General features: G+C 39.6%; 4 protein-coding genes and 1 long non-coding RNA gene across 14 annotated transcripts; 3 read left to right on the top strand and 2 right to left on the bottom strand.

The window, feature by feature from the left end:
• Positions 1 to 14,824: 14,824 nt before the first annotated feature.
• Positions 14,825 to 43,449, top strand: HTR2A (5-hydroxytryptamine receptor 2A). Of its 2 annotated transcripts, XM_048295286.1 has the most exons (4): positions 14,825 to 15,332; positions 15,820 to 16,459; positions 20,505 to 20,705; positions 38,463 to 43,449. In XM_048295286.1, exons 2-4 carry the CDS (start codon positions 16,060 to 16,062, stop codon positions 39,260 to 39,262), a joined length of 1,401 nt encoding a protein of 466 aa, XP_048151243.1. In that variant the 5' UTR covers positions 14,825 to 15,332; positions 15,820 to 16,059; the 3' UTR covers positions 39,263 to 43,449. The 2 variants fall into 2 exon arrangements, with proteins under 2 accessions (XP_048151243.1, XP_048151242.1); XM_048295285.1 differs by having other exon boundaries at positions 14,825 to 16,459.
• Positions 43,450 to 45,750: 2,301 nt separating this feature from the next.
• Positions 45,751 to 53,843, bottom strand: LOC125321888. The gene is made up of 4 exons (XR_007201753.1): positions 53,638 to 53,843; positions 51,461 to 51,604; positions 50,968 to 51,047; positions 45,751 to 46,162 (listed from the first exon to the last, which is right to left on the bottom strand). It is a non-coding gene; the product is annotated as an uncharacterized LOC125321888 (long non-coding RNA).
• Positions 53,157 to 64,102, top strand: ESD (esterase D). 2 transcript variants are annotated; one of them, XM_048295290.1, is made up of 9 exons: positions 53,157 to 53,221; positions 54,689 to 54,764; positions 55,705 to 55,793; positions 57,341 to 57,439; positions 60,072 to 60,196; positions 60,537 to 60,656; positions 60,797 to 60,895; positions 62,647 to 62,814; positions 63,883 to 64,102. In XM_048295290.1, exons 2-9 carry the CDS (start codon positions 54,697 to 54,699, stop codon positions 63,961 to 63,963), a joined length of 849 nt encoding a protein of 282 aa, XP_048151247.1. In that variant the 5' UTR covers positions 53,157 to 53,221; positions 54,689 to 54,696; the 3' UTR covers positions 63,964 to 64,102. The 2 variants fall into 2 exon arrangements, with proteins under 2 accessions (XP_048151247.1, XP_048151248.1); XM_048295291.1 differs by lacking the exon at positions 53,157 to 53,221 and adding an exon at positions 53,391 to 53,469.
• A 1,780-nt stretch (positions 64,103 to 65,882) lies between these two features.
• LRCH1 (leucine rich repeats and calponin homology domain containing 1) lies at positions 65,883 to 184,808 on the bottom strand. 6 transcript variants are annotated; one of them, XR_007201750.1, is made up of 21 exons: positions 184,452 to 184,808; positions 129,176 to 129,320; positions 126,206 to 126,332; positions 120,769 to 120,874; positions 120,136 to 120,272; positions 118,822 to 118,949; positions 116,830 to 116,914; positions 112,329 to 112,434; positions 111,985 to 112,097; positions 110,476 to 110,543; positions 109,334 to 109,420; positions 106,436 to 106,472; positions 105,594 to 105,707; positions 103,505 to 103,552; positions 102,206 to 102,278; positions 95,684 to 95,788; positions 91,318 to 91,427; positions 87,796 to 87,933; positions 85,894 to 85,971; positions 77,958 to 78,215; positions 68,433 to 68,517 (listed from the first exon to the last, which is right to left on the bottom strand). XR_007201750.1 is itself a non-coding variant. In XM_048295288.1 (20 exons), exons 1-20 carry the CDS (start codon positions 184,699 to 184,701, stop codon positions 68,404 to 68,406), a joined length of 2,172 nt encoding a protein of 723 aa, XP_048151245.1. In that variant the 5' UTR covers positions 184,702 to 184,805; the 3' UTR covers positions 65,883 to 68,403. The 6 variants fall into 6 exon arrangements, 2 of the variants coding, with proteins under 2 accessions (XP_048151245.1, XP_048151246.1); XR_007201749.1 differs by having other exon boundaries at positions 95,684 to 95,791; XM_048295288.1 differs by lacking the exon at positions 77,958 to 78,215 and having other exon boundaries at positions 65,883 to 68,517; positions 95,684 to 95,791; positions 184,452 to 184,805.
• A 58,381-nt stretch (positions 184,809 to 243,189) lies between these two features.
• RUBCNL (rubicon like autophagy enhancer) lies at positions 243,190 to 266,566 on the top strand. Of its 3 annotated transcripts, none has more exons than XM_048295293.1 (16): positions 243,190 to 243,264; positions 244,070 to 244,178; positions 246,284 to 246,392; positions 248,463 to 249,128; positions 253,494 to 253,579; positions 256,526 to 256,736; positions 257,646 to 257,750; positions 259,741 to 259,783; positions 260,136 to 260,268; positions 260,682 to 260,827; positions 261,572 to 261,636; positions 262,821 to 263,059; positions 263,824 to 263,885; positions 265,140 to 265,293; positions 265,415 to 265,505; positions 265,966 to 266,566. In XM_048295293.1, exons 2-16 carry the CDS (start codon positions 244,107 to 244,109, stop codon positions 266,076 to 266,078), a joined length of 2,295 nt encoding a protein of 764 aa, XP_048151250.1. In that variant the 5' UTR covers positions 243,190 to 243,264; positions 244,070 to 244,106; the 3' UTR covers positions 266,079 to 266,566. The 3 variants fall into 3 exon arrangements, with proteins under 3 accessions (XP_048151250.1, XP_048151249.1, XP_048151251.1); XM_048295292.1 differs by lacking the exon at positions 243,190 to 243,264 and adding an exon at positions 243,403 to 243,478; XM_048295294.1 differs by lacking the exons at positions 243,190 to 243,264; positions 257,646 to 257,750 and adding an exon at positions 243,403 to 243,478.
• The last annotated feature ends 20,351 nt before the right edge of the window (positions 266,567 to 286,917 follow it).

Raw genomic sequence — 286,917 nt, forward strand, 5'->3', positions numbered from 1 at the left:
GGTAGCCAAATATACAGACTTTTGCAATGAAAACACATCCAGTAACCTATAAAACATACTGATAGGGCTGAAATCAGCAGGTGCAACAAATATAGATAACAACCTACCACAGACCAGGCACCCCATGGGCATGATCTGCCCTGTAAGTCTGCCCAAGCATAGGTTCTTTTTTTTTTTTCCCCCTCCCCAGAGAAGTCAACAATAATTCAACATTTCTTGAGGTTCTGGGAAATAAACAAGCTGTCAGAATTACACTTGGGGGCAGTCCTACTTTGTTTTGCTCATTTATTTTTATGTGTAGGACTGGGTAAGCACCTACAAATATTGTCCTGCCCGGAGCAGGAAGGTGGATAGTTGCTGGTTCAGCAGCTTGGCTGCTGAATTGCTTCACACAAAGGAGCTGCCCTTGCTCCTGTGCTCAAGCAGGCACGCAGTTAACCCTTATGCAAATGCCTGTCCATATACCATGGAGCCTCCAGCTGGACTCCGTGCAAAATAAGATTCCTTGCAGTGTCTGAAACCCTGCCCAAGCACACACAGCTGGAACAAGGGATGGTGGCACCACTATGGCTAATGAATGCAGGCTACCAAATAAACAAGGAGCTTCTGACCTCAAACACATTTGGGAAATCCTACCACTGTGCTTTGGGAAATTATATTCACTTTTTGCCCTGGATGCTTATGGGTGTGGCAGTGTCAACGACTTAAAATGGGAAGGGTCAAGTTTGCTTAACCCTTGAATACTCGTTTGTAGGAGACTGTTTCCGGCAGGAAAATCTGGATTGCACATTTAAAGGAAGAAAACCAGAAATGTGGCTAAAATCCTATGAGTAATAGGGCAGCTTTAGAAATATGTAAAAACTGCTCCAAAACAGAACAAAACAAAGCAATCATTATTTTTGCACTCCAGTCTGTTCCTAGTGGGTTGTTTACAAAACCCAGTAGGTTTCTTGATGCTTCTCTGGCTGTAACCTGCTGGGATATTCCTGTGACCCCCTTCAGCACCACAGAGCTAAACCCAAAACCAAATGGCATATAAGGCTTCCTCATGCTAACTGCATCAGTGAGTATTTTTTAGAATATCTGTCATCCAGGAGGAACAGGCAGGATTCATGAAGATGAGGTGGTTTGCACAATTTATCCAAATATTGTAGATCCAACTTCATTCCATGCACACTCCTGGGCTTCTCCTCCAGAGGCTTAATATAACAAAATTGCCCAATCAAAATTTATAAAGAAATGACATTTATTATGTGACCGAAATATCGGTTTCAAAAGCCACAATCGAGAAAAGCAGCACCGAGCCCGGGGTCAGAGCTGGGTGAACACTCATAGATCTGATCTCTATCGCATCAGACCTCCCAAGTTCACGAGTGCTGCTTTGGCTGGTCCCTTCTTATACAGTTTTTGGGTAGAGTCCGAATTAATGCTATTCTTCTCATATTCATGAAGTTTTCTTGTCCCGGAGTTGGGCTGCACAAAGCCTTTCCTGGGTCTGATGAATTGTCCATCCTGGGTGATGAGTGGGCTATTTCTGCTGATGGATGGGCCATCTCTGGTTCCTGGAATAGTTATTCTTAGTTCCCGGAATGTCCGATTCCTTATCAGATGCGATGTAGATATCAGAGTGTGGTGATCAAGTCGTCATGGTGCAAATGTTCCGGTGATAAGATCCAACCCCACCTAGGTGGAATCCTCACTTATTGTGAAAGAAATACTTTTAGTGTTGTGAAATTTTTCTCTCAGCCAGGCTGGTGCAGGGATTTAGAAACTCGGTCTCTGTAGGGTCTAATTACATTCCAGTTTTATATATAATAGCACGAATTATATACTTTATTTATAACAGGCTTGTTTCTGTAATAGCACAATACTCCCCTTCCAGTGCTATAAACCAAAAGAGGAATTCTTAAATAGAGATTTCCCTTAGGGTTCAGAGTCCTCTAGCTCCCCTGAGGGGAATTTTATCAAACTCATTAAAGCTCATACCTCTGGCAATCTTCTTTGTAACAGTGCCACATCAAGTTATGCCAAGCATATGCTGGAAGACTTTTCTATCTTAACATCTGTTCACTCTGCTACTTCTTACCATGCCACATTATCCTATATCAAGCCCTAGTCTCAGTACAGAAGAATTTCCCAGATCATTAACTGTCTTTCAAGTTAAAAATCCAGCTTTCCCATGTTCTTTGCTGCATCAGGAGGATTCCTTTCTCACCCTTCACACCCAGCAGGTGATTAAGTCAGCTGACAGTGACACATGAGCACTTCTTTTTCCCCCCACCATCCCATAGCTGCCACTAATGCATCACTTCCTGCTACCTGCTTCGCCTCTTCAGTTCAGCCTTCCAATGTAATCATTGCTCTTCCTTCTTCAGCTGCCCTGCTCAAAACCACCTATTTTCCACTGTTCCCCAGTCCTCCAAAGCATTTGTCTTGCTTTATCCCCCTCACCTGTCACACAATCTCCTCCCATGCCTTACTTTTCCCAAACCTTTTTAACAGAGATGGGGTTAATGATGAAATGAAACAGCTGAGAAATGGGAAGGGCAAAAGCTTGTCATTCACTTCCTCTTTTTTTTTTCTTCCCTTCTTTTTAAGGGAAAAAATCCAAACACAATTTAAAGGACTGAATATGGCTGAAATTACTCTGGAGGGGACAATCTGTTCCAGTTCAGAAGGTGGTGGGATGAGAGTCCAAGCAAAAGCAAATTGTCTATCTCCTATTGTAAAATGGAAGAAGGACAGTATTAATTGTCTCCCATTCTGTATGCAAGGGTTTGGCAAACTTGTCCTGGCTGCTGTATTACCATCAAAGCTGAAATGCAGACATATGCCCAGTGAGAAACTGTAAAAGCAGAGCAGCAAAAAGGATGCGGGGGCTGCAGGAGGAAAGATTTAAAAGGGTAACTATGAATACAACTGGGCTTAAACACATCTGCAAAAGAAAAGGGACAGCGATTTTCTTATCAATATTTGAAGGGCCTGCACACCAAGGGGAGTTACCTCCTCCAGAAGAAAGGATGCAATTAGGAACAGTGGATGAACTCACAAGGTGAATTTAAACTGCCCATTGTGAGGGGGAGAAAACAAAACCTTTTTACAAAGAAAGATATTTTAGGAAGCAGGCATCCCATTGCCTGGAGTGTGGAGAACTGATCCAACAGAAGCACATTGCTTGCCTCAGTCCTACACTGCCAGGGGCACACAGTAGCTGACCAAACGGGCTTTTTACATCTCTTCACTCCATGTTCTGGATTAAATGACCACAAACTCAGTATTTGTATGTATTTATTAAAACAGTTTACGACTGTACTCCCAAGACAGAGAGAGCTGGGGTTGTTCAGCCTGGAGAGAAGACCTTATAGCACATTTCAGTACCTAAAGGGGGCTACAGGAGAGCTGGAGAGGGACTTTTTACAATGATATGTAGCAATAGGACAAAGGCTTGGAACTGAAAGTGGGTAGGTTTGGGTTAGATATTAGGAAGAAATTCTTTCCTGTGAGCGTTATGAGGCACTGACACAGGTTGCCCAGGGAAATTGTGGATGTCCCATCCCTGGCAGTGCTCAAGGCCAGGCTGGATGAGGCTTTGAGCAACCTGGTTTAACAGAAGGTGTCCCTGCCCATGATTGTCAGTACATGATCTTAAAGGCCCCTTCCAACCTAAACCGTTCTATGGTTCTATGGCTGATTCTCTGCTCTGTGTCCCAGAGCCTGGCATCACTTCACTTTCCTCTGTTGCCAGCACAAGTGCTGCTTCAATTATTAACGAAGGAGTGGATTTTTTAAAGCTTTTCTTATCCCAATATATTAAATCTGTCTTGGAGTTGTACTACTGTGTAATTAAATTTAATGCATTTGAGTTGGAGGCACAAATAAGATGGATGCTGTAGTAGCAGTGTAATGATGGGATTTTTCTCCAGCTGATGACACACACCGGAGCGTTTCCAATTTTCAAATTTTGACTCTAATGGTTCATTCCTGTTCTTTAGCAGAGGGGAATGTGTGAGACAGAGACACAGGGTGCAAGCACTGAGCTGCTTGTTTTGTTCAGTGTATGTGAACCCAGATCAATAGCTCACACCAGAAGCTGAGTGGGGGGACATTCAGAAAGCAGATTTTAGGTGGTAATTTGCTATTTGGTTTGGACAGAGTTTACAGATCTCCCTTGCCAGCACACACGGATGTTACAGGAACTTGGAAAAACATATCTAAACATCTAAAGAGCAGCAGTAGGATGGGGAAAGTAGGAGTCCTGTCCCAGACAGCTGCAGGCAGAAGGTTCACCATTCTTCAGCTTCATGTTTGCGTTTTTCTGGAGCTCAGGAAATTTCCAGTCTGGACAGTAAGGTGGGTAGCACTGACTTACTTATTTTGGAGAACCACCTACAAGTCCCAGTAAATAATGTGCCCCCAAGCCAGGAAGAGTGCAGCCCATAAAATAGGATCTGGATGACATCTTTTTAGATTCACTGAGATAGTTCATGCATTTTGACTCAGGAACATCTGCCCCACATTTTCCAGATTATGTTTTGTGGGAGCTCAGTTTTCCCACACTTCACATAAATGAAAAATCAGTGAATTCACAGTGAGGAGAAAGAAGTTCTTGCTCTTACAGAGTCTTACTTTATTTGTCTTGGATCAGGCCATTTTCTTTGTTCACGTATCACCAGCACAGGATAAGTCAAGCCGGATGCACCAGTTCAGCAGCCTGATATTTAAGCACATATTTACAGGAAAAAGGTATTCCCTGAGCAGCTTTTGACTCAGGACTCAGACTCTGCCAGGCTGGCAGGGCCCAGGGGTTTCAGCCATTATACAGGGCCACAATACAAGGCTCGTCTCCTGTCAGCCATTTGGGTGGATGCCCGATTTATTTTCAGAGGCAAATTTCTGGCTTGAATCTTGCATTTTAATGCCATGTATTAAATTAAACACTACACAGAGAGCATCAAGGAAGCAATTCAGCTCTCTTGTGATGTACTGATTCCACTTACCATGTGCCAGGTATGTCTCATTTCCTTGAAATTTTCAAACACCACCGAACATTTTGATTTCTGTTCCCCTCTTGGTGGGCTTCTTGGGCACAAGGTATAAAGCACAAATGGCAGAAGTATCCTCCTTACAGCAGAAGTGCCTCTTCAAAGTCAACGCGTTTTAGGCACTTCTGTCATTTTCACTCCTAAAATGCCCTTCACACAACTCCTGACTTCAGTAAACAGTGTGTTGCTAAGAAGTGAGCTGTGCTCATAATAACTCTATGAGGCAACCAGGAAAGGAGAAGCATTTTTCCCACCGTCTTTTCTCCCTTGGATTGTGCAATCCCTAAATGCCCTATAAATAAAACCAGACACGTATAAACATGCAGGCTCCAACCTCTGCCAAGCAGTCCATGATGAGACTTCCTGCGGCACCCACAGCCGGCCTCTGCAACCCCAAGATCACAAATCCATGTTCTGAATTTGCTCCTCATTATAACCTGTGCAACTAATCATGACTTCTTGCCCACACACAGTTTCTACTGAAAGCACACCTGTCCATTCCAAGCCTTCCTCTACAAAGACAGGTTCTTCAGTTTTCTCTCAGACTGTCATGGGATTTCCATTGTTCCAGGTATTAAAAGTCAGTCTCAGTCAGGAGAGTACAATGGCACATTGCCTCAGGAAATGGCAGTAAGAAGATCACTATGGACCAGATTCTAGACCTGGCAAAGATAAGCAGTTTTCCTCCTGGAAACACGCTGGAGTGAAAACAGAAGATTTTCCATTTACATTGATTTACCAGTGGTTTGAAGTGGCACTATACTCCCTTGCCAAGCCCTCCTTTCCTTAGCACAAACAGGGACATGGGTCTAAGTTACTTGGAGCACTTTTTCTTCTACAGCATGCCTGACAAATATATGGAAACAAAACAGTCTAAGAAATACTGAAGAATAAATGGGCATTTAAATTAGTACTTGATAGTGTATGAAAGCCAAGAACACATTAAAATTTTAAAGAGAGCCCTACAGGACCATGAAGACTTTTTTGGAGGTTTTTTTTTTGCAAGTTTTTGCATTTGAAGTAACAAACTTCAGACCATGGATGTGGGAAAGAGTCATTCCTGGGCTTATGAGGGAGATTTTGTCAAAGATTCATCTGACTCTGCATGCCTGATACCTGACTCATGAATCTGCACATCAGACCGTGAGAGATCTTCCTTCCCTCCCCTTTCTTTCCTTCATTCATCAAACACCAAATCCTTCTCTATCTTCCTAGACACCCTTCACTTTATGTTCTGCAGGTCCTTCCACTTTGCAGCAGTCCTTGCTCCTGGTATCTCTTCACCTTATCAAATTGCATGTCCACTTTCACATCTGCATTTTGAAGCGCCTTCCTTTTTGCCCCTGACTCTCTTGCCATGTGAGAGCTGTGGCACAGGTCCCAGTTAGTCACTGCCTGCATGTCCCAGCAACTGCTGTCCGGGCTTTCCAGGATGCCTCCCACCCTTCCTGTGGGCAGCCCAAGGGTGGTCATGAGTCCTCCCTGCCCTTGCAGCCATAGAACTGGCAATCTTGAAGAAGCCTTTCCTTGATGGTATCTCACAAGGGACAGCTGCCAGGGCGCCACAATGTTCTAGCAGCCATCCTCATGAGGAAAATGTACGCTTTGGGAAGTACTCTGATCCACATTAATCCTAGTGCTGTGCCTAGACACACATATCTTCTTTGCTCTGGGTCATGCCAGCACATCTCACAGGACTTTCTCACAGATGACCAGGGCAGAGCAGCAGCTAACTGGGATTTATTGGTGTGCATTAACTCAGAGATCCTGCATGTACTACAGAAGGCTGCAGTGCCCTATAATGTATTAACAGACACTATAAAAACTTGTGGCTGGAAGAAAGGGGATAACTTTCACCATTCAGCACTTTCATACTCTTAATGGTAATGACTGTTCCCTCATTCCTGACTCTCACCAGGAGCTCTCAAGGAAGCATCATTAAGAAGCCACATTCCAGTACAAGAAAGACATCAGGCTCAGTTCATTTAAAAGACATATTTCAATAAAGCTAATTTAACATTCAGATCAGAGATGCCCTCAGGGATTCTTGTGCCTGTCCTCCATGGCTCTAACACATAGCTGTAGCCCATGTTTGCACAATATGAGTGTGTAAGATCTGGACATGTCCAGTGAGTGTGGATTTTCCTAAAAGACTCTTAATATAAGTCAGCCTTTTATTGCACTCCACAATACAGTGGTGTTCTGACATATGTTAGAATGATATAAATTACATTACATAAAGCAATCAGTTTTTCACTTGCAGTCCAATTTACAGTACTTGCTTTCCTGGTGGAAATTGATAGTAAACTTGATACTTGGATCCTCAGTGGACTCAAAAATGAGTTGGAAGAAAATTAAATTCAAAATGTTTACAGAGATATCAAACCTCACGGGAAAAATATTTTATATTTTAGCAGTATTCCACTTGTTTCTTTAAGTGATTCAGTGCTTTAAGTAAATATTTTTGATTGCCTTAATTGTTCTAAAGAAAAACATTTGGATTCCAGTGATGTTTAGGAGCTAGAATACAGATAAAACAGTGTCTATTAAACTAGGTAAATAATAACAGCTCCTTTTACCAATCAAGTTGTTGGGTTTTGTGACCTCTCTAGGACCTTCACAGCAGTATTTTGCAGGCTCTGAAGAGAGTACCTGTTCACATGTTGTGTGAACTCTAAAAAAGAAGGTGGGAATTAGCTGCATCACTAAGCAAAAAGGACACTACCTATCCTCCAGAACATTTTAATTATAGGAAAATCATTCTGTGAGAAACATGGTATTTAAAATACTGGAAGTTACAGCAAAATATCAGCACATTCTCTTGAGTCAACTAGTTCAGACAGCACAGTGTCTAGATGTAAAAGACAATTTACATATCTGGAGGCAACATAATTCTTATACTGTATTTTGTACATCTGTCTTGGCTTCCACTGTTTTAAGAACCAGACACTACTATGAAGATACAATCAATAGCAGGACATGTGAATTGCCACCTTACATGAAATGAGTAGAGGGTGGGATCCAGCTCAGCAGCCCAATGAATGACAGGCCCCAATTCCACTGCCGCAGAATCAGTGGAAGCAATCACCTTTCCATGGAGGGAACTGTTTCTCTATGCACCTGCAATTTAGGTGCACATCTCTCTTACACAGGAAAACTGGATCCCAGCACGTAATGCCAACCAACACTCCTGGCAAGCCATAGTCACAATATCATGACTGATATTTAAGGGTTCCATCACCCATTGTGTCTGTGTTACTTGTTTGCACCTCCTTGCCAGCCCACATTGCCCAAACAACCTTGATTTAATGCTGGACTGTTATGCATAAAGACAACGACTTTGCTTATCTCACACAAAATTAGACCTACTGGGGACTGTCCTTTACAGAACTCTTGCTTACACCCCTTAAAGCTTTTCTAATGGGGTAAATATAACTAAACAAAACCTGATAGCAAAAATCTTAAGTTTGCCAATGAGGAATAATTGCATATTTCTAGAAAGATAGCACATATTCAATAATAGTCATTCATGCACTGCATAATGTTTTCAACTTGGATGGTTATAAATTACATACTGTAACTTAATAACTCTGAAAAATACGCTATCCTGGGAATAACAGAGGAAAAACATAAAAGCAGTCACCTGCCAGATGTAATAGAGAGCTGTAACAAATATCAGCTATATTAATTTGTTTTTTTTTTTTTTTTTTTAATAAGCTACTCTCCAGGGCTGGAGCTGTTTGATTCTGACAAATGTATAGAAAGCAAACATTTCTTAATCATCACTTTTGTGGTGCTCACTTATTTCACAGCTCTGTGGTACTGTCTGCCATACACTGGTGAACCCATGAGCCTCTGGGAAGTATAAATATATATGAGTTAATCCCTGCCACCACGAATGCTGCAAATCCAGAAGAGATGACCCACATCTTTGGATTCAAAATTGATTTATTTTCTATTAAATGCTTCCCCATCCATCAATGTCGAAGTGTAAATATAGGAAGGTCCTTATGGATTCATTTTATTCTTGTGTTTCTGCTTATATGCTACTAGAGAAATAAGAGTAAAAAAGTAGCCCAGAGAAATATGGCCAAATCATTGCCTGGAACACAGAAAAAAATTGAAATTTCTTTTGTCTTCCTTTTGTTTTTCCTTTTCTTTGTACTAATAATCAATGTGATGGAAGTTTTCTGAGTAGGGGAAAGGAAGAAAGGGTGAAGTGCCCCCACCATCTTCTGCAGTGTCAATCACCCAATAAAAGGCTTTTAAGCTGTAAGATTCCCCAGAGATGATGCTGTCTTGGCAGAAAGTTCCCACAAAGTCACCTTTGCAGTATGGTGTATGGTTTGGGTCACCCCGTTAAGAAGATGCTATTTCACTGGGTAACAGGAGGTGAGACAGGCTTTGCATGATGACCAGTGTTAATTGTGGGCAGCAAGTGCATCTTTAAGCAGTAGCTGAAGCAAATCAAGCGGAAAATGCTCACTACTGCTTAGAAGTGTAAACTGAGGGGAAAAAAAATAGTGGAAGAGAATCAGGTATTAATGCACGGAATATAGAGCTTTATATCATGGGCTTTGCAGTGATGTGTGTCAGGATGCAATAAAACTTTACCTACGGAAAAACTGGCCAAATTGTAACTCAGGTGACCAGAACACAACATAATATTGTCTCAGAGCAAGCCAACCTATCAGCTTACTCCTAGCAGATCTGAAATGAAAATATTCAAAGCCAAAGAAGTTTTAATAAATCAAAAGTCTGCAGATGCCTCTGGTGGTATGAAAGGTCATTGTTAGGTACATAAATAGTTAATGTTTACAGCTGAGAGCAAGACATGGAGAAGAACCTTTCCCTTCAGGTTTCACTAAAACAAAGCATAGATTTTTAGAGAGGCTTCTTTAATAAGGATGCAGAGTTCCTCCTTAAAGCATCAGAGGCCATTCATTGTTACAGCACAAAAGCTTAGGGACACTCCCCAACAGTTCAGCCTCTGGTGGGAAATTAAGTTTCCACAAAATCAACTTTCTATTCAAGGAAAAAATCAATTTTGCCCAAAGCATTCAGGTTTCCTTTGGGAAAATCCAAACAAAATATTTTCTTTGCTACATGGGCTTGACCCAAACCAAATGTTTCAGTTTATTTTTCAGCTGAACAAGAATATTTTATTACAACCCAGTTCAACTTGAAACCACCTCTGGGTGTGCTGTCATGGTGGATACAAATTGCCCAGGAGAATCTGGGAATAAGACAATTTGCATCCCAGCCAGTTAGCTGGCTCATATGAAAATATTATTAATTCAACAATATTAAAATACCATATTTAGAACAACAAGACTGAAGCAAAATATTTGGACACTTCCAAACAGAAGTCCTTTGTAACTTTTCCTCCCATTAAAAAATGTTGATATGGAGAACTAAATGTTTAAACAGTTAAAATCGCACATGAGAAAAATCATGAATTCTGACTCTAATTTCCAGCCAACTAATCAGTCCATCAGTTTATGCCACAGTAATTCCATTGAGCTCCACTGGAATGACACAACCTAAAGGGGTTGAAGTTACGGTGTTACCTATCTGACCTCAGTACATGCGTTTAGGCAAATAAAAGATGTGTCTTAAGGTGCTGTGGGCTCTTTCTCACATTTAACTTCCCCTTGGCACTGTAAGTATGCAGAGGAACTTGTAGATCCTGAAATAATAACATGGTTAGAAAGGATAACACCCTATAAATCCTCAGGAATATTGCACATCTTTCCAAAATTCATGGATGAATGAGACAATCAGGTTTTTTAAATTAAGATATTAATTCAGCTTCACCTGGGATCGAACAGAGATTGAAACTAGCATTGGTGTGTGGGATAGACATGAAAATGTAGAGAGCTTCAGTTACATATCTATAGGTATATTTTCTTGCAGCTTAGGAATTACAGTTAAACTGAGTTTTTCCAGCTTTCCCTTCAGCCTCAACTTCGAGTATTCAGTTGTCATTCGAAAGCAATCCAGAGTAAAGCAATACAGACAGCCAGTTTCACAGCAAAGACCCTACAACACCACACCAGTTACTCACCTCAGGTTTACAGTGATCAGGACACAGGGCTCTGGTGCTGCAACACCCAGCTTGCTCAGGATCATCACCTGTGAACAGCAAGGTTGAGGGATACTGCTCCAGCACGGTTTTCAGAAGGCTCAAGTCGAGCTGTTCTCACCTCACTGCAATGGCATGGGTCTAGAAGGCCAAGAGGTCTGGAATGAGCTCAACTGCATCAAAAAGAGAGCAGGGATTTTTAGTTATTAGTTCTGGTTTGTAATTGCTAGCCTCTGATTCACGTCCAACAGCCCTGATGAATGCAAACAGAGACACCAAACTGTAGTAGTCTTGACCACAACACAAATTATTCACATTCCACTTGCCTTACTTTTAGATATCAAAGTGATTGATTAACATCTGCAGTTACTAATACATTTACTGATTACAAAATGCATTCAGAGCACCAGAGAGCAATGGCACACTGAGAAATCGGGGATTTTTGCACCTGAAACAATCCTGAGAGCACCAAATTTGAATTATGTAAACTAGGTTCTTAACATCTCTTCTTTCAGATAAAAACTGTTGAAAAGCAGCATTTCTAGGAAGTGTTTATGAGCACCATGCCAAGCATAAAAACCCTTCCCAACTTCCCAAGAGAACAGAATAATGTCCTACAAAAAAATTCCAAGCAGAGCTAAGGAACAGGAGAGGGGCTGTCATGAATTTGATATGTTGGTGCCTTCCATAAATTAAAAACCAATATATAGTCTGTTCCCATGCCAGCTGTGTTTCTAGAGGCTGTTTTCTGTCTACCACAGACCACGTTATTGCCACTTTAAGCTAAGATTTCACTTAATTTACATAGGCTGGGACAGACCACAGCTGTCTGCTTTCAGCCTGGGATTGCAGCTCTGCTGCTACTGACTTGCAAGCTCATTTGTTTAAAATGGAAGATCAGGGGACCTACAGTTTTCCAGAGCTTCCCACGTTTAGGAAAAGCAATGGTCAAGGCTGGTTTAGACATAACTGATCGCCTAGGAGTTGTTCCACACTGAAGTCTCAAGGTAGAGCTCATGCTTCGTTTTGAAAAAGGATGAGAGCCCTGGTACCTTCCTTTTGCTGGGCTCTGCAAATGAAGATTGAACACTTTTTTTGCTTGATACGTGCAATGATACTATGTGGAAGGAAAACAATTTTCAGGTTTTTGGGAGGAGGTGGGACAAGTGACTTTTGCAGTCAAAATAAAATAAAAATCCTGAGATAAATAATAATAAACTCGTCATTATTTGCACATCCAACACACTTTGCTAGAAGATAAAAGATCATGGATTTATTTCTGATATATCAACCTACACAAAAGTGGTTTCTGATTTATCTATGCTTCATGTGCAAACCTTAAAAAGCTTTTCATACACCTGTGCGTCAACTTTACATATGCCAAATTGCTTTCTGGGAGGACAGTTTATTTTTCAGAAGGCACTCAGATCTTGGGGTAGACACTCGTGTGTCTACAGCTACACTGGAGTAAACAGTGCAGTCCTTATATGAAGAGCTTATGACTGTAGCTGCAAAGGTCTTAGGCAAGGCAACATTCAGCTGGCTTGCAATTCACTTTTATGTTCCTGATGTCCAGAGTAGAGCTGCAGTTTTAAATGAGTCATGGTACATCCCCAACCATAGTGTTTGTCAAAGTCCAACACAGCCAAGTTTGGAAGAAATTAACTTCTGTAGCTGGTATGCAAATATGACTGTAAGTCAATTATCTTACTTCATAAATAGTGAACAGCCAGCATTCCCTGATCTCTCCTGCAGGGCAGTGGACTCTTTGCCAGGGTCTTCACTTTGAGTAGTAGCTCTCAAGGTTACTCCTCAAAGTTGAGAAATTCCTTGACTCAACAGATTCTCAGTAAGTGCTTATTATAATTTTAAACTCTGATAGCTAAGTGACACAAAGGATTGATTGTGCACATATAATCCTTGAGACATAAACCGTTGACTAAGTCTGGGACTAAGTCTGGAATTAGGCACACGTACACTCCCTTCTGAGAAGGAGCTTAGAACACAAGGAGGTCTTTTCTGAACTTCATGACTCAACTGGAGAGTCTCCTTCCCTGCCTGTTTTGTCTGACCCTGTCCTCTATGCCATAAATAATCAAGTGCACCTTGTCATCGGATCTTATTAAACCTGTCACATTTGCCATCAAACTTTCCAAAACCACTGGGTTATATCAATAAACATATTGCTACTTCTTTCTTAGGAGTGACATCCATGACACACCCTTGACTACTACATTATATCTGTCAGAGCCCAGAGCCAGCCTTCCAGGAGAACAACAGGACACCTGGGTTCCTCACAAAGGTTGTATGTAGCCCTAGCCAAGGGGTCTTGTGCCCTGTTTTGCACAGTAGCTGCATTCAGCAGGAATGGAGCCCACCCCCCGCATCAGATATGCACTCTCATGTTCATGGGGATGGCTCCCAAACCCTCTGGAGCATGGATGCCAAATTCACTTGGTGAACACAGTAACAAATTTGGTTATCGTATGAAAGGAGAGGGGAAAGAGCTTCTTCTGGCTCCTCAATGAGACTGCCAGGGCTGAAACATTTCTTGCTAAACTCAGCATTATCACCTTTTTTTTGCCATCAGTTGTCTGATGGTCTTCTGGCCTCACCTACGGGATTGCAAAACTTTAGTTCTAGGATGACATACTTCCAGGTCCCACATGGGCATGAGTGGGAGCTACTGCCTTGTCTGCCTGGTCTTGCTGGGTTCATCTGGGAGTAAAACTGGCTCGAAAGAACTTTACTGTGAAAGACTTTCTGTAACTGTGCCCCACTGATTTGAATGGGCTTCAGTGTGTGCTCCGAGACTCACTTTGGTAAGGTTTTTGTCCATGAAGAGATCAGCACACGTCAGCTGAGCTGTAGTAACGCTTCATGTGTTTGAAGCTCCCTGGGGTCTGCAGCAGGGTTAACAGTGCTGCACACAGAGCTGAGCTATGGGAGCAGCCTGCAGCTCTCAAGGGCCTGCCAGGACCCACAGGTGCATGGCGACACTGGCACCTCTCTGAGCTCTTACTGTAAACTGCCTGAGCCTGCCTGTATAAAGCCATTGCCCTCGGCATGGGGGAAATCTGCAATATATTTCAGGATGCTCAGGGGAGCAGCAGACCCACTCAGCTGAAATTTTGACAGCTGTAAGTCTCAGAAAATCTGGGAGCAGGTTTTGTGTTAGGTGGCAAGTTGAAGAGTTGGCTATTTCTTCATGCATGTCCTGGCAGCAGAAGTATAAGGCAGAAGCAGTGTCAGGCTGTTTTGTTTCTCCTTTGCTGTGTACACACTTTGCTTTACTGAACTGCTTCATGTGGGACACCTGCTTGGGACAGGCTGCTGGAGTTAGCTGATACATTCAGCCCCTGACAAATGAGTATGACATCAGAGTGACTTCAATTTTTTATAAATATCTATTGCCAATTTGATTCACATGTCAGCACAGACCTGGAGTTAAAACTGAACGGGACTGAATATTACGCCTGCCTTTTAAGGCTGGTGGAATTTCCCCTCTATACAGAAAAACCTTCTCACGTATTTCACTAATATCTACCATCACAAGCCTTAGATTTTGTCTCTCTCAAGCCTGTGTCCTTTAAATCCCTGTAATTGCGTGCAGCTGTTTGTGAGCCGTCCGCTGCAAATTGAAAGCGTGCATTGAAAAAGCCCCCAAGCAGAGAACCTCTGAAATATGCGCTGAAAAAGCTGCTGGTTTACCAAAAAGACCCTCTCTGCTCTGCCCTGCCCTCCTCTGCTGTCGCTACCTTGCAGTTTATGACATCCAGATAGTGGGAGGTCTGACAATCCGAACAAGGCAGCAAGCAAGAAATTCCATTCCTGTTGCAACCAGTAATTCCTCCGCGGAGCCTGCTTTTTCGTGAGTGTGTGCGCGTGCTTTCTTTTGTGTCCCTTCAAGAAGGGCTCTGAGATTATTACTACTTTAAATATAGCTTGCCCTGGGGCGGGGAAATGCACAAGGAAAGAGCCGGCAAGCAGCCTATCTCTCAGAAGAAAAGAGCAAGCCTCGCAGCACAGGAACTAGCGTCACTCAAGTGTGCAGTTTAGAAGTCAAAAAACTATTTCAAATACCACCATTCTGGAGGAGACTGAAGAAAAAGGATACAAAACTGGCGAAACACTGTGAAGAATATGGTAAACCAGGGTGCAAAGTGCATCTAATTGCAGTTTGAAAGTGGGCTCTGAAGTGCAATGTAAGTCTTCCTTAAATTGTATTCTTTTATAATAGTATCTAGCTGTTTAATTTCCATTCTGAAGCCATGCTGGGCCAAAAGGTACAATTAGCTACAAAAATCAGCATGGAGCAGAATTTGTAATCTCTGATATGAGGCTGAAAATGATACTGAAATACAACAGAAGACAGAGACTATCAGCCATATTATGGAAGATGCACTATAAATAAGAGCATATCTAATTATTTCAAAAGAAAGATGCTGGATGGAATCATTAATCAACTTTCTTTATAGAGACACGAGAGCTCTGCTGTTTAATACAGCAAGCTCTTTTAATACTGCTGTGTTTAAAATTGTGTGATTACAGTTACCAATAGCAATAAGATGTAGCTCCAGAGGGGAGTCCTAGTGGTTGCAAAAGTTTTATCGCTTTTATTTCTCCAACATTTTTGCTCTCTGAAGCCTCAAGTCCACATTCTGTATCCTACAGACTGGTTTTACTTTTCAGCTGGATTTTCAATATATGCCAACACTGGACTGCCTATGGAACTGAAAACAAAACACTTCAGCTTTCGGAGTAATTCTGGTATGTTTTCCTACATCACACTAGTGGCAAAAATACAGTTGACAAAAGATTGTGCTCCCTCAACTTCTGGCATGAAGAGCTGAGGAATATAATGCCCAATGGTGACAAAGGGTGATAATTTCCTGCTTTTCACAATTCATCTCTGTGGTTTTGGACTTAGCAATGGATATTCTTTGTGATGGAGAGAGCTCTGTGAACCCAACTGCAAACTCCTTCATACAAATAAATCATGAGAGAAGACTCTACAGAAATGCTTATGATGCTGGAGAAATTAATATATCACATCTCTGCAACTTGACTGTGAACTCTGACAACCTAACCAATCTTTCAGGTGAAAGTAACATGAGCTCACTGTGCTGCCCTTCACAGAAAAACTGGCTGGCTTTGCTGACAATGATAGTGATTATTTTAACCATTGCTGGAAATATTCTTGTCATCATGGCTGTTTCACTGGAGAAAAAACTACAGAATGCCACTAACTATTTTCTAATGTCACTTGCAATAGCTGATATGCTGCTGGGTTTCCTTGTCATGCCTGTGTCGATGTTAACCATACTGTATGGTGAGTATTAGCTGTATAACCTACTGTATGTATTGACAAGCCTTAAACATTGCATGCAATAACATCTTGTTGTTATTATGATTTCATTCTCTTACCACAGAAAATTGTTATCTCTCCATATAAGTAGAAATATATGTTACTGGTTAAGGGATGGAACAGGTGAAGTACTTGAATCTTTTCCTACTGTATATTTCCAGCTGCAGGCATTTTAAACACAGTCCAGAACATTAGTTTATTACTCAGTTGTCAGATGAATTGTCTCAAAGTATATGAAGATGCTTTGTTCTTTCTGTTGCTTTCAGTTTTTTTCCCTGGCTCATAATTTTCATATTCCTAATGAGAATATAGGGTTCTGCCAGTTACTTTGCTCTGCAAATATGCACTGAAGCACTAATGACTACTTTTAGATTCAAAGTAGGCAGCCCCCTTAATTATTTTTAATGAAGTAATACAAATGTAAACAATTTTCTTATCACCAATACCCTGCTTAGACATCGACTTAGTAGCAAATGCTGGAATAAATATTGCAGGAGTTAAGAAATGGATGGGCATTAATTCTGCCTGTTTAGTAACATCTACAAATGCAAAACTATCATTTCTTAAGAGAAGTTATTTAAGTTAATAATGACTCACAGTTCATGCCCTTGCAGGTGATTACTAGCAGATCTTTCTTCTCATTTTCACCAAAATCATTTGCAGTCCAGCTCACTTAGGAAAAAGCAGCACCCTATGTGTTCAGCACCAATTTTGTCAGGCTGTTAGTATCCCTAAACTTCAGAAATGAGTCTTCCAGTGACGTAACTGAATTGCTACAGTTCAAAGAGAAGCTAGACACAGTCAGGAGGAAAGTGAGATTCTTTGGAGAGATTTCTATTACTTCACTATTTTGGGACTTGAGGTCCAAACATGAGCCTGTGACTTAAGGGAGATTTAATCGAGAAAGCTGGAAGTTTATTTTCCGTTTTCAGTATCTCTACACAGAGATCTCTACTGATCGCCCTCAGTAGCATTTGCAAACTGCATTTGGCATCAGTGATGGTGCAATACTGTGATTTACCGCATCAGTGTGCGATTACCTTTGGCGGGAGAAACAGAGTGAAAACAGAAATTGTCCGATGGGTGAGATTTAAGTCGTGCGTGATTCCCTGAGACAAGCAACAGGGACTCCTGCTGGCCAGGCTCCGCTGCCGAGGGAAGAGACGCCCGAAATGCGCGTCTCGGGAGGGATTTGGGGGCTGGGGCGCTGGATGCCTTTCCCGCACGGAGGGAAGCCGGAGCCCTCGTCCCGGGAAAAGGCTGCGCCGCCCGCCTTGGCGACGGCCGAAGCACAGGAGCCGCAGGACACCTGAAGGCATAGGGGAGGGGCTGTGTCGGCTTTGCCTTCTCTCTCCCTGCTTTTCCTCTTGCAAGACCAGGAATGGAAGCAGCACAGCTTGGGGTGAAAAATCACCTGGTGGCACACACAGGTACCAGGAGAACCATCGTGGTGTGGTACACCATCAATCTCCAGGATGATCAGCGACGGCATGGAGGGAAACCTTCCCTTCCACAGAAGCATTTTCATGGCCTCAGCTGCTCAACTTCAGCCATATCACCTGTGTTGACAGTCTTGAGCCCAAACTGGAGGCCTTTGCACACACGTGCTCTGCTGGGACATCTCCAATGCTGTGGAACAAGTGTGCTCCGCCACCCCTTCTGCAGCCCCTTGAAGGGGGTATGGTGATTATTTTGCTCAAATGAGAGATGATTTTCTTGGGAGCTTTACAGCTACTGTGGGCAATTCTGGTTCAGGTGTCCAGCCATGCCAGCCATGTGCCTGTCCCAGTCTTCATCTTTTGGGATGGGCAGGGTTCTCCATCAACCCAGCAGCTCCAGACTCTGCTGGAAAAGGCAGCACCCAGTAAGGCCTGCCAAGGTGGACGTGTCTACAGAGCAGAAAACTTCCTGGAAGATGTTGTCTACACGCTTCCTAAGGGTGCACCTTATTGCATCTAGAGTTTTCTCCTCTCATGTACTTCCCCCTTTCTTGAATCTCTAGTCTCTAAGGAAGTTTATCTGGCAGATGCTGTTTTATCCCTGCCCCATCCTGGTTTATAGCAAAGACAAAAAGTCCAGAAGGATATGACAAATGTGTTTCCAAAGGTCACTGAAGCAAGAGAACAGATGTATATTGTCAAGTGTAAAAATACTTTAACAGTTTTTCCTGTGTAAACTGGCCTGGCCTGACAAAGAGATGCTACTGGGAAGTCATGCCCCTGAAAGCCAGCCATCACATAAGACACTCCAGGGACCAGATTTTCCAGTAGAAGACCAGTGATAAAATACATCCAGAAATGCTGTATGGCTTGTCAGGATCCGTTCATATTACAGCAACCCAAGAACACCAAGAAATAGGTCTCCTCAAGGCTCACTGAGACTAAATTTAATTAGGCACAGACCTACCTCCTCTGCCTCTCCCTCCATTCCTGCTGTTGCAAATCTTGTATTGTATCTCCAAAGGAGACAGGCACTCCCCAAACTACTAGCATATTCTCACAATACGAGCTTTGTCATTGGCCCATGCCACACCATCATGGGCAGCTTGGGTAATACGCTCTAAATTAAATCACTACAAAATAAGGACCCTGATAATGGCAAAACTTGCTCCAAGGGAGCTATTAGTGGTTCCCTGAAGGAATAGAGGGGCTTTTGAACGGGGGTCCTGCAGGGCTCCGCTTAGCCTGGGTCTGCTGTGTACAACTTCTAACAACTTGTATAGTGTGTGGAGTGAGAGATTACACAGTTTTCCAAAAGCACCAAGCTGGGAGAGCACTCAGAGAGACAGGATGAGAATCATCAACAAGAATCTGGACCCCTGAAGAGAAAGTCTGAAACCAACAAATAACATTCAATGAGGATAAGTGCAAAGGGAAAGAAGCAAACCAACTTCTGCTGGGGAAATTTGTCCAGGCTTCAAGGATGCTGAACAAGATCTGGCTACCAAAACATGCTAAACGTGTTTCACTAGGATGATACTTTCATACAAAAGGCATTTACCATTCCAGGTTGCATAAGCAAAGACATTCCTCTTAAGATCCATGAAGAAATCTTGTATTTCACTTAGCAGTCAGGAGGCCTTTGCAAGAGTACCAAGTCCTGTTTTAGTCACTGAATGGTATACAAGATGCAGATAAATTAAACAGATTCCAGGGCAGAGAAAGAAGTTTTAAAAGTTTTAAAATCATGATCTGTAAGAAAAAGATAAAGTACTCGGATTCTCTTAGACTGGAAGCCAAAAAAATAAACACAAAATTTGGCAAGACATGATAGCCATCTCCCAACAGTTTCAAGAGAAAAAAGTACTCAATTAATCTTCATAGGTAGAGGGAAGAACAATGAATAAGTAAGGGCTTAATTTGCAAAGAAGCTGTAGGTTGGATATTGGTAAACACTAATGCATCTGCTTTGGATTGCATTCCCTGGAGGACCCTATCAATATTCGTTGACAGAGGGAATATCCTTATTTAGGTATGTGGTAGAGGCCTAAAGACAGGTGAGATAAATATCACTGGTATGCAACAAAATCTCTTTTTTCTTTAGCTGCCATTAAATCTAAACTTTTACTTTCAGAAATAAGGCAGCTTTGCATATCAGCAGGTGTTGATAATGCAGTAATTACGTGGATAAAAAGTCCTGAAAGAAAATTGAGAACTTGTAAGTTTACAATGACAAAATTGCTTCTCTTTCCATAGATTTGCTGCCAGAAATGTTTAATTATAGCATCAAGCACTAGCATTATACAAATAGAATTAAAAAGAAAAAACATATGCTGCCTGTAGCCTGGGAAAGAAGCAGAGTTAACCCCAAAAGCTACAGTTAGAAGGCTGCAAGCAAACAAAAATGTTTTCTAAAAACAGTGTCAGGCAGTTTCTAAATGTATCATTTAGAATGTATCACTACTCAGTACTTACTACTATCCTCCTAGAAAGATGTAGGGACTAAGACATGTGTCACAACAAAAGATATATGCCACATCTTTAACCGATGCCAACTTTCTCTTGTGCAGGATACGAATGGCCTCTACCTAGAAAGCTCTGCGCCATTTGGATCTACTTGGATGTGCTCTTCTCCACCGCGTCCATCATGCACCTCTGTGCCATCTCACTGGATCGCTACATCGCCATCCGAAACCCCATCCACCATAGCCGCTTTAACTCAAGAACTAAGGCTTTTGCCAAAATAATTGCTGTTTGGACCATATCAGTTGGTAAGTGAGGCAATATTTCAGCATGTAATTGCAGATTTCCAGCTTTTGAGAGGATTTGAAATACATACTGCAGTCTAAAACTTTATTCTCTGCCTGCACTATTTTGCTTTCCACACTCTTAAGAACTGCTGTAATGTAGTAATTATGCGATGGCAATGGGAAATGGAGGAGAACTGAGCAGCACTGAAAGAACATACATCAGTGATAGCATAACTGCATTCAAGTTTATTTTAAAGATATGATTTCCCATATTGATTATCCATCATTACCTAAATATCTGAAAAGAAAAAAAATTATCAACTGAAAAAAGCATTTCCCTGTTTTATGAAGTCAGTTGTTCCCAATATCTTATTAGGGTAGTTTGCTTAGAGGTTTTTCTCAGGGGCAGATCTTCTCTGCCTTTCTCAGTGTCTATGATGTGGAATTTATGCATTCTGTTTAGGAGATAGCAGATACTGTGTACAGTGTTAATTGAGGGGAGTCTCTCCAGAGGACAGTTCAGAGTTACAGTCTAAAATAGGTGTTCTGAATGACCCAGTACATGAATCTCTTTTTGCACTGGAAAAACCCAGAGCCTCAAAACTAGGCATGGAAACACTGATCGTTCATTCCCATGGTGGCAGCATGTCCAGAGCAGTCTTATGGCATGGGATTTGGAAGAGTTTGGTGTCTAATGCCATCACGGATTTCCTCACACACCTGGGGCGGGAGGTTCTCAAATGCTTTGAAAACACGGGTCCCTTTCAGCACTTACAGTTTTGCAGACCCTTGAGCATTGGCAATTCACTTATTCAGAGGCAGGAAAAATTCACTCTTTTGCCCTGGAAGAGATGTGAGCTGTCAGCAGTCAAAGGTAATTAGCTCCTTCCCTGGCTAATACAAATTATTGCAAGTGGTTACTGTGATACCTTACCACTCTTCCCAGAGGAGGGAAAGGAGATGATGCCTAACAGGCTGCCAGCCTGGCACTCGAAATTGTCTCCTGGCCTCCCTCTTGATCCCGGCCCAAAGTCTGAGAAAAAGCAGTCTAGGATTGCTAGGATTTAAAATAGCTGCATCTTCTGCTGCACAGGAAGAAATCGTGGGGGTCTTCACTCAACAGGAGGACAGTTCTACATCCTCCATGACCTGATGAGGTTCAACAGCCTCTGGCTCTTGAGTGCATTCAGCTGATCAGATGTCTAGCACAGACCAGGTGAATCCCACCCTAAAAATACCTAGCTCTCAACTATAAAGGAAGCCTATAGCAATTGAGATGTAGATGTCTTCATTTAGATTCGATTAATCATATCTTGTCTCTTCTACAGTCACATTTTTTTAATCCAGTAGAAAACATATTACCTACTCTGTCCAATTACCTACTCTTTTCCAATTTTGACATTGCTAAGTGCAAGTAATTCCAGTGCATTTCTCTATATAACATAAATAAGTCAAACATTACTTTAAAATGTTCATACTGTGTTTGTCTGCACTTGTGTGTGGTGCCTTGTGCTTAGTGTGTGTGAAATTACTGTCCTTTTCAAATACCAATTCACAGAATGATCAGAATGACCATTCCAGGGGCAAACCAGTAGTCCACCCTGCTCAGCATCTTTTCTCAGAGAGGGGCTTACTGACACAGTATCTGAATTAGCTCACTATTAAAAGGAATCCAGAAAAAAAAAAAGTGTTATTTTAGCCCTATTACTTAGAACATGGTTTATGTCCTGTAGCAGGAGGGTTTATTTCTTCGATAGCTTAGTATTTTGTTTCAAAAGTTATGGCTTTTCTTTGCAGTAATAACTAACAACATATCCATTGTAAAGACACCTTTTCTTCTCTCTGGAGAAAATTTTTCTAACAGTGATGAGTCACAGATGTTACTTGTTATTATTATGGCAAGTGATAGCAACGTGGTCCCTATTTATATAACACTGAAAAATACAACTCCTTATTTTATTGGAAACCACTCAAGTGTGGCATGAGTGAAGAGGACAGAGTCCTGCTTTACTGCAGCCAGATAAGGACATGTGTAAGGGAAGAGTGGATGTCAGGAAAACAGGAAGGGTTATAGGGTAAACTCCATCTCATTTACACATTACATGTCACCAAAACAGTGAGAAGGTTAAATAGGTATAGATGAACGTAGGCAAGCACACTTCAGTGGGCAGGAATGAAGTGGTGCTCAGCTGGTTCCTAGTCTCATGGAAGCAAGGGGCATGGGGAGACCAGCTGAAGGAAGACTGGTTGGTTTCCAGCCTGGCAACAAGCTATGGCAAATGGGATGTGCTCCAGAGGACAGATAAGAAAGCAATCACATAGGAAGCTATAGGAAACAGATGAGCCAGTCACTGCCAGGCTGGACTAAGTTTGCCCTGTGCCATATCACTGTATTAATAAAGAAAAATGCCACTATTATGAGAAATCTTGACAGGTCCCAGATCACCCATGCAACCTGCTGTCAGTCAGTCATCAACCCTTATCCTCTTGATCTGCCACCATCCAGCTAAGAATATGTAGGAAATGGGTTTCTGAAGGTGTTTTCTGTATCACTTACTAACAGGAAAAGCTTTCTGAACAAAGAGGTGCTCCATGTATCATTTAGCAGCCTCCAAGCTCTCAGTGCTACTTAGACTGACAGGGCTATAAATTATTTAACTCTTTGCATCTTCACATAACTATAGATGAGAACTCTCACTGGGATGAGTGAGGGAGGTGAGGATGGTGAGACACTGGCATAGGTTGCCCAGAAAAGCTGTGGATGCGCCATCTCTGGAAGTGCTCAAGGCCAGGCTGGATGGAGCTCTGAGCAACCTGGTCTAGTGGAAGGCGTCCCTACCTGTGTCAGGGGAGTTGGAATGAGATTATCTTGAAGGTCCTTTCCAATCCAATCCATTCCATGATATGTGGCACTGGCAGAGCTGGTGTTGGGTATAACACACCCTCCACAGCATACGGTGTGGCTACCCTCTCACTGACAGATTCAGATCCAAGGTTTTGCTCTCCAGCCTCAGATAGATATCCTTTGACTATCCCATGCTGGTGACCTGTGAACTCTCCTGATGTATGAGATGGAGGGTAAAAAGCAAGAGAAAGAAATTAAAGTTGTTATGTTCCCCTGTGGAGAGGTTCACTTTAGCAGAGGAAGAGGGGAGAAACAGCCAAAAGTTGTGTGTTGGCGGCACATTTAATCAGTTGCACTGACCATGCAAAGAGCTCAGGCTGAACTGAGCAGCACTGATGAGCATACAGGGCTGTCGGATGCTGCCTTCTACCACCCTCAGTATGGAAACAAACCATTTAATCCTACCACTTGTCTTTCAACCTTCTGTCTTTCAACCCATTCTTTTTCTACTAGAGGATCCTTCTTCTATTGCCATTAGAATTTAATTTCACTAACAGCCTTTGACAAAACAGTAATTTCAGAACTTTCTGGAAATCCAGGAACATTATATCTGCTGGATTACCCTTATCCACCTGCTCACTGACTCCTGCAAATAGTTCTAGCTAATTTGTGGGGCCTGAAGAAGCTCATCTAGTGCTTCCCAACCCACCTAGATCATAGCTTCTAGTGTACCTAATTAATTACACTTTTGTTCACTAAATTTGTAATTTTCCTTTTATTCACTAAATACACAAATATATTCAGTGCATTTTAACCAAAGGCAGTCAGTGATCTTCCTTCCATTGGCTTCAGTGACAAATGAAGCATTTAAAAAACAGCAGAAGAAAAGCACAGATAGTTTAATTTACTTGACTTCTGAAATCTTGATTTTCTCAGTTAGAAAAAAAAAATTGTGCTAACATTTGTTTTTGCATTTAGTGGAAGAAGAGCATTTAGCCAGCAGCCTTTGTTTCACTAGACCATGTAATGCCACAGGCAATTGGTTTAAAATAGATTCTAATTACTGTAACAGATTCTAATCGTGTCTTTAATTCTTAAATCATCCAGTACGCACAGTGGCTAGATAATTAGATTATTTGTAGCTGTTGAAGGCAAAAGCTCATTAAACACTGAAAATTATTTCATTTGTTTTAAAGCACAGAGGTGATTACTGAAAACAGGTGTAAAAAGCCAAAGCATTTCCCCCTGCTAGAAAAAAAGTAGAATTTTGAATAGAACTGGAATCTATAGGAATGTAAGTAGAGCCTATACTGAAAAATACATGTAAAATACCTTTGAGTCCTAAGTGGGCCTAATATCATTCCCTCCTTGAAAAGGTAACATAAAAGAATTACAGGCATGAATGTTAAGTCCTTACATATAACATCCCTCAGTTCTTATTTCTCTCTATTCCTCTGTTAATGGTCTAAGTAAGGTGAAATCTGATGATGCCCAAGCTGAGTTTTCTCTTATCATTTCTCACTCAGCCTACACATCTATTCACTGCCTTCAGGCAGTCTCTGCAGTCTCCAGTCACTAACAACTTAGATTTATTCAATACTTTTCATGCAGGAAAAAAACCCCAACATGGATCTGGATGAAGCTGGTAAAATACCTCCCACCACATAACTCTAAAATTTTGCCATTGATTTTGAGGCTTCAAAAATGAGAAATAACTGTAAGATATGAAGCAACGCTCTCCGAAGTACAGGGTGAAGTTAGCTCCAGGTGTACAAATCAAACCCAGCGCAATTGAGCCCCCAGATAATTTGGCAGTGTGACATTTTATGCTGGCACAGAGGCTTACACCTCCTTCACAGGCAGCCTGCAATTTCTCTGCACGACTTCTTGCTGCCTCACAGCATATGAAGGGAAGCAGCAGGGATTGGGAGAGTTCAACCACTAGTACCTCTGGATTGTGTTTTGCTGACAGCTTTGGCCTCCTTAGGCTGAGTCTTCTTTCTGTAAAGGACAAATTTCATTCGAAAATCCCTTTGCAGTTTTCAAAAGGCATAAACAGCTAATCAACTGCAGGCTGGAAGTCCCTGTCCTAAATCTACTACATATCCATATCTTCCTGATATTTTGCCATTTCAATCAAGTCTAATTTAGGGATGCCTTCACATAGGAAAAGACAATTTGTTGTAACCTGGAATATACTGCCAAAATACATAAAATTGCAAATAATTATACGCTGAACTGTACTCTGACAATATAGATTTAAAGCTTAGCACCTATATTTGGAAGTGCTGGACTGGAGCTAAACTTGAAATATCTACTATACTACCCTCTTTCCCATCTACTTATTCACTCTGCTTCCATTTCTTCTTTTGAAGATTTGACTTTGCATTCTTAGCAGTTTTTATAATCATTTCCCCAGGGAACATTTTTTAAATTTTTATCATACTCATGAAACCATCTCTCAGAGAGTGAACATACTATTTGCTCACTCCAGCTGCAGGATCTCAGGAGCAAACATTATAGGTTTTGTGTTTGGGCAATCCTGGGACCTTTACCATTTGTGGATGTAGATGCCACCATAAAAATAAAATGAAGTTGTAAAAAATTGTTGCACAACATATTTTGGAGGAATTTGCATCAATTGTAATGAAGGGTGTTGGCATGAAATTTCATTAATAAAGTACTAGAGCTTCAGAAGCATCTCAGAAATAGAATCTTCATTGTATTTCTTCATAGAGACACAATGTATGAGGTTTAGTAGTCAGCAACAATTATGTCAGTAAAAAGTTCATTGCCATACTAATGACTCCTACAGTAGTGACAATTAATGAGAAAGCAAGCCCTTCACGTACAGGTTGTCTGGGGGGAGGTAATGCTCAGTTCCATGGGAAAGAAACATTCAGCGCTGTGATGCACATTTCTGAGTTGACTAGCACATGTATTCTGGTTATGAGCCATTACTTAAGATGGTTCTGAGAAAAAGATATAAATATCCTATTTACTTCGATGTAAATTATCCCCATATTTCCCATGTAACAGAACTCTTTGATTGACTTGTTTTTCCCAGAAGAGTGAACACATCTATCAGACCATCAGCTTACCACACATATCTCCCTCCCATAACTGTAAAGGTTCAAAAACCTTGCATTTTGAACTTGTATATGTTCTTTCATCTGACAAGGAGGTGTTACTAACATAATACTTTTCTTTATGGAAGAAGGTCCTTAAAGGAATGTTAGTGATTGATCTGCTTTCTAAATTCTCCAAATTTGGAAACACAGAGATAAAGAAATGGGACACGGGCATGTGTCCACAGGGACATATTTGCAAACCAGAGACACTGAGCAACCTGACACTCATCTGGGTGGGGGAGAACACATTATACCAGTAAATAAGTATCATCAGAGGAAGAATAATTATTATGTATTATGTTCTTTGGGTAATTACAACAGGATGAGATGAAGGGTTTTGCCTATGAAAAAGGCACACATCCATTTTGGGAGCACTTCTTTTGCAAGAAGCATTCTGCCTTACAGGTAAAAAAAGGAATGAGGAGTGGTCATAACATTAATGTATGACATTTCTTTCTGCTTTGGTTTTCTTTTTAAAGGCAAATTATAAACAATAAAGCTGTATTTTTAATAGCACAGCAATGTGGAAAGAACCTGGTTAGTCAAGGTGCTGATGAAAGAAATTTCTGTCTTTCTTTTTAAACCTGTCTTTGTTTTGAAGATCATAAGGACCATGTCCTTCTCCCTCTTGAAGCTACCAGTGAAGAACCCTTAAGTTCATTTGAACCAGGCCTGTCGTGTTATCAGGTTTTTTTGAATGAATAGGTAACTGTTGGTCGGTGCCAATGTGACATATAATCAGCCAATCTCTCTTCATAGGGTACATCAGAGTAAATGGAATATTTTAAGGAAGAAGGCAGTAACAGCACAGTGCCTATTGTAAGTTACTACCCCCTCTCTGAAAGGCTGTATTTTTAGCCATTCTTGTTCCCAGCACAGAGTACAATACAGACAAGTACTCAGAATGGATTCCCCATGCAGAGGGGGAAGGACAAGCCTGGGTCCTGTCACAGGATACCCTTTTCTACAGAAAGTGCAATGTGAGGTGTTGCAAAGTGCAGAAAGGACTTGTTCACAAGCCTGCTCTAATCTTTCTCCAGTAGGTCTCTACAACAATGCATGCTCAAAAGAGGATCCCATATTCACCAAGAAATTACTTGAGCATCTCTAGTCAGAGGAGCTGGATTTCAGCATGGAAAATGCCAAATGCAACACAAATGAGAACAAAAGAAGTGTACAAGGAATTATGTTGGGATTTATAAACTGTACAACAGTCTGTACACTGTAACTGCATTTAATCACCTTCTAAATTAAAAATGGTGCTGTTAAAGTAGCACTGGGTTGCATAAAAGAAAAATGCCAAGAAAAGAGAAAATTTCATTCATTTTAAAATTATACAGAACAATAACACAAGTTCCTTTATTTATTAAATTTGACTTAAGCCAGATGTTGTGTTTTATGACATTAAGAAAGTTTCATGTACCACAGAATTCTTCAAAATTCAATCCTCATATTTATCTTTATCAGCAGGAACATTGCAAACTATTGAACACTCAGGCTGCAATTAACTTTCCCCACACATTATCTGGTCTGTGCCATTGGCATCCCTTCTAAGCAGAAGCTCAGCTAATAAAAGTCAGGGATTTTGTCAGAACTGCAAAAACATATTCCTAATTACCTGAAACAAACTTAGAAACACCTGTCAGGTGATTTTACCTATGATGTTCTCCAGGGTCACTGATGGAAAATAGCTTGTTGAGCTCCTGTGATATCCTGAAAGCAGTCTGTGGCATCGTGATAAAGGCTCTCTTTTCTGCCTGATCAAAATTGGAATCTGTGTATTTCACAGTATTCAATCCTGCCTTTATGTTGGAAATAAATCACATCCCACAATACTTATTTCCTTTTGGCAGAACACAGCCCTTGTTATGACTTTTTGTATTTGATCTGAGTTTTGAAATGTCAAATTGACTGCTATTGCCAGGACCACAGACTGAGCTGAACTGTGAGTATCCTGAGAGAAAAACTGTGTGATTTTAGGTCCCAGGTGCACTGAGTGAGCAGTGCAAATTTCTCCCTACAAGCACAGAAGTACTAGAAATTTTGGACTGAAAGTTCCCCAGTTAAATCCAGCCCTGCCTTGCATACCACTGCAGGACATGAAGAGGTCACCCCTGCATTTCCTGTTGCAAGGACAGTTCATGTATTTATTTTTCATTTTCAAGGCGCTTTGTGCCATTTAACAGAAAGATAAGCCTAGGGATTGTGCTGTAGCACCCACATAGACACCAGTAGATGGGAAATATGGGCAGATATGATCCCTTTTTATCTCTTCTTCAACGTTATTATCTTGTAAATGCGACCAGGACATTGACTGGTTTAACAGGGTTCAGTCAGGGTGAAAGGCATTAGCTGCAGGGTGGACAGTGAAACATAAAACACAGGATCCTGACTCATCATCTTCAGACCTGTGCAGGTCTCTAAGATGCTTCTCATTCTGTTTTTCCTTCCAAATTATCCATCACATCAGGACATCTATCCCAATAGCTGTCCAGCCACTGCTGCAGTCTCCTTGTATAACTAGTAAGAAGCTGACCATTTGCTTATCAAGCAGCTTCTGCAAGCAACCACAAAAGGAAGCATGGACAAACAATTGGGATATGGTCTGAGGTCTAGAAAATCCAGAAGAATTACAGTTTTTGTTATCTGTGCCCTTCAGATGGAGTGTGAAATTATTGTAAAAAAAAAAAAAGTAATAATTAAAAAAATTATCTGATAGCTACATTCAGTCTCCTTTTAAACTACACAATGAGGCCAAGTAGCACTGCTGAAGAAATCTCAGAGATACTAACAGAAATCCCTATTCAGTTCAGTGAAGGATTGAGGCAGAGTTAAGTAAATTATCAGCATTCAACAAATCACACCACGTAATAATTAAAAGACAGAGATATAAAAACTGGGATATTAGGGGATCTTGTCACTTAGACTGCTCTAGGAGGCATCACATTGTTTTCTTATATGGTATGGAATATCTAAGATCTTTCCCCAATCTCTAGCTTATTGCTGCTATAAGTATTTTTTTAAGCATTACTGTGTATGTAGCATGTATAGCACATAATAAATTAGCTCTGAGGATGGTTTAGAAGCTTCATAGCTAAAAAGACAAACTGATAACATCTGATCTAGGAAGATCCTGTAAAAAAAGTATGGTATTCCCTTCTTCTCAAAGCACCATTATCACCAAATCTGCTCTGATAGGGGCCTGAACAGCGAACATTGCGGGGCCATCTGACTTGGGATACAGAAAGGTCCTATGCTAAACGGAGGGGATATCACAGGTGGCTGAAGTTGATCCTACACAGAGGCTCTTTTCCTTTGCAAATTAACATACTCACCTAGGCCAGTGACAACACTAAATTTGTAACTTGTTTTGAGTAGAAATTAAACCATTGCTACTGGAAACTTAAAAACACCGATGCAATATAAACAACATTAATTGAGAACACAGAAAGAAAAAGGGCGTTTGACCTACTCTGCTGCATTTTGCTGAGCCACAGAAGTAGCAGCCTTAAATAGAATGAGGAGAACCTTGTCCCTCTGTGCAGAGATAGGCTGGAGACCTGTGGAACCCCTTGCAAATTTTCAGACTAAATATTAAGCTCTTTATTGTAAGGCCAGTCACTTTTCATCACCTCTAATCACCATGGATGAAGGGGTAGATACACAGCTGTCATCAGCCTATGTCCCCTGGAGGAGAACATCAAGCCCAGCTCCCTTCCAGTTCCCAGAATTGTAGCTGCTGTCCACCTTGGGCTCTGCTCAGCCAGCATCCTGGGGCCAAGCTGCTTCCTCAGCTTCCTGTCCACATTTAGCCAGACACCGCCTTACAGTTCACTCTTTCCAGGCTCGGGGACAGTCCTACGCCTCAATCTCACCAAAGACCAGAATGCAAGAGGAGTAGTTTCATCTCAGATATGATGTGGCAACGTGGTGCCAAAACAACGCCAAATCACTCCCATAAATGTTTCTTCTTCCCATCTTTAAGGATGTGCTAAGTTTTTACATGGGAACACAGAGATGGTGTTTTCTCATGTGAACAAGTTGGCTCTACGTGGCATGATAGCACGCTCCTTACTGGACATCAGGTTGAGTGGGTTTCTCTGGATCAGTAAAAAAGAAAAGGAATTTTAGACTCTCTCTATTATTGACTTTTAACCTCCTAGACATTGCAGAGCTAAACAGCTTTGTCCAGCTTTCTGCTACAAAAGAAGACCCAGGTATCTTCTTGTCTCCCTCTTCTTCCCTGTAGATGCATTTGGACTGACTTGTATTTACACACTAATCTACACAAGGCAAAGACATTTACTTTTTGTCTAAATGTTGGCACACTTACTGAGTCTAGGGTTGGGGTCTTCTGACATCTTTCTCCACGTTTAACATCATTAAAATACTCATAATCAGATCACAAGGTCTAACCAAGCACAGCAAAAAGGAGTTTCATCAAATCCATGGCAAAGAATATGGCATGTGGTACACATTATTTTGTTCTTTAGACATATTGTAAAAAATTTTATTTCCTGGGCAGTTTGGTATTTCCTACTTATTTAGGAAAAGTTGTGTGCCTTTAGTAGATATAAATGCTATAGTAAATTAGCAGCAGATTGACTGCAAGTACGTGCCATCTAAAATAATATTTCTGTATGAATTGATAAAGTCTTTCAATTTTCTGAGGTTTCCACATATTCCCTCTGTTTTCTGGCCCTAGAAGTGAAGGTTTTACCTGTGGGTGTCCCTTACAGAAAGTGTGCTAAGTCTAAGCAAGAACACTTTTACTCTACAAAGACAGAATTACTTCAGAGCTTCAGCCAAAATGAGGCAATGTGCAGTCACAGGCCAAGGACATCATTACCTGGGAATAACTACAAGCATATTAAGAAATAAATTTTAAAAAATAATATTCAAATGAGATATAACTACTACCTTTGGGATGTGTGGCTGCCTCTCTGCTTATGAAAAACAGACCAGACAGCAGAGTTTTGTCCAGCAATTTCTTACCCCTTGGAGACCTCCCGCTTGGAGGCCACCCATTGCAGTCAGCAGACAGTGAAGGCAGCCTGTGCCAACCTGTGCTAGCACCAAATTTAGAGGGTTTGGTTGCAAAAGCAAAACTTCCTCTTTGAGCTCATTCAGTTGAAACCACCAGTGCCCAAAGCCATTGCTCCCTACTACACACATGAATGGCATCATCTGAAATCCCCAGTTCCTAAGTCCTTTTTCAAAATAAATTTCTTCAGGACATTTATAAACCTTTCTTTATTTTTTTCTAGCTGTTTGATAAGTGCAGATTTCTATATTCCTCTGCTACTCCCTTTAGTGACTGGGTAACCATCTTAGAAGGATAACAACTTCTCTCAATTGGAGATCTCTGTGAGAAGCCAATAAACATCTTGGAAGAAGCCTCTGCCCAAATCAAAAATAATGTCACTAGCTGGAAAGCAAAGACTGTATGGGGGAAGAGCCTCCACTGGAAATTGCTATGCAAAATTGTATCTTCCTCAAATACTCAGAAAGCCTGAAAAATCCAACAAAAAATGAGAAGAACCAGAGCATAAACAAGTCTTGCAGCGTAACTAAGAGAATTTGAGGAGTGCATAGGCAGGAAAAACACTTAAAGCCAAAAGCAAAGAAACTGCTTCCTGCTGTTGGACTCTTGCTGCCTTTAGGAAATAGGGCTGTGTGCACATTTTGAGGAAAGCAGAAAGCAACTCCATCAGTGCCCTCTCATAACTCAGCTCACTCTGGAGCCCACGGTTTCTAATCAGTTGGGTCAAAAAGGGGCACCTGTCCTTCATTTCTTGCACTGTCCTCCCTGTAATTCTCCTCTAACCCTGTTAATATTTTATTATCACAGTTCTACAAATTAATTTGGAGAGACATATCTCTGTTCTTGTTGAGAAATAGGCTTCAGGACTGAGGACATAAATGAGAAACATATTAGGAAACACAGACTTCTCTGATTTTGTTTTTCTAAAGTGAAATAGATTATTTATGGTACTAATTATCATTTACCATACTTTTCTCACATAAAAAGAAGCAAATGTATCTCCTACTAGGCTAAAAGATATGTTTCCTTAGAGATTTTCTGAGCTGTCAAGAACAAAGCCATTTCAAAATTAATAGAATAATCTGTTATCTGGCACCCCCCTATGTGACATAAATTTAAATTAGTTTTCCTTTCAGTTGTATTAAATAGAACATGTGTGACCAAATAAAGTGTTCCAAGGGAAAGATACAGAAAACCAGCTCCATGTGTACCCTTGAATAAAAAACTAAATATGGTCTATCAGCAGTTATAAGGAGAATGCCTGGACCCACTCTGATTCCATTCCTGTGAGTACAGCCTCTTGGGATGCAGAAAGGAGACTATGCTCCTCCAGCACTGTGACTAACTTAGCTCTTGAGGAAATCCATTTGAAAACAAATCTTACGTGGGGATTTGTGACAGAAAGCTCCTCATCCACTTCTGCCTCTGCCAACACATGTACTTTCCACTAGGGAAGAATTCTGTGCTGGTCTCACTCGTGAGGAGAAATTCTAGAGCAGGACTTTGGGGACATTGCCACGCTAACTAAGGAAGGTGGAAGCTTTTTAACATTCATGCTAGCTACATGCACCCTCAGATGGTGATTCCCAATCCACATGGAGGTTTTCAACATCCCCTCTTCCCAGATGGAAATTTCTGCTTCTGCACTGCCACCCATCAGCAACCTGCACATATTGGAAATATGGCTGGCACTACTCTGGCAGCAACAAAATTACAACAGTGAAAGGTTTGTCATGACTGGAAAGGAGTCGATGGGGGAATAACATTTTCAGGTGCACGCAGAGAGCAGCTAAGTGTTTGCAGGTCTTGGGAAATGATGATGTAATGACAAAACAATGAAATGTAGTGATGTAACAACCATAATGGTGAGTGTCAAATGCCAAGCAGAGACATGAAGTCAGACTGAGCAACTCCTCTGCAGATGTTTAAGTTGAAGTAACTGTTGCTAAACTCCAGCTCATCATATAAGATCCAGACACATTTTCATCCTTGATATTCAGAGGGGGACATGGTCCATGGTCCCCCTGCCACAAGTGGCTCACTGTGGCTTGTGTTCCTTGAGCAAACAAACACCTACACAGGGCACCATTCCCAAAGGAATAAATTTTCTTTATTAAGAAATTAAATTAGGTAAATTAAGTCAAAAATATTGAAAATAATGTGATCGCAGTGTGCAACAAGGAGATTTTTATACGACACGAAACTGAGAGTACACACTGTATGCCTTGGGATGTAGCAGGTGAGTATACATGGGCATCTGTTTGCTGTTTGAATGTGTAGATGTACCAAAAGAGGACATTTTCTGAGTACAAATAGGCACCAGATAACAGCATGGGCTTTTCTAAAGATATTAGACAATATGGCCACATTGCACTGCTTGAAGGATACACTTGCCTTCTCAAGCAGCAATCCTTTCAGAGGTCCGCAGTGTCACAGCACATCTTTGTGCAGTGGCCCATGAGCTGGCCCATGACCCGGTATGTTTGAATCCATGTGACTAGTAAAACCTGAGATGGGGAGGGGTTTTTGTTTTCCATGAGAAGGTGATAAAAGGTGCCAAATTTTGTTGAGAAACTGTAATGACATTTCTAAAAGGTAGCTCCTAACCCTTGGACATTTATTAAGGCACAGAGTAATGCTCACTTGTATTAAACACAACTGAAACGGATAGATGCGAGGCAAAAGCACGTGACTGAGTTTCTGCTTGAAGGAGACTTCAAAGAAGAAATCCTGACCTTATCAATTCACTCCCCCGTTCTTGTCTTCACCCCAAGCAACCCAAGTGTACCACCCTGAACGCACATTGTAAATTATGGTTTTGATTTATTGATAGTCTCAGCAGCTCAAGGCAGCTGCAAACCCAGTTTACCTGTCCACTTAAAGTGGTTTTATAGCTGTTGTACACCTCTGAAGCCAGCAATGTGTACCACTATATCAACTCTTGTCAATTTCACCAGGCTTTCTGAGAGAACAAGAAGAAGGATGCCGTTGTTTCACTTCTTAACCTTTGGTGTTTTCAAGAGCATTTTGTCATTCTGAAACTCTGCCCAAATGCTTGAGGTTTAATGCAGAATTTATTGTTCATCTTTATTGTTTGGGCTCTGTTGTGCGGTTTATTAAAATCCACAGTTTGAAACAGCCACGTGCATATAAATCAAGCCATATAAATAAACCACCTTGTACCAGAGGAACATAATATTTAGGGCTTGTTCACAAGGGAAAACGTTCTAAGTGGGAATGTCAACTGGAAATGGAGTGGCTAATGTACCTTTAGTGCTCGAATGGATGCTCCTATTCTGTGCTGAATGCTTCCTTGTGCCTCAGTTTAGTTCTTTTAAAATCCAAGGAAGATAAACCCTAAAAAAGCCCTCAGGAGATACCAAGATTTTTTCCAGACTGACCTTGAGCTAGTGGGAGCATGGAATGGGCAGGGTGTGGAATAGCTGTTCTGTTACAGCCCTTCCAGGTTGTTTCCTCCAGATCTACTGTTTGCACATGCTTCATTTCCCAAACACCTGTTTGTCCCTCCCTGGTAGCTCTGCATGATCCTTTCTTGTGAAGCTGATTTTCTTCTTATGATGTTTGAATGCACAGGCACCATCTGTGTCTTCTTAAACATCCAGTCACCAAGAGCAGGGAGCTGGAAAGCAAGGACAAGTAAAACAGCGAGGAATTATACATCTGAATCATCCAGGTGAAATAGATCATTCAGCTTCAACTTTTAAAGAATTAATTCAGTCAGCTGCAATAATGGTAATGCAACCATAGACCAGGACTTTTTGTTACAGGTTTACAGGACAAATGTGGTCTTGACCAAACGTGACATGTGGGTGATACTCTTGGCCATATGTGATGCTTCCTAAAAATCCCATCAAAATAGTGGATGTGAGTTGCACATGGAAGCTCCTTTACTTACAGTTTAAGCATGACTGCCTTTGAATTTGGTCCCTCTGCCTCACAGAATTTGCCATACTTACGCTGCAGAAGCCAACTGCTGAGGGGAGAAAAACCCCATTCCTTCCAGGAGGGGAGCAGTAAATTTAGCCCCTGTAGAGATAAGAAAAGAGAAAATTGGGCTGGACGTTAACTTATTCCATGCAAGAATGCCACAATATCATTTGTGGGATGCCCTGCATCAGCTGAACTGGGGTTACACAAAAAGCAGTTTACAGTTGTCAGTGTTCTCTGCCACCAAAGTGTGTTATCTCTGCTGTGTTCAAACTGTATACAGGCCACTTCCCTATGGCTGTAGGGGAAAGATGCCTTGAATGGTCACTCAGAAAAACTGACATGACTAGCAGTGCCTGCTACAGCTCTGCTGGGTACAGCACTTCTGCGCACGTTAAAGGAATGACAGAGAAATGTGGGAACTTCTGCTACATGCTGAAGCCCATTTCCATTTTTTAAAGCCAGAAATCTGGATTTGGATGCCAGTCTCCAGAAGCTGCTAAGAACAAAACAAAGCAGTTGGGGAATTGCTCCTCTTGTTTCAGGTGAGAAGCTGTAACAGACTTTGGCCCTTTACTTGAAAAAGCCTGCAGTTATGCTAAAATTTTCCTCTTTCTAGTGCTGCTGCCTTTACTCCCATGCCTCCTCAAGCAGCTGAACCATAAGCTAGTAATGAAAGGCATCTTTTTACTCTGTCAATACCATTGTTTATTTTATCTCTGCAGCTCACACTAGGTCTTTGAATGAAATGAAAAAACAGCCTTGCTGTTATCAGCACAGGGCAGAAGCAGACGGGAAACTTGTGGTATTGCTCTGACTAATGCTGTGTCTTTGTGCAGCTGAAGTATAACGCTGGGAGGTGCTGGATGCCCTCGGCACCCCTTCAACTTATCCAAAAAAAGAAAAGGAACTTCCAAGCATTCCTCATTTCCCTGGAGTTGTTCAGCACCCCAGATTACTCAGCCACAGCTGGACAGCCTGGTTTCTCATGACGACCTCTTCCTCAGTGTTGTCAGTGAGACTGACTTGGACCTTTATAGCCAGCAGCTTTTCTGGAGTCACTGGAGGTTTCTGTTAGTTCAACTAAGGAGTTTCCACACACTGCATGAGTTTGCATCTCACTCACTGGCTTCTCTTAGCCCAAGCATTTAGAGCTTCTGCAGGAGAAACAGAAAGGGTAATACCACAGGCTCTCCACCAGCTTCTGCCCTGGGATGATAAGAACAGCACTTTTCTAAACCGGCTTGAGGCAATGCCATGGCTCAGTTCAAAGCTGCAAAGACAAAATAAGCTGCAGCGTTCTTAGAAAAAGATCTTTGTAGAAGCTCCAGAACAAAAAGAATGAAGCACTTGAACAGAATAATAATCTAATACTATTATTACCATGATTATTATTGTTTGGTATTGAGCCTGTACTCCACAGCCTTCCTCTGGGACTGGAGCTGTTATGCTGGGTACTGGATATGTGTGAAATGAACAGACAGGCGATGCTTTTAAAGGGCTCCCAGTTAAGGCAGCAGGCGGGAACAAGGGAAAGAAAGAGAGACAGAGGAAGGTACCATTGAAATGCTGATGTTTCAGGACTCATCTGTGAACCAGTAAGGACATTCTTGGGCATACACTGAACAAAGTAGGGCACAGCATCCTCCTCACATCATAAGAAATTCTTCTCTAGTCAATGTTTTTATTTCTCATAAGCCAAATACAGAAACTGGGATTTCTGTTCAAAAATGCAAATGGGACTGAAGCTCCCAGATTATGCTAACTTTCCACAGGAGTCAGACACCTTGCTGCTTTTATCCAAACAGAGCTGCATTATCACCCCCTGCTTCACTCCACTTTTGCTATCTTTGCAGCACATCATCTCTTTCATTGTCTGAATATTGCCTCTCTTGGAGAGACAGCATCCATTTGGAGGGGAAGAGACAAATGCTGAAAAAAACCCAAAACCAACAACCAAAGAAATAGCAGCTGTTTGATTTTACCCAGACTGTAGCAGCATTTGCAGAAATCCCTGAGGAAATGGCTGAGTAGGGTTGAATCAGACATAGCAGTCCAAGGAGAATGGACTTTGTCACCTTGCCTTGCCATTCATGACAAGGAAAAGCTGCAGCACATGCTCCAGGGGAAGACAAAGTTTGCATGACTGTGCACAGAGAAGGCAACCTCTAGCAGCTGGAAATACAGTGAAAGGACCTTTGTGGTCCTGTAGGGTAAACCACATCTCAGGCTGCCTCATATCAGTGTCTCTCAGTGCTTAATTTTTTCCCATTGTTCATCTGGCCCTTGCCACATGGGAAGTTGGGTTTTGTTAGCATTTAGCCTGTGTTGATTATATGGAGATTACAGCAAGAAAAGACACAATGAAAGATTACTCTTAGGCCTCTGACAAAAAATTATCTTTCCTCCTAAAATTAGTATTTCCCAGTCTAATTAGAACCCAGAACACTTTAAATCCTCTAATGAAAAACAGTCCAAGATCAGTCTTATGCCACTCCAGAAAAGAAATACATAGTGTCATCTTGGTCATAGTTCATAAAAGCTTTTGCCAAGGTGGCAGGGACCAAGGAGTGAGTCTGGAGATCATTACAAGGGGCCCAAGATCCAAGAACACATGATTTTGTGGCTATCAGGTGTCATAGGACAGTTGGAAGGAAGCAAATGGGTTCTAGCTGTGGCTGAGGTAATGTGTATAGCTATGATCACCTCAGCCACAGGTAGAACACAGGTGGATGTTTGTTTTTTTCTTGGAGGCTGGAAGTGTTTTTCATTATTGTGTTTAACCTCTTCTTTCTCTCATCCACCTTCAGGTATCTCCATGCCTATACCCGTCTTTGGACTACAGGATGACTCCAAAGTATTTAAGAAAGACATCTGCTTACTTGCAGATGAAAATTTTGTTCTAGTAGGCTCCTTTGTGGCATTCTTCATCCCTCTAACCATCATGGTAGTCACTTACTTTTTAACTATCAAGTCGCTGCAGAAGGAAGCTATGCTATGTGTGAATGACGTTGGCCCTAAGACCAAGTTTGCTTCATTCAGCTTCCTTCCTCAGAGTTCCCTGTCCTCAGAGAAACTCTTTCAGCGCTCCTTGAACAGAGATGCAGGGACTTCGGGGAGGAGAACCATGCAATCCATCAGCAATGAGCAGAAGGCTTCCAAGGTTCTTGGCATTGTGTTCTTTCTGTTTGTTGTGATGTGGTGCCCGTTTTTCATCACCAATGTGATGGCCGTTATTTGCAAGGAGTCATGCAAAGAAGAGGTCATTGGAGGACTTCTTAACGTATTTGTTTGGATTGGCTACCTTTCTTCGGCTGTCAACCCACTCGTCTATACATTGTTCAACAAAACCTACCGCTCAGCTTTCTCTCGCTACATTCAGTGTCGCTACAAGGAGGAGAAGAAACCTTTCCAGCTGATTCTAGTGAACACTATCCCAGCACTTGCATATGATTCCAGCCAGCTCCAGCTAGCACAAATGAAGAGTTTGAAAAAAGAGGCCAAAATGATGGCTAAGGATTACTCGACAGTCACGATAGGAACACATCGTTTAGATGGTACCTCCAAGGGAAGTATCGGCCCAGGGAACGAAAAGGTTAGTGGTGTGTGATGGTCAGCAGCTGCCATGACAACCACTGTGCGTGTGCTGAAAATTTCACCTGCTGTGAGAAGCTCTGATAGCTTAGGAAAATCAGCTGTGTTCAAGAGACCTTCCAATAACATCATATACTACTCACATTATCCTGTGGATGAAAAGCAGGGTTCAAATGGTATCAAATGTGCAATTTTTTTCATGCAGTACTTTGGCTGCTTTAAGCACAGGCTTTATTAAACTTATTTTTTTAATATTCTAAAGGATATATTTCTTAAAGAAAAAAATACAATTTCTGGTATTACAATACGGGCTGTGAAGAAACCTACGCATTTCTTTTCTCTTTGCAAATGAAAGCTAAGCTGTCCTTTGATGTTCTTGCAGAGTAGGCTCCAGCTAGTTTGTCTTGCTACAATTGAGTTTTGTTATTAACTGAATGAGCACTTTATGGAATTGTAAATAAAATGATGGTTAATTTCCTAATATATATTTAAAATAAATCTTAAAGTATTAAACAAAATCTATTAAAACTGCTATAGATTAAATATATGGACATTTTGTTAACTGTTTTTATGCTACCTTTTCTTCCTCAGTAACCATTCTGAAATGTCCCTGGGCTTTTCTGCCATTTGTTCTGTATTTCAAATAAGCAATCTTCAAAGGTAAATTATACTTGAATAATCCTCTGTTTCCACCACCACTTGTAATCTTTATTTCAAGACTTGTAGTTTCTTTCCATTCAAAAATTTCACGTGTTCAGCTTCAAAATTGAAAGTAATGTTTTCAAAATTATTGGTCTTAATTCCCTGTTCCCTCCCACTGGTGCTGACAGGGAGGTGAAGCGAGAGAAAAGTGGAAAACCAGGCATAACATTGCTAAATAATTTCAGCACCAATTCCAAATCCATGACTCTGTTCAATTCCAATGAAGTCTGATTTAAGCAATGTCAGAGGAAGTATTGCATGAGTAAAGCCTTTAGTAAAGGGCTGAAGCAGATCCACTCTCATCATTTCTCTTTGGTTAAAAAAGGCCATTTTAGAAGAATGTTCTGGTTTTGTTTTAGGGCTTGTAAAGCCAGAATGATTAGAAAACTGTTAGTTGCTAAAAATTGTTTTCCCTGGTTTTGCTGTATTGCTGTTAAGGCAGATTGCTCAGGAATGGTCAGAAGATTGCACTACTAGGACTCAGCCTTAATGAAATATGTATGGGCAAATGGGGCTCACTTGAAAAATAATAGGACCTATAAACAACACTGCATTTCACATGCATAGATCCAAGGGCAGAATACATTGCACAAAGAACACAAGATACATTGCTTGACAGACATGCCTAGTCATGAAACTCTTTTCTTTCAGGCATCATAGCCAATGTCATCAAGGCCAGTGGGACTTGGCTGAAGAGGAGAAATATGAATGTTGCATTCACCTGCAAGTCTTAAATCCAATCATTTGATTAATTCCATGAATTTTGCAGCCATAATCTCATCAGAACCAGGATGTATTCCAGTTTCTCTGGAAAAAACATGGCCCGTCCAGAAGCAAAACTCCAATGCCTTTATCAGTCCTTCTACTGAAGCTGTTCAGTTTTTACAGAGCAATTAAATTTCCACTAAGTCAAAGAAAGAGAGAGACAGAGAGAACCTCAATCTTATTCTAGCCTACCAGGTGGGACTCTTTGGAGGAAGAAGGCCTTTAGCTTAAGATACTGATCTATGGCAGACAGGACTTAAAAGTTGGCTGGGTATTCGACTGATTTCCAAAAAACTGATTTATTGTCATATATATGTTGTATAACTAAATCCGCTAGTTATATGAGTCCTTTCTTCTGACGGGATAGATAGGAGCCACCATGACACAGAAGCTCTGTGTGCACATGATGACACTGACTCACCCCACAGACCTCAGCCTCCATGTCTGGGTCAAAGTGGCATGCTGTAGCCCCATCTGCAGTGATGATGCCATACATGTCATCTTTCACCTCGCAGACATTCACGGTTTTCCCCCCAACACTGATCATTTAAGATCAACTGATAAATCAAGTGGAATAAATGCTGTGCTCACCAGGTGCTTTATATGGCCTCTCTGGCACCAGGTACACTTGATCACCACAGCCAAACTGAACAGCTTCAGCAGAAAGAAAAATGAACTCACTGCTCCTACCTCCCTATGCACACATCCTGCTCCCACACAGCACTGTGTGAGGGGTGCCACACTGGCAAAGAAGGGATTCCAGAGGGAATCAGCTAAATGCAGTTGAGCATGAGGACAACCACAGTAGTAAGTAGGTGGGAGCAGTGACTTTCCATTGTTTCCTGCAAAGTTTGATATAGACCCTAAATCTGGTACTTTGAACTAAGGACAATGTCCACCTTGTATCCCACAGGCCAGAAGTCCAGATGTCTCCACTCCACAACTGGGGTGATGGTTTTGAGGATTCACTCTTGGAAACATGTACCTCAGGGAGTAAGTAGGCAGTAATAAAAGCACAGGTCTTTTGTGAGGAGAGGTCTGAGGCTCACAATCTGCCACCAAACCAGATTGCCTTCATATGATGAATATTGACAGGGGACTGAAGGTCTCTAAACCTGCATGTGAGGGGAAAGGAAACAAAGAGGCTTTCACCAGTGGAGGGAATCGCCACATTTTTTGCCATTTATGCCTGACAATGCAAGTTTCTCTGGCCTTGCAAGAGAAAGAAGTAGGTGGGACAGACAGCTTGGGTCTTATCACCCATTTGTGCCAGGGAGCAGAGCCCACCTGCATACTCCATGATGTATATAGCACCCTGCACTTCTCTGGAGCTCAATTCCTCCCAAATCTCCTGAGGGTCCGGTTGCTGCTCTGCACAGTCTCCTTCACCAGCTTGCAGCTGATAAACTGTTACTGAACATTTCACATTCAGTGCTTATGCTCTCCACTTACGGTCTGCATTTTGCCCACGTGGCAGAGCAGATCAGCCCTCTGTTTCTCTTCCATTTCACCTTCTGTTCCTCTTTCACAATCTCAAATTGCTCAGGTTGCAAATACTGACAGGGAATGTTTCACTACAATCACAGAGGGTTTCAATTACTGGTTTGAAGTTGCATTACAACATGACTCTGAACAATATTTTTTTCCCAGCTTATTAAAACAAAATCTATGTTTTGGACATAAGAGACTTGACAGCATTTTATTAACTGACAGCTGGAGAGAACATAACACTTAGTTTTTGCTTAGAACCAGGGAAAACTGATGCCTGACATTTTGATTCTGGAGCACTCAGATAGACGGTTTTATTGAGTGATCAGCAGCTTTTGCCTAAGAAGCGTCTCAAGGCCAAGAATGCACAGCAGATAAAGACCAATATCTCCAGCTCTTTATGGACATTTTTGACAGCTTAGCAAGGCCTGATTCTGCCACCTTGCATCAAAATATTAATAGATTTTTGTGCAGTTTGTCTTAGTGAGGATGACAGAGTCAGGATACGAATTTGTTCTAGTCACCATGCCAAATCTGCTAGAGGTTGTTCATCAGTAGATAGCAATTCGTGGACTCATTATACTGCAGACAGATGACAAAGTTCAGCTGTTTTAAACTAGGATTTACAGCACTTGGCCCATGCTTAGCATGAACACCATGGTTTAATATGACCGGCTTCAGAGCAACACTTCCATCTTCCAAAAAAATGTGTTTTCAGTATGCATCAGACTGGAATGGAATTTTTTGTAATTTTTCAGGTTAAAAAAAGAAAAGAAGACATTCATACAGGCTGGTTCTGAGGTTAGGGCCTTCTCATACTTCACAGGAAAAGCATGCTGAGTCAGTCTGTCAAATCTACATCCAACAAAAACACTTCATTTGAAAAAACTTTTCAGCTTCAATTTTTCAAGTAGATTGACATTTTATTACTGTTAAGACTGCATCTGAAAAATGTCCAAAGACATGAGGCTCACCATGTATCTCCTAAGCTGGTGTGCATCCTTTATACAATTCAGGGTAAAAATTCCTATGTATCTATCCCATTCAGTCAACCAAGTACTGTACTTATGTAATTATTGCCAGACTGTGAGATGCATTCTATTTTGAATACCTATATGTTTGCTTATGTAAATACATAGAGAAAAAAATTGCTGTATTTTGTAATGTTAATGTAAAATGGTGTTTCAATGCATTACTGTTTTGTCTGATTGCACTGCTAGTAAAGCAGATTAAAATATTCAAATGCCATCAGTTGTTTTATAAACTGAAGGTTTGTCTTAAGAAGCTAATTTGGTTTGGTTTTATTTCTCCCATAAATATTCAGTACAACGTCTGCTGAAGGCTAAAGTAATTTTAAATATTTTGCTGGACAAAAAGAAAGAGCATGTTGCAGAATTTAACTATCTCAGTAAACTGGTCCAAAATGAGCCATTGTAATTATTCTCTTTTTCTAAGGACAGCCATCTTTCTACTGAAGAAGTAGTCTTGGGTAAGTACATACAACTTAATACATTTCGGTCTCAGAAACAGTGTACTTGCAGTAGTAGAAAGCCAATTAAATAAATTTCACTAAGAAGTAGAACTATAAGATTAAAATGAATAAGCTGTATTGGTTTGCATGGCAAGGTTTTATTAGTGGGCAAGCCACAGGAATGGGATCTGTGAGAAGCCGCCAGAAGTTTTGCCCATATCTGACAGATCCGATGTCAGCCGGCTCCAGGATGGATGAACCTCTGGCCAAGGCCGAGCCCAGCAGCAGCCATGATGGTGCCAGTGGGAGAACAGACTTAAGAAGTGGGGAAAAGCTGCACCATTGCAGACAGAAAGAGGAGTGAGACTACGTGAGAGGAACAGCCCTGCAGACACCAAGGCCAGTGGAGAAGGAGGGGCAGGAGGTGCTCCAGGCACCAGAGCAGATTCCCCTGCAGCCCCTGGTGCAGACCATGGAGAGGCAGCTGTGCCCCTGCAGCCCATGGGGATCCATGGGAGAGCATGTGTCCCCCTGCAGCCCGTGGAGAACTCCACACTGGAGCAGGTGAATGCCCAAAGGAGGCTGTGAGCCCGTGGGAAGCCCGTGCTGGAGCAGGCTCCTGGCAGCATCTGTGGGAAGCCAGTGGAGAGAGGAGCCCCTCTGGAGCAGGTTTGCTGGCAGGACTCGTGACCCACAATGGAGCAGTTCATGAAGAACTGCAGCCCGAGGGAAGGATGTATGCTGGAGAAGTTCATGAAGGACTGTCTCCAGTGGGAGAGACCACACGCTGGAGCAGGGGAAGAGGAGTCCTCTCCCTGAGGAGGAAGGGACAGCAGAAACCACGTGTAATGACTAACCACAGCTCCCATTCCCCATCCCTCTGTGCCACTGCAGTGAAAGCAGGGAAAATTGGGAGTGAAGCTAAGCCTAAGAAGAAGGGAGAGGGGTGGAGGGGTAAAGCTGTCTTAAGATTTAGCTTTTATATCTCATTAGCCTACTCTGATTTGATTGGCAATAAATTAAACTAATTTCCCCAAGGTAAGACTGTTTCTCTCATGACAGTAATTGGTGACTGATCTCTTCCTCCCCTTATCTCGACCCACGAACCTTTCCTTGCATTTCCCCTGCCCGGCCTGGCTGAGAAGAGGAGTGGGATTTTGGTGGGCACCTGGTGTCCGGCCTGGTTCAGCCCACCTCCAGAGCAGCACAAACAGCGTTGCACAGCTATAGAGACACAAATAACCCCCGGGTCACAGAACCACAGTGCCATCTATTGCCAGTATTTTCTTTCACAAAGAACATTGAAATAAGAACCCCAAGTGGATTTTAATAGTTTTCGTTTTCTCTGTCTTAAAACCAAAATTTATTCCTCCAACTGGTCTTGCAGCATACAAGCTCTTGTTTGCAATGGCAATGCATATCAAAGCAGTACAGTTGTTAATAAGTAATCCCTTCAAAACCTTGCTCCAATCTTAAGATTTCATCAACTTTTATAATGTGTAGAAAAAAGCATACAAAGCTGTATTTTTCAGAAGCTATCAGACACAGGCAATCAGATTATTTTACCTGCAAATATGTGACATACCACAGGGTGAAACGTACCAGATAAGATCTCTGAATTGCAAATCCACTCAGTTTTACCTCAGTACTACTAGACCTCTGTAGGTAGGCTCCAGCGTACCTTAATTTCTTACGTTCTTTGGAAAACTCCTTTCCAGAATACCTGTTTCTACATAATTTGCACTGATCATTGAAAGATAATACATTTAGTTTATCAATATGGCACTTCAAGACATAAAAGCAAAGATATTTGGAAAAGAAGATACTAAGTTTCATTTATGGATGTATTCTCTGAAGGGAGTCAGCATTGTATATGCATCAACAAAGTCCCTTGTCAAAGGCTAAAAAAACCTCAGAAGTAAAGACAGTTTCTTGTCAGTATCATCAGTTGTCACCATGGAGGTAGGATACCTTCTCTTCCGTAAATATTTCGGCAAGTGCATTTGCAATTGACATAAAAAAACCTCAAGGAGTTTATTTGCAAATTCTTAGGTCACAATTCACTGACAATAAAAATATTAGCATTTTATGAGCTCACTTTTATTCTTCCTGTTATATGATAAGTGTTCTGTACCAGTAGAAGAGATTGAGAGTCTCAGAATCCTTAAACACTTCTTCACAGCTCTCAGGAACCCAGCAGTAAAAATTATATTCCTGCAACCACACAACTGCCGCAGGAAATGGAAGCAAAGAAATCAGTAGTTAAAATGATGGTTGCTGAGTTTCCAAGCAAATTTACAACATATTTGTTCTGTAAAGTCTCTGATGCTGAATAATTTGAAATGACAAAGATGTTTGGCTGATCCATGTCTCTTTGCAGAAAAAGCAAAAAGTGTGCAAGTTGAAAAATTATTTCATGGAGTCATTTAGACTGGGAACTGCTGGCGACTCCTACTTAAATGTCCAGGCCTAAGCCAGTTGAGCCAGCTCCTAGAAGCAATAGAGAAAGAAAGGCAACCTAAAATTAGTATTTTAAGCAAGTGGAAAGAATTACCCTTTGGAATTGCCTACTGAAGAAAATCCCAGTCTTCAAATCCCACAAGTATAAAGTATCTCCATTCAAACCTAACAGCAGATGTAATGTAGACACATAACTTTGCTTTTCAAAATTAAATACTTGGGGCTTCTGGGGCTAAGGCTAAGCCCCAAGAGATAGGCATAAGAAATAAATTTCCTCCTGTAATGGGAGTATTATCAGTCACATTGGGGATCCTTGAGGAAAAACAGCTTCTCTGCTGAATGGGTCTTTTGAGGAATAACCACCTGGGAGAAGGTAAAAAGATTGAGCTGTGTCATCTTCTGATCTGCCCCAGAAGCCAGTGGCTGATGAAACAGGAGCACACTCTGACATATTAAGTGAGGTTTCACCTTACAGATCTACATCTAAGGATAAAAATGGGGAAAGACGCATGTTAAACAGATTACTGCAATCACTGTCAGACTACATTCACTTTTATTTATTCTTACAATTGTTTTCACGAAGAGACAACTATTGCTGGGGACTTATTTGCTGATGGGCAACTGAGGTATAGTGAGATAAAATCAGCAAAAGAAGCCACTGAGTGACTAGGAACAGAACACAGAACTTAAAAGACATGGATGAAGGTCCCCTTCCTATAAGCAAAGAGATGTCCAAGCACATCTGGAAATCTCCAGTTCCTATTGACCCATGAAAAAAAAATTTCTAGCAATGCACAGTTATTGCAATTGAGGTTTATGTGTTTGAAGTGAGTCAGGTTTACTTACTTCAGGTTTGTAGAACCAGAAAAAATATGTTTCAAAAGTAGTTTATAAAGGCACTTCCTGAGATGAAGTACAGCACTTGTGAGACCTTGAATGATCCAAAGAAAGACAGATTATCCTAAAAGTCCTAAATAAATATCCTAAAATTTGATACTTTCCATGAGAAAAAAATGGTAGCCATTTGGGAAGCAGCACACAGGACCTGAAAATTAATCCAAGGCAGGATACCTACTTTAGAAAATTTTTGAAAGAAATGGAACTATTCAGGGTCAAACAAAGGTGGAAAATCTCAGGATTCAGAAGCAGACTAGTCCAACAGTTACTCCACCAAAATATTTGGAATTGCTGCCTACAACTATGCATAAAACAAAGGATGAAGTTTCCACAGAAGCATAATCATCATGGCTGCACTCTGGAAGTCAACATTTCTGTTCTCCACATTAAAAGTGTAGAAAATATTTTTCCCCCCTTTTTGTCTTGTAGACAGTGAACAGTTCAAGTCAGCAGGTTTGCTTCAATAGATTTTTCTACAGTGCTTTACACTGTGGACCTGGTCACTGTCAATGGCAATAAGCTCTTTCCTTTTTTTTCAATGAGCCCTATTATCCATAGTCCCTTCCTTATTGCAACTTAGATTTTTTTTTCCAGAACTCCAGAATATGTTTCTAAACTGAAGTCCCTTCTTTTCACAAAGATCTATTAGCCTTCTGTCTCTATCTTTGTTACTGCAGGGAGTAATATAAACTGGCTTTTTCTTACCTACATATCTCAGACTGTACTCCATCTCATCACCCACGTCATTAATAAAGACACTAAACAGTCCTGTCCCTCGTATTGATCCCTGAGGGGTGTCACTCTGACAGCTGGACTCTGGACTGCTGATCAACACTCTCCAAGCCCAGCAATCCGGCCAATATTCCACTCACCTCATTATCCACTAATCAAGCTCATATTTCTCCAATCTTGTTAAAAGGAGACAAGGAGACTATTAGAAGTTCTTTCAAAGCTCCTGTGAAAGTATACAACTTCCACTGCTCCTGCTTTGTCCATTGAAGCAGAATTCTCTTCAGAAGGTAATTAGACTGGTTGGGTGTGCTGTGCTCTTGGTAAATCCATGTTGGCTATTCCTAACCACCTTCTTGTTCTTTTTATACCTGCAAATGGCTTCCAGGAGGATCTGTTCCATTACTTTCCTGGGAATGATGGTAAGGCTGACCTGCCTGTCATTTGCTTGATCTTTTAGACACTAATTTAGACACTTTTAGACACTAATTATTGCTAAATAATCCCTATATTAGTGACTGAAAACTCATTCCATTCAAGATTCGTTCTTTTTTTAAACTTTCAGAAGACTTACCTTTTCTTAAAATTCAGATCAATTAAGTTTTTTGCCAATTGTCTTTGGGCAATATAAGCACCCACTTTTACTTTTTCATCTTAAAAGATGTTTGGAACCTTCCGACTCTTTCATTGCCTGTACTTCCTATGTGAATCTTAGATATTATTGAAAAAATATTCTTTCTCCTGGGGATCATGCCAGTTGTTCCAAAAGCCATGTAGGCATGTTACCATATTCATTTTGACAGCAATAAATTACTGCCTTTTCCTCAGCCTTTCTAAAAGCCATGCTCTTTAAAATAATATTTTATTTGAATTTTGCATGACTCTCTGTCTTACCTCATTATAGGTAACAGATTTAAATAGTCCTCACAGGAAGAATTTATGATACACATGAAGATTCTTTCTGCTACTTTGACCCTAATTTTGACAAATGACTTCAAGTCCGTGGCCTGAACTGTCCACCAAGACCAAGAAAGAAAGTCTACTGTACATGTATTACTTCAAGGCTCATGTAGGGATCAAGGAATGCTAGTTGGTGTTGCTGATCTTAACTTATTCCAAAAGACCTAAAGAAAAGCCTGTCTCCCTTGGAAAGACAACCACAAGCCTAAACAAATGGCATTTATGCCTCCACCTCTCCTTGCAGATCCCATTAATAAGATAAGCCCTAATGTTCTACTATACTATTTATTGGCTTAAATTGAATTTAAATTTGTCCTTTGGCATTTGCTAAATCAGATCTTCACCATTACATTTCTGTCAGCCAATATCTTTCCTTAGCTGCAATTATACATCTAAGTTTACTTGAATATCTGAATTCAAAATACCAGCCTCAAGGGCTCAGTAAATACATGTATGTGGAAAAATTTCTCAAACAAGCAGACTCTTCATAAGTTCAAAATTAATCTGTACTAGAAAGAAATAGAAAACAAAGACATAACACAAATATGTGCAGTTAATTTACTATGAAAAAACAAGACTGCTTCGTTTTTAATTGTAACACATTAAGAGGAAAATACTTTCCATCAGAATTATCAGGAGCATATTCCTCACTAGATTTAACATCAGTTGTAATGTGCTTAATTTTCCATTTTTCTGAAGTGATAGGAAAGTATTATTAATATTTCTTACATTATTCTAATAAAAGAAGGATGATTGGGTTTTTTTCCCTTGGAAAAGTTGTAAGTGCTTTAACTGCTCCAGGGACAAAGAATTTTTCAAAAAACATTACTTTTTCTATTTTCTTATCACAAGTTATTTGTTTCTGCAACTGCAGAACATATATATGTGTATATATTTTCCACAGCCTCTCTGCAAAGAAGATTTATGAACATGCTCAGCCTCACAGCAGCTCAGAGTTATTGAGGCCATTCCTGACCACCAGGGCAGTGCTGCAGAAGCACCAATCCAAGATAAAGCCAAGTGAAAGAGGAGCCATGGGAGCTATGTCACTTGGATTACAGTGCAAGCAAGACAAAAGGACAATGCTGTGTCCCTGAAAAGACCTAGGGACTCAAATGACATATTAACTCCCTAATGAGCAAAAAGGAAATAATGAAATCAACAAATGGAGCAAAGCAGAAAAAATCCTCAATGGACACAGATTAAGTGAGGGTGTATAAGAAAGAAAGAAAAGAAATTCAGATCTAACTTCTACCTAGGAATAAAAGGTAAGATGTAAGATAGATGGATGTAGCAGGAAGGAAAAATAATAAAGATAATCAATAACAATACAGTGGCAGAAAATCCTCCCTTTCCCTGTGCAAACTTTCTCCCTTGAAAAGCTAAAGACTTGAAACAGGTTGTGTCAATACAGCCAGCATGAAATATACTGAGGGATGATACTGCTGCCAGCATATATGTTTCTCGAAAATGACTGACAGCCTGCCATAAGACATTTTAAGACAGTTTAGATAAATATCACATTAGAAGTATAAAAGACTAAATTATAAACAATTGCTATAGAGAATACTGGAGAAGTTCTTTATGGAAAAGAAGAGCATACAAATAATCTCCTGGCAAAGTCAACAGTGAAGTGTAAATTCAGAACTCTGTATAACCAAAGTGAAGATGAGATCACAGAAAAAGCTGAGAAAAAATGACTGTAAAGCAGAGAAAGTATGTTGGAATAGCATGTGCTATACTGGAATACAACAATAAAGTAATATATAAAGCAAGAGTACATAAGCCAAAAGATTTTCCAAAGTGAGTATACGTCATTCTTTTCTTTTAATATCCTCACGTTTACTGGTTGTCCTGCTGTACCACATGAGAAGCCTTTTAATGATGAAGGAAAGGAAGCCCACTTCACATCTGGTATTTTTTAGAGAATTTGAAGTGATAGGCAGAATGCTAACAAAATGGATTCACAGGTGAGAACTGCAGACACTATCTTAAAGGATACAGAAATGGAACTAAGGTTAAACAAATGTGCATAACCAAAGATACTAGAAAGATCTATACCACAGCACAGAAGAGACTGCACTAGCTTGGCTCCCTCTGCCTTACACTGTTCTTAACTCTACCCTGGTGTGTCAGCTCTGTGCCATGAAAACAGCTCTCTGGAGGGCTGAAACATAGCCCTCACATCATTTACCCATGCATTTATGTTAAGTCTTTTTTGATTGAAAAGACATAAAAATAATGCTTACATCTTGACATCATGGAGATGTGAGGATGCCAGGGAAACTCATCAGCAGGCTCTTAGGTGAATCCTTCTAAATATATCACTCTGAAATGGAAGTAAATAGGGCAGAGGTTATCAAATGGACTTGGATAGGAAGAGCAGGAACACATCAAAATCTTATCAGTATCACTGCCTGAGTGGTTTCATACTGACAATAGATAAATAGATAAAAACAATTGCAGATACCAGAGAAAATGAGCTGTGTGTAACAACAACTGTGTATATATATAAGAGAGAAAACAGACTGGATACAGTTCAGCTCAAATAAATAACTATCTTGCTAGTGAGAGACATTTAAGAGAGCTACAAAATGCACACACAGAGATGGAAGGAACTGCCTGAAGAGTACTTGAGAAATACTAGTGAAGAAACACAATTTAATTTGATTAATGGCAACTTAAACACAGCTTGAAAAAGAGAAGTTGAGACAAGGAAATTTAAACAGCTCAGAGACAGACCATTTGTACCAACTACATCCAAGTACAGAGGCAGGATAGGAAAGCTGCTCTGGAAGACAGGATGCAAGGCCCAGGTCCAGGGTCCAGCAGCTGCAGTCCAAATAGAAGGTAACGGGGGGACAAAATTGTCAGTACTGTGCGTTGCTAGAATTAGGGATCAAAAATAGAAAAGGAATTACTGTCGCATTGGAAAAGTCAAGACTGCAAAATGTTACAGGCAAAACCAGTCCCTGCCAATGCAGTACATGGTACAAGGCTACAAAGTAGGAGGGAGCTTTGCTGAGGACATTTTTTTGACGGCATGTTTAACTGCAAATTAATAAAGAAAGAAATAAATAATAAAAGAACAGCACAAAGTGGGATAATTTGGGTTATGAATAAAATTGAAACACTGCCAAGTATCTTCTTTACTTTGTGATCTTGCAGGTGAGGTGTCAAACACCTCCACTAGAATTCAGGTTTATTATAAAATCAGCAGCCTGTCTGGCGGCAGCTGCCATGAAGAACTCTGAAATCCTGAGGGGAGGTAAAACATTTGGAATGCAATGATGCAGTGGTCCCAGCTCAGGCCACTTCAGCAACTTTCTTCCGCCTTGAAGTGGTTGAGGGACAATGACATGAACAGAAATGCTGCTTTGAATAGTTCACTATTATTGGATTCCCTGGATTCACTTTCTATTTCATTCTTCATTTTTTACTGCTCCAGATTTTTTTCTTCTGAGCCAGGAGGGCCACCTCTGCAGCACGGGGGTTTGGAGGTGCCCAGGGCACAGCTGCCCCCACTTCACTTCTGGTCCAAAGCGCTGAGGTGGGAGCAGCACCACTGTTGTCCCAAAATAGGTTCTTTTACACCGTGTGCAAGAGGCCAATCCACACACAAAGTCCAGGCATTTATTTACAGTTCTATGCAAAAAGGGGTGCTGGGCAGGGAATCCTCAAGGCCAGCACGATGACTACCAAAACTCTTCACTATTTACACATTATAGTTAACAAAGGCATCAGTGTTCATTGGCTACAAGTTACCTAGTTCTCTTATTGATTAGTGTTCTGTCTTCTATTGCGTAGTGATTGTCTCGCTTCTCCTGCTAATTAGCCTGTACGCTTAGTTTTTCTCTTGAGTCAGTGGGTTTTCTTGAGTCAGTGGGTTGCGAGTTGATGGTCACAATCTCCCCATCAGAATTATCTTCTACCCAATTAGAGCTGATTTCAGCACAGTTAATGAGTTTTCTTGGTTATTTTCTTCCCTGCCCTAGGAGTTCTGCCAAATGTCCTTGCGGCCCATGAATTCTGCATTCTTTGTGCCCACTATCAGCAGCACATCACTCTCCCCTTCTTGGGTGAAGGTTCTTCACCCAAGCTTTGCTAACCCCTCCCTAGGTCTAAGACCACTAAAGCATGTCGAACCCTAAAATTTATCAAGGCAATTCTACCGTCAAGCAATTAAGTCTTCGTAACACCTGACCATCAATTAGAGTTCGTTCGCTGCTGTTTCACAGATTAAATCTCCTTTTCTGATTAGGCTTCAAAGTATATAAAGATCAAGCATCACAGAGCAACCTTCCTTAAGAAAATGTTTACATATTTAACACTTTGCAACCCCGCGGCGCCCGCAGGCCCCACTCCCCCCACGCTGAGGCCGCGGCCGGGCAGAGCCATGGCGGCTGGGGGCGGTACGGGCCAGCCCCGGGGCGGCGGGAGGAGCCGCCTCCGCGCCACGGCCGCCCCTTCCGCCGCGCCGCCCGGCCCCAGCGCTCCGCCGCGGTAAGGGAGCGGGCACGGGAGCGGGAGCGGGAACGGGAACGGGAACGGGCCGGGCCGAGCCGAGAGCGTGGGGAGGCGGTGGCGGAAGGCCCGGCCGGAGGGGAGGGATCGCCGCCTGCAAGGGCGGGCGGGTGGAAATGGAGGCACAGGAGCGCGCTGTGGCGCAGCGGGCAGGACTGGCCGTGTGGAAAGGGGCGCTCCGAGCCGGGCCGGGCCGGGCCTTGCTGCTGGGCTGCCGTGCCAGGGCGGTAAGGCGCTGCTGGGCGGGCGCCCCTCGGCCCCAGCCCCGCGGGGGCGGCAGGAGGCAGCGATGAACCCCCGCGGGCTCTCCGTGGTGCGGGGTTCTTCTTTCCCGCTGCCCCATAGGCACCGCGCAGGTGTGAGAGATGGAACGTTCTCGTTTTGATATTTGTTACCTGGTCTGATGGTACCTGGGTTCCCCTCAGGATTTTCTTGTGTGCCGGGGACAGGACCCGAGGGAATGGCCTGAAGCTGTGTCAGAGCGGGTTTAGTTTGGGTATCAGGAAAAGGTTCTTCACCCAGAGGGTGTTTGGGCACTGGAACAGGCTCCCCAGGGAAGTGGTCACAGCACCAAGTCTGGCACAGTGCAAGAAGTGCTTGGACAATGTTGTCAGGCACATGGTGTGATACTTGGGGATGTCGTGTGCAGGGCCAGGAGATGGACTCGATGATCCTTGGGGGTCTCTTCGAACTCAGAATATTCTATGATTCTTGACTCTGCAGACTGTTCGCCTTTCTGCTGTCTGCTTGGCCTTACTGCTCCTGTGCACGCTGACAGCGTCCACTTTTGTGTCAGCCTTCCCGAGTTTCCTTAGCACATTTGCTACACTTGTACCACCAGCTTTCTAAAACTCCCAGGACTCTCCTTTGCTTGTATTTCATGCTGTTTGCCATGGAAATAAGCCTTCTGCTCCTCTGTTTCTGCTGTCCCACAGACTGTTAGAACATGGTAATTAATTTCCATCAAAGCTGAGAACAAGGCTCAGTATTGTGGTAGTTAGTGGCTGGATACTGTCACACACAGAGAAGGAAAGGTGGGACAGGTTTCTCTCCTGCATGGTAATTGTGGAGGTAACAGCGTGGCACGGGGAGCTCCAGGTTAACCACAGCACATGGGAATGCTTGTTTGGTAGCCAAAGAGCAAGCCACAGTTAGTGCTGAGGTAAAGGTCACTGGAGATGTGGGTCTGTAGGAAAGCAGGCAGGCTTTGCCCATTCTGCTCACAAGAGTTCAGCCTCCCCTGTCCCTTTTCTGTGGGGAAATAGAAAGTTAATGAAAGATCAGAAAGCATGTGCAGGAAATTCTTCTGAAAAACTATAACACTAAGCAAAGATATTTCAAGTTGTATTCAACTGTTCTGTTTTCAAAAAGTCTAAGACCAGGAGTGTTTTATTTTCAAATATAACTTTCTCCTTTCTCCTTTTTTTTTTTTTTTTTTTTTTCCAGTTAAAATCATGGCACTGAAACAGGTTTCCAGCAACAAATGCTTTGAGGGTTTCCAGAAGGTGTTTGAACACGACAGGTAAACACCACTAAAACAACTGAGATGTTTAGCTTGGGGCAGTGAATCCATACTGTCATTGCTGTCAGTGTTTTCAGTCTGCAGGGAAATAGCATGTTCTCACTAATATCCATATTTTGGTTAGGAATAATGTCTGCTGCTGCTTTGGCTGTGCTCTTGAATTTCTGTGTTAATGTTTAACATGATCCAGTATATTAATGCTGCAGATCTGAGGTGGGAAGCCAGTATTTTTACCTTTGAAAATGAAGCTCCGTTACTTTCAGTTGTCCTGTTTGCAGCACAGAGAACCACTGTGTGTGCAAAGTTCCACTCACTCTACTGGATATCTCACTGCTGTGCACTCTGGAAAAGTGCTGTGAGCAGACAGACTCAATAAATATATTTTTGTTTGATGAAGGTGAACAGAAAAATAAGCTTTTAAAAAAAATTTTGATCCAAATAAAATCATTAGTTTTGCTTAGATAAGAGTTTATTGATCATTTTAGGCTTTAGTATTAATTGAGCAACTAATTGGTCTGTAGACTTAGCAGATTGAAAACCTTCTCTGGCATGTGTGGTGCATTGTATGTTGTGCAAGTCATGTGGATGTGTTCTTCAGTAAAAATTACTTTGCAATTTAATAGATAAAGCGCAAGATAAATATTGCTGGGATTCAAAATTCAGTTTTCAACCTGTTCCCAGTTAGCAGCACTGTGAAAATGTGTTTTATTTGTGGGTCTCTGTTTTAAGTATATTCAGAACAAAGTTGGAAAGTTAGCTATTGACAATTCTAGAGTCTGAGTTTAAAATTCGATCTTCCCTTCTTTTAACTTAGTTGTTACAATTCACTGACTAGATCTCCTTTTGAATGAAATGCAGTGATCCACTGATTCCTTTTTTTAATGTTAGTGACCTTGTTAATTAAGTAGTGGTGATAACAAGAAGTATTTTATTAATACAGTGCAGAGCTAAAATGCAAAATGAAATTTGGAATCTACTTGCCTCCAAAAGCGGAAACTGGAAAGTGTCCTGTGCTTTATTGGCTCTCGGGTAAGTAACATGAGTCTTAGTAACTTAAGAAATACAATCTTCAACATGTTTAAACTACTGCACTACCATTACTGAAAACCTAATGTAGAGGTGCTGCAGTGGCAGCTCCTGAATTCTACAGAAACTCTTCTTCTGGAAGGTGGATTTAGTCTGAGTGTACTGTGATAAATCAGGATGCAGCTTGAGGGTAGCCTACCAGATTGTGTTGTAAAATGCTCAGTGTTCGAAGTGTTCTGCCCTTTTGTTCGAAAACGTTCATACCTTTTGTTCCAAAGCCTATATATAAAGGTTCTCCTGTAAGGCCTTGCCATTGGAACACCTCTTGCTTTCCTTTGTTTATGACAGACTGCTTCAGCTAACAGGGTAGGGATGTGAAATAGAGCCCATGGAAGCCAGCACATTTGTCCTGTGGACTCCACCTTATTCCGAGTACTATTTTGCAGGCAGCAATGGGTGAACTTGAAAAGAGAGGTGCTGTCAGCTGCCTTAGCACAAGCAGGTCTAGTGTGAGGCAAACCTGTGGGATACATAAGGGCCATGGCCTTTTTTGTGCAGAGGTTTTGAAGAGGTTTGTGAAGCAGGAGTGAAGTTTTTTATCCACAATTAATAATTAAATCCTTTTTTTTTTTTCTTTTATTGAAAATAAAAAGCAGAAACTCTGTTTTGTAATTCTAGGAGTTGCTTTATTGAGATTTGTGTTTAGAAAGTTGGAGACCAGACTGTTAGTGTGGAGACTTGAGCTGCTTGAATGTATTCATTTCACAAAACAGCTGGTGGGTCTGATTTGTATCATGAGAGTGGACTGGGTAAAAAAGTTTATCCTTGAAGTTAGGCACATCAAAATTGTCTGAAGAGCTCTAAGCCATGCAGCACATTTATTTTATTGAATGTAAACCATGTTGTCTTGGGCAGCATATCAGTCAAATTAGGTTACTGGCAACTTGTCCTCAGAGAAAACTAGAATCATTAACTGCTGTCAAATTGCACAGTGAAGAAGAATTAAAATATTGGTGTGAAGTGTAATTTATTTGTAATTGGACTTTATTTGGACCTGCTGCTATACAAAAGGCACGTATTGCTGTGGGTTTTGGAGTCAGAGTGCTTATGGGCCCTTTATCCTGTCTAAAGTATGTAGAATTTGTCAGACCCCATGTGTGATTCTGTAATGCAAACAGCTGAGATGACAGTAGAAGGAAAAATGTAGTTGCAGGGTTAGGTGAAGTTAGTAGTGTCAGCCTCAGCAAATGCCTGTGGTCAGTGGGTTTAAATGCACAATAGCTGAGGGCACTGTACACTGTGTGAGCTGGTGCTCCAGGGGATACAGGGTACGCATGGATCTGGTTTTGATCACGTGTTAGTGTGACTAGATGGGACAGAGCAACTGTGTTCCTGTGAATTGTTAAGTATTGTTGAGCCTAGTGAAAACATTTTCCATGTTTATGGAGATAGGAATTCCTCTTGCTTTTCAAGACATTTTCTGTCAAAAGGAGCTTTGAAACCAGTATGCCGTGAGCAATGGGTAACCAGCAGTATTTGTGTTTCCCTAGGGTTAACCTGCACAGAACAGAATTTCATAACGAAGGCTGGGTTTCAACAAGCAGCAGCTGAGCACGGCCTTATTGTAGTGGCACCAGACACAAGCCCACGTAAGTGTAACGAGACACATGGTAACAGTCATTGCACTGAAGTGCACTCTCTGTCCCCAGAGAATGGGGTGCTGCAGTGTGCTGGAAAGTGTGTTGCCCCCCTGAGTCAGAATTTGACCTCACCTCTGCATCTTGCATTGTTCACAAGATTACATTGTGTATGCTCTTAATAACGGGGTAGTGAGGGTTTGACATTTGAAACTCTCTTATTGTGGCACTAAAACTAGAACAAAGGGGCTCTAGAGTTCAGCACAGATGAGGAGAGGGAGGAAAAGTGAAACAAGAAATGTGTGTTATTAGAATTCTTGCTGACATTTTGCAGCTTGCTGGGACCCTATAAAACCTGCAGAACTGTGTTGCCACACAAAGCTGCAGTGCTTGCTCTTTATTGTATTCTGTCTTCTAAAGCCAATTAAATACATGTCTTCAGAGGATTGACAATACTTGGAAAAGCAAACCAGAAACCCTTCTCCCCTGCAGCGACAACAGACTAGTGATGAATGGATTTTTTAAATGATGTGCTGTTTTTTAAGGCTGAGCTTATGGTGTGGGAAACCTGAAAATGGTGGATCTGCAGTTATTGGAAATACTGTTATTTGGGGATTCACTCTTTTATGTTTTGTATTTGTTGGACTCTGCCACAGTCTCATGAGTGCTGTAAACAAAGGTGGCAGCCTTCTAATATTTCCAAAGCTTTAGTGGGTCACATCTGACTACAGGCAATACGGGGGAAAAGCGGTGTTCTTTCCGTAAAGTATTTTTTGCATCTAGGTTCAGAAGTTGTGTCAGGTCCAAGAACATAAATACCTGTTTCTAATAAAGAAGAGGGACAGAAGAGCAAAACTTGTGTATGAATGAGCTTTGCACTTAGTTGTTGCTATTTGCTGCAGGCTAGAGATGGGCAGCTAACCTTTGTGTTACTCACATTGGGTAATTATACTGGAACTTGCTTTTGGTGCTGAGTTTTCTCTATCAATGTGTAAATGCCTTTGAATAGGTCATTGATTTGTCCATTTTCTTTTAAATCCCTCGTGGCAGCTTCTCTCTTGCCTTTCAGTCTAAAAATTGATAAGGATTGCTCTGCTATTTAGATGAATTTTGGTATGTGCTTCATATTATACTCTTAAACTTTAGCTCACAGACCCCAAATGTTCTTAAGTCTCTTTGAGTTGTCTGGAGAAACAAATGAAAAGCAATTCAAATATAATCATGAGCTGAGAGGTATTGAAAATGCTTACATGTGTTTTTCAATTGTGTAGTTATGACTGCATGAGAATTACTTTCCAGAACCCAGGAGATGTATGTGGATGGGGAAAAAGACTGCATGAAATAATTTAATATTTGTCATTACAGACTCTGTAAGGCCTTGATAGATTTTACTTTTCCTTCTTCAAAGGGGTTTGTTTTTCCAGACAGGTATACTGAGCAATATTATGCAGATTCCTTTTCAGATTTCTTTTTTTCAAGGCTTCCTGTAAGTTTTTTTTAGCATTTAATGAGCATTGCCTTCATTGCATGGCAGGACTTTCTGAGTTTTTGTCCATCTCCAAGGTATTGTAGTTTTTACATCCAACATGTTGTTTAAGCACCCCTGTGATTGCTGGACTGTTAAGTTACAAAATCACTCAGTGTTCAAGGACATGTCACTGGAGCAAAGTCAACTTTGATCCTTGTACAAATCTGGTTTCACATGGTGGCAAGGTGGCAGCCATCTGCACAAATTGTGAGGGACTGTTGAGTTACACATGGGTTTGTAATATAATCTGACAGGGGTAAAAGGCCATATAATTTTCGATTGCAGAAACTAGGAAATAATGGCCTCTTTCTCCAAAACATTCCTATCACCTGTACCTTGAAATATTACATTCTGTTCTGCAAACCAGGCTTGTAAATCACAGACTAATCAAAGGGAGGACTGGATGGGATGTATTGACTTAAGAACTCATCTGCAAATTTAGTTTGAAAGCGTAGCCTTGGAAAAGAGGATACAATCCTGCAGTTATTCAAAGAAGAAATTATTTAGGTTTCATGGAGAATTATAGGCGGGAGCAATGAAATGAATTGTGGAAAAGGTAGAGGTATAGACTTGTGAAATTATAGGAACAGTGAATGATATTCTTCTGGAAAATCTTAAAAAGGGAGGTGTAGCAGGCATTATTTAAAGCACATAAACTGGCTTGGATACACCATTTGGTGATACATGGTTCTGTCATTCTGGGGGAAAAGGAAATTTTCTTCTGTTTCTGTTTCTCACATAGCTTCTTGTACTTGATCGGATGAGGTCTAATGGCTGAAATAAGATGGTAGCACCAATTAACAAGTGCCAACTTTTGGTTAAGTCCCTGGGTGAATTGGACAAAGCTTTTCAGAAGTAATTTAGGAGACGTGTATGCTATATTTATTTATGAAGAGATACCGACACTATTTAGAAATTGGATATATCTGTAGGTATTATGTGACATTTTGAAGTGTTGAAATACACTTGAAAACATTGTACTAATGAATGAAAATCCAAATTGTCTTCTAGTTGAAGGGGCAGAGATGTGATTGAGAGACTTGTGTCCTGAGTCTGATTTGTATGGCAGGTTCTCCAATTCTGAACCTGTAGTAAAGGTAAGATTTTTCATGCTAGGTGGCTGCAATATTGAAGGAGAAGATGAAAGCTGGGATTTTGGCACCGGTGCTGGTTTTTATGTGGATGCCACTGAAGATCCTTGGAAAACAAACTATAGGATGTATTCCTACATAAAGGATGAGGTAACTTTGCTGCTGGGTTCTCCTGCTGTTGCTGGGTAAGATAAAGGGGTGTGGCTCAGTCATAAGAAATTCCCACATCTTGTGTTACAAGGTTATGGTAGATTTCTATAGAGATACTTTGAGTTATCAAAGTATTTTCACTTATTGTCAGCTGAACTTTTGATACCACATTCCTCTGCAAATTGCATTCAGGGCATGATCACAGATGTCAGGCTAGAACCAGAGATGTGCCTTTGGTTTCAGTGGCATTAAAAGGCATTAGTTGGTTAGTTGTGTGCTTTTTTTCTTAAACATACTCAAGTTGCTTTAACGTTTTATTACACTCTTCTTTCCTTTACAGCTGCCTAAACTAATAAATGCCAATTTTCCAACTGACCCTGAACGGATGTCTATTTTTGGGCATTCCATGGGAGGTCATGGAGCTCTTATTCTTGCTCTGAAGAATCCTGGAAAGTACAAAGTAAGATGAAGTATAGCTTGTATGAGGTATACTAATGCCTATATAGATTTCTATAGATGTGACCGAAGAAAGCATAAATAGTTTCAGTTGCTGCAGTTCATTGTTACATAGTATTTTTTTCCTGTTGTCTTTCTGAACAGTCTGTATCAGCATTTGCTCCTATCTGCAACCCAATTCAGTGTCAGTGGGGGAAGAAGGCCCTTGGTGGATATCTGGGACCAGATACAAGCAAATGGGAGGTATGTGTTGCAGCTGCAGTTCTTTAGTAACAGATGAATGAGTGATCTGCAAATACATCACAGCAGGAGCCTGGAAAAAAACTCTGGAGTGCCCATGAGATAGTACTGTTGTTTTACTGCACCCCCAAGCAGAGAAGAGCATTGTTTCTGGCAGGAGTGACATGCTGGTGCCTTATGGTGCTTATGAAAATGCAATGAGGTACAAGTCTCTCATCAAATCAGCTACATTTCTCTCAGTTCTATGAAGATTTAAAAGTCTGGGCTAAGAAGAATTAGGAGCAGTGTATTTTTGTAGTAGCCTGAAGAGAGAGACTGCTGCAAACTGTTCAGACTGATGAGCCTTGTGACATTTTTCAGGGGCAGCCAGTGGGAGGCCTCCAAAAGGAGCCCGTTGGATACTTGGAAATCAGTGTATTTCAGTACAGCATTAAACTAGGCAAAGTTAGGTTTTATCTCCAGGGCCCTAATTTTAAGCTATCAGTAGTTGTATATGAATGGCTAAGATACAAAAATGTTTGTCTGCATGGTTGCTGCATTATTTGGGCAGCCCTTCAGTATTTTCAATCTCAACTTAAACATTGCACTGTATTTCTAGAATTAAGTTAGAAGGGATTGTAGTGACTATGTACTCGGATTTCCTTGTAAATAAGCACAAGCTGCAGTTCAATCCCCTGTAAATTGGATTAAAGTATGTCTGATTAAAACTTTACAGGATTGGAGAGTACTCTCTGCTTTCATAATCGTTAATAGAGTAGTTTGTGTACTTAGAAACCACCAGTTAAACTTGCTTAGACTTTATGTAATGGATTTGTTGTGAAACAAAACAAAACAACACCCCAAAACCCTGTTTTCTGTCCCCTTGTTTTGGAGCTCTTCTGCAAACCTAGTCCAGTAGATCAACAGCAATCATCAGGAACAGACTTAGAGATGTCTTTGGCACAGATATACAACCTCTGATCTCTGTGTTTTAGCTTAAAATTGCCATGTAAATATGTTCAGGATCATTTGACGGCCACAGTGCTGGGCTGAGCCTAAGCTCCCATTTCCATCATAGTGTCATTTCTGGATCTGGTGGCATCCTGGAAGGATGGCTCTGATACCTTGGTGTAGGGCTTTGGATTTTGCTGTCTATTGGTGACTTCACAGCCTTAAACACTTCACTGTATTTTAAAGGAATTCTTTATTTTGAGTATGTAACACATACAGCACCCCATGGGTAACATGTTCCCCATCTGAGTTATTTTTTGATATGTGTATGTTTAGAGTCTTAAATTTCTGTTTCTCAGTTGCACCAAGTTTTCTTGGTCAAATTGTCACCGTAACCTTCAGGTTAAATGCCTTCCCATGAGCACAGTTGCATTACACTGGTGTTTTGATTTTTAGCTGCCAGAATAATTACACCAAGACACCAAGTTTCTTCAGCAGGACCTAGTTCCTGCACAAGGGTGTGAATTAGTACTGACTATATTGCTGTTCTTCCATTCTGTAGGGCAGCCCTGGGCTGGATGTTCTGTTTGGTCAAACTGCCAACTTGGTAATTACCTAGCTCATACAATTTGCCTTTTATAAAGCAATGGGTATTATTTATCAGTTGCCTGGAATTTCCCTAGATTTTTGCTCTTCCAGGTGCAACTTGGTGTCCTGCTCTACGCTGCCCAGGACTCTCTCTGTGCTCTTCTTTTCCTGTGGTCGATGAACTGAAACCAGTTGAACGTGTTTAACTGAATGTCATTTCTCTTTTATTTTTGCAGGCATATGATGCTACCCAGCTTGTCAAGTCCTACTCGGGCTCTCGCCTCGACATCTTGATTGACCAAGGCAAAGAGGACCAGTTCCTGTCCGCGGGCCAGTTACTGCCTGATAATTTCATCGCTGCCTGCACCGAGCGGAAAATCCCAGTAGTCTTCAGACTGCAGCAGGCAAGTTGCTTCTGCAGTCCTTGGTTGGTGGATTCTTGTTTGTGATTTTTGGTTGTATGCAGCAGGCAGTGAGGAGAGTGTCTGTAAGGGGGCAGGCATGCTCCCACTGCGGGTCTGTCCCTGGCCATGTGAGGAGGAGGGTGAGAAGTGACACTTTCGCGTCGCGCTGGCCATCAAGGTACACACATCACCCGCCCGATTCAGCCGTGCTTCACCACTAGGTGCCGTCGTGCTTCCAGCTTGGACAGGCTGAGCCCTTCATGGGGACTCAGGCTGCCGGTGCTCGGCTGAATACACAGCATTAATCATTTTTAATGAGTATTGTAGTCACTGTACAGCCAAAGTGACAGATGGCCTTTTGCTGCATCCCTTGTCTGTGCTGTGGGTTTTGTGTTTACCATAAAACTTCGCAATTTAGTTTGCATGTGTTTGTGTAAGTTAGGGAAGGGGTGGAACTGCTTGACATCGTAGATTCATGTAAAGACCCACTTGGAGGGATTGCTCTTACCTGCAGTGCAGTGACCCAGAACAACACTGTCCTCACTGGAGTCTTTGTAAGCCACTGGCAACTTCCACCCAGACCCAATGGGGAGCCCAGTGGTGGAGAGTGAAGGATTGTCCTCTCTGGTTTATCATAAACCTTGCACCTAAAGATAGAGTTAGTGCTGATGAAGAGGGGTCAGAGGGTGACATTGCAGCACAGTGATGGAGCAGTAACTCAGACCTGGGCTGTGTTCTCTTTATGCCCTCCCTGTGCTTTACCAGAACAGTACCTGTGAGGGCAAGTGTTCTCTCAGATTGCATCTCCCTCTGCAGCTGACCCTTGCTGTTACCCTCCTCTAGCTTACAGGCCTAGATTTGGGCAGCTTAAGGTACTTTATTTAGCTTCCTGGTGCTCATCTATACTTAAGCTGTTACATATCCCTTGCCATTTTTATATATATTCCAGGTATTTCTTAAAATGGATAAAACCAGGAGAGTGATTACCTTTCCTTTAAGAGAGCTTAGTGTGATTGCTTTACCATGAACTGTATGTTCTCTGCTGATTTCTTTAATGTTCTTTTCTAGGGTTACGATCACAGCTATTTTTTCATTGCTTCATTTATTAATGACCACATCAAACACCATGCAAAATACCTCAATGCTTGAATCATTTGGATGCTGCCTGGCCAATATGAATCAAGAGATAGAGGTGAACTAAACAAAAATCATTTGCTGAAGTAATGCTTGTAAAATGGAGCTCTTCTGATTGTACTGCTAAGAAAAATAAAAGTCCCACTTAATTTGATGTGTGTGCTTTAGATTAAGTATTGGGAATGTTCTTGCATGCTTGGAAAACTCTTGATGCCATGAAGTTACATCTGCTGCATTTTGGGTCAAAATGTAAGCCAGCAGATGAGTGAGTTTCAGACCATGAGTGTGGGTGTGTATGTGGCACCTCCAGATAGCTTCTAGTGCAACTGTGCCGAGACTGTGATTAACAACAGCGTGCCCCTGCAGCTAATTAATCACTGGGGTTTACTTCATACTTTAATGGTGAAGGAAGTTGTTAGTGGCACAACTAATCAAGCTACTTAATTAATCTGAAGTGGTAGGTGTATTTTTCCTTGGCCTGTGTAAATACCTTCCAAGGACCAAGTCCGGTGGAGAATGCAGACAAACGCCTGCTGTGCACAGTAGTTTACTGTCCTCTGTGTTATCAAGCAAATGATCTGGAGTATTTAATGGATGATACTTATAGAAAAGACCTCTTAAAAACCATGTGAAGGAAGCAGTCTGTAGTAAAAAGGATTTTTTTCTCCACTTGCCTTTGATTCTTAAGTGTGAAAGGCTTGTACTGTGTTTCTTAGATGTGACAGGACTGAGAAGAAACTGCTAAATAGATCTGAAAAAATCATTGCTGAAATCAAGTGTGCTTATTTTACAAAAGAGGGCAGAATTTAGTCCTGACGGTTGTAGATCTAAAATAGCTCCTGGTGGTATAATCCTGCCAGCTACTTTGGACAAGAACACAGATTGTTTCAGTGAGCTGCAAGTAAACTCAGCTCTCTCATGGTTCAGCTGGACCTGAATCATTGCCCAAACCTTGACTCACTCTTGCCAGAGGAAATACTATGATAGTTGTAGGATGGGTTGCCTTTTTTAAGCAATGATGAATGCTCTCCTGTGTCTCTGACTCCTGCTAGATTCTAGGTTTACAGGGAAGCTGGTGCTGGTGCCAGCCTTAAATTATGCATTGACTTTTATCCATCTTGCATCTATTTATTTATTAAGTAAGCTCTGAAGGCTGGGAAGATACAACTGTGTGCGTTGCAAGAGTTCTCCACAAGGAAATTATTGCAGAAAGATCCTCTGCTTCCAAAATCCCCTATCAGATGTGAAGAAGTACAGCCCATAGAGTCACCTCTTCACAAAGGTTAAGACACTCCATTAGAGAAATTGGAATCTAGGAGAATCTGTACTTGAATGACTTCAGAAACCTGCATGGGAAAGAGAAGGCTGGATGCTGTGACCTGCTCCTTGTTTCTGCAGTCAAGGATAGAACAAAGCAGCTGAGCAGAGCCCTGGCACACTGGGTTATCCCCAGGGCTGAAGGCATTCACACAAATTACTGTGTTTACTGCTTGGATCCTATCAAGGAATCTTCAGGTTTTGTTTGCTAAAGCAGAAGCCTGCAGAACAATCTCTCCAGGAGGAGAAAAAGCTGCCCTGTAGAGAGAAGTGTAAGCAGTGAAATGAACAACTCTCATATATCAATGTGAGCAGGAGCAAACTGAAGGAGGGGTCTCCCCCCTTCTCCCTGAGCCCAAGCCCAGCCCTGGCAGCAGAGGGCAGATAATTCACTGCCACTGATGACTGGCAGGGAGGCCTTCCCAGCAGGAGCAGCAAACAAAGCTGCAGGGAGAACACTGCAGTTACCAGCGGGGTCTTAGGCCTCCTTTAGCTGCAAAATTCCTTTATTTGTATCACATCATCATCTTCTCCCATCCCCAACCCCATCATTTCCAGTGTTAAGCTCTCCAACCGCCATCTCTTTTACAAGAAATCATCAGTCACAGGGATGGGCATTAAGGGGTTTCTGCAAATAATACAGTTTAATTGTAACTACCATAAAGATTTTCTATATACGTTATGTTCACTGCGAAGGGTATTACAGATTTGCCATGCATGTTTTATTGCACATAAATATTGTACAAAGGATCATGAAGATTCTCTTTTTAGCCGTACAGGTTAAGACTGCATAAAAAAAGCTGTATTACAAAATACTTAGAGCTATTTATTTACAGCCAACTTCAAGCAAATACTGAAAGACACTATCAGGAGAAAAACAATATTTTAATTATGAAAAAACAAGATTTGTCAAAATAATAATAATTACAAAGCTTCATGTTGCCATATATACATTGTAAAAAAATACTCAGGAAACCTGCATTTTATCCCTCAAGATGCAGAAATCAATATTCCTATTTTTATACTTGATCCTTGAATGCTTTTAAAATTTGATAAACTCTGACTTGAAAACTTACTTTCTTTACATTGCTCGAGCTTTTTGACAAAACAGATATTTGTGCAGCTCTGTAAAATATTAAAATACATTTTCATTTAGTGTTAAAGTGCACAGTACATTTTATAGGAAACAATATGCTAGCTGCCAATCAAATTACAATTTAAGTCAATGTTCCCTCTATAAAATAAATGTTTTTGCTTTGGTTGAAGTTACTGGATATTCCATGCATACTCTGTCTCACTGTCCGCGAGTCCACTTTCCTCCTCCTCACACGATGCTGTCACTACCTCCCAGCCCGTTAGCAAGTGGTGGTGTTGAAGTGTGTGGTCTGCGTCCAAACACCGTCTGAACCACGACAAACCTGCTACTGACCAGGGGTGGGGTTAGATGCAGTGCCTGTGAACGTGTGTGTGACTGCCTCGGGAGGGGGTAGTGACAAGTATGCATCACTCTGCCCAGAGGTCCTCATACAATAGCTCTCTCCACATACTCTTGCTTAAATATTTAGTCCTCCCACCCCCTTGCCTCTTTTTTTTGCCACTCTACATTTCAAGATCCCTGCTTGTGTGCCCCCAGCCAGCTTCCCTTTTCACCACATGCAGCTACCCTGTCCTGCTTGCCCAAATCCCATCACTAGCTTCTTGTGTGAATGAAAATGGGATGTTCCAGATAGCACAAGAATCACTGTGCTGAACTTTTTGATCTAAAATGCATGATGTCTTAATAATAAATTATGTTTTTAAAAATCTCTTTGAAAAAAGGAAAGTGGTGATAAGGAGAAGAACTTTTATTTCCTATTGCTGACATGGAAGTAGAGGTCTGCTGCTGCAAATGTGCACTACAGAACATTGTGCTTAATTCTATGGAGACTTTTAGAGAAAAGCACTGTACACCCAGGCAGGTTGGATCTGGAAGATCAGGTCTTTGAGACTGCCTTTAGCAGTTTCAATCATTTTATCTCCTCTTGAAGGAATCACTGAAGAAAACAAGTTAATTTTTTGACTACCTGGTACATCTTGTTAACATTCTTGTGCTATTTTTTACTATTTGTTCTGTAGTGCTGTAATCTTTAAAAGAAATCAAGTTACAGTGCAAAATTACATTTCAAGACACATGATCCTAATGCACATAATTCATTTTGTTGCGGCAAAAGTTAAATGTCTTGTGCATAGTAAAATAAGCAATCAAAAATATTTGTTCACATTTATTTTTCAAGTTTACATATTTCCTTTTGTTTTTTTTGTTTTTTAAACATCTATATACAAATAAAATGGGTGCACTCTCACTTTCAGCCAATTTAGTCTAGTGAGGGGAGAAGTGTTACCGGAATGTAGGAAACTCAATGGAATGCAGACAATTTTTTACCAATGTTCCACAGATTCAAGAAATAAAGAATGCCATTCCAGCTAGCTGTTCTTTTAATAGAAGCACCTATTTTGTTTGCTTTTTATCTTACATATTAGAAAATACGATTTATGGAGATCTAGAGCTACTGCACACCAAGTAGAATAAAAAATAACTAAGTATTTATATTAAAATAAAGTGTTTAACCACAAAAAAAGCAGTAATAAAATACAGTTTCCTAATTTACATTTTGCATCCAAAGGATGAATAACAACTCACTAATAAATAATATTTATATAAATATTTTATGTCTGGATATTTTTAAAAGGCAATAGCCTGAAGCAACGGCAGAAAAACCTAACATGGTAGCAGTCTGATTTATTCTCCCTTCTCGCTCCCCCCAACTGAGTACAGTGATTCTTAGTTTAATAATACAAAGGTATCTTGCTGCAAGACAGCTGTATACTCCACACGTTTTTAAGTGGCAGAGAGGTGGCTGTTTTAGTAAGTACTGTACGAAGTGAGCTATAAAAGCAGTGAAGTGCCAACTTCCTCTAGAAAATGTTTCTGTTCAGTTTCTGCTTTGTAGTTCGACACATATGTACAGTCGGAAACACGGGTTTAAAATAGCAAGAATACTCTTTGAGTACTGGTGGTGTTTTCAATGCAGTTTGAAAAGATGGCAGTTTTTTGATTCTTTCATGGCACAGTGTAGCTGGTAACAGCAGAGAGTAGTTTCATGTGAATAAAGCTTGTTTCACTGTGGTTACGTCTAGCAATGCTTGAACTGTTATGCTCACTTTTACCAAGCCCTTTTCTTCTAGGATGTGATGTGGTAGGCAGAGCTTCTCCTAGAAGGAGACAAAAAAAGGAGTAAAAATTAGAATATTCAATCACACTGCAGAATCTCACTTCACATGATCACATTTGGAACACAAAGCCCAGCAAGCAGGAATCGCTTCCTATTTTTAATTAAAAAGAACTTCCTGTGATTTTGACAGAAAGTCTCTGATTTTGCTCCCACTACACCTAAGAGTTAGTGAGAGATCTGTTAATATTCTGGGCCCCAGAAACCAAGTTGTTCTGTGGTCATTACAGCATGTAAACAGCTAAGAGTGAGGGCCAGCAAGCACACAGCAAACTTTCATCTACAAAGCAGGATAACATGGCATTTGCCTTGTTATGACATATGTGTGAGATGGGGGATGGAAGGCTGACTTTTTAAAAAAACAAACCAAAACCACCCCATTCTCCCACTGAGCTCTAGACAGGTGCCAGGATATGCACCTTGAAAACTACATACTAGCACATACAGGGAAGTGTGTGCCATGTTGTGCATTCAATAGGCAAAGTGTTTCGTTCCCAGTATTTGCACCTTATTCGAACTACCCAGGAATCAACTTTATTCACCATAAGGACACAGCAGTCATGGCCAGGATGGAACTCACTAGCTGTCCACAGAGGCTGTTATAGCAGAAGACAGTCAAGCAGTAAATACTGTATCTCCTACAGGGAGAGCAAGACACCCACCCACGAATAATTAGAGAAAGCCTTGTGTCATGACTGGCCCTCTCTTTAAAAAGAAGTTTTTCTTAATGTAACTGGGTATTCTTGTAAAGAAATCCATGAAATTATGAAATCAGGCAGCAGGTTTATAATAAATGGAAAAGCCAGCCTACATCACATAAACCATAGTTACAACTGTGAGACTCATTGCCACAACATGGAAGCCAAAAGCGTAAGTGGGATGACAAAAATATACAGGTAAGAGAAAAATCCAAACAATGCTATTTAACACAAACACATGGAAACAGTGTCTGGTCCATAAAGACGTTAAGCTGTATGTCATTGCTTTAAGAATGAAAAAGGCACCATCTGTGTGATCTAACCTGTTCCTTCCCTATGCATCCATACATGACCATCAGCAGACTTGGAATACTGACTTTTTTGAAAGAGAGTGTGGTTTTGATATTCTCATTATTGAATATCTTAGTTATTCAATAAAGTTTTAACTTTTAAAACTAATGATGCATTTGAGATTCTGTTTTAATTAATTGCCTGTCTTCTACTGAATATTCTTCTTGCATCTGTAGTGTTAACTAAGTGTCCCTTATTTTGTCTTTATACAATTCATGGTCCTTTTCCACACTTCCTCACATTGATTACTTCTTCAATTTAAACCTCACTGATCTCTTCAGCCGCTCTTCTCATGACACATTTTTTCAGCTCTAGTCCCTTCCTTGACTCCTGTGGACCCTTACAACTCAATATAATGGGACTGGTACACACAAGAACAATTCATAGAGTCTTTATTACATTAAGCACATATGTTTAACTGTTTTCATCTTCCATCCACTGTTGTCCAGTCCTTGCTCAGGAGACCTCCTCCAGTGGGCCACAGCTCCAGAAAAGTATCAGTATTAAACAGCTTTTCCACTGCTTCTGATGTTCATGACTTTCTTTTGTTAATGAGTATTTCCTTTAGGCATAACCATCATTTAGCTTGCTTAAATTTTTTGTGAAGTTCCTCACACCCCGCTCCAGCCTCAATGAGAGGAAAAACTGCAAAATGTACATATTAACTATTGAACCTGAAGGTAAGAGCCAAACTCCATTCATGGTCATGGCATCTGATACCAGTAACTGTAATTTATCTGTATTTTGTTTACATTTTGTATTTACTACTGAAGTCGTTTTAGTATTTATTATTTTATGTGTGAAAGATTTTTTTAAGACCCAAGAAACAACTTCAAACAGATAATTTTCAAGGAGCTTGGCTGAGTAGGTCTGCAGGAGATGGGCAAGACACATTTCCCCACATGGAAGATGCTGTAATAGTCCTGCTAATGCTGGGTTACCACTTCTACTGAGTTTGTGGATTCTGATTCACATTGACCAAACTATTGTGGCAACTGCCTCCTGTTCCTGTCAGCCACCCCGCCCCTCTTGGCTGCAATTATTTGTCCAGTCAGGCCAAGGAACTACCCCCATCTTGCAGCCATTCCAGGTCATCATCCACATTTCCATTCCAAACCTACCTACCATAAACTGTTCATTTGCTGAGTTCTGCAGTTCATTCTTGGTTGTTCTTCTGACTGAAATATTGACCTGCAAGCTGTCAGAGATGGTTCCCCCCAACATTTATTCCTCTGAAAAAAAAAGTCTTTCCCAGAAAAACATATATTTTAGGATGCAAACTCCTAAACCGATACCCGATTAGCACTGGAGTAGCTACATAAGAAGGTAGATACAGTCATATCAAATAAAAGGGGAAAAAAACCCCAATATTCTTCTACTTCAAAAGGTGTGATTTCTACTAGACATTTTGCCAATCTATTGTCCTGGGAGCCAGTTCATCTAAAAATCCACAATGCTCTGATGCTGGTAATTTTTTTAAAAAATAATTATACTAATCTTATTTGAGAATACAAATCAGACACCTGGAGTGAAATGTTATTCTTTCCCCACTCTTCTACTTCTTTCCAGTGTCCTTGCACAGTAAGCTCTTGTTTCACAGATTTGGCCCTTAGCATGCCAATATTTCATTATTCTTCCATGCTACACAAAAGACATTTAATAAGAAGGCCCGATGAATCCAGTATCTGAAAACTAAGGGACTGGTATTACACAGCTGAAGGGTAGGGACTGAATCCAAAAACCCAACTCCAAGAAAACCTACCTTGCTAGATATTTATGTTTGAAAATATTCTACATTTTGCTATTGAAGTCAGATTTGCTTAAACTACTGCAGTTAAGGATACTTGCTTAAGAAAAATTTAAATTCCAAACTCACTGTTTTTGTGGCACCTTGTAGCACTCACTGAGCTACTCTGTCATGCTCTCTTGCTAGGATTTTGGCAGTTGTTTATAAGCACATTTGCACTAAAAGCGTAAGGGAATGCATGCCCCATTTCACATAAAAACCCCATTCAACATGATTTTTTTTATGTTTTTAAAGGCAAGCATTATTTAATTATTTTAAATACAGCATAGTAACTTAGTTTGTATAAAGCAACCTCTCTCCACCTGCTGTATTTACAAGATGCATACTCCAATCAGGAAAGCTGTTCTAGGAGGTCTGTAAAAAAATAGGATCATACAACTGTGTTGTCGGAGTGAAAAGTTTCCCAGCATGTAACTTTTTTATACATCATCCTATGTTAGTGCTCAAAACATATACACTTGACAGCCTTCTCTTATGAAGCAGGTGGAACTTGGCTAATATGTTATAATTCTGGAGCTAAACACTTGGCTACAATGAACTTTCCAAACTTGACAATGAGACCGGTGCCATCTCCTAAAAATGACAAACTTCTCTAAATGTGTCACAAATCAATTCTGGTATGTAAGCCCTAAACACTATCTTAATAGCTTTGTAAATAGCTTTCATCAACCCTATCTCACATACTTTTTAAACTGGAGTTTTAGAGCCACATATTTACTTCTCAGACTAGGAAAAGTCAAATCCTGCCAAGGATGGAATCCAAAGCACAAACAACAGCTTTCCATAACAGCAGTTACATCCCAGGTGTCTCCCTACTTAGGTTCAGCCACCGTCCCTGCTTTCCCATGCTCTGCCTCATTCCCTCACCAGCTACAGCTGCCCTCTGGAAACCACTGACAGCAGAACTGTGAAGCTGCAGGCCATGAAGATTTCAAACCTTTTGAATCCTGTCATTTTGAAGCAAATGCCTGACCAACCAAGAGGAGAACTTGCCCCTGACTCTGAGGAGACTCAACCTCACACATTTAATAATTCTCTGCACATTTAATAAAGTTTCTGTCCCTTTTAAAATAGATTCAAAAGCATAACACTTCTTACAAAAGTGTGAATTCTCTCTTTATAAACACCCCTGTTGAAACCATCATTGAACAAACTCCAAAAGAACAGACAGAAGAACTGGCTACTAATTCTACAGACCAGCCTAAAACAATTGTGGGGGGAAGGGCTGCCACTCCACTCATAGCAGCACCAATCTCTCTATTCTCTATCTACTACAAAAATGAAGATGCAATATATTTTTATTGTCTTTTTTCTAAGAACACAAACAAAGGAACTTAATTACTTATAGCAAGCAAACCACCTTCTACAGACACACAGCCATTTTGAATGGATAATGTTTTCAAACTCATCACGAAGCAAAAGAACTAACTCCTCCCGAAGGAAAAACTATTAAGAAGTGCACAAAAAGGAGGCAGCAGCAGGAGGCTGAATCACAAAGCAGCACAAAGAGACAGCACAACAGGTGTATCCACGAATGTGCACATGTGCATGTGCTTGCCAGAGCAAGTTTCTAATCCTGGAACAAAATGTCTAATTTAGAATAGAAGAAAGCCAGGAATACACAATGACACTAATCCCTCAAGAATACGTGACACACTTCACATACATATCTATTTTCTTTGACACCGGATGACTTCAAAATCAAGACAACTGTTTAAATTATTTTATGGCAGGGCAAGCAGCTTGGCAATTCAGATACAGTAAGCAATTCTATAAAAGCCATTTCTGCCATAATATCAGATTGGTAAGTGGTAAAATGACCACATCATGATAAGAGCAGGGCCCAACTGTCTGTATTTGCTAGTAAAAATACAGAGAAATGGAATTCTACAATTTGGCAAGAGCCTTTCTCTTTCTTCCTTGTATTAGTAGAATATGAGATTTTAGATCCACAGGGGAAAAATATTAATATAACAATGAATACTGGAATCTGCAATTTATCAAAGCACAAATTAAAAACCTAAGTCCATGTAATGCCCATCATTTCATTTTGAAGCCAACTATTTTGAAGTGGGAAGTCACTAAAAGAAACTTCAGGGCGTTATACTTAAGCAAACTTAAGCAAAAAGTCCAATATACTCAACCTTTACATTTTGTTAGGTCAAGGCTGGTTTTCTTCCTAAAGAGTTGGAAAAAAAAGCTATAGCAAATATTTACTTTTCCATATAACTAAGGCAATTTAAAATTGCGTCCTTTTATTTTTTTTCCTTTTCCACTATTATTGTTGATGTTTGTATATGCCCAGATGCCCTGACTTACCTTTTCAAGTACAAATGAAAAGAGGTATAAAAAAGCACAGTAATTCAGGCTGCACTGCAGCTGCAAAATTATCTATTTGGAGTTATAGCCAGTTAGACATCTAGATATGTGCATCTTCTGAACATTCAATAAATTGGAAATATTTGCAAAACTGTAATTGCTGATAGTAGGCTTTGGTTTCTCCAATAAATTATGACCTTGAGCCATACAACATAAAAGTAGACAACATATTTTACAAAATCCCTCACAGTTTTATTCTAAATTGCTTAGAAAACGGTGACTTGAAACTGCAAGGAACAAAAATCTTAATAAAGACAAGACACACATGAAACAGTAAGAGAAAACATATACTTAAAAGGGAAATACCAATTATACCATAAACTTATATATTAAATTCAGAGAAAGTGATGAATGTTTTGTATCATCAAAGCAGAATAGGTAATTACCTTACAGTATTTTTCTACTGCTCCTTCTGCATAATGCAGCTTATGTTCTAGAAACGAAGGAAATGGCAAAGGTTCTCAAAACCAACTGTACCATTTTTTTCTCAACCTGCATGTATGACTGGGTTTTTTTGTAACAGGAGTAAAATTTTTGTGAAAAACAATGACATGGCAATATTTTGGTAACTTATTAATGCATATTGAGTAGGAACATGTATTGAACGTTTGCTCAGATCTAATTCAGTCCCCATTCACATAAAGTTCAACTTTCAGAACACTTATTAGGAGCACAATGGGATCTATACACAGCTTTCAGCTGTAAAAACTTGTTAATATACAAGAGGCATTTGAAGGACTACTACACTGCATTACACTGCACTTGAAAATACTTCTTTTTTCTGGACCAAGGAAAAAGAAAGCCAAATCCTCACATCAAAATGGCACTTGTGATCCAGTGCAAACACATTTTGCCTGCAAGTATGTCCACTACAAGCTGTATTTATTATTTTATTGCAGGATAGATGAGATGACCTCCACAGGACATAAGAGTAATTAATATGATGGGCACAGTACAGATTGGAAACCAATTTATTAAGAAATCATGGTTTGAAAATCTCTGCTGGTCACTGCAATGGAAAAAAAAATGAATGGGAAAAGAAGCAGAGGAGCAATTACAGCTAACGTTATTAATGAATATAGGGGTGAACTACAGTGCACCTTTTTTTTAAACTCAAGGAGATCAACTTGATTATGTAACTGGCTATGAGCAGTAAGTACCAATTATATCTAACTAGATGTCTCAATATTGGCATGTCCTCAAAGGTGAGGAACCACCAAAGAGTTGAACTGTTTGTTTCACAAGTACTAAAGCTGCAGAACAGCAGCATAGAAACAGGACTCCGCATTTAGCAAAGAACCCATTAGAGTAGATTAATGATGTTTTAGTTTCCAGCTCCCCATTTAGTGGAAAAATTACTGACTTAAGAGATGGAAAGACAGATATTTTTCATATTTGCATTACGTTTGAAATGTATTTTGAGAAACTTTATTATAGCCACATTTAGAAAATGAAGGGTAATTTCACTATTTCTTTCCCTGTAAGATTTATAGATATTTGGAAATGTTATCAGTAACAACTCCCAAAAAATACCAAACTGGATAAGCTTCGTGTATGGTAGCACAGCTGTGCTTGTTATGAACCAAATATGTTTGTTGTTTTTCACCATCTGTTTCAAGATGGCTTCACCATCTCTAACTACCAGAAACTGCACATAATGTTACACTTTAAATACCAGATATTGTCATAGCTGAGAATACACATGGTCCCTAAGTAACAACTCTGTTTGCATGGTAAGCATATACAAAGTTAGGACTCTGGCCAAGTTCAGGAGTTAAGCGTCACTGTGACTGGGGGACGTTCACTTGGGTCTACACTGGCCCAACAGTAGTTCACTTTCTAGCCCAGCGTCTACTCTGATAAAACATTCAAAACCACTGAAGGTGTGAACTTCCATTTCTGAACACTGAAAATGCAAAACACACTGAGTACTCCTCTTACCTCCCTCCAAACTATTCAATACAGTGGATAACCAGATGTGATATTAGACAATGAGACAGACATGTACTATAGGATGTAGCAAAACCTTTCTCCACATAATTTTCTAATTTCAAAAGATGTACTCATACATGTAGTTCAGTACTATACAAGCAGGGCACAACACCAAGCATCAACAGGAGACCTGTTTACCACTTATGGGAGCAATAGTAAAATCTCAGCCCCACAGAAGACATCACTTTTGTCTCAAATGCCTACACTGGAGTATAGAGAAACACATAATTAGTAGATTCTGAACTGATTCAAGCCCTATGTCACTAAGTTTCATCAGAAAAGCAAAATAATTAGGGTAAGACAACTAAAATCAAAACAAAGATCTCCTCAAAGTGGAAGCTTAAATGTCAAGCTGTGACTGAGTAAACAAGTGCCTGGTGTTGGAATTGCTGAAACTAGGCACACAGTTAGAAGACAGGACTGTACAGGATGAGGACACAAGATAGCTACCTATCAAATAAAGAGCTTTGAAGCACTCACTGAACTCTTGCCTGGTCACAGATGACACTCTTTACAATAAAGTTGTTGTATGTATGCACTGGAAGCTGCTAGACACCAAACCCTTAAAAAATTTTGATTTATCCATCATCTGAAATTAATTTTTCCATCCTAAAATATGTATCTAATAATACATTTACTACTCTTTATCTATATCTGTCTATAGCTATCTATATATTTATCTATCTTTATATTTATATATGTATCTATATATTTAAGCCACAGAAACTAGGAATAGAACTGCATTTAAAAGTTTTAAAATAAAATTTTACAAGTATCTGTGGAGTGGGGATATTTATAGGGCAGCATTAAATCACAACTGTATGGCCAGAACAATCAGTAACATATAAATTCTTATCCTAGTTATACTCTAAAAGTCTATATTTTATATAGACTATAAAGCTAATTTTACCATACACTAGACAGGGAGAAATGAATGCATGTATTTCCAAGACACAAAACTGAGGTCCTTTGGTTAGCTAGCCTGAGACTGAGTTACAAATTTAGGCAACAGCATCTAGGCCAATACTGAAACACCAATATAGGTTTATATTTTTCAATCAATTTTCATTTGTATATTTCATGTCAATAAGGAGAAAACCCCAAAATTGTCTTATTTTAAGTTTTAGAGTAGATGAACAGAACACAAAACTGGAAGGGAAATGGAGGTCATCTGCAGGCAGCAACAGTCATCAGCCCAGCAGTCTAACCATAGGCAAGAGTTCAAACATAACCAAAATAGCCCCTGGCTAATGTATGTCTAAGCTGTTCTCTAAAACCTCCTAGGATGGAAAAGCTAGAGTCTTCCCAGAGGATCTGTTTTCCTAGCTACACTTTCTTTGCTCAGTTGGTTACACAAACAAATGAACAGTATCTGCATTTTCACAGGTGATGAAACAGAGAAGATAACGACGTGACTTGATTGACGCCACACAGAAGAATGGCAGGTACAGGAATTTAACAGCTTATTCCCAAACTGTCTCACTGTACCGCATGATCTTCATCCTGAAACATTCTAAAGTCTCTTGGATTCTACGGCTTGCTCACACCCACTGCTAATTTACAGTCACCTCTGGGTGTAGTGTAGCAAGTGTTCAAAGGGCATCAACACTGTTTTGTGTGACAGAAGAGAAAGATTATTCTACCATAGGAAAACATAACTACTCCAGCATGGAATTTAATCAGAACAGGAGAGACAAACAATAAGCTTTAAAGTTACAGTACTCTTGTTAATATATAAGAATTAAAAAATAACAGTAATTTGAAAGATAGTATTTTCTGAGTGGGTGCCAATTATCTCTGCACATATTGTGTTAAGAGCACTTAGAGAACTATCTCCTGCTGGAAGTGCCATCTGAAGCTGCTTCAATATCTGCAGCATTCCTGGATTTTCACAAAAAGTAAGAAATTCATTTCTGTTTTGCTTGTAATACACATCTAGCCTACACCCAAAAGTGGAATAAGAGGAGCTTCACTGCTTTAACACATTTAGTGAGTAGTCTAGTCAACATGAAAGAAAAACTACAAATAAAGAGGTACATGAGTTCTTAAACTAGAGCTGGAGGGGATAGAAGACATGGAACTTGCCTTCAAGATGCTAGTCCTCTCTCCTATTTCAAGATATTAATAAAGATATTACAAGGAAGGGAAGCAAGGGAAAGGGAGAAGTTTGTAAGGCAAAGGAAGGAAATTAAGTACCTGTAATTTGTCAGAGACAAAGCAGAAAGTTTGTGTGCACATGCGAACAGGTTATGCTGTTAGCAAATTCCAGTGATAAGTTATATACATCAAGATTATAAAAAGTATATGGAAAAGACAAAAGCCTATTAGATCCCAGGAGCGAAAAGCAGAAGTTGATTGTGGGGGTTTCTCCCCGAGGGCGAGCAGAGTGTCAACAGTCTTTCGAATGTGACGAATATCCGACTGCAGGATGTCATACGGAGAGCAGAGGTCAGCCTATCCCGAAGGGCAGCCATTAGAACAGAAAAAGAGTGCAAAAAATTAAAAATACAAAAATAGAAAGATATTGATAAATAAATTATCACAATATTCTAGCATAAACATGTAGGAATAGTTTCTTGCTAGTCTTGCCTTAGTCACTAGACATCCCAGCTTTCTTTTATTTCCTCTAAAATACTGAAGCTATCATATAACATCAGACTGTTAAGATAGAAGTGCTCAGGCCTTCTAATCCTTCCAAAATTATGCCCAAGTTCACAAGGTGAGGAAGCGCGTGTGATCCGCTCATTCCAATGAGGTCTGCACACCTTCGTTCATCTGGACCTTATTCAAATGCTTACATGGAAGCAGCTGAAAAAACTAACTTATAAAATAGCAAACAGTGGGTTAGAAAGCTGTTAAAAGCACAGGCAGCAGCAATATGAAGTCTCAAGAAAAAGTATTTACGGAAAGCATTAGAAGTACGCAAAATTCTCTAATATTATAATCTATAACTTGGTATTCAAATATCACCTCAAATGATACCCTGGGATAGAAACTTAAAAAGTCAATGTAGCACTAACTATACTTAATTTTAATAAAGTTTCTAAACTGAAGACTTGGACACTAAATTCCTTACGTAGCATTTTTAAAATTATTAGCAGGTTAGATTCTCATACCATTTTTGGAAAGTATCAATAACCATGTGGCAACTTACTCTAGACTGGCTATACAATATGAAGCGTAATATGTAATAATATCAGTATGTTCACACGATATTTAGCATTAAAATCAAACCAAGCAACACTAGTACTTTCAAAATGCAATCTAAGATACACCATTTTACATTGCAAATAAGGCCTTACTGAGATAAGGAATACTTACTGAACAAAATTACATGCAGTAAGAGTTTGAGAGGACACTGTTCCTGTGGAAGCTTTTCAGTCTCACTTCCTCAAGGAACTGACAGTATACCAAATAAACTAAGACATGAAAGTTCAATGTCTGTTTTCTGTTAGTGCAAAGTTTCAAGGTCCAGTTTGAAATAAATTAATCTTTAAAATATTTAAAATATCTTTCTATCCTGAAAAGTGGCTAGTGAAACTGGAAGTCAAAACTGTCATTCATACACAAATTAAGAAGCGACACTTTTTTTTTTTTTTTTGCTTACCATGACTGGTTCTAGCTTTACCAGGAGTCAAAAGCTGCAAAATTTTGTTACTTAGGCCACCAGATAGAGCAGGGAACCAACCTGCCTAGCAACAACACTTTTTGCTGTGATTTTTCATAATTTTTTTTACTCAAAACTCTAATGTAATAATAAAGTTCAATGCAATTCTGTCATTTTTTTAGAGTATGAAAACTCACAGACAGCACAAAACATGCTGATTTTGTTTAAAAATGGGATAGAATTAGTACTGTATTCTACACCTACATCCACAAGCTGCTTACCAGAGAAAGAAGTTTTAGTGCAAACTATTCATGACTACCAACTACATAATATATTGCATTTTTACCAGACACCAATAAACCCAGTAAATGCTGGATTCATTTTGGAACAACATATAAGACTCAATTCCTACTTATTGAAAATACATACCAAAGTAAATATCTAAGATACATTCAACTTGTATTTTAAAAAGAAAATTCCAGAACTTTATAATAAGGACTTTTTAAAATTTTTGTCCAAAAACCCCCCAAAACAATGCCAATAGTCCCTACTGCAGTCAAATGGAGAAGGGAGTAATTTCAGAGTTTAGAGACTGAGAGCTGGTAATAGGTTGACTTCTTACAGATACTGATGAAGTTGCTAACCCAAGATTAACATCCTAAGCAGCATAAGGAGAAGCCAAAGCGTACAAAAACAGCCAACACATGCAGAAGAAATTTCCTATAAAAACTGCCAGGCTGTGTTTTAGTTAAATTCAGTGAAACTTGGGGAAGCCTCAGGAATGTCTGACTATTTTTGTGTGTTCTGTGACAATGGATAATTTGGTGTTATATTCACGTGTTATAATGTAAAATGTTTATATTTTATGTATTTTAAACTTCTGTAATGTAACTGTAGATGAAAAATATCTAGCTCTTCTGTAATGGTAGAAGTATTTCCACTTATTGCACTGATATTGTGCAATAAAATACAAAACTAAAACATGACATCATGAAGTAGTGAAAAAACACATGACCCCCACACAAAGTCTCAAAGATAACCACCCATCCACTCATCTATGACAAACACTGCCCCTCTCATTTAAGGGACTGAAATTATTGCTAGTAAGAACTTCAAAGATACATCTATTTAATCGTTATATTTATGGACTGATATTTTATGTCTATGAAGCTGTATGATTAAATCATACAGCTGTCAATCATGCACACAGAATAAACACAGTAAGACAGAAACAGGACAGCAAAAGCATAGCCAGCTGTTTGTGTGCACAAACCACCCTCATTCTGCATGCCCCTGCAGTGACAGAAAACACATAGCATTTCAGAACTGACCTCCTCAGATTTAGACTCTGATAGAAAAAGTCAAGAGTAAGTTTGCAGAAGTGCATTAAAGAATGAAATCTGTAGTGCATATGGACTATACTCAAAACACAAATGAGAGGAACCTCAGAACTCTGCTTTCAGGATTAAGAGTGTATTGAACCACTTAACTCCATACCATAGGGCAAACAGTGTCCATTATCGAGTCCAGAAGGAAAAGGTGGAAAAAGGAGTCATACCTGATAAAACTTACTGCGACTTCATAGATGTCTCATGATGAAACTATGGAGAAGTAACTGATTATGTGATCAGAAAACAAGCATAATGATAATATACCTTGCATTAAACTAAAAAACATGATTACCAGTTGAACAACTAACAGGTGGATGGATAGAAGGTAAAACACTTTACAGTCACTGCTTGGCTGCCTCCTTTACTTTGTTTTGCTGCTTTTAGAATACAAAAGCCTCCTGTTTTGTTTTTCTTCATTATTGTTTTTCTTAATCTGCAATTCCTACACTAACACAAATCATACTGATTTTTAGAATAATTCTGTCTGACATTGCCACTTAGTAGACCTCGCTATCAGAGGAGAGGCTGAAACACAGTAATAGGTCCCATCTGCAGGGCTCAAAAGTCACTCAGAAGTGGCACAGCTGAACCTTTCACAGTCTGCATCTTCATACAATGACTGGAGGTCCAAAAAGCCATTTCTTATCATCACGCTCTTTTCCACTCAGTATGTTTACACCATGTAAATGACTGAAAATTTAAGAGATATGGCAGAATTCTCTCATTCCCACCCAAGATATAATTTGTCCCACTAAATCATGCTGCGTTACTACTGATGTGCTGGAACACAGATGCTTGGTAAACCTGCTGGACCATTTGGCTGTGAAAGATTTAATTTTATCACTACCTTTTATCAATAGAAATTACCATTCCAGTACTAATCACGGTAACTTCAGTCTATCTTGTTTTTAAGCTGAAGATCAACAAGGCATGTTATATGGGGAAACTCTTTCTTTTGTTTTTAAAAAAAGTAATCTTATTTTGCTGACCTGACCCCATAAAGGGTCAAAAGATGCTCAAGTGCCTAAACTGTTAAGATACTACATTAGTGTAAGATGTGTATCCTAAAAATTCATTCATGTCTTGGTGAAAAGCTAATTTCACAGACATTGAAAAGACTTCATTTTCTTTTTCAATAAATTCTTAAAAGATCCTACTTCTGATACACGTTATTTGTTCATAACTAAGAACCAGAAAAAATGCAGACCAAAACTTGTAACTTTTGTCTTTCTAACACATTGCATATACAGCTTTATTTTGGTCTAAATCTTACTTGTAGTAAAGTATCACTCAACCCACCACAAATCATTATTTTTAACTTTTGAAAGGAATATTTGTTAACACTACTGAAAGCACATAATACTGTGTAATATGGATTACCAGGAATAACAGCTACCAAGAATAAAAGCTCAAGTTTAATTAATTTATTAATTTGCAGGTTAAAATGGGAAAGTCTATTTCTTTGCTTCTAGTATGAATACTGACGTGGCAATGACAAGCTGAAGAAATCTGCATGAACATTGTTGCCTTTACATATATTGTTACTGGTTTTATGAAACACCAGTTGTAAACAAAATACTTCCATAACTTCACATACAAGGTAATCTAATGATGATTCACTCTTCTGATAATTTTTAATATCTCTGAGATGAGATGTCACTACGAAGAATAAAACTGCACTAGAACCATTACATTTGACACTTTGGGGGCCACACTTCCATGCAAAAGAGAAATAAAAAAAAAAAACAGCTTTATTTTTCAAACCCACCAAGTATAAGAGGGTGGGTGCAATATAGAGGAACTGAGTAAGCAGTAAGGGTGGTATTATTTGTGGGTTCATGTGACATTAACAATGTAAGTCCAGTGAATGGCACCATCCAAGTACTGCATGTCACTGAGAAATGCAGCTGGATCTCAGCCCTACTTGTCACACATCTACTGCCATGTGCTTATTCAATCTGTATCAGCCAAAAAGTAGGAATGTTTGTCACTGTCACTACTATAGAAGAAATCAGGTAATTTGATGGGTTTCAGTTAACAATGTAAAATAAAGTATTCTTTTGCAATTTTCTAAGAGACAAAGATTGCACCTTTTTGTCATACAGCTCCTGAGGGGCACAGCAGACATTTTCTGAATCTTCACGCTTTCAGATACTTACCTGACAACATTCCTTTCTCACATCAAAAAACAAGTTGATTTGTCTCAAAAAGTGATCTACAAGGTTCTCTGATAAGGTGCGACAGCGAAGCTTAGTGGCAAAACTGGACACAACTTGATTGTCCTATGATTCTCACACTTTCGACAGTCTCCTGGTGCAGCCAGAGCACTGCTATTCAGTTTCATATTAAGGGTCAGAGTTCAAACTTCCCTTTTATATATGATCCAGCACGTTCCTTCTGCATGCAATAAGGAGCATCGCGTGGCTGTTAACAGAAAGCGATTTCAATGTGTCCCCCATTGTGTTGGAATTCTCACCTGGCAGCTAATGGCTTTCAGAGTCATCTACATACCACGTCATTATAAGGAGACACTGATGTTCCTGAGTTCTGTATTTGTGATTCTTTGGTCAAGATGCCAGCTTCTGATACTCAGTGTGACACATTCAGATACCAGCTGCATTGTTCTACATTTGTATGAAGTTTCCCAGGATCATTCTGGGAATGTAATTTTGGTCCAAGAATTGAACGCTAAAAACCACAGAAGTAAGAGACCATGCACATCAGCACAACACAGCAATTACTTAGCTATTTTCTTGTTTTCATTTTACATGACTAAACAGGATATTATTTCAAACCTGTGGAGTTCAGGAAACAGCACATACTCTATTCCTTAAATAACTGAAAACAAACCAACACGAATTATGACCATTTAAAATCCTTTTCAAACCCATGCAGCAGAATTTCAAGTTAATTCTCAGGAACTAGACATGGGCGTAAGTACCAGAGAAAAGCCCAATACGTACGGGTATAAAGACCCAAAAGTAGAACCTATCGCTTTCCCAAATAAGGTGCTTGTTTTAAAAAAGAAGTCATCATTCACTACACTCCTTTTCCTGGTTTCTCCAGAGATAGTTAGGCACTGCACAACCCATCAATCTGAAGCAGCATGAGCACACCATCTGTAGTTCTTTAAAAACTTTGACAGCTGACTGTCATACTCACTATTACACAATTTTGCATTCCTAATCCATGTCCCTGCAACACACAGTGAAGTTCTAGCATCTACCAGCTACTTCCACAACATGATGTGTTTTCACAAAATATAGCAAACATATACATTTGCAAATTACCTACAGCTAATCAAACAGAATTTCCTCAGAGTACTTAAAACCTATTGTAAGATTACAATTGCAAGCAATTAATTTAATGTTTAAGTGAATGGGTTTTTTCCTTAAAGAGAAGTTAATGGCTTATTTAGATACATAAAAATGGTTAGTTTACAAATCAGACTGGTAAGATGTGGCTTTGTGCCCAAGCCTCCATGCAACTCTTCAACAGATAAACTTGAACAAATTTTTAAAAAATCCTAAAGAATTCAACACTAATTTCAATGAAAGGATTAAAAAGGAGGGGTAATAAATACATATATATGGAAATGCCTATTCACAAAATACAAAAAAATTTATTTCTCCAGAGAGTTTACTTATAGAAAACCAAAATTAAAAAGAAGGAAAGATTTCTGAAAGATGTCATAACAGCAATGAAAACAGCTCTTGGCCTTTTCTTTCCCAATAGGCTACAGCCAGGAAAACCTGACTTGTATTCTATTCACTGATAATTTATGATGCATCAGAAGAATTTTGGGGGAGCTTAACAAATACTCCATGTCTATAAGTCCACAACAATGAGATTTTGATCTTCTCCAAAGTGAAATTTTACCTTTAATATGAAATTGTTGTAACGTTAGAAATTACATAACTACAAGAACTAAATGAACCATTACAACTTAAGAGACCCAGTCATTACACTGAACTGTCAAGTTAAATTTATGATGAACCATTCACTGAAACTGTAAGAAAGTCTCCCCCTCAAAATTCCTACAAATAGCAAAAATGATCTGTCACTTTTGCTGTCCTCCAAATCAAATGCTAAAATATAGCTAAAACAAAGAATTCAAATTGGAACTCTTTCCCAATGTGAAATCTTTGCATTACCATCTGCTCCCCAAGGGGATGGTGGTGGAAATCACACAAAATATCTTTGCATTTCAGCATTCTTGAAACAGAAAAAAAGAACTCAGCCTTCATTATACTGTCATATGCAGGCACCAGTGAAAATACATAATGCAATTTTCCTGTGTTCAGTTTAAAATGACCTTATATAACACTTTACCTTCTTTTGAGGGTCACATATTTGAAATTTAACTTTTAAATACTTTTAAAAACTTTTTTAAAATTGAACTTAATAGGTTCTTCTACACCATAAGGGAGTCTTTGAAATAATCCCAATGCAACTCCAGTATTCATTACATTAGTTATGAAGATGAGAATAAATTACATGATGAGCGATACCATTCTTAAATGAAATGCAGAAAACACCAAGCACTGCAATTTCCTTGTTTCCAACTCCTGAAACACTCACACCTACATTACAGAATCTTACACATATGTACTTTCCATACTTAACACACAATGCTTTTCTTCAAATCACGGCAGAAATGTTTCAGTACAAGAGATGAGCCTGTTATTAGTCACCAATGCATAGAGTACTTAACATTGTAAAAAAAGGAAATATTGAAAAAAAAAAAGAAAAATTAAAAAGAATGACGTTCATATTCTAAAAGCATGAGGTAAAAATGCAGTTATGTTGTGCAATGAAAAAAATTAGCAAGCTTTTGGCTACTTACATAATATATTATCATAATTCCTTACTTATTTTCCATGGCAAAGATAAGGAGATATTAGCGATAATACTGAATTACTCCTTTAAGACAAAACTTGCAAGTTTCAAGTGCTATGAAATAAGCCATTTAAATGCACTGAAGTAATATTAAACAACATTATTTAGATAAATTTTTAAATTTTGTGTCCTTATTGCTAAAAGCCTGTAGTTGATAAAGTTATCCTTCAGCTTTCACGTAATTAATGTGTTTTCATTTTTGAACATCTAGAAATGACAGACTTAATTAAATTACCTCTGGTATCCCCAGTTTTCTACATGCATCCAGAAAGTTTTCCACATTTCTCCTGCATTTGGCCATACTAAGTTTAGGCTGTAAAACAAACAAACAGAAAAACAGTCTATGGCAAAAGAAGTCAAAAACATTCATCTGGTCAATTCACCCATTGCATTATTCTTGTACTGATACACCATTTCCATATTTCTCCTGATAACAATGCATAAAATTCTGTTCAACTTTTTCTTTCTACTGCTCTAAAAACATCTTGCCTACAAATAAAAACTGAGTACACACATTGTGGATGCCATGTGCTTTTACTTATCTCTTAAAGTCACCATCTCATTTAGATCTCCATTTGTTCACAAACAGCTTATGAGGTTCTAAAACCTGCCTATTACAAAGATTTGTAACAAACAGCATTGATTTTTTGGACAGCAAATTAACTGATGAAGGATTTTAACATACATCATGGAGAACACACTTAACTGTAATTAACAGGCTCACTCCTTTTAAATTTTTTATGTACTCACAAATTTATAGTAACTATATCCAATATTAATATCTCTGAAGAATAAATGTCCTATTACTTTAGAATCTCAAATACTTCAATAATTTGTCTCGCTCAGGACTATTCACCAGGTACTTACAGAAGAATCATATTACTAAAAAGAAAAATCAAAACTCCTCGCTATTTTAGTTTCTCAATATCAGATGTGAAACAATGGTAATTCCTGAATATTCACTTAAACCAAGAATTTACTATAGTAGCAAGGAATTTCAAAGAACTAATTTTCTAGGCTAAAATAATTTGAAGGCTGTTTCAAGGAAGAGAACATCAATATAAAGTAGAAACAAAATGAAAGTAAATTAAAATATGTGCTATTTGTTACAGAAGACACCACAAGATACTTATTTCAAAAAATCAGCATGAGAAGTTTTTACCCCAGAAATTCAAGCTTGCATATTTTGACAATGTCATATTTTTACCAAAGATAGAAATTATTTTAAATCAAGGAACAGCAAAAGAAATTCTACTAGACCATCTGAGAAAGTATCTTTTTCTTAAATCTGTCTTCTTGGAAGTTTTTACAGATTGCCTCCAAAATCCACATGGTATTCTCAGAATTGAGTATCAGGGTGTACATAGCAAATTTTGACCAACATGCACATTAAAAAGAAAAAAGGCAAATAGTCTGAAAACACACAAAACCTCTTCAGAACCAGACTGTTACCAGAAATCTAAAAGAATGATCTATTCAAGAAATAGACATAAACAGAGAAAACACAATGGTGCCCTTCTTAGGTTTCAAGAAGTGCACCCAGAGTTTACACCGATTTTATGTCCTGAAATCTTCAGGTCTTTAAATTTAGGCAAGCCAATATTAAATCACTACAGTGCAAGTTTCTGTTCTGTCTGCAGGTAAAAGGAATCACCTCTACATTTAACTCAACAGGACAAATATGCTAGTAAGTGTTTTAAGTGCTTTAGTAACATGACATCTGCTAAGCCAGACACTGCTGAAGCCAACCTCACATTTTTTTCAATCAACAAAGGAGGGGCTAGTTTTATTTTTTAAAGTTGTACTAGAATAAAAGCTTGTAATCAAAGAATTTCATACTGTTCTGAACAAAAATGCCATTATGAAAATATCTGATCTTGTTGCTAGATCAGGGAAAGGCAGGATAACTTTATTCATTCACAGATGTGTTTGTATAAAAATGTATACATACACGATATATATGTATATATCATATATAAAAACTAATGAACATTTGAATTTGCAGTAATATAAATGTTGCCCTTAACAGCAAAGATCCTTCATTTAACAGCAACACAGTTTTTGTACCCAAATATTATTTGGCAATAAAACGGTAATCAATACAACATTTCAGTGCAGCAAGCAACATGCAACTTACTACTGCTGGTGAGGGTACATGAATACTTCCGACAGAGCGAGGGCGAACATGATTTACTAAATGGCACAAAACAACACCATCCATCAGAGCCGAGCCCAGGTCTTCAGGTAAACAAATCTTTAGTCTTGTTTCTATGTTCTGCAAAGGAAGAATGCATGCACACTTTGATATAGAAATGGATGAAGGGGAAAAAAAGGGAAAAATACCCTCATCTCCTATGCTGTAGAGACATAGCCAGTGTTGGAGTATTTATTACAAAGAAACACAATTCCTTTATATAACTAATTCTTTAGAAACTAAACCACAACCTCCTTTATGCTGTTACTAGACTACATAAACTTCTTTAAAAGAACTCAACAGCGCAATGTTGCTGCCACAATAGGCATCTGTTTTTATATATAGCCATATAAAACCACATCTGCATGCAATTAGTCATGTGACTGAACTGCATGTGGCTCCTTCCTTTCATCATTTCCCCAACTCTCCTACCTATCCGTCTTAAATTTTCTTTATCAGCAGCACATTGAAACAGAACTACGTCGTGTTAATGATTGTACAAGCAGAGAACAAAAGGTAATCTTTCCCTAGTAGCCTAAAAATTACTCAGGAAGCATTAGAGTGATCAGAAAAATAGGTAAGGGAAGGCAAAACATTCAGATGTAAAAAAGAAATTCTGGATACCTGTTAAGAAAAAGAATCTCAATGAACAGAATTTGATATTGCAAAATAAAATACTTTTGAAAAATACTTAAGAATTAAAAAAAAAAACCCCAATCCCAATATATTGTTATATATGATGAGTTTCCTGAATTGTGTTCCAATCTTTAAAACATTCCTCTACACTTAGAGATAATTACTCCCATTATCTTTAAATAGATGTTGCTTATTCCTAGTTGAACCTCTTAATGTCATTACTCTCTATTAATACGTTACCTCAACCTATACTGGTTGAATATTAATATCTATGAATAGGTAATTCTTTTTAGAATAAAAGAAGAAGGTTGGAAGAGATTTTTGAAGGTCACAGTTTAACAAATCTGAAGTGACACCAGAGCCCTGGTTAGTTAAGTTTTGGATATCTGCAAGGACAGAGAGCCCTAAAATCTCCAAGCAACTTTATTCAGTGTTTCACTGCCCTTATGGCAAAGAGTTTTCTCCTTGTAAGTACTTGAAAGGTCTTTCTCTGCAACTTGTGCCACTGTCTTTCATGGGTTCACCGTTAATCTTTGAAAAGCCTGACTTCACCTTCTCTTTTACTACCCTTCAGGCAGCTGAGGACAGTCATATGATGTTCTCAGTACTCTAAAGCAAGAAATCCAATCTAAAGAAATCCAGCTCTTCACTTCTTCCTCATACATCCTTTATTTGGGTGGCCTCACCATGAAATAGCCTCCACTGAAGCACTGTGGGGTTTCATTATACTTTCCCATTTTTTTCTTTTACTAGACACACTACTCAAGTATTTGCATGTAGATTTTACAAGCGGCAAACAGGGTAGTGCTTCATGTTCACTAATATAATGTTTTGTTTTCACCTTGGTTTAATTCACAAGTCAGAAAACAATTCTGGTATACGAGATTCAAAAATACACTTCGAGACTGTTTTCCCAAAACCTGTTACAAAAATATTTATAAAAATTAATGAATTTAAATTTATTCATTAGAACACTGATTTGTCTGTTGGGAGACTACTCAGCACAGACCAGGGTACACTTTTTATAAGAGCACAGTGCATCTACAATACCAACTCAGTGCCATTTCATGCTGGAGTCCATGGCTCTGTGTAATCTCACTAAACACTAACCTACCACGAAACAATTCAAAAGCAAAATTAACTAATATATATATTTATTGCATAAAGTATAAACTTAATGACTTGTATGTTCTGGGCTATTTTCTTGTGCAGTACATAATCAAATGCTTTGGTGGTTACTAATGCACGGTCAGTCTTCTCGCTCTTGTCACCACTCCTTGACTTGTAATCAAACTTCTCACAAGAAACAAAAGAATTTTTATTCCAGAACATGATATTTCAGGGTGAGAGCAAAGAAGGACAGTACATGGAGCTGAAGGTCAGTAACATATTAAACCAGCATTACTGGTAATACTTGATACTCTGTAGAGACATCCTTATTACTTCTCCACAATCAAGCCTGACACAGTGGATAACCTTGTTCTACTTTTCACTGTGAGAATTAACTGAACCAATGCACAAGGCAGGAATCTTGCGGAAATTACCTATGATTATTTTTAGGAACTTGGGGACTTGCTACATATTTGTGGTAACTCTTAAAAGAAATGTTAAAAAGCTGCATTGATGCTGCTGAAATAGACGAGGCTCAGAATAACTACAAACTAGTGCAGTTTATTATTGCTGCTTCCATTTTCTTCCCCATTACCAAAAAGTCTCATCTAATTTCTGTATCTTGTCCTTCTGGCATCATTCAAGTTTAGAATCAAAAATATACTACATTCTATCAACTATGTTAGATCTTCAACAAGATCTGTTCTGTTAAAAAAAAAAAAATCAGCAGCACCAAGTTAGGTAAATTCATATAAAACAGGTGAGGGCCTGAGGTAAGACAATGCAAATCTGAAAGTCCGCGTAGTTCTACATTAAAAATCCCACCTTTTAAACACTATTTGGTAAAGAAAAAAAAGGCAAACCCTCTTGCTTTAAAATTAAATAATAGAAGACATGTTATTTAAAACAAATTGATAATTTTTCAACTAGCCATTCCATGAAGCTACTGAGATAAGAACAAATAACGTTGTAATTCAGCTGTGATGTGAAAATCACCTATCATTTCCAGGTTTTGCAGTGATACCCTTTGTTCTGTTAATGTGATATAACTGGAAACCTTGATAGGTTCAGGCTTGTGACATTCCTCGCAGCAAAGGTTGTCATCTTTTTTTTAAGCAGAGCCAAGTGTCACACAAACAGTGCTACCAAGGTATTAGTTGTGTAACACAAATCCTATGCACCAATTCCTCCATCAGGCTCTAGCTTCTACATTCAAGACAATGTATCAGGAAACCACCTTCTGTATTCATATTGTCCAGTGATGAAATATTGAATTAATTTCTAAGAAAACTTTTTCAAGCATTAATTATCTACTTTCAGCTTTAACTAATAAATTTCACTATGCCTTTTACATACAAAACTGCAGATTTCTCCAGCTGTTTGGAAATAGTTCCTAGACGTCTCTCTCTCAAGTGCTCACTTCATCCTTTCTGATTAAATTAAATAAATCATTAATTCCACCAGTGCAAGGCATGCTGATTAACTGTATGTCGTTCAGGTAACTCCCATTATTATTTCCCATTTTTACAAAATCTTTCCTGAAGTACAGACATCTGATTGTGATAAAGAACTTCAGCAATAGTCTCATTGATGTGATTTGTAGGAGTAACATTGCCTCATTTAACCTTTCTCATATTGTCCTCCTTAGGCAACTTTCCCAAAGAAAAACTAAAAAAGACATTCCACCAGAATAAATTAATTCTACCAACACTCACATACCTCACGTAGCTGTTCCACAAGCTCTCTCTCTTCTCTCATCTGCTCCATTTTCCTTCGAATTGTGAACTGCGGATCTATTGATTCCAGATTTCTTTGTGGTCTTAAGAACACTAGGATTTTTAAAAAGAGTAATTGTAGTTTAAGAACAAACACTTTGATTTATTTATTTCTAAATTAAGCAAAATCCTTAGGCACTGCTTCCAGCAAAAACAATTTTTTTTTTTTGTTCTCAGGAGGACAGAAAAATCTGATCTTGGATTACAATTATGAATGGCTGTTTTCTGGATATTGCTCTGTACAGCATCCTGAGGCATCAATGGTGTGGATAATTTGTCATCCAAATTCTAATCTCAGTGGGAAAATTCTGTTAGATGATTAAGCACCAGCAGTGTCCCTTAGAGAGTCTGATCTGTACAACACTGTATTTAACATGGCAGGAAACACCTCTTATTCTTTTAAGTAGAACTCCTAACAAGATGCTGAATTGTGCAACAAGTTGTGACAAGCTTCCTACACAGAACAAATTGCTTGCTAGATAAGGTTATGCTAAAAAAACCCCACCCACCAAACAAAGTCTTGTAGACATGTAGGAAGACTCAGCCATTCAGTAACTGCCTACACTAAGAAGTCGTATTGCAAACGTAGCATTGCACAAACTCTTGGCAGTTCTGCTTCCCACCAGTCCTGCTGACTCTATCACTTTGCCCACATACAGTTCCTTGAAATCATGACATGACATTTCCACAAATATGCGCCTCTACCCTTCTATTCTTGTGGTCAGTGATCGTTTTGAATGGTTTGGAAGAACAAGATGATGTACAGTCAAAAAGCAACTCTCCCTGTTTGTGACTTTGTTTGCCATCTCAGACAAGTGCAGTCATGAGGAATCTCACCCAGCTGTGTTCAGGCTCACCTGTATGCAGGCTGCTTAACTAATGAGATGACTGATCTAAGATAGCTCTCTAGTCAAAGGGACAGACAGACAGCACCTATGGCACTTCAGCCAAAAGGCAGAGTTCTTTCCCCTAAGTACTATAAAAAGGAGCTTAAGGCAGCAAACTCCTTGTGTATCTTTAGGCTACTCATTTGAGGCATCAAGATAGAATAAACCATGGCCAGTTACCAAACTTGATTCCTTTCACTACTTAACTCACACAGTCCTAATTTAACTTTTCCCAGGCAACTGAAACTTGCTACATTGCTGTTAAATTAGTAATTTCTGGAATGCCATATTAATGCTATTTGTTAAACAGAACTACTTTTAAATAAAACACCTACTATTACAGTTTTGTATTAGTAAACTCTGTTCTTCGTAATGTCATCAGAAATCCCAGTGGCAGAGTGGGAGAGCATCCTGTAGAGAATGTGCAGGACTAAGGTAGAGAATATACAGGACTGAGAACTACAGAGAGTGACTGCATCTCAGTTCCCTTCTCCAGGTGGACTACACATCTTCATCAGTGTCACCATTCAGAAGGATCTATACACAGGTGCACACATTATAAACAAAAACATTCTTTATGCTGACCTGATACACAATGCATGAGAGTAGCAGAGCCATGCCTTCAGATGCAAAAGGCCCACAGTTGTAGTGACATTTAATCTTTGGCTTTGTAGAAGGCAAACTGGACATTTGGAATTGAATTCTATATCCAAAGTAGAGTGTATGAACAGATCCATGCTTCCTAACATGTTGTAGGAAAGGTGACACATGACTATGACTGCACATGCCCAAATACACAAAGGCTGTTAGAGCACTCATATATGGTGAAAATTACCTAAAATGTTATTTAACAAATTGTATCATTTAGGATGGCTACAACAACAAAAAAATCAAATCCCAAGTTTTTCAAGAGCAGAAACCCTTATCAAGGACTTCTATTAACTCCAGAACTGTACTGTATTAAAATTTCTGCATTAGCAATTCTGTAGTAATTTACTGGAGACTGCTTCTAAATTTTTAAGAGGTGAAATAAAAATCTCCTATCACATTAATTAAAAACAGTAGTTGCAATTTCTAAGATTTTATAGTTCACTGTACAAGTCTAATAATTGAGCTTTGGTGCCTTTCATAGACGAAAGGCGTACCTAGATAAAAATCCTTCTTGAATGGTAAAACCATGTTTAAACGGTATTAAAAGTCACTGTAGTTTTATTAGCAGTAGCAACATTTCAAATGATTATCAGTAGTACAAAATTATGTTCAATTTTCATAGAATTATAATATTATTATGGTCTTCATTCAGTTTGGCCACATCTATCCTTTTTTAGGCCTTTGTGAAGTCAAAGTTCCAAAATCTACGTCCTTCCAATTTCAGATTACAAATGTCCCTTACTGAAAGGTATCAGCATTACTTTGTCAATTCCACCACAAGAAAAAGGCAGTGAGAAACTACAATTAGAAGCTTTTCAATAATACAAATTTAATTGATTAAAAAACAGAATCTAAAAACACTCTAAAGCATTAACTGTAAAAGTTCTTGTTATGCACTGAATTTTTTTAAAAAGTGTTCCCAGTACAGGAACTTTTGGCAGTACTAAGTGTTGCTTGCTTCTCAGCATTACACACAATCTCCAGCAAGGGGAGCCCATACCTCACACACACCTGAATGTCCATTTTTTACTCTTTCAAAGAGTCAGTTTCTGCTTTTTGAATCCATGGTCAAGCCAGGTTATTATGTAATGCTGGTTCCAATAATTTTTTTAAAAAGTATTTTGCACAAGTGTCAAAAAGTTAGATGAGTAATAGTTAACAACATAGTATGTACTCAACATACTACTGTCAAGGACAAACTTCCTTGTGAAAATTCTCATTTCTGCACTGAATTCCAATGCACATTTGTGCACTGTTAAGTGCACACCAGGGAATTCAGTGTACTGAGTACTTAGTGTGACAACATTATCCTTCAGGCAAAATAATAAATGATTTAACCTGACTGTAAAGATAACAGACAAAAAGAAGGTTGGACTATGACAGGCAGAGATGAAGTCGGGCCAAAAGTTTATGGTTAGATTTCTCTTTGATTGACTTATTCAGTGTAAATTTAAGTTACAGAAATGCAATAGCCCCAATTAAAAAAATATGCAGCAAAACCAGTTTCTGCTGAAACACCCCAACATAATAAATGCTAACATTTGCATTCGGCTTAAGATTTGAGTGACAGGAGGCATCTATCTGTTCCAAATGCACAAGCTAGTCTGTGCCACTCTTTTCATTTAGAAGATTAAAACCATAACAAATATAGGTTAGAACAGATGAAATTCTGCACTGATTGAAGCACCTCTAGGTTGCTCTCTTAGTACATTCATCAGTGAAATGTTAACTTAGCTTCACACCATCATGAACTAAATTCAGTTTTCACAACTTACCAGTATCAGAATTCTTATATTCCACACTCATTTCCGTTATGGAGCTGATTCCTTACATATGCTGCTTCTTATGGTCTTATAATCAAGAACACTGAGGCAAATAGCAAATATTGCCAACTAAAGAACTGAACTAAGAATGAAATACCCCTGTGAAGGGGCTTCAGTCCTAAGTCTTGGGTGGTACAAGTGTGACGGCCAGAGTGGCATCTGAATGGTAAGACAGAATGTTTCCTTAAGCTAAATGTTTGCATTTATCACTCAGTATTTGTAGTCTTGGTTTCAATCTGATACTTTTGACAGTTTCAATACCTTTTAATACCTAAACACCCTTCTACTTTCAGGCAATTGGAAAAACATGGCCCACTTTGCATACAAGTGCTATGTCTCAGCATATTATGACAATAAAACCCTGGAGAAAAAACAAAACAAAAGCAGCAGTCTAATACCTGATAGTCCACTAATGGACCTGACCTTCACTATTAGCATCTTACTAACAGTTTCTATTGGACAGAAATCACTATTTTTGCTTAGCTGATCGTTTCAGCTTTGTTTCTTTATGGATTCTTCTATTAAGCCAGTTATGCACCTGCACCAATAAATGCAGACGGAAGCAGGATATTTTAATAGTCATTTATCTTTCAAAAAATAATAAATAAAAAAGTGCAGAAGAGAGAGCAGCAAAATTAATTGTTATTTGAGTACAACTTTTATAAACTCTTTAAAATAAAGCAAGTAAATAAACCTACACTGAAAATAGTTCTTGGAATTAATATCATGGGAAAAGTTGTTTTGCCAGAGTTGAAAAGAGTGATGCTTCACTCATTGAATTTTGACACTACATATTCCAGTGCCAATTAAAGTGCATCCTCTGAGGTATTTAGTCTTATAAACATCCCCTGGAGAGTACTGTCTTTTGTCCTTAGCCACATGGGGCATTCACCACATACTCATGTTTCTGAAAACATAAAATTAAGTAAATTATATATGGAACACCTACCATTGTCACTGTCTCCTTCAGATGGGATACTGTAGCTAAAGTTGTCCCATGTTTGTGCCTGTGTAAGTGTGTTGAAGGAGATAGGAGGAAAACTGAGGGATGGGTCTGCTGGAGGGGAGTGATAACCAGTCCAACCATGGTGGTAATAAGGACCGGAGTGGGAATAAAAGTAGGCAGCAGCATATCATATATGGCATTAGGATTGTATGGTAATGGCAAAGATGTAATTAAGAGGTGATTAATACAAAATGCATAAATTTTGAGAAAAGAATGAAAGATGGTGCAGAATAAAAAGAACGAAAAGTTAAATGTTAGTACTTGCAAATCATACATTGTATGTGCAGTTAAGTCTGTTAGGCTTAGCAAGATCATTGTAACCATAGCACTTCACATAACTTGTTACAACCAAGTTTTAAGAAAAAGTACCCATAGATTTTATATTAAAGCCTGATAAAAACCTTGACTCTGAATCAGAAGGTAAATATACCAGCTGTGAAGTTTCAATAAGGAAACTTCCACAGAATAAAAATTTTGAAAAATTTGTGTAACTATGTAATAGGAACACATCTCACAAAGACAAAGAAAATTAACACATTCATGTGAAAATATTATTACACTACAATTTCCCAGCTGATTTTGGAAGTAGCAGCTACGTTATCACTTGGATTCTCGTTTTGTTGAAGGATGTTCAGTAAGTACATGTACCACAGATGTTTTCCTTTCATGTTAATTCACTTAATCATAAATGAAGCACTACTTTTTTTCTTGCTAACTCCCCCAGCAATAAATTCAAATCTACAATGGGTCCACCATGCTATGTAAGTACTGGTCCTCCACAACTTTTACAGGCCTCTCAGGGACAAGAACAGACATAGAATACCCTCAGAGGGTGATCCCGAGTTTGTACAACGAGCTTTGGCAAATCTGCACCATAGACAGTCTTCTAACAAACACAACTTCATTAATGATTCGATTGGGCTCCCTGAAGCACACAAAACCGTACAATTCCACAGAAGCTGCAACAGTGTGCTGTAGACTATTCATCAGATAACTGTAAAAGCACGTCATGCCTACAGTTCGTGACCACCCATGAACTCATTATGGAGCTAAACTTGGACAGCAATACAGACCCCGTTCTCCCTACCTATCCCGCCGTCTCTCCTTTAACTAGTCACAACACCACCCCTTACTGTTCCTCAGCTCCTTCAGCGGAAATTTTTATTCCTTCCCCACCACATCTACTCTGCACTTCTGTCTCTTGTCTTGATTGTGGCAAAGATTTCTGCCCAAGCTTTCCTCAAACCTCCTATCCACAGTGTGTCAGAACTGGATACTAACACCCTTAAAATACCTTCTCCCTGAATCTCTTCATCCCTTCAAAGCTTCACACTGGTTTCCTACTTTATGACAGATTTAAATCTCTTTTCTGCCTTTCACAATAATGCTGCTCCTCAATGAACGCTTCCTGTATCTGATCACAATGTTCCCTACCACTTCTGCAAAAAATATTAATAATTCACTCATTTCTTGTTCTTCTACATGTATCTCCACGTTTATCTATTGAATCCTGCACACAAGCAACAGCCATGTTCCTCAGACTAGAGATTACAAACTACCTCTGCTCTAAATGCTAAACCATAAACACAAATCAAGATTTCTGTGTAGATATAAAAGCAACTAAAACCACTTACTATTAGAAGAAAGTCCAAAGTAAAGTTTCAGCAAGCACAGAAAATCCCTCTTTTCTACCATTCCAAACTAATATTCAGAAGGAACTTAATCATGTAGGATTTCTCCTTCCCACAATTTTGGAATCTGTATTAACATGCTAGTAATTCAGACAGCGTCACATAAAGCTTCACTTTAAACTTCTTTTCAGAGTTCCACAGCTCTCTCTCTTCAGACTTTTCCCAGGGCCGGGTCACTTCTTCTGGCTATTGGGACACCAGAACAGCTAAACCTGGGAGTCGGCACAACTTAAACTCTGAGTAGAGTCAACACTGGGTAACAGAACACAGATTTATGGCAAAAGATAAACAGTCTGACTCTGGTAGCAATTGGTATTCTCAATTATTTTCCGAAGTACACAGATAATGCCGTTAGGAAAGAAAACAAACGGAAGGAATAAATATCCAAAGATTAGAAAAACAGTAACGAGCACTCAAATGAGAGAAAAATACTGTCAAGTTTCAATGATATGTTCCAACTAACTTGAAATACAAGCATGTCTACTATAGATGCTAACATTGTGCTTCAAGTTCTCTACAAGTCACCCAAACTGAGGGCACTATATTCACAAGTAATGTTATGCTACGTAAACAGTTGCAAGGGAACAACTCCTCACTTCAGAATTCAAAGTGCTTTGTCACTTTGAGTTTTGTCAGTGCTTGTTTCAGCCTCTGACAGTATAAATTTTTTTGTCTGTGTTGCTGTCACTTCGTTCAGCAGAAACTAAGAAACACAGTGACCTAGAAATGGCACAGAACAAAAGCAAAAACTACTCTTGATTGCAAGATGTATTAGAAGCTACTCAGACTTGAAGGTCTGGCACATTAAGGACAGCATAACAATACCTTTGCCAGCTCTCGATTTCAACAAATAGCACCACTCTTAACATTTTAATCAATTCATGGATGAAGGAGGGAGAATTTAAATTTATTAGCTATTTTGAGTGATTCCTTTTCAGAGAGCTAATGTACTTCCCAAGAGAAAAAGTAAGGCTTTAAGAAAATGGTTTCTTTTCAATGGTATTTTTTAAGGTTTTCAAAATTAATGTGAATTTGAGAAGTCCCTAGTCTCTCAAAATATTTAAAATACAGAAGGAAATAATCTGAAAAATTTAAAAATCCTCTACCTTTTTACCTTCAACATAAACTTCTGACCCTTTGAAAAAATCTTTCAAGAAATCTAAACACATTCATTACCTTTCAAAACATTTTCTTTGGGTACTTTGGATTCTTTCTGTCAGCTGTCAGATATGAATTTTCCCAATATTTTGCCTAGCTTAAAAATGAAAGTACAAAAGGTCCTTCAGTCCTGAATACATACCAATATGTACTAACACACAAGTTTAAAACACTGTGGTTTATCCTCTGGAAGCACTTACATTTGTGTGTGTACTTCAAAAAACTGGAATCTTTACCAGAAGCCTAGAACAGTTTACTTTCACCTTTCCAAGAGACATAAACCATTATGAAGCGATGCGGAGGAGGGAAAGTCAAATAGAAAGCAACATTCATTTTAAATAGATGAAAATAAACACAGTGAAAACAAACTCTCAAATTTCAGAAAAAAATATGGTTGCATATATTTTCATTGAAAATTTGCCACTATTTTTTCCATAGAGCATTATATGGATGCATTTTAGTTAGAACACTTCAATGTTCTTTTAATGTTGCACTTGGATTTATGAGATTTATAGAAGCAACTAATTCAAATGTAAGCTCTAACAAAGTTAAATAGTTAAAACTCATTAAGACTATTTAACTTCATTAAAGCTTACATTTTCAGTAAGTTTTAACATTTCCCCTAAGGCCATTAAGAACTGAAATGAAAAAACCTATTAAAATAAACTACAAACTAAGCTAAAAAGTTTCCTGGATGACAGAAATGCTGTACCTCTGCACTAGCTCAGGTCTATGACACTAAGGCAGCATATAATTAACAAGTACAAATTCCAGCCAGTGATAGAATGGTTCAAACATACAAAACTTGCATAAAGTTTTAAAGGAAACACAAGGAAGAAACTACAGACCTTCCAAGCAAACCAGCTTGAAAAGGAAAAACATGCAGGCTGCACAAACAGGCCAGTATTGTCAGTCATGTACTACTTCTGTATGTAAATATTTCTTATGTGTTAGCAAAGCAGCAGAAGATGAAATAATATGCTGCTTTACTATGCCTTTGCAAGGTTTCCTTCTTGCTTCATGGTGCTACATAGCTAATATACTATATTTTTACCTGAAACTGGATGTAATGTTTTACTATTGCTAAGTTCCCCTATCTTACCATGGTATAAATTTAAGGTAAGATGACTGAAACCAGATGTGATCAAGTGAGAAATGGTGCAGTAATGGATCTTAGTGACTGTAGCATCTCATATGGTAAAGAAAATAAATTCATTATTATCAAGTTTATGCAACCACATGATGACCAAAAGACACTACAGCATTAGCATACTCAAATCTATTCAAATATATGAATTTCAATTAGTACAGCGCAGAAAACAGGTTCTAACCAACTGACTGTGGCTATACACAGCTGCAATATAGTCAGGGGAAGAACTATAGGACTTGTGCACATCTGGTCTTGAATCATGTGACTTGGAGGTTTTCTTGCAAAGGACAGCAGACATTGCAACCCAGACTTTCTAGAAATTATCTCAAAAAAAGAGTCACTAGGCTATTTTGTCCTGACCTATTCTAGTCATTAAGTATAGGAGATCTGGGCACAGATATGCCAAGATTCAGAAGTGCACGTTAAACTAACACTTGAACAAGAAGTCACGGTCTTGCATATTCTTCCACAAAGCAGCTTCCAGCGCCCAGCAGTGCTGGGGTGGGTCAGCCAGCTCTTGGGCTGAAACCATCAAATCTCAGTCACCAGAAGAGATCACTGAGATCTAGGTTACCTCCCCCTGGGTGGCTCCCAATCCTAAATTACCTCCCTCTGTTCCAGAAAGTTCTCCCTTTTTTAGTTATTAATTGGTTCCCTGTTTTGACTCCTGCCTCCCTATTTTCCCCATTTGTTCTGAAAAATTGTATCCTCCCCTCTGCTTGTACCCCATTGGTTGTTTTCCCTTTCCCTGCCTTGCTCCACCCCCCCATAAAGGGGGCTAGCCCGCGGCTCCTCGTGGCTTCGCTGGTCCCTGGACCCTCCTGCAAATAAACCTGTTGGAACCCACACCAGAAGCCCCTCCCGCCGCCTTCTTTGCCTCCGGGCTAACGCCAGCCATTCCATCGGCTGCCGGACGTGCTTCCTCTGAGGAGGAGCCAGCGCACGCACCCATCCCACGCCGATTCCACTGAGCCGTGCAGCGAGGACACTGTGGAGGCCAACGCTGCGTCCCCTCTGCCCGAGGGCACGCCGGGGCTTGTGCTGCCTTACAGCAGCAGATTTCACTGTGGACTCAGAACACAGCCCACATCCTGTGAAAGCAGCAACACGGCATGGGCCTTTTTGCATTCACACATCTTTCCCTTAACAGTGATATTGCAATATTGCCACTGGACTATGCAATATTACTCAATGTTTTATTTTCAATGAATTGTGAAAGGACCCATTTGCTCATCATTTAACCCATATTTTAAACACATGCAGAAATACCAACATTTCTAAATCATCAGGAACAAGACAGAGCCAGAGTTTAACATTCCAACAACCTAAGAAATGCACCTGAACAGATCTGTCTAACTGTATATCATAACTACATCAGAAACTTGAACTATCTTCTTTCATAAAAAAAGATTTCTAGCACTTCAAAAAAAACCCAACAAAAACCAAATAAATCTATGGGTACAATTTCATAAACATTTTTTCAATGTTTTACAAGCAGTTTCACAAACTGCTGCCATTATTGCCAAGTATTTTGTTATGGAAACTACAAGCTTGTAGGGGTTTACCAGCACTTGATTAAAAGCATTTGTGGTGAATGAGAGAAACCAGAACTACAGTCTTAGGATGCTGAAAGATACTGAAAACCTAGAGCTACTCTTTAGAGGTGACATGACATGACTTAATATTGACTAGCACAGCACACAGAAGATAAAAACAGAATTAAATCATGTAGCTAATCCTGTTTTTAAAGGAAGCTGTTACCCAAATTCTCAAATACATCTCTAAGTTTGGGAGTTGTTTTATGTTACTTGCTTTTAGGTTTTGTTTGTTTTGTTTGTTTGTTTTCAAATAAACTGCTGCTTGTTAAAAGACTGGTGGTTATGCAGATAGAGTGCATTGCAAATTCATTGAACTCAGTTGCTGGCTGAAGTAAAGATCTAACCTTCCCATAATGCTTGATCTTTACTCAACCGTAACTGCTGACAGACTCAATGAAGTGAAAAATTTCCAGAGCAACACAAGTGTTTTCCAAAATAGCCTAATTATTTGTTGAATAATGCATTATTCAACAAAATCTAAACTGTATCACTACATACCAATCAAGCAAAATATCTTATTTCAGTTAGTATGTCAGCACAGATGATAAGTATGTAAATACATGCAAAATGTGTAGTTATATCCAAACACATATTTTTGTAAATATACATACATATAACTTTATAAAACACCCGATTTACTAGTAATGGATGAAAATTGATCCATATTTAATGTGACAAATAAATACTTCTTAGAAATTCCATCTTGGTTCAAAACTAGAAAACCTTAAAATGTTCTAAGCTTCTTCTAATTGTTGTACAGAAAATGTTACATTGCTTACTTCTTAAGGGGGAAAAAATAGAGATAGCTAATAATAACAGAGACGTAAAAAACCCAAACCAGTACACACAAATTGGTTTCCCACATTACCTGATCGTGGCTTCAGGCCAAAAGGTATTGTGGTGTTTGTAGTAGGAGACATTGTTGGACTTTTATCCTTATTCTGTGTAATTCAAGAACACAAATCAAAGTTAGACTAACACCCAGAATATAGCTCAGCATATCTGACTATGCAAAATGCAAAAGTTAACAATACTGCATGCTACAACTAATCCACTACAATCTGATCACAATATAGTCCCAAACCTATGATAACCTCCCTTTTTTATTGTACTCTATTCCTCCGCTAGAAAAGATGCATTTCTGACAAAAGAGAGCACGATATTCCCCCTAGTTATAAATAAGCTCAATTACTTCTCCGTTTTATCTTGTGTCATCACTTGGTTCCACGCATACATTTTGTGGCAGAGTACATTAAGAAAAACAAAGCAAAGGCATGTTTTTTCCTTAGACACGTTTGTTTCTTTCACAGAATTAATTACCATTCTGCATGGTATTTTCCACGCAACACTGAATTTCTGTGTTAAAAATAGAAAACAGGAAATTAGGCATACGCCTCAGAGCAGGATTGCCCCTGACCCTGAACTAGGCTAAGCGTTGCAGCAGGAAGAATGGAGCAGCAACATACAGGAGAAGGGAAGGTATAATCATCATACCACCAATGGCAACACAGAAAGAGTCCTATGACCAAACTCCAGAAACCCATTTAAAAAGTGATTCCACTGGAGCTGGAAGCTATAGAAGTCCCATCACCAAGACTGGTGGATGATGGCTGGGTGCTCATGAATTTGCAAGATGCTTATGCCCAATGCAGTATAGAGGGAGAAGCCCTATTTCTGCACAAAAGAAAAAAAATGATGGTAAATAATCTCCATAAGGAGTTCCATATGGTTTTTACCTTTTTGATCTTACAATGAGATTCACACCAAAAAGCTACAGGATCAATAGAATCAGATTCCTCTCTGAAAACTAATCAAGGACATAACACAACTATGCAAGAAGAAATTGCACTGGAATCAATAAAAAGCCTTGTTGAACAAGGAAGAATTAAAAAAAACCAAAAATTAAAAAAATGTGTCAGAATGAAGAAAATATAAAAAAATTAACCGTTTTATACTAAACTGTATAACTCTGAAACAAGCTGATCAGAAAGTATATTTTCATACCCGAGTAAGTCTCTGAGATGCCAAGATCAAAACACATGCCAAACAAACTACATTTTCATTTCTGAGGAGCTCAGTCATATGTTCTGTGGAATTCAGTTATGTTTCATTTAGTCTATGAAACATTCATATAAAATATATAAGAGACAAACAAATGACATCTTACCTCATTGTGAGAGGTTTGCCCGCTTGTGTTCCAAAGAATTAGATCATTCTGCATGTTTGGAAAGTTAAAAAATAAAAAAAAAAAAAAAAATTTCAGAAACTATATTAGTGATGTACAGCAATGGGACATTTTACTAATTATAGTCAGATACATATTAATACTTAGCTCTTTTTCACTGAAGCTATTCATTTGCATTAATAGTAAATACTTTTATTGCTAGCTGAAGAACATTCTTTAAAAAGCATGTGGAAACTACTCACACAGATTTGTCATTAACTTTTTAGCTTCAATACTAAGGGATTATAGCTGCATTTATAAGACTTTAATGTTTGTTGGTTAAAATGCAGCATACTTTTTTTTAATTAAACTACCACAAAAGTGTAATTTAAAAATATAGATTTTCAATACAGATTTGAAGAGAGAAGTATTCTGTAAAACATTATATTTATAATTTCAATACAACATACTTTTTGTTACCATTTCTGTTATAGTTACAGCAGAAAAATGTATACCACACTGATAAATATGAAATATAATCATTAATTCAGCATCAATCATAACTCAGTAGAAAGATAACTGGCATAAGTAAATTATAATTCAGCTCAGAACAATTTCCCTAGGGCAAATTTTTTTTAATTGACAAAAAATGGAAACAAAAGAGAGCACCTGGAACACTAGGTCCCAACAGTCACAGAGCTTTCCAAAAGTTAGCAAAATGGGAAGGAAGATTACAGACCCATTTTGCTTCATGACCTTTCTTGGCCACTTTTCAAGATTAAAAAAAATTCTTCAGCCTTAGACATCTTTCATAATATTAGCTCAACCACTGTATTGCCTAGAATAAACAGAGAGAAATCTTACGCATCTGATCATAGCCAGTTCTACCTGGGGACTTGCATGCTCGACCACTTCTATTTTATTCTAGTGAGAATTTTGAATTTAAGATGAATTGAATTAATTTAGTAACACAAGCAGCGACTCAAGTGCTTACTATACTGCACAGAACACAGCATGATTAAAAACTTGCTCTTGCAGGACGTGTTTCCACTTCAGAGTGTGCCTAGTATTTTCACCTGCATAAGACAGTCCAGATCAGATCCCCACAAGTGTTCAGGAATATTTTGCTTCTTTTGGAGAGGTGAATTAGTGGTGTATCTTTGCTAAACAGTTCGCAAAAATACAGAGACCACTTTGACACTGAATTAGCCTTATCTGTTAATCTCAACAATGAAGTAAAGCTGCTCCAGATAAAGTGTGGTAACCCAAATGTACAACAGTATAACAAAGGAAATTAACCAACTCCATTTTCTGATGTTTTAAAGAAAAATTAAGATTAACAAAGTCACAAATTTATCACAGGAGTATTTGATATTATGATGACGACTATATAAGAATATTTGAAAAGCATTAAGATAAACAAAAAACCACCTATTTCTGGATACAACAAATAATATTAAGGTACTGCCAATATAGACAGCATCTTCTGTAATTTTGTTCTCACAGTCTGCTTGCAAAGTGCAGTCACAAAATCCCCATACAGCAAGTTCTGAAGTAATAAAAAATGCCCCAAATATTTAGGGGTTTTTTGTAGTTCCTAATTTCTGGATCATTACAGTGTACAAATCTTAAAATATTTTTGAAACTTTAAAACTATCATCTCAACCTATATACAGTCTGTTTGCAATATTAAATACAATTAAAAAAACCTGCTGTTAATATAAACTTAGAAGCGTATATAACTATAAGAATATTTGGGGTGAGAGGGGAAGAGGAATCAGGTATTTCATTTTCTTGCTTTGAGATGACATTTTTTTCCAGGGGAATGCAACCCCTGCAACTACTACCCTTTTTATTGGATAAAAATGCTTTTATTGAATGTATTACATAAGTTCTTTCCAAAGGGATAGGTCTTAATCAACTTTCCATTTACAGTCAAACCTTGAGACTTGTGCTAAGGCAAAAAAAAAAAAAAAAATTAAGCCAAATCCCCACAATGGGCCTAAACCCATTATCCCCACACACAAACTGACAGAATGCAATGATCCATTCCAAATGTTTCCACATTTATTGCATCTGGACACCTCCATACCTGGCTCAATGACCATTTTTCACCCTGTTCACAAGTTCTTGCTTCAGGCTTTGCTTTCTCCATAATCAACTCTCTCGTCCTCTGGAATTCCAGTTCCTCTTCAGGATTTTCTCTCTGTAAGATAAATAACTCTTCTATCTGTACTGCTGGAAATAGAACTTTTTTTTGGTTTGTTTTTTTTTTTTTTTTTTTTTTTTTGCATAATGTTACCTTGAAGTATTTCTTAAAAATACTGTGATAAAAAGCAGACACAGAAGTAAGCAGATACTATAGAAGTGCAGTTCCAGCACTAACAGGTGGATGATGTAAATCTAAAACAACTATTTCATAAAATACATCAGTTCACCAGATACAGAACAAATAATAAGCAACATACATCACACTGTAAAATTCAAAACCCATACTTTAACTATACTTTCTGTAACTATAGTGACAGTACTCTGGAAAAACACTAACTTTTACTTTCCAAAATATTTTGGGGTTATACTCAATGAATATATGTTTTCCTATGACAAAAAGTGGAGATAATGGGGTCAAATGGTAGATAATGATGCATAGCTGAACTGGCACACAGGGAGAGAAGGCTCAGAAACTAAAATGCAAAAGTAGCTGATAAACACAGAAAAATTTTACATATACACACACAGAGACAAAAAAAACCCAACCAACCAACAAAAAACCCAGAACAATTCCATAAATATGTTAAAGAAGAATTAGTTTTGTCCTTCAGCCTACTTACTTTTTGCCTTCCCTACTTGGCAGATTACTAATTGATGAAATTGTGGGCTCATTTTCTGTCTTTCCCCCCAGAATATTTTGTAATAATACACTCATTAACATACCTGACCAAGAGAAGACATGTCCATCTGTATTTGACCACTACGTATAAAGACAAAGGCAAATATGTAATTCATTGTGTAGCAACTTGAACATCATGCATCTAACAAATTTTTTTTTTTTTCTAAAGAAGGTAACAAACTTTACTGTAGACTCCTAAAATTCTAAAACTGTTGCTGGTTCCCTGGGATACAGATTCACAGCACTGCTCTCTGAAATACCCATACTTAATCTGCAAGGTTTGAAATAAAAATGTTGCACTGGGCTATAGCTTTAGTAACCATTCTGTTCAGTATTTAATTTCAAACAAATGGATACACAAAGTACTGTTATAGTTATCATTTTCACCTGTTCAGTGTCATCCCTTAAGAGCTTTTGGAAATGCCTCTTGAAGCTTCAGTTCAGTCAAAGCAACATTCATGGTTTCATCTGCAAAGTATCACCCTGAGCAATGGCTTGTAACAAAACAACAGGACCTGTTTACTGCCAACAACCATGTCATTATCTAGAAGCCAGCAGATTTCTGTATCTAACCTCTAGAACCCAGTATTCAAATGGAAGCCACAGCCCTGCCTATATATCCCCACTTGATTTACAGTGGCTGAAAATAAAGCAGTGAAACAGAAAATGAAAGAAAGCAGGAAATACAGGAACGCAAATATAGAAATAAAATGCAAACATCGAAAATACTGAAAAAGGTTGAATCTGAAATCTTCTACCTTCCCAGAAATGAAATGCCGTCTATGTGCAATAGGGTATGAAGATTTTAAATTCTGCAGAACACTAAACCAACAGTAACTGGACAAGCATTTTACAAGTTTGATAATCACACCCACTAGCAACAACAGCTTGTAAGAATTCCAGGCAGTGCACATTAGGTGTGCCAGCATCACCAACTGCTTCAGCCCCTACAGTGTTTTCTCTAACTCCTAAGGGGCCTTCAGTGTGAGATAAGAACAGTCCTGGATAGAGTTAGTTATTTCAACCAGGTTACCTTGACTAAGCCACCAAAGTTATATGGATGCACAAAAAAAAGTTACAACGTATAAGTGTAAGTTAAAAGCAAATGCCAGTTTTGTGCATCTTAAGCTAAGCGGCAGCAGAAGCATTTAAATTCCTTTCTGGAACTGGATAAACAAAAGAAACTCTTCAGTGTGAAAAAAAATTTTCACACTGCTTTATATAAAGCAAGTATATAACAAAATGCCATAAAACCCCATAATTAAAAAAAAAAAAAATATGAGGAACCTATGGCTCAGAGGACTGGAAGTCTATAGCATCATTTGAGAAGTACTGGGCACTCAGATGTATCATGCTGCTTAAGTCTGGATGCTAATATACAGGAGGCGTATATCAAAAAGCCTATATGGTGCTCAGAAAATTAAAAATAAATGCTCATATTTTAAGGTTAGAAGAAGAAAGTGCAGCCACAAAGGCCCCAACACACTATAAAAACAGCAGTAGAGAAATATGGAAATACATTACATGATTAGACACTTCTAAAAGTAATTTTTCAAATTTACTGTAGTGTACTAAATCTGTGTGTGAACAAAAAACAGATTTTCTGTATTTTATTGACCTTCTTAATTTAATAGAAGTACCTAAATATGTAGGAAATACTAGGGCAATGTCTGGAAACAAAAAACCAAAATGACAAAATTTATCAGGCTAACGACTAAAATATTTTTGCTTTTTTCCAAAACAAACATTTTCCTTTTTTAACTACAACACTCTTCCAACACAGCAATAAGCCTCATATGAGATGCAGAAGCAATGGTACTAGGAAGCTAAAGGAACTAAAGAAATTTCCTAGTTATCTATTTCCTAATTTTATGACATTTTATTAAACAAAAATACTTTTGATCCAAGTATTTAGTATATGATTCAAGAATTCAAGTATTCTTTACATGATGCAAAATAAAGCCAGCTAACCATCTCTCTAGAAATACTAACAGGAATCAATTTCTGTCCTAAAAGTACAAAAGTCTGCTAGGTGAAAAAGGGGATCAAAATAGGCATTTAAAGTAAAGAACGGTGTAGTCACAAAAGCAAGCAGCTATCAAGGGAGGAAAGAGAACCAAGTATACTTAAGGCTGAAGTGACAAGGAGGTTTCTAATCTTCAGAGAAATGAAGCTGTAAACCTCATAGAAGTAAGAATTAAAATGAGTTTTGAAATGAACTTAATTTCTGAAGGTGATTACACTAAGAAAAGCAATAGCAAGCATCTGGACAGACAGAACTACAGACACCACTATTGTCAGACTTTTCCAGTAGGGCAAGCACTTGTTTTCTTTTAAATACGTATTCCTTTGTCTAGCCACAGTTCCAAAGCCATTTTATGTGACTTTGGCCACTTAAAATTAGCATCTAAATTATAAAATCTTGCCATCTGTCATCAGGGGAAATCTAAATAACTTTCTTTGCCTCTTTCTCCTTTGGATTTCAGAAAACTAAAGAAACTCCACCATTAATTCAGGCACCTTCTTTGTGTGCTTCATTGAATTGGCATGAAGATGGGCCGGAAGCCCTTCTCATTCCAACAATATATACCAAGCATGACTAAGAGGAAAATTTATAGTCCCTAAAAGAAATGTGACAATCCTAGACAAAACGTCAGAGCATCACAGTAGTGTACATGAGATGAATGGTTAAGGGGTGTCCCCACCTCTGATTTTAGTTTTCTTTTATACCTTCTTAATTTACTGGGAATCTTGTCTGGATACTCGAGAGAGAACGTGAGTTTCCTTCTTAACTACCTTGCACACACTGGTATGATAACGAAGCACTTGGTAACTTCAGAGAGCTTCCAGTTGTCAGTTAAAAGAGAACTCTAATGTAATTCACAAAAAAATTTAAAATATATTACATTATATTATTATTATATCAGCTATTGTAAGCATACCTGTTGGAATCTTGTAATAAATCTACTGCTTCTCTTAGTTGTTCTATCATTGCTATATCAATAGTTTGTTCTTCTGATAAATTTATTCTATAACAGAAAACAAAAACATTCAAAAAAAAGGTACAACAGCAATTATCACGGGTAGTCTAAGTGTCAGTGTGTGAGCTCCACCTTCCAACGGGCATGCAAAAACTATAAGGGGAAAAACAGCCTCTCTGCACACTGGTATGTGCTGAATTTATGGAAAGAGCTTCTTCTGAAAAAACTCTCCAACACTTTGTCCTTAACAAAGCCCCTCAATCTAATACGTACATAAATAAATGTGACGAAGTAAAACTTTTAGCATTCAATTAAACAGAATGACTTCTAAAACTGAAAATTTATTTACCAGTATCTGACTCTTAAATGCACTCATCCCATGTATTGTTTCAGCATGAATGGTAAATATAATGAATTTTTATAAGGGCCAGCTTGCTTTCTTTTGCTTTTCAACATTTGTAATTATTTTTGGGGAGTAGAAATATAACCTCCATTACTTCTGCCAATAAGGCTCTTTCAGAAACTACTTATTCTTTCCTCCCTTCAGGTTTGGGTCTTTTTTTTTATATCATATAGGACTACACTGTTCTGATGAGTGACAGCTTCACAGTACAGTCATGTTGAACTCCCTTTCCTTATGCACTCATTTCAGCAACTGATGTTCACTTGTTCTACTCTGGGATTAAATATCTATAAACTAACGATTGCTTCAATGTTAAAATTATGACAAGTAAGAAAAAAAAATTAGGTATGTTTTCTAATTAAATTGACTTTTTAAATGTACATTAAATTTAGATCTTACACGTTTTGATGATCTTTTTTCAGCAATGCCTAAATAAACAAAATATCAAAATACCTAATAAAAAAGATTGCATTCTACATAGATAAAAAATTATTGGGGCATAAAAAATAATTAGTTGTAATATAACATCCATTCTATTCGTCAATAAAATGTAAAACACTGAGCACTCACAAAGTGCAAGGTTATGCTATTGCCATGCCTCCAAATCTATAAAATTATTAAACACCAAAGTAATACCAGTCCTGGTCAAACTAACTAAATGACATAGCTAATTATTTATAGATACATAAAAAATACTCACATTTCGTCTGCTTGCCATTGCGTGTCCTCTTCTATTCTCAATAATTCATCACACTCTGCTGCTCTGCTCTGTAAGCAGACAAAGTGATAATGAGAACTGAACTTTGCAATTAAGTAGGCAGATAAATTCTGCTTTCCGACTCAACACTGACCTAATTTATGTAACATTCTAGGTTGGCTGGTTGAAGCAATCCAACACTTCTGCTCCATTCCTCACTCCTACCCCCTTTTAAGATACTGATTACAAGATCTTCTATTCAGAAGATCTTACTGAGGTCAACAGCCCTAACCCTCCTTTAACTGTATAAAGAAAGTCAAGCAGCATAAGAATTCTTTGTTCCATGTCCCAGATTCCATTTGTGACTTTCTGGCATATAGAAACAATGCTTCAATTAACCACAATCCCAACTCTCCTCCTACTTGCTCTCCTACTGCAGCCAGATTTGTTTACAAGGCAAGGAAATGCCAAACACGCAAAGAGTAGCAATTATGTACCTCATGTATAATTATTAACAGGATTCATATTTGACAATTTTGACAGTCATGAATAATTTCTTTTTTAAAAGGAACAAATTGGAACAAAAGTTGCATCCAGGAATTTATATCAGTCAGCCAGTTATTTTGGTTCCAATGTAGTCATAAATTAGATCTCCCTATACCTATAAATATGAAGTGCTACTTATTTGAAAACTTGAGTCTCTTTTATGCTTCCACTTGGTGTTTTGCAACTCTTTCATGTCAGACAGGCAGGACCACTAAAGCAGTTCAGCTGCCAGTAAAGACAGAAGCTCTCTGAATGAATGTGGTATTTGTACTTGTAGAGAATGAACTGCAGAAAACAGAGGCTTATCCTCTTTTGTGTCATGTGTTCGGCACATCAGTAGCATCATCCTGTACCAATAAATTCTACCCAATTTTGCACTAAAGAGTATACCAGCTTCTCTAACATTCTCCAATGATGGCTCATTTCCCAGTGACAATCCCTAGTAGAATGAATAAAGCCATTCTTTGTTACCTTTCTTCACCTTACAGGAATACACATCATGATGTCTTCCTACAACAAGGGTACATACCATAAGACAACAAAAATGCAGCACTTATTCTAGAAGGTGATATAATTTGTCTTTATGGATCTCTCAACTGCTACCATAATGTTTAAAAAATTAAGAAAATGTATTTTACTACCATAACATTACTTCAAAACTTCATCCACCACATCTAGCACAAAGTCATCTCGCGTTTTAGCAACGCAACAAATACAATAAATCGCTCAATTCAGAATATAATGCAAGTAGCGCAGAACACACCTGCCATTTTTTCTTAAAGCCTTAAACATAGTTAAAGCACATCTCTCACATATCCTAGAAAGAGTTATGGGTAAATTGTCCCAGATCAATTGCAATAATTTTAAACATACCTGCTTATTTTTGCCTTCTGTATCTTTTTAAAACACTGCACTCATGAAAGCAGTGAAAGTATTTCCCCCCACTTAACATTGTTGCAAACTTGCCTTAATGTAGCTCATAAATTCAGTAGTAAGAGTATCCGATTCATCAAACTGGCTTCCTGTTTCTCGTGACTTATCATTGACAAACACGTGAGATGATCCTTGATGGAATTCCACTAAGAACAGCAAAAAAGAAGAATGATTTCTGGTTCAGCTCAACATTTGTTATACAACGTAATTTACTTGTATTAAATCACAGAGTTTAAAAACAAAGTTTAAATTCAAACCACATTAAAAATTTCAAACAGGTTGCATATGCATGCCCAAAGCCTTCTGGGTAGGTAGGCAGGCACAGAATCAACAACAGAATTTCCCTGTATTTAACTTCCACATTTTTACATTCCAACCTTTTCTTGAGTTAGCATGGTGACCTGAATCATCCTTTATAATATGATCTTCTTCCACAATGTCTGACATTGGAACGTTAAAGCTGATAGTATCTTCATCAGATGGCTAGGAAAAAATAAGAGAAACACTAGTTCCAGCTCAAACCAAGAATGACAAAAATGTACATATTCACAACAGTGCTCAGTAAAGAGCTGCAAATTAACATGAGAGAGGATACCAGAGCATCTAACACGACCACATCCTGTTGCAAGAAGTTGTAATCACGCTGAATACATGCTCACAGGAGGTTTGCCAAGCAGAACAGTTCATATGTCCTCTTTTCCTGTCTTCCTCACTGCACTAGTCCTCTCCTTGCAATGACACCACTGCACTGTGCTGCTCTCTTGTGCTTCCCTGGGGCAGCTGAAAACAGGGGCTCCTTGTAGCCACCAAAGTCTGTAGAAACACTGGGCCTCACATCACAGTCCTTTTTTTCTTTCCCTCCAAGAATATTCTTCCCCGCTTTACTAGGAAGCTTCTGAACTGAATGCCTAGAGCAATCAAGACGAACTTTGTAGACCAAGGCAACATCTTTAATTATATTAACTGACTGAGCTGAAAAAAAAAAAAGCATAAACTCTGAAGTACACTAGCCTTTTCTGACTTAAAAGCTCTCCCATTTTGTTCAGCTGTATTAGCTGGTACACTAAACACATTACTTGTATCTACAACCCTATCCCATCTATGACTTTACAGATAGCAGCTGCACAAGGAAGCACTGACACACTTCTGTCCCAGGCCACTACGGCTCTGTTTCTTTGTAGGGCCAGCAGTGACCTGCTCAAGTGGGACCTGCTCACGCTCTCTCCTGAGGTGAACTAGAGCAAAACCACAGATTGCAGAAGAGGCCAAGTTTTTATTCTTGTTCTCCTAAGATAGAGAACTTACCATTACAGCAGTCTCAGAACTTTGCAAATGTGTTCGCCAGCAAACCCATGGGTGTTGCTTATTCTTTAAATGCTCTGTGTTTCTGTAACTTGCTACTCTGTGCATACATTTTCCATAAACGTATTCTGTAATTATAACTGCTATAATACATATATAGTAGTTTGTTTCATATCCTTGAAGAATATATATTTTTAAGGAAATTATATTCCCCATTTTATCAGTTCAGACCAGTGTAACAAAAAAGATCTGCAATGAAATGGGACTGTATTATATATAATCAGTTATTTAATTCTAGCTAGCTTCTAGTAGAAGTTTGCCATTCTTCCTACTTTTATATGTTCATATTCCATGTAGAAAGTATTTTTTTCTAACTCCTGAAGCTAAAGTGTGTGATAAAGGAGGGAGCAAATCTACCTTGGTCTTAAAAACTCTGTCAAATATACATGCAGTTATTCTTATTTTCCAAGAATACGTTGGACTCAAAACATGTTGTAAACATGGACCATGATGAATGTTCTTTCTAATGAGCAAACTACACGTTATTAACTCTGTGGCTTCACTAGCTGTATTCTTCTGCTTAAGGAGAAAAATTTCAGAAGAGTGTTCAGGGGCTTCATAAAGCCTTTCCAAAATAAATTTCGAAATTTTAAATTAATAGTATTTTAAAACAAAACAAATTAGTAGCTCAAACAGAAAATAAATGATGCTTCAAGTATTCTAAGCACAAAAGCCACTGTTCTTTTAGATCTGAAGCAACGACAATCCAACAGCTTAAGAAAAAAAAAGACAGGTACAGTATAAATTCATTCAGACAACCAAGGTTACAGTTCCTTCTCTTTCAGGCTGTATCTCATGTGACATTTACGCACTATATTTAATCATTCTAGATCAAAGTTCATGTTGTGTTAATTTTTCAACTATCCTTTGAAAATAGCACAGTAATATGTTCCTACACACATTATTAGAAGTTCTGGATCCTAAACAGGTACACTTTTCTCAGGGGAGTAACACATACTTTGAAGAAAATATTTTGGAGTGCTGGTATAAAAAAAGGAACAGACCATTCAATTTGGAAACAAAAAAATATTCCTTTTACAGGCTATGTCTGTAAAATTCTGCAACTGATTTTCCAGGTGTTTCCTGTCAGTATACTATGAAACAAAAACTATCCAAAGCAGCTTTGGATAATACAAAAGTATTGCTCCTTTACAGGTGAAATACTGTATCCAACTTCCTTCTTCCACAGTTTTATTTTTTATTCAGACAGCAACAGAATATAATAGACATATAAGAATCAAAACTACTTAACGTTATTCTAAGAATTCAGATGACGCACTTTGAAAGATTCTTCATATACATTACTGCTGGTACTAATGCATCACTCACATGGGTATTAAAGCAGAGACACCATTCTAATCTCATTCTCATGAATTTTAACAAAAGAAAAAATAAGGCCAAAGGAAGTGGGAAAATTAATCAAAATGCTATATTTTTTCCTAAAAGATGAGGTACATGGTACACTGCCTTAAGGCAGAATTTGGCTTTAAGTTGCAGTGATCAATTTTACAGCAACACTACAAAATACCTTTCACTTGAAATGCCCAAGATGGCTCTAGCTGTGAAAACTGATGCTGTAATGACCCTATAAAGTCAGAGAGAGATACAGAAACAGTTCATTTCATCAACTACTCCCTCCTATGTGTATTCATCCAAAGTTAATTGGCAAGCTTCCTAAAGACTACATTAGTGTTCAAACAAGTGATTCTTTTATGTTATGAAGTTACACACAGGAAAAATGATGTTGTAGCATTTCCTGTAAAAGAGTAGAAACTCAATAGCCACTACCTTTCAGACTAGTTTGTACTCAAAAAAAAAAAAAAAATGCCCAGAAACATGTTTTACTGATTGTTTTATGACTGATCATTTAATGTTTATCCAATGTTTGGTATGTAACTTTCTGACTGTAATTAATAACATATGTGAACCTGTATTTGCATCATGCTAATATTTCTTGAACAATTCCCACATCTTACACAGGTATTAAAGGTCACATCAGAACGAAAGCGAGTGGTAAATTTACTACCAAATGCATTTTGGATTACTGATCTCAGCATCTAGTTCTCCTTAATAGTAAAGCAGCAGTCAGGTGGGGATAGAATGAGTAAATTGTTCTCATATAAAAAAAGCTTTGTGCTATTAAAAATGTATTGGTTCACTGTTGGTAGTCTTTAAAGTATGTTTTCCAGCATTTCAATTGCTGTATTTTCATTACAGGTAACATAATCTATTTACTAACGGTGATATTTATAGCTAAAGAGGAAATTCTGCAATAACAGTTTCATTAACAAGCCAGCTGAGCTTCAGGAAGTGTAAGACTGGCAAAACAGTTTGTAAATGTCTCTGAACGGACTGCATGCTCTCACACCTAGAGGAAAACCATTAGAGAATTGGCTAGAAATCATAACAATTCTGCTTCACTTCCATCTACCAAGAAACTTGCCCAAACACTTGGAAATTCACGTGAGGTTTTTTAAAGTACTACTGTATTTAAAAGACCAATCAGTGTGTAAGTGGATTCATGTTCAATTTGCTTTTCAGTAACTATAAATTCAGTACCTAAGCTTGATTCTTCATACATTTATTCCACAAGAAACAGAATCCCTTTTCCTCAAAGGACGAGAAAAACACAAAAAAAATCAGTGTAAAATTATTTTAAGTAGCAAGAAGGTCATCCTTTTATTGTGAGGTATTTCCCATTAGGTCAGACCACAAATCCCATTATTGTACATTTCAGAAAGATCATCATCACTGATTTATACTGCTCATTATTTAGTTATTTATCATTATGTATTCAGTTCAACTCCATATAGATTTAGTGCCCTGTTCAGCTGAGCAGTGTCTCAGAAAAAAAACCAGAACTCCGTGAAAGTCAGTTCCAACTGCTTAGGACAACACTAGTCCCACAAAGCTATCCTTTCTCTTTGCTCAGTCAGACAGAAAAGTTCAGGAAAGGATCTGAAGGTTTATTTTCAGCATTGCCTAGCTGCCAGAACATTTAAACACATTAAGATCTGCAAAGTTTCTAAAGTTTCTACATTTTAGCAATCTGCCATAACCAATCACAGAACATACTGGGACTGGGCACTGTTGATTCCAAACAGGAAAGAGTAATCAGGCAAAGAGAAAAATATGTGAGAAGTCATCAGCTTGTAACCTGTTAACATGTTTACTTTGTTGAAAACAGCAGATGTGAATTCTGGTCTGTTTTTCATTCTCTAGATTATGCAAACTCCTGGAAAACTGTAGAAAATTTTCACTATTGGCAAGTCTGTAACCATTTGGAAGCGTCTCATTGCCAGACAGTGTACAAACAAAAAAATTTTTTAAAAAATCAAAAAAATCACAGGCTCCTTTTATCTTTGCTTTAGCCATTTCTTAGTGTGAAATTCTTGTCAAGGATATGGTTGCACAGCTTTTAAGTCTAAAAATCTTTTCATATTATTACCCAACTTAAAACACAGTCAAAATATGAGTGCTGGAAGAGGAGCTGGACACAAAATGCAGATAACTCACCTCTGTTGCTGACAAACGTTTATCACCATTATCACTACCAACACCTGAATCTGAGTCCTTTTTACTTGGGTAGATGTCATCAATGCTAGATGTGAATAAAAAGAATTAAAAATCATTAAAAAGTTATCATAGTTTTTATGTTCAAATTTTGTCCTGGTGTCACTTAACCCTGAGCAAATTTTGAACCATTCTTAATAATAGAAGGTGAAATAGCCTAGTACAGTAAATACTAAAAATTTACAATCTGGTGATGATAAAATAGATCAGATTGTATGGCTAGTTAGCCTAATGATTAATGAAACAACAAATCATTTGCTATTAGCTTGCTTTTGTCCATACACTAGGCAAAACTGCTTAGTTACTAGCTAAGCAGCACAGGAATCCAACTGAAGCAATTTAGCCATGGAAGAAGCATCCAAAATAGTAAAACTCAAACTGGAGTCAAGTGATTTAATTGCAACCATTGATCCATTAAAAATGAACTAATATCTCCCTGAGGCTTGAAGTAATTATTAACACAGAAACCTCCTTTTCATGCCTTAAAATAGACTTTGGAATTTAGGTTTTAAAGAAAATTACTGTAATAACAGCAACTGCTCTCTATTCTGGTTTCATTACCCAATATGACCTCTACTCATTTTAAAGTGCACTATTAGATGCAATATTCTCATCACCTAACTTTTTTAAAAATATACATTATCCCTTTATTTGCTCTCCTGGTAACTGTGATACTGAAATCAGATTGACACAGCAATTTAAGAAAGGAGCTTTATCAGCCTTCACATGACTAAGGTATATGATTAATTAATCCTAATCTTAAATAACCTTTTATCAGTAAACACTGAGGATTGTTTTGTAGAAACTGCCTTTGGAAATCTACTCTGTACCATCCCCTTACCCTAACCTATATTCTTCAGTATGACCAAAATATCAGACGGGACATGACATTCCTGTCAATTTTCTTGTATACTAAAAGAACAAAACAGAAAACCAGTAGGTGTTTCCCAAATGGAAAACCTACTCTTCCATCCTGGATTCTTCTCACCTTTGCCATTTATCTGATAGAAATTCACAAAGGGATCTCCAAAGGTACATGGAGGAAAACAATTTATTTGAAACCTTACTGAGATGACTGAAAGGGAGATTCCATAACAGCTCTTGTTGTTTTCCTGTCAGGGTTTTAACAGTAACATCTTTATTATTATTCATATCAACACTTCATTTTCATTGAGTACTTCTCTTCAAGGATATTATACTTTCTCTGATTGGTTATATTACACTCCCTATGTTAGCAAAGAAAGACTGGGCTAAAAGCTGATTTCCAACCAGCTATGGAGATCCTCATAGAAAGAAGCTGCTTTGTATCTGGTTCCTGTCCTTAAACCATGGTACAAGATGACCTTTCCTATGAGTCTGATGCAAGACACAGAAGATTTGGCCTCATTTTGCTAACACATCAGCACACTTCATTTTAAAAGCACCTCAACATCCATGCAGTTATCTTTGTTTGGCAGATGACTTTGTATGAATTAAAAAAGATTAAGATTACTATGTCACGAATGTGTAAACATATAAATCACATATAAATCATAAAACATATAAATCACAAAATAACAGACAAAATTAAAATTTATTTAATGTGTTGATAGATAGATAGATCCAACACTTAATGTAACTACCATTTGATTGTTTTCAATGTATTCCAGGAGTCCACTAGGAAGAGGTTAGATTTAAACTAAGGTTCATTTTTAAACTCCTAACTAATGTGCTGCTAACTTTCATCAGAACTGATTTTTAATTTTCTAAACTCTTACAGGGATTTCATTAGAATAAAAGCAAATTTGTTTAACTTAAATCAAAGCAAATGAAATCTTTATGCAAAAAAGTACACTCTAAATAGCATCTAGAGAAACAAATGGAATCTAAAGATAAATACTATTTCATTGTTTATAAGTGTTACATGAAGAAACAAAGTGAGACTTTCATACATACCTCTCTTCCACAGGTTGTGGCAAATGCTGTGGTTCTATGGCATTAAGGTACAGTGAGTCTGCTGTTTTGATCTGACAGGCTTGTACAGTCAGATATTTGAATATATGCACCTTACCCTTTGTACAAATCTGTCAGACAAAGAAAAAATTAGGTTTATAACTACAATGAAAAAAGTAATTTATTCGAAGTGTCACTTAGTTTAAACCTCCCTGAAATTCAACTAATATTATAAATTTCACTTAAAGGAAAATAGATTTTACTCTTTTTTTTAAATTACAAAGTACTTCTATTATCTACTCAGTTATTTGTGTGTATCAGTATAAATATCCTCAGAGACTAAGACGGAAAACAAGAAAATAATGTATTCTACTTTACAAAAAGCCAACTGAGCTTCTAACTCAAAAAAATTACATTAAAATATACAGTATGGCCTATTACTAACTATAAAGCGAGTAATTAATTAATTTTTCAAAATTAGTGTATAATGACATTCAATTAACCAGTGTGCTCTTTCTATCCTTGGTCACATTATTTTTAGTAGTGTCCAAACATGATGCAATTCATTTCATTTTAAAATTTTCTTTCTCTTTAAGTGAACACTTCAATGTACTTTGTATTTTTTTTAAAGGCAGTATCACTATTGATTATGAAAAGCATTTCTCCAGTATAATAAAAAGTCTTAAGTATTTCAACAGCTGTTGATCTAGAACAATTGTAGCTTTCAGAGGTGCAGTTTGAATTTACTGTTCAGTAAGTCAACAACAACAAAATTGTCCATAAGCAGCAAGCACAGGTTGCATTCCTTTATCATTATTACTCAGTGGCCTACAGTTCCAAAGAGGCATTTTATTTCTTTGTGTATCACAATCTATAAGCTTACACTATAAAGTGGAATAAATTTCACATGGATTATGTTTTAGACCATCTGCATATTTTTTAAGTTAATAGCAAATCACTGTAGGACCTTCTAGAACTGGATTCTTTTTAACAGAAAAAAAATTCCCCAGGAAGTTTATCACTACTCCTTTTCAAAACTATACACATATTCCAACACTAAGTTTCATATGCAGATAGAAATGAAAAAAATAAACAGCTAACAGAATGGACACCTTCTAGACGTGTGTTGGCTTAAGTGGTGTACAAATTCATATTGAAAACACAGGATATTTTTTATGTCTTATTTAGATATCAACAACTAATGTCTGTGACGAATGAAACTCAGAAGCCTGCAATTGCAGAAGGTGACATTTTACAGTCTAATGTGTTAGCAGCCATCCAATATTAGGCACAATTTAAATTATAGCTGTTACTTACTTGTGCTGGTGGAGATTGCAAAGGATTATTCTCAAGCAGTAATACTTGTAACTGCACCATCTTTCTAAAACAAATTGGAATCACAAGCACTTTATTGCAGGAAAAGTCAAACTTTACCAAGGGAAGCTGTACTAGTTCTAAAAGTAATAAAAAGGAGAGAAGGTGTTATATCTGTTTTTATTTTTGGCATAAAGTAATAAAATATTTCTGAATAACCCTTCTTTTGCATTCAGGAAAAATACAAACTCAGGGAGGAATAAGATCAATATTTACTCCATTCTATACTGGGAAATAGAAGAGTGTTATTGTTATACAAGTAATAATAAATTTTAAAACAAATACTTCGACTTTTTTTTTTTTCCTGAAATTCAGCTGACAGCTCCCATACTGCATTCAGACACTTATTCAACTTAAAAGTTGCCTAGAATCATAAAGGTACATTGAAGAAACCTGACACACTGTTCTTCAGTGGATACCATTGAATGTTATATTCTGCACACTCAAATGGAATAAATTCAAACACAAGGTAATAGCTACTTTTTAATTGTAGCTATTTATATGATTAAAAAGTACTTTCAAAATTATAATAGGAAGAGCTACTATAAAGATATTTTTTTGTTTGTTTGCTTTTACCTTGGGGTAAAACTTCGAGGTAATTTCTTCTGACATTCAGTTCTTTTAAAGATTTCAGCTGGCCTATCTGCTGTGGCAAAGCTGTGATTTCATTACAGCTGACATCCTACAGTAAAACAGTAATAACTGTTTATTATAAAGAATAATGAACTTCCAGCTCCTACATGTTCCATAATACAAACATAGTTAATTTGCTATTACCATTGTAACATTTTATTAACCTGGAAAAATGCAACAATCTATGTCCGGTAGTCACAATGCAAAAAAAAAAAAAAAAACACAAAAAACAAAACATGGGAAAATGTTTGCACATTATTTAAAACCAGACCAAATTCTTATTTGAAGAACAAGTTAATTTTAAAAGATAATTTAATTTTTATAGAAATATTCAAAACTATTTAGTTAAGAAGTTCTACTTTTTTGTTCTTTTCTTCATATGAAGAATTCAGTATCACGATTATATAACCAAATATGTTAGGATGAAATGTAAAAATCCTGGTGTGTGCATCTGAGTTTTTAAAAAGGTTCTTCTTCTAGATGGAATCTTTAAGCAAAATAATAGTAATAACAATAGTAATACAGTGGTAACATTCTGTAATGATGGTCAGTAAAAGCATGTATTTGATCATCATAGCACGTAGTAGGTCATAATGAAATAGGACAGAGCTTGTTTAGCATTACATAACTATTTCTAACAAGAAACTGCTATGAATGTGTATGCAAGATCAACTTCTTGGATTAAGTCAGTCTGCAATGAGACAACTGTTAAATACTAGCTATCATTTTTCCTGCCAAATGGACATTGAAACCTCTGCTTACATCCCAGACAACCAGCAAATTTGAGTAATGTCCCAATTATGCTTTCATTTCTGTATTAAAAGAGGGAAACAATATTTCACAGTATGGAAGCTGAAAGGGGCAGGGCAATACCAAATTTTCCTGAAAAGCCAACAGAATACTCCTACTGTCTCAACTGCTTCAAATGGATTTATAAAGTATCTGGGAGCTCTTCGACTACAAAAGTTTGAGAAGTAAGTCAGATTTCCAAGTCATGTCTTTGAAGATGCTTGCTTTAATACCAGCCAAAAGCATTATATTAACTCCCTATCTTTGAGCCTAAAATCTAGTTAACAAAAAAATGATAGTAAAAGCGACATGTGATCAGGCAATGCTGCTCCCTGTATCCAACAAGTTTCTTCTTGTAATAGAATCATAATGCTGCCAAGACTTCCTTCCCTTCTCAAAACACAGTCAGGAAATTACTGTAGCTCTTAGACAAGGAAATTTAAAATGCCAGGTAATGAGTGGATTTTTGCCCAAAGTTTGGTTAATTGCACTGTTCCCAGATCATTTATTTTTAAAGCTTCACTGTCCTATTTTTAATTTACAGTCTTTAAATTACTTCATAATTAGATACTTGATTTCTAGAGCACAGAATTTAAAGTCACCTTGTGGCAAAGAAATTCTAGACCAAGTGTACTTAGGCACACACATCAGAACAAGTCAGGGAAAGTGACAGAGAATTCTAGAGGAAGCACCAAAAAAAGAAAAAGAAACCTGGCAGTGTGTAACCTCAAAAACAAAGCCCACTTCTACTTACAGCCTTTCAAAACATCCTCAACAAGACTGATCTGTTGTGACAGTATGTCAGCATTCACAAGATCTCTAGAGACAAGTGTCCTTTATCCTACTAAACACTGTAGTCCAATTTGCTTTTTTTTATTACTTTGAATAGCCATGGAAAACAAAGACCTATAATATTATTTGTAGTTATTCTCTTGACTATTATTAGGCTTCATGAATGTGTATGTGACAGTGTTAAACTTTCCCATTACTTTGGAAGTAATGGAAGCAATACTATCAATCAAACACCTATGGTTTCCAAGCTAGTAATTTTTTAAGGAATTATGCAACCAGCAATTTGGAACTCAGCTTCAGGGACATTTGCACGTAACTGAAGTGCAAACACCTACTCAAGTTCCATGGAGAACTAGAATTTGCTGAGGTCAGACTTCTTGTATTAATTATATTTTGTTCTCACGAGATAGGCCATGTCCTGTCATGACAAGACAATTTGTCAAAATCAGAGAAATATAAGGTGTATTTAAATTTAACATTAATTTCTGTGGCATTAAGCTCAGTGGCATGAAAACAAAATCATCAACTGTTTCCCTTTGTTTACGGTAAAGTTTAAATTGCCTTAAACCAATCAAATTCCGCATATACGTCCAGCAATATAAACAGAAAAAACAATATGGTACTCGAGCTCCATATTAACATATTTATTCATACACACACAGAAGTTTATCCAAACCATTCAAATCGAGGCAAACTTCCTCCTTACATAATTTTAAACTTGGGACTCCTGACTGAGCCATTATTCCTACAAAGCACATGGGTTCAGTCAGAGCTTGTGACATAAAAGCCATACTGAATAGTAAAAAGAAGTTACACAGTATGTGAGCACATGGACCCTTTTGGGAAACAGCAGGCAGCATGGTCAGGCTGCTGTCTCTGAGTAGATGACTGGGATAAATGACATAAATCCCAGGTGAGAAATTTGAAGGCTTCCAACATGAGATTGGAGCAGCCCAGAGATGGAGAGGGCTGTTACCTGAAGAAGGCAGAAGTGCAATACTGCCTGATAGGATGGAGAACAGAATTTTACTGTACATCTGATAGTTTTGGGTACAATTATTGAGCCATCTCTGCCTAATTACTTTTCCTTGGTAGAAAGTAAGTTTCAGGTTATCTTCACACTAATTTTGCACTCTCCTGGCTGACAGCAGAGGCATGATTGCGTGAAAGAGTTGCAAATAGAAGTAAATTTCTCAACCAAATTTTACAAATAATGGCAATGTGTTCTGCAGGGAGAAAAATTTATGTTATAAGCACCAAAGTAAGTTACCAGTCAGAATCCTAAATTCAAAAGAATACCTGAAAATTTTCTGCATGTAATATCAAAATTATTCTATAGCTGCTACAGGTATGAAATTCATAGAAACACATACATGTAATAGAAAAACCATTACCTACCCCATTTTGGAGGACAGAGGGGAAAATCAAGAGTTTATTGCAAAGATCTGGTCTAATTTGCACCAAATTATGCCTATATTGTTCTACAGTGACTATAGGGGTAAATTTTGTATTAAAAAGGTAGGTAAAAAGAATCCTTTGCTATGTACACACAGCTCTCACTGTATGCGGCTTGTGAAACATTTGAGGAACCTGAGGTTGCTCAGAAATGTCCTGTTGATACAAGAACTGCATGGAGCCAGGTGGCATCTCAGGATTGACCCCCTGGCCCAGGCCAGCACCAGCACTGTGTACACAGCAAAACAACAGCATTCCCTGCCAGAGGGCTGAGTGATGCTTCTGCTTGAATTCCATACTCTTCAGGCTGGCATTGCTCTCACACAGCTGAATTTTTTGTGCAACAACTGCAATATGACTTCATGGTTTTTGTTTGTTTCTTTTACTCATTTTAGAACAATGATCACCTTATTATCTAAACTGCTTTATATTATACATGCCAACACAGATCCCTACTCTCAATCCTACCACTATTTGCTTTTCCCAATACATCACAGTTATGTCATTTCCAGTTAAATAGTGCATCTCATTTCACTAGAAATGTACCAAACACACATGGTGGCATCAAACTGTGTAATCAGGTCATCTGAACAGACTCACGCTCAATTTAACAAAAACTTGTTCTTCATTCAGCTCTGCCCCCGATGCCTTCTAAATCCCAAAGAACAAGCATCAGACCTTTTTCAGTTCTCATGTATCTTCTAGGCTACCAAAGTGACATATAGCTAGAGCCTCTCATATGAAACACTTTTAGAGCAGAAATTTTTCTTCATGACAAAGAGTAACACTGAAACTATACTGTAACTGGAAAGCAATATGAAAATCCACTATTCCAGAATTTAAACACATTATATGCTTGAACTAAACAAACCCAATCTATTTCAGGTATAATCGGCATTGATTTCAAGCTTTTAGTTTTTTTACTACAATTTTTTACTAAATTTAGCTTCAATTATTTATAAAACTGGAACCACCACCTTTTAATATATCTATTTTAAGCACAACAAAAACAATGCTATAAACTAGCACATTTTTAAGATTAATTAAATCAGAACCATCTGTGTAATCTCACTAAACCCATCACATACATACAAAAATTTAAAATATTTGGTAAGATAAATTAATAATGCTCACCAAACAAAATAAACTTGCTAGTTTTAAGCTCAGTCATAACCCAGAAAGGAAAAGGTAACTACCCCCATCATCCCCACCAACTACTACATCAGTTGTAATATATAACAGAAGCCTGACTACAGGATGCTGGTTCAAGAATACCAAAAGGAAAAAGCCCCACAGTTGCCACCACCTATGAAGAATCAATAGCAGGGCTGGGGCCTCAATCAAGGTTATTAATTTCTGTAACATAATTTATCGGAGGAACTACTACGATAAAAATAAGAATATGATAACAAGGCCCTTTCGGGTACAGAAAAGATGTGCAAGGTAAATGCTGTCAGTGGAGGTACCAGCAGCTGGAAGGAAGTTCAGATCTGGTTGTTTTACTATGCATAAATTAGCAGTGTCAAAATTAGTTTATTTGTCAATTTGTATCTCAAAAGGTCAAAATAAATAGAAATAAACAGAAGTCTTACGTCATAAAGAATTCAGAGTCTCTGCTCACAACACATAGTAAAGGAAGATAAAGGGAGAGAAAAGGAAGCATTCTCTTATATATATTTTCCACAAACATGTGCAATTAAATTAATTTTAAGCTATAGTACCAAATAAGTTTTGCTTTTTCAGACTGTCATTGACTAGACAATATCTTCCAAATGATCTACTGCTTGGAGAAAGAGTATTCATGTGGACAGCTTTGAAAACAAGAGGAGTATAACCATTTTGTAGATCTGTTTAGATGGGTGTTCCAGGAAAGGAAGGTTGCATGATAAATGTAGTGAAATAAAATGAAAATAGATTGATAAAACCAGTATCACAAATGGAATGCAGTGTGGTAAGCAGATAGTAACAACACAGAAAGGAAGCAGGAGGGGAGGGTGCTACAGGGGGGTACAACCTTGCAGAGCCTGATGCCAGAACTTATGAACTCTACACAGTGAAACAGGGAGCCAGGGCAGGCAGTGAGCAAAACTGGTAAAGATGAGGAACTTTGAGTTTTGAATGAACCGAGAGCAGTGATGTTGTTTAAAACAGTCCTGAAGAACATAAAAGAAACTCGTATTGTGTTACTATCCAACACACTTGAGAAGTTAAAAACTTAAGTTTTGCAAACTACATTATAGTATTAAGCACTTGTTCAAATATATGTGAAAAGTGAATTTTATTGTTTCTATTTAAACTCAAAAGAAATCAAAATAAAAAGTGAAAAAAAAGATCAGTAACATACCAATTCCATTAACTGTTTTAGCTGACCTATCTCTTCTGGAAGGGAACCTAGCTTATTGTTACTTGCAATTAAGACTTTTAGAGGAAGACCACACAGGCAAGCTGGCAAAGAAGAAAGCTGATTTCGACTGCAACAAAACAAAACAAAATATTAAAATCATCAGTGATGTTCTGCTGTATACTCACAAACTCTGAGAGCTGCAAAATTTCTTCATTTTTATGGGTTGTATTTTACGCAGATAAAATTGAAATTTCCAAATGGCAATCATTAAGAAGAGACTTGCACATCAGAAATACCTGATTATTGACTAACAATACTGCAGAATTTACCACTCTGGAAAAAATGCATTGTATCAGTTTAACAACATTGTAACAAATCTATTTGTCACAAAGAACAGATGTTTCCCTTCCTAATGAATACAGGAAAGTCAACTGAGACAGTATTTTCAAGTATTTAAACATGCCTGTGGTTTTATGTGCCATTAAAATGGATGCCTTTTGTTCCAACTGAAAAACAAATATATAAATTACAGACAAAATGGTTATTTTCTCAATTAATTTAAAGTACATTTATAGTTGAAGATTACTTGGTACATCTTGTTCTACAGTTCTATGCTATTAACCCAGGTAAATACAGCAAACTTTTCTGGACTATCAATGGTTCACTTCTTTCCAAGACTCATAAGCTTAAAGATGACAAATGTCATGACCCTTTGTGATGTCCACAAGATTAAAAATAGTAATTTGTGGCTCAATTCCCAGAAGAAACTTTATGCTCATCAGAATAACATAGTAATTACTCTCTCCTAGAATATTTTAAAGTTTTCTTAAAATATAACATTTTCTTTCTTATGATTATTAACCTGTAGTAAAACAATGAACAGTAACTTAGAGTGGCAACCCAGTACAAATCATTTTAATTAGCTCCTGACTACATGTTAAGGCTTCAGAAAGCAAAGATATATGACTGAACTCTGGAAACATGTGGCAAAAACTATCCTGTGTAATTTCAGCAGGACTTGCAATACTGAGGTGAAACGAAACCAAACAAAAATCAAAATTCCACAAGTTGCAAAGCATTTCTTCAACTGCCAATCCAGCAGTGTGCTACAAAGATGCATAAAAAGATGCATATTCATGCTCCACACAACAGTCTCAAAATATTGTACAAAGCAAACTACTGTCATATCTCTGCTGCACATACCAGGATACAGACAGATACCAAGTAGCAAATCCAAAGAAAATAAAAATGAGAAATCCAACTACTAACCAGCAGCAGCTGAAAAAAAGTATCAATGCTTATTGTGCAGCCTGTTTTCTTAATTCCAGCATTCTTACAGAAGACCAAGACACAACTTTTTTAAAAAATAACTTGGAAATATTTTTTCAAGTTCTAAAGAGCTCAAATTGAGGAAGCCTATACTTTAAAACAGTAACCCTATACTGCAGATCAGACACAGATAAAAAATAAGTAAAAACAATTTTTAAGTTCCACAGAACTCAGAAGCAACCCACTAAGAGATAAGGAACAGAGCATAACCAGGGCAAGTGAGTAATAAATCATCATTAGTTTAAAAGGAATTTCTTTAAATAAAACATGAGCAGTATCCACCAAAGCCCAAAGACTATATATAGATCTCTTGGCATCACTTTCTAAGGCTGTTTAACATATGGGCTCTGCTGGTAACAGGCACAAAAATATGTGTTTTAAATCTATTATATATTTCTTGCCAAGAAGCAATGTGGTTAGAAAGTCAAGGATGTATTTCCTTCTTCAGACTGTTCACTACATTCAGCTAACATAGGGAAGGGCACATTCAAGTGAAGAGGGGATTTTAAACTGAGAGAAATTACCTTATTTAATCAAATGAAAAGATTCCTTTTAATTTTGTCCAATTTACTGTCGTATGTGATATAAAATCTATTAGCTTTGTGATGACTCAGACAAATTCTATCACTACACAGAGTTCTAATTCACTGTTTCATGACATTGAGTTCTAACCAAGTCAATTCTAATTCCTAAATTTACCAAGACATTTTATGTATATTTAATAATTTAATCCAGTTTTTAAGTTCTTTATGTATATCTAACAAACACTAATTCAAAATCTCAAGTGCTATTTCTTGTATATGTGCAGATACTCAGGACATACTATTCCACTTAAATTTTTAGAGCCAAAATAGTGTTCCACAGTGGCCAAAACTACAGTACAGTAATACAGACTTGAGAAAGATCCTCAGTGTTGATAAAACTGATGATCAAACCTTCATTCCTTGAATTTAAAAGGCCAAGAGCCATTTCACCTGCTACTCAGACCTCATTCTGGTGAAGACCAGACTGTTATATCCTCACCCCAACTGAAAAGGGCTCACCTGCCCCCCATCAAGAGCACATGTGCATTCACCTGCACTTGAACTAACAGCAATTCTCTGTACTCATCAGTATTCACACACATTTTTCCTGGAAAGGAGGAAAAGGCATCCAACTCTTTGCCACTTTCTCCTAAAAAAGGCAGCAGCTGTATTTCTTTCATAATATGACTATGCTAGTGATAGATACAGAATCATGCTCTTCCATTCCATTCCCTATGGAGAAAAATATAAATCCTCTGTCTCTGTCCCTCCATCTTTTTAACTGCAAAGTGTATGTCAAATTTTAAAAAATTTGTCATCAGAAGTGAATTAATAGAATACAACTGTTTCGATGTGATTAGCATTCTGAATTTGTTAGAAGGTTAAGGGACAGAACTGGACTAATATTGCTTGGCTTTCTTTTAATAATTATTTTTACATTTTGGCATTTACAATGCCTTCATACAGAGCTGCCTCTGCAGCCAATGAGCTTTTGCATTACCCCTTTCAGTAACATGAAAAAATGCAGTCAGTTGTGCCAGAAGCTTATGAAGTGCAGACAAAAAAAGCTTTACATATTTGCAAATAAACAAAAAAAAAGTGGCAAAGTTAAACTTACCTCAAATTTAAGTAAGTTAGCATTTGCAAGTTTACTATGGCATCTGGTATAACTTTGATACAATTGTGGTATAGATTTAGTGTTTCCAGTGACACAAAATGGCACAACTCCGTAGGAACTTCAGTTAACCTATTTTTGGATAAATCTGAAAAGAGGAAAAAGAGAGAAGGTATATTTTTTGAACCGTCAGAAAGATGTACTTTGAAAAGCTGTGCTTTATTAAAGTAAGTGAATAAATATAATTTACAGGGAGACAACAAATTAGACCAGTATTTTTATTAAGCAAAGTAAAACTAGTACAATCTTTTACAATTTTGAAACGGAACAGGCTGCATATAAAAGAGCAAACATTCAATTAGGATTTATTTGGTCTAATAAAAAGTAATTATTTGCAGGACTCAATATGCTGAGGAAATAGCTGCAAACAGATTCCAAAGCTCATATAATATACCCAAAGATCTAGCCAATACACAGTTAGACATCTGCAAATAATGATAGCACTGAGAGAAAACAAGTAACCATGATTACATCTTTAATTTCTTTAAATAAATAAATAAATTAGGTAATTCTTCAAACTGACTTTTTTCTCCTGTGTCTAAACCATTTATAAATGAATGCTACCTAAAGAAACAGCAGAGGTTTTCAAGAATGGATTTTATATAAATACATACAAGACAACAATGATGGATTCCAATCCCCCAAAGCCTGTTCTGCTTGTACCCACAGAACAAAAGCTTTTTACTTTTGATCAGTTATTCATTCATTTCCCATTCTAAGCACACAGACACAAAGGAAAATAAGGAGGAAAAAACGTTACTGAGTTTTGTTACTTAACTACCACTGTATGAAGAATGAGGTATCATAATACCGATGTAAGCTCAAGTCATAAAATAATAGTGCATGCCAGTATTCAAGTGAATCAACTGGGCTCAAATCATTGTTTAAATAGTGTTGCAGAAGAAATATCTTATCTTCAGAAACTACACAAATGCCACCTACCCGTGTCATCAGCCAGATAACCTGACCTGAAGAATGGTCACCTGTTAAGTGGAACAGGAATGTACTTATGCAAAAAGTGAAATGTCTGATGGTAAAGAAAAAAATAGAACTTAATTATCTCCTCACTTCACTGCTGCTATTTTAGGCCTAGTGCCTGATCCTTCAAAGCCTCTTTCAAAGCTTCCTTAAATTAAATAAAGGAAAAAGCAGCCGAAGTATGGATTATTTCCACAGCCCTGATGATCTGTTTCCTGTCTTTAGGGCTATAAATCATATTTTTGCTTTTTGTGAACAAGCAGGTAGAAGTCTGAAGAATTTTTTAACATCCTTCGAAGTTTGCTGTGCAGAAGCACAGCTTGAATTCAAACCTATCACCAGTCAGAAGGACTTATTAGTTTTGTTCTTGTCTCCTGCAATGCAAGCTGAAATTCAGCACATTCTGTTCTTTGTCAGCTTCCACTTAGCTTCACCTCATTGCTTCCAACAAGAAGTTGGCTTCATTATTCCATCCTCTACCAAGACTGTTGTGATGGCCTCCAGGTGCAGTAACTGAGAGCAGCTCTGCTGACCCTAATGGTAGCGTGATTGAGTTGAGCACCTCAACCAAAATTATTCACTTCTAAGTTACTATACAACAGCAACTCTAACTGCTCTGCTTTCTCTTACCAGGCTTTGATGGTGGTTAGATGCAGCATTACCTCATATTCTCCTTCCCTTTATTTCTGACATCAAACAAAAGCATTCCCTGTTGAGTGAATCTTACTACTGTTTCAAAGCAGGAGAAAGCTCTTCAGTGTTCCTCTGGTTTAGTGCTTTAATTCTCTACTGTTTTCTATTTATCCTGAGAGCGTTTGTTCACCAGCATGGCATTCCAAAAGAATTCTGCTGCCTTTCTAGCTATGTTTATTATCAGATATTAACAGAAGACTGACATGCTGTAACTTTTTGAATCATGCAGGGGCTATTCATATTTTACAATTTGATTGCAAAGAAAACCTTGCATTCTTTAAATCATGTTTTTCTGTGGTGACATTGCTACAAACATCCTGCCTGCTTTCTCCTTTAAAGTGGAAGGAGCAGCAAAATCCAGATGAGTGAAGTGAACCCTCCTAATGCAGTTCTGGAGCTCGTGGCAGGAGCTCTGGCATGCCCCAGGTCAGAGAGAGTCCGGCTGCGTTACTTCTGTGCGTCGCAGAAGCAACTTCGGCATCAAGAAGGGAGCTGCTGGCTGAGCTCGCTGGCTTCTTTGCAGAGGAAACACGGCAGGAGCCGATGGCATCGGCTCACGTTAGCTCGGAGGTAAAGGAAGAGAGAGGCTGTTCTGGTCAGGCTTCTAACAGGTTTATTGTCAGAAGTTTCGCAACCAGAACATGGCAATGATCTTAAGCTGGGATCCCGCCGAGAGGCTTTCCCTCATTTTTACAGGGAGTTTGAAAACCGCGGGGAAAGGGGGAAACAACCAATGAGTTACAAGCCGGGGGAGGATTCCATGTAACAAGAACCACTGGGGGAAACCGAGAGGCGGGAGTTATAACAGAGAACCAGTGAACAACCGAGTAACCGAGAATTTTCCCGAACCGGGGGAGGTGGCTTGGACCCGGGCACCGCCCAGGGGGTGCGGCTTAGGCTTCTGAGCCGCCCCTCGACCCACCCTCCGAGTCTGTGTCTTGGGGAAACTCGATCCAGGGATGGGGCTGGGATTGATTGGCATCTTGCTGCCCCAGCCCCGCAGTGGGCTAGGTCACAGCAACACTCTCCATCCAGGGTGAAAACCACCTGTATGGCACTAGATGGAGAGTAATAACGCGTCCTTCACCTGATCCCTCTCCAGTGATACACAGATCAAAACCTGTGAACACTAAAATGTTACTTCTTCTCAAACTGCAGCCTGCCACCTTAACTCCCTCTTCATGCCTGTTCACATTTATCTTCACATCAAAAAAAAACCTGTTGCCACAATATTTGACTCACTCTTGAAAAATTCTAGTATCTCAAAAAATCAAAATAGCAACTAGACTGACCCTGTTCCTAATACAGACATTACTACCACAATTAAATGCCTTTAATTTTTTTTTAAATTTTTTATTAATATCTTTTGTTCTCAAAATTTTCTTTCCGAAGGAAGAAAAACAAAAACCACACAGATCATAACAGACAAATCCCTTCCTGTCATCCACAGGACACACTACACACACAACAAAGGAAGTCAATTATTTGTTGCTGTCTAGTTATCACAGTTTGATAATTTCAACACCTGCATCTATTGTTGCTTCCTGAATAATTATTATTATGACAATAATAATAATAATAATTCTTAAAAACCTAATCTATTCACAGTATAAGGCAGAGGAACAAAAACTACACATTTTATTTACCACTGTTGTAACATAACTTAATAGAAAAAGCAGAAGTTTGTCACTACAGTTTACTGATAAAAGGTATCATTAATAGCAAATCTGAATGTCTTTGTGGAACACAGTACTGGAATGGAACCTGACATACAGAATACCCACCACATTTTTAACAAGTGGTATAATTTCTGCCAAAAAATAGACCTGCCTGATCATATGGAAGTAAAAGAAGAAAACAGATTGCTTTTATTCAACCCTAGAATGAATGTGAAGCTCTGAACACGATACAGCTGTGAAGAAAGCTTAGCAGCTTTCTGAAAATTCCATACAGGAAAGCACATCTTCACAACCTAAAAGGAAAACAGCCTGCATAACAGTTTTATACTGCACCTTATAAGCCCATACAAACATGTAGAGAAACTTCTGAAGTTTACATAATTATTTTGATACTATTTTATACGAAGGTACTTTTGCCTCAAATTTCTGCATCTTTCAGTAAGTCTGTAAAAAACTCAGAGTTAACCTGAAATACAAGTTCTAGAATAAAATACAAGAATTAAGACTTTAGGAAAACTTTTGAACATACTGAGAAAAATAGTATGCATATATCTTGGTTTTGTCACCATTCATGAATTTTTTTCATAAAAATCCATAAATTTTTTCATTTCTGAAAAATATTTTGCAAAGGCATTCTTGGGTTATTTACGTAACAGGAGAAATGCAGAAACTACACTTTTAAACAACTTGTGAAAATACTTTCAAAGTACAGAAACAACTAGTTGGCAAACCTTTAGTTTCTTACTGCAATTCTTTAACTCTACACTTCCCAAATTGCTATGCTACACATCCCCCTTACGTCACTAATTTGAAGAACAACACTTCATGGTAGTTACTGATAATAAAGATAATGTACAGACTGGGTTTTGCTACAGAAATGACAATGAACAGAGGGGTGGAATTTGCTAGTGTTTAAAAGAATTTTGAACAATTTGCTTAGGCTATGTAACACAGGGGAAATCTAACAAATTAATGAATCTATGATAGCAGAAAGACATTTCATAGTTGCCAAGACAGTACAGGTAGGTTTCACCTGAGGTCACTATTTCCTGTAAGTTCTATTATGAAATAGGTGACACAAATATGAAACAATGGGACAGGGGGAGTCCATGCAATGGTGTGAACTTCCTGTTTTAAATGAAATGCACCATTCATTCATTATTTGTGACACCAAGATATTTTCAAACTACATCTGGCTTTACTTTGTCTTTCCCTGCCAAGAACAAGTTTGTTAAAACTCCAAAATAAAGTAACAGAACACAAAAAAATAAGCAAGCCAGTTTAGAAAAATATTAGATGGAATCTTGATCTTTTTTAAAGAGTCAGCAGAATTCTGGCATAATGACATGGCTTTTGTATGAGAAATATTACTGTGTTGGAAGCCAGACAGAAACTACACAAAATAAGCACTTCCTTAGCTGGGAGCGAACAATAAAAAGCAAAAAAGTTCACACCGGTAAGTAAGCATTTAACAGAAGACTCCAAGCCTTGTTTGGTGACTGGCACACTGCATGGCCAGGAAGCACACTGCCATTACACCAGTAATTACTGGCCCCCATCCCTGGGGCAAAACCTTTTCATTCCTGTAGCTCTGACAACCTCCACCACAATGAAGTGCCACCACTGAGTAGGACCTTCCTGACTTCACATTTTACAGCCACATAACCAAGTGCCACTATACCTGTATATATTATATACACATGGTACAAAACACTGCACTGCAGAAACCAAAATGGTTTTGTCAAAATAAACAAAATAATATTAGAAGTCAGATAGTTACATTTCTTTCACTAAAGCTACTGAAGTGCTCCAATTTTACTACTTTCCAGTGATTAATATATTATTAAATATCAGTTATTATCACATTATTAAATTAAAATTGCACACTATTCATGAGAGAGCTAAACAACTTAAGACTTTAAACTGTAACAGTAATTCCTTAAATAAATATGCACATGCACTACTACATCATAAATCTTGGCCAAGAACTTCAAAGAAAGCAGTTTATTAAAAAGCAGTGATTTACACATTTCAGATGTTAGACAAATTCACTAAGTTTATGTTTCTAGCACACAAACCAACAATAGACAAAAGTTGAAACTGTGCTATAAGCATCTATCCACCACTGAACAGGAACATATCTATATCTATGTATATATAAATATATATATGTATGAAATATCTGTATTTGCTATGAAGTTCTGAAATCAAGAAATTGCAAGGGAAAAAAGTTGCCCAAACAACCTTAATTCCAGCCCACCAAGTCCCTTTTTTGTAGGATTCAGCATTTCCTGAATAAAAGACAGTAATAATTTTGAAGAAGCAATTTGCATTTGTACTCAGATACCATTCAAGGCATTCAAATGAGATGTCTGAAATGCATTTGACAACGAATTCAAACAATTCACTGTAAAAGCCTAAAAAAAATAGTAAGCTCAACCCTAATTTCATAATGCAAATAACAACGTTAGAAAATACATAAAGAAGTCTACAGAGGCATAACTATATGGAGCTTTTCCTCTTATACTGTAAGCTACCCATAGTTTTATCAGTCTTTGAAGAAGCCTGTATTTCCTCATTAGCAAGGTATATCTTCATTGGCAACTGAAGCCACAAATTGATGGCACCGTATTTTGGGCATCTTTTCGAATATCTACTTAAAGTGCACTTCAGATCTTTGGCAACACTGTACCCCACTTTGGCAAAGAAGGCAAGTAATTTACTCTCAATATAAGACAACCAATCTATGTCAATGACCTCTAATGAAGCAATTACTTTGTTCCAGCCTTCCCCCTAAATGGTAGGAAAATACACCATTCTAGAGACAAATGCTATCCATTAGTCATGAAAACACTAACGTAACTATGAAGTGCTACATACTTTTAAGACATGCCCTACGAGTTGTCATTATCTCCATACTCATGGCAGGATACCTACTCGTCCTCTTTCAGCCAGAATTTATGAATAATGTCTTAGGTGTACAGCCAGCTTTTACTGCAGTCAGCAACTTCCAGGACAGTGATGCTACACGAGTGAAAAAGAGACAGCAAAGATCGCCACTGCCTCTGGCATCAAATGCATTCTGCTTTACTCGTGACCATTATGCCAAAAAAATGCACAGCATTTCTTCACTAACAGACATTTCTATCTCAGTTACTTAGCAAGCAGAATTAAAAATAACAGAAGACAATGAATGTTCAGTAAAAATAATTCTGCTTCCTATAAGGAAAAAAATATTATATAGTAATGCATAGGCCCAAAGTTTTTCCTTCTGAAAGTACAACTTGTACCAGATTGAAAAAATGTAGCTCTAATGTTGATTCCTAGCAAAGCCATCATTACTGATCCCATAGTATGTAACAATAGCATCTGGATCAACACTGCTGAGTCCGGATGTACAGCTGCTGACTCAAAACATGTAGAAAGTGCATCTGTCTCAGGCAGAAAGACATAAAAACATACAGACCTTGCAAGACAGTATTTTGAAAAGATTATGAAGCAACCCTGCCATCTCATACCCTTGGTAAGCACTACTTCTGAGCACTCTCAGCATGTTTTCCATTTCCGTCTGTTTCCCATTGATTAATTTAAGAACTAACATTAAAAATCTCCACCTCAAAGTCACAGTTAAATTAAGAGCACACTAGAGATGTAGGACATTTCAAAGTAATCATATGTATACTTTTTGTATACACTTTTCTTTTAATCACTAGATTTAACACATCAAAAGTTTCTCCTTTACCACTGTGTATAATATGTGGGAAATTTAAAGGGCTAATACAGAGAGGAACTAAATGTGGGACTTAGAGGAAAGGGGGAAAAAAACCAGGACTGAATAAAAACAGGCTGAGAGCAGCAACTCGTAGAGCCTAGCAGAGGTGTCACCACTAGAGGGGGCCCCGATCTCACAGACTTGGCCAACACCCTGCAAGGGTGTTTCTCCTTTTGCTTCCTTTAGAGCCCATCCCCAGCGGATGAAGGGGACAGAAACGGGAAGGTTCGCTTTAAAACCACCCCTGGGCACTCCAATGAACCTGTCGCCCACCAGTTTTCAAAATATCATAAATGTAGCTGCTCAGTTGCAGTCGTTACTGCAGGAAGCAAATACATACACTGATGTCCAACAGTGTTAAGCCTCAAAAAGAAAGTCCATTCTAAAATAGTCACATTGAGGTACTTTTCCCCAGCCTTCATTCAGAAGATGCAAGAATATGAGGCATCCTTGAATCCTCTGTAGTACAGCAATAGCAATATTTGCCAAAATGATGACACATTTGACAAAGACCCTGCTTGCATTTCACCCCAGCAATCCTTATTTACTCTATTCCATCCATCACAATGGAATACATGGCTTACTTTTCCACAGTGACCTGCAATAAAGCATGGCCAAATGTAAGAAACATGCATCCTACATTTTTTCTTACGTAGTGCACTAACTAGCCTGAAGCAATCCAGCATTGTGCAAACATCACTTCAGGGTTTTTTGCTCCCTCTGTGTGAAATAACAGAGGAAGGAGGGAGCAAAAGCCTGGCATATTCTTATTATTAGCTCCATGGCACACTCCAGTTCCAAGGAGACAAAAGGAAATTTCTCTGCAAGAAACGTGGTCAAAAGAGTATCACAAGTCTGGAGGAACAAAAAAGAGATGGTTGCTATAGCAGTCTGCTTCATTATCGCACCTGCTTTTAGGTGCCAACATGTAACATTTTAATTTCTCCTTTATCTTCTCTTTCTTCTTCTTTAGGACAACAGTGGTTTGGGGTTAAGATTGACAGAAAAAACTGTTGGAAATGAATCTGTTGTGAAAGTGTGCAAGATTCCCTAAAACCATACTATAAGACAACAGGATTATTCCCGCGGACCTCCATGTAGGTACAAGTAGATGTGGACTAGGGTGGGTTGACCCTGGCTGCCCACCAGGTGCCCACCCAGTGGCTCTATCACTCCCATCATCAGCAGGACAGAGGGAGAAAACACAATGAAAAGCTCATAGATCAAGATAAGGACAGGAGAGATCACTCACCAGTCACTGTCATGGGCAAAAAACAGACTCAGCTTGAGAAATTTAATTTATTGCCAACTAGTAAGAGAGTAGGGTGATGAGAAACATTACCCAATGACTAAAATCGCCTTCCCCTTATACCCTTTTTCCAGGCTCAACTTCTCTAATGATTCTCCTATTTCTCTCCCAGCCCCCATGTCCCTCAGTGGTGCAGAGGAACGGGGAATGGGAGTTGTGGTCAGTCCATAAATACTTCTTTTCTGCCACTCCTTCCTCCTCTTACTCTTCCCCCTACTCCCAGACAGGTTCATCCCATGGGCTGCAGTCCTTCATTAACTTCTCCAACACAGATCCTTCCCACAGGCTGTAGTACTTCAAGAACTGCTCCTGTGTGGGTCCTCTTGCCATGCGAACTCCATACAGGCACCCAAACACTTGTATCATGAGATGGAAAAAAAGTATCTAGCAGCAAACATGTTCCATCAACACAATGACCTTTAATAACATGTGGTATGAAACCCAGTTCATGGCCCATGAAGAATTCCTCCTTCTCCCACGCCTTCTGCACAAGAGGGAGGATCCAAGTCATTAATTTTCATTCCTCAATAAACAACCAGCCCTAAGAAGGATCAATGGATTGTATCACGCCAGTATTGTATCCATCAGCCTGAGCAGGACAAATATTTCTGGAGTTTTCTCAGACACGGCAGCAGTAAGAAGAAATCTTCATTCAACTCTGAAAACTTTAAAAACTGCCATCTATCTCCCATTTTTAGCCTTTATAGTAGGTTGACTCAGAGCACTGAAGAAAATAACTGAAGTGTTTACATCATGCACTATCCACCTGAATATCTTTACTGTATGGAACTACATTTCAGTCATCTGCCTGAACTGTTCCTATTGGCACATGAAAAAAAAATTCACAGTGAACACCCACAAATGAGAGGAGGGCTTTCTCTGCCTTCTCTGTGGAAACAAAAAGTATCTTGATACTGAAAAGTCCTCAACATTAGCTTCAGACACCACGGTACACTTTAATTATTAGCACAGAATGATGCAAGATCAGGTAAAACTGAAGGCTGTAAGAGGACTTCCAGGTATATTAGAGATGTCTAGCAGAACTAAGACTTAGATTATGAAGTTTTTTTTCTGAAAGAAGAACAGTGACCACTACTTTCATCAAATTCAAAAGAAAAGTTGAAAAATATATAAATTTTATACACATGTATATAAATGTGCAGGTACACAACCTTATTCCATTCAAGCAACTTCTACCTATTGGAGAACTGGAAAAGATGTGAAATAAAACCAGAAATTGCATTCTATTGCAAAGAAGGCAGTGGATCCCTGCACAGACACACTCTTCCAGTATCTTCTAGTACAAATCTCTCATTTCAGCCACAGAGATCTTCTTTCTTAAAGCTGTCTACTTTGGAAGTCAACACCTTCCACCTCCATGGGGGAATTCCACATGATGTTCTTAAAAACAGCAGGATGTAATCTAATGCTCTCGAACCTCTTCCAGCCCCCAGACAGCACTACTAAGAAGAAACAAGCTGAATGCAATGTCCAGGTTTGGTTTTCACTCCATTCTCTCTTTTAATAGCTATTATTTATTTTTTCCCCTCAAGCTGTGAAGAGAGGACACTGTTTATGCTCTGCATTATCTGCCTCAATGACCTGCTCAAAGAGAAGTTACCTCACATTTACCATCTGGTATAAGTAGCACATAAACCAATTTCTGTGAAGCAGCTCACTTGCCTGCACTTTGAGGGTGATTATTTTTCACACCTGACAGACTTAAATGCTACATTTGCTTTTTTAAAATTCATTTTACACATGAACAGTCTCACTGTTCTGTAAGAAAATCTGCTACAAACATGGAAACGAACAAAAGTTATTTGATCTTTGGGTATATCAAAGGCATGAGGGCAAAGACATGAGAAAGCTACCTGATGCTAATTTACAGTGGCATGGAAAGCAGAGTATTACTCATCTAATCACTTCCCTTTCTGTCTGCCCATCTCCCACAGATGTCAGGGTTAATCTCCCTTATCTATATTACTCATGTCCTTCTCCCACAATGGCTCTTGAAGTCAGCACAACATAATTGTAACAGTTTATCAACACAAATCTGTTTTGTACCATGAAAGCTGACTTACACTATTGATCACAACCTTAAACAATGAAGTAATTATATGGCTGTTACACAGTAGGTATAACATCTGAAAGAATGGCTAAGTCTTTCAGACTTCTAAACAGAACAGAAATCCATGAAAACATTATCAAAAAGTAAGGTACCAAGAAAGAAAAATCCTGGAATAAACAAATTGAGGTGTAACAAATAACCAAAAATCAGATAGCTATTCCTAGATTACAAAAAAAAAAAAGGAAAAAGTAATAAAAATACTTCCTTGAACTGAAAGCAAAATGAGCACAGTACATATTTTATCCATCCTTAAAAAAACCCCAAAACAAACTAAAAACCATGTAGCTGGAACCACTAGAACTACAGACCTGTAATTTTTGTACTAAGATCTCCAGCCTATGTAAGGGTTCCCATGGCTCTTTCTTAAGTTTAAGACAATGTTTCTCAACCTTATAATTTTTTTTCCTTCATAATCAAAGAACCTTGCCTTCTTTGGGGAAAACAAAACCAAAACAGATATCCAGTATGCTGCTGATTGGTCAGGGAGGGGTTGGATGGATAACATATGCAACTTCTTTTTTTAACTTGTTCTAACAAGTCATAGTTTACAACAGGATTTTAATCTAACATCTTTACGAGATGAGACACATCAGATACACAGACTCCAAAAAGACTTGGGAGGGGGAAGTAAAATTCACACACACAACCTTTACTTATAAACAACCCAGTGCCTGTGACTGGGCAGGCAAAAAGCACCTATGTTTGCCCTAATTCTTGCTGGGGGATACAAGTGGGAATAAGGCAGCAGGCACCAATGGCACTTGTGGGGCAGCCTGAAACCACAATGAAGTATCAGTGCTGCTGCTATGTAACAACTGCATGGCAATACATGCTTAAAAGGGACAAAAGAAAGTCTCCTTCTGGTCTAATTTCTTCCATTTGTTGTTTTTTGGGGGTGGACACTTCACAGTCAGTCTTCTGAAGTGCACAAAATAGTTCAACGCTCATCAGTATAGCCTACTAAGCTGGTCTAAAATTTCTGCTTCTGGTGTTCATTTCTACTTCCTTATTCATTTTCCTTTCAAACTACCTTCCAGGAGGTCAGAGTTCCATCTTACAGGCGAGGTATTACCATGGTATTTTTCTATAAGAATGATTTTGGGCTGAGTACTCTTTCTGAAGGAATTCAGTTGTGCTTTTGCTTTTACGCATATCTGAACTTGCACCTTCCTCTTCATTTGATGGCTCATGCACTCTCAGTGTGGTAACAATGGGTTATCACAGACACAGAACAGGTTGCATAAAAAGCAGGAAAAGGACAGGAAAGTGTTAATTCACTATCAATATCCCCATCAATAATTAAAACAAAATGTAATGAACTACAGACTCTGAGGTCTGATCCTGAAAAGGCTACAAGAGCTCGTTTATTTATTCCTAAATGAGAACCCTGCAGGTAGATAATGAGGAGTCCTGCGAAGAGCTGATGGACAGCATTATTACCTTTCAGTTATCGTAGCCTGATGTGTAGAAGCAAAGTCTAAGCAAGATTTAACAGATCTTAGATTTAAGAAGTCCAGTAACTGCAGTGCTGTAACACTGTTGTTATATTTAAAAATAAAAAAAACCCCAAACCCCAACCTTTTACTCAATCTGCTTTCTTCCTGGTGATAAAATATAATAATGCTTTAATGAAACAGTGGGGGTTTGTCAGAAGACAAAATTCTTCGTTGTACAAGCTGTGAACCCGCTCAAATCAGTGACAAAAAATGTTTTGATACACATGCTGCTACAAATCCAGGTCAGTTTTTGTGAAAAACGGAATCAAGATAAAAGCTTCAGGACTAGAACTTGAAAGATTTGGGGAAAACACCTTAAACTGCGGCAGCAGAAAGTGCAAAATATTTTTTGGGGGGGGGTTTTAAGAACTTTTTGGCTTGATTTGTTTATCCAGCGTTTACATTTTAAAATCTTTAGTATGAGATGAACTGTTAACTTTTAAGTCTTCCACCAGAGAAGGTGCTGAACCTGGTTGTTCAGAATGCTGAACTTGCTAACCTTATACTACCACTACTGTTACTCAGTGGCTAAACTTCTACTGATATCATGAATTCTGAATGTGCCATTTTGACTTACTTCAATTTTTAAGTCATTAATGCACTGCAAAACTCACTGATTTAATAACATACTTTTAACAGACTAAACATTCTGACTCAATAACTGGTATTTTAAATGTACTCCGAACAAGTTCATTAATACACAGGTAAAGTGATCCACTGGTGATTTAGACAACTGTATGACTTTTCAGACAGTAATAAAAGTCATCCTGTCAAGTGTTTGACTCTTCCCAAATCCATTCTTACGACACAGTATCTCAGTGTTAAGTACTTCAGTCACCCCTAGAAAGAAGAGGTTGCACCTAATGAGAAAACTCTGGTTTTAATCGAAAAATTGCCTGACATTCTCCGATCACAATTTCTTTTCTGCATTCGAAAAACAAGTCTCACATTTTTATCTAACTCCCTCCCAATTCAGCCTCTTTTTACTCAGAGAAAAGAAAAAAAAAAGAACAAAAAAGAAAAGGAAAACAAAAAGCCAAGAGTTCACAAGAGGCTCTAAAATTTTCATTTGGACTTACTCCAAAATTGGGTAATCTTTGTGACTGACACACACTCTCCTCAACTCACATCCCCTCTCCCTCTGCCTCATCAAAACAGTTAGACAGGAAGATTCTTCTTTTGGGAAGAACTTCTAAAGAGATTCACCAGCAAATATACAATTATAAATGCATTTTACTTCAGAAACAAAAAAAAGAGCTCTGATTATGCAGAAATTATGAATCATTTCAACCAGCAGTTTTTCTCTGCAGGGATGACAATAACACATACCCCCATGTGTTTCCTATGCTTACTTAATGAAAGTCTTATCTCTGAAGTTTGTTTATTCCAGATTAGCAGATAGCAGAAAATCAACTCTAACACAACAAGCTTCTAATGTGGCTTGTTCTGAGTCCTCTGCCAGCACACCTGCAGATATACTGAAGGTGTTACTGGAGACTATTATTCCAGAGTTATATACTCCATGCAAGATGCAAGACAACTGTTGTGCTATAAACTGTCAGTTGCTCTGTTTTCTGTACGCAGCAGGATTTGATTTCACAGAAAGCTAATTTTAACCCTTGACTGAGAATAGAAATATCTATTTTATACCATGCTCTTGTAACAAGTGGAAAAGTTTAAAAGGTCATAAAACTTGGTTAAAAGGTTAGTTTACACTTTTAAATCAAGCATCTCAAGATTTAAAATGCTAGGAAGCTTAAGATATATTCTGTTGTGATCTGCTATATCATCTGAAATCTTTTGCAGGAAGCATTTGTGAATAACAAATTCCCCTACAGTTTTTTCCAATGCCTTACATGCAGGAGGGCTTTTTTCTTGATTCTACAGCTCACTTGCTGTACATCCACCCACATGGATATGTGGGGCTAAGGACAAAGACTGGCCTTTTAACAATTCCTCCCCTCACTTCTTGCCTGCAATATTCACGCGAACATTATTTTCTCCCAGTCATTCTTCTACAAGACAAATAAGCAAGCTGGTTTCTTCTAGTTTCCTCTTGCTGCAGTTTGCCTGACCATCCAAGTCCTTTTCTACACCTGTTCCAGTCTTAAGTCACCTTCCTTGAACAGGAATGGGACAGAACCCACCACAGGAGTTTTATGTTACACCATTGCCATGCATAAAATCATTAAGAATTTCCACTCTGCATTGAAATAGATCTTCTGATAAAGCCTCAAGAAAAAAATCAGATGATTAAGATTTGTCATACTGGTGGCTTGTGACCACCTTTATCATATCTAGGTTTTCTTCCTTTACTAATTATCAGTGATGAAATCACAACTTAGAGCAGCCACTTCACTTTGTGACTCTTTAAATTTTCTTGTGGACCATTTTCTACAGAGCAATGAATGTTTCCAGTGCTAAATGTACCCTGAGTGTTGTCATAAATCAGTGATCTCACCATAAGGAAGTAAAAATGCTTAAGAAACACAACACTAGGTGAAAAAACAAACAAAACCAAACCTTGACACTAGAATATACTTTGTTTCTTGTAACAAAGTTTCAAATCTCAGAACTAAGTTACCTACTTCAGCTGAAATTAAAGAAACAGAGAAACAACTAACACCATAAAAATAAAGAAGGGAAAAATACCACCAACTTTTTTGCTCACAAGTAGACTGTAAGCAACAGCATTTTCTACTACGAGTTTGTAACAATGAAGTGTTAGGCAAGTATCCACAAGCATATCTAGCATTACAAATCTCAGTTGTAACTCCAAAGATAAAAGCTATGATCCTTTAGTAAACTATGCCAATAATCAAACCAGTGGTTTAACAGTATATTATTTCAAAACATGTGTATTGCCATTTGTAACTAAGTTTCCCTAAGTCTGCTTTTGTCAAGCTTTGGAAGAGAATCTTGCCCACGCCATTCCTTTCCACCAATACATCAGCCATATCTTAATCATGAAACCAGTTCTTGACATTTTCGACTAGCAAAGTCCATTTCAGAGGTTAAACAAACCTCTAAAAAAATAAGAAAAATTTATTTAGGCTTATTTTAAGGTTTTTTTTAGGTTAATAAAGGTCTAAAGCGATGCTTACTAAAACAAATCTCTTTCGCAACATAAAAACACTTAAACCAAGTATGAACAGATTAAACTGTATGTATTTGTTATTAGGAAATATTTTTATATATAAAGCACATATAATTTATAAATAGACTTTATAAATTGAAAAAGTATACTACGCTCATGAGTCAGTTTGCTGATGTGAAATGACATCAGCCATTTGTCAACAACTCCCCATCAACATCAACAACTCAGAGGTATGCACTAGCATTTCCATTTCATATTGCATCTTTTCCAATGTGACAGAATCCATGCCAACAACCTCAGCAACTCCCATCAGGGAAAACTCATTTGTTATCCCACAATTTGTTTTTTATTGAAAACCAAGAAAAATTGCTGCAAGGAGGCAAGATAAGTTACAAGTCTGGACATTGTAGCCGAATTCCAACATTGTTTATTAACTATATACACACTGGATTTACATGCAAATCTTTTGCGAAGAGGAAAACAAATACCAGCATGCACAGAGGAAGGAGGGAACTTAGTCTTTCCTTCAGGCATGATGAGCAAAGCATCATTAGCAACTGTGGCACAGAAACTAGGCAATGTGTGCACACCAGCAGTTCCCTGAAACAAACAGTAGCTGTGGAAGAGGATATTGGCAGGAGCAGGAAGAGGCTGGCAAAGACCTGGACCAGCATCCCCTTCATCAGGCAACATTGAAACAAAAAAATACAGCCTAGTCCTGCTGGAGTCCTGTTTGCATACATTGGAGACAAAGCAGGAAGACGGAATAACAGCACCCAAGATGGAAAACCTCTTATTTGCTCAGCTCCAGTGAACAACTCATCTTCAGCACCATGTAGGACACAACACCTAAAAGAATGACTCAATCAGAGCTATTCACAGACCTGTGAGATCACTGCCCTTGACAGAAAGGAAGGGAAGGCAGAGCCAGAGTTCTGCTGCCTTTCTTTCAGCAGGTGAATGGCCAATGCAGACTGTACTCAACAATGCACTTGCCTTTGTTTTTGCAAGGACATAAAAGCATAGATGATTTTTCACAAGTTTTTCAAATGTAGAAGTTAAAAGATAGTAACAGAGAAAGAGCATTTTCACCTCTAAATTCAGTTATACTTCAGATGAGCAATGCATACAGACTACTTGCTGCTGCACAGCAGGTTTTTTAAGAGTCTATCCTCCTATATTATTTCATGATAGTGAAGAGGAAAAATAAAATTAGTCACTGCCATCCATTTATCAGCTCTTGAATGCTGAAAGACAATGTCAAAGCTGAAAGCAGAATTTTCCGTCTAGGATAATTAATTAGTAATAGGATAGTCTAGGATCACAGTGTAAAATGCATCTGGTTCAGGTAAAACCTGAACAAATTAAGATTCCAACACAGATATATGCTTTAGAGGAAATAAAATCCTTCTACAAATAAGACTGCATCATTTTAAGGAGATATAAAAAAGGTTGCTCTAAGGTGTGGGGGGTTTTTTAAACACTATAATTATCATACTTGTTCCTCACTAGACATTATCATAGTCTAAATGTACCCAAATGGCTTTGGATTTCTTTAAAAGGAAGTAAATTTCAATTCAGACATTGCATGACTGTTACAAGAACAATTTGTCATTGACTGGAACAAGAAAACAGGGGAGGAGGAAATTTCAATCCTTGCATATGGTACATTTATAAATAAGCAGGAATAAAAAAACCCCTCTTGAAAGCACAAATGTCACCAACATACTAACTCTTTAGACTATAATAGTCTAAGTATTAGTACACATGTAATATTATATGTATTTAAGTGATGGCATGAAAAAAATCTCCTTAAGCACAGAAGAAATTACTTGAAGTCTCTCAATACACATTTCTTTTCTTTTGGCATATGAACATAAAGCCACTGATAAAAAGCATATCACTGAGTTGCCTCAAGCTGCATCAAGATGTAGACAGGGGAATTTATTGCCAGCAGGAGCAGTCTACATTTTTAAAATTGTTTCTGCATTCTCCGTATACAGATTGTCAAATTATTTGCATGTGGTAGACTCATGTGATTTCCAGCTGCTCTGTGGTCCTTACTGTTCTGCACCAACATATAACAACTTCCAGTACAGCTTACTGAAACTTGGCCACTGAGCAACAGTATCTTCCAAAAACCACAACCAAACATGCAAAACCTCTCTCCCAGTCATTAAAAGGTATAACAAACAAGAAATATAGCCTTTCTTGAACAGCCAAAGCAAACAACTCAGTAGCTTTCATTCATTTTGCTTTAGCAGCTTTCACTGCCCAATTCTGACAGACTAAAAGCCTCTTTTAGGCCTCAAAGTTTGCTTAAAACTAATTAAGGGGTAGTAAAGAGCCTTTTGAGACTTCCATGAGTCCTTCATATATTTTCAGTAAGTCGAATACTGATCTTAAGAAGTCTTACAACAAAAAACTTGTAACTAATAAATGAACTCCAGTTTCTATACATGAGACTGCATTACAAAAGCAGCTGGTGAAAGTTTCTCAGAGCTCTTCAAAATTCATTTCCAGACTTTAATATAAATTTTTCAGTTGTTCCTAGAAGTTTTCTGGTCTTAAGTACTTTCAAGAAAATCCAGATGAACAAGGAACTATATATTCTTTGCCTTCACATGGGTTTCCAATGTTGACTTTGAAACATGACTAACCTTGCACCGACTTAGGAAAATAGTGTTCAAATAACTTATACACTGATTATAAATCGTAATTTTTCAGTGTCCTAAGTTCAGGGAGCTATAAAGTTCCCCTAACTCCACTGCAATGGTCAATGAATTGTAAAGTTCACTAAGAAGTTAACCAAATCACTGTCTGGGTACTGTAAATATGAGAAGGATCACACAGTCTGACAGGTAACCCATACAGTACTGAGATTAAGAATTCAATCAAAAAGCCATGAACCAATGGAAAAAATACTCCTGATTTTAGACTCTGCTCTAAATTATTATCCTTAAAGCATGATAGAGATACGTTGGTGGTTATCCTCTTCGGAGGAAACAGATGAGGTAAAAAAACATTCTAATTAGCAATCTAGTACACTTCAGTCAGAAAGAAAACATTGTAATTTCACATTGTCTTTCAGAATTAGAAGTTTTTTAAATTCAGTTACACCATCCACAGTATTTCTCATCCAAATTTCTGCACAAATCCTCTCCAGTTTGCTTTGGCTAGATTCCTTGGCTGAACCCTCCTGACCGAGGTTATGTGACCCCTAGTATGATCCTGCCATGGCAAATTCCCCAATACACAAGCCAGAGACTGATTCCCTAAGATTTTCCTACCAGCTACCCGAACCACTATTAATACAATGAATTAATTCCATTTTAATTTCTCACACAACTTTTGGCCTATTTTCTACAGAGAGAGAATTACCCATCCTATCAGCAAGGAAAATAATATTTTAACATTTTCCTTTATTAAATAATTTGAAGAATTATTTACTTTTTATTTTTTTACCAGGAGTTTTAGGCATGTGCACTATCTAAAAAAAACCACCAAATGACTGAAGTAGTTTGGAAAGGCCAAGGAACTGTAAAGATTAATGTATCCTCTTCAAACTCAATGTCTAGGGCTCACAGGACTTACTTTTCGTAATTACTTTGTAATTTGGTCTGGAACTCTGAATGCCCCTAGCATTCAGGGACACACATACCAGGGCAAGAGGTCATAGGACTGCATCATGTTCTTGGTCTACCCAAAATCTGCATTTTGATATACATGTGACAGCAAATTACAGCACTCCATTTTCTATTTTCATACCAGCACTGTTCTGATTCCTCTTCAAGACAGGTTTTAACTCACCAGCGATTACTCAGATATCTTCAACAAAGCAACATAGTCCATGAATATCTTCCTGGAACACTGCAAATTAATCTAAGTCTGAAGATAGAAAATTTGCCAAAAATAAAAAATTAAAGAAAAAATAAACAGCATATTTTCTTCCAGCTTTTACCAGTAAAACTTCACAAACACGCTATTTTATTGCTCCAGGAACAGCTAAATCACCGGCAGATCAAAGTGGCTGTCCATATGAACACAATGTACAAAATTCAGAAGTTTAAACTTCTTCACTGTAGATCACAATCAGTATCTTGTGACTACCAGTAGACAGGAAAGAAAACAAGACCATTATGATAAATAGTTTTCAACTCAAACTTCTGAAGTTATTGTCCAAATCTATTCAAAGTGGTGAGTTTATGAGGGAAAAGTGTTGTCTGTGCTATTATTAGTAATACTGCAAATACATTTATTCCCAGGCAATTGAACTGTCTCAGATGTTTCTTGGATGCTTAAGCATATAAACTACAGCAAACACTTACAGCAAATCAACAACTCAACACAAGTAAAGAAGACAGAATCCTGACACTGCTTAAATTCAGTAGAGGCATAGTAAAAAAAAAACCTAGATCTGGAACTTCATAAGACACAACAGAAGTTTAGCTTTATTTTTATACTTTTGTTTTCACAGTACTACAATTAATTTTGCAAAGTGTACTGTGTACATCCAAAATATACTGCATTTTACTCTACAATGACCAAAGAACTTCTTTAATAAAAACTCTAATGTACTATTATTCCCTATAGAAAACAAACTTCAGTGTCTTTACTCTTGCTGGTAGGAGGTGTGAAGTTGTTTAGAAATAATACTCACTACAGCTAAAGCCAGCTGAATGAATTCAAATCACACTGACATCAAACATGTCCAACCATCTAAACTGCTTTAACTGGGAGTCCCAAAAGCTTGAGTTACTGTACTGTCTATGCAAAACAAATTTAAAAAGAAGTGAAATTAAAATTAACATCACAGAAATCCAATACAAATTTCTCTGCGAATGTTTAAGAATCTAAATTAAGAAACCAAACAAATTTTAAAAATGTTATGAGAAGAAAGTGCATGTATTGCTTTTTCTTACCATTCCATCTTAGTCTGATCTTAAAACTGAGAAGTTCTCACCTACACGATTTTCAACAATGTCTTTTACTACTATATTAAAGAAGTTGTTTATCTTCCATGAATTTAGTTCCAGAACTTTTAAAAGTTAGGACTGCCCCAACATTCCCCTTATTTGAAATCATTCAAATTGGTAAGAGGCTTTTGTGTTCATGCACAGTACACAGTGAGCCAGTAAAAGAGCAGACCAGAAGGCCTTTGGCTTTATTCCTCTAGAACTACAAGATGAAAAAAGGACATTAGAAGAATGAATATGAAGAAGGTATGATAAAGTTATCAGGGTCAGATGAAAGCAGTTTTGTAATCTTCTATCTTTCTAAATGAGCTCAGCTTTTAACATTTATTTTGCAAGCTGTAAAGTAATTCTACCCTGACTAAGCAACCGTTCAAGTGCACATACATGGATTTGCCTATATTCCTGGTAAGTCAGTAATGCTGCTTGCATTCTTTTAGTCAAACAGTGGCCTGCTAGATCATGACCTAGTAAACCATTACAGCTACACAGGTGATAATACTACACTTCTCACACCTGTAAAGACAACAGTCAAATGAAGTGGTGTCAAACAACACAAACAATGAACAACCAGTGCTACACTGGAAGACAAATGAACCATAAAAATAATGCATATGGTGGGTGGAAAACTGATTCAATATATCAAATAATGAGATTTAAGGCACGGGAAAATAAAATCTTCATCCAATGCAACTCATTAGAGTGAAATACAAAGTTCCCCAAAAAATGGGAAGTACTGATAGAACATTTGTAGTGTTTTACGTATGTTTAATACTTTTCCAAATCCCAGAAAGAGGCATTCAGTAAGCAAAGCTGGATGACACTTTTGCCCCCTTTTTCTTCACTGTATGTTACTTCAGAGGATAGAGATTGTGAGTTAAATAGGTCTATCAAAGAGCAGCACTCAGCAGTGCTCATTATGAATTGTAAAAGTAATTAAAACATTTGGAAAAGCAAGCAAGGAACAATGTATAAACAGAGTAAATGCAAACAACTAAATCACCAAATAAATCCACAGAGCAATGGATCTATTTTGAAGACTGTATATGGTTCTAGCAGACCCTGTACCAAAAGAAAATGGCCAGAACTAAAAAGGCCAAAGAGAAAAAAATAACAATCAAAGTGTCAGAACAATTTCCATGAAAAGGAAGATTGAGTTCTTTAAGGTTGTTTGGGATGGAGATAACCTGGTGGAAGAGATATGAGAGTCAAAGTCAGGAATGGAAGCAACATATTCAGAAGGGAATGATAATTCAACTGTCTCTCTGTCTCTGTAATACAAGGAAAAAACCAAAACAAAACAAGGCATGGAACTCCTTACAAGAGTCTACTGGGATTCAAAAAGGAACACAAATGTTCTGAAAGAAATAGCCACCAAGGACTTAAAAGTGACACTTGTGCTTCATGAAGTCCCTCAGCTGCAAATTTGTGAAAATAGACCATATGTTCTGGGGGGTCAGACCATGTGCCTGGCTAATCAGTTCCTTTCTCCAGGCACACAGTGGGCCACTGGGATGGGCTAGTCGGCTAAGCAATACCTACTGCTCCAAGCTCTTCTTTTTCATCAGCATATAAAAAGCTCAGATCAAGTTAAAGCCTGCAAAAATTCAGAGAAATGGCTTTGTTAAAACTGCCAATTGACAGTAGTACATTATGATTAATGACTCCAGTTCACTGATTTAATGTAGTCCCTTCACTGCACAACAGCGGACAGCAAAGCTACTAGTCTCTGTTTCATTGCCCAAATCATACTTTCATAATTTCACTGTGCCACCTGCAGTGCAAACCTGCTAAACAACAACTTTTATTTCAATGTCAGTTATTTTAAGGTTAAAGCAGACATTTAATATAGCTCAATATACTTCAAAACTTTCAACCCTAAGTACTGTATGCACAACAGCTTAATATTTTAAGATGACAGACAAATGAAAAAAAGACTTTTAAGGGAAAATGGTGGCAGCCCCTCTGGCATTGTAATGATGGCTTGTGAGTTTGAATGGAATATATATGCACTCTCCTAAAAACAGACGGGTAAAGAGCTTCTTCACATTCCAGCAATCTACTATCTAAAAAGATAATAAACAGTATTATTTTAGGGGCACATCAGCATAAAAAACCCTACAACCTCTACAGAACAACTGTTAACTTTATATGTGTTACACAAAGAACAAAATCATCTCTTTTCTGAAAAGTTATTAAACATAGACAACTACACACAGATGATGTGTAACATGCAGAAGATTAAAGGCAAAGTTGTCAGTAGACCTAAGTTCTACATGAACTATGCTTTCCAATAATAATCATCCTCATCATACAGCATTTCATTCAGAATGTCACTAAATTACACAATATTGGATTTACAAGCAGACAACTAGAACAAAAAAAGGAAATGAAACCCACCTGCCTTCCTTCATAAAAACTGGCAGATCCCTGTTAGAATTATTTTTACCAACAGATAAAGGGCAGGCAACAAAAAATGCTAAATAAGACACTTTTCTGATAGGACCTCACGCCTGACAATAAATGAATCACAGCATCAATTAGGTTGGAAAAGAACTCTGAGATCATTAAGTCCAACCTATGACCAAACACCAGCCTGTCAACTAGACCATGGCACTAAGGACCACATCAAGTCTTTCCTTACATAGCTCCAGGGACGGTGTCTCCATCACCTCCCTGAGCATCCACTGCAATATCTAATCACCTGTTCTGTGAAGAAATTCTTTCTGTCCACCCTAACCTTCCCTGGCACAGCTTAAGACTGTGTCCACTTGTCACGTCACGGTTGCCTGGGAGAAGAGGCCAACCTGGCCACACCCTCCTTTCAGGCAGTTGTAGAGAGAGATGAGGTCCCACCTGAGCCTCCCTTTCTCCAGGCTGAACACCCCCAGCTCCCTCAGTCACTCCTCATAAGACTCATGAAGTTATACGCTGAAATTCCCAGCTTTGTGAGATTTCAGAATAGGAGTGAAGTTGAGACAAAAAAAACACATTGCTTAAATCTCTGGTTGATTAGTTGAGATGCTTTCTCCAAAACTCTCCACAAATGATATGTGATAAAGCAAAACATACTTTATTCAATTAATCCAGCAATTACACCTAAGAAGGTGATGAACCTGAACCTGCCTGCATCTAACACTTAAGGGGGCACTGGTTAACAAGCACAATGGTGATAGTGAGCTTAACACAGGAAGGTGAGTTCCTGAAGAAGCAACGGTACATTGATTTTATTATGCCCAATATCTGACTCTCAATTACAGTATTTCATAGCAACCACATTGATAACATATTCACCATTCTGCAAACATGACAGAGTTCAAGTGTAACTATTCCCATTTGCTTCCTTCTTTAGATTGAACATTATGAAAATTTAGTCACACAATGCTCTTCTGTCTAAGGGAATCATGACCTAAATAGAATAAGTTGGTTTGACAGAAAACTACTTGCTTGGTAATTTTGGGCAAAATCAATCAATCCCCTGCAACAATTTTTTTTTTTTCAGCAGCAGGTGACGAAAATGCAAACCTCACAATGGACCTATGAAGGGTGATGAATTTTTGTCAAGCTTTTCCAGAAAACAAGGTTGGTAAAAATTTCAAATATTAAAATCAGGAACACCTTTTAGCAAGGTCACCTATTGACAAGATCTGAAATAATTTAAATTCAATTGTTATAAAATCCATTTTTATATAAAATGTTGCCTAGCTTGTACCTATGATATTAATTTCTATACAGAATTACTTCAATGCAGGCTGACAGAAGAAAATGCCCAACAGAGTAAAACTAAGTCTACCTGGAATGGAACTTATCAACCTGGAAAAAAATAAGTCCCAACTAGATGTCAAGTGACTTTTTACTGAAAAAACACATGATGTTGCCTAAGAGATGCAGGAAGAATCTGTGTTACATATAAAGATTGATTTTAATAAATGTCAAAACATTTAAAGATACATGCCTAGATACTTTAGGAGACTAAATTCCACCTTCAGTGATTTCAAAGTCTAAAATCACTAAGAAAGCTGGTGCTTTCAAAAAGTCCACCTACATATATAAGCAATTACCATATAAATAACAGTCCAAAAGGCTTTCAATTCAGAGCAATCTCAATTTAACTCAGCACATCGGAACACTCTGCATATTAAGGCACAGGGGAGAAGAAACCCCATTAGATTACTTCAGTAATTCATTACCAAAGTACAACATTGAAAGAAGGACACAAAAGCAGTGTGCTTGATTAAGTGCGCTTATTCCCAAATCAGTTTGTTGTAAAAGCATTTCTAGAAGAGCAAAGTTGACTAAATCATATTAACAGAGACAGAACCATGCCCAAGATTTTACATTATTGGAAATTTTGGCTATAAAATAACCACAAGATGAGAGCTTAAAACAAAGGGTCATCTTGAAAACAAGGACAAACATTTGAGCTTTGTTTATAATGGAGGAGAGGAAGAACCTCATAGTGGCAAGAGAGAACCACCAAAGCCTGACCAGAGGATGGAGAAATCACCCCACATTCTCCCCAATGCACCACGCCCTCCTCAATGCCTTGGGGAGGGGCCTCCCCACTGAGTGATATGGGCAGCCACACTCCAATCAGCACGGTGGCAGCTTGGAGGGCAGGAAGTGGGGGAGTCCATGGCTCAGGTGGGCTGTGTGACTTGGGATGGGGAACACACTTTACTGCCAGCCTGCACCTTAGTGGATTGTGTGGCCCTGGCATAAAGCTGGAACATCCATTATGCCACGAAGAGGTCTGTGCAATTAGGCAAACTCACATTCCTGCAAGAACAAGAGCTGCTTGTAACCCACACTGCGCATGGAGCCTGTGTGCCAATAACTGTGTGGGAGAAGAAGGGCATTAGAACTTTTCATGGTAAGTTATGAAAAGTGTTTGGATATTTGTAGCTGTTTATTAATTTTTCTAATGGTCTAACACTCTAGTTTATCTGTTCTATTCCTGATATGAATCCCAAGTATACAGTTTGCTGATTGTTGTTTACGTTGTATTAATAAATCAGTGAACTGTGTTCTGTAGTTTAAACTACATGAGCTGAGCATTTATTCCTGCAACAGTCAGCAATGAGTCTTTGAATATATCAATCTTTACATTAATTTCTATTGCTTCTTAGCAGCTGTGCACAGATAATACAGACCAAATATGCTTTATTGTAAGAAAAAAAAAACCAAACATTTCCTCAGAGATAATTCATTATTCAGCTGCATACATTTAACTTAACAAGATACATCTTTCAACTAGACTTAGACCAAGGAATACAACCCAAAAGCAGCATTCAGTACCTTTCTGAACTCTCCAAATTCCTTCACCTCTGATGCAACTAAAGGTGGACCTCTCGATCAGTTGAGTCTTTTGAAATCTTACACTAGCCTGTTTTCACAGCATGACATTACATCCAGCATAATCAAAAATCTCATACAAATGCATGTTAGCTAAAAAGAGTTCTAAAAGAAAAGGAAAAATAGGTCGAAAATGACTAGACAGCAACCGTGAAACTTCACACTGCAGAATAACAGCTCATATACAAACAAACAGGCACAGTTCTAACCACTCGCATTTTAACAACTTAATTCCAAGCTGGTTTTACAGCCTCAAGTTTTCAGGTTTGTTCAACATTGCTGAGTAAGGTAACAAAATTTTTACCTCTAGGGAACTAAACACAAGGTCAGTCTCAGAAATACAGGTCTTGCCTCAGCAAGTTTACCTCAGCAAAACAGAAATACTTGTCCTCACTGTTTTGCCAGCACTGCCCACGCACAGTTACCATGGTTAAAAAAATTGGAGCCCATGCCACTCCCACTACTATTTTTCTCTTTTAACTGTGAAAGCAAAGCCTCAGTCTGTCCAGATGGCTTCAGGTCTCCTGAATCAAAATGTCTCTCCCCTGAAGAACTACTTCATTATACACATAATATCAGAAGAGAATTAAACATGAAAAAACTTCTGCTTGTAGAAGAAGGACATATGGTATTTAACAACACCTTTACCCAATTATCACCTTCACAAACTGAAACTAGGCAATGTAAGCAAGGCAGACTGTTGCACAATCCACACCTCCCAGATCACACAAGGCTTTGTTTCTCACAGCCATCTACTTCAGAAGTGCCTGGCAGGAACAGAGTGAGTTTAAAACTGTATGCAAAAAAAAAAAAAAAATCATGACTCACGGGAACAAATCCTGATCTAAAGAAAGAGATAGCAGGTAGTAGCTGACCATGTAGTTACAGAAGTCATCAATATTTTTGGTAGTTTGTACTGTGTGGTCTATCTTATGAGCAAAACTAAAGCAGCAGAAGAATAAGCTCAAATTTACAATTGGTTTTGTATCTTCTGGTACAAGCACAGTGCTCAACCCCACCTAATATTCCATCAGGCAGTTTCTTTGAAATACAACTTTTAACAAAAAGCTAATAATTTCTCAAAAATTTCTCTCTTAAAATTTTAAATGGCTGAGTCTTGAAAAACAACCCAACTCCCTTCTGAATTCCCTCTTTGAACTTCTAAAATTACAATCATACAAACTCAGATGTTTCAAAATCCTTCCCGAAAAGGCTACACCTGAATTTCTACCATGAAACCAAAGGGCAGGGGTACAAAATCATTCAAGGGAGATATGAGGAGGTATTTCCAAGTTTTGTATCAGACTACTTAAACTAAAACAAAAAGAAAGTGAGCAGCTACTATGTTATTAACAATTTACACATCTGTATTTTGAAATAATGACTGGAATAAAGAACTAGTTGAAAAAAACCCGCAGAAAGTAATTTACACTGTACAAAAAGTACAGTATTTAATGATATATAATATATAACCACTTTGCAAATCCAAAAGAAGCACCTAAAATCTAGATCTATAATCCATTAAGACATATATGCAGTATTTTATGATTGACAGTTGGGGTATGAATTGCACACCTACAAATCTTTTTCCTTCAGCTCTTTCCAACTAGTGCAACTGGCTCCCAGCAAACGTTTTATGAACCTTAAGCAAACAGTCTCAATGCCAGTGCTAGCTAAAAAAACCCAGCCAAACAAAACCCATTCCTTCATGGTCAAATATAGTTGTACAACAAGAATACAAAATACTTAAGGCTTTGAAATTCTAGTATTTGTGTGAGGTAAAAGAAGTTGATGGAAGTCATGATTTAGTTCTTTTCTATTTGACACTATTCCAAGTATAAGACTCTCATTTCCTGAGGAATGTAATTAAGTTGTGGAATTCTTGTAACACAGCAGAACAACTTCAGTTAAGAGAACTATAAACAGAACTGAATAAACGATTTTTAAAAAGTAAATATAGTACCATAAAGATTTACCAGCATTTTTAAAACTACGTTAGAAACAGAAGGATGCTAAATATTAAACAAGAATCAAATTCCTTAGTGATTTGCATTTTCAGCCCTGAAACTTAGACAAAAAATGTTCCTGCCAGTCACAGACGATAACAGTTTTCCATGAGAAAAAAAAAAAAACAAACCCACATTGAAAAGCAGCAACAAAAACAAAGATTTACTGTAAGGGAATTCCTACCAATCATCACACATGGCGAAAGAGAGATTTCTTTTACTGTTATGCATAAAGTTCTTTAAAATTAATTTCTTAAAAATCAGAAATGATCAGCAGCTATCCTGGAAAAAAAAAATTTTGCACTTCCTTAAAAATTCCCTGTTTCATTGCCCCATTAGAGAGACAAGTCAAAGAATCTGTGGTATGCCACTGAAATGTACTATTTACATACCAAAAAAATAGCTTATAGAGTGCCTTTTAGGCCGCGGATGATTTTTTTTTCCTTCTAATGAAAATGTGACTTTTGTTCAAATTCAGTTATGCTTTTAAAGTTCCAGGGCATATAAAAACCAACTATACTCTGGCAAAATAAAACTTAAGATTTTTGTGCCAGTAAATTCTGACTCTGAAATTCTATCTGAGCCAACAGACTTCTCTTTTGCTAGGTAAAAAAGGTAACATGATAACAATATGACTATTCCAAAAACATGGGGAATGTTATATAACGGATCACTCTGACAGGAAAACTAGAGTCATCCATTCATCAGAATTTTAAGTGTTTTCAGAGTACAACTGAACAAGCTATAACACACCCACATAATTTATTTCTAAAGGTCAATATGCTTGTTTGTTCTATTATGGATTGTCTTCACTAAGTATTCAATAAAGAAAACATGTTGAAGAGATTGAATGTATAATGTGCACAATAAAATGCAATATATGTAACATACCCAGAGGAAATGCTGATAGGAAACAAATTGCCTAATTCTTGGAATTTTGCAACTATCTCTGCAAACATACTATTAAGTCAGTAAGATAGACTTGGTAAGTAAGACCATCAATCACACTCCCTTGGTTACACCAACGGGGTTGCCTCTCTGCACTAGTTCATGTTCATTACATCCAGATTTATTTGTATTAAGCTATTCAATAATCTCATAATATAACAACATACTTAACTCAGAGGACACACAAATTTTGCACCCCATGTTCACTTCCATCTGATAAAATATCACTCTTGATAATTTAAGGACTCCTTTTTCTGTTCTACATTTATTAAAAACTCCGGAAGATCTTGACAGGGCTTTAAGGCAATGGTAGTATTGCAATGCTGTGGACTTCCAAAAAAAAGTAAATAGAAACTGATAACACATAATAAGAGACAGCATTACTGAAGAAAACTTAGTTTTGAAAAACTTCCAGTCTTTCTTGGCTGGAAAAGTGGCACCACATAATAAATAAAAACAGTGTCCTCCTTTAAAGCAACACCACATATCATGCTTCTGATGTGCCTGTATTATTTCAATTTTGTTGGCTGCAATTCCAACAGGCAACTGAAAATCAAGATTACCTAATATCTGAAAAAGGATAACTTATTGTAACACCTCAGTATTAAATACTACTGTTTGGAAAACAAAGGGTGACCCATACTAGTGAGAAATGAGATCAGACCTTGGGCTTACATACCCGCTAGAAGATGAGAAATTTCACAGGGAAAAACCTAAGGCAAGGCTGTAACTCACGAGCTGCATGCTCATGAAGCAGAGCTCATGAGGCACAGTGTGACTGCAAGAACTACAGGAAGGCTTAATTGCAATCTCAGGTAAAAGTATGCTCTGCTGAGTGCATCCTTTAGGAAAAGAAAAGGAACAGCTCAAATTGTCCATGGCTGTCAGTGCCATAACTAACACAGCTGTGCAAAAACCTGGTCAAAAATCAGGTTCACTTTTCTAAAAAGGTGGGGTTTTTTTAAATATGGCAACAGTGCCAGCTTGACCTAAATCTTCATTTTCTCATTGTCTTTTTGGGCCCTCTTTTTTTTCAGCCAGCTGGACGGATAGCAGTCACTTCCAGGGCAATACCACAGCTTGTTTCATCGGCCATTTCCTAACATAAGGATTATGTTTTGGGTGCTTACAACAATCACTGCATCTACTGCTTTATTATTGAGCCTATGGCTTATACACTGGCCTTTTTAACTCCTAAGAATTCCGTATCATTTACTAGTAGTAAATTTTCACACTCTTTATAAAGCAAGAGAAAGTAGTTGAACTTCTCAGCCTAGCAACTTCAAACAGCTTTCACACATCAGAAATATTTTAACAACTACAGAAGTGATATGTGACACAGTCCCCCCAGTTTTTTGTTGGGGTTTTTTTTTTTTGTTTTTTTTGTTTTTGTTTTTTTTTACCTTCAGTCACACGTAGTGTCTTTCAAAGTCATTACTAGCACTGGGGAGCATATCCTTTTCACCCAGGACTCAGGACTGTATGCGATACAAACCCAGGTAAATGATCATGTTTCTTGTTGGTAAAATGTACCCAAACAATGAAGTTGCACCCCATACAGAATGGTAGGAACACTGATAATTTCATTTGCCTTAAACTGCAAGTGGCAAATTACTGTAAAATATGCCAACCCTGCTAAAACGGAGTTGCCTTAAATTAGTAGGATGCAAGGAAGACAGTATGTATCTTGGCAGTCAGATCCTTCTACAATGTTTCTAGATCGCGGTGACTCTGTCAAATCTGTAACAATGTGTTATGTCTTAACTAGACCCGGTAAAACTCATGTGTCTTGCAATAGTACTTGGCAAAGTTGTAACACTTTGTTTATTACAGAGAATCTAAAACTAGAGGAAGCAACCTGATGCCACACATATGATCCTGTCACAGTAGTCGCCAAATGAATCTGGAGATAACAAATGAGTTAAACTCTCTTCACTACTGCACGAGAACACTCAGTCAACTGAGGGAAAGTAAACAGTAAAATGGAGCAGAGCAGCTTTACGTTTCAAGCTAGAGAGGTAGAAGATGACTAAGTATCCTAAGAATTCAGAACCAGCTTTCTAAGAACACTGGTTGGCATAAAGCTGGCATAAAACAAACTGTTCAGGCTTCTGAGATTAAATTACGTTATAGAAGCTCTCTACTTTAGCCACTGTGTTTATTAACACAACTGACCACAAATCTACCAGGCAGCTTTTGTTAAAATAAAACCAGAACATTATAAGCAGCAAAGCTTTCTGAAGTTCCCACTACACTACTTCTAACCACATCCTGTAGTGTGCAGGTAAGCTTCTCTCACACAAGCAGTGTCCCCTATTTTCAGTTACGTTTGCAACAAAACAAAGAAAGGAAATTATATGATTACTGTTTGCTCCTCTTCAAACCAATATTTAGAGTTGCCCCTGAAAAATCCAACTATAAAACCATGAAAAACATTAAGAAAATTCACCCCCAAATACATCTTGCCGATTTTCTTTCCCTTGACATAAATGTGCTTCATAAATTAGCTGTATAGCAGGTCAGTCCTTCGGATGGCTGAGTTAATCACAGTTAATTGGCTTTCTTGTGGTAAAAGGGACAACTCAACTGGGATTGCAAGAAAGACAGGCATACACAACAGAAAATTTATTCCCTGAAATTTACACTGGAAACCAAGTTTTACATTAACAGGACTTCAGGAAACATTGGAAAATAAGGGTTAGTAATGGGACTAATCCTAAAACAAACTTAACTGCTCATGTTTACACCTTTACCAGTGTTTGTGTTAAAAACAGTTTTGCATAGTTTCTCAATATGCTTTTCCATAAAAGTCACTCAATCTCTCTCCCTCTCACTATTACTTACTACTTGTTTCTATTAAATAATTTTAGAGTAATAACAGAGGACTACTTAAAAAACCAAACCAGAATGCTTAACAGCTGTGCTAAAATCAGTAGCAGTGTTTATTCACTGTTATGGAAAGAAAGTTGTTAGGACTCTGCAGGCATTAAAATCCAAAAGTGAAAGTACCCTAACTTTCAGAGGTGATAATCACCCAAAGGACATATCAAATTCCAGCAGAGCTCAGGGTGTTAAACATTCTTTGCATACCAGGCCTCCAACACTGAAAATTTTGTTCTGTGCTGTTGGGTGCAATCCTGATACAGAAAACTTGCCTTGAGGGCAGCATCAAACCCTGCAAAGATCCCTAAGAGAACATTACCAACTGAAGCAAAAAGCTGATTTGTTAGGGGTAGGCAAATAAGGTGTACTGAGGGACTCACAGACGCCCTCCTCTCCTGGCCTGGTGAGTAAGAGCTATGGCTCCCTATCACCCTTCCAGGTATAGGAAGGTGGATCAGTAATTCCAAAGGACAGACACATTGTAGGTAACACATCTCACCACAAACACACGAATGAATAGAAGGGAGCAGTACTGCACTGAATGCCTACACAAACATAGACACCACAGACAGATCCACCCTGTTTCTAAGGATCAGTACTAAGAGATAAAAACCACTTCACTATTGTCTCTATTAGCTTTTGTCCCTCCATTGTCCCTCACTCATTCTACTTGCTGGCTACTCCAGCCTGAAGCCTGGAAGATCATGCACACATCCCACAAAGACACTCACAAGGCAGGGGGATGGGAAGAGAAAAAATTTTAAAAAGAGTTTCATATGTTAAGCTGTGGTAATAGGGCAACAGGGCTTCACCAGGCAAATGTACTGGCCTGCTTTAAAATTTAACTGTCCCCTTTTATCCCTTCTTTCTCTCATTTTCCCACACTCCTTCCTCCCCACTTCACTTTGATCCTTTTCCACTTCTGATCCTTGCCTTAAATATCCCATATCAGACCTGTACAATCTCGAAATTCTTTTACTCAGTCCCCAATGCCACTCTAATACATCTCATGCACCTTTTTCAACAGCGACCTCTCCCCAGTTTGCCTGGCATTCCAAAGAGTTTCTTCCAGTGAATCACCTCAGCACGTTTTGCAATAGGGATAATGGCTTCTATGGTCACCTTTGCTGGTTTTAGGAGCAGCTTAACAGATTATGTGGCTCAGTTTTCCACCTTATCACTACTCCCCTGGTCATTATCTGGCTATCTGAATAGCCAGTAATCAGATATCATTCCATATATTTCAAAAAGCAACAAGCTTTTGAGACAACTTAGTTATTATTTCATCAACATTTTAGCATTTTTATTATAATGCTCTGTTTTTACTTAAAAGCATTTAAACACGATTTCACAAATAAGCATGATTAAACACATATATTTTCAGTATACTGTAGTAATTGAAAAATAAGAAGCCAGAAGAAAAACTTCATGACAGCTTAATGTAGCTGCAAATTATACCAAATTGTTAAAACAGCTGTAGGTGAGAGGCAAGACTACTCTTTCCTACTATAGTACAACCCATCTTTCCCTCACTCCTAGTTCCAAACTTTTTTCCATCTTTCTCTATTCATTCCAGCACTTGTTCTTGTATCTTGCTGACACATTTTAATGAGTCCTGAGATACTGGTGTATCCCTTTATTACACTTGCTCTCATACTTCTAGTATATAAAAATTGCTGCTACGTCTATTTTACAAGGGATTGGAGACACAGTGACTTCTTCAAAACTAGCTTTTCAAAGACACCACACATCACTTGCTTCAGGTGCAGTGGAAGTTGTATTATCCATATTTAGTAAGTAACACAAGTCAGCAAAGCCAGACTAATAGAGAAAAGCCAGATTTGTCTGTCTTACCCCAGAAGTATGTTCTAAGATGACATCTTATTCTCCTAAGGGAAAACTATCAGGCACAGAGGCTGTAAAAGGATTCAGAACTGCACAGTAATACTGGTAAAGCAGCAGGGAAGGAGTGAAAAAGAGAGGGACTCTCCATCTTTACCACACACAGTTCTAAAAACCAGGAGAGGAGGCCAGCTTCTGCCTGAAGAATCCCAGACACTTTCAGTTTATTTTTGTTTTTGCTGAAGACTAGAGAGTTCCATTGCCCAGCATTTAGTAAATGTAAATGTTAAGATTCAGCAAATAAGCCTACATTGGCAAAGTTCAGATTCCTGGTTTGTGCTGCTGCTGGTGTATTAATGACAGTAAGCATGCAGACCATAAGCTAGTACCAGTACAGAAGATACTTTTGCCATGTCTAATGACATATGGCCTTAGAGGTCTTTTTACCCATGATCTTATAAAAGGATAGAATAAAATTCTATGATTTCAAGGTTGGTTCCAACAGAGAATTTTCACACCATTTTTAAATAAGGCACTTTTTCTTTCAGCATTAAAAAGTGATTTGCAGTGCTTTATATAGAATAAAAGGCTAGGCATTCATTTAAATAGCCAAATGCTTTCTTCTCTGCTTTTCTGGTGTACTCTCACATAGCAACCATGCTCAGTTCTACTGAGAATTTAGATATCACACAGTAATTGCATGTCAAAAAATGGGTTTATGTTAGCATTTGCTATCAACATCATCCAGAAACTGTGTCTATACTGTGCTTAGTCTATTTAATTACGACCAACCACAGGCTACTAATTTGCTAAGTTATTTATAGGGGTTTTTTTTTATTGTATGCCTTTATTTGCTTTTCCCCCTTTGCCCAGTAGTCCCATCTTCATTCACATTCATTTCATACAATTCTGCAAGGAACCCACAAGCACTGCCAGTGTCAGGGACCTCAGCATAACGCTTAGCAACCTATCTTCTTTTCTACCTTTCTTTTGTTCAATGGCTTGCAAATTAAGCACCTCAACTATACAGGCACAGAACTACTCTAATAAGGCACCATAAAAAAGTAGAAGCCCAAAGGGGATTTTAAACTTATTTCTAGTTCTCAAATAAAAAATTAATCTGGAATATTTCTAAATATATTGTAAAAATATACTATACTTTGAAATTAAGAGTAGTTCTGAATTTGAATATAAACCAGATATATAAATAAAAGATCTCTTCTGAGAGAAACAGAAATATTCATATACAGAGAAAAAAAAAAATTCCTGAGAGATGAAGTTGTTACATCAAAAAAATTTTCTTTCTAGAATCTCTGGACTAGGTTGTTTAGCTCTCCTTTACAAAACTGCTTAACACAGAGAATTTCATTTTGTTTCTGGTTATTGCTTGTGTTTTTAGTAGTCATAAGGGAAAGAGGACATTCTTCAGAAAATCCTCAGGTTTCATGTCAAGGGTCTGCAAATAGTTTTAATGGGATACCACTTTCAAGCTTTTATGTAATCAATGTTTTTCAATGTGGAAACCACTGTTCTAGAGAAACTGTCCGAAGTGAAAAATCAGTACAAGAACCCTTCCATCTCCAATTCCAACAGATCAAAAACATTTACAGAAAGTCTCTGTAAAATGGAATTTTCAGCAACACAAGTTCAAAGAGAAAGGTTTTCCATACCTTTGTTTCAGCAAGAAATTTTAAGTAACACCTGAGTGAATTTTTACACACACTTGAATGTTACATAGCTGATAGGATTGTTAAATGCTTTTCCTACCTTAATCTATTCTTTCAAGTCTACATACATCATACATCTTGATTTGACAAAGCCACAGGGATACCCTGGCTGTTACAGCGGTCCCCATTTCTGCAGCTCCAAAGCATCAGGACTGTCTAAAGAGACTTTAAGCATTTACTGCCACCATAGTTAGGGACATGGCTGCATCAGCATTGCATTACCCTTCTCACACCCTCACCAATCTTGGAAATAACAATTAAAACTTACATGCACATACCCACAGATATCATAAAATCATGAGTAAAGAGAAGGGTAAAATATTTTTTTTTCTTGCTAAACTGTAGCCAGAAATACTTAGAAAAACAACTGCACAAGGACACAAACAAAATTAAAAAGAGTAGGCTAGAATTATGAGGTGCTAACACTCTTCTGCTACTTACTTTACCTGTAAAAACAGAATAGGGATTTTAAACCAGTTATCAGCTGCATCTTTTACATAAGATTACTATACTACATCATATAGTTACATAATGAAACAGCTAATGCTACATTATTACCTAAACACATTAAAGTGTTTAGATATGAAGAAATTAGTGTAAAAATAACATAGTGTGTTATTTTCTGAGTAGCAACCAAAACCAGAATGAAATATATACAATTTCTTTGAATAAATTTTGCATAAATCACAAAAACTTAAAACTGATCTTGAAAAGCTCCAATGATTACACTAATAACCTCTAATTTTTAAATTACGGACATAAAAATGTGGTTTTTTCTCCCAGCTACAAGAAAAGGAAAGCCCAAATTTTCAGTCCATATGCCTGAAGTGTGTATATGCTTACATCATGTCCCACATGTGTATGGACCTGTGCTTGCACACACCTGCAAATGAGAGAACACAATGCACAAAGACTGAGGCACTTCATTCAAAAATCCTTGCTTGACAAACTGCATTATACAAAACTCTGGTTAGTAGTCATTTCAATAGCCAGTATGATTTGAAATATTTTGCCTGCATATACTTATGAAACTCTAAACAGTTGTGTCTTTATGTGAATAGTTACCCTAGGGAACAGTCTTTAAGGAAATACATTCTCCTGGCTTAACCTGGCAGAAAAGGTACCAACCAAGGTATCTTACCTACCCTACCAAGGCTTAGAGAGGCCTATACTTGATTAAGCATATATTCACACTCAGAAATCAAAGGATAGAAAGTCTCAGTGATATATAAATTAAATTATCCGCAAAGTCTTACAAGCAGACATGAAGTACATACAATGGTCTCACCAAATGGGCATCTGGTAACCTTCATAAATTTTGACTCCACTAGCCATTGAAAAGTAAGGTTTCACTATAATAAAACATCAAGCATAAACCAATTTATTTATTCTGAAATTAAAAATAACATTTAGGTAAATATGGTTACACAATTACTCTTGCCATATACTAGTAGTATGTAATATTGTAAATTATTGGTCAGAGAGATACTGGGACCATGGCTTCCCACATAAGACTATTTATATTTACCTTGTTAACTTGAATTAGTTCGTATTTGTCTTATACACTAGAAGCAAGATTCTAGGTAGGAAATAACAGATCATCATCCACACAAATAAAGTACATAAAAACAGCAAATTATTTTCCCATACAGTCATAAATTAATAGATTCAATCAAAATTAAGAAACTTAAGTGTGCAATGCAGTGTCCTTCTCTTAGGAGCTGATACTTAAAACTGGTTTTTTTCAAGTTTCCCTTGCAAGTAACATAGGCCATTGAAAATAAATGATGAAAAATGATGAAACTGATGAAATAAGGAAATTAATCACACATTCATTTTCAGAAACATTACTAAAAAAACACTCTGAATTACAGATCCACTTTCTTGCACTACTAAAAAGGAAAGCAATGTTCTTAGAGGATGTCCTTTTGAAGCTGTTGCACTTCAGATTTTGTTTTTCTGCAAAAATAGAAGGTGGGCTCAATCTTCTGTTCCCCTCAATTTTCCCTGACATCAGAGGGAGGCCAGACAGCATTTGCATCAAGACTCAACTCTTCTTTGAACAAACTGTTTTCATCACTGTAAAATGAGGTTAAAGCAAAAGAGGGGAGAAAAATATTTCCACCAAGTCTCCTAAGACTCAATATTGCCATTTTACTCTCATATACAGCACAGCTCTATTCATCCTGCCATTCCAAGTTAGTTACTAAAACACTGTGCAAAACAATAGATTCATGCCACATAACTTACAAATTTTGCTCCAAACTAGCAAACTGCATGAAAATGGCTAAAAGTGTAACGGTAGCTCAGTGTTTACCTACTAGTTTCATGAGACCAAAAGTCAAAGCCTCTTTAACTACAACAAAAAAAGCTGCAGTCTAAAAAAATTACCTTTGACCACAGTAGAAATCCAGTGGAAAGTCCCTAAAAATTTTTTAGATGAAACAATTAGACAGTATTATATTTAACTGACTTTCTTCAGTTAATTTACTCCCAGGTACACCGACTAACATTTTAAATCAAAATTGAGGAACACAGAGCAATCACCCAAAGAAAATATGTACATGCTATTGAACTGTGTAAGTACAGCATAGCATGATATAAGCTCAATTATTATACTCACTGTACTTCCTTTTTCTTTAAAACTTACAGCTTACTACATTTATGAGAACAATACAAGAGACAGTTACAGATTTAATCATACTCAAGTTCAAAACCATTCAATGCACCTAAGACAGTAAAACCATAACTCTATTTGCTACTATTTTGCCTAATAGTTACTCCTTGTTTCTTTACCTTCATCTATAAAGACTAACAGAAGCACAAAAACCCAAACAATAACCAACCAAACAAAAAAGAAGGCATTCAGAGGGCTAACACTATTTAAACCTTATTTAGAAATTTGTCACTTCCCAATACACCTGCTGCCTGCTCCATTCCTCACCAACTTCTCCAGTTATAACATGAAAATTCTCACTAGTTGAAATCTACTATTCTGAAGGTTTATAGCCCTTGATGGTTCTTATGTGAATAAATAAAAAACCTCATCAATACTGTTAAATGCTGCATTAATGTTTTATGAGGAAGAAATATATTGGTAACCACATTACAAAATAGAAAGGTTAATTAATGGAAGAGAGTTTTGCGAGAGTAACATTTTAAGACATCATTTGATTAAATGTTACTGTTCTTCAAGAAAATATTGCACAAAAAACCTCAAAAAAACCAAACAACAAAACCCAACATAATGATAGTGATGCTGAATAGCACAGTCTTCAGTGTATTTCATTACACACTAATACATGGCTGAATCATGAAAGTAATCTCGTATCATCTTGCCACAGATGAGTTCTCCTGCAGATTTTCATCTGATTAAATACAGAAAACAGGTTCCTTTTAACAGCTACAGTTTCTGGTGATTTGTTAAAGAAACTAGAGAGAAGAAACCAAAGAGAAGAGACCTAAGAAAAACAGGTATTTGTCAAGTATCACAAATTCTATTTCTCCATCTGGGTGGCAGGAGAGACCTTTCACATCTTAAAACCATGTTTATTGAAGTAATATAGTAGACACACTGAATACAATGAAAATATATTGGCAGCTACATAAATATCAGAAATAATTTTCTAACACTCAGATATTGGAACGTAAGAACAAATTCTCCTAATATTTTACTGTTTACATTCCTGCTGATGCAGATTCCCCAAGACAGTCAGAAAGAATGAAAACCAAGGCATAACGTGCAAGACCATACACACTATCTAGTGAGTAAGAGTAACCCTCTTCCAACAGCTATAACTGCATTATAGTCACATTATTTACAGACTATTACAGTCACAGTGACACAGATAAACTCCTTCTGAACTAACTAAACTCAGATGCTGAGAGCAGGCTAAGTACAGCAGCACAACAGGAGACCTTGCCCAGAAAAGTCGGTTGAATAAGCAAGCCCGTGCTGAGGTTATGCCAATAAAAGAAGACGGGTAAGCTTCCTTATACTCCTATAACCTAGTCCGAAGTATCATTTGTTTTAGAACATTAGAACAGGGAAAGACCCACATACATCAGTCAGAAGGGATTTTGCCACTAACTTCACTCATGCCTACGTTTCATGCTACCTGAATTTGCATACCAAATTTTCAAAACAAACAAACCCACCCACAACTTATTTTGCTTTGCTTGCATGTGCAGCTTTTTCTTTACCTATTAAATTCGCTATCTCAACCCACACTTTTAACCCTTCTGATTCATTTCTCAACTCCACTGTGTGGGAGTGAGTGAACAGCTGTGTGGAGCTTGGCTGCCTACTGGGCTTAACCCAGCACAAATAAGTAAAATTTACTGCCATCCAACTTCAAACAGTTTAGTAATTTTAAACACAGGCATTCCAGAGCTGCCATCAGAACTTAAAGGGAAAAACCACCACACGCTATCTCAATACAAGCAAGTCTGTGTGTCTGAGTATTTTTACTGAGAACTCCCCTCTTGAGTGCTACAAGCTCCTCACGACCATCTTTCTGATGGAGAAACCCCAGTGTACACAGAATAGGATTTAAAACTAAGAACAAATCACATTCTCTTTAAAGCATTGTAAAAGCATTTCCAAAATGCATTAACCTAGGTCCTCTCTTCAGTATTTCCTTTAGAGACTAACAATGAGACTCTGCACTTGGTAATATAGATGCAAAATTTGTCAGAATTTATGCCAATACACAACTGGAGCAAAACTCTACAAGTAGGTCCGTGGATACATATGTCAGCAAACAAAAGGTGTCTGAATAGTGTATTTTGCACAGCTGCAAAGCAAGGTTATAAATCAAATCTAATCACCTTGGGTATTCTTTCACCACAAAAATCCTGGGAATTCATAACAGAAGGAATACCTGGGACTTCAAGATACTTGGGAATGCCTCAGCTAAATCAAATATGCTTCAGCTGACAAGAACAGATTGAACAGGTTTAGACTTGACCCAGCTTTGCAGTGGTGGTTGGACTAGACAACCTACAGGGGTCCCTTCATTAGCATCTTAGGTCCCTTCATAGTTATCCTGTGATCCTATAAAATTTAGATACAAAGTTAGAATGAAGTTTTTATTAACTGCATATTTTAACTGATACCTACTGTTTTGTTTACAAACAAATATTCTCTTAAAGAAGCTGTTTTTGTGAAGTTGTAATTAGATCCTAAGCAAAAGTTTTTAAAGGGACAACTCAAATGTCAGTGGAACCAAAATTATCACAAGTGAGAGAAAAACACATGTAAGAGATCCAAAACAAGTGAACAACACAGCTTTGCCATACAAGAAAGGCAGTTGAAGGGTTGTTTTAGATCACAAAATTATCTGGAACCTATACTACAATTATTCATAGTATTTTAAATCGTATAGGTAAAAATCCAAACCACCTACTATTCTATCTTTACTGCCTTAGATTTGATCACCTGGACATCTGTACCACCAATTCACCTTAATTAGTAAGATTGCTTAGAATGCAATTCCTTTTATGTCACTGACACTTCTAAAGCTGGTCTTTTTGTATCCATAGCACCAGTACATAAAAAATTCTGATGTCATCTGCATTCCACCAAGGGTGGAGGCAGACAAACACTTTCTCAAAATGAGTTCCCAAGAAATCCGCATTCATAAAACCAAAACATCCTGTTTCTATAAATGGAATTGTCAAGCAATCCATTCTAGTACAGATACTCAGGGAGAAATTCTTCGTTATAGAGCAATTTTACCTGTATTTGATTTAAAACCTTCCTCAAGATTAACAGAACCTTCGTTTTTATGTTCCTAATTCATATAGCAAAACACAAAAGGAGATGCAAGTGAAAAATTATTGCAAGGACAAAAGTTCACTTTGATATTTTTAAAAGGACATGGTCATAAACTAGGATTTGTACACTATTGAAACAAATCATATTCTACAACCTGATATGAATATACCATCTACTAGAAGAGCTTTTTTTATTTGCTCACACCAGAACATCAGTCATTTTGATGTGGCTGTAGAGTGTTAATCCAACATCTACTCAGAGAAACTGAACAATACCCTCAAGGAAGTCATTAAGGTCTCATAGATGAAATTGGTTTTATTTCTTGACAACCCAACATCAGTCAGGATTTTCAAGACTTTCCTCTCTAGAATACAAAGCTATTGCTGATAAAATCTGCAAGTGATTGATGGTAATGGTGTAAGTAACAGCAAGGCCAAGTTATAGATACATGGGGACCTGGAGCACATAGATAGACACAGTCAAGGTCATATTTAACTCTGTCACACAAAAACTTGAAAATACAACATGGAAGAATGCAATCATAGAACCACAGTCTTGTGATAGCATAAGCTTGGAACAATGACAATCATGAGCTCCCACCAAGTCTAAGATGCAAATTACTAAAATGAAAGTTGGGTGCATTAACACACATTACCCCAGGGAAGGTATTTACAAAGCAACTCACAAATTGCCATGTCCAGTTGTCAATAATGAAGTAAAAGACAATAAAACTGTTAAAGCACCCAAAAACCTGGAAGGTTTCACGAAATTGCAAGATTTGGGATCTGAAATCATATCTCAAAGCAGACCACCAAAGGTTCATCTGTTTAGGACTGTCTCACAAGCCCTTGCAACATTCAGTACAGCAATGTAAGACAGCAGCAGCCTCAACTCTGTCCCCCTCTCCTCTGATAGTGGTTTCCTCTCCAAGAACAGGCACAGCAGGTAAAATCATGTGCCAGCTCATCAACACCACAATTCCAAGCCTGTCCTAGTAGTTTAAATCCACCATCATCACCATTTAGGTTTGTCAACCTATTTATATGGGCAGCAGCTTTCAGCAGGAATCTAGATGGACAACTGCAGTGGCATCCTAAATCACTGTAACTGGAATTATCCCTCATTAATCAAATATCTTAGTTTATTAAATACAAAGGTAAAAAATAATGTATAAACAACTGCAGAACAGTAAATGTCTACTACAGTGGGTTAGCTGATCTAGTGAAGAAAAAAGAATAAATGCCCAGAAGTTGAAGCTAAAATACAAAATAACTGTGTCATCTCTTTTATTTGCTTCCAAAGGAAATACATAATCAATCATACTATTATCACTAGCATACTTTAAAATTGAGACAGTACATATGAGCCATAAATTTATGATCTCGATACACAGACTCAGCCAAAGAAATTGATGGCCAGCATTAGGCAGAGGAACAAACTGTATCAACATAAAAGTCTCTTTTATTAAGACAAATCAATTGCTTCAACATGCTTCAACAAGTACAGTCCACAAGCATCAGAATGTAAACAGCAGCACAAAGTAAGGTGAGACACCCGGTAAAGAACAACAGGACTGACTAAATATTCTTTGAGTATTACAGAAATTCCTCTAAAAGCAAGCAGTTTCTGTTAATAAAGGAAAAAACCCTGGCAGTTTACTACCCTCTACCATTTTCTTTTTTGCAAAACTGCTTCCCAATGATTTATTTACACCGTTCCACAGGAAAAATAAAGTTGTTATGCTCACATAACCTTAATTAATAACCATAATAATTACTAATAAAGTAACATATTTCTCTCTATGTCATGTTTGTTCATGCATATTGATTGGGTTATCTTCAGGCTATCACTATTTCATGCACCAAGGAAGGGTTTAGAAACATATGAAAAAGTAGAACTGTACCATGCATAAAGTGGAGCAGGTGAAATTATTTTTTTATATATAATACACTCAATATATTTAACACACACAATGGCATAATGTAAATGCACTAAGACCATGCACAAGCAATACCTGTTTTTTTTCTGAGCTGAATCAATTACAAGCAGAAGAATAGCTCCGCACTGTAAATATTTTTATTTTTATGATGAGAACATTGAAAAACAAGATGGTTTTGCTAGAGATAAGGAAGAAAAAATTTTAGACATGCACTAACAAATACTGTTAACCAAGAATGTGATTTATCTTCAATAAGTACCTTCTCAAAAATAACTTTTAAAAATAGCAAACATTCTATACAACTATTTGGCTAGAAGATACAAGCAAGAAATGTAACCAGCATGTATTACATAGTCATCAAAACACAAAACAAAAGATTCTGTTTTACAGGGACATTTGTATTTAGGAAAACTGGCAAGGTTTCTGCTTAGTCCAGTAAGCAAAATTCAAGCTTTCTGCAGACTGAGAGCAGGTATTCTACAATAGCTGATCTGGATTTATTCTTTTCCATAAATTGTTTAGAACATGAGGATTTGTATTTTAGAAACTGTAATTTTGGAGGTAGATAGCTCTCCGAGATGCTCATGCTTCACTACCCCTATACCAATACCATAATTTATTTCTTCATTTTAGAGCCGTAGCACCAATAAATAAGTGTGATAACTGTCTTTAAAGAGCCACTAGACTGGCTGGTGTAGACTAGCCACTTCACTAGACTGGTCATCTCAAATTTGTGTGATCACAAATTTGATCAGAACTCATTTTATTTTGGCCAAAATTCCAGATTACTGTGTTAACAAAGCCTTACACTGCAAAGTTAGAACACAAAACCCCAATACTGATTTCTTGGATGATTTTAAAATGAGGGTTCTATGGATATTCACAAGCTATGTCTAGAAAAACTCTTAATTCTCATGCAGAATTTGTCCATGTTGACATTACCAAAAAAAAAAAATTTTTTTATGAATTCTGTTCCTGAACACTTTACTTTCTTGCAGCACCATGCATTATTCCTTTTTAGTCCAATACAAAAAAATGGGGAAAAAGCTAAAAGATTTGTGAGGTGCATAGAGGGAAACAACCTCCAGCCTTTTTTGCAAGTTTTCAGACCTTTTATTGGTTGTAAGATTTTTCAGATTTAACTAGCCTGTTCACTGTTCTCCTGACTATTTCAAACTCCTGGTTTGAAACTCCATCCAAACTATCTAGAAATAATTCTGAAACTCACATTTATAATAAGCACACACTCACATCTAGTAACTGGTACATTTGTTTCCTGTGGGAGGGCACTGTTAGGGTTGGGGTGGCTTTCTTCCCTTTTAAAGGTAAACCCTGCAACACTGGATAGAAACATAAGGAAACTTCACAGACTCATTCTATTGCTTACATGTACAGTTTCAACTGCAGTGCTTGTGTTTCACTGTTCCCACAGCAGTATCATGATTTATTTCTTCGTTTTAGAGCCTTTCCCTGTAGAGGCTAAACCTTACACTGTCTCTTACTTCCCTTTAACAAGTACTTGTAGAAAAGCCTCTTTTTCTTCAGGCTACCACTGCTTCATAGACAAACATGGCTCAAATTTTTCTGATAAACTGGATGCTAGAGGGATCACAGAGCCACATCTCCCACAGCTTAACATTTAAGTGCATAACTAAAACGCTTCAGTGAGACTACCAATTACTGCAGTTATGCTACTACTGCACAGAACTGCTCAACACCAAACGGAGCTATGAGATTCCAGAAGCCATTTTTAGCCCAGGGCACTAGGCCAAAAATAACCTTTTCAGTTCTCTAGGAAGCCAAATGTACAAAGATAGGAAAACTGGCAGAAGTACAGCACTTCTTGCCAAAATACTGATTTTTTTTTTTTTATTGTGTAGAGTTACTACTATTTCATATTACTGATTCTTAACTGATTGCAAATCTATAGTGATATGCTTTTAGAGACTATTTCTGAGTTGTACCTGTGTGTCTGTGCCAGATGCTACTATAAAGTGAGTTTCTGCATTGTGTTAATACATTTAAAACCACTCCCAGGACCTTAATGGATGCTTTAAGTCTTTACTCCTATGCCAACATCTTCCAGAACAAAACTAATTCAAATGCCTCAACATCCATACTTCAAGATATCATACACTGACATCTAAAAAAAACCAAAAAACCAAAAAAAAAACCCACCAAAAATACAAAAAAAAAAAAAAAAAAAAACCAAAAAAAACCCAAAAAAAACCAAAAAAAAAACCAAAAAAAAAACCAAAAAAAAACCACCTCTCCCCTTCTCCCCCCCCCCAAAAAAAAATACCAAAGAACCAAAGTTGGATTCCTTTCACAGTTTTGTCTTTGATCTATTCTGAGATCTGGATTAAGCCATTCAGAATTCCTCCTGCTCAGTTTTTCCAATCTATACAACCAGGGATAACCTGCATCATTATAGAACAATGAAATAACTCACTGAGCAAAGTTCGCACAGTAGTTTTTTAATGGAAACAAAGAACAAGATCTATGGTAGGAACAACTAAAGTAGAAATCTTAAAGTCATTATATTAATGACTTAAAGACTTAAGCTCTTAAACACATTACAGTAACAATCAATATAATTACATAAAAGGCTTTCAAATTACAAGAAATTCAAAAGATTACTTTCTCTACCCTTAGAAGTTCCTGACTGGTTGGCTGAATGTCAAAGTTACGCACCGCACACTTCAGCAGCGCAGTAATAGCTGCAGTACCATGATACAAAAGTGTCTCATGGTCTACACCATGATAGTGTCTGTCTTATCTCTAAATTCCCTTACAAGAATGTTAGCAAATTGAAGTTACTGGTTATTTTTAATTAATTCATATTTTTTTTCAAATCATAAGATCCACACCACTTGCATGAAAGATTTTTTGTGGAGAGTCTGCCAGATTATCTTCATTCTTTATGGTGAATTTGAGACAGCACACAGGAAAAAAAAAAAAGAAAGAGCAGTTCTAAAGATGGAAAAGAAACTTGCCATTTTAATGAAAAACAATTTTAGACTCTGCAGCCTCTTTTGTCCCCCCCAAATAAAATCTCAGAAAAATAACATACAAAACTACGCATTACCAAATTAACATAATCATTTCCCATCCAATTTGAAAAGTTCAGCTAGTGAATGGAAACATCCATTATAACACAGCTACAATTCAGTAGATCAGTCTTTATTTCTGCATACTGTGACTAAGAAACTACATCGTCATGATGCTGTACAGAAACTAGAAGGAGCTGGTACTGATGGGTCTCAAAATAAGACAAAATACGGAAACATTTGAAATGGATGGCACAAGGATATTCTTGGTACATCTTCCTTCAAACACACTAGTAAGCAGGGGGAAATAAAATACCATGTCTAGCAAACCTTGTAAGTGACAGGACATGTGTGAGGAAAAAATCAAGTCAGTAACACAAGGCAATCTGAACGGCTGCTAAGTGGAACACAAGCAAGGAGTAGGCATTCAGCCAGACTAGAATTCAGACCTTGGAAAGGGGATCACAGGCAAAACTTACTGAGCAGGGAAACGACACTGTACAAAGTGGAGTGCAAAAGGACAGTTTTCTTGAACCAGGATGAACTCAAAAAACAACAACAAAACAAGCAAATAAGAAGCCCTAGCAACACAACATAAAATGAGCATGGGAAACCCTGGGCTAAGTTGTTCCCCTTGATCAATCACAGCTGTATTTAGTAACCAGGGCATCCTTGTCCTGCTCCAACTGCTGAGAAAGCTTCTTTCAGCTTTGACCAGACACCCATTCCAGAAATCTTCATAACTGTCTGCATTTTTTAATTATATAACATGTGAATGACACTATGTTCTTCTTCCTCCCCCACTGAATAGACAGACAGCTTTGTTGTTAGTACACTTGCCCTGCCTTAAAAAGACTGAATTGCATGAATTCAGCTAAGCCTCACAATTCTCAAAATACAGTAATATAACAGCAGCAATGGTACAACCTGTCCATAATCCAATAATCCCTACTTCTCCTGTCATTAAATTTTTAAATGGTTAAAAGTTCAAACAGTAAAAAAAGTCATTTTAATAATAAAAGCTTTGCTTACCATGATAACAATTTCACTATCTTTAAAATCTGTTCTTACTATACATAAACTACTGCACTTGCATTTCTGGTATCCTGCCTTATCTCTGTAAAGGTTATCCAAGGGTGTATTTTGCTCTACTTCTTTCCTTGGCTTAACCTCTGATTCAATTTTCTTTTCCTACCCCATTTCTTGCCCATTTTACAAAACTTCTCCATCAGTTTCAGTGATTATGAACCTGTTTCTTTCTGTTCACCAAACGACAGATCCAACTTCTTACTCATGCTTTTCTCTTCACAGTTAAATGTGGAGGGCTTTTTCCCCCATTTATTTTTCATTTTTACTTTTTGCCTGTCTAACGTAATGCTACAAAGAACAGGTGTCACTGAAAATAGCACAAACAAAGATGCAGACTTTAGATGCTAAAAAAACTTTGCATCTGTATACACACGATAAATTGAAGTGAAATTGTCATTTGCAGTCCCTTTGCTACTTTTGAGACATACTGCTTTAGAATATAAGTCAGTATTATTGTAGCATTTTAATACTCTTAACAGAATAAAGAAATCAAGTCACATGCTATGTTTAAATATACTTCCAAGATGTACTTTGCTGAATTTTATTTAATTCAAAAAATTATTTGCCTTAAATCCTCCACACAGATATTAGTGCCAGCTGCTCCAGCAATGTCACCTCCTACCAGAAACAAGTATTTGTCAGGCTGTAATAGTAGAAAACACATAGTTTATATAATTAAAACAAAAACCTAGAAATTAAATCGGTTACTAATCTAATATTTTAAAGCACCACGGTCCTGAAAGGAAATAAAAATATTACAATTACCACACTTCACACCAAGGAATAAAATCATCCAGCTACAGAAAATCAACATAAAAACCTTATCCATTCAGCAGCACAGGTCACTGCTAACATGGTGTTCAGCTGTTTTGCCCTTGTTCTGCTTCTCATAAAGACCAAGAATTCTATTCTGATATTCAAAACCTCCAGCTACTTCCAGTAATTTCTCTAACTATTCCTGGAAGAACTACCTCACATAATCATCATGAAATTATCAGTTAGCTTTTAACTAAATTCACACAAGCTCAGCTGAACATGAAACACTTCATGTAGCTTCAAAAGCAAGTGCGAACCTCAGGCTCCAAATTAAGTGCAAAACTAACCCCCACTTGGCTCTGCCAAGATCGTCACACAAGTTTTGACTTTGTTTTTTCCTTTAAGAATATTCCTCCTACAGACTCGGATAGGAGGACAAAAGACTGTTATTGTTATTTCTATTTTTAAATGGTTAGGAGGTTTACAGGCATTAGGGTGTTCTGCACCATACAAGGAAAAAAGAATAAAAAGCTGGCCAGCAAGACACACTTCGAGAAAGATGCTGGGGAGAAAGCGTCAGAATTTCATAAATGAACTCCCCCCACAAAGACACATCTATGTGCAAACTTAGAAGAAAGGAATTATTCCTCCAGAAGCTTAACTCCTCAGTACCATTCCAAAGAACTACTCTGATATGTGTATAATACCTTGCACAACATGGTCAGCAGAGAACAGTCAGAAGTCAGGAAACATAACACCCATTTCCAGTTTTGACAGTGATCCACTCGCTGAACAGAGGGATAACATTTCTGCCTCTTTCAGTTTTACACATCAGAGAATAATAAATGGGTACACTTTCCATAATTCTGGTCTCAACAGAACAAGTTTAGGATATCTCTGGTTTAAGAAGTACCATTTCAATTATTTAAATCATATTGATTTTAACTGTGAATTAGCAATCTAACCAGCTTGGCAATGTTCACAAACCTAGGAAATGCTTACTAACAGTCAGCAAGAACACAGCAGGCAGAATGATGAGCAGTCAGCCTATGGCCTGGAGAAGTTACTCATCCTTCCTAGAATGGTTATTCTAATACACAAAACACCAGTCTCTCCATCTTGGCTGATCTTGTAACTCTGCAAGCAGCAAAATCACTGGGTTTTCCTTCTGCAAGCAAATGGATGCTAGGCTTCCCAAACTTAAATTCAACAGTTAATGTTTATAGCATGAATTTGAAACTATTATTTGTAGCGTAAAGTCTATAAATGTCATGTATCTTGGAGCCAAACAATTTTCTCCATGTTTATCTAATTCTCTATTCACACAATTCTAATCATTATTCACCTAAGTGGCATTTTTCCTCAGTTTTACAGATTTCAGAGAATTATCACAAACCATTACACTCATCTCCCTTCTTTGACTTCATATCTTTTCATTCAATAGTTCATAAATTTTCCCTCTCTATGACACTTCTGCCTTTAATATTATCTTCTTTTTATCTATTTTCTTGTTCAAACGTATATTGCATTGGCATTTGCCCCTTTCCTCTTCCAAGCCACAGCTCTATTGGACAAATAACCATTCTACTTTGTCATAGCTGATTCTGCCCCAGCCTCTTCCCCTAACAAAAGTATTCAGCGTTTTCAAAACTCTATGTATAGTTACTGTGTTAAGATTCATACAATCTCTCCTGTTTAAGACATGTCTAAATCAAGATGTCTTTTTTGCTGAAGACAAAAAAGGGAACGACTAAAAGGAGGTTCAAAAGTAATGTAGGGATATTTCTACCTTCCACCTTCTGGTAATCAGAGGTGAGCAGACCTTCAAAACTGCTCATCTAGAAGCATTTGAAAGGAAACCTGTAGCACCTTGACTACCGTAACAGCACTTCTGGAGCTCCGAGTCAGTCTTTTCCAAGTAGATTGGCCAAGGATGAACAAAGTGACAAGATTTCTACAAAAGCATTGAGCTTTTATTCATTTATATGCACAGCATGTCCAAACATGGCAATTCTAGGCAGAATCGTTTAAAAAACTGCCACCCTAAACGAGATGTTTGCTTTGGGGGCAAAAGGTTCAATCCACAGAAGAGCCTACTCCTGCTGATATTGAGAGGTTTCATCCTTCCTCCCATCCCACAGTTTGTAGGCTGTCATCTCTCCTACCTCTTAGCCCATGCACTAGTTTTGAAGCCTCTCTACAAAGCAAGTCAAAAAGAAAAAACAAATACAAGGGAAAGACACATACACAGTCAGTGGTAGAAAGCCATTAATCTGCTCAAGCCGCATTCCGAAACAGTAACCAGGCAATTGTGTACTCATAATTTGTTCCATGCAACAAAGACACTCTGAGCCAATTCACTTTATATTGTGCTGAGGAGAATCTAACAGCACCTGCAAAGTCACTTGCTACATTTCTATGGGGGCATAAATCTCCAGACAAAAGACGTAAATTTCAAAAGCACCTCTTACAGCAAGAGAACTAAGTGACTCTTTTCAATAGAAGTCAATAGCGTGGATGTTTATAAGATCCACAAGCAAGGATATCGCCAGGCTTCAGGAAGAAAAAAGGGCAAAGAGGGTTTAAATGGTATTCTGCAGTTATAAGTTGCTACGCACATCAATGTTTCTAAAAGAACTCCTTTCATTTGATAAAGCTCTTTCCCAAAGCATTGCTTATGAGTAAAAAACAGAAGCTAGAATATGTTGGCACAGAGATGTCCAGACAGACCACATGATCAGGTGGTGTCAGAAACTGTTAAAGGCATAATAATGTTACATATACTGCTGGATACATAATAAAGAATACAAAATTGATTTAGCTACATTTTTTAGCCTTACGAATTACATCTTCCGAGTTTTGGCTGCAGGGTAATATTTAATTCATTTGTGATAATAAGCAAACATATTTATTCTCTCTCCCCGTCCTAATACACTTAAGATATTATTTATGTAAAAAACAGTAAGTAAGGTTAGAAATCTTCAAATAAACACAAGAAGGCTGTAGGAAGGGACTGACTTTTGAACATGAAAAAGAAACAGAGTTCTAGTCTTTTTTTTAGCCTTAAAAAGACATTATTTACTGATATGAGTTTAGATTAAATAAGCAAAATGAAAGGCTCTCAGCCTCATCTAAAAAACCCCATAATTTAATCAAAATGTTAATTCAAAATGATGGATTATTCAAAGTAATTATCAGACAATTCTTAAAAGGACAGGGGCATATCAAGTATCTTTTTCTCTAGTGGCCAAATAACAATCACATTCTAAACAAGAGTCCATTTGGTGGTCATATTTGATATATGAAAGTGTGCTGCAGCACAAACAAACCAGTCTGTATGTGTGACATCCTGCCCAGTACAACCTGCACTTAGAACAGGTGGAACCAACTGCACATCTACTGCTGTAATTAGGAGAACTCTCAGAAGTGAAGGACGAATTACATTAATAAAGCAGGTGGAGAAAATAAGTGAGAATAGATTATGGCAATCTAATGTACATAGAATCATGGAATGGTCTAGGTTGGATGGAACCTCTAAATGCCATCTGGTTCAACTCCTCTGCAAGGAGCACCAACATCTTTGACTAGATAAGGTTGGTCTGAGCCCCATCCACATCATAACTAATTTAAAAAAAAAAGGGGGGGAAACAAGAAATACTACTGTTGCTGTTCTTATTAGCAAAGAGGAATGAAAGGAACACATTTCACCTGAACCAGAATCAACACTCACAGTGATACTGTGATTTTTCAACCATCTTGAAAACAAATCCCCAGTTATACAGCTGAAACAACTATTTCAAAGATGCTGCCAGGCAAAGGTGTCTTCAACACAGCATTGTCCGGCAAGCACAGTCCACTTCAAAGAATTTGTAAAAACAGCAGGTAGGAGCTCTTTCGTAAAGAGAGAATTCTGTTGCACAAAAAATAAAATCATATTCCTTCCAAAATTTCATACTGTCCAAACTGGCAATCAAATACTTCAATTTGTAATTATTTTCTAATAATCTAGTACGTAATTTAAAGAAATTATTTTCTTCTCTGCCAGGTCACTACCAGGAGCAGCAAGTAATCCCTCCTCATGTGCCTAAGTCACCTAATAGAAATGGATGAAGCAGGTATTCACCAGAAAAGGTGCTGAGGATCTGCCTTCAGAAACGCAATCAAAGCCTACACAAAGAGGTTGAAGTCATACAGTAGGCAGCCATGGTTACATCTTCGGGGCCTTTTCTTTCTCTTTTATAAAGTAACATGCTTCCAGCATTCCCAGTGGTTTGGAGGAATATAATTGCATGCTATTACTTAAGAACTATGTGATTACCGTGCCACTGCCTTCTGCATAACCCAGCCTGTAATAAAAGTGATAAGAATAGCATTTATTATTTTTGAAATGGTTTTTGCATTGCATCCACACTGATGTGGTTTAAAATGTCTGACTAAACTCATGACACTTTACAAGGAGGTTTTACTTTCTTCTAACAGTACTGAACGCCATGAAAACTCCATTCTGTGTGCAGAGATACTGCCTGAAAGTTCCATCTGACCAGGTCACTCAGCACTTGAGCAGAACTCTCAAAGACTGAGGAAGAAATGTTCTATCACCTTTCTATAAGCAAGATGTATTTAATGGAAAGAAAAGTCACAGAAGAAAAAGCATAAGAAGCCCCAGCAACAGAAAGTAACAAGTACACTTCAGCCTCTGTAGTTCTTACAGAATGTAACTGCAGTAAGAATTAGAAAAATCCAACTATCCCATCCCAGCTGTTAAAGGCAAACAAGTCACGTCCCTTTCGTAAGTGCATCAATTGCTATATAAAATCTGACTTCTAACTTCAGGAAAAAAACAAATGCATGAACAGAGAACTTACAGTTGAATACTTTTTTTCTTCCTCAGACCTACAAAAAGCACTCAGAACCTATCTAGAAAACAAGCTTGATAATGTTTTATTTGAGAGTAGCTGTAGACCATCACTTTCTGAATCAAAAAAATATTTTCAGTCTCTAGTACTAAGACACTGTCAAGATGCAGACATGGTTTCAGTTTTTTGGAAATTCCCTGCTCCTCAGACGTCTAAACTCCACCCCCCTCACTAGTCTTCTCTACATCAAAGAGTATCTTCATTTTCAGTGAAACTGGCAATCCCCTCCCCCCTTCCACCACCCAAAAAAACAGTGAAAGGCCACCCCTACCCCAAAATCCAAAGTTTCAGGGCTTCAGAGACATGTCAGCACATCAGATCCAAAACTATAAGTCACTCATTTCAAGGATATATTCCAAGTAGTACAAGAAAGTTCTGTACTATGCGCATTTATGGAGAGGAAGCAGGAGAGAAAATTCCTATCAAGAGTTTGCCCCAAGAGCTTCAGAAATCTGGCCTTAAGCCAAGCATCTCTTCTGTTTATGTATTTTAGTTATGTAATGTAACAAGTGAAAAGAAACATGGATTTTTTTGGAAATACATCAACACAACGACTTAACTCCCAAGGCAGTTCCCATTAAACAGTTACAACAAGCTGTTACAAACAAAACCATAAAGCAACCATAGATTAACACAGTGTTTTTCTAAAAAGGGGCAATGATAAAAGGGCTGCTGTCATCACAAGATCAAGACATGCGTTGATCTACACTGCTGTTTATATCAAACAAAAAGAGAATGAAAACACAATTCTACGTTCAATTTCATATTGAATGTTTTCCATGTAAACTCTGAGAAAAGCACCATAATGCTTGAAGATAAAGACTACTTTTTTCCTAGAAAAATCAGTAGAACAAGCAAGCATGTAACAAGCAGGTGCTACCTATACATACTACACACAGCTCATGCCTGTACAGCACATACTTACACAATACACAAATACTAACATGCAATCTCTGCCAATCGAACCATTTTCTCCCCAGTGTATAATCTCCTCAGTATATAATTTGGTTTTCCAACAGTTTGGTTCGATATTAGGTCAAACTAAACAAGCTAAATTTCTGGATTTCCATACTATTTATCTGGTATTGCGGCATGTCTGCTAGACTTCAACTTTAAAAAAGAAATGAGATAAAAAATGCTTTGCTTGGGATGACAAGCTGAAAGTCATTCTTCTAACCACATACAGTTCCCCTACCATGCCTATCCCTTTCACATCTGCTACTGAGTCAGCTAATGGTTAGTATGGTAATTCATGCTATCCATTCATGGTAGTTTCATTCATCAAGCTTCCTTCGTAATTTTTTTTATTGATATGATGATATAGGTGCTCACACAGACCAATGTGAAATCCACTCAGCAACACCATCAAGTAACAAAGCTAAACAACAATAACACATGACACCTACCACACATCTGAGGCATTAACTCTGGGATAGAGACAATAAGCAGCCAGCATGTGTCTCCACATACAGGAAGGCATAAATGCCCTCATGTGCAGCAGAAGCTGAGGATTTAAATTCATGTTATCACATGTCTGCATGCAGGTATAGCACCTGCTGTTTTGTGGGACAAGAACAAGTGACTACATGTCTCCTGCTCTGCTGCTACAACACAACTATCTCCAGCAGGCAAATGGGGACACAAGGGCATGTGGAGGACGTACACTGAAGACCTTGACAATACACTAATACACTCTTTTAAGGCGGGTTTACACTGTCCTACCTAGTGACAGCATGTAAAGAAGGGATTAGGTTCCATCACCTGGGATAACAGGACCAGGAAAACTGGTATGACCCTTTGAGGTGGGTCTGCCTCCCTAGGTGAGAAATAAGTGTGCCTTTTTCATGTTGGAAGAAAGGTGTGAGGGCAAGTTAACACATACTGAATACATCTCCCCTCACCACTCCTGCCTGCAGGGTTGTCAGGCCTGTCACCTCTGCAGATTTATGTAATGATGGTGTCCCCCAGTGTAAAGTACATACAGTGCCTGTGAAGACAGGGATTTCTCTCCACATTTGCCCTGGAAGATACCATTGCACAGAGCTGGCACTTGTGGCTACATGACTGTAAGGACACTAGGGGGAATGTCAAGCCCAGCGCTGAACAAGTGGCATTTGTGAAAGGTAGCATGCTCCCTGGGGCAGCTGCACAGCAAAGGTCTTCCTATGGACATGCCTCCACTTATGGCGTGCAGATAGATAACATGTTCAGAGGCACATGAGTGTCTCAATGTGGTTAAATACGGACTTGCATCCTCTCCGTGCCAGATGGGTTCACCCACGAGCAGCAGGACAGAAGCAGCAGGTATCCACCCTGGCACTGTGTGTGCAAGCCTCCCGCGGCTGAATCAAAGGTGGGCTGACTGCCACCGCAAACCTCAGCAGTCAGGGAAGGGTGGCACAGAGACGCACATTCCCCAGAGGGAGAAGAGGACAGGTGCGAGCAAGAATTCCCCACACATTCCCCCAGTGCGCCACGGGAGAGGCAGCTCTGCCTCACCAAACGCCGAGCGGGGGGGATGGAGGGGAGCGTGCACAGATCCAGCCATATGGAAGCAAACACCTACCTCATGCACCAAGGCGGGGGGAATAAAGAAAGCACAGGGTCCACGGAGAGATGGGGGTGGGCTCGGCTTCCATGTGAGGACGGGCCCGAGGGAAGGCGAACGAAAGGGTGGGGAGTGGGTGTTCGCCTCACAGGGAGGTTGGGGGGCACAAATGTGCCTGAGGGAGCGGGGAGGGGGTCCCGGGCGGTTTAACAAACCCACGTTCCCCGCTCCCCGGCCGCTCGCCCGGGCTCACCTGCCCGCACCGTGTCCGAGAGGTCGTGGCTGAGGGCGGCGGCGCTGCGCGGGAACTCCTTCAGCTTCCTGCCGCTCAGGTTGAGCCCCCCGGAGTGCGCCGCCTCCTCCAGCGCCCGCTCCAGACCGCGGTTCAGCGGCGCCTGCAGACCCAGCGCCCCGCTGCCGCCGCCGCCGCCGCCGCCCACCCCGGCCGCCGCCGCCAGAGCAGCGGAGGGGAAGGGCTGCGACTCGCCTCCCAGCGTCGCCATCTTTCCGTCGCCGCTGGGGGTACCCGAGAGGGCCGCCGGACCTGCCTCCCTCCCGTCTTCTCTCCCTCCTTCCTCCTCCTCCTCCCGCTCGCGGCGGCGGCGGCGCGGGCAGGGGGCGGAGGCGCGTGGCCCGGGCGAGGCGCGCCCACTGCGCATGCTCCGCCCCTCCCGGCACCGCTCCCCGCCGCGGCACCACCTAGCGGCGGCGCGCTGCTCCCGGCGCTGGAAGTGCCAGTGGGAAGGCGGGGAGGGGGCGTCTCTCCATTGTTTCCTTGCCACAGCATTCCCTTGTAAAGCCAGCTCGGGTGGCCTGCCCGCCGCCTGCTTGGGCCCCTTCTGCCGGCGCCCGGCCGAGCTGTGCCTCAGCAGGGCTCAGGGGCTGGTTGGGTGGCGGCGGGGCGGTGTGGGCCTGCAGGTGTGCCGGCAGCGGCGAATGCGGGCTCGGCTTTCTTCACTGGGACGTCAGAAGCTGCAGCGGCTGTTGCCACCGAGCGAGGCCCTGGGGAGCATCTGCCCTGCAGAAGGGCTTTCTGTGCCGTGCTTCTCCCGCAGGGACTGGCTCACACCTGTCTGTGGCTCCTGGGCACAGCCTGCCCAAGAGACACCCTCGAAGGTGTGATTTGTAGTGACAAACCAAGCACAGGGGCCACCATCCGTTCAGTTTCCGGTGGGATAACCTTTCCGAGTGGTAGGCAGTGCTGGGTTTGGTTTATTTTCCCCTTCCTCTCTGCAGCTTGGCAAAGTTGAGCCCAGGAGATGGAGAGGAGCGAGGCCGAGCGTTCCCACAGGGTTTACAGAGTTCAAAGCTAAAACAGGACTTTTACGTCATCACCCCTGACCTGTGCTTTACAGACCATTACATTTCACTCAGTTACCCTGAGTTGTGATCAATGGTTGACACTACACCAAAGCCTTCCCAGCTCCAGGAAGTTCAAGCGCTGAGTGCTACAGGGACAAGGAAGACCTAACTGCCACAAGGAAATAACTCCAATTTTCTGAAGAACAGGAGAGATCACAGCGAGTTTAGCAGTCACAACCAGAAAGAGCACTGGGGGAAAAGGTGCTAAAAAAACGGCAGGAAGGGTTTTAGAGGTGGATCTTTTCATATAAAAATATCATAGCGTCCATTAAAAACTAGTTCTTTAAAATCAAGATGCAATCTCAGTATCAGCATATTTCATTTAAGTTTTATATGCATTGTATCACTGCAAAAGTGTCAGCAAGCAGCATAGCAGTGTTTTTAAAGAGATGCCTTACTTTAAGGAAAGAGCTGTAAGGTAGATGGGTAGGTCTTACTGTAAGTACATTTATACTACAACTAAAATACAAGCCCTGAGTTTAATCTCCAGTGCAAATTCCCCTCATACCTACTACTGCCAGTTCATGTTTGATGCAGAGATATTGGTTTTTGGCATGGCTAATTCAGTGTACTACCAGTTCAAGAAAATTTTGGATCCACCAGAGAGTAATTCTTGACAGCATTCCTTGGAACAGCCCCTAGCCAAAGTTAACCAACAGTTACCACAACACTTGTGCCCAGATATCACATTACTTTCGACAAAGCTTGTTGGTGGGTTATTAAGATTCTATTCCCCACAAATTTCCACTAGTCACAGTATGTTTTGGTTTTGTTAAAATGCTTAATTCCAGCTTGCATGCGATCTTTGCATTGCTGCTGAGAAGCATAAAGAAACAGATAAATAGCTACATCTTCTCAGCAATTTAAAGAAAAGTGTTGATAAACAGTAAGTAATAAAAACGTTATTCAATTCAAGTTGAATAAACTGTGACTAAGAAGAACTAACTGCTAGGCTCCCCCTATATTTTTAAATGCAATTTCTTAAATGCAAGTTTAATGAACTAAGTACTGTATTCTTATACACTTAGAGAAATCTGAAATACTCTAGGTTTTATAACTCAGTAAATGACTTTGCATGGAAGATTTCCTGTGTATTAAATTACCCAACATTGTGGAATTTTATTTGAAAATTTTAAATCTAGAACTAAACATTCAAGCAGCATAGATTAAACATTTCTCTTCCAGCATCAGGTCCTTACAGGCAGGAAGGAGGCCTGTCTTCTGGTGAGGATTGGGAAGTTTTCTCACCAGTGAAACACCATATCCCTTCCTCTCGCATTTCTGGTAAGACAAAATTATTTCTAATGCTGATTTTGATTAAAAAAAAAAAAAAAAGATGGTTTTATTTTTCTCTTTATTGACCTCACACCATATCACTAATCCTGGGAATTGATTCACAGCATCTTGCTGGAGGGAGATTAGCAGCAATACCTTTCTCAGCCTTATTTGAAGGACAACTTGTCCTCCTTTGCAGGAGGTACCCAAAGCCCAGAGGAGCCACCAGGTTACCCTGCTTGCAGGCAGTCACCGTGTGCCCACCTTGGCTGCCCTGTTGGGCTCACATGAAGGGCTTGTGGCTGGCAAAGGCAGACAAGTAAGCACTGTCTTCCCTCTTAGGACATCTAGGATTACAGAAAGGGTGAGGCTATGCAGGCACTGGGTCTAGCAGGGGTTAAAGATGTAGGTTTTACTTTACAGCAGTGCAAGGGCACACACCAATAATCAGGGATCAAGTCTGATTTAAACTGCTTTTTGATCTGAGCAGCTGAGGTGCAATGCAGGCATGACCTGTGCTTATCAGATACTGAGCTGAAACTTCTGGAACAATGAAAACTGCCCATGTTACCAAGGTTGTGGAAAGAAACAAAAGCCTGCATAACACTGAGGCTGTACATTGCCTTCACTTTCTCTCCTCTGCCTGAGCACTGTGCCAGATCTAACTCCATTCCTATAGATACAAAGGATTAGAAACTGGAAGCACTACAGAAAACAAGAAGTTCAGTCACACCAGCACCAGTTTCCTATCTATGCAGATGCATATAGAAGGTCATGCTCCATATATTGACTTTGGTCTGATCACTAAGTGGGCACATCCTGGCACAGCAGCTAAACTAAGCTAGTGGCAAGCTGTCACTGCAAGCAGCTCTTCCATTCCAGCCCCCATCACTTCCTATGTGACAGTATTTGCACTTGTTTGAATCTTCAATAAGATTAACTCTCAGACGGAGATAGTGGATACTCTTCAGCAAGCAGATACAAGTGTAGCAGAGGAGAGAAAAATGCAGAAGGAAGTCTTATGAATGGTATCAGAAGAGAGGTGACTGTTCTGCCGATTGGGTCACATGTAATGGTTGGGACAAGAAAACTCATATCAGAGATACACAGAAAGTACCACAGATAAGGGAGACATGAGCCTTAGAGTTTCAGAGGGAATTTCTGTTACTCTAAATTGGCAGAAAAAAGGCAAACAGAAAGGCCCACGTGACTTGCGAAGATCAGAGTTGGGTGAGGACTTATGTGCAGGGAGTTGGTCCCTCACAAGGTAGCACGAGACCTCAGTATGGGTACCTGTCCTTTGCTAGACACGTGACTTTCACCACACGGAGCATGAGAGCCTCACTTTACTTCAGCATAAAGACATTCACCTCAGGTTCCATGTGCTCTAAGATAGTGCTGAAGAAGGAATTGCATGAAGTAGCTCAGACCCAGTCAGGGTACACCAAGGCTTTCTTCACATGAATATCGCAGTGGACAAGCTGTCCAGTCTGGAGACAGAAACAACACACGCATTAAGTAAAACATCAAACAAAAAGTGGTGTCACTCAACCTGCGAGACTACCTCTGTCTGGTGCCACACAAAACAGCAGCTACAACTCAGGTCACATTATACATCCTTGGTAGCATCATAGCCTGTTTCATCATAACTCACTAACACATCTAAAATAACTACAATAACTCTATACCAGTAAGTTTATAAGCAGTATTTTAGAGGCATTCTACTCACAGTAAGTTACAGAATGTACCACTTAGTTTAGAGCAGTCTTATCTTCTTCCAGCACATAACAAAGCCTCCATCCTGTTGTCACTTGACATTAGCTCCCAGCTTGTGAGCTGGATCCCTGGAGCACAGCATAGGTTGAGCTGGGGTGCAGTGGAAATGCAGAGGGGGAAACCTGAGGAGGTGAGATGCCTCTTCTAGGTGTGACTTTGCTGCTACATCTGCAGCTGGGAGCACTTTCCAGCCCTACATCACAAGCTTGCAGCATCTTTGAGCAGAATCCTCACACAGCAGACCCTTGGTGCCTTTCAGTGAAGTCTGGGTCTTGCAATCACAGTACAGGGATGTGAACTTTCCACCACTCCAAAATCTCATGTGCTAGGTACAAGTGAGTGACCAGACACAGCAGGAGCTCGGTGGGAGCCTCAGGCAGGACAAATGCTGAGACAGACCCTGCTAGAGAGGTAGCACTCTTCACTGCAGCCTTCCTCCAAATTCCATCATGTAACTTGTCCCTTGTCACTGTCACGTTTCAAATCACATCATTGTATGAGAGCATCTCGCTCTTTGCCAAAGACGACACTAAGTGACAGATTGTTGTTTAGGGCAAGTTCCTCTTATTTTTATTAAAAAGTGTGCAAGAAGACAATTGCTTGCCAGAATCTCTTGCATTGAAAGTATCAAATCGTATTTCATACATACAGGCCTGCATGTTTTGTGACTGAGTGCATACCGTGAAGTGAGAGGCATAATACCAAGGATCGCGATGGAAATAATAGATTTCTCTTGGGAAGAAATAGTGTGCAGTGTTCCTAGTAAGACCGACAGCAAAAGACCTCAAAAATGGTTCACATGGGGTAAGTTCAGGTTCTTGCAGTGCTGGGCAGAAAACACCCCTCACTTTCCCTCCTCTTGTTTTTCCAGATACACACTGTCAGACTGGGCAATGCACAGCCAGCAGAATACCTTTCCTTCTCACTGGCAGGTGGAGTTACAGCTTGCTCTCAGACATGCGAAAAATAAAGGCAATCCTTTAGCTGCAGACTTTCATATCCTGTATGTAGTGAAGACCAGGAAAGTGCCCAGGTATGGGTAGTGCTCTGGCTGATTTCCCCCAGTGGTTTGGCTCCTGGGAGATGCAAGAAGATCCTTCTGCGCTGCAGGAGCTGATGCTTTTCACTGCAGCCAATGAAGGGTGCTCACCTTCATGCAGAATCTGTCTGTAAGGGACATCCTTACATTCTCAATGTGCACCCATTTAGGGACAATTACATGAATGTCCTTTTCTGTTCGCTTCCAGTTTTGTTTGAGCCATCTCCCTTACCTTCAAGTGCCTTCAAGTGCTTTCTTAGGCTTAATGTCTCACGCTCTATTTTTATCAATAGGAGCTGAACATTTAAACAGCAGAGCTCAGGGAAGTGTATGCAGAGAGAAGGGGAAGGAAAAGCAATTCTTCACCCATCCCCCCTTCTGTAATCTGTACATCTCTGTTAATATGTAAAACACAGAGCAGCCTGTACAGCCTACATTACATGTAGCAGTTAGAGTAGGGATGTTTTTTCCATGTGTTGCCTATGGCACTGGAAACACTGCTATTACTACAACACCCAAGCAGTAATGCAGATGACTTGTCCTCAGTGATTCTAGTAAATGAAAAAGAAATAGCAGAATTCCCTGAAAAAAAACCTTTCAGGGATCTTGCTGCCTTTCTCTGAACTCATTTGGGCATATATTTGGATAAGGGTATATCCTTTATCTGATTCATGGGAGCCTAGAGAGCAGTTTAGAAAGAATGAAAATAGCTAAGAAATTGAAACAAATGTTCTTAGTAGTCTAAAGAAAAATAAAAGTAAGAAGGAAAGTGCTAGTCAGGGAAGGCTTTCCATGACAGGAAGGAGTAGGGGATAGAGATTATTTTTACAGAAAAAAATGGAACTAGGAAATAGATGTTGAGACCAGTGCTTTACTGTTTGGTTGGTTTCTTGGTTGTTTGTTGGGGGTTTTTTTCACAAAAAACATTCTGAGTCCTCCATCCTTGCAAAGAATCAATTGATTTTTCCAAGATGTTAAGATGGCAAATTTTTAGCATGATTGCTACTATAATGCTTCTATATTGCAGAAGCTTCTACAATGCTTACTATAGTGTCTTGTGCTCTGATGAAATACCATGCTGTAATTACAGTCCACAAAAATGAGGCATGTTTCATAAACCATTTCAGAAGTTTAATTCTGAACTTACAAACCGTCTTTCTTTTTGTACACACAACACAGCTCAAGTTCACACAAACCAGCAGCAAGCTCCTCACACCATCTGTGGGCGAGAATGTAGTAGAAGCACCTCACACCTTTCATCTATGGCCACTTCCTTGTCCTGCAAGCCAGGGAGTCCTTCTGCAGCGGCATCTCTTACAGGACAAGTCACAGGGCTCCACATCTCTCTCAGCAAGCACTGCCCACCAGCACTGGAGCATGGGGAGCTTTTGATCCAGTCCTTGAGTGAGTTTGGCTTGTTCAGAGCCAACTTCTAAATGCCTGTAGGACCTCGTCAAACTGCCTTTGTGTGGATGATTATGCCAATTGTGCCTAATTTTGGACACTGCAGTTTGTTAAAACTAGGATTCAGGATACTCACATTCACACAAAACTTATAAAATGTCTTTCCTGAGCCCTGTGGGAGGTACATATCCTAGGCACTTATTCATAGCAACACTGCATCTTTCATTCACAGACAGCATCTCCAGATTACCTGACTTTTGTCAGGTCATGGATATTTAACCAGAGAAGTGAAGAAGACTGATTTCAAGACAAGCATATATTTAAAGCCTAATTACCAGGTGCGCCTCATATTTACAACATATCTGCAATAACATCTCCGAAAATTGGCCTGCACTATGTTTTTAACAGGACACCACCCAGTATTAAGTCAAAAGCCTTAATAAATCTACATATATTACAGTACTTTTATCAGCTAACTATATAAATTCCTCAAGCGTGAAATCAGGCTTGCTTTACAATAACTCAGTTTCACTAAACTATGTTGATGGCAATAATTATATTTGTATATGTCAGTTCCTTGAAGGCCCATGTCATTTTTCTGTCATTTTGCCTACAACTGATGTAAGCTAACAAGCCTATAATTAGCGGCTCGTCACACCCTCTGAATTCTGGCACAGACTCAGTATTTTCCCAGTCTTCTGAAATTTTCTGATTCCAAGGTGTTCTCTGAACATCTTTAACTGCTGATGCGTTGAAAGTTGTGTATGATTCTGCCAGAGCAGAATACACACCCTGCTCTATTCTGAAGAAAAGAATGTTTCTCTGAAAAGATTTCTGCCTGTTCTGCATCACTGATATTGGTTTTGTCTGCTTTTTCTAGTGATGGGCCTAAGCCATCATCATTGTTGCTAGTAATTGAATGATTTCTTATTATCCTTGGCTGTCATTTGCAGATTTTTACTTACTTATTTTCAGCACATGATGACTTCTTACTTTTATGGTTTGTTCTTTTTTTCCCCCCTTTAGAAGTTATGTCTTTTCAACAACTGATTTCCTTCTGCCACTGAATCATGACTGATGTTTAGTCCCTCATCAACAAAGGGGAAAATGTGACACTTTTCCATCTGAATAAACGTCTCTGAAATAAATTTCCATGTTTATTTTCATTTTTCTACTTCTATTTCATTTCCCATACACTGTTTTCTTAATTTACCCTGCTTCAGGAATTTAATTTTCAGGATAACCAGTACACACACACTACTGGTGGCCTGTGTGCAGCACTTGCCCATATTGAGCATAGTCAGATCATGGTCAGAGACCCTGAGGCATCCAAAGATTTCCATTCTAGCCATTAATTCTTTTTTATGAACAGAGACTGTAATGTAAATCCTGAGGAAACAGCTACATTAAAGTCATAGAGATTCTATGAATTCCAGGAGTTCCTACCTTTTGAATATCTGTTTTCTACAACAAACCTGCATGTTCTTTAAAAATGCTATGGGGGGGAGCTAGGAATGCAGAGAAATTTTTTGCCTATTCTTCCTTTTTTTAAAACACCTGAAAATACTGATTCCCTGCCCTCTGATTTTGAGAATGGTTACCACCAAGGCTGGAGCTGACTGGGTCAGCAAGTGCCAGAGGACTGTAGGACATTGCAGAGTGTTTTGCAGGCGATTGTGTTTTTAGTGGCCCTGTCCTTGATAGGACAGGCAAGAGTCAAATCTATCTGTGGATTAATCAAATTCTATGGCCCCCCATGGATTTCCCCTCAGCTTTGCAGGGATTGTGTATAAGCAGCCACATATTTTCCTCCCAGCCCTTCTCAAATTTGACCTCTTTTGCTCCTAGCCCTTCCAGACTGATCTTTTCCCATTTCTGGCTTCTCATTCCCAGTCCCAGCCTCCTACATTTTCTCACCCAGCCCAAATCTCTGCTCATTATCCCATTCTGCTCTTGCTCTATGCTTGTCCAAAATTGCTCACATGTGTCCAAGCTCTAGTTCTGATTTTTAAACCAAAATTATCTCTCTTCACTACCACCTGCCAGAAAAAGAGGGACATTAAGAGGCCAGGAAAAACAGAACCCAAGGCCATGACAGCCCAGAGCTGCAATTACACAGTCCAGAAGGAATGGTGTCCAGCTCAGACAGACTTTTCAAGGTATTTAGCACACAGCTGCAGCAGAGATTTACAAAACATGCTAGCTGCATTTTTTTCCCCTAAAAGGTCTACAACTTGGCCCTATTTGGGTTCATTTTTCTGGAGATACAAAGTATACAAAATTCATCTACAGTTGGTTTCATGCCCCTCCTATAAACATAGGGACCAACTGGAGTTTCCAAATGAAAGACAGAAATTAGCATCATAAAATAATACGTATTTTCTAGCCACATTCTTGGAAGGAACTGAACTGTTTTATTTATGCACTAAAATTTCAGCTAAATGAGCAGATTCCCAGCAGGGAATCTTTTATTCCCTATTGTTACCATTTGGAAAAGTTATAAGCATAGAGAACAGGAGCTCATCATGGAAAGAATTGGACAAACAATAGATGGTGCCACTATTAATACAAATATTTTTATTTTTAGCTTTCCTATAAAATCTTCATTAAGTATGCAAAGAATTTGGTATACTATTCTCCACTGCAATTACATGAACATTTAAGTGAAACTTCTGGGGAATCAATGAGAGCTAATAGCACCAATAAAATGCAAACCAACTGCTGAGATGGATACAAGTTGAGGAGATTTTGGAGGCAGCTTTATAAAAACAAATAGGATGTTATGAAATGGGACCTACTGGTTAAAAAATTATTGGGGGAGGGGGTGAAAGTGGGAGGGGGAAGAGAAGAAATGTACCAGAAAGTTAAGGGAAGTAAAGCCTCAGTATCTATCCAGTTGAGTTTATGTGTCCCTCCCCAATATGGTAATCAAGAATCTATTTTGAATGCATATAAGAAAACAAATAACAATGAGAATGCTGTAGAGGTATGAACAAAAAGATAAACAGGGAAAAAGAGATAAGAGAAACTTGTAGAAATTATCAACTTGGGACAGTGCATTGTACCCTGAGATTTATATTAATTACATAGGTGGACAGACAGCAGTGAGAAGAGAAGGAATGGAAAGCCCCCTTTCTGTGGTCCAGTAATAACTAAATAATAAGAGCATTAAGACAGCAGATGTGCACTGATACAGTTCTCTTAAGTGCTCAAGTGCATCAGAGCTGAGATCCTTCAGCCAACTGAGAATTGCACCATGGTCAAGTGCAGCCTTCACCTCATGTTGTGCAGATTTAACAGGTTACTCTTGTCCTCGTTTTGGTTACTATATTTATCTGTCTTAGAAATTCAGCTACCTTTTGCCATTTGCCTCACACCATAATACATGAGTTCTTGATAGCAACACAGTGAGGTTGGAAAGTCTCATTTAATAGACAGGAATGTGGAAGAGCAAGACCAAGATATTGCAGTAGGAGGCCTTAAGCAGGAATTAGGCAATCATTTCTGTATTTTGTTCCCTCTGACCTGAAATTACTTGCCCAAAGACACAGAATAAGTGGCAGAATCCAAGTCTAGAATGTCCTACCCTAAGGTTGTAGTGACCATCTTCCCTTAAAGCATAGGCACTTAGTGGCATTTCCACATTGACAGTGTTTGAGAGTGTTCAGCTTCAGGAATATTTGGGGAGAAACCTCTCATGAGAGTGTTGATTTGTCAAAACCAAACTCTTTTCCTTGGAAAAGGAAAAAAAAAGAAAAGGAGTATGACAAGAAAATTTGCAGTTCAGAACCACCCAAGGATCAAAGTCATTTGGTCTGGGATGGCTGCTGCTGTAGCCGGGTGATTGCAGGCACCTCAGCTGTTCTTGGCACTTCAGCACTTCTATTCAAGGTCATTTCAGTGCATCTGCATTGCACTTATGGCTCTGAATGCAGCATAGGCATATGTTCCAAAAGTGGGTCATAGCTTTCAAGATGATGAAAGCTAAATCATACAGCAATTATGCTCAGGATCTAATCTGTTGCACTAAGACTCTCAGTGCACTTTGACTCCTAAAATAAGAACCTTTAAGTAGACTGTGTAATACTAGTTCAAAGAGATTTGTGCTTTACCTATTCCCAGTGCAATTATTTTTAGCGAAACTTTAAAAAAACATTCAATCTGCATCTATTAGCAAAGGTCAAGTGTCTAGTTTGGAAAAAAATAATACTAACTGGGGACAAGCCTGTGGTGATACTTGGTTTTGCTGAACATGTCTCTACAGATCAGACCCCTGCAGAGCTGCTGCTTACCTGGGTTGCAAGACAAGCCCTAGTGTCAGGTGCTGCTCATCCACTACCTGGCTGCCCCAGTGACACAAAGATGTGAGAGTCCACAACATCCCTCCCTGCAATGACAGACTCTTTTGCACTAGATTTCCACCTTCAGAAATCCCAAGGCAGGTGACATCCCACTTGTGCCAACAGCGTGGACATCTGTGAGCTGAACACCTTCTGCAGAAAAGAGAGGCCATAGAAGTGGGCTTTTAACACAACAGAACTGCAGGGCACAGTTTATAACATACAAGCAGGGAGACATTTAGGGACACCAGTTTAGCTCTGAGTCATTACTGCTAAAACACATGGAAACAATGTTTAACACTTCTATTTCCATAATATATAATTCCACTGTCTGGGCCTTTTATCAGTAATGTAGGTTATGAATAAGATAGATTCAGAACAATAGAAATGTGAGCCTGGGTACTGATAATCTCTTGTTACTTTTTAGCTGAGATGGGAACACAGCATTTAATTCCTCAATGAAAATGACTCAGAGCCCATTTGTTTCCAACCAGGCACTTTAAAAGATGTAATAAAAATAGGTGTTCCAACATTCAGTACCTTGCAAAAGCTGGGTTATGTTCATGCTTCGATATAGCTGAATGCATTAGAATTTGAAAATTATGGCACAAATTTGTCAATTTAAAAGCAGTTATCTTCTATCATCCTTTGAATGCTTGAATTTATTTTTTTTTAATTAGTGCTGTTATTGCAAAATCATGAGAGGTGACTGATTGGGCTCTTCTTTACACATTGCTACTGATAAAAATTTCCTTAAAATAATAGGTGTCAGATGCTTTGAGAAAAATACCCAATTTTTGTTTGCCTCCAGTGGAACTGTGGTTAGCACAAGCAATAAAAAGACAGAAGAAATAATGTTTGGGCTGCTATTGGCCGGAATCAACAATATTGCTTCCAGTTCTGAGACCTAGAACATAATTTCCATATTCCTCTCTATACAAAAGGCAACTGTGGTTCAATAACCCCCACTAATAGAAAACGTAATTCCTTTATTTTTTTTGCACAGCAGCCAGTATTATGGAGAAAGGCCATTAAAGGGTTATTTTCATTATAGCAAATTTTTCAAGGTCCAAGACAGCCATAAACTTGCTTTTTGTGATGATCTTCATATTGCATAAGAATATTAGCTTAAAATATAAGCTAAAGGCATTCCAGAAGAAATGGTCTCTCTAGTTCATGGATCATTGAAATCTTAAGTGTAGCAAACATTCATGGTACATAAAATACCTCTGCGCCAGGATCAGATGCAAGCTTTAAGGAAGGAAGCTATAAATTTAAAAAGAACTAAAGGGCTTAGGTAAGAAGTAGAAATTTTGGTGAGATTCTACTACAATACAATGCATCTATGGAGAATTTGCCACACACCACATGAATCACGTATTGCCAGAAAGGAGCAGAGCAGCTTCAAGTCCTTCTGCCTTCCTACACCTTGGAGTTGCATACAACTCTCTAAATCCTTATCTTTCTTACACCAATACCTGTGCCAACTTTGCACATCTCCAACTTGTGGCAACAGATTGGTGTTTTATTACCTTCGGAGTGCTGAAATGCAGGTCAGCTGTAAGGAAAGCAGGACACTCCGCCCTTTGCAGATCTGAGAGTGATCCATGGTGCACATCTTATCCCCTGGGGATTAGGGTGCTCAGGACAGCTCTCAAGGCAAGAGCTACAAGACTGAGAAGCAAATAAAGTGTTCTTGGGAGGAAGGGGCCTGTCCACCTTCAGCTTTACAGTGACTGTTGTAGGGCTCTATCAATACTGGGGGTGACTGGAGCTTAATGATGTTTTCCAAAATTATTCCCCCAGGTATTCCTCATCTACAGCTTCTCCAGGCTCATTTGATAGCTCATGAGGAGGAAGAGAATCAAACCAACCCTTAGGTAGACATAGCACAATATGATCTGCCTCTATATTTAATACAAGTCACCGCAAACATCACCAAGGGACAGGGGAATTCTGGTAACTTTCCAGCCTTAAAAGCCTGTAATGTTTGCTTTTAGCTGCAGTGCTGAAAAGAACCATTACAACGACAGAGTGACTTGAAGAGCAGCTCCTTACAGTGTCAGTGACAGCTTACTCAGTCCTATTTATTCTGCCTTTCCCCCAAAGTTATCTATGCAGGCATGCAGTGAGCAACTCAGAGAAATGGATTGGAGTTTATAGTTTGGGGGTTTTTTACCTTTTGTTTTTGAGGGGAGGAAGTCAGACTGGTTGTTTGGACTGGAAGACAAGATAGGAAAAATTGTTTTAGGAAGGAACAAAGAGCTAGCAGGCTGGGTGAGAGGGCAGCTGCTGGCTTAACACTTCCACACGTGTCAGTGCCACATGAGAGATCTGAATTGCTGGCTGGAATACCTAGTAGCTCCTCTAACAGATTCATTTTATCTGCAGAGTTTGGAATTTATTTTAATCTGGATTTTTATAGCACATTAAAATCTCCAAAGGAGTGGTTAAACTGTCTTAGCATTATATATACAGGACACAAAGAAGGAGAGGAACAGTCTGTTTTGATTAACAACTAATTTGATATTTCTTGGACCAAAGGCATTGATCTGTAGCAAACATTTCTGCATTTATAATTCATAAGCATAGGGAATGCCAAGTCCCACTACAAGGACAGAGGTAAGATTAATTAGGTGCCTTTGCTGTAAATTTCCACATGGTACCATGTTTTGTTTAGGTTGTTTTCTGGTAAGTTTATTCTTTACTCTGAATTTTCTTGGTTTGCTGTGTACACTTGTGCCATAAGGAAATTACTTATGTATTTCATCTTAACCCTTTGTAACCTATTTGTATTCCTAACCATCACCTCAAATATATCTAATCCTTAGTTTTCTCTTTGGCATCAATTTCCCAAGAAATTTCCAGTTTTTATTTCCAAACAGAAATGACCCTGCTTAGAATAGCTTCAGCTGGCTGAATTTTGGCTAAAGACTGCCTCTGCCTGAACACTGCCCTGCAAACATTTGCTAGCACACAGGAGGAAGATCACCTCCCTTGCAGCAAGGGTGCCTAAGACAGACCACGAAAGGCTTTTTGAAATTTGTTCACCCTTCATTGTTTGTTCTTTTAAAAATGCAGTATGTGACAAAAGAGCACCAGTTGCTTTGTTTTATTGAAACATTTCTGAACTCGAGTAGGTTTACAAGTACACATGAGAGCTACTGCCAGCCAGCAGCTCTAGCTTTCCTCCAGGGCCTTGTGCCTGTGGCAGGAGCAGCCTTGCAAGAGGTCCCGCAGCACACAGTGGGGCTGGAGGGGGTGGGTGGTGATGCCTGGTGTCATGGCTACACTTCAGCCTCAGGGGTCTCCCTCCAGAAGATCTGTTGCCAGGCTCCAGCATGTTCCCAGCTCCAAGCACCAAGATCACTTCCAGCAGCAAATTGTCCCTTGTAGGCAATGATTAGCTGGAAAATCAAAGGTGGTTCCTTTGGCAGTTCCTTGGCACTGCCAAAGGGAGGATACTTCTTGCACTGTATGTTTTGCATACATATATATATATATATGTTATATTATGTTTATTATAATTTATATATTCCATAGCAATAAAGACTCAGAAGTGAGAAACTTGAGCTGTAACTTGATCAAAATAGTTGGGCTCAATGGTCTTAGAGGTCTTTTTCAATCTAAGCAATTCTATGATGAAAAAAACCCCTCAATTTTTCTCAAGCTGCATTTTGAACTTGATTTATTATCTTTTTTTAATTGTCTTTTTTGAACAAGAAATGGGAACAGGACTGAAAACCAATATCCATGTATTGGTTCAAAGTCATGGTTCAGTGAAGAATGATGTGGTATGACAGATAATTTTGCCTTTTCCTTGCCCTTTGCCCTGCCTCTTTAAGCCAACCAAAAGTAAATTCAACAAGTTGAGATGTACTGATCTGCTTATTAAATCATTATAAGCCCATGTTGAAGCAATTTCAGCCACAGCTAAAGCTGAATCAAGGGTTCACACCTAAATTTTGCAGGCTGCTATGGGAACATATCTTTGTCTGCTCAACAAACACATACTAAGTGAGAATGTGCCATGATATTATTATGCCTCTATGAAATGGACTACCCAGATGTAGGATATGTAAAGGGGTCCCTTCACTTCCACTAAGTGAACTCCACTGATCCTATGAATTTGCATTACCATAGATATAAACGAAACTGGATCTATAATCATGGCAGGCAGAAGGAGTCCGTTGGCTACAACAGATCATGTCCCAGCTCAACCACTGAAAGCTGCCTTTCTGACAGCCTGCATTGCTCATCATTATTTCTTCACTCTCTAAAACTCCACCATTGAAATGGGCAAGTTGAGAGGCCACTGAGAACATATTCCAGTCTATGAGATACAGTGAAAAATGATAAAAAGAAATGCCAGATCAAAAAATATAAAGTCCAACTCCTTCTTTTAAATCATGGTGCTTTACTTAGAGACTGGCTTCTTTTGTAATAAAATATTCCTGAACTTTACTCCTCAAGAGCTCTTTTTTCCCCTACTGTTAGCTGCATATGGGCTATAGCTCAAAGATTTGACATTTACATTCATCAGTGGCAAAACAACACAGAACTAATATCTAATCTTAGCAAATTAAGGTCTGCTTGTTGAAACCCCCTAAATTTTGCAAGCCACTGCCGAAACGTATTCTTGTCTTCATAGCAAGCCCACAGAAAGTGGAAATTGGGCCACTGATAGAGACTGGATACAGAATAAAAAGGTTGGGCCATCTTATATTGCATCGTTATGTATCCAAGCGACAAATCCAGAGGAGTCACAGGTGTCTAAAACTGGCCTTTGTTACCCAAACCCAGAGCAGCAATGCTGGACACAACTGGTCAATTCCAATTCATCCTGGGAGGATCCCAGCCTATAAAGAGGCTGTCTGAAATGTCAGAATTTCCTTGGCTGACTGAAGTGCTGCATCTCTACATGAGCAGCTGCAATTTTGGCCATGCTGAACAGGTGCTGGAGTACACCCACCATCCTGGAGTATGGACTTCTTCCGAGCCCTGTCAGCAGCTGGGTTGGGAAGTCTTCTTTTCACTGTTGCTGGCATGAGTTTGCAGGGCCCCCTTTCATGTTAAATGTAATGAGATGCTGATTTCTTTAAAACCTGGCAGAGTTCTTCAGGTCCTTCTGTGAACTGGACCCTGAGTGCCCATTCTCCTCATTGCACTTGCTCTCCACTTTCTCTGCCTGGTGCATATGCCAGACAGATAAACTGCCCATAAGATTTTTCTCTAACACAATTCATACAAAACTAGCTTCAGTAGCTTAAAAAATACCATAAATAGGCCTTTGCTATCAAAGCCTGACACACTTCATCTGAAAGAGGATTGATTGGGAGTGAATGTATGAGCAAACAAACCATCTGTTGAGAGATGGCAGGGACATGGCAGGGACACAGAAGCAGACAGAAGTCTCTGTTTACACCAAAAGCAAGGCAGAAGCTTTTGATGGGTCTTTGTTGCAAAACTAGGGCCACATACACCTCTTCCCCTGGGAGTGTGTGAGAGACTGGGGACAAATCAATGCCATCTAACTTGACATCTTTATGGAGAAATGTCTACATCTGAAATGGCATCTCTAAAAGCAAAGGAGAAAATAAGACATTTCTAAGACACAAATGATAAAAATTTATATGCTACCATCTGCTTCGTCCCAATTCTCTCTCTCTCCCTGTCTCTCACCATCCCTTTAGCTCTGCCTAGCAGGGTAGCCAGAGCTTCACATCTTCCCTGCTTGCATGTAGGGCACAATATTGACCAGCGAAAGAACATGAAGTACATCTTGAAGCAGCTTCCTTACACTTGCTGCCATCAGAAAGGCCCCAGTATTTATTGATAGCTTCCATCTCTCCCACCTCACCATTCTTGTCCTACATCCCTTCACCCTCCGCAGTTTTTTGTCTTGCTGGATTCTGCCTCTTCAGCACCTACTGATGCTAGTGAGAACCAGCTGTGTTTTCAACAGTTCCTCACAACCTGGTTTTCACTTCTAAGGGTGTCTGTTATCACCCCCTTTCCAGATTATCCCCCCCACACACCTAACCTTTATATTGCCTGTCTTGAGCAGTGTATTGATGAAATTGCAAGTAAATGTCTTGCCTTTGCCTGTTAGGCTCAACACATTTATTCAGGGTCACTTGTAAATGAGAAATGAGAGATGAGACAGGTTTGGTGCTCTATGAAGACCAAGGCACTGCCAGGCTGTTCCTAAAATGGCCTGGAAAAATGCATGTGTGCACATGTTTTAAGGGCTTGGTATATTGCTGTCCCTATTTTGGTTCACTCTTCCACCTGCTAATTAATTTTAAGAGCCCATTAGGGAACTCACAAAGCCCAAAAAGAGCCTGATTTTCCTGTCACCTGATACACTTGTCTCAATAGCTGCTCTGTTCTACAAATCCTCCCCAAGTCCAAGCGCCAGTGGGGGCACCCACACGCCCAGCAACTCTGCGATATTTTTACCCCAACAAGAACCCTACATCCCATCAAGCCTGCACCACCCAGCTCATGGGGCTCTGTACTCTCTGCCCCAGAGGTGGTGAAGGGAGAAGAGGGCAACCACGGTGTCACAGCAAGCTGCTTCCCCTTCCAACCTGAGGGAAGCATGTATGAGGTGTTTTCAGCTCCCCTCCTTCTTCCCAAATGAGGCGATGAAAAGGAAGGGGAGTAGTGAGGACCAAAAATGACAGCACAGGGAGGAAGACTACTTTGGGTTTCCAGGGGGGTTCTGTTCTCCCTCCCCGAGGCAAAGCTTGGGGGACAGCACTTCATCCCCCACCAGAGCCAGCCAAGGAGGACAGCAGGGTGGTGGAAAGCTGTGGAAAGGGCCTTTCCTGAGAAGGAGAAAAAGGTGTTTAATACTAAGTAATCCTCAGAGCTGTTTGAACATTTTCTCTTCTCCTCTAGTGAGCACTGGCACTGTGTGGTCTTGGATCAGGCAGAAAAGGTACCTTTTGGAGACGTAACTGTGAAATGATGGGAAGACCTGAGGTCTTCACTGAGGCAATGGTGTGTGGCTTGTACATACTCAGAGAGCACAGCTTTCCTGTGGCAAGGGGTGGGGGATGTGGTCTGCCCCAGGAACTCTTCAGAGCCAGCCCTCCAGACATGCTTCATCCCATAGGGACAGGGCATTGATATAGTGGGGCGATGCCAGGGTCTAGAGCACTCCATCAGTTCTTTGCCACAGCGAACACCTCCATGCAGTTGTCCTGAGCTTGTGCAGCTCAGAGCTGACACTTTGAGCATCACGGAGGCCATGGTTGCCCTTAGGGTAATCACTGAAATAAAGGCTCTTCCCTGCTCCCCCTGCCCTTATCCTCCATCGACTGTACACTCCCTCCTGAGCTGCTTCTCCTGTGCTGCATGCTCCCAGAGGCTCATAGCTCCCTGGTGCTAGCAGATTTTGATCTTGCTCTTCCAGTTTTGTTGCATTCCCATCAGAAGCACAATAATCGTAGCAGGTGCTGTAGCACGATCTGTCACATGGGTCAGCAAACTGTGGGTCCTCGCATCCTGCTGGGCAGAGGCTGCATCTGTCCGTCTCAGGGTAGAGAAAGCCACTCTGGGTCTCACCACTGCTGTGCAATTCCTTTGCATACAGCTTTCATCTTCTTGGGGCCATATCCTAGTGTCTACATTTAAGCAAAAACTCCATCTGACGTTGATGGAAATTTTCCCTGTAGAAAGTGGGATTTTTCCATAACTTTCCACCCATTTCAAGCAAACATTTATCTCTCCCAGGCTGAACCAGACTGGTCACGTTAGAAATACCCTGACTCTTCATGTCCCTCTAAAGAACATTCCTGCATACCTTCTTATCCCAGAAAAAAAGGTTCTACCTCACCCCTGGGGGCATGGGAGTAATCTTATGAAACTAACAGAGAAAAAGAAAGGTTGTCTTTTTCTCCTCTCTCTTTTTTTTTTTTTCAAATAAAGAAGGTTGGACTTCAAATAAAGAATCATGGGGTTTCCTGGACAAGAACACAAGCACCTCAAGCATGTCATCATTGCCCCATAGTTGCAGAACCTGCTTCCCTGATAAGATTAGGGCTGTGCTGGCTGCTGGGATAGAAGGCAGGATTAAGAGACACTGGAAGGTTTCCAGGCAATTTTCTTGGAGAAAAACCCAGTGTGACTGCAGTACTGCTCATTGGTCAGAAAAGATCAGCTCTGCAGGTGTCATCCCACAGGAATCACAGTGTAGGTCCCTTACCAAAAGGATGGAGGTAAAAATGGCCTACTTAATCAGAGTGAAGCATGCTTTGAAAATGGCTGGAGATGCATTACCATGATTTCTTCATCCCGGGGAAGGACATGACATCTCAAAAATAGCTCCAGTATGTGCAGGCTGCATCTGTACAATGAGGTGGTGGTTCTCCATGATGTAGTCTGACCGAAATTGTTGCTGGATTTCAAGGGTGAAGTCTGAGAGTTGGTGGTGAACAGAGAAAGCAAATGACTCAGTAGCAATCTGTTACCAGAGTAAACATAATTCCTCCTCACCCTACCCAGCACATATAACAGCCTTGCTCCTTCCAGCTCGGGGTGAGAGAGGAGACCAGGATTGCCATTTATGGGAGGGGGTTTTGTGCTCCTGCTGATGAATCTACCAAAACACCTTTTACCATATTTTGCTAAGACTCACACAGAGCCCATCTGCATTTTGTGCGGAGGAGTTTGTTTCAACATATCAGAAGTGCTACACAGCCTCCAGGAACCCATTAATGCCTCAAAGACCCTCCTCCAGAGGAGCTCAGGGGTCTTCAAAGCAGTTCCTACATGACATGCTGGCATGGCTTCTTCCCTCCCCCCCTCACAGCTCCTGATTCACTTGCTCACAAGCAGATTCATGTTTTCCTGCTATTTTTACACACAATAGTCATCCTGGTTGTGTGCTGGGGTATGATGCACACTAACATGAGCTGACATCCTTCCCCATATATGTGCATATTTGACTAGACCTTGGGTCAATGCAGGCAAAATCACACGGGCTGGTCTTTTGAGTAACAGGTGTGCATTCATCTATGGGGACCTTCTATTAGCATAAGCTCATGTGTGTATTCACAAACCATTATGTGATGCTCTATTATGTCTGGATGAACAAGACATTCAAATTAAATTAATTTATCCATATGGCACTGCAATCCCTAGTCACAGGAAAGAAGAAAGATCACATCCAAATTTTTCAGTGATGACCCCTGATGCTGGGTGTCCAGCATCCAAGTTTTTCCTCTTGTTTTTGATATGTCTTTGTTTCCCTAATCTGTTTGCATTGAGGACTTTGTTATTTACTGTATTGTGAATATAAAGCTCCAATTAATGTCAGTAGAACTTCTGCTTGCAGATAAGGGAGGAATATTAAATAGATCTGCAGTGCAGAGAGAGATGATATTTTAGTTCCTTTCATGCATTTGAGTTAGAAAATAACACTGTAGTTGGTTGGTGCCTAAAACTCCCAGAGATTTCAAAGTACTCTGCTCAATACCTAGGCAGAAAACTTCGTACCACTGAAGGGAGGTTCCTCCTGGTGTGGGGATCATTGGCTAAGACTGACTTTAAGGAAAAGACATGGGAAAGAAAAATTAGCACACTACAGGTGAACCAGAGTAGAAATATAGAAGATCTTCCATGCCTGGGTTAAACAGGCAGGGTTGTTCAGTGCTGGCAACCACAGCAGAGAGAGAGCGGGGGGCTGAGCTGAGGGCACAGGAGCAGAGTACAACAGTCCATCTCAGGTAGAGGTTTGTAGAGATGATCAAACATCTTTTGCCTTTATGGGTAATGAGCATTTATCAAATGTCTTTTGTTTTAGATCTTCAGTGTCCCACACTGGATATATCAGGGAGTAATTCAGATGTTTTTCAAGTGCTGAAATTGAAATAGCATTGGACTTCTATATGACTAGAAGATGAACACACATTTCCAAATGCCCTTATTGTTGACTGCTGCATTAGTGCATTTTATTTGAACTGGAGACTTTCTCTGAAGCAGTGGGGATGTGCTTTTAAACAGTAATGCCTTAAGACTACCTTCACCTTGGCCTTACAAAGCACCCTTTTTGTGCTTAGTTGTGGAAATCTCCACCATAATGAGTAGTGAGACCTGTTTTTATCCTCAAACCTAATTTCAAGAAGTAATCTGTGGCTTTTTGTGCCTGCTCCCACTCACAGCAGGACATTCTTACCCTCCTTTGAGAGGCAGAAAAATCAGAGGAAAGCAACATTTTGGTGATAAGCATATGCTGGCAGGAACACTGCTATAAAACTTGCAACAAAGACTTTAAGAAGCCAGTGTCATAGCAATTAGATTCACGGCGTCTATCAAATTATAATTCCAGCAGCACTGTGGCTGAGAGAGCTTGTCACACAGAGCCAGCACCTCTTCCCACCTCTCTGAACATTTTTTTGCTGGTGCAGTTTGACTGGTTATAGAAAGGGACCTTGATATGGCCAAAGTCACTCCTTTAGAAAGTTAAGACAAATATTTACAAGTATGTTGCGTTAGTTGCCTACATATATCCTTCTGTCCATCTAAGCCTTTGCCTTTAGTACTGTCATCAAACATGAATCAACCATGAAAGCTTGGGAGCCAAGGATATGGCACTTCCTGCTAGAGGGGCAAGGGACTGGGCACTGGAAAGCAGCCATGGCTGTGCAGGACGAGATGTGATGTAAACTGTAACAAGCAGAAACGGCAACATGAGAAGGACAGCTGCCCCAGGGCCGCGTCCAAGGGGCCTTCAATGCCCTAGCCCTTCTCCTTGATGCTCCAACCCCTCCAGCAGCCTAATGGGGCCAGGAGGGGGCTGCCCACCTGTTCCTGGGGCCCAGCGGGGCAGGTAAGAGTGCAAAGAGCCGAAGAAGAGAGTGAGTCATCTGCTGTGGCAGGGAAGCAGAAGCTGGTGAAGGCACCGGGGATTGCCACAATGCCACAGCAGCTCCCCTGGGTCTCTGGGCTGGTGACATGCCTTCCCCTTTCGGGCTGCCTTAGCATAATTCTGCAATTGCCTGTTTCTTTGCAGCTACAACCTAGGGAGAAGTCCAAGCAAACAACAGCAGAAACAAAAGAGCAAGTGCAAAGCAAATGGGAAGGGCTTAGGAGCAGTGCAAGCACTCAGCGTCTCACTCCACCAGAAAAGAGAAGGGAGCAAAAGGCGAGGGATCGAGAAAAGCATAATGAAGTCACAAGGAGTTGGGACACTTCTGGATAAAACATGTTGCCCAGCTGAATTAAAGAGTACATCAGCAGGTTTCTACTTCTGAGAAGTTTTTTGAGTTTAGCAACATTGTCAGGATCAGGGTTTTAAACCACGTGTCAGATCCCTGAGCAGTAGAAAACTGCCTTGAAAATCATGAAAGGTTTTTCTTTGTATGGTTTTTAATTTAATTTTATTTTATTTTAATAAATGGTAGGTTCTTTCAATTTGCCTGCTGGTTTCTGAGCCTTTAGGGCCTATTTAATTTGCATATTCATGTTGTCTTATGCAATGATTCAAGCCTTTTAAAATCATCTTTTTAATAAAAGCTTGGATTTTCCCAGAATCAAATTCAAAGTAATGGCAGAATGCCAAATATTGTCATGGTAGTGATAAATTAGCAAGCTAAATTTAATAAGAATTTTCTGATAAAGAGCAAGTAATTAACAGAGAGATTACAGCAATCATTTTTAATATGCTGTTGACCAGAATGCCATTGTATGTTCTTTTTATGTGCCCTAAGTGTGGTCTGACTATATTACTGCATGCACAGATCCCTAGTATTATGAAATTTGGGAGTTAATCATATGCTGAAGTAGAGTTACACTGATCTGGTGAACTTGTCATATGGCCTTTTCCTTTAAATTGCTTTATTTTTATTTATATTTATTTTTAATTTAATTTATTCTCTCTTTGAGAATCACCGTAAGAATGTATCAAGCAGGGATTGGAGCATTTTTATGGGGAATATTGTGTGAACTCAGCCTGCATGTCTTACAGACCTCTGGGAAATATCTTTTGAAAAGTGAGTAACTATTCTTCAATGGTTTGACTTTGGTTTGTTTTTTTTTTTTATTTTTCAGCTGAAACTCGTTTTCCCCACAAAGCAAAGCAAACATTTTTGTTCAACTAGACGACAAGTGTCTGCCCCAATGCAGCCTTTTGAGTATGCTGAATAAGTCAGCCAATTCCAGAATTTTGTGGTGTCTTAAAGGCAACCATGGGCACAGCCCATTGATTTAGGGAGAAATCAGAGAGCTAGGAAGGAGTAGGGGGCTAATGTCGTGTGACATGATATCCACTGACCCTAATGAATAGCTTCAAAGCAGCTCACGGGTAGTGGAGTTATTGCCTCCCAGCAGACAGATGCTTCTGACTTAGCTCTGGCCACAGCGCCAGTTGATGTCAGCATCATTTTTACAGACTGCAAGTGAATTAAAAATAATGTCAGGGAGCAGGGAAGGAAAGACAGGGGGGGGAAAGCCCAGTGGAGCACTAGTGGGGGGATGGCCAGAACTGGAGGGCAAACTGGAGCACATTGAAATCCTTTGGGTAAGGGAGGGGAAGCTCCCTCCCACACTACCCTGGGGGTGAGGGAGGGCTGGCAACACCCAAAAGAAAGGACGCACAGGAGACTGGGAGTATGACATAAATTTTTCGAGTGGTGCCTGGGGGTTAGCAGTGAGCAGGACCAAATGTCACACCAGAAAGTGTGACACTCTAAAACTGGTCTGGGATTAAAGGAAGCAGCTGAGTTACACAGTCTGTTTGCAAATTGAGTGAGATGAATAAACTTGGGCTGGAGGGGGAAGGAAGATTTAAATCATTTGTGGTAGGATGAAAGCTTTTCCTCACAGAAATTCAGGACATAAGGGCAAAATACTGCCTAGTGCTGAGGCACTGAGAAATGAAATGTCCATCCAAACTGCAGCCCAACATGGAGTCTTCAACATCAGTGAGAAGAAACTTTCTCTGGTGGGTTTTCTTGTTGTTGTTTGTTTGTTTAAAAAGAGGGAGATTTTTATGCACTTTGTTCTTCACTGATGTCTTCCAGTATCACACAGGAACATATGCAGAATCTAATCCGGGGATATTGTAGATCAAAGTGGCGCCCCAGCTGCTGTATCGTATCAGATATGGCTCTTGTAGCAGGACTCTAGTTTTCCCTTTTCAGACAATTTTCCATCAATAAAAAAACCGGATCAAGAAAAACAAAAAATGGAGGAAAGTGCTGTTATTAAAATAAAAACTTCTTTGAACTCACATGCCAAGAGACATCCAGCAATCAGCATGGGAGAGTGAAGCATCCCCTTACCTTTAGAGAAATAGAAGCAGTGCCATTTCTCTGTGTTAGGTACTCACATACCCTCCCTCCAGCTTTGAGAGCTACCTGTGTAACCATGTTACAGTGTCTCTACCAATAAGCATAACATCAAAGAGGATTTGCAGGCTCTGAGAACGGGACTGTGAGAAATAGCTTATACTTCATGCCACTGTCAGGATGCTTCTCTGTGCCACTGAGCTGCTGGAAACATCACTGCAAGCAGCTCTATTAATCAGATGCTTGTGAATACCCAATAACTTGGACATTCCTGCAGCTTTCCTCTTTCACTGCAGCTAGTTTAATTCTGATGTTGCTAGGATATATCATCTTAGAGAACATAAACCCTACAAAGCCCTCACTGACAAGAGGATTAGAAGAGCCTGTCTACCAGTGGATTATGTATATGTAAGAAGAATAAAATCAAACATAAAATACTTAATTTCTGGCTAAACTTGTGTAATTCTGTGTATGCAGAGATGGAATGGTCAGGCTGGCTTTATCTGTTGTCCACCCCCGAATAATAATGCTCTGTTCCAGCTGTTCTCTCACGACACATCTCTGTAGAAATGCAGTGGTGGTTTAGGAAACACCACAAACTTCTCTGTCATCTGATTAAATGTAGACAAATCCAAAGTAAATGTAAGTACTCACTGCTTGAGCTAGGCAACCTTATTTCCATTTATTTAGTGTCAAGAATCACATGTTTTTAGAGAATGAGTCATTTCACTGAAACATGGGTCTGAAATTGTGCCAGTGGAGTACCAGGCCAGAGAGGTCCAACTCCCTTTGCAGGGCATTCCACCAGCCCTTCACAATTCGACAAGGGTGGAGCAATGCAGTAGCTGTGCTTGCTCACTAGTCCCTACCTAACAGCATCAGCAGAGCAAATACACAGACACTCTGCTATACATATATACACACGCACACATACAGATATATACAAGTGTACATTTATATAAACCCCCAACAACATAGGACCTCTCTATGTGTATGTGTCTATATATGAGTGTATGTGTATAAACTGCTCCTATGTTGTTTTATTCATCAGATTCAGGTATCTCCAATTTTATGATAATTTCCCCTCTAAGCATTGAATATGTCATTAGAGAAAACCTGCCTATATCCATCAGGCCTTTTACCTCTTTCCCAATACCATCTAACTGCTCAAACATTAAATTGTTGCATTCTAGCAGTCAGTCTTGGACTTGACATCTGTATGTGGACCAACAGGACTCAAGTAACCAGGGTCCAGCAGGAGTTCAAGTCTGTGCTGATTTTGACTGGGGTAGAGATAATTTTCTTCACAGTGGCTGATATGAGGCTGTGTTTTGGATTTGTGCTGAACACAGGGTTGATAATACAGAGATGATTTTGTTATTGCTGAGCAGAGATTACACAAAGCCAAGGCCTTTTCTGCTTTTTGTACTGCTGCACTGGTGAGGAGGCTCAGGGTGCATGGGAGGTTGGGAGGAGACACAGACAGGACAGGTGACCCAAACTGACCAAAGCATATTCCAGACCATGTGATATCATGCTCAGTATGTAAAGTGGGGGAAAAAGGAGGAAGGGAAGACATTTGAAGTGATGGTGTTTGTCTTCCCGAGTACCCATTACACATGATGGGATCCTACTCTCCTGGAGATGGCTGAACACCTGCCTGCCCAGGGAAATTAATTCCTTGCTTTGTTTTGCTTTTGTGTGAAGATTTTGCTTTCCCCATTAAATGGTCTTCATCTCAACCCATGAGTTCACCAGCTTTTACTCTTCTGTTTCTCTCCCTGATCCCACTGGTGCGGCAGTGAGCCAGTGGCCGTGTGGGGCTTGGCTGCTGGCTGGGGTTAAACCACAACCAAGTCACTGCTCAGTGGAGTGTAAATGCATGCATACAGATATGATCATACCAAAATGAAGAGGATTAAATCAATGGATTGCCACACTGACTAGTCAAAACCATTTTATTTACTACATGGAAGAGTCAAATAAATTGCTTGTAAACCTAACAGGAATACAGTGCATATCCAAGTCATGTTTAGCCTGGGCTGAACTCCAAGTTTTCCTTCACAGCAAAACTCTCCCCTCTGTGGCACCCCTAACATTTGGGGGCAAAGTCAGAAAGTGATGTAAACCTTAGTGAAAGAGACCTGATAATATGCTACAGATATTTGTGCCTAAATGCTACACATCCTTGTGTCTAAAACACCACTCACTGGTACTCAGCAAATCTTAGACAGAGGGCGCAAATAACTGGAAACCCATTAGATTTGGTGACTGAGTATTAACTTGGTTAGTACTAATCTGTACTTGTTTCTCTACTGTGCACTTCAGTGTCTGTGACTGCCTCTGCATCAAAACGATGTGCTGTTTGATCTTGACATTTTACCTAGACTTTGACCGTGATCTCTTCCATTTACTGTCTTGACTGTGATCTGTTTGGAACTCCAGGTATCATGGAATTTCCCTGATATTCACCTCTTTCTGTGACATATGTGCCCTCCTCATTTGCTGCCACACTGATGGCCACATGCTTGGGCATGGGCATACTTCCATAACACCATGCATTCATTCCCTGTGAATGTTCAGGATATTTCAGTCTCTAAGATCCCAGATGACACTTTCTTTTTAGCTTGTGCACAAAAAAAACCAACCCAAAACCAACCAAACAAAACCAACAACAACAAAAAACCCCCAAACCAAATTACAGACAATGAATTCTACTTCCTGTTTTCTTCTGAGCTTTGGTCTTATTTCCTAATTCAAGTTCTCAAACTCATTAATGCTGCAACTCTGGGAACTTACCAGTCATGTAACTCTCCACTTCTCTGCTCTTGCCCCGCACAGCTACACCACAAGTCTCATTAATACTTGCAGCATTAAATACTGTGAGAATCTCACATAGTTTGGGTTCTTTCCTTCACCTAGTCATTTCCACAGAGCAATCCCTCTCTCTTTAACAGGTCCCCAGTTCAGCTCTTCCTGAGGGCCAGGTACTCTTCAGGCCATCACAGGGAGACACTGGGATTGTGACAAGTTGCAGCAAAGCCCAGCATGTTTTTGGCAAACCTGAACTCTAGTTGAGCTGGCCAAGCCAGAAAAACCTGGTGTGCTTCCTCACACCTAGTCCAAGCACACTCTTTCTGTGCATCAGGCTTAGCAGCAAGCACTCACATGCAAAGGAGGGCTCATATCAAGGTATCTACAAATCCTACTTATCCCTGGCAGGCAATGTCAGGATGCTTACTAGAAAGATCCTCTCTCCCATCACCATGTGACAGGCTACCAGCAATAGGAGAAGCTAAGACAGAGAATTCCCAGAGCATCTGTACACCCTGGTCTGTGTTAAGAGTTTGCCAAAGTTCAAGCTTTCTCCATCAGACCAAGCTGAAAATCAGCAGAAATCTGTGCCTGAGTGCTACCAAGGTCTTTCTTGGGAACGAGAATAATCTGAGGTGAGTCTGTCCCCAAGGAAGATGTTTTTCCAGGATTTGCTGGAGAGTCATTTCCTGTCACAGTAACTGGAGTTTTGAATCAGGACTAAACAGAAGACAATTTATGAAATCCTGAGACAAAATGTTCTCTTTCAGATAGGCCAGGAGATAAGATGCCTTTCAACACCTGAGAGCCCTCACTGTGGTTAGGACAAGTGAAAAACTGTCCGATGTGTTACTGCACAAAGTGGCTTGAGGATTGCTTGTTCTCATCCATGTAGCTCTGCTCAGCACAGCAGACTCATTTCAGTCTCATTAGCAGATGTCCTTGAGGTGTTTGAGGCTGGTGCCTCAAGACAAAGAAAGAGGTCTGCAGATCAAAGTACACCTTTGATCATCCAGGACATTATTTTTATGAGCTGGGCTAAAACACCGCAAATTCCACAGATTCAAGCATAATGAATAGATCAGAGAGCAATAGGTGGTATAACTTGACACCCAATTTCTAAATCCAGAAGTGGCTTTCTCACCTTGGTGGCTGCTGGGGAGCATGATTTATGGCTTTGCCTGCAGGAGGTAACTATACTGCTAATAGGAAGTGAGCTATTTGTTAAACAGAAGAGCTGGGTGTCTGTCCCTTGGTTCTGCTTCCCACATCGAGGCTTTTGCTGCTAGCATTATGTTTCAAATAATGACTTCAAAGGTTTATAGGAAGCTCTGTGTCTGTTTGAACACCTATGAACCCAATACTGCGACAAGAACAGTGTTTTGTGTTGGGGAGCAATGGGAACCCAGCTTTCCCTGGTATATAAAGTCAATGAAACACAAAACTCTGCAAGGGAGTTTGTGTGGATTGCTGCCGCTGGGAAAAGGCCATGAAGGAGGTTGTATAAAGGCAACTTTTCTTTGTCTTTCCAAGGCTGTTTCACATTTCAGGTGATATAAGACGTGCACCATTTTATTTGGGTAACCTCACTGAATGAGCAGAAGAGAAGGCACGTGGGGGAGTCACATATCACTGACAGAACTGATCCGACTGCTGGTGTGGAACATACATTTTTTCCAAACTGCTTTCCTTTTGCCCTAAAATGCTACTGGTTTTTGTCAGAGAAAATGCTTACAAAGTTCAGCTGTATAGGCTGTGAAATGCCTGCTGTTATCCTCCAATGCTTTTAGTAGTTATAGATATCTCTCATTTGACAGACATACATACATCTAAACACACACCCTTATGATTTGTTTGTGCCATAACACTCTGTTGCTGAACTGACTTAGCCTTTGTCAAGCTTTTTCTTGCAAATGTCACCCTCTCCTGGGGTGTCATGAGCCCAAAGAGCTCATCTGGCAACAAGTATGACCAGTAGAAAAACTATATTTTGTGTTCAGACATGAATCAGCAGAATGTGCCTGAACTGTAGTGGAGTGTACTACTGCAGAAGCTTCAAAATATTTCATCAGTGCACTCCAAGATCATTGAATGACGAGATCTGTCAGCACAAAGAGACATAAAATTTTGTTCTGCCCACTCGCTGGGTTCTGTAAGTACCTATAATTCAGCGTTCATGGCTCTGACTGTGTATAGTTTTAAATCACCCTGACAGATGCAAAGACTGGAGGCCCAGCTTTCAGCTATGTCTCAGCAACTGTAGATCAGTAAAAACTACCTGAGTAGTTGCCAAGACAGTTGTGTTTGCAGCATGACTGCTGCTGGGAGTGACAGGGCTATAGAGGTCTGATCTGCCACAGTTCTTCCACTTCAAGCCAATGAGGGAGGTTGATAAGTTTGGCAGAAATGCAGCAATGACAAACATGGCTTGGAAAGGGTAGGAACCACTGACCCAGTTTTATGTATGTCCAGATAATCACCCACAGGAAAAATCCACACTGACAAGAAGCTTTCTTTTTTTTTTTTTTTTTTTTAAGATTGTGTTAGTCTGGAAAACAATTTAAAAAAAAATTTTAAAAAAAGTTTGGTGAAACGGGATTTCTTTTCCTGACACTCTCAAAAACAATCATTATTTTTCCTCTTCCTGCACTGCTAAATCACGTTGCAAGTATTATCATGCTTTGACTTCATCGGGCAGGTCACATGTCAACATCAAGATAAAGTCATACTGAAAACAGCACAGCCCTCACCTGTAGATAGACCTGTGCTTGCAGCAATGCCAACCCACAAACTCTACTAAAATATCTGCAGTAGTTACTTCCTGCCCCAGCAGTCCCAAGTATACTTCCTAAGTCAGGAACATCTTGCAAGTATTCTCCTATGAAAAACAGAATTGTCTTTCAAGTAGCAAAATAGAAATAATTGGTGCTGCAAACCTTTCCTCTTGTCCCCAGATAAAGAAAAAAAAAGAAGGATGTTTTGGTTATTACCACAAAGCCAATAAATGTGCTGCAGGCGTCATTAACTTCAAATCCGTTCTTTTGGAAAAAAGATTAAGTGCAGCACTGTACCTTATCCTGAATCCCCTGCCAAGCTTTGTTTAGAAATAGCATTTTACTGACAACTTTTTTTTCCTCCCCTGTGAGAACAACCTGCTCACCCAGGGCAGAAGCTGACTGCATGCAGCACCTGGCTGCATAACAAGTGCCACCCTAGACTGCTTAAGCACATTAAAAGAGCCTCACTTCTCTTTTTATTTTAGGGTCTGCTCCAGCAGTGATAAGGGAGTTTAGTCGCTGCAACTCAGGGAGCAGCACAGCAAAGGAGGTGAGCTGGGACTCCTGTCAGCCACTTCAAGGTCCCACATTGGTATCCGGTGGCTTTGGGTCACCCACATCCTGCCAAAGAGGTTCAAACAACCCCTGCTGCAACCTCCTTTAATGCTTTTGATGAGAAACTGCCATGAAAGGAAGCAGAGAGCAGGAACTAGGAGAGTTTGGGGTCAGGAGTCAGGAGAGGGGAAGGTAGCCAAGGCGGGGCAAGACACCTGGGTGTCCATTTGGAGCAGGGCTCACTGGCAGGGTGGATGAGTGCAGGTCTTTCATGGCACAGGTGGTCACCTGTTATGAGTGAGCCATGACTGATACGGGATACTTTATGGGGATGAGATTTTCCTTTTAACTGTGGATGTATCTTTCAGGCATTCATTTCAAATACCTCCAGTAGCCAATCAATTTACTGAGCTCCAGGGCACCATTTAATTTGTTCTTGTTGATAATAACATGTTTTGAGATATTTTCATGTATCCTGCATGTCTTGAAATCAGATAATGCAATTCTCCCCAGAAAGACTGAAATTACTTTAGTTTGAAGCCTTACGTAATTCAGTTTTTAGCAGGTTCACTTGTGAAAAATATTCAGCATTTTCTCTGCCTCTGAAGTAGGAATGGCATCATGAGCTTTAAGGGGTTTAAGATCACGAAAGGAGAATGATTTAGCCTATTTCTTAATAAAAGACTCCGGAAACATGTTAATGCTGCTGTGCTGAGACTCTCAGTATATAAGAAGTCTTATGCAAACATGTCATATCCAGCTTTCTATCAGATTGAAGTCACTCAGGAGAACTTACAGTGCCCTGAAAGTCACTGTTTTTTTCAGAGAAATCATCTTAGTCAGATCGAGACTAAAACTAAAATGTGAAGTCAAGTATTTGGGTATGTGACAAAAACCATGGTTTTTTCTTCTTCACTAAGAAGTGTTTTAGATAAATACTATGCTTATTACTGAGGAACAACCAATTCTGTCTTGTGACTTACCTCTCATGAATGCATGATACAGCTAATTTCAGCACATGCATCATTAGGTCATTCAATTTTAATGTTCTCATATAAAAAAATCTTATGACACATTGTGAAAGAAATGTTAAACTTTTGATAATATCCTTTTGTCAACTGCATCTAAGTGATCATTTAAGAATCTTAAAGTGCAAGTGGAAAATTGTTATTTAACATTCAGAGAGATAAAGAAGGAATTTTGGTTGGTTTGTTTTGTGGTTTTTTTAAGAGCTAGAAAAGATATTTTTAATTCCTTTTAACTCTATGAGATAACCATCATCTGAAGATATACCTAGATATTTTTCACGCATCTAAAGTTAGCAAAAGTGAGATCTCTCCTGCAATTATAAAACTCTTGGGATTAAGAAAATACTGTAAGTGTTGCTAAACTGCTTTTAAAATCAAATTGCTTTGCTGTGTGTGAGAGGTTTGACCAGCTAGAAGAGAATACTTTCTATTTTCTGCTAGAGAGGCATCTTCCAAAATCAGCATCTTGCATTATCAGAAGCTATTGACGACACTGTGAAAGTTCAAATCATTTGAACTTAATTAACTTTTTACATTTTCTTATATTCTTTGTGCAGTTTAAGCACCGTCTTGAGAACAATAAAAAACCATGATGGGTTAGTCCCCTTTCATATCTGTGCAATAATGAACTACCATTTGACATTTTGACTTGAAGGCATAGATAAAAAAATAAGCAGTGTTCAACCACACCTCCAACATTTTCTCAGTTGGAAAAAAAGCTCGTACTTGAGGACAACACAGAAAACTTTCATCCTACCAAAACATATCATATCATCTCCCGGCCAATCTTGGGACCAATATTATTTAAGTTACAGTCAAGACAGAGTGATCTGAGTGTTCAACTATGCCTAATACTGCTATAGCAGCAGCAGCAGCAGCAGACACATCTCTGTTACAAAACAAATAATTCAAGAATTTCATCCATTAATAATTCCTCTTGTGATCAGCTCTTCTTGCTCTTAGTCTTCCTTCTAGTAAAAACCACTTTATCTGCTCTATACTCTATTTATATTGGAGCAATACCCTGTACTGTACCTAATTCAGCTCAGTATTTATCCCCTAATAACTGCATAGGATAAATTATCTTTACATAATAAAAGGAAATGTATGGAAGGCAATCTTAGATGTTCTTTCAAGTAAGTTAAAGCTTCAGTTGGACTCAATAACCTTAGAGGTTTTTTTCCCTTAATGATTCTATGATTGATTCTATCATTCCTTGAAATGCATTTAAACCTGATATTTTCACATTTACATTGCTTAGAATTGCTTCTGTATGAAGACTGGAAAGAAACAGGACCCTTTGGTTTTACAAATAATGCTTTAACGTGAACATAAATTTGAGTAAAAATGGACAGAGATACAAAACGAGAGTTTGGGGGAAATGAAGTAGCCTCCAGCAGAGATAACTCTAAATAATTCATTCAGAAGTCTTCCTGGAGGAAGGAGTCTGCTCAGTTCTTCTGTTCCCTTTTCCCAGGAGGTTACCTATCCAGGCCATGTTTTTCCTTCTGCAAAAAACAGCATTGTGGGCATACCCACTTTGGTTTTTTGGATGGTTTTCCCATCTCAGTTCCCCTATAAAATCCTTACCCATCCAAGCCTTGACCTAAACTCAGAAGGAAACACTTGCTTTTCCATGCTGGGATTGTTCTTCCAGTGACCACTTTAGTATCACAGAGACCCTGGTACAGCACACTCAATCTCCCGCTGCTGGATAATCATTTTCAGGAGCCCAGCTGAGACATCAATCTTGACATCTCCAGGCCATGTTATAAAAAAGTACCTTGACACCATGGCTTAAAGCCCTACCCTGCACATTGTATTCACAAGAGAAGCATATGAATGGAAGTTGTTTTGGTCTCTCGCTAGATGGATGCTCATCTGGGATGTCCACAGCTACTCAGCCTCCCTCAGAGGTGCCAGGATGTCCTCTGATGGCTACAAGCACAGTGTGGGCTGCTCCCAGATGTGCACCTCCAACAACATGTGTGCTCTCTGGAGAGGGGTCTTAGCAAACCCCAAGGGTTGAGATGTGAGACCCTCTGAAATCTCAAGTCATACAACTGAAAGGGGCAGGAGGACTGGTTCCATTCTGCGAGCAAACCAGGCACCTGCCTGGCAAAGACAAATTAGAGGAAAGTGTTCTCAGAGCTGCAATGTGACTTGCCTATCTGCCACATGAATTCCTGCACAAAAAGGGACATTTTTGGTTCATCAGTTACATGGATTTGTATCCAAGAGCTTGCTGTCCAAGCCGTGTGCTGCCTTCCCAGGACTATAGGATTAGCCCCGTAAAGGGGCAAGGCCAGCCCTGTCTTTGGCCTAGATCTGTTATGTCCAGAGACAAAGCAGCAGTAGCAAGAAAATGTTGGATTATACATAATCAGAACATAGGAAAGAAGCCACAAACCTGTTATACAGGAAAGGAAAAGAAAGTGGCAATAAGAATGGAAAGCAGTTTCTTATTGCAGAGACTCTTTCCTTAGAGCAGCAATCCTGTCTTGAAGGCTATGAGAAAGAGGACTCTCTGTGTGCTTTAGGCTGCCCTGAATGGCTCTTCAGACCAGGTGATCTCACCAGGTCATTTTTATGATGATCTGTGGTCTGTCCTCAAGGTACATTTATGCAGTCTTGTTTCCTTCAGCAGAGTTATGACTTCATAAACAGAGGGCTGAAATCAGCCCATCTGAAGTGAGTCAAAGCAGAAGAAACCTGTTTCCCCTTTGGGCACAATGTTAAATAGATCTGTCAACCTGATGTTTATGGTGGTGCTGTACAAGAAAAGCATTCCTCCACCTCATGGCTAAAGCCTGTCCATATGTTTATAAATGCCCTTTGGCTTGGGCAGGTTAAATACTCAGAGTCCAAATCTAATAAAAGGCCACATTTCACTGATACTATACCCACTGCCCCCTCATCTAATCTCATTTCATTTATAATAATAATATTTCTTGTTGTAATTCTGTTATATCAGGATGTGGTCTTCCTTGTAATTTTTCTCAGTTTTGCTCATATGACATGATTTATACATTACCAGCATGTTATGAAAATCAAAGGAGATGTAAATCCTTCAAATGCTGTCATGCCTGCTTCAGTATTATAAGCTACCAGGAAAATACCTGAGCAAAAATGAGAATTAAAATGCACAGAAAATTCAGTTTCTGTGAGAGTTTTAAATCAATCCAGATGCTGCTGACACCTTTCACAGCCTTTTCTGTGGTTGTGGATATTGGTGTGAACTAGAACACCTACTGTCTTACTTATTTGTGACTGTGCATTAATGCTGGTATAATCAGTGGTATGTATAGCCCTGGCACAAACCACATACAAGTTGAAAGATAAACAGTTTTTGTAAATTATAAACACTTCTAGCTGAAATAATTTTACCATCAGCTATGGTACTTGGTTCTGTATTTCAGTCCAGTGAAAAGACTAGAGAAGTTTCAACGAAAGCTATTTGAATAGACAGCGACTACAACACTCTAAATACAGAAATACTGAATTTTGTGCACTGAAGTGACTGGAGCTCCAGAAGCTGGTACTATTGTAAAACACAGTGACAAAACGTACCAAGCACTTAGGGGTTGCCTGGGGGGAACCTCATGATTACAGACAAATTCTATCAATGTGTCTGCCAGAAAAGCTGCTCTGCACTAAGGAACTCAATAAACATGATTTGTGTCTAAGATTTATTTTTGTCAAGCCACCTATTACACGTTTTATGTGTGTTGCTTCCCCTCAGCCAGGGAGGGCAAATATATTACACTTCTTAGATCATCTTCATTGTGTTTCTCCAGTTGCTAAAATTATTTTGATTGATTTAAGTAGAACTGGTATGATTTATAATTTCCTTTTTCTTTTCTTTTTATTTTTAATAGCCCTCATAATTTGAAGCCTGTTGTTATGGTTTGTTGCACTGTGTGCATGATAACATGGTTCGGTCTTTCCTTAGCTGTGCAGTCTTAGATGGCTCCACCACAGAGGTGAGGGTGGGACCCTGGTTTTGGAAGATGCCTGCAAAGAGCAGGGTCATACTGCAGCACCACCTTTACCCAGAGAAACCCCACAGATACGCAGGAGGCATTATGGTAACATCCACAGAAAACACAAGTTATCAACACCCAGCAGCAATGACATTTAAGACCACTGTGACCATTTCTTCTGAATGACATGATGTTGCCTGGACTGGTTCCTGTTTCATATCCCCAGACCTGTGATGGTGCATCTGGAGCTGCCCTATTTCAAACTTTCTTGGATCTTAATGCACAGTAATGATCATAACAGGATCAGTTCACAGAAAGCAACCTCCCTGCTCCCTGCTCCTACATAATGTTGCTTTAAGTGTATGTACTGCATACAGTAGTATATATATCAGGCTTTTTATTCACAGCATCACACTTCAGTTCAGTTGCTTAGTCCCCATGGTGCCGGGTATATTTTTAGCCGGACATTTAGTTATGGCCTCCTTGCTCTGTGATTGTTGGAGCTTGGCTCCTGCATGACTGTACAGGTCAGGGGCTGGTGGGAATCCTTTACTATCCCTGCAGACAAGCTATGGAGCAGGGCTAATCATTTGGATCCTATGGGAAATGGCCCTTCTGTGAGACCACAACAAGCTGATGGGTTATTGTAATTTGAGTCATCTCCCAGCAGTACAGCTTCTGCAGCCTTGAAAACCAACATTCCTCTTGCAGACATTGCTCAATACTCTTCCAATAAAATTCATCACCTTTCTGCCTCTTAACATCCTCCTTCCATAGTGTCTTTCTGAAGAAAAGCTTTTTTTTTTTGGTATCTGAGAAAGGTTATCAAAATACTACATGTTCTTCCCAATTCAAATTCTGCATGAAGGAAAGCAGACAACTTGAGCTGATGTTCTACAGCTGTGCTCTGGAAAATCAGCAGGAACTTCAAACTTAAATCAAGCAAGTTAGAAAAGTCAGGCTGTTGAATATAACTCAGTGTGATACACCAAGGTGTCATTTAGTACACAAATAAAAGTTTGCCATCATGGACAAACTTTAAGGTTAGTATCATAAGATACAAACAATTCACACTTCAGACTTCAAGATGCCATTGAAGAGGCATCCACTTCTTTCCTTCATGTCTTGTTGCTTCAGTGAGAGACCCTCATGTAAAAATGCCTGCCTCATTTTTAAACTTTACTTGTTGATTTAAATGAGTCAAATTACAGCCATTTGTTTCTGTTGAGCCTCGCCATCTGTCTTGGGGTGACTTTATGATGTGTATCCCATATCGCTGCCCTATGCCCAGCAATTAATTCTTGTGCCTTTCTATGCCTCTAAACTGAGCCTGAGATGGGGAAGGAAAAACTGAGCAAAACTTTTTCAAAGCAGTTTGCAGCTTGTTCAAGGCCACACAGAGATAGCTGCGGCATTTTTTTTTCCCAGTTGTGGCAGGGGAGCAAGGAAGCACCCAGCTTGCTGCTCCCAGGTCAGTTTCTGGCCAGCTGTTGAGTTTCTTTTTTTCCGGAGAGAGACTGAGAGTTGATTTTTTTTCCCTTCCCTGGAATTTTGGATTTTTCTCCCTTTTCTGCTGGACTGCTTCAATATCAGAACACATCGGGAGGACTTTCCATCGGGCACAGAGGGCCTGGCCCTGGGCCAAGCCCCAGCTCCGAGGAGACCAAAGGAAGGACTCTGACACTTTCCCACGTTTTTTCTCCACAGTGAGAGATTTTATTATTTAGCATTATTTTCCTTTTCCCATGTGTTTGTTAAATAAATAGTTTTTATCTCTTTCACTTTCCTTTGAGGAAAATTTATTTTTCCCAAACCTGGTGGGGGAGGGGTGGTGACCTGCCTTCTCTCAGAGGATATATTTCTACATTTGGACCAAACCACTACACTGAATTGCTGTTTCCACCCGGTTACAAACCGAACCCGCTACACCATCATAAAGACTTCTGCATTTTCTCTCAATCAAGGTACTTAAGCAGTGCAGTGCTCTGGTGTCTTAATTTTCTTTTTGAGATGCTAAAAAGAAAGAAGTCTTCTGTTTTCCTTAATTTTGATTTTTCGGTTTTCAGTTCTTTAAAATTTCTCTGGTCTTCTCTCTGTAGTTTTTATCAGTCTGTTTCAAATGAGCCATGCAGATCAGATGCCAGACTGGCTCACTGGGGCCTTCAGCTCTTGGCCCCGGATTGCTCCTAACTAGCTGACTCTGTCCCTGGCCATGGTGTGTTCTCTTTGTTCTTACTTGGATGTCCTTTCATGTGGCTGGGCCAAAGCAAATCAAATATTACAATAAGGCCTTTCAACAAAACTCCTATTAATATGTATTACAGCAGTGCCTGGAGTAGCCAGTTGAGATGGAGACTGTATGTGTTGTCTAGTTAAACATTGTCTCTGTCCTGAAGCAGCAACAATCCCTGGGTAAAGTCTGCCACACTCCCCTAGAGTATCTTGTTGCTCACAATTATTGGCTCCATTGAATTCAGTGGTACCATCCATGCATCACAGTATAATTTTTCATGAATGGCAGCAGCAATCTGTTAAAGTTCAGAATTACCCTGTTCCCAGGACATGTGATATTTCTTGAATTCATTATGAAAGACAAGGTGAAAGAAATATTACAAAGATCTGTAGAGCTGCTTGCAAATCCCTTCTGAGAATCCTATTTCTCCTACAAGGAAAGTAAGATACACTTTAAAACTAGGATTTAGGAATGCCACTTCATTAAACTAGTAGACGAGGACATACTGTATGTCCACTTGTGATTAGTGGATTTCAAAGAATTCAAATGATAATGTATAAATTAACTGATTTAAAACTTTATTGGAACACTAAAATCAGAATGAGATCTGGCTGTTCCATTTCAGCTTTACCAAACTCCATTATTAATAAGTTCTGGCTATTATTGTGGTCATACCAGTGTACAGGGGCTTGCCGACCTATCAAAGCAAGATCGTGGATCATCCCGTGCAACTGTCTAATGTAAAGTTCCATTGTCTCCACATTAAGTCTAAATCAAAATGAGCAGATCATGATGAGGATAAATGGGCCATCAAGTTTCATTTACTCTCATTTTTAGAATGGGCTCAGGGCTTCAGTGAGTACTGCAGAATTTCAAATCTGTTATTAACCCAGAGCTTTAGAAGTTGAATATATGGATGAATATTACAGATAGACTGAATAATAAATACAGAACAAGTGCTTGCCTGTTTTAATACACTGGTACATTAGGTCTTCTTCTTACAGACTTGCTCAGCTGCAGGTAAGGTTGGAACATCGAAATTTATTAGTCTATAAAAATTCAGTTGCTTTGTGCTTTGTCTTTTTTTTTTAATTCACAAAAAGGCCCAATTTTTATGCAGATTTTTTTCAAACTATAGCTTCAAGCAGAATCAGCTTCATTCTTTATCGGATGGAATGGACTGTTGTGCCACTATGTGCTTCAGGGTTTCATTCAGATAAGACAGAAGATGGGGATGCCAAAGCCCCTACAGCCCAGACAACAATGGCCCTCACCCACTCTGATCTTCAGGAGCAGAGCCAGAAGGTTCAGACCCACATCTCTTCACCCACCTGGTGGGAAGACCCTGCTTTTCCCTATGAAGCTGTCCTACTTTGCAGCATGGACTAAAGATTGAAGGGGACAGTAACCAATCATAGCTTTAGTCCAAGGATTAAGGGATTCACCCAGAAGGGAAGAGAACTGGTTTAATCTCTTCTTCAAGGGCTGTTTTATGCTGATGAATGAAAAACAGGTAAGCTGCCTGTGGAACAAGAACTGGCATGAAAATACCTCTCTTTATTCAGGCATGAGCTTTGATGGGCCTGGGGGAGTGAGGACTCCTAAAGGGAGGTCCCTTTGGTACTACTGGGCATTGTGAGGTCTCTGCAAGGCTGATGGACAGTCAGTCATAATTTCAGCACTGACTACAATAACAACAAGCCTGAGCCCTGGGATTTTCAAGAGTTTTAGGATGAAAGCGGCCATGTAAAGTGAAACCACTGTGCAATAAGGCATCACCTTAATCCATTAACTCTCCATTATGGGCTAAGTATGTTTCTTAATTACCACAGGTGACTTTGGAGCGTAGCTTAACCACATGATTTCCACTAATAGGAATGAAAACTTTATTGTTGCATCCTAGATTTTGCCTAATATCTTAATTTCACCCTCAGAGCTATGCCTGCAGGCAGCAGTCAGATGAGATCCATTTAAAGAAAAATGTGTTTAGTGTCAGCATTCAGGATTTAGAGCACATAGCTTGATCCTCTTTATTTGTAATTCCCTGTTCAGGCATTTCCCTTCAATGCTGTGAGAGCATCTTGAGCGCTGAAAAGGCCATGCTGAAGGATAACATGTGGTGCAATTACAGCAGAGTTGCTTTTCCTGAAGTTAAGGAATGTGAACAAAAGGCTTCCTGGGCCTGTCCAGTTTTTAAAATCAATTGTGTCAAGCAGGGAACAGGAGGCAAGGAACAGACAGGGCTTTGGCCTTTTTTTCCTCCCTTGGACTGCCTCCAGTGTCTCAGCTCTCTGATGACTTCTATTCAGCTGCAGGGAGCTGCTGCATCCCTGCCCCCCCTGGCACCCCCCTCAAGGGCGTTGCAACAGCTGAGAATAAAAGGAATGCAGCAGCTCAGGTCACCTTTCTCTCATCCCTGCTTCAAAATACTCCTCTTCCAGAAAGGAAAGCCATGGTTGGCTCTGGTAGAGCCACACCATTCAGCAAGTCTCCTCAAATTCAATCAAGGTTGTGGGGAAGAGTTTAGAGGTGTCAGTGCAGAGCAAACAGTTGGCACCCTAGAAGCTGAGGCTCTTGATTTGGAAAGCCATCTCTGCCAGTGGGAAATTGGTCAGAAATCTGCTCCTCTCTCCATTTCAGCCCCTTCCTCCTCACCCACATGCTGCAGCTCACACTCCCCTCAGTTGTGCCAAGGCAGCTGCTTTGGGGACTGCTACAAACAGGATCGCTTTGATTATCTCAGTTTAAAAATAAACTTTTTTTTTCTATTATTCTTTAGCTTAAATTATGTCAATAATCCACTCTGCAGTCCAGCCACAGAAGCTGGTGCATTTCTCAATGGATAGGACAGAAAGACACAGTGCTGGGAAGCAAAATTGTGACTGGGGAACACCTTCATTGTAGTACCGTCCTGTTCTCCCATCAGGTTCCTATAGCGTGACCTGGATATTCCATTGTATACGGAGCTCCTTGGTCATTAATACTGAGCTGTATGCTACTTGGTAAGGCAGCAGTAGAAATTTATGCCCAGTGAAACATGGACACACCAGTGCACTGAATTTAGGAAATAATGCACCATGGACTGTTTCATCTTTAAATATTTATGCTAACCTTATCTTATGGGAAGCAAAGCAATACCTTTCCTGCAAAGACTCCAAAGACAAAGTTACCTCATCCACACTCCCAATTATCTGAAATTAAGTTCAATATATCTGAAATTAAGCTCAATAAGTAGAATTAGGTATGTAAATCAAGCCCATATTTTGAAATAGACTCCTAGCATGTTTGAAGGACACCCTACAGGTTTTGGATTTCTCAGTGATGAAAACAGGTGTAAACTCAAAGCAATGAAGTGAAATTAAACAATGAAAAATTTACATTAAATAAACACAGAAGTGCTGGATTCTGCACAATCTTGCATGAGAAATAGCTTGCATTTCAATAATCAAACTACAGCATAGGGAATAATTTCTCATAGGTGAGACAGGCAGAGAGATAAACTTATTGGTCTTTATCTCTGTCTACTTTCTGTGATTCTGAAAATGATTAATGGATTTATTTCCCACAGAATACATTAAATAAAGCGCCTTTTTTACCAGTCACAATGTAACTGATTTTATTAAATACTTTATTCAGCCATTTCCTGATTGGCCTGGAAATGTCACTGTAGCCACGGCCTTGGCACTGCCTGTCTGAGCCAAGGCAAATTTACATGCTGGATCTACAGCACAACCTTCAACACATAGTTTCTATACCGATTTTAACTACTTTGACTCAAGGCATGGCTTGCCCTGAGGAAGTTAAATGACACTGCCCCGGGGCAGATGCTTGAACTATATTTCTACTGGAACTTGTGGCTACCTTAAGGAGGGTGGGCTATGTTAGCCACAGTCCCATCCAACCCAAGCAAGTGGCTGAGATGTTGTGTCTAAACAGTACTTAAGTTGCTACTGACGTGAACCCAAATTTTCTCTCCCTTTTTCATCAGGGGGACCCAAGCTTGGTAGACTTACTCTGTTGAGTTGGACAACAGCATAAACACGAACATTAGCAGACAACTCTGGGTGCTGCATTTAAAGAGGAAAGGAACTTTTTAAAATGGATGTTTACACTTTGACAAGTCAGACAACATCCTCAGCCACCACCTGCATTTCTCTATTTATTCCACTTTTGTTTTTCTTAAAGGGAAACACTTCCTCAAAGGGACACCAAGACTTAGATTATTACGTTGCAGAAAGAAGATGAGCGTTTCCTACCAGCTATGCTTTCTTTCCTTTGAGTCCTCTCCACATATGAGCATTCTAGATGTTGTATTGCTTCAGAGGTACCTCCATTAACAGTAAAAGGGATACTAGAAATCCAGATAAGGAATTCTGGTTCTCCCTGCTGGAGCCAGGTACATTATTTTTAAGCCTTGAGCTTAATGAAGGCATCAGATTTGGAAAATCAGAATGCTGCTTGTTGAGTTTGTCTTTATAACTCTTCATAAGACCGGGAAATGCTATTCCTATTTTGCAAGTTGGGTGGGGTTTATTTCCTAATTACACCATTGTCAACTCATAAAAGTATTTATTTGTTATTTACCTATGGACGTTCCTCTTCAGTCCATCTGAATTCTGCTTGAACTTTTTCCCCCTGAAATTCAATATTGATAAGGCTGACATCATGAGCTAGTCTAACATCCGTGTGAAAACAGAATTTCCCACGCATTTTGGCTAGATAAACAGTCTAACTCTGGAGGGAGTAACATTTCCTACAAACATCCCGGTTTTATATGTGACTGGCAGGTTTAGCTGAGAATAGACAACGATGCCAACAAGCTGTGCCAGGTGAAGTGAGGTAAGAGAAACAGGTGACCTCATTTCTTTCCCACCTGCCAGTAGTATCAGCACAAGGGCTCATTATTCCTCTATTTATTTATGGGCTTTTGTACATTTACCCTTCCCGGCAATATTAGTACTGAATCTCTTCGTATTCTATTTGTACCTCCTTTTCTGAAATGGACAGAAACTATTAGCTGGCCTTTAAGAAGCACGGGCATTATGAGTCTCCCTCTTTTTCTCCAGCCCCGCACTCTGAGGAGTGGTGTGCGGGACGTGAGGGAGCATCGCCAGCCCCGGGGCGTTCCGCAGGCTTCCCTGGCGCGGCTGCGAGGGCCGGGAATGCAGGAACGCCGCTCAGGAACGCCGGGCAGGAGGAGGCCCCGCGCTGAGGGCGCTGCGGGCGGGCTCTGCCGCCCCCTGCCGGGCACTGCCCGCCACGGCCGCCTCAGGCCCGCCCCGCCCGCGGCCTGCAGCGCGATCCCGTGGCCACCCGCGTTCCTTCAGGGGCCTGCTAGAGCTTTTAGGGTTCCTCTCGGGCCACCCGGCGTGGGAGACACAATGCAAACCTCGTAGAATCATGGAACCGTTTATGTTGGAAAAGACCTCCAAGATCATTGAGTCCAACCATTAACGCGACACTGCCGAGGGTACCACTAAACCATGTTCCTCAGTGCCACGTTTACACGTCTTTTAAAACCTCCAGGGATGGGGACTTAACCACTTCCCTGGGGAGCCTGTTCTAATGCATGACCATCCTTTCCATACAGAAATTTTTCAGAATACCCAATCTAAACCTCCCTGCTGCGACTTGAGGCCATCTTGTCCTATCACTTCTTGCTTAAGAGAAGAAACCAACCCCTACCTGGCTGCACCCTCCTTTCAGGCAGTTGTAGAGCGTGATAAGGTCCCCCCCGAGCCTCCTTTGCTCCAGGCTAAACACCCCCAGCTCCCTAAGCTGCTTCTCATAGGATCTGTGCTCCAGACCCTTCCCCAGCTCCGTTGTCCTTCTCTGGACTTGCTCCAGCACCTCAATGTCCTTCTTGTAGTGAGGGGCCCAGAACTGGACACAGGATCTGAAGTGTGGCCTCACCACTCCTGAGTACAGGGACAATCGCTGCCCTAAATATACCATTTCTACCATACACAGCGATGCCATAAGTACCTGAGAGCAATATGAGCTGGGTTTTTTCAATGGCAAAGGTTATTGCACAGCCTCTGATTCTTTTTTAACCAAGTGTGGCCTAAACCTAAGGCAGAACTGCAGTCTCCAGCATCCCACCCAAGACAAATTAATCTGTGGGCTCACCAGCCACAGGTGGCTACATGATACAAACACAAGGACCATCAAGATCTTAATTCCCATAGTGACTCCAGGGGAAATGAATATCCAATGTCCATTTTTGAAAAAGCAGAGACCAGTATTTTTTACCAAGACAAAAGTTGTCCTCCTAAAATGGAAGGTGTGAAATGTAGTGCAACTTGTACTTGTGGGTCCCTTCCAACTCAGAATATTATGTAAATCTGTGAATCTGTAAAAAAATACTGCGAAGTACCAGAGAGTCATATTTGCAGAATGTGTCTGCTGCTGGAATTAAAAGTATTTGCTACTATTTAATGACCTATAAACAAGGATATCTGCATGAGGATTCCTCCACAGACTTTTCCCCTTTCTCAACCTCAAAACTCCAATTTTGGGAAGTCTGTGTACAGACATGACATGGGTCCAGATCCCACAGCCATGCACTCTCAACCACACACCCACCAAAGCAAATGGACACAATGTGCAATAAAAAGCATCTGTTCTATGATGGCTTAAATCTGTCTCATCTGAGGCTTCCATGGCCATCTCCCTCTTTTCCTTCCCTCCCCTCTCAGAAGCTGACATCTGTCCTACAGCTGATTTTGAGGAGTATGATTTCAGTTTATTTAGAGATGGCCCTGGAACAGATTTTGGGCTGTCTATTATACTATGACTTCATCCCCTGCCATTCAACAACAGACTGAAGTTATTTCAACCAGCCTATTAAATGGGGGAACTACAACAAAAGCAGAAGCCTTCTAGGACATACAGCAATTGTACTTTTAGCATTAATCACCTGTTTTTCTTCCAGGAGCTAGAAAGTTTATTTCTTGCTAATTAGATTGCACTGGGAGCTACCCAGTGGCTTGTCAAAAGCAAACATGATCCCCTCCTCAGGACACAAAAACCTTAAAGAAAATCTCTGTGATATTTTGATAATGCTCTTGTGCAATTTGTTTGTATGTTTGGGGGTTTTTTTATAGGGACTGTCTAATTATCTCAGACTAATCCTGTGAACATCAAACATTCTGCAGCTACAACCAACTTATTTACAGGTAAATCCTTGCACAACGGTCCCTTTATGAGTTTTCTGATTAAGTCAGTACTTCTCATACATAAAATCAGTAACACTGGCATACCTTCTGTTCTCAGGATCCCAGTGCATTTTATCGCACAGATCTCTCAGATCACTTAAGTCACTCAACCTGTACAAACTGGGTCTTGTCAAAAACAGAACAGAAAGCCTTTAGGGGAGTTCATTACCTTTTCTCTGGGAAAGCAGTAATTGGAAATCCTATTTTAAATAGATATCTAGTTCAGTTTCATATTCAACGATTAATTCCTCCTTTCATTGCTATAAATGCTTAAAATGCCTTAATTATCAACTCCTTAAATCTAGCGCATTCTTTCTCAGGTATTAACATGTACCTCACTGCTGCTAAGCAATGCTGAGAATGGATAGGGGGATTCTGCTCTCATTTACCTCCATAGGAAGAAGCCCACGTTGTTGCCAGTGCCTCTGTTACCAATTATTCCTGGTGATTTGCTTCATTTGGGATCTCAGCTGACAACGTGAGCCATTAAGTATTGCAGGATGGATTTTCTTCCCATGGAGCCTGTGAGCTTTTCTGTCTTTGGCCATCAGCTGACAGGGAGACACCAGCAGGTTTTGAGGTGGCCTGAGGTGCCTGTCACAGAGCCATAAAGGCAGGGGTTTCCACAGGGTATGAGGTAGGAGTATGAGAGGTGACATTTTCACAGGCAAAGCAGCCACAAAGTCGGTTTCTTTTATCTCAACACATGCTAACTTCATTCCCTGAAATATTGGTCTGCTGTGGCGGGCTCACCACTGCAGAAGTACCAAAATAACAGGAAGCCACAGCTGAGACCGGGGTCACCAAACCACCTCACAGCGCTGACCTCAGCAGCGCCCCACAGAACTTTATTTCATTCAGCATGGCCAGATTCCTAACGCAGGGCTTAAATGCCATGAAGGCAGAGTGATGTGATTCTTCTGTATGCTCCCATATGTCATTAGCTTTTACAAAAAGGAATCAAAATATCAAGGAAAGGAAAGAAAGAAAACAAATAGAAGTCATTTTACTAGAGAATGGAAAGTGAATAGGAAAAAAAATAGCCAAAAGAGGATGTAACAAACACTTTGTGCCTGAAGAACAAGAACAAACTCTGCATTTACTTGTGGTATTCAATTAAAGAAACAAAAAACTCTACTGATTTCATTGAGAGCAGAATCATACCTTGGCTTGATGCCTGTGAAATTGCAAAAAAGGATATCTATGTTTTCCATCTGAAATAACCCCTCCATACTGAAAATTCACTACTACTCATCTGTCAGGGCTTCATCCAGTTTCAAGGACTTCAATGGTCATAACAAAACTCAGTAACTTCTCTCTTTTCAGCTAAGTCTTTGGTTTCATTTATGAATATTAAGATCTCAGCATTCAAAGTAGCTCACTAATTTTCTTTGAGGAGTCTGTGGGCTATTTTAGCCTTGAAAGGTAGCTAAGAAAAGCAAGGATATGGACAACAGGCTTCCATCTACCAGAAATTTACAACTCCTTTGAAAAAAGTGTAGGATACCTGCACATCAGAACAGTTCAAAAGCACTGCAGACATAATCAGGAAAAAAAGCCCAATACCCAGAACTGGAACAAGACAGAGAGGGAAAGATGTAATGGGGAGAGGCATCTGTCGTAACAGGCCAGCATTATAAAGAAGACAGAACAGAAGGATATACCCAAACAGGTTCTACCACTGGATTTCACCAAATTCATTACTAATATTTGAGCTTTCATTGCCAGATTAATACCCCCTCAGGTAATCAAGGATGTCTGCTGTCTCTTCCCTGTTCAGTCATTAATACAGCAGAGGTCAGTGCATCACTGACAGTGATTTCTTGGCAAGAGTAGTTTACACTGTGTATGTTCAAAGCAAGGTTTGCCTCCCAATATCTCCTTTGTGTGAATGCCCTGATGGCAAAGCTACACACTCAACTTATTGGGTTTCGAAGTTTCCAATGAATTCTTGTTTCACATTACATCTTTATTCAGAAGGAGACTGAGCACATGCAGGTCACAGCAACCCAAACCCTAATGCTGGAGTGTGTGAGACCTCTCACGAGGAGGAAGCAACTGCACCCACCAAACCTGCAGCCTTCTCAGTCAGAACCTTATCTGAGAATACAGCCTCTTTCAGAAAGCCTAGCTCTTTGCTTCCCTGAAACTGAAAGTCAGCTTTTTCTTCAAATCCCAGAAGGTTAAAAAAAAAAAAAAAAAGGCTAAGCTGAATTACTGACATTTATGAATTTGACAGAAAAGGTATGACTGTTGCTCCTGTATTTTCAGCTGTTCAGATGGGTAGTGAAATGAAAACAACTCTTTCAAATGGTCCTACCCAGCTGTCAATTAGTCGGGAATTTGTTCAAAGGCTTCAGGTACTGACACAAACCCACTTACAGTTGACGTATTCAGTAAGTTGTTTGCAGTAGATTCCTGAGAACTGAAAAAAGACTGCAAATGCAACAGTTTGTCTGGTTTCATACAGCTAATGCCAGTCCTTCCAACGGTCCAGAAAAGTTGCCCCTCCCTTCAACCTTGCCTCTTCCAAAATGTGGAGTTCTTAGTAGCTGCTAACAGGTTGTTTTATTATTATCACACATTGTTAAGTTTCAAATATAACCACACCCTGCAGAGTGAGATGGTGCCCTGTCCTCTCCCTCCCTGGTAAATAGCTCCCATTATCTAGTGCAGTAATTTACATTCATTGTGATTTTCAAGAATCATGTGAAAACTTCAGTAAACTAGATGGAAGACAAAGGCTGGGGCAAGGAGTGACTTCTTATGAACCTCATATAGTTAAATAAGGCCAAGCACAAAATCCTGCATCTTGGTTAGGGCAAGCCCTAGTACCGACACCGACTGGGGGATGGATAGATTGAAAGCAGCGCTGAGGAAAAGGGCTTGAAGCAGCTGGCAGATGAAAAATTGGACATGACTCGGCAATGTGCACTCACAGCCCAGAAAGCCATCTGTATCCTGGGCTGCAACAAAAGCAGTGTGGCCAGCAGGGCAAGGGAGGGGATTCTGCCCCTCTGCTTCATTCTGGTGAGACATCACCTGGAGTGCTGCATCCAGCTCTGGGGTCTTCAGAACAAGACATGGCCTGTTAGAGTGGCTCCAGAGGAGGGACACAGAGAAGGTTAAAGGGCTGGAGGACCTCTCCTATGAAGACAGGCTGACAGAATTGCAGTTGTGCAGCCTGGAGAAGAGAAGGCTCAGGGAAGACCTTTGAGCAGCTTCCAGTACCTAAAGGGGGCTACAGGAGAGCTAGAGAGGCACTTTTTACATGGACATGCAGTGACCAGACAAGGGGAAATGGCTTCAAACTGAAAGAGGGCAGGTTCAGATTAGATATTAAGAAGAAATTCTTTAATGTGAGGGTGTTGAGGCACTGGCACATATTGCCCAGAAAAACTGTGAATACCCCATCCCTGTGTTCAAGACCAGATTGGATAGGGCTCTGAGCAACCTGATCTGGTGAAAAATGTCCCTGGTCATGTTAAGGGGGTTAGACTAGATGATCTTTAAAGCTTCTGACCTTAACCATTCTGTCATTCTGTGATTCTATGAAATGCTACCAGTAGCTGAAGCTCCAACATAATTCGCTCCCTCTACATGTTAAATGTTTTTAAAATAACACAACTTGAAGACCTCCTTCACAAAGCTTTTTTCCCCATGTAGTTTTGTAGTGTTGCAGCGACTACAGGTCTGCCTTTCTGAGTGAACCTGTACATGCGTTAAGCTACTTTAAATAAGGAGAGACCTGGACTGCAAGAGACTTATTTTGAATAAGTATCAGCTGCTCCTTAACCATTTTTTTTTGCACATGTTGCCCAGCCCACATAAGACAAAACTCATCCCAAGTCTGACTGCTGTGAAATGAAAAGATGATTTGGTTTGGCTTTTGGCCATTTGCATAGATATTATTAATGAGAGTTTGGATCCATTTAAATTCTGTTCTCAGCAGACTCCAAAGCCAGGATAAACTCTGTACTTCGTGCACACAGTGAAGTTCAGTAACAAGTCTGTACTTGAAAACAACTTCAAACTCAAAATCATCTGGTGGCAACCTGGGCACACCCGGTATTTTATTCTTCCAAATTCTGCCACACACCGCCCACTGTGGATTTACAAATTGGTGTCTAATTGACAAATAACTAAGCAGACACCTAGTTTCTCTTTTCTGTGTTGTGAAAGAAGAAACTGCCTTTCTCATAACCAGTTGCCCTACATCTTAAAAGCACTGTAGATTTTATCTGGACTAAAGGATTTTGCCAGCTGAAGTCCTGCTAGCACAGGTTTCTGCTGGTGGTTTTGAAAAGATGCCCAGAAAAGTGCCTCAAAGCAGCCATGGAGAATGGTAGGAGATATTGCACTGATGTCTTACAAAACTCACACCATTTAACACACTGAGTGAAAATACACACTAGGGCGGGCTAGCCTGAAACCTTATTTCTTAAGGTCTTCAATTGAGTTCGTTCCAGGTCAGTAGTTAAACAGATCTGTAATTTTTAGGGTCTGAAATAGGTGGTGTGTGCTAAGATTTCATTTTGTTGGTCTAAGCTGCACACACAGTAGGAAATTTTTTTCAGTAACATTTCAGCAAAATTTTTCAGCTACAAACCTGGCCTGAAAGACAGCTGGTTTTAATATCTTGGAAAAGTAATGTAGCCTCATGCAGTGATATTAGAAACAGCTGATATTCTCATTTATGCAGTAAAAGAAAAATAAAATAATTTGATGTGGTACTATGTACAGTAGTACTTAATATGCTCTCTGAATACTGTTAAATTAAAATTTTGACATTCCTTGTCATTCTTTTTCCTTCAACAAAAAGCAATTAATTTGTTAGCAAAAGTGTCATGATTTCATGGAAATGTTTTTGTTTCAACAGAGGACTCTTCTGAGAGAAAATAATACATATGGAAAACCACTCTGACCTGCTCAAAGTAGCAACAAAACTGTATTGATAGTTAAAGACAGATGATATACATATTTAAGGAAGGAAAGCAGAAGCCTACTGCTGGTAAATATTTATCCAGTCACATTTAGCTTTGAATTGAAGAGAAAGTATCAGTGAGACACAAACAGTGATCTAGTTTTTACAGGGGTTGTGACAATTTTGAGTTACAGCTCAGCTCTCCAATGGATTTAGTCGGGTTAAACAAGATTAAACACTACGGTGACAGTTATAAACTACATCTTGGAAGAAGCAGTTCAACAATAAAAGCTCAGGCACTGCAATTCTTAACACAAGTGTGGCTGCTGTAAAGTCTGTTTGCTATACCCCACCACATCTTTTCTCTTCCAGAGCACATGAACCAGGTTTGCAGCATGCTACCTGGTGGCAATGCCCTACCAAGATTTACTTTAGTGTCTGAGCTCTGAGAAGACAGTCACATTCATGAAATACTGCAAAATCTCAGCTCCTACTGAGAGCAGCCGGACTAAGAAGCTCAAGAGACATGCAGGGCCATATCTCCAGCATCCCTTCCAAGTGTTGGGAAGTTGAAAAATATTGTGCAGTTCATCCTGCAGACTGGAGCTTCAATAACAGGTATGCAGCATCTGAGAGATATCCCTAGCAAGATCTTCTCATTCATTTCAGTTAATTTATGTCCTTGGAGGACATGGTTACACAGGCATTGTTTTGAATGGCAATAGTGCCCCACAGCTTCCCCTTGCAAATTCTCACGCCTGTGTTATTCCTTTACTGAGCCAAATCAGGTGTGTATGTGTGTATGCAGCTGAAAAGTAAACTGATCTGGCTGGAAAACAACCTGTGTTTTTCTGAATCATCCCAAGCTGTCCCCGTTCCACCACTTGGTTCTTAACCTCACTGTGCAAGCTGCTGCAAGGGTGGTTTAGGGAGGCAGTGGGAACAAGAAGCCATGAGCAGAGCAGTATGAACCAAGCCAGTAAAGCAGCTTAGGCAGCACTACCCCCAAATGTGAAACCAGGGTCTGCCACTGTATGTGTTGCAAAGAAATGAAGGGAGCCACAATAGTGTGCAAACAAGTGCTGGCTTACAAACGCTTGGCACAGGACTCACCCTTGTGCAGGACTCTTTAAGGACCCCAAATCCCTCATAGCTGTTACAGAAGTCCTTGGTCCACACAAAGAAAAGTGGGAGGAAATCAGAGCTGTAACTAAACTCAGTGAAGTTAGGTCACCATATAAGAGATTTCAGGAAAGGAAGTTCTCATGATGTATCTTGGTAAGGGAGAAACAGCATAAATTATGTACCTCACATGTGGCTTGCAATTAGCTTCATCTGTGCATGACAAGCCAGGCCAGCCTCACTTCTAGTTTCGCAATCAGTGAAATGTTTTAAACAGAGTACACATTCTTTGAAGTCTGAAGTTGGGATCCTTATTTAGGTGCCTACAGGGCAGACTTCTGATTTCTTCTGGATGTTTCCTCTTCAGAGGAATTGAATCACACCCTAAATGTGCACAAGCGCTGGCCTGGCTGAGGACGACTGGCACAGAAGTGGGGATGGAGGTGTTGGGTGAAATGTGTGGCTCCTCACCTGGGAGATGCGGTCAGTGTGCAGGACCCCCACCTCAGTGCCATGGGGTGGGTAACAGCTGCTGATATGACAGCATGCAAGTGAGAAAAGTGTGAGTGAACGGAATCCCCAAATACACCTGCAAAGGTGTTTGCCCCAAAGCAGGTCACGCTAAAGAGGAAAATAACAATAATGAAGTTTGCTTAGGAGATGGCCATCAGCTGGATTAAAGAGTAACCAGGAAATTACTGAGAGACTTCTGAAGAAAAAAAAAAAAAAGAAGTCGACTTCAAAAGAAGTCTAAACAAAGCATTAAACTTCATGATGAGGGAAGAGAAACCTGGCCTGACAACACAAGGCACCATGCTGTGGGCATGGGGTATGTGAGTTATGGGTGCCTGTAGCTTGTGCACCTGGGAGGGGGTTGAAATTTTGGGGAGTACTCATAGAAGGGTGTTCAAGCATTTGTCAGTGTTTGTTAACATTCTGATTTATCTGTTGTAATATGGGTATGGATTCCATACGAGCAGCACACTGATCACCACGTGATTATGTGACATTAATAAATTAGTGACCAATTATTAATGAATCCCTGAGATTAAAACCACATGGGTTTTAATCTCAGTTCTTCCCTAATGAGCAGTTCTTCCCTGTGATGGGAACTAGCAAATTATACCCTGCTCCCATTGGCAAAAATACAGACTGGAGTGGAAGCAAGGCTGAAAAACTTTAATGCCAGTATATTCATACAGTTTGTCTCTCCTTTCGGAATTCTGAATTCCTTGATAATTTTGGATTTTTTTTCCTACTCTTCCTCCAGCAGCATTTAATTGTCATTCATGGCAGACAGGCACATATCCATTATCCTAGATCATATAAAAGTGTCTATGTGGTAGGAATTTAGCTCCATGACAATACTTTTCTACTGCACACCACTCCCCAATATTTGTAGAAATATATTTTAGGCTTGCTTGAATGTTCTGATGTATTTCGACATGTAGGAAAGTATCACTATCAGATGTGAACTTCACTAAATGTGTTGCTTTTGTCTCACACCAAAACCTAATTTTCTCCATCATTACTAAATTTGGTGACGGTCAGAAGGCTGTTTTTCCATGCCTAGTTAGAACTAAAAAGTTTAAGCATGTTATTGGTTTGGGTTTTTTTAAAACCATCACTTCACCAAGAAGTGTCACAGGATTTCAATGTGTGGATGTGTACATTTCATCTGTGTTTATAACAGAAAACCTTTCATAAATACAAAAAGTGATTTAAAACAAGCACTTTTGGTTTAGACTGGTTTTTTTCACTCATTGATACCAGATCTGTGCTACAGCATCACCTAAGAGCATAAATTTCATCCATATGAAGTGGCAGCCCACAATAGCATTTCCATCATGTTAAAGCATAGGAGATGGTGTTTACACCAGTGCTGTGGTCCCTGGGGTCTGGCACATGATGCCTGATCCACTGTAAAATATGCTTGGACAACATTATCTCTGCAAAATATGTATTACACTTCAGCTGGCATTATGAGTTTGTATGACTGTGTGTCAAGTAACTGCAGTGGTTTTGATCCTGTACTTCGTGCCCTATGACATAGTCTTTCATCATGTGGAACCATGGCCTTGGATGGTTCCACTGTTCAGGCTCCATGAACTGGGCCCCCACCCTCCACAAGATGAAGGGCTTTTTGTGGTCATGAAAGCCAGCCTGTTCTTTACTGCTGCATCATCTGGTCTAATAAAAGATACTACTTCTCACTGTAGACATTGCTTCTCACTTGTAACCACTTGACAGTTCAAAAGTTTCCCACCCTGAAAGAGCATCATGACATTTCTATATTCCCTATCACCAGAATAGTATGTGAGCCAAAAATGTCCATTATATAAATGAGAATTCTATCACAAGAAGCAAACTTCTCCAGGAAGGAGCCTTCAACTGGATTGCTCCCACCGTGTTTGCCTGGGTGGAGAGCTGTGCCTCATACTCCTCATGATTTCCAGGCAACTCTGTGAGCATGATGCTGTTTCAAAAATGAGACTTCTGTCTCTGCCTGCAATACAAACACCACATCTGTCCGTAAATCAGTCTAATTAAACAAATGCATGACTGTCCTGGAGAGAAAGTTTAACTGCTTTTGCAAGATTTGTTTATTTAAAACAAATTTAGTGTGACAAATACTGAAAAGCAGAAGTTCATAAAATAACCTTGGCACATGGATCAGTTCATCGTACAGTTGAAAGGACGTGAGATGTCTAAATAGCAGAACTCCTGTTTAAAAATGGAAGGCAGAAGTAAGTGAATGAGTAGTCATCTGTGTCAAAAATGCTGAACTGTGAACATCTGCATTTCCATCAACAGTGTTAACGCTGATGAAATGTACCCACTCTATGTTACCATCTTTTGTGAACACAAAATGCTTGGAGGATAAAAAGATCATTTTTGTGGTACAGTACACATTTTGTGTACTTTTCCATGTAGATAATGATCTAGAAGCTTGATGACAGAGGCAAGAGCAAAATATCTTGAACCAACTGAAAATATTTTGCAGTCTGGTATCATTTATCTTGGTTCTGTTGCTCAATCACTCAGCAGTAATTTTTTTCCATGGTGTTTCCATACATTTTCTTCTCACAACAAACAGCAGATGTCACCAGGACTTACCTTAGAAATTGATCTTTCAAGCAGCAGCCCTGCAGGCTAAGGAAGTGGCATGAGAAGACACTACAGAATGCTCTTCAGCATGATAATATGAAAGCTTTTGAGGGTCTGTCTCTGAAAAATGGTCCCTCTAACATTTCTCAGGGTAAGACGTCCTGTGAAAATACTCAGTTCTTCCATCACACAGCCTGGCAACTGCATCTCACCAGAACAGATAAAGCATCATTTCCTCATCATGCAGCTCTTCACTACAGTGGTTACACAGCTCAGACATCAGAAGTCAAACTTGTAATTCTGTGAATGAAACATTTATCACTTTTCTGTTGAGTGCTAAACATTTGAATCAAAAAGAGCCATGGCCATGCTTTTGCCCTGTTTAAATGAGAGATCTTAATGTAAATTTGGTGCATCAACTTCACATTTTCATTTGATTCACAGTGTTCCCAGCAAAGACTGGAGGAAAAGAAGCTGTGCCTATCAGGCATGCCTACTTTAGTGACCTGCAGTGACTAATCCTGCCTGATCTTTCATCTTCCCTCTTTGCAACTATGGTTCTCAGCATTTTATTTCGGGTGCTTTCCTGAATTATTTAATGCAGGTGAAATGACTTGCTACTGAAGTTTTGTTAGGAGAACCAATTCTTTCCTTGTAGTAAACCACTAAGCATCTGTGATGAGCAAATGAAAAAGGAAAAACCATCTCTTTGCAGGTGACTGGTCTAGAGATATAGCTGTAGATCCTTGATCCATTTTATTTTTCCAAAAACTGGTTTAACAAGCAACCAGCCCTATATTTTGCCCTCATCTGCATTTTCTTCTCATATACATGCTTTTTCATCTGTATCAGTCCTGTGGAGCTGTTCTGAACGTTGGATTGCCAAATAATTAAATTTAATAATACGCTATAATTTGTGTTAGGTTTTTTTTTTTTTTCCTTGTAATGTATAGTCTGAATTACAGTGGCACTGGCAACTGAAGGAGCAATAAACTGCAGACTCAATGTGGGAATACAGAGATATGAGACAAGATACCTGGCAGCAAGGACAAGAACTACTTAAGCCACTTTTGCTATCCTAGAAAATATCCGATGTCTCTGCCCAGATGGGATATGGAGAAGTATGATCCACCTCAACAGTATCTATTCTCTCTGTCACATATTTATGCCAAAAAGCCCCATCATCATTGGTAAGCATTGTGTGAGCTTGACTCTCCACCTCAAGTAAACTCAGCACAGTAGAGAGATAGCTCTTGTATGTCTCTATTTCCTCTGTCTTTAACCTCTCTGTGATTCACTCTTGTCCCTTTTTCTTCATGATCCACCCTTCCACACACAGTTCACTTCAGAAATTGCTATGCAGATTGTGTTCCTACATTACTGAGGGTTTTTTCAAGTTCTACTCATGAGGAATAATTGCATCCTGAGCTAAATGAGAGATTAAAAACAGAAGTTACTGAAATATGAATGTACATACGGTATCTTACTGACTTTAAATACCCTGTATAGTCCTTGCCTCAGCAGTTGTACTGGTGCAGAGTTTACTATTAAAAACATCCAAAAGTGATGTTTTTTCAACTGTTTCTGATGTTCAGTTCATAGCTGTAAGGATAAGCCTTTTTCCAAGATGCCAAGTTTTCCCATATGCCTTGAAATGAACAATACTGGAAAGCCTTTACAGACTGATTTTAATGGAAAACTTTTCCCTGTTTTCTTTCCTCGACCTTCTGAATCCAGCTCTACTCCTACTGAAATCAGCTCCACTCTATCCTTTTCTCTGCTTCATTTCCAATGTTTAAAAGGATGTGTAGAAGGACACTTGACTCTGTCTTCTACTGAAAATTATTTCTCTCATTACAGGTTTTTAAAAAGGTTTACACTCATCTGAAACATGAATATGTCTTAATCATGGCAGTTGCACAGTATCAGTAATGCAGAGTCAGAATTTCTGAACAGGAATTACTAAAGTGCCTTTGGTGTCCTTGACCTTCTGACTTGGGTGGCCGAGCCACTCATAAACATCTATTAAACTACTAGGATTAAATGAAATTGCCACAGAAATTATGGTCTTTGGCTGCATTAGAATTTACTACATATTTGTAACTAAACATCTACCAGAAAAAAGAAAAGGGAAAAAGCAGGATGTGCATTGCTCTGATGGAGATGTGTCACAGCACTGTAAGGTCTACCAGCACGCTGAGGCTCTGGAGCTTGCTCAGGAGCAGCGTGGCCACACACCTGGCTGGGTGGGAAGCTGAGGACACTGCCTCAAGCTGTCATCCCCTGCCAGGGGACCAACACCCTCAGACATATTTTGTATTTTGAGTGGATGCCTGTAAATCAGCATGTTTGGAATTCTTCAGAAGGTCAGCTGACCACCAATTTCCTGGATGTACATTTGGCTTGGGATAGTTCTCCTATCCTTGTAATTATTTTGGTTTTACATGCAATTACATATATACGTCCTCCTTTTATATAGCTTACATGTGTAACTTTAAAGCTATTCCTGGTAGCTCTTTTCTAGAGAATTAGGAATACTGAGTCTTTTCAAAAGGTAGAGTTGGGTCATTCTGCAACATTAGCCTTAAAATTAAAAACAAAAACCAACCAACCAAAATAAAATAAAGCTTTTGGGGCTTCTCTGTAGAAGTCTTCCAAATAATTGCCAAGATTAAGCTATTTTAGGTGTGATTAAAAATCCTTCTCTTCCAGATTTCTTTCAAGCAGTTTGATGCAAACATTACAGAGTCAGTACTCTCTTGGGTCCCTGTGAGGATCAATGTCTTTAACATAAAAGAAATAAATTATATTAGAAACACCAGGTAAATCTGCTTTAGTTCTCCCCAATATCCCTTTGTAGCTCAAAGATCTCACTGTGGTATATACCCTGAAGTTTACAGGACATGTACTTCCATGCCCAAGATATGGAAACGAGGAAGATTCCTCTACAGAAGCCAACCAATGGGCTTTTAATCTGCTGTCTCTGCTCCCAACCTCTGGGTTTTGACAATCTATTGTAAGATTTGGGACACATTTTTGCTGATGCTTTTTGTTTTGGCATATATACCAGACAAAATAGATTGGGTTTTCCTCTTCCTAAGCCAGTGTGGGTGATTCTGGTATTGGGGCGAGATGCCAGTTTGGTGCACCCTAGCCTTGTTGAGTTTCCACCTAATCAACTTTAAAAACATTTTCTTCCCCTTTTCCTTGTGATTTTGCATTTGTCCAGTTTTCTAATATTTCTGTTGGTGACATCTGCAAAAAGTGCTTTTAATCATATACTGAGCAAGGGGTCTGATACAATACAAGAGTTCCTGGCAACACACACATATATATAAAGAGTGCAGCAAGGAGGGGGAAAAAGCACTAAATGGATGTGAAAATGCTACCGTAATATTTTTTGTTGTTGTTGTCATGTTGCTTTCAGACATATTTAGTGCTTTGCATTTGTATAATTATTTTCCTGTAAAGATTTTGGAAAACTTTATGGAACAAAATACAAATTCCCTAGCATGTCTTTTGCCAGTCTTTAGTAACAACTACAAATAAATCTATAACCTTTCCATCTTACTACCTGCCCTTCCTGACATGACTGTGGCTCAAAAGTAGAATTTATTTTCACAAATAACCATGTGAAATTACCATTGTATATCTGGGATTTTGAAACTCACACCATATGATAACATAGAATCATAGAATAGTTTGTGTTAGAAGGGACATTTAAAGGACATATAGTCAAATCCCCCTTTGGAGATCATGGTTGCTTAGAGTCCCATCCAGACTAAATTGAGGCAACGGTGCAGCGTGGCCAGCAGCTCCTCCTAAGTTTCCACAGCCCATTTCCACTGTCCTATTTACTGGCTAAGTCATCATTTGTGCTTAAAAAGGAGACAATTACTCCAAAACATCTGAAAGCCACATTTTCAGCTGCAGCTCTCTTTTGCATTCTATTTACTGCTTCTACTTATTTCTTCATGGTAGCATCTGGACTCTCTCTCTTTTCTACTTCCTCATGATTTGCAATTTCCTAAATTCTTGCACATATTTTTCGCATTTTATGGACAATCAGCAATTTTTTAGCTTCACAAATACAGCTCAGCATTCCTTCACTCTATTTTTAGCTCAGACTGGCTACTAGGAACTACAGCCTGCTAGTTTTGAGCCTGCTAAGGCAGCCAACTCGTAGATCAGCCTGGCAGATGGCTCAATTCTTCCCCAAAAGCTCAATGAGAAGGGACCTGTAATTTCTAATCAGCCAGTTGACAGCAAGTCCTCGGATACAGCTGATCCTTGAGTTGTGGCTGCATATGTTGCCTGAAAGCCTCAGTGTACCCCACCCCAGCTCACACCGACCGAGAAAACACCCTCCATTCACTCCCAATGGACTCCTCTTGGGTTTGTTTGGTGGTAGGATAGACTCTTCCATTCGGAAGGGACCTATGATGATCACCTAGTCCAACTGCCTGACGAATTGAGGGCTGCCCAAGTTCAAGCATGTTGATAAAGGCGTTGTCCAAATGCCTCTCAAACACGGACAGCCTTGGGGCATTGACCACCTCTAGGAACGCCGTTCCTCTCGGCAAAGAAACGGTTCCCAGTGTCCAGTATAAACTTAAGGAGCAGCTTTGAACCATTCCCACGCGTCCTGTCGCTGGGTATCAGCGAGAAGAGCTCAGCCCCTCCCTCTCCACTTCCCCTCCTCAGGAAGCTGCAAAGAGCAACGAGGTCGCTGGCTCTCAGCCTCCCGTTCTCCAAACCAGACAAGCGGAGAGCCCGGCGCTGCCCCTCGGCGGCACTTTTTTCTTGTTTAGGTTTGTTCGGGGTCCTTTGGTTTGGGCCCCGCCACGGGCGGGAGGGAGAGAGGGAGGGGGGTAGGGAGGCCGAGGGAGAGAGGGAGGGGGGGTAGGCGGGCCGAGAGAGAGAGTGGGAGGGAGAGAGGGAGGGACGTGGAGCGGGCAGGAGGAGGCATTGGCATCGTCGGCGCGGCGGCCCGGCGGACGGGAGGCGCCGGAGCCGCGGCTGCAGGTGGGAGCGGGGAGCCGCGGCCGGGCGGGAGAGCGGTCGGTGCCTTGCGGGGAGCACGGCGTTCCTGGCTGGGGCCGCGGGATGTGCCGGGGTCTCCCTCCGGATGCAGCGCTTGCCGAGCCGCGCGGCAGCTGAGCCCTGCCGTGCGCAGGGCTGCGCGGCGTCCCGGGGACATCGCCGGCGTTTGTCATCGCCGCTGCCTGCCCCTACCTGGTAGCCGGCGTGGGGGGAGCAGCCTCTGCTGCAGAGGCGGAGCACGGGGGCTTTGCTGCTGCCCACTGCTCTCCGTCTCTTCCTCCTTTTACTGCAATCTGTGAAGTACCACAGATCAGTAGTCTTCCTCCTATCCATGTGGAAGGCGTTCCTGTTGAGTTACTTAAAAACAAACAGGCAAACAAAAAACTCCATCTCTGAGTTAGGCGCTTTTTAAAAGCACATTTCCATTGTTGCTGAGCTCTGCTTTTCGGTAAGCTTCTATAAGCATGCCAGGTCAGGACGGAAAACAGTTCAGAGTATTAACTGTCGAGTCTGCAAAACAGATGGAGAGCCGCGGATAACGCGGTGGTGACTGTAATTCTCTATTGCTTCCAGGTACTTAACAACACCAAAAAATGAAAGCTTTCCCACTATGTCTCTCCATGCAGTAGCGCTCGCCAGCTTCAGCAGAACAGAAGTCTTCAAGCACCCCTACTCTGGAAAGGTGAGGCAAGGGAGACCTGTGAATGGTGGCTCAGTGTGCTGGTCAGTTTGGTTCAAAAACCAGCTTTTAGTTGTCAGTGGGTGTAGTAAATTATTTTAAAATGTTGGTGGAGTTAGCTTGGGAAACACAGTCCCAGTATTAGAGGCGGGGGAGGAAAAGGTAGACTTCTCTTATACTAGGAAGGTGTCAAACTGTCAGTGGGTTTTATTGGTTATGGCAGTGTGTTGTGCTTTCCATGCGCTTTTGTTGTTGTTGTATTTCCTTATCACTGCTCTTTAATCGCTTTTTTTTTTTTTTTTTTTTTTGCATTTGTTGGTGGGGAGGTTTTGTGGCTTTTTAAATTTTTCTGTGATGTAGTTATAGTCATAGCATCTTGAAAGGAAATGGGAATCTTACCTGAATTCTCAGACCATTCTGATAAGAACCGAGAGATGGGAGCATTGTTTAAAAAAAAGATAAAAATCTTAAAACTCAACACCCTTAATAGCTGTGCTTACTGATAAAATACTTGCCTTTATCCAGCTGTTGGGCAGTTGGGATACTTGCGTCCTAAGAGGTAGAGTCTGTTAATTGCTGGTATTGAAAACAATTTTTTTAAATTTAATAAAATAATTTTAAAATATTTCCTACTTTATCCACTGATATTGACAATATGATATTTATATGGATAAAGCCTGCCTGCATGCCAATTTCTCAAAAGTAGTGCAGAGGAGGAAAAGATAGAAAACACTAGCAGATACTGAAGAGAGTATTTTTTTTAAGAATTAGCATAATCAAATGCTAAATATTTTAAATTAAACATACTATTTTTGGCTTGAAACGTTATTCTCCATTAAAAGGGAAATTCTCTGTGGGTTTTAAGTCCTTCTGCTTTCTGTGGCTTTGAAGCGTATCTGGACAAGATCTGTACTCTGAGTCACCTCAGTCTTCCACGTAGGAAGTGTAGAGGTCAACAACTCAGGTTGGCCAAGGACAGTACGCCTTTAACTCCCTTCTCTTTGTATGGGATCACAGTGTGCAGGAGAGGCTGAGAGGAATCCTGTTCGTGCTTCAGTGTGCAGACATTCTCACTGCTGTGGGGAGAAGGCACAACACCTTGGTTAAGTGCTTTTTAAGGATGTGCATGTAGGAGCAGGGCATCCCTTTCATTTCCCTGGTTTCTGTGATGTGCTCTGCAGGTCCATGACATACTTGAGGCAGTAGGGAGGTGGGGGGACAAATTTTAGGTCCTCACAAGGAATTGATGAGCTTAGGGAGGATACCTGTTGCTTTGCTATCCTCAGTATATCATAGTCTCTTGTTGGAATTAGCCTCTGAGTATCTGCACTAAATTGCTGCCGTGGTTCAGCTTACTCTGGTTTGACAGTATGGTAAATCCAGCTTGAGGGTAGAAATACTGAATTGGAAGCGTCATGACTGCACAAAGTGGAGTGCTGATCTGGTATAAACCTGCTCAGGGAGTTCAAATGTATTCAGAATTTTGGTCAGCTTATACTGGCAGGCTCTTATGCCAGGTTGAGTATTATCTATCTGTGTCACCTCTTGCTTTATGCTGGGTCAGTCACGTTGCTGATGTGAACCACATGTATTGTGTTCTATCAAATTAGGTAATGTGACCACACTTCCTCCCAGTTGTTAGAGCTGGGAGATCAAGCCGCACGTGGATCAGATATTTATGGAGTTGGAGCCTCATAGATTTATATATCTAAATAGTCCAATGCTTCCAGATACAGATTGGTGGTTCCTTGAATTCTTTTCTACTCTATTGCTGTTGTTTTGGTAGATACACAGCCATCCTATCCAGCATTTTGTCTCATTTGTGCCTTATGCACATGTTTAATCCTCCTGCTGTGGAGAGTTTGTTTTGGTCACCTGCCTTCTGGAGTGAATTGAGAGGTGCAGAGCTGAGATGCCAGCGCTCTCCAGACAGTGCATGCTTCTGGGGAGATTTTCAGGCAGCCAGAAATGTAGGCACTAGTTAGGTGACTGTCAGCATGCTTCAGAACAGTGTTCTTTCTGCTGGCATGACTGTGAGACTGAGGGTATCATTAGCAGAGTGCTGTTATCTTATAACCAAATTGTCTGCCTCTCTGTTCTCCTTGTAGTTAAACCACGAAAGCCTAAAGGTGCCGTTCACCGACTCAGCATGTTCTTCAAATCCCTCAGTGAGGATTAGCTGCCTTGCTCCAACACCTCAAATCTCTGTCCTTTCAGGTAATGCCAGCTTGTTCCAAATTGCTTCCCTCTGGGGAGTTTAGCTGGTGCTTGTAGTGCTAGCAAAAGCTATCGATGTTTGTGTGTACTAACCAAGTCTAATTTGTTTGAAGAGGGTTCTTGGCGTATTGGCTTTGAGGGTGGTACAACGTTAATAGACATTTTACAATTTGCAAGCATGGGTGATTTTTGCCTCTTAATGGTAGTTTCGGCATTTTAGTTAATGCTGACATTTTTCATGTGAGGGTGGATCAGGTTGCCCAGGAAAGTTGTGGATGCCTCATCCCTTTAAGTGTTCAAGGCGTGGTTGGATGGGACTCTGAGCAACCTGGTCTACTGGAAGGTGTCCCCACCCATAGCAGGGGAGTTGGAACTAGGTGATCTTTCAGGAGCCTTTCAGCTCATAAAATTTTATGATTTTTTGATTATAACACTAAATGTTTTGTTTTGCACAGAGAAGATGATGTTTGCATCCCAAATTAAAGTATTCCTGTGCAATCAAAATGCCAGTAGTTACCAAAATAGCTTTCTTTTCCTGAAAAGACTGAAATGTTTGTTTGAAAGTCAGCTAGTTTTAATTTTCCCATTCCTGTCCTTATACTGCCATGGCTGGCTGCATTGGCAAGATGTTTCTTTGCAAGTGCAGCCAGTAAAATGTGGCAGTTTTGATGCTATTTCTGCAAGAGCTTTATCCTGGTAAGTGGCAGGTGACTGATCCCTATTACTAACATATGCTGGCTGGCTGATTTTGACCTAGCTTTACTAGGATAGCTTTGCTAGCAGCTCTTGCAGTATATCTTATATGTGATGTTCTCGTTTTTTTCAGCTTTTTCTTGATGAGCACTGGTCTTTATAAGGACTTGCTGTTCCAAAATACACGGGTTTTTTGTTTTGGTTTTGATCCCTTCAGTAGTAAAGTCTCTTATCATGTAGTTTGAGTGCATGCAGGCTTCCAGGTGAGACACTCATGGAGAAGTTTACTGTTTTCCAATGAGAGCAACCTCTGGGCAAAGTCTGCAGTGTGCAACACTTGCTGCTTTTTCACCAGCAGTGTTTAACATTCCTTGTGGTCCTAACTAGGAGTTCTTTGTCCTGGAAGTGATTCTTCTTGATTGCATCTATTCTTAGAATTTTACAAGTGACTTATCTTCCCCAAAGGAGATAGTTGTTAACTTCATTGTGTTGATGTGGTCGATCTTTCTTCTTTAACTTTGTGTCTAATCTCTCAGTTACTTGGATTATGGCAGTTCCTCTGAGGATTTTTTTTGTTTGTTTATTTTTGGGATTTTTAAATTTATTTTGTTTTCTTCAAGGTATAGTTTTGTTGTTCATATTATCCTTCAAAAGCTACTGGTTGCAGTGCACACTTCTGTGTCCTGCTAATGTTGCTATGTCTGCCACTAAAAGCAGTTTTTCCATTTTCTGTTGACCTACAGTTTTGCAGTAGATCACTTAGGACCTTGGCAGTGCTTTTGATTCTTTCAGAGGCATTATAATGATCTTGCTGTGACAGAGCTAAGTTTGCTGTGGTTTTGTCTAAGTGTTGCCACCCCATGAATTATGGACTGAAGTGTACTTTAGCCATTTCTGCTCTGACTGAGCTGAAACACACAAGCACATTGACTGTGTATTACTGAGTGTATTTTTTGTTACTCCCCCTGCTCTATTATCTTCCATATGTCTCGCTATAATGTAATCTTCTCTTCTATTGGCAGTAGGATCAGTACCTGTATTAGTAATAGTTTTGTTATCCTGTTTTGTAGAACGGTGATGTTTTTGAGCACACTGACAGTCAGTCACCATTAAAGTCTTAGCTAATTGTGTTTGGATAGCAGCAGAATACTTTACTGTTGGTTTATTACATAGCCTTTATCAATGACAGAATTGGTTCCTGAGTGCAGAAAGCAAGAGCTTTCTTGCAGGAAGAGGCCGCAGTAAGTGGTGAGTGAATTCAGTTGTTTACTGTCTTCTCACCTGTGTAAAAAACAATATGCATTTTCTTCATGCTGTGTATTAACCTTTTCTTAGTATTGTTTCCTAACCTCTTGTTTTCTTCTATTTTCTGAACAGATGAATCTTCAAGGCCAGCAGTGATTGGACATGCTGGAAGTTTTGGATCATACCCAGGCAGTGCGGAAGCTATCAAAGACATTCTTGTGTCTGTTTTAAATGCATCTGGTTTGAAGCCGTCTTTGGTGTTGGAGCAGAGCACAATGCAGGCAGCTGAGCATCCGGATAGTGATGTGGAACAGTGGGAAGAAAGCAGCACCGAGGATAGCCGTGATGACAGTGACAGTGATTCTGCACATCACAACTCTGCCTGTGCACAAACAGACATTCGGTTTACAAGGCCTCGGGCATGTTGGAACAACGCAGACTGTGATTCCCCCAAACCTTCGCTGGATACTTTCTCCTGTCCCCATTATACTGATGGAGATCCTGCTGCTTCCTCCTTGAGTGGTTTCACTCTTTCGGGCATGTCCCCTCTGAAGCGTGACTGCTTTACCCAAGTGACATTAACAGGAGGCACCGTCACATCCGCTGTTTTGCATTCTGGAAAAGAATCTTATACCTCCCCTGAAAGAGACTTGGCTTTCACGAGATTGCTTCCAGATTCAACCGTTGGTAAAGCAGATCTAGTGGAATACCCTTATGCCGTGGAGCCTGCGTCTCTCAGCAACAGTGACAGTGATTCTCCCAGTGGCCCTTCCCAGTCAGAGCCAGTCAATCCAACAGGTAACTTTACAGCTGCATTTTTGTTGTAAGATCTCTGTGCTAGGAAAGACAACTGTAATTGAAGTGGGCCTTATTTATGGTAATTGCAAATTTGACAAATGCTGTCCTTCAAAATAGGAGAGAGGGGAGAAAGAGCTTAAAAACCGAGGAGAACCAGAGGGTTGGACTCGGTAAAATGGGAGATGCTCATGCTTGCAGTAGGCATCTCTCAGCATGCAGAAATGCTTTTGTAATATTCAGCTGTTGATAAAATGTAAAAATTGCTGAGCCATGAGCAATGTAGAACATCCACTGGATGAACTTTCTACCAGCTTTATCTTGTCTTCACTGTTGCCCTTTTCCTCCTAGCAGATAGCATGGATTGGGGCACTGAGTAATGAATCATTGGTGTGTGTGGGCTCCCTGGGTCATATTGTGTTTGGCAGGAGCTGGAGGAGAGGGAGTCCTTGGATGCTGGGATTTTGGAGGCAGAGCATTAACATTCAGTTTGTTGTGACTGAATTGGCTTGTTCTGGAGTGGGACTGTTTTTCCTTTTCCCCTTTCCAAGTGTTGGAGGTCTTGGGGCGACAAACTCCCATGTGATATAGAACAGATTCCTTACACCTCTCACCAGTTTTCCAACCATATGGATATTCCTGTGTATTGTCTGTGAAGAGGACTGGCTGATGGCTGCTAGCAGAGGGTGCCCTTTGAGCAGGGTGCCCCCTGTCCCTGCAGTGTCAGGGGGCTCTGGGCAGTGCAGGCCCGTAGGTGAGGAGCTGTTCAGTGGGAAAGTTCAGCACATGCCCCTGAGATGGCTGGGGGAGCAGCTGGGCTGGCCTTGGGGCTGTGCGTGTGCCTCCATGAGATGTGCCAGTCTTCCTGGGCTGCAGGCTGGAGTCCCTGCCTTTTGGCTGGGGCAGCAGAACAGTCCCCTCCAGTTTAACACCTAGTATTGACAGTAGCAGCCTTTGGTACAGCAAGATTAAGTATTTGCATTTTGTGTATAAAGGGTGTTAGTTGTATCTAAGGACTTAGTTTAGGACCACAAGTAAATTCAGGTGGATGGAGCACCTCTTTTATGAAGACAGACAGAGCTGGGGTTGTTCAGCTTGGAGAAGGCTCCAGGGAGACCTTGTAGCAGCCTTCCGGTACTTAGAGGGGGACTTACAAAAATGGGAAGGGCAATTAGATATTAGAAAGAAATCCTTTACTGTGAGGGTAGTAAGGCACTGACACAGGTTGCCCAGGGACGTTGTGGATGTCCTGTCCCTTTAAGTGTTCAAGGCCAGGTTGGATGGGGTCCTGACCAACTTGGTCTAGTGAGTGATCTTTGAGCAACCTAGTGTAATGGGAGGTGTCTCTGCCCATGGCAGGGGCTTTGGAGCAAGGTGCGTTCCAACCCAAACCATTCTATGATGATAGATTATAGGCTTCAGAAAAATGTTGCAACTGAGGTCTCATTTTTCTACTGGAGTAAAAGCAAAGAGCAGGGAGTGTTCATCCTGCTTTTGTATTATAAAAGAATATTACAAAGGCTAGGTTTTGTTGGTTTGTTTTGATTTGGGTTTTTTCTTGTCCCTTTGGTGAGTAGTAGTCCTAGCAGTGACGCTCCACTGACCTCCACTTCCAATTTCTATCCTTTCTAGCTATTCACCTGGAGCTCCTCCAAGGTGTAAGTTGGAGCAAGGTCTCCAACAGGCACGTGCCATTGCAGGACTGTGTGCTCTTAATAACATCTCTGTCATCCAGGACAGGCTGTCGTCAACAGTTCATATGTGACGATGATGGCTGTTTCCGTCTGCTGCGTGTTGCGTTGGCTCCGTGCCTTTGAGAAGTGCCCGTCAGGGAGAAGGAAACCGCACCCAGCAGTTGGGGCTGGCTGAAGGCAGTCACACGTGTTGGGTCTGGAAAACACAGCCCAGGCTCTCAGGGTCAGCTGGGACTGTGAGGCACGTGCGTAAGAACAAATACATTGTGCGTGACTCGACCTTCTGGCACGAGTCAGATGTGTCACAAGCTTGTGTTGGGGTAGCAGCGCTGCTGGCTCTCCAGAAAACAAAGGGAGCAAGGAATCTGGCAGCCAGGTGACTAAAGAAGAGCATCCTTGATTTTACTAAAATATACCCCTGGTAGGAGGTAGGATCCTGTTGGACACTCAACAATGTGGTGTGTTCTGTCTGCCTTAGACTCAGGCCTTTTCTGTACAAAGTGAAAACTTCTGCATTTCTTCATTCCTTGTTGCTTTTAACCATTTAACTTGCTACTGGGTAGCTTGGGTAATGAGGTCTCATTCTCTCCTGCACTATCCAGTACTATGGGGATGTGAAAAGTGAATAGCAAAATGAAAAAGAATAAACATATAATGCCTAATTTGAGGGCAGGAATTACACAATAGCAGTTCATGACTTGCTATTCTTTTGACTGCTATCTCAGAGATGATGGTTTCTTCCAGGAGAATTGCTGAGGGATGCACAAGATACAAGAAAATTATGTAATACCACTTAAATCAGAATAAATTTTTTTTTTCAGTGGGATTTAATTTTTGTTTAGTGGGATTTTCTGCTGGTCCCCTGAAATTCCTACAAGGCCTTGTTCGTATGTGTGAGACCACCAGAGAATGGCCCTTATTCAACCTTTTGAAAAGGCTCTGTAACTGTTAATGAAGAGCTTGTGACTGAGTTCAGTGTTTTCTGGGGGCTTTGTTGTGGCTGGTGTGTCACTGACAGTTCACAGGCTTGTTCTTGCTTTTAACCCCTATGCACATCAAGGCCACTTCCTTCTCTGGCTCTTAGGGCTCTTTCTGCAGCCCCAGCAGCCTCCTGGCAACAGTGTTCAGGAGCAGAAAGGCAACCAGATAATTTTTCTGCATCAGACCCAGAGCTGCATGCCATTGCTGGATGTGCTGGGCTTTTTCCCTGTGCTTCTTTTACATTCTTTTTACTTAAAGATACAAGTGGGATGCAAGATGTAAGCAAAGGAGAGAGCTCCCATTAGGTTTCAAAATTATATTTAAGATGAATTGCATCTTATGTTTTAAAGAGAAAGGAATAATTTTCCCATTTCCTTATTTCTGCTTATTGTTTTTAGTCTAGAGAGTAGTGTTTGTTATCTTAACTGATGAGAGCGTAGTCTTTATCAAGCTATAGAGTTTACCTACTAAGATGAATCATCAGGTAGGTATGAAAATAACTTAATTAGGCCATTGAATCTGTTTTGAAAAGTCACATTGTCAGTTTTTCCTTCATGGTATACACAATAGAGGTATTAATAATTCTGTACAAAAACTCCTTCTGTGTCACTACGCTCAAGCACAGTATTGACTTTCTAGCCTGATGTCATCGACGCTCAGGGAAGTGTTTCTCTAAGTAAGGTAATATAAATAATTCAAACTAAGCCTGAGAGTCAGTGCCCCTTAGTTGGAGAAAAGGTTTACATAAATTATGATCATATTTTGTGGGAACTCTTTAGTCTGTCTGTGACTTCTAAACAAAATTAGGAAGGGCATTTTTTAAAAATAAGAAGCCATTGATTAAGATGTGCTCTTTGCAAAGGCTTTAAATGGTGTTTGTGTGGTGGCCATTTGCCACGACATATGGTCTGTTTTATCCTGTAAACATCATGAGAGTGAAACAGAAACAGTGTGAGTTCAAGGTCCAAGAAGAGGTAGTAAACACCAGTAAAACACGATGTGTGCTCTGCTGTACAGTGAAAAGCTCTTATCGAGGAAAAAGAGATAAATTTTATTTCATATACTCATCAGTGACAAAACTGCACTTCTGGGAAGCAAGGAATACTGGACATACAACTATTCAGTATGGGTTGAGTTTGGAAGCAGGAGCGAGACTTCCTCAGGGTATAGAAACATAATGGCAAAATGTTTTCCAAACTTATTGTAGTTACACAATGTTAGAAGTGATATGGTGAATCTTTTAAAGCTGGTGCATCTCTCTGCATGCCCAGACAGCAGTGAGATTTGTGTTTCTTCCAGCAACTCTGAATGAGCAGAGTGCAATGTTAGCTGGCTGTGTCACCAACTGCAGAGCATCGCTGCCAGTCCAGCCTCAGGTTCTGTTTGTGGCTGTCCCCAGCAGCTCAGGCCATTGCTTGGAGAGAACTGGTGTGGGAATGCAGTGGTGCTATCACAGCACAGCATTTAAACCGTGTTTCTCTGGTAGTTGCTGTTCATGCTTCAGGTTGCCAGAGTGGTTCAAATGCCGTGTTTCTCTCATTTTTCTCCTCCTTAGCTTCCACCACAGCCTCCAGCCTCAATAGTGTTCAGTTTTGGGGAAAAAGTTTGCTTTGCTTTCTGGAAGTCACTGTGCACGCATTGTGGGAGCTGCAGAGAAAGAAGTAACTAATAAAAGTTCTTGTTATACCCACAGGTTCTACTTCCTCTTTGAACATAAGTGCTATACCCTTGAATCGTTCATTGCAGGACATCTGCATGCTTCCAGAGGATGTGGAAAAGGTGAGGACAACAAATGTTATTGTCATAATGTTTTTTACGTTTTATTGTGGCAAAAACAAATGACAAGAGGTATTTCTCAATAAAAGAACTTCCTGATAGATGTACTAATCTTTACAAATACACTATTTTCCCTCTTCTTGCCCTCTATGGGTGAACCTACAAATATAAAATGCCATTTCGTAATTTGTTTTCTACTCTTGACCCATTAATTAAACAATTTAATTATTTTAAAATAATGGAAATATATATAGGAACAATGTACAATTCTCCGTTTCATTCCATCATTTCCGCACACATTCCTTGAAAACAAACTTTAACATTAGTAACTTTTAAGTTATATTAGAATGTTGCATAGAATTTGTTGCAGCTGCATACATATGGATGGGATTTACCTCATGCTTTTACTGTCAAAAGGTGGGGAGAGGATGGGTTTTTCTGTGTGTGTGCTTATGATGAGCATGTGAGATTTGCTGTCAAAGAGTTACTGCCACACATAACTCTGTGTGCTAAATGTCAATGTTTTCCAACAGTGGAAAAAGAGGGGTTAATGGATTGCAATGAGTAGGATTTAATATAGAAGAGCTTTAAAAATGTGCCTAGAAAAGGAGATTTTTTTTGCTGGACTGTTTGCATGTGGTCCCATGTCCTGGGCTCAAGAGGTAATCACCTTTGTGCACAACACTGGTTTTACTGGAGTGGCTAGTTCTGCATTTGATTTGAAGCTCTCAGCATCCGTAAGGTGCACTTCAGACAACTAAACCCACTCAATAAATCACACACTAAAACTCAACAAACTTGAACTAGCTTTTCATGTTGCTTTTTATGAAAGGTGTTTCAGAAAGGAGATGAAGTTTCTCAGTCTGTAATGTGGGACCTAAACCAAAAGTAATTTGCTTTCAGACACCAGGAGACCAGTGAGTAGGTATCTGGATTAGAAACCACAATCTGAGTGTTGAGTGAGGCAAGATTTTATCAGCTACTACCACTGTGCAGAGACTGGGGGTTGATGGGATTACAGGTTAAAAGATAGTGAGAGCTCAGTCCATTATGAGCAAGGCTTCCATTAAAAAAAACCCAACCAAGCAAAACCCCACAAAACTCCAAATACTTTTAGCTTGTGAAAGAATCTCTTTGAACTTTAGGACTGAAAACTAAGGTACCTGTGGTTTCAGCAAGTTCTGGAGTTGTAGTTGTGTGCCAGGAAGGAAATGGGTCAGATAATCTTAAAGGGGTTTTCCACTGATGTGAGTGGGAGGGAACAGAAATGAGAAAGTTGGTGTGTCACAGTTGAGTTGGGACTGCTTTGTAGGGTGAGGGATCTATCAGTAGGCAGAGCTGAGAGCTGATAGTCATGCTGAGTACAGGAGTCACTGTATTCTGTTTCATCTTGCAATGCAGCTCTCTCAGATATGCTCATAATTGCTTTTATCAGCAGGGCATGCTGATAGGCTGTGCTCTGCCACTAATTTGAGACTTTTTGAATCTTCAGAGTAAGAGATCTCTCCCAAAAGGAGAAAGAGCTTTTTAATTATTTCTTTGCTAGTGGAAAGATAGCAAATTCCTGGACTCTTAAAGTTCACTGAAAGTTGTCTCTGGAGAAACTGTGCACCAAGCAAGTAATATTAATTAGTGTTGGGGAAAATATAAAAGTCTCTCCAAACACCCACAGGGACTTGGGTGCTCTCTAATGCTGAGATTAATCTTGTCTACATGTATTTGTCTGTGAGCAGTGAGAAAGCTGTGCTGTCTGTTGAGCTCCTTAGGATTTAGCTATTCCTAAACACTGATGTTTTTCTTCATGGTTCCCATACAAGTTGAGGGGATGTAATGAATACTGATGTCGAGTGGTACAATTTTCTGAACATAAGCCACTTTTACAAAGCTTTAATTATCCTGCACTCAGAATCTCTAGCCTTGGATACTGCCATAGCTTTTTAGATGTAAGTTTAGGTTTGCACATGGTAGTTGAGAGGAGAAAGGGAGAGTATCCTGGGTGTCTCTGGGTTTCCACCCCGGTGCCTGAGTACAACTATCTCTCCACAATGTATCCACTTTTGTGCTGAGACTGGTCTGGGGCCTATGCTGAGGCCGTCAGCAGTAGCTCAGATGGGGCTGGTGGGATGCTCTGTTAGACCTCAGGAGCCAAGGGATGCAGCAGTGATATTAGGACAGGGACCCCCAGATTTGTGTGGACGTCTCATTGGTCCCTTTTCCTAGAGAATGGGTGACCAGGGCAGGCAAGATGGCAAGTGTCGTCATGAGGAAGGGTTGTGTGGTTTGGAAATGCTACAGTGAAGCTTTGGAACAGCTACCTTTTATTTAAGGCAGTGGAAAGCCCAGGGCAGCCAGGTTTCCACTTACTCTTATCACAGTCTTTCTATGTAGCATTGAGCTGACTGTGTAAGATATCTCACTGCATATTCCCTACTTCACTGCCCTAACTCTTAACGCATGAAAACCTTTTCCTAGCTCCTGTACTTCCCACCACCTGAAGATCTACACTCCATTCAAAACTTGGCACTTCTGGCCCCCTCCAGCTAGCATGTGTGCAAAACTGCTTATACACATTGTCTTGAAATTAAATCATGTTAAATAGGTTGCATACTAAATAATGCAGTGTAACTAGAAGACTACATCTCTGAAATGCATACATATATATCAGTTAGTCATGTAATCAAGTTCATTTTTATCTAATACATGGGTAAGATAAAAGTAAATTGTATGTTATAATCAAGGGTGAGACAATTATCTGGGCAGTTGCCTTTTGCATATTGTTTCTGGATTGCCCTTGGGGTGGTTTTTTTGAATTTAGATAAAAGGTCAGCCATGTTTACATTTTTATTTATGGAGTTGAAAAAGTATGGGGGAAAAATTATATATTCCACTTCATCTTAACTAAATATCAAATATGCTGTGTACTAATGAGCATTTTAATCTTGTGTCCAGGAAAATGCACACTTTTTTGTTGCAGATATGATTATAGCATCACTAGAAAAAATGAAATGTAATATCCTAAGCCAACAGCAAGCAGAGTCCTGGGGTGTGGAGGAAACAAGTGGATCAGATGGCAGCTATCACACTGATTCGGTGTTATCTTCTTACCTTGGAGTGAAGAAGTCTGATTCTTCTGTTACCTCTTCAGACAGTGGTTATGAAGGCAAGTTACTTAATCTAGAACATAACCTTGTCTGAAAGCCTTTGCTGTTTGTTTCCATGCAAGCAAATACCAAATAAATTGGGGCATTGCTTGGAACCAAATCCTGTTACCTTCCTTGAGTCTCTGGAGAGCTGGGTCCATTGAGGATCATTATGCCACAAGTGTTTTTCCTGTGGGTCACATACTTCCTTTTGGATGTTCACACCTGTGTTTTATTAATTATAATTATTTTTTACATTAAAATGAAAATGTAAGGTTTAAATGCCACAAGCCAAGCATGACTCTCCACAGAGTGCGCCTGTAGCTGGCTGTTTTTCTTTCTCTGCTTAAATCCAGTGGTTTTTTGTTTTGTGGATTTTTTTTTTTTTTTGTGGTAGTATTTGCAGCTTGGCTCTTTCCTTTTGTGTTTGCTTCTGCGGTATGCAGATTAGGCCATGCAGTTGGTTTGAGTGAGACTTCCCAGAGTATTCATTCACATATAGTTTAAGACAAGATAATAAATACTCCTGGCATTATAATGCTTGAGTCAGCACATGCATTTTTAAGTAGATTTTAGTCTCTTGAATAGTACAGATCTTAGTGATGAATCTTAAGTCTAAAGTCTAAATTACATGACTTCTGTGGAAAAATGAATGGTGTGCTTGGACATGAGAAGGGGAGACACCACTGGTAATGTAAAAAATTGGGGGTTATCACTACAAGATTCTGGCTAAGTAACTGCAGGACATGCACTGTATGACAGACTCCCAAGAACTGGCCTCTTCTGTGTATGTATAAAAACAACTAAAATTGCTCTATAAATGCAGTCTGTGTGCTAAAGTTTTGGTAAGTGATGAAAAATGTAAACAGAATTGCAGCTACTTATAGATGCTGGAAAGGTTTAACTGATCTTGTCCTTGTCTTGGACAGGCTGTGCTTTGCTGCCTGTCAGCTCCCCAGTGCATCTACCATCACATCATGAGGTTACCAGATTTTGTTGCCACACTGACTCAGAGGATGAATATGTAATTATTGGTGAGACTTTAAAATTGTAACTGTAGAAACAGATTTATTGTTCAGTTGAATCTATTCCATTGTTTGGGAATTCTCTTGATTTAGTAGATGTTATTGTAGGAGAAATAACATGAGAAAATGGGAACAATTATGTATGTGTAGCTCCTTATTACAGCACATGCAGCAATACCAGGCTGCTGCAGGATTTCCTTTCTAGGAAAGAATATCTTTTCTGGTCTGAGAGTGTGGTGAGCTGGCCCTGGCAAGGTGACCACCAAACCACTCTGACGCTTCCCTTTTCCATTGGAAAGGGAGACAAAACATAACAAAATGCTTGTGGGTTGGATAAGGACAGAGAGATATCACTCACCAAAAACTGTCACAGACAAAACAATCAACTTGGGGAAATAAATTTATTGCCAATCAAATCAGAGTAGGGTAATGAGAAATAAAATCTAATTTTAAAGCACCTTCCCCCCCACCTCTCCCTTCTTCCTGGGCTGAACTTCACTCCCAATTTTTCTATGTCTTGGGACTTCCCACACATCCTGTCAGGAGACTGCTACAGCATGGGCTTCTTCCCTCTAGGTCACAGCCTCCTTCAGGCATCTTCCTGCCCCTGCCTGGGCTTCTCCACAGGCTGCAGGTGGATCTCTGCTCTGGTGCCTGGAGCACCTCCTGCCCCTCCTTCTCCACTGACCTTGATGTCTGCGGCGCTGTTCCTCTCACATATTCTCACTCCTCTCTCCAACTGCAACTGTGCAGGGTTTTTTTCCTCCCATCTTGACTCTGTTATCCCACAGGCACTACCACCATGGCTCATGGGCTCAGCCTTGGCCCATGGTGTGTCCCTTCTGGAGCTGGCTGGCATTGGCTGTCTCAGACATGGGAGAAGCTTCTGGCAGCTTCTCACAGAAGCCACCGCTGTAGCCCCTCCTGCTACCAAAATCTTGCCATGCAAACCCAACAGAGGGACTGAAGTTATGTCTAAGGATTAAACCAAAGCAATGTGCATGAAGAAAGTGTGAAACTGGCACAACCTCAGTCCACTATAGCAACATTGTTTGAGAGAATTTAGGACATGATTATTTCCTAATGAAACAAATTGATTCAGTTTTAGGCAGCCTCTCCCTCTGCTTCAGGACTAGAGCAGAATGTCTCTGTTCTCTTATGTGCTTTGCTTCCCCTTAGGGCATCCTGAGTTTAGTTTGGTTTGCTTCTGGTTTTTAGACATACAGAAATGGAAACCCTTAAAAGTAGTCTGTGCAGCTTTTAACCTCTGTTTTATCTTCTCCTGATAACAAATGGATTTTTATTGTTCTCTCTGGTTTTAGAGACTTATTTTTTCCTGTCATCTTTCCCTGATCTAGAAATGAAGAACAAACTCCCAAAAGACTGCATACCTAGTAGCAAGAGTTACTTTGAGATATATAAATGGGGAAACATTTGTCTTGAGAGCAATAAGCATGGTCAAAACTAACACTACCAATGTGAACACCTTGTTGGCATAAGCATATCGTGTCTGTGTAAACATAATGAAGTGTGTCCTTTAATTGCATTAATCTCACCTGTTACTAATGTGTTTATAGCATTAGCTGGTATGTTTGTGATTGGTGTCTCCAAATATCTGTCAGTGTCCAGAAAAATTAATGTGGCCTCTCTTGGCTCTGTACATTATTATTTGAGTGCCTTCTGGCTGGACCTTGACCAGCAGGCACTTAGTCTCTCCTTACAATTTCAGCTCTTGAAGGCAGGCCCATGTTGATTATAGGATGCAAAGGCATTAGGGAGTATTCTTCATCATGTCAAAGATATGCAGAGGAGATAAGACTCCTTATGCCTGTTTTACAACTAAGGCTGAGGTTATTTCCCACATCCAACAAGGATGTTGTAAAGATGAATATATTTGAAACTGACACTGTGGTAAGACAGAAAGTAGATTTAAAATGGTGCTGAGTAACAGATGCTTTGTTTCTTAAATGGCTTGATAAAATTTTCTCCTTTATTGCAGAACTTGAAGACCTTGAAAATCTGTCTGTTATCCCTGATAAAAGGTGTGTATCCTTAATAGTCCCATGGCACTATCTTTTCTGCTGGAGCAGTTTTCTTGTGGTTCTTCTGGCTGGGACTGGGAAAGATGTGGGAGTGGTAAATTGGGCCCTCTCAAGGAGGGGGAAGGAATGCTGCTTGACAGCAAATGTCTCTGATGCTTGGCTTAGCAGTGTTTCTCTGGTCCCCCAGTCTTGCTGGAGGGCGGTGTCTGTGGCTCTTTGAGGGCCTGGGTGTATCAAAGAAAGAGGGTAGGAATGAAGGAATGGGAGAAAAGTTTTCAGGGATGCAGAAAAGGCAGCAGAGATTCTGATGACATGTTGCTGTTTTTCACTGACAGTATTCCTTACCTTTCAGATCATCTTTTGAACCAGGCAGCAATTCTGCTGAAGCAACAGCCCAGGAGTTGTGCAGAGCTTTCAGAAAATACTGGTTGCAGACAGACTCTGCAGTTCAGCTGTCTGGTTGCCTGAGCTCGTCTAAGCAGAGAGTGAGTCTGATCTGTATACAACGAGCTCTTTATTCAATTCTCCAAATAATCATGGTCTCAGTGCAGCTGCTTCACTGCTAGGAGAAGGAGGAAGCTACATTTAAAAAAAAAAAAAAAAGAAAACAAATACAGATGAGTGCTTACAGTTTTTTAGTTCACTTTATCTAAATTTTTAGAAAATGTCTTCTCTCTCTAGCAATTTTCAGCACATTTAAAATGTGTAGTTGTGAACAATCAGGATGTGCTTTCTTCTGGGACTGATATGAGGGAGTTTGACTGAGGGGGCATTACATGCAGGTGAAAACTGAACTTTAAAATACCAGAGTATAAAGGGAGATAAACATCTCCCATAGCATTTAACCTATGTCTAGCTGATGGGCTGGTTGTCTTCATGAGCTTGTCTTTCCCAATAGTCTGTGCTGAAAGAAGAGATTCCAAGAGAACTTGAATCCAGTTTGAATCTGGCTGAAGAAATAAAGATCATATCCAAGTTAAGAGGATCTTCTGGCTGGTCCCCACCAAGATCACAGATTATATTTAATATTCATCCTTCAGTCAAGTAAGTTTTGAGGGATCTGGGCATTGTCATTTAGTATATGATGGGGAAAGCTGATGGAAGGAGCTTGGGTGATTAACAGATCTAGTGCACGTGCAGATGATCTGTGAACATATCTAGAGCTGGTGCATGGCACAGCCTTCTGCAATGTCTGTCACCAGCCTCACTAGGAAACAGATGGCATCTTTTTCCCACTCTTGGCACGCTGTGATTGGCACAGGATGTGCAATTTTCCATGTGATAATACACGTACTCTTTGGTGTTACGGTGGCAGTGTACTTAGCTCCTGAAAATGTCATTTTGTGACAGTACCTGGAGAATATTCTTGACTTTCCCCACTTACCTGCTAATATTTTATGGATAGCTGGTTTTCAGGAAGTGGGGGGAGGCACCAGGTCATGTGTGAGGAAATAGCTGTTTCACCCTATGTCAAATGCTGTTAAGTGCAGACAGTAGGCAAACTGGCTGTTCCCGGGTTACTGCAGGTTCAGTTGCTTTTTCTGTTGCAAATGTGGATTTTCCATCTCCAAACCCCATGATATTGATGCCACCTTAAGAAGTGGAAAATAATTTAGGTATTTCAACAAGCATTACAGAATCTCCTTTCTTCATGTGGAGGAGTAGGAGTCAGCTCCTGAGGTGGACATTCTCCCTGTTGCCAGTGTAGCTCTTTTGCACTTTGGAAGAACGTTAACTAAAACTGTGGTTTTGGTGCTGAAAGGTCTAACTATTTGCTTTTGTATACAGGAGAGATGCAGTGGTGGCTGCTCAAAACTTTACATGTGTTGGTTGTGGAACCCCGATAGAAAGCAGTAAGTATTACCAAAACTGGCAAAAAAATCCCCTAATAAATGCAGTACTAGTCATCAGATTATAATCCTCACCAACACAGATATACCACAATTTTTAAATTATCTGAGCTAGAAGGAAAATCTCATTGTTGGATGTGCCTGCAACAGTAAAACAGACAGTGGGATCTTTCTAGCGTCTGGAAGTTTTCATACAATACAGAATACAATATTTGATAGATGTCCTTCTTATGCACAATAAAAATTTAAAAAATCAACCACAAAACAGAAAAAAGCTATTAAAAAAAGCAAGCTTCCAGGCTGGAAAGTGCTGATTTTACATAGTTGGTACTTTTAATAATTCTTTCCCTGTGCCAATTTAGACATTCCCAAAAGTCTCTAAAAAGAGACTTCATGCAAGCTTATGGAATCTGTGGTTTTGTTCTTTTGGGGTGTCTCTTTAAAAGTTTTTGTTTCATAAGATCTTGATCACAAAAAATCTTGCCTTTTTTTTGTTTGTTTTTGGGTTTTTTTGTGTGTGTTTTTTGTTTTGGTTTTTTTTGTTTGTTTGATTTTTGTTTTGTTTTTTGCTTTTTTTGTTTTTTGTTGTTGTTGGGGTTTTTTCATTTCTGATATTTTGTGAGAACTGCTTGAAAGCACAATGATTTAGAGAACTGACAAACAGACCTTACCTAAGAAATCTTTGAAGTGGCACTTAAGTCTTGTTCTGGGTCAGCTCACAAGAGCAGCGTTTGTTATGGCCTGTAAAGTATCAACAATCGATGATGGCACATTAACTTGAGCAAATAGGAGATGCTGTAATAGCTGGGAAAAACCCCACAAATCTCTTGATGTGAAAAAGTATTATACAAACATGACTCCAAAATTGGTGTAAGTATTTTTGTTGTGTATTTCATCTAGTGTTCCTTTTGTGGGTAAAGCAACAGGGGTTTCACTAAGATCTTATGTTGATAATTATAATCAGTTGAACAAATGTGGAAATGAGGAAAGCTTTGTTTTAATGCCAAGTATAAACCTTGTACATGTGTTTACCACAGTAATAAAACCCCCCACTTTAAAAATAAAACAAAAAATCCCTTTCCCTTCATTCCAGTAGATGAATTATTCAGACAGAATAGACATACAGACAAGAGTTATGTCCCATAAGTTTTTAAAATCTTCACAATTTCATTGCTGTCTACCTGCAGAATATATCAGGAGACTCCGCTATTGTGACTACCTGGGGAAATACTTCTGTGACTGCTGCCACAGCTATGCCCAGTCTTCTATTCCTGCTCGAATACTTTCCAAGTGGGATTTCAAAAAATACTATGTGTGCAACTTCTCCAAACACCTACTGGACAGCATATGGCAACACCCCATTTTCAATGTGTCGTGTATTAACAAAACCCTCTACACAAAAAGTAAAGAAATGGACAGGGTCAGGGTAAGTGTGGCCATTTTTTTTTAGGAATTTCTGGGTCTGAGAGTTTCAGGAAGAATTCCTTAGGGCAGGATGTCCTGTGTGTGTATGTGGTAAGGAGGAGGGTTGTTTTTTTCTGATTTATCCTATCACCAGTTCTGGGACTTGCCCTCTTTTCCCTCAGGTGAAGGGGGCAAAGGGAGGCATTTCCAACCTGTGCCAGAGGTCTCCTTAGCCTTGTTGTCTTTGGGAGATGTTTCCTTAGTGGTTTCCAGTTTTAGTTCATGTTAGGGAGTTGGTCTCCTGCAGTAAATATTTACATCTTCCTGGCTTTTGGCTGTTGGAAAGTTCTGTAATTTTTCAGTGACTCCTTAATTTTGTGGGCCATTAGGGGAAACACCCTTAGCTTATGTAAGAGCTGTACCTCCTACTGCTTCAGGAAGAGTGTTCTGCTGAAGATTACAAGTAGGCATGTGTTCCCTTCTTGGCTGAGGAGACACTTACCTGTTCTTCCACAGATGTGGGTCTAGCATGCATCAAGACCTGCAGCCATTTTTGGCATTAGGACTTGCTTCACTCGTCAGGGAATAAAAATAGCCTTTGCCTGCCTTTGGCTTTTGTGCATTAAAAAATCCATTTGTTTAATTCTAGGCTAAGTGTAAAGTTTAGTTTTTTAGGTGTGGTTTGGTGTACTTGCTGACTCAAATAGTGGTGTTCCTCACTTATGAATATATAAATGCAATGCTTTTAATTTAAAAATGATTTTGTTTTTCTCCTCCATCTTTTAGGAGGTGCAAGAACAGCTTTTTCATTTAAAAAAGCTTTTGAAAACCTGCAGGTTTGCTGAAAGGTATGGACTGTGATAATGCATGAAAAATAGCTTCGTAAAATGTACATGACATGCTTATAGAGCCTTCTTCTCTAGAGGCATTTGGGTGCCATTTTAAGTAAGTTGATATGATCATTAGAGAGCTCCAATAACAAAGCTGCCTTCTATTGCACTGCAAATGTTGAATGCAGTACAAGTGGTGGCTGTTTGTTGTAATATAGTTTGGTTTTAAATGTTGAATGATTTTAGTTAGGTGTGTATTTTTTCCTGTTCCGTCTCTCTTAGGTTCTCACTCATTCTTAAAAGCTCAAAGATACTTATCTCTCTGAGAATATTTGTCTTTAAAAAATGTTGGGTTTTTTTAAATTAACAAGTATGTTCCTTAAGCATTTAAAGATTTCTTCCAGAAATCTGTCATAATGCTAAATTCAGTTTATTCTATAAAAATATTCATATGAAAGTAGTAGTAACCGAAAGTGATAAAGGCCAAAACATGGCCTTACTTGTTGCTAGAAGTGAAAGATTTTTGGTGTTCACCTTCCCAAACTGTGGGCATAACTAATACATAGTCATGTGAATAATAGGACTATCACTTCAGAATTGCTGACCTTTTTAAGAGCAGGTATAAGCAAAATAAGATATAAGAGTAGGTTCTGTTTTCCCTTTGACATAGAGCTCTTCTTTATGCATCAGTTACATGTTGTTCACCAAACTCAAGCAGAAATGTGTTTTTGTCTCTCTTCTGTTCAATTCCCTGTGATTCCATTACCGAAATAAGTATTAGGATCGTCATTGTACCTTCTATCTGCATCAGTGATAGTTTAAAAGCAATATCTCTATTTCCAGTGTTCACCTGCTCAGCACAAGTGTATTTTCACCCAGTAGTGACCTGTGCAGGATAAAACCACTCAAAGTTCTCTTTGCAAAGAAAATAAATAAGCCTAGCTTATTATATTAGATACTATATGGGATTTTTGCCTACTGTTCCTGAGGTAGGAGAGAACCCTTTACACATTATTTAAGGATTGCTGGGATAACTGTGCATCGCAGCTCCAAAGCCTGAGGAATGCGTGTTTAAAGCAGATAATTTATTCTAAATCCCAAACCTTCCAATTTTTATTACAGCCACCTCAAATTGGGAGGGGAGGTAGGATATAGCATGAACTTGCCTTGTATAATCCCCATGTGACTAGAGAAGTGAAAGAGGCTTATTCTGGAAATACACTTGAAAAACAACTTTTTTAAATTTTAACTGGGTTTTATTTCTCTTTGCAGTGTGCTGAAAGAATTTGAACAGGTCCCCAGCCATCTGACAGAGGAGCTGCATCTCTTCTCACTGGATGATCTGGTGAAGATCAAACGAGGGCAGTTACTGCCCCTTCTTAAAGACATTCTGAAGAGCTCCACCTCTCATGTAGATGGCTGTGAGGTAAGGAAAAAACAGGGCTTTTAGTGTCCTTGCAGCTGCTACTGTAAGGAAATATCCCTGCTACCATTCCCAAATGATTTTTTTCTTAGGTTTCAATTCAAGCTTTTTGCTGTCGTTGTAGCTCTGTCAAGCAAAAGGGTTTATCTGTGAATTCTGTCAGAGCGCAGACCTTCTCTTCCCATATCAGACTGCCAAATGTAAAAGGTGCACAGGTATGTTCCAGACTGAATGTTTTTCTTTCTTCCTTGGGGGAATTTTGGTGTATAAAACTGTTTAGACTTATTTTAAAGATTGAGAAGTAGCTTCACTGAGAGCATGTATATTTGGAAACCATGGGCAATGTGTATCTTTGAAAACCAGCCTGTGGCAGCTGTTTTGTATCAGTGAATTCAGAGAGCAAAACCAGGGATTTGCCTGGCCATGGTTATGCTTGCAGGGGGGAGGCTATTTTTTGGGTCTACGCATGAGAGAGCTGTTTTATCAGATCTTGCCAGCATTCATTGTAAATTATCACAGTGGTGGTTGTTGTCCTGGCCTTGCACTGCTTCTGTTTACTTTTGTACTGATATGTACGTGATAGAACATCATTCAAGGAACACAGCTGTTGATTGATTTTTTTTAAATTCTGCTTTTTTTTTTTCTCTCTCTGAATGCTACTCTGTATGTATAAAGAGTGCAAAACATGCTTTCACAAAGCATGCTTCAAGTCTGGAGGCTGCCCCAAATGTCTGCGGATCTCAGCTCGGAGAACGCTTTCAGAAACTCCATCACTGGTGCCTCAGTGAAACTGGATTCCTCTGACTGCTGACTTCAGAAGATGCTCACAGCCAAATCTTCAGGTGCATGACTAAGAGTTAAATAATGTTGTTTTAGACATTAGTGTTTTTAATGCATGTCTCCTTTATGGGGGGTAAAATAAAAAAAAAATAGACAAAAAACAAACGTTAACTTTATTATCCTCATTGAAAACTCACCCTAAAGGAGTTTCATCTTGACTGGTGACAGACTGGATGTTAATTTTTTGGGAAGCCTTTTGTTGCTGTTTTGTCCTTGTATGTAAGATTTTTAATACTATATTTTTTCATGTAAAAATGATTCATCTCTGTAATTCTGCAGATAATGTGTAGATAGTAAGTGAGCATTGGAAGTCCTTGCCTGCGTTCAATTTTGGAAATTGGGGGAAAAGTGGTAAAGCACAAAATCGTTCTCTGAAAAGCTCTACAATAAATGGAAAAGACTTGTCTGCAAGTTTTAGGCAGATGCTAATCTGAAATTGTTATGGCAAATGCTTATTGTGGACCAATGAATTTTTTCTTTAAACACATCTATGCAACAGCTTGTGGTGGGTTGACTTGGCCTGCTGCTAGGTGCTCACCCAGCTGCTCTCTCACCCCATTCCTCAAGAGGACAGAGGGAGAAAATAAGGTGGAAGAGCTCACAGGTTGAGATACAAGCAGGGAGGTTACTTGCCAACTACTAGGTGAAAAAAAACCCTGAATTGGAGAAAATTAAATGTATTGTAAGTTAGAAATTGAGTAGGGTGGTTAAAAGCAAAGACCAAACCAGTAATTTTCCCTTACCTCACCCACCCATTTTCCAGGCTGAACTTCACTTCTTCATTCCCAATTTTTCTACCTTATAGCCTGCCCCAAGCGGTGCAAGGCAGATGGGGAATTTGGGTTGCTGTCAGTCCATAACTGCTCCTTTCTTTGCTCCTGCCTCCTCACACTTTCCTCTGCTCCAATGTGAATCCTTCCCATGGGCTGTAATCTTTCAGGATAAACCTGCTCCTGTACAGGCTCTCCAGGAAGATGTAGTTCCTTCAGGAAATATTCATATGCTCCAGTGGGGTACTTTCCTTGGACTGCAGGAGAATCTGTGCTCTGATGCCTAAAGCACCTCTTCCTCCACCTTTTTCACTGACCTTGGTGTTTTTGCCGCTGTTTCTCATGCTCTTTCTTTTCTTAGAGGTATCACCATCTTGGCTGAGGTGCTCAGCCATGCTCTGTGGTGTGTCCATCGCCGCTGGCTGGCAGCAGTTGCATCTGTCATGGGCCAGTCATGGCCTCTTCATGCAGAGGCTACCATGCAGTCAGTCACCCAGTGCCAACATCCCACCACCTCCACCAACTACTCCACTCTAGAAGTTATCTTTCTAGAGCGCTTAGAAATGGGCAGAGGGACAGTGAGTGATCAAGGAGAGATGCTCCTGTTTAAATCCACCCTCACACTTGGAGACCAAGTCCTTGCCTGAAGGTGAAGTGCTGGAAATTGAAAGCAGCTTTCTTTCCTGGCCTGGTTGGTTACTTCTAATGAAGGCCTTGCCTTCAGAAAGGTGGAGCAGCTGCTTGAACCTGTAAAACTATTTTTCTGTTTCTGTTGTCAAGTACCAATGCACAGAGAAACCCCAGGACCTGAAAGCACATATCAACATTCTGATCTCTCCAATGGGGTGCTGTTAGTATTTTGAATTTTTTGGTCTCATTTTGTGCATTTTTTCTTCCTCTCCTCATCTGCTTGCTCTACCGTTTAGCAAGGAAAGGATCTGTTACCTGGGACTGCGTAAGTCCACCTCCACATTAATGTTCACAGTACTACTAAGCTCACTAACACTTCCACTAATCTATTTTTGATGTGATCAGAAACAGCTTACCTACTTACTGCTCTGAAGCAAGATTAGCATCTCTTACACAAGATCACCAGTGCAGGATAAGATGTGGTGAGAAAAAGCCTGCTTATGCAGCTGACTGTATTTAATATTATGCAAGAGTAAATTCTCATTTGAGTTGGGTGCACGACTAACTGAATCACATGAAAGGCCTTGCTGCAGGGATTTTGTGCTTATGAAGGAGGAGACGTGAATGATCCTTCTGTGGGATAACCTGCAGGGCAGCTGAATATGTCTTTTTCACTATTCATTAATTTAAAAGAGCTGATCTGGTTTCTGGCTGTGCTTTTCATGAATGTTCAAGTCTTGCTAAGCAGTAGCAGTGCACAGGAGGGGGAGCATTGGACAACACATTTTGTGCATCAAGTGTTGATCCTTCACATCCGCTCAGTTCAGTCCAGGTCTCCATAGAGCCTGTACAGCCAGTAGTTATTGCTACGTACCACAACACAGATTGCAGCAAGAGCAGATCCTCAATGACTCTATAAAGCTGGAGAGTGGAAGGCCTGAGAGTATCAACATGCCTATAGTCCAAATAAAACTGGTTAAAATGTTCTGCTGCTGAAGCTAAAGTAGGAAGAACAAAGTTGTGAGATGCCAGCAGGTTGGTCCCAAGTTGGAAGGAGTAACAGAGGTGACTATTTTCTGCATTTGAGAGGATACTGCTCTTGACTGTTGGGTCTGGAGGAGGATCATACCAAACACACTTGTCTGTTTGCCTGAACAATGATGACTAAAGCTCATTCTTTACTGTGGGGTTTTTTATGTTGCCATGTGGATACAACAGGAGCCCTGCTGAAGACACTACTGGAGGAGCACTCTCAGGGGCTTTGGAGGCAGAAAAACCTGTTCCTAGCTACCTGCCTGCCTCACTTCAGAGGCAGAATTCACATAAAGACAGTATTATTAGTAATTTCCATAGGCACAAGGTTTCAAAGGAATATGACACTAACATCACACTCCTGCAGTTAGCAACTTTATGCTTTTCCAATTGTTATTTGTTAACACTGATTTGTTGTATTTTCCTTCTTAGTTTCAGCTGTGAGTTTTCTGGAGGTGAAAGTGCTTTGCTAAGGCTTTGTGCAGTGCATTAAAGCCAGGATTTTTCATGATGCATCATACAGCTATTACTGTAAACAACAGAATGACACTAATTATCAGGTGTAGTATGGTCTCACAAATTCAGGTTGTTGCGACTGTAAGCAAGTATGTCAAGTACTTAGGTCTGTATAACTCCACCCATCAGTGGCCAGGATCCCATAAAAAGTGCTGAATTCAGGATTAAGGAGGAACTGAGTAAGAAAAAATGCAGTCTTCTGAAGGCCTTATTTCAATGGTCCTTTCCAGTGAAAATTTTTTCATTGCCTGAAGGTCTTCTCCTCAGGCCAAGAATTGCCCTAGTCAGAGCATCTTGATTCCAGTTTCCTGTCAGCATTGCATGTGATTAGCAAATGGTGAAGTCTGCTTGAATGATGGACTCAAGAGAGCCCAGGGAACAGGGCAAAGTGCTTGTGGAGCATGTTTCAATGCCAGCTCTTGGCTGGCAACATAATTTTATTCAAGTGCCTGTCTTGTCCCAGCACTGTGTTGCTGATGCTGTGAACAGTGCAGTGTCTGGATCCTTATGGAGCTGTTTGGACAGTTGCAGGAGTTGAGCTGGACTGATTTTTTGACAGCTGCTCCCACTGCCCCTGTCTCACTTACCTGAAATTATCTGACTCGCTTTACTTCCCCAAGCAGCAGCAGCAAGAATCCTCTTGGATTCCTTTCTCTGCTCAAGTCAAGGCATTTCCAGTTGTCCCTAGAGGCAAAATGAAACAGAGATAAATCCCCAATATTACCAGCCCCTGTTCTCATAGGCCTGCTTGTTTTATGTGCTCTCATCTCTGTCCAAGAGTTACTGTGAATCAAGTTCCTCCTCCCTGAGTTCTCAGAAGGTGAAACTAAAAGCTGTAATGGTTTTACTGGAATCCTCAGGTATGTTTTTAGGCCTCCTACATATTTCAAGGATGAGGCAAAAGAATGTGAGTATTAGTTTATGTCTTAGCACAGAGGCTACATCCATGCTTCTATAACAGAGGATTTCCTAAAAGCTGACTTGGACTGTAGGAACATCTAGCTGCAATTGCAGTGTTCTTCTCACAGGAAAATACTTTGGCACAGCACTTCCTGTGTCAGCACAGCACTAACATGGCCAGCATGTTGTGCTGTGTCCCACTAGAAAAAATATTTGTGGCCTGTGACTGAAACAGAGCTACAGGGCTTCTTAGAAGTGTAAGAAAAGATTGAGAAGTCACTGCAGTAGATGGGATATGTAGTAGATATGATGGGATGAGATCATGTGTAATTACAGAAAAGTGCGGGTAGCAAAATGCAGTCAAGCTGAGGCTTAAACAGCCCTGAGGAAGGTGATGATACAAATGGAAGCACATTCCAGGTGTAGACCAGCAGACTGAGCACAGGAGCATCTCTAACCTGGAGAGACACAACAGTGATGGAGACAGACTTTCTCAGGAGGGATGAAATGCACAGAGAAGACTGAAAGGCCCTGGCTCTTCCCTGTAGTGAAGAAAAATTGGGTTATGTTTCATCAATGTATTAGTCAGCATGTTAACAGCACCACTCATCTGCTGTCCCTCTCAAGTGTCTGCTCAACAAAGAGATGTGGTTGGCCCAGCCTCCCCTCTAAGTGCCTTCAAAGACATGTGGTTCACTCTCCTTATTGAACAGCACTGCGTCCCCTGTAGGGCTCCTTCCATAGGTCCCAGCAGTCAGGCACAAGGCCAGTGCCAGAGCTGGACAGCCTGGATTCCCCTAACCCAAATCCTCAGGATTTCTGCTTCTGACAGGCTGATGGGAAAGCAGAAATAGCTACCAGCATATCCCATGCACTTCCTATTTCAAAATTGTGTTCTGGCTACATGTGCTTCCCCTTTCACACAGCAAATGTGGACAACTGCAGCAGGTGCTGGCTGCAGTTGTCCTTAGTCAATCTTCTAGTTACTCCTGCCAGGAGATAGGGAAATCCACAAACACCCCATCTACTGGATCCTGATCTGGCCTTTGATGCTGGATCCAGGGCCTGTCTCCGTGGTAGTCTTGTCTCAGCACTGTGCTGAGTGCTCACCAAAGGAATATGATGACATTACACTCATATTTTCCCAGCAGTTTTCCTTACATTTTCATCTTTCCATACCTCCTTTCCGCAGGGAAACTCTCCAGCCATCCTACCCTATCCTTTTCTCTCCAGGTTCCTGCAGACACATCGTTCACTCTTAACCTTTCAGGGGTTCCTAGCTTTCACAGCCACACCTTTTCTCCCTAGAATTTCCTTCCTCTTCCTCTGGCATCTGCCACCAGTGGTTGTCTGGAGCCTGCAGCAATCCTTCTTTCTCACCTTGCCTTACAAGAAGATGCACCTTGGTCCCTGCAGCTTATGGCCTCCAGCCACTGTCTCTCCTGGGCACTCATCTCAGGCCCAAGTACTTTCCTGCTCTCTCTCTGTGTTCCACTTCCAGAGGAGCAACCTGAAGAACTCAGATTTTCCAGCACATATCACATGAATTAGCCTTTGACTATTACTAGGAGTCTTCACTTTCTTCAGGACTGAAATCCCCACCGCTCTCTCCTGGGTACATTTTCACCACATCCTTTCTTCCAACTTGACCTGCCAATGAACCTTGAAACACCTGTCAACAACTAACCCATGACTCTGTTTCCCAATGACCCTTGCCCACTTACATAACTTCCCAGTCCAAGGAATTCAGAATTCCAGTCAAGCTTAGAGGTAAAAACCTCTTTCTAATGCTGTAAGACTGAGCTTACAGGTTTTTTTTCCCACCTTCTGTTGACGACAGAACACAAGCACGTGCTTTTTTCTGAGAGAAAAAAAAACCTGATTGTAAATCCTCAGACTTCATAATCCAGGAGGTCATGAGGAGTCTAGGTTTACATATGTCATTTACCACGCATCGTGAAAAAATGACACTTCTTTTGTCTTCAAAACTGGGCTGTGATCACGTGTACCATAGTATCGACTGTCTTTAGGGTGCTGTTTGTCAAATCAATACATCCATAGGTGTTGTCAGTTTTTTACATGCACCAGATCTTACCAGGAAAATAAATACTGAAACCAGGCCGGTGCCTAAGGGCAGATTTCTCAAGACCTATCATCCACGTTTGACAGCAGATGACGTAAAACCTGCCTGCCTGCTTGTCCAGTGACTCTGCTGTGCTACAGGTAATTTCAAGCACTGCTCACACAGGGGCAGAGGGCAGCTGGTATTTACTGTTTGCTGCTATTTTGTCCTGTCTGACCAAGGATGAGTGCAAAACCCTGTCTAAAGAAAAGATGGCTTATGGCTATGCAGGGCTTCTCTTCAGAGTTCTGCCTGAGCCAGAGGAAGGAAGAACAAGATGGAAGTTGCTGACACTGAATCATTTCTGCTTCTACCCCAGTGAAATAAGAGATGACCTAGGAATTTCCTGATTTTTGCAAAAACAGTTTTCCCCTCCCTCCTCTCTGCTAAGCAGGCATCAGAGTGAAGCAAGTTAGGGGATCAACCCCCTGTGTTTGTACTGTGACATGCAGTGCTGCAGCATTTGACACCTGTGAGTCACAGAGTGAGAAAGAGGTCCCAGGGTCATGCAGAAAGTGAGGGCTGAGGGCTCCATTCGAGCAAGAGGCTCTGGTGTGGCATATCACCCTGTGTGTGGTAGTTCATGCACTGGAGCTGCAGGAAATAGTGGAATTTATACATTAGCTTGAGCTTCTAGTTATGTGTGAGGGTTTTAAGTTGCTTATAGAAACCCCAGGTAGCCAGTCTGGTATTTAATGGTCAGCTATGTGCCTGCAAGTAGGTATGTCCTTGTGCCTGGTCCTGGGCGTCTCAGCCATAGGCAGCTCTACACTGAAAAATAAGACATCACTTAAATTTTGTACCCTGTGCACTGCCCAAGGACTTTGCCCTAAGCCAAGATGAGGGACAAGAAAGGAATGAAGAAGTGTGTGTTTCATGTCTTGATCAGCAAGATGTGCCTTGACCTCCAAAGGGATTTGGCACAGTTCACAGGCAGGAAGAAGGAGGAAAGCAGTGGCTTGTATCTGTTCACCTCCCTTCCCACCAGTGTCAGTCAATGAAACAGAAACCTTGGCTTTCCTCTCATCATCAGAGCTGGAAGATTCTTCCTCAGCTGGACTCCAAAGGACACTATAGATGGTACAGGAGACGGGGCTGTTGGAGGTGACGGAAACAGCCCAGTGTGCTGAGCTCAGGGAGCAGATAAGAGTGAAAAGCAAACGTTTGGAACAGCAGGAGCAAGTCTGTTGGGAGTTTTGTAAACACAATGGGGCAACAGCCCGGTGCTGTTAAGCACAGATGATTGCAGTTTTTCCTGTTGTAAGCTCCACTTCACTCCCCCTTTCCTGTGCTTGCCTAACACACAATTGGGCTGCAGCAAATGGTTGTTTCCTGGGAGGAGGACACACTCCAGAATGGACCAGGAAACCACACCACGTGCTCCAGCTTGTCCAGCGACCCGCCCTGTGTGTTGGCCTAGAAACCTGTCTGTATTTTACAGGTACAAAATGCCATGGGTGTAGCCACACAATCAAGGAATGCACTACACAGTACTCAATCATTGACTTTTCCTCTGATAGCAGGGGAGGAGGACATGCTGCAGTTATTAACTGTGGCCCAAATTCTCCCCACTGGCTGTGCAAAATCAGTGCATGGGTGTTTGTCACTCACAGCTACCTTACCCTCTACATGCAAAGGGAAGAGCTCTTGGGGTCTTGCTACACCATTCTCATTACCTGCACCCTTTTGCCTCCCCTCCAGCTGACCAGAGCCATGAATTGAGAAAGGATTTGGAATAAAAAGCTTCCTTCCCCTCTCCTCCTGTCAGCCTGTACATGTTTAAAGGTGCAGGGCCCAATGCAAAACCATCAAGGAATGCCAATATTAAATTTGACTAAATTACATCTTGTCTCAAATCAGGCCACATCTGAGAAGCAAGAATGCTGTGTGTTGATCACACAGTAATAAGTCATTTCCACGCTATCTAAACATGATGTGAAAGTCAGAATTATATTTTAGTGATCTCCTGATAAAACAAGAAAAGAAAAACCTTCTAGCCTCATCAGAACTCTGCCTCCAGTGTAGACAATTTCAAAACCCTGTGCTAGTGGGAAGATCAAACTGAGGTCCCCAGCACAAACTGGCTGTAATTTTAATATTTTCCAATCTTCTGTCTGAGGAACTGTGTAAGCATGAGCTCTGTATGTAGGCCATCACATGCAAAATATAATGTCTATGGTCCAGCATGTGGGTCAGATGCCTTAAGTTACACTGCAGTCAATACTGCTAGTAAAATGCTCAAGTGTAGTTTCAGGGGATGGATCTCCTCTAGCACTAGCTTTTGAAGGTGTAAGTGGGGGAGTTGGGGAGTGACCTGGATGAAGAGGAAGGCAAATGAGGTTTGAAGGCTTTCACACAGGAGATGAGAGAAGCATTAGTGTTGAACTAAAGAGCTGTGTATTCCCAAGCAGCAGCTTTGATCATAATTTCCATTTCACTCCACCACAGAAACTTCTGAAGGTGACTTGTGCCATATGCAAGGTAAGAGAGACTGGAGGCGAGTGAAACAGCTTAAATCTCTGTGAATCTGTGATTCTATGTCACTGTCTCGTCACACCATGCTATATAAAGTAGTATAAAATTTAAAAAAACAGAGCCCAGTCTCAACAGAGCATCCCAACACCTTCGCGGGATAAGCGCCACTAGAGGGGGCTGGTTGCACACAGCTCCGGAGGGTTTCTGCGCTGCGGGATAGGGCACAGGGACGGCGGGGACACCCCCGGCTCTGCAAGCACGCCTCGGTGTTGCTGGAGTCACACAAACTGCGAATCCTGCCCAGCACCAGGGCAGAACCCAGGCTGCTGACCTCAGCTGTGCTGTACTGCTGTGTTCGTGATGCTCGCTGTTCTAAGGTGCGTCTGCAGAGCCACACCAAGCTGGAGATGAGCAAAGGCTCATCCCGAGGAAGCGATGCCCACACTCCCCAGCAACTCTAGCGGCTGCAGGACACAGCTGCACCATGTGTTCACGTCCAGCTTGGCACCTTCTCATTTCTCCAAGCGTGCCCACTTCTATTCCTATAGTCCCTTAACTCCTTGTATTATTCACGTTTTGTGAAAGACACACTGAATGCAAACTCTCTCTGCTACTGCCACGTTAGCAATGCAGAGTACATCCCTCTGCTTCTGGAGCCTGGCACAGAGGCTGGGAGTCTGGGCCAGAAATCCTGAATGCATTTGGAGCTCTTTCAGTCTGGAGACACTTCCTATTAATTAATCCTGGAAAGCTTTGCAGCCATTTCTAAAACAATGGAAGAAAATTTTTAAAGTTATCCCTAGAGCAGTTCAGTGTTAGCAAACGCTTTTTCTTTGGAAGACACAGGACTACTGTTCTTTAAAGGCATATCTGCTCAGGCAGGAACTGACACATGGTGGTTCCTCCCTGCACCTGGCACAGCCCAAACTCTCACTTAGAAGCCAGAGAGTGAAGCAGTGCTGCACTTGAGATACTACTACTACTACTACTACTACTACTACTACTACAGTCGTATGGAAGACAATGTAACTGCAGCTCACAGCTCCTTCTCTGCCAGCCAGCTCCAAGCCCAGAGCACAGGTCACACATGTCTGTGTTTATCTGCTATGCCTGCATGCCCCCTTGCAGAAGCACTGGCTGTACTCTGTACTCTGCAGTGCAGAGTTCATTTTCCTCACCATGAGCAGCCAGCAACAGGTGAGAGAAAGTGAAAGGTTGCTGTTAATTTTACTGGACATCTTGCTAGTGTCTGGATTATTTTGAATTTCAGCCATGGGTTCTCCAGCATGCACAAATCTTCTGGAATGACATCAATCGCAAATAAATTTAAAGGAAAAGAAAATTCTCTCTTCTTTCTGTACCACAGAGCTTTTCCTTTCCTGTTCCTCCCAAAATCATGGAGTGGTTGTTCAGACTACCTGTTCCATGATAGGCATTGAAACTGCTGTGGAGTTCCATACTAGTCATTCTCCTCTGTATGTGAAGCTTTAACACTTAGCCAATGGCAGTCTTCATGCAAGTGACCCATTTCCCCGTTTTCTGTGTTTGAATAATGCTTATTATCATTTGCAAAAACTCCTTCAGATTTTCTCTCTTCATTGTAATGCCCGTGAGTTCCACTAAAACTCTGAATTCCCTCTTGCAGTTCTCTTTCTGCTACATCATTTTCTGCTTCTGCACTGAAATGTCTCTAATTTCACTCCCAGTTCCCACTGCTGCTTATCCCTATTTCTGGCAGCCTGTAGCTGGGTACTTCTACTGAGATTAATGACTCCAGTGAAAATCCCAGCAGAATCAAGCAGTTGAGTTTTTTACTATGATTAGTACAGCAAGTGGAGAAAGAGTCACAAAGTTACTTCCATCCTTCAGCTCCACAGAAACAAGATTTCAGGTATGTTAACAGAGTGAAGCCTCACTGCATCCTTGGCTTGGCCTTTGTCCACAGACACCTAAATTCTCCTTGCAGCTCCTCAAGGCACTTGAAGACTCTCTGCTGCACACACAGGTGGGTTACTGTTCTGTGGGAACCACACAAGGATGACACTGAGTTCACTGGAGATTGAGGAAGAGGAGGGGAGAAGGGAAACGGTGTCTGCACAACTGAGTGGAGTTGGAGCACTCAGCAGGAAGTGAAAAGGACTCCTTCTTCGGCTGAGGGCCGAGGTGGTGTCACTCCTTGGAACCGTAGTGGAGCAGAGCCCATCAGCCATAGGTCAATAAGAATAAAGAGATATATGGTGGAAAGCAGAAGGGGTGGTGGGGAGAGAAAGGGGGGCTACTACAGCTACACAGCTGTCATCAGGCATGCAAGATTCGTGGGGCCAGAGAGAGAGGGCAGCAGAAGGCACCTGCCTTTGTGGCCCAGTGCTCACAGAGCTCTGCCCTTGATATTACTGATGCAATTTATCCAGCAATTATTTTGGGACAAATACTGTGTTCCCAGGGCAGAGGTGTACATCTGTGCATAGGAGTGCTTGGGTACAAAGAAGACCTGTGTCATCACTTTTTCATCTCTCCCTTAGCATTTCCCTCTTCTGTCTCGGAGTCCCACCTGACTTTACAGTGCTGTGTATACAGTATCTGTGAAAAACCATTTCCAGACTTTCCAGCCTCAGGTCAAACAATATTGACTTTTAGGACAATTTACATTATTGACTATTAAGACACACAACAAATCCAGGGCACTTCCAGCTGAAGGTTATGAAAACACCAGGTTTGGGCCAGTCCCATAAGGGCATACTGGGGAGTCCTTTCCTCCTGTTCAGTCCAGGTTGTAGCTGCGTGTGTTCCACTGTCAGGGAAGACTCAGGCACTGGATTCAGTGCATCAGGGCCTAAAGTCTTGTTACAGACCTACGGTATAAATCCTTTAATATAGAAAATGTTTGCCTTGGAATAGGCAAAACTACAATATTACAAAGATCAGAACAAGACCCTTCAACTGTAGCTGTGAAAAAAGGCTGGATTTTTGTCACTTAGCCAAAAGATACGAAAATCTGTCACACTTAATAATTCTTTATCTGTCCTCTTAAGTGAGTTATAATAAAATCAGAGGGGTTTGATTTTTTAAAATGAAAAAGGCAGTTCAGTTTCACTGTGTTTGTATATTGTGTCACTTGTACAGATACTATGTGGGAAACAACAGGAAGCACCAAGCAAGCCTTTACTGAGCAGTATGGTGGTCAAGGGGCAGCAAATCAGAAGCTGGAGCTCTGATCCCAGTTCTGTTGCAGGCTAACTTCTTCATCAAGGCACTTAGGCAATATGTTTTTATTTGTTTAGGATCTTAGTATTTAGAAAAACATCAGACATTTCAGATTTTCAACTCATTAAAAAATACAGGTGTTCTTCCTATAGTAAACAAAATGTATTTACAAGAAATACCAAGATTAATTTGCAAGACCTTCTATAGCTTGCAAAAATGTTGCAGTTTTGACAAATAGGTCCTATATGCAATTTGTGGTCCAGGAATAGTCTTTTTTTTTTTTTTTTTAAAGCAATGAAAAGCCTTATGATGTAAAATGACAGTCCTAGCAGAGAGAAAAAATCTGATCCCATCACTGGAGGAAACACAGGGTCAGCATATAACTTCATTGATTTTACATAGGGCTGAGTTTGCCTTTCATTTTGATTCAACTATATATCCATTGATATGAAACAGACCTTTCAGAGCTGAAAGCACTGATGCCATCACTGCTCCAGCTGAAGCCCAAGTTGTCCAGCAGAATAACATAACATGAGATCTCATATTTCTTAACTATTTTAACCCCTTCATAGTTTCTCTGCTGCAATCCAGATCACTTTTCACAAGGTACAAGAGACAAGACAGTCTGAGACATGAGGTTTCTGTAGTATGATGATGAGCAAGCATGGAAACAAAAGGGAAGTCTTCCAAATTTAAGTGTGTTCCTGTAATGTCAGATGAGCCAAAGTCCTGTTCCACACCAAGGTCCATTGCAACAATCACAGACAGTAAAAGAAGAAACTGGGGAAGAAACTGGGTCAAAAACTTTGCTTCATCCTTCTAGGATTATGTACACACACACACAGAGCAGCTCTACCTTGTCACTCACAAATGCAGATTAAAGAAATTATATGGCCTCAAAATGGCTGTGGTTCATCACTAGAGAAGGTGCTTAAACTGAAGCTCTACTTCAATGTAGGCCCACACCACTGCAGAGAAGTAATTACTCTGGCCTTAATGCACAGTCTGCATGGCTCCCGTGGGGAAGGAGGCAGGCATGTCAAAAATAGAAAAATGTGCTGTACAGTGGAGTGAGGTGGAGAGAGAGAGGAAAAAATGATTCTGCAATTCCCAGAAATGGAGCTGACATAATTTTTTTCTCAGCTGTGAGCTTCAGGTCCATCTCCCTTCTGAACAGACTGGCTTGACACACAGCCACAACATGAAGCTGCAACACACATTTGTCTGGGGGACAGGTGGCAGTGTAAAATCCTAGGAACCTTAGACACAAGGAAATATTTGCATGCCTGATAAATCTCCCTTAAAAGTTGTTTCACTTTCATCCAGCTACACTCAAAATCTGGATTTGAGCAAACCATGACATACCCCATATTATGTAATAGCTGCCTCAGATCAACATTAATTTCATGTGAAAGAATGGGCCATTTACGAACTTCCACTCTCCTAATACTTGTACAGTTACTGATTGGGGGTCATCTCTGCATATTTCTTGCTCACAATACTCCTTGGGGGAGGCAAGGAAATGGGACATATTTCTGTATTACTCATCCAATAATTTTTTTAATGTTTTCTGTCTTTAGTGTCTAGGTATTTTTCCTTTAGATTCTTTCTGGAGAAGCAAATGGCAGACACATGAGTGAGCTTCTGAGGCTAATTCTGAATATTATCATTCCAGAACAAGAGGTGTATGAAGTTATTTTTTGTTCAGAGGAATTTTAGTGGAAGATTCAAAATCCCAGGTGGCAAAGCAGAGAGCTGGTTCTCTTCAGTGTTGAAACACCCAATTTTAAAGTAACTTGAGGCATCACTAGGCATTTATAGGCTCTTCACACCATATCCAACCTTGTCCACATTAATGTTGTCCTGATTCCCATTTGGTGAATTAATAAACCAGGCTGGTTACGTACATAAAAAATGTTATGTGTTTCTCATAGTGCACTTTACGTTCTAGACACAATTGTATGTACGGTACTTTTCTAGTGGTAATTAAATACCTGGGTTATCTGGAAAAACAAGAATGTGAGCATCTGAATGTATTAGACATGTATATACAGATTACATCAACATTAAGGTCAGCAAAGAACAACTCAGTCTCATGTATGAATACTTTTTTTTCTACAGGTTCTATTGGGTGGGTCTCCATTTTTATTTTTATCTCACCAACACTTCACACTGCTTAAAAACAACCACACATGGTTTAGAAATACATTTTCTCTTTCTTTATCATACAAATCAAGAGTATGTGAACGTGTATGGTTAATTGAGGGAATAATCCTATTTTGCATGGGGATATTTGACTTACAGCTATCATCAAGATTCTTGTAAATAGTGGCTGGCTCTACACTATCCACAGCTGTTTCTGGTGTGCAATTATCGTCTTCTGTTTTTGTTTAAATGAGATTTTCATATAGGACAGGATCTGGGGGGGGGGAGGGCAGTGAGTCTTTCCAGTGTATTCAGTGGCACAATTAATATCCAAGTATGGTCCAGAGCATTATGATGTATAAATCTGTTTTCATTTTCTGTTGTTTACATACCTGAGGTTCTCGATGTCATTAGGAATAAAGTTAATATCATTATAGGCAACATCTAAATACTAGAGGTCTTCTAATAAAAACAACCTACAAAGAAATAAAATAGAATGATGAATTAGAAATTAAAATTAGAAATGACAGAGAATCACAGAGTCAGAAAAATATAGGTTGAAGAGGACCTCTGGAAGTCATCTAGTCCTGCTTTGCAGCTCACAAAAGGGGTAGTGAAAGTTTTCAAAAGAGAGGTCTGACTGCTGGAAGCACCTTAATTTAAGTCACTTATCTGACATTTTATGGTCTTATATAGTTGGCTGCATAGAGATGATGAGTCAGAAAAGCAGGGAGGATGAGGAAAACATTTTAAAAAGTTTGAAAAAATACTGGATTATTTCCTTAGGTCAAGAGTCCTGTGCTCCTGAGAGAGACATCTAAAGTCTAAACTGGTGCTGCTCTGAGTAGGGTGTGGCCAGAACTCCCTTCCAGCCTGCACCTACAACTCTGTTGTCCACAGACAGCCTTTGCCCAGGCAAAAGCTTTGTATCTAAGTCTACGACTAAACTGTAAAATTTCAGCTTTACATCATTTCAGTGAAGTCATGGAAAATAAGCAGCACGTACCTGTACAGGAAAGAAGAGGAAATTATTGAATGACAGATTAGGGCAAAGATATCCATTAAAGGAGTCAAATCTGGAAGGTGGAACAAAAAGTTAGCCCAAAGAGACATAAAAATTGAATCAGCTTTATAGAGAAATACTCTCTCATGTTGTTCAACTGTGTTAGACTTCCCTCTGTAACTTTCCTAAGGCATACTGGATATATTTACTCAAGAAGCCTAGTCAAGTTCTGGACTATACGCATCCTCTAGAGAGGATCCAAACCATTCAAACATGCAATCCAAAACATCTCCAGAACCCAGGCAGAGAAACTCTTCTGCAGCTTGTTGCTCTTTTATCAAATTCTTTCTTCAATTTCTAACCTAGGAAGTTTTATACAAACTCTGATAGGAGAGCACTGCTTCTGCATTCTTCTTCTTATCGTTGCATACGCTGTCTCAAACAACATAGATCCTGAGATAATATTTAACTATTGCCTCATATAATTTCAAATACACTTTAATATATATAATCTGGCATCTAGTTCCATGTAAACCAGAACTTAATGTTTCACAACAGATACACAATAAAGTGTATCTATGCAACATACACTACCTATTAATCCCTGTAGTATTATATAATATAAATGTGAGGGTTCCAATAAATATGACAGAATCTAAGGGTCATAGTAAATACATAGATGAATGTAAATAATGACGATTACTATAATGGAAGAGAATTTATATACTGCATTGGAGTTCAGAATTGTCTTAGATCCCTGGCATCTGCTTTGCAAGGAAAACAATGCTTCAGTGCTGAAGATTTCCCAGGGTAGTAACAGATGACTATAGTCACAGTAAGAAAGCATTGTCTATATTTCATTAAAATTAAAAACCTTCTTTAAAATTAAAATCCTTCTTTGTATAAACAAAAATCTACAACGTGATTGTAAAGATGAAAAACATTTCCAGCAAAAGTGAAAATCCAATGCAGACATTCTCACTGGTAGCTGTGAAACATTCAAGAGATGTAGTATGAACAAGACAGTCTGAGGAAAAACTGATGTCTAGGTCCCAAGTGGAAGTGTTGTGTTGCTTCCTGTAGCAGAAAATTGCTTTTAGCCTTCAGGGTATATTCTTTAAAGATGCATTGCTCATGTTGCTGTGTTCAAGAGTCAATAGCAGCTTTCATTTAAAGTGTCTCTTGGAATTGTAACCTCATTGACAGAAAAGTGATCTTATATTTCTTACCCTACCACTGCAAGAAAATGAAGTCCTTAGAATGATTTAAAACTAAATATTAGCAATTTAAAACTTATTATTAGAGTAGCTGTGGGGATAACTGATTTACATGGGTTTTTTCTGTAGTACCCTTGCCTTAAATTTTCTATTGTTTATTTCTAATTTCTTTTGTCTCACCCTCTTTTGCCATTTTCTCTGTATCTTTACTATGTCTCATCTTCTTTCTGATGCATCCTGCATAATTTTCATGGCACTTGCCCAGCACTGCATCTATTGTGAAATTGTAATTCAACCCAAGTTATGTCAGCACCATTCAAAGTGGTTGATTTGGCATTTTGCTGCCTGAGTAGACAGTAATGCTTGAGGCTATGCCTGGCAAAGACGAGCAGGCAGGATTGTTATTCTTATGAACTAGACCTGGGAAGTATCTATCATCATTCTGCTCTGTTGGGAAGCTTGCTTTGGAGGGAATCAAACTTCTCCTTAATTCATGCAAACCTGTAGTTTTGGGCTGCAAGTGTATTTGCCCATGGATATTATCTTGACTAAGGAGATAGGCACATCTTTATTGGAAGCATATTAGACAAGAACAAATGAGGTCCAACAGGCTGTGCATTGCCAGGCTCCAGCTGGGTCTGAAGAAGTGGTCCTTTGAGTTGGATTTGCACTTGACCATGGTAAATCTGATGAACAGACTGGCGTGTGTCCTTACGTTGGATTTTGAAGGGATTGTGGAATACATGCTCATTGCTGAGGGAAGCATCTCTTTGCCTGACTAGCCCTTGAGCACTGCCAGACCCTTCTTTTCTATTTTCATTATTTGTGCTCTTTGATGCTCTAGCTAGGTATTTGTCCAAAAAGCCTTCCTGCTGAAGACAAGAGAAAAAAAGACATTTTTAATGCGGGATTGTGCCGGTTTGGACAAATTTGGAGGAAAAATATCCTCTGATAGAAAGCAGGTTACAACCAGCCCTACCCCACCAGGTTTGGAAAAAAATAAATTTTCCTCAGAGGAAAGTGAAAGAGATAAAAACTATTTATTTAACAAACACACAGGAAAAGGATAATAATGCTAAATAATAAAACCTCTTGCTGTGGAGAGAAACCTGGGAAAATTTCAGAGTCCTTCCGTAGATCTCTCTCCCCCTCCTTGGAGCTGGGTTGTGGGCCCACCTCTGGGCGTAGGTGGAGAACTCTCCCGAGGTGTTCTGATGTTGAAACAGTCCAGAAAAAAGAAGAAGGGAAAAAACCAAAGTCCCAGGAAAACAAAGTTCAACTCTCTGTCTCCCTCCGGAGAAAAGGAGCTGAAAGCTGGCTGAAAAGCAAGCAGGGCACTTCCCTCCGCTCTTGCTGCCGCAGGACCCAGAGAGGAGTCTGTGTATCTCTGTGTCCTTGAACAACTGCTTTGAAAAGTTTTGCTCAGTTTTTTTTTCTTCCCCCTCTCAGGCTCAGTTTAAAGACACAGAAAGGCACAAAATTAATTTCTGGGCATAGGGCAGTGATAGGAGATACACATCATAAAGTCACCCCAAGACAGGGATCCTCTGACATCCTTCGTGACGAAAGGTCACGTGACAAATTCTCCATGCCCTATGTGGATTTTTCTTGTTCAGAGAAAATGCACCAACAATTAAGACCAAGCATCTCAGTGCTGCCGATCACTATATATGTTAGTCTTTTTTTTTCCAAAACAAATGCAGTTCTCCCACACACTGTGCTGAATGATGTGTTGTATCCAGTAGAAGAGTTGGCTCAGAAGCAGGAAAGAAAGGACAGGTTATTAGATGGACCTTGTGAGTTTAATGAAGAATGAATGAGCAGCGTTTGTTCTCCTGTGTGTGAAATATGGCCATTTGTATCACTGACAAGTCCCTATTTAGGGATCCTGGATCCATTTGCAAATTGCCATGTGCCAATGCAATGAGATCTTTCACCTGAGAAGTAGATGGGGCTCCTTTGGTGAGTATGCCCCTCCCTGTATGCTCCACAGTGTTCTGTGGATCACCTAAACCTCATGCTAATCCTACTGAATGGGAAAGGCAAATCAGGCAAATACCATATGAAAAAAGCACCATGGAAGGGACGTGTTTAAAGTGTGACGGCAAAAGTGAGGTCAGTCGTGGTCAAGGAACAGGGAATTGTGAAAGGAACAAGAGAACCAGCTTCTAGAAATTATCTCAACAGTGACTGTAGGATCGGGCACTTCACAGAATTTCAGTCACATTCACTTCATGGAATTTCTTATGCTTTTTATAGGTATTGTTTGTGTGACTATGGTCATGAGGTGAATAATGTGTTACTTTGTCAGACATGCTTTAAGTCTATGAAGATCTGATGAGGCTGGTTCAAGGCTGTCCCTTGCTTATCTAGAGCCTGGGAAAAAGCAAGGGCTGACAATGGAACAATGCCTGGAGCGAGCCAGAGGCTTCACCTCTGACAGAGGTCAGACAGCCTTTACAGCTGCCTCAGCAGGTGGAGTGTTCATTCTACCTCTGGTGGCAACTGAAAATTCTGACTGAAAGTAACCAACACCCTCATTAAGCCCTATTTGCATATAATCTTTTGCTCCCCTAAGAATGAAAATGAAAAGTGAACATGCCTTGTATTTATGACCACAGTCACCAAAACCCCACCTACAACATGTGATTCTTCTACCTCACTGGGAAGGGCCAAAAGTTATAGTACAAGCCAGGGGAGTTCCAGGACCAGAAAAGAAAAAAAAAAGAGATGGGGGGGTAAAGACCTCTGCCTGCTTCAGATTGGTGGAGACTGTGTCTCTGCCTCTGAAAGGATGCTTAGGTGAGCTTTGCACCTTCAACTACATTGGAGCAGATATATAGATAGAATATATATAAATGTCACTGACAGATCTCTGTTACTGTACCTTTGGTAGTGACACACACTAACACTGTGGTCAGTGCATTTATCACTGACAATTCTGAACCTGCTTTCCTGTTGCTTCAATAAACTGCACTGTTTTTGAACCTGGATTGAACAAGTTCTTACTTAACTTGACCAGGATGATAGTGCCAAATTTGCTATAATCAGAAATTAAGCCCAGGCACATCCAGCCCCTCTGATCTCTGAGGATCAGCTGGAGTGCAAGGGGCTTTATTTTCTGCCAAATTTCTATATCCTTAATGCAACAGTTGGCACTGAGCCCTAGTGTCCCACACTACTGTGGTGGGTTGACCCTGGCTGGATGCCAGGTACCCACCAAAGCCACTCTGTCATTCCCCTCAGCTGGCCAGGGGGTAGAAAATATAAGAAAATGTTCATGGGTCGAGGTAAGGACAGGGGGACATGGCTCACCAGTTACCATCAAGGGCAAAACTTGACTTGGAGAAATGAACTGAATTTATTACCAATTGAACCAGGGCAGGATAATGAGAAAAAACTCAAAAATTTAAAGCACCTTCTCCCCATCCTTCCCCTCTTCCTGGGCTTAACTTCATTCCTGATTTTTCTACCTTCTTCCCCTCAGTGGTGCAGGAGGACAGGGAATGGGGGCTGTGGTCAAGTGCTACCACCATCCTGCTGAGCTCAGCCTTGGCCAGCAGTGGGTCCATCCTGGAGCTGGCTGGCGTTGGATCTGTCAGACATGGGGGAAGCTTCTGGCAGCTTCTCATGGAAGACACACCTTTAGCCCCCTCACTACCAAAACTGCGCCACGGAAACCAGATACAAACTCTGTGTCAAAGGTTCATTTCATACACCTTTGTGCTGGAACTGGGCTCAGGACTTTGCCACCAGGGCTATCTCCAAAGACCTCATTCTGGAGGACCATTGGGCCCTGAACTACTCCCTGGTTTCTGAACAACACTGCAGACAGCAGTCATTTAGTTGTGAACATTTTTATCATCAAAGAAATACTTAGTAATTTATCCTTCACTCAGTCTCTTTAGCTCCACAGTGGTGAGGCTCTGTTCCCTTAGCAAGGGAGACTCATTTCTAGGGACCTGCTGAGGGAGAAGTTACTCTTTATATCTCTCTGCTACAGCTTAGCTCTCAAAGAAATCTGGGACCATTGGCTTATCTCCCTGGCTTTCCTGCCCTCGGCCACTGTGTCTGACAGCTTCCAGCCCTCAGGTGGGCACAGTCCACCCCCCATGACATTTCTGCTGTCTTTTCAATCAACGACTTCATTTTGTTATAGTCCCACTTTCTACATTCCCCTGCGAGGCAAAAGACAGTGACACCACACAACACTGTCTTTTTTCCCAGCCCAGGGCTTCTGCTCTTCAGTCTCAGTCTCACACTTCATGAAGCACAAAACAATTCCATACACCAAGATGATAGAAGTACCATTGCTGAGGAGTTGCTTGCTGATCAATGGGCAGGCTGCTGTAAAAATACCTTCCAGGTGTGATAGTTACATTTGGAGAAATGATCCTTGAACAAACTTTACTGCAAGCTCTTACATTCCTGTCATGTTTACTATATAAATACACAATCTATAAATAGCATTCATCAGTAATATGTACTACTAGAATGAGAGCCAGCACAACAGAACTTTGTTTCCAGATAAAAGGTTTTTCTATCATTTTTAAAATAGCTTAAATCATTGAATCACAGCTCTGATAGTGAGCCAGAAATATTTACATCTGTTTGGGCAGTGCCAGGCTGGAACTGTATCGTACCTAAACAGATTTTACCAGACTTTCAAAATAATATTCAGCAGGGCTTAATAATATCAAGGGACCAAGAATTATATTATCTGACTTTTCAACCTTACTTCTTTAGATGAATTTTCTTTACTATTTTTCATAC

Source organism: Corvus hawaiiensis, chromosome 2 (genome assembly GCF_020740725.1).
Source record: "Corvus hawaiiensis isolate bCorHaw1 chromosome 2, bCorHaw1.pri.cur, whole genome shotgun sequence".
Lineage (NCBI taxonomy): Eukaryota > Metazoa > Chordata > Aves > Passeriformes > Corvidae > Corvus > Corvus hawaiiensis.

Coding starts and splice junctions, on each gene's coding strand:
- HTR2A (XM_048295285.1), top strand. CDS start 16,060: ATGGATATTCTTTGTGATGGAGAGAGCTCTGTGAACCCAACTGCAAAC. Junction 16,460..20,504: donor GATGTTAACCATACTGTATG/GTGAGTATTAGC, acceptor TCTCTTGTGCAG/GATACGAATGGCCTCTACCT. Junction 20,706..38,462: donor TGTTTGGACCATATCAGTTG/GTAAGTGAGGCA, acceptor ATCCACCTTCAG/GTATCTCCATGCCTATACCC.
- LRCH1 (XM_048295288.1), bottom strand. CDS start 184,701: ATGGCGACGCTGGGAGGCGAGTCGCAGCCCTTCCCCTCCGCTGCTCTG. Junction 118,950..120,135: donor TGCAATCTCCACCAGCACAA/GTAAGTAACAGC, acceptor TTTGTCTGACAG/ATTTGTACAAAGGGTAAGGT. Junction 87,934..91,317: donor TTGTGGAACAGCTACGTGAG/GTATGTGAGTGT, acceptor CTTCCTTTGCAG/AACATAGAAACAAGACTAAA.
- RUBCNL (XM_048295293.1), top strand. CDS start 244,107: ATGTCTCTCCATGCAGTAGCGCTCGCCAGCTTCAGCAGAACAGAAGTC. Junction 244,179..246,283: donor AGCACCCCTACTCTGGAAAG/GTGAGGCAAGGG, acceptor TTCTCCTTGTAG/TTAAACCACGAAAGCCTAAA. Junction 253,580..256,525: donor TTCCAGAGGATGTGGAAAAG/GTGAGGACAACA, acceptor TCTTGTGTCCAG/GAAAATGCACACTTTTTTGT.
- ESD (XM_048295290.1), top strand. CDS start 54,697: ATGGCACTGAAACAGGTTTCCAGCAACAAATGCTTTGAGGGTTTCCAG. Junction 57,440..60,071: donor GGCACCAGACACAAGCCCAC/GTAAGTGTAACG, acceptor TTTTCATGCTAG/GTGGCTGCAATATTGAAGGA. Junction 60,197..60,536: donor ATTCCTACATAAAGGATGAG/GTAACTTTGCTG, acceptor TTTCCTTTACAG/CTGCCTAAACTAATAAATGC.